Below are 288358 nucleotides of genomic sequence, written 5' to 3'. Positions count from 1 at the left end.
TTGTTGAACAAATAATTTTCGCCAAATGCATTGTTGTTGCTGCATTTGCCGCCGCCTGATAATGCTAATAGTCAGCAATAATAATACGAAGTAGCAATATGTTAACGGCACTACACATCCCAGTACAACAACTATCTCCGCGTCAGATTGCACTCATAAATATTTAAGAGTGCCCACACACATACATACACCCCTACACACACACCCTCATACTTGAGTGCATGGTTATGTACTTAAAATCATTTATTTACCAATATACATATATACGCAAGCATGTGTGCGTGTGTGTGTGTGTGTGTGGTAGCAACCTTCAGCGGCTACTATCTTGGCACGCTGCCATCTTGCCCGCCCATCAATTATACGCCCCTCCTGTCCTCTTTCATCCGGCACAGTCGTCTCGAACCATATTTACACGAAACCATACATACATACATACGTTTGGTATATGCGTGCATACATACATACGTATATACTCACGTAAGAACATTTATTGGTTTCTTGCTTGTTTATGTTTCGTTTTCCACTTGCTTGGCCCCTTTGTTGCCCATCTTGTTGTTGTTTGTTTGTCGCATTTTTTCGCAATTTTACGCCCCTCTGCGCTGCAACTCATCCACAACGCGCTCAAAAGTATACTTCAATGTTTTGCCAGCATTGCCGCAGTTCAACTGGTTTTTCTGCTCGTTTTCACGCTCGACACTTGTAAGCCGCAAAGTGTGAAATTTATGCATCCACATTTCCGTTTACCCGTTGCAGCAAGCGAAACTTTACGGTGACGGCCAACTGCGACTACAATGTGCTGCACCACGCCGTGCCACGCCCCCCATTGCATTGCATTACAATCACTTGCTGTAGTGGGCTTTTATTAGTTTTTATTGCCTCATTTTTTATTCAGCAGTGGCTGTAATCAGTGTGGATGCTTTTTTCGGTTTTCTTTTAAACTCTTTCAGCATAAAATATGCGGCATAAAATGCGAATGCTGTTAAAAAGTCAATCAGCAGGAAACTCATAATTTATCACATATTTAAATATTTATAAATATTAAACTACTATATTTTGAGCCAAATAATCGTTTTTTCTCTAACACTCAGACTCACGATTTTGTTCCTATACTCTGTATGTTATAAAGAAACTTTAGCACCAGGTATTTTTCCGCTCTTTTAAGTCCGCTCTTACAGAATTTGGTACGGTAACTCTACTAGACTGTAATGCAAAAAAGTTCTTATTCTTTAAACAAAATCGTTAAGGAAAGTTACACTTGATCAAAGTAATGCATCTCAAGTTTTTACAATTGGATGTAGACAGGATAGGATTCTAGAATTTGAAGATAGTGGCTACCTCGCCCAACATTACTACAAAAACGAGTTTTCGAATGTCAAATATTTCAATTTTATTCTACATTTCGATTTTTCAAACCTTATTTCATATTTGACTCGACAAGCGGCGATGATTAAAGAACTGCAAAGATTTTTCACACCACGAAGTCACTAACAGTTCGAAGTCCAAATAACAGTCGGTGTAGTCAGAGAGTAGGTAGTCGGATTAAAAGGCGAGAAAGGCTACCATAAAAATTTAAAGCAGAAAAGCACAATTGATACATTTTTCATAGCAGCATATCCAGGGCGTTTTATTAATTGATCACTAGTATAAAGCTACTACAATGAACGGCCAGTACGAGAGTTATAAAAAAAAAAAAATTGGCGCGTAGACTTCTCTTAGGTGTTTAGCCGAGCTCCTCTACTTATTTATGATAAGCGTCTTGATGTTGTTCCACAAATGGATGGACCTACAGTCGTATGCCAGCTACTCCGTGGGCAAAAAGTAAGGTGAATTTATTTGTCAAACTTCGCGGGATTACAATTTCGCTCTAGTTATTTTTTTCATGAGTTGGCAGCACTGTTAATAACATCTGTCGGTTGACTGTTAAAGACCTTACTGATATGATCGGAATATCAGAAGGATCTGTGAAAACCATTTTGAAAGACCATTTGGGCCTACGAAAAGTCAAATCTCGTTTGGTACCGAAAACTCTCAATTTCTTGGAAAAAAGTCGTCGCGTTGATGTGTGTGAAACAATGCTTTCAGACTATTAAGACAAGCTCAAATGCATCATTACGGGAGATGAGACTTGGATTTATGCCTACGACCCTGAAACAACTGACCAATCAAGCGAATATCGTGCTAAATGCGAGGCCAGACCGAAAAGAGCACGTCAAAGTCGTTCAAAAATAAAGGTCATGATGACAGTTTTTTTCGATTTTCGATTTTCGTGGTGTGGTGCACTATGAATTCCTTCCACCTGGCCAAACTGTTAATAAGGAATATTATTTGAGCGTTATACGGCGTTTACGTTAAGCAATTCGTCTAAAAAGACCAGAATTATGGGCCAACAACTCTTGGTTTTTGCATCATGATAATGCACCGTCTCACACTGCACTCGTTCTTCGTGACCATTTCGCCAAAAATTCCACGCATATCGTTCCGCAACCACCGTATTCGCCTGATTTGGCTTCGTGTGACTTCTGGCTATTCCCAAAACTCAAGAGGCCACTCCGGGGAATGCGTTTCGAGTCGATTGAGGAGATAAAAGCTGAATCGAAGAAGGTGCTGATGGCAATACTGGAAATCGACTATTTGGCATGTTTCGGGGATTGGAAAAATCGTTGGCATAAGTGTATTTCATCGAGAGGGGATTATTTTGAAGGGGATGAATTGATTTACAAGAATAAATAAAGATTTTTCATTTTACAACCAAATTCACCTTACTTTTTGCCCACCGTATGAACGCAAATGGTGAGAAGAGATGGTAGAACTCGGAGGCTTGTCATTACTAATAAACATTGTTAATAAACGTTTGAAATTGAAAAAAGTCATAGTCAAAGTCATTTTATAGGTAATACACCCAATTCTCTTTTCGCCCCTCCTTCACCGATTTTGAAATAACACGGTTGACTAATAAAATTTTGTATGCGATATATTCGTTCTTGCAAGAATTTCAAAATAAAAGTGTTTTCCTAAATAAAATATAATTCCTAAAAGAATAAGTAAGGATATTTTCAAAGTACATTATGTAATATGGATTTCATTATTACTTCTTTTGCTTGGATTTTTGGGAAAATATTTAGAGCTTTTTTCATCTTACAGAATTTTTTAAAGTAGTAGAACTTATCCCCAAATTTACCATTAATGTGACACATTTTTTCCACAATTTTTTTGCACGCTTTTCAAAGGAGCGTATCTATCTTGTTAGTTGGAAAAAAATAGAAAAAAAAAGAAATTTAATATTTTGCAATTCATTTACTTATTAAAGTCTGGATTTGCAATCGCCTTAAAAACACTTTTCTAAAGCGTTTTTCAGTTTTCAACTTTTTTTTTTGAATAAAACACAAACGGTTTGACTTTTTTAACTAATTTTTTTTTTTATTATCCAGTTTGAACATATACATTTAAGTATGAAGTTCGATTTCTTTTGCATGACCACCGCGTGCACGTTTTACGAAGTCCAACCGTTGAACCCAATTTTTGACCACTCTTTTGCATAAATCGGTCGAAATTCCAGCAATTTCGCGTTCAATATTGGCTCTGAGCTCACAAATCGTCGCCGGCTTGTTACTGTAGACCAATGACTTCACAGAACCCCAAAGAAAATAGTCTAGAGGCGTCAAATCACACGAAATAATGCGCTCATCGAACTTACTCTTCAACAAATCAATTGTAGCGTGTGCTGTGTGGCTTGCGGCCCCGTCCTGTTGAAACCACATGTCGTCTAAGTCCATACCATTCAATTGCGGCCAAAAATAATCGTTTATCATGTCGCGGTATCGATTTCCATTCACAGTAACGTGGCGATCGTTCTCGTCAACGAAAAAATATGGGCCAATTACGCCGCCGTCATGTAAACCGCACCAAACAGTGATTTTTTCGGGATGCAACGGTGCCTCATGAATCACGTGTGGATTGCTTTCTGCCCAGTAACGCATATTTTGCTTGTTGACAAAGCCATTGAGCCAAAATTTATAAATTTTCATAAAAAATTTGCACGATTATTTTGATAAAAAATGTGCACGATTTGCAATCGTTGCTCAAGTGTGTAGCGTTCCATGATGAAATGTATACTAATGAAGTTTACAAATGGCAAGCGAAAAATAAAAAATATTGCGTCGTTCGCCCTCCCTATCGGAAAAAAGTTGAGGCGCACCTATTGAAAAACGCCTTACTTTGAAAAACTGTGCAGAGTTGTCAGCCATTTGTTAGATTTGTCCTGTTAATTTCACAACAAAAAAATAAATTTACTTTTATATAAAACAACAACGTGCCACAATCTCTTTACACAAAAGTGCAGCGAATGTGCGCTTCCACTCCATACATACACACATACATTTACTGATTTTCCTATAAAAGAAGTGCTAATTGGTTTTAGATTGTTCTATTCAACATCAATTAGCTTTCAAAAAGTTTTTTTAACAAACATTTTCTAAATAATTAAATTGTCCGGCAGTATTCTTCAATATTCATTTAACACAAATGCTGTAAAAGAATTCAATTAGACTAAATTTGATTTTACCCAGTAAGGGTGTTAAAAAAATTAAGTTAAATCTACATACACGATTACGATGTACAACTAACATCACACAAATACACTTACATATGCATATACAAGGTGGCGCAAAATTAATTATCCAATCTTGTTTAGAATAACTTTTTTTAAATAAACAAAAAAACCGGCGAGAAGCAAAATCGACGCTGGCTTTTCAAATTAACAACACCGTCAAAGACACCGCGTCAAACACCACAGAGCCACTAAAAATATGGGAAAAAAATACAATTTTCACCGAAGAACACTAATAAAAAATGTAGAGCATTCAAATTCAAAATTAGCAGAGAACAAAACCGAGTGAGTGACTAATGAAATAATAAACCTAATAAATGAGAAGGAAAACTCATGAAAATAAAGGCATCGGCGAAATACGGCTAAAAGTGCGGGCTGCAAAAACTGAGTAGCTAAAGCTTCAGTGCAATGAAATAGCGAGGCTCCAGTATGCAGGATGACTTCAATCTTCACAAAATTCTCGAAAATATAGCCTGAAAAGGCGGAGTATACCCATAAAAGAATAATTTAGCCAAAGAGGAATTTAAAGTGAAATTACCTTGTTTTTTTAATTTCAAACGATTGTTAACACAAAATTGTTACAAATTTAATCTTCAAAATAATAGCCATCGCTAGCGACACATTTTTCCCATCTCTCAGGCAATTTGTGGATGCCGCGCCAAAAAAATTGGCCGTCTTTGGCCGCAAACCAATCATCGAGCCATTTTTTCGCTTCTTCGTGAGAATTGACGCGCTGCTCGGAAAGTGCGTGGCCCATCGATGCAAGCAAATGATAATCGGAGGGCGCCAAGTCTGGTGAGTAAGCCCCATGCACCAGCGGTTCCCAATCGTACGCCTCCTCCAATTCCCGGGTCGCTCTTGTTCGATATGGCGGGGCATTGTCACATTGTCAGTTCATGCGGCACCCATCTTCCGACCTTCAAAATCATACCCATGTCTTTGAAACGTTTGGAAATGGTGTTTTGGGTCACTCCCATCTTCATCCAACAATGCTTGCAATTTGGCGCCCTCAAACTTTTTCGATGGCCGGCCACGGTTCTCGTTCTCCACGCTAAAATCACCACTTCGGAATTTTTCAAACCACCTGAAGCACTGTGCTCTACTTAGAGCATGTCCACCATAAGCTTCTATAAGCATTTGATGAGCTTGAGAAGCGTTTTTCTTGAATTGATAACAGAAAATCAACGATCTCCGCAAATCGTAGTTTGAAGGCACGAAATTCGACATTTTAAGAGCGACAAAAATGCATTGTTGGATGAAACGTAACAAACAATGAACTGAATATTGTTGACAGATGATAGACGAAAAAAACAAGACATTTGAGAAGATTTAAAAATACTGTGCTTTTTCATTTCTAACACGGGTACTTATTGAACCCCCCTCGTATGTCTCTTGTTCTCTTATACCTATTTCCTCAGTCTAGATGGGCCAATCCAAGCGAAATTATTGATTTTGGTGTAGTATTTGAGTCAAGATTCTCTCTTCAGAGACATTAAAATTACACCATTTCGAATTCATAATCCCGACGTTTTAGCTCAAACTTTTTTGATCCATATAACCAAAAAGTTGTACTACTCGTATATCTCTTTTGTGCATTTGAAACTGTAATATGCCGTCTTTATTTGGAGACCATATTATTCTTGTCATAGTATTCTCTAATATTCCATCTCTCCAGACTGTAATAAATGTTACAATTTCTTTATTAAAATGAAATAAATAAATTAGGAGTTTAATAGAACTATTGCATTTTTAGATCATTAAATGGAGAAGTTCATAAACGAGTGGCCGCCGTAGCCGAATGGGTTGGTGCGTGACTACCATTCAGAATTCACAGAGAAAACGTAGGTTCGAGTCTCGGTTAAAGACCTAAATGAATAAAAAGTTTTTTCTAATATCGCTCGTCCCTCGGCAGGCAATGGCAAACCTCTGGGTGTATTTCTGCCATGAGAAAGCAGAGCTCGGCCAAACACCCGAAAAGAGTGAACACGCCAATTATATAAATGTATATATATAAGATATGCCCGTCAGCTATTTAATAACAATCGTCAGCAATGACGTCACCGGTTACAGCATAACATTAGACGAAACTAAAAAAGATAACAAAGCACATTTCATTTAATTTCATTTTTTAACATTTCAAATAAGGGCTTTAAATAGTTCATAAGAGAATTTATAAAAAATTTGAAGAAGCCATGAGCCCTACTGAATTTGGTTTTAGAAACGGTATGACAGCTCGTGAAGCGCTGCTTTGTATTCATGTTCTTGTTCCAAATTGCAAGGATGTGCAAAAGGATGAATTAATGAGAAGTCTATGAAACACCTTTCGACACAGTGCAACATGAAGACTTATTTGAGATGCTATCATCCTAGCCAATATTGACACGAAGGAGTTTCTTTTATTGGAATCAGTAGGCCGAAAGTAACTACTCTTTTTCAAATCTATGCCGAAAAATCTTCCAAGAAACTCTTTGAGACTTCCACGTGACCATCAAAGTTAGTGGAGCCATTAGAAACACCGACGATGCCACAGTTTTAGCAGGCAACTTAATGATTTGCAAGCGCTGCTGTATAAAGTCGTTCAATACAGCCAAAATAATAGACTTCAAACTAACATCAATAAAATGAAATTCATGCATATCAGTAGAAGTCACGCAAGTGCAGGCCCTGATGCTTCACAGCCTACAAATAGAAAAAGATTCAAATTTCAAATACCACACATGAAAATGTATTGTGAATTATGGAATACAGACAAAACGTGAGATATTTGTAAAAAAAAACTGCACTTTACTCTTGGAATGCATGCATCTGTGTTTCTAGCGGAGGTGTATGCAGTTCAAGAAGCCATGAACTTTGTTTTGGGAAACCGATGGAGAGGCAAATCTACATATATGTGTCTGCAGCGACAGCCAAGCTGCGCTCATGGCCTTAGACAGTCCCCAAACCACATCAGGGGTAGTCAAGTCCTGTAAATCCAGGGAACTATGTCGGTAGACATAACAACCCGATACTAACATGGGGCCCGGGACACGTGGGTATCGCGGGTAATGAGGCCTCTGACTCCTTAGCTAAGATTGGCTCTGATGCCAACTTCTTTGGCCCAGAGCCCGTTTTGTCACTCCCTTCGGCGGCCATCACAGCCACGGTTAGCAAATGGATAACTACCACCCAGAAGGGAGCTTGGCAGGCTGAGAGAGGCTGCAGATGGACAAAACTGATGTTACCTGTCATGTCCGATCGACTGTCGCAAACCCTTCTGTCATTAAGCAGATGGAAGTGCAGACGGCTGGTTAGACTGATGACAGGCCATTTTCTGTTGGCAAAGCACATGGAAAGGTCAGGCATCGCAGACAGTGTACTCTGCCCAGCTTGTGAAGAAGAGGATGAGACGGCGGACTACTTCCTATGCGTCTGCCATGCCTTCGCTCGAATCTTGGCTCCCTAGCACCACAAGATCTACTCAGATTTCTTCGGAGATTTAGAGAAAAGTAAAAGGGTATCCGAATGTAGTACAATGGACTTAATTCATATCTGACCTAACTTTGCTAGTTGTCCCGACCAAAAAAAAATTTTGACCTCCTTTATTTATATGTTTGTGTATTGCAGCTATCTAGTCCGCAATTGGGGGATGGTTCCATGTGTAGAAGTCCACGCAAGTGGGGAAAGTTACTGATCGCCATTCACTTGGGAGTGGCCAGGACGATTCTTCTACATATGGTTCAAGCAGCTCACAACGGCCGGGATTAGCCCACGTATCCTCTGGGTAGCTTCCGAACACCCGTTCGGGAGTGAGCTAAAGTGAGAAGGCGAAACATTCCAGGATAGCTGGTTGTGCGTTGGGTTTGGGACCCGCCACTTAAAAATCGCCCCCAATGAAAACTTTAAAAAAGCCTCGGATGAGACCCCCTATACTGATGACGACCCCTGCAAACGAACTAAGGACTATGATCTGAGGGCATGCACCTGGAATGTCCGGTCCCTTAATGGGGAGGGTGCCTCTGCCCGGCTGGTTGATGTCCTCGTGAGAGTAAAGGCTGACATCACTGCCATCCAAGAGATGCGATGGACGGGGCAAGGAAAGAAAACCATAGGACCTTGCGACGTCTACTACAGCTGCCATGTAAAGGAGCGCAAATTCGGTGTCGGATTTGTTGTGGGAGAGAGACTTCGTCGCCAAGTACTGTCGTTCACTCCGGTGGACGAGCGTCTCGCAACAATCCGCATCAAAGCCCGTTTTTTTAACATATCGCTAATTTGCGCCCACGCCCCGACGGAAGAGAAGGACGATGCGACCAAAGATTCTTTCTATGAGCGCCTGGAACGTTCCTATGAGCGCTGCCCCCGCCACGACATAAAAATCGTGCTTGGCGACTTCAACGCCAGGGTGGGCAAGGAGGGAATTTTTGGTCCCACAGTCGGAAAATTCAGCCTACACAACGAAACATCCGGTAACGGACAGAGGCTGATCGACTTCGCCGGGGCCCGAAACATGGTAGTCTGCAGCACCAGATTCCAGCATAAAAAGATACACCAAGCTACCTGGCTGTCCCCTGATCGAAAAACGCGAAACCAGATCGATCATGTTGTGATAGATGGAAGACACGCTTCTAGTGTATTAGATGTACGTACGATCCGAGGACCCAACATTGACTCGGATCACTACCTTGTTGCAGCCAAACTGCGCACGCGCCTCTATGCAGCAAAAAACGTGCATCTACCTACGCAAAGAATGTTCGACCTCGAAAAGCTGCAATCACAACAGACAGCCAGAAGATTCGCCACTCGACTCTCACTCCTGCTCTCAGAGAGTACTGCCCAACAAACCGGCATCCACGAACAATGGAGCAACATTTCTCGTTCTCTACGTACCGCCGCCGAAGAAGAAATCGGATTCCGGCGAGCCCGAAAAAACAATTGGTACGACGAGGAATGTCATGCTGCCGCAGAAAGAAAGGATGCCGCCTATAGAGCCACGCTGCGATCGGGCGCAACGCGAGCCATGTGGGATCGCTACAGAGAGCTGAAAAAGGAAGAGAGACGTATTATCCGACAGAAGAAACGAGAGGCCGAAATACGTGAGTGCGAAGAGCTTGAGATGCTGGCCAATAGGAACAACGCCCGAAAATTCTACCAGAAAGTTCGGCGGCTTACAGAAGGTTTTAAGACCGGGGCGTTTTCCTGTAAGAACAAAGACGGCGAACTGGTGACCGACGTACAGAGCAATCTTAAATTATGGAGGGAACACTTCTCGAACCTATTAAACAGTGACAGCTGCGCATGTCACCGAGAAAGTGAAGATCCCGATACCCCAATCGTTGACGACGGAATTGTCGTTCCGCTGCCCGATCATGACGAGGTGAGAATAGCGATAACGCGGCTAAAGAACAACAAAGCCGCGGGCGCCGACGGACTGCCGGCTGAGCTATTCAAACATGGCGGCGAGGAGCTGGTAAGGTGCATGCATCAGCTCCTATGCAAAATATGGTCGGATGAAAGCATGCCTGCCGATTGGAATTTAAGTGTGCTCTGCCCAATCCATAAGAAGGGCGATCCTGCAATTTGTGCCAATTACCGCGGGATTAGTCTTCTAAATATCGCCTATAAGGTTCTAACGAGCGTATTGTGTGAAAGGCTGAAGCCCACCGTCAACCAACTGATTGGACCTTATCAGTGTGGCTTCAGACCTGGAAAGTCTACCATCGACCAAATATTCTCAATACGCCAAATCTTGGAAAAGACCCATGAAAGGAGAATCGACACACACCATCTTTTCGTCGACTTCAAAGCTGCATTCGACAGTACGGAAAGGAGTTACCTGTATGCCGCGATGTCTGAATTTGGTATCCCCGCAAAACTAATACGGCTATGTAAGATGACGTTGCTCAACACCAACAGCGCCGTCAGAATTGGAAAGGACCTCTCCGAGCCGTTTCATACCAAACGAGGTTTCAGACAGGGTGACTCCCTGTCGTGTGACTTCTTTAACCTGATGTTGGAGAGCATCGTGCGAGCCGCAGAACTTAATCGCTCAGGCACAATTTTTTATAAGAGCGTACAATTGCTGGCGTATGCCGATGATATTGACATCATCGGCCTTAACAACCGCGCTGTTAGTTCTGCCTTCTCCAAACTGGATAAAGAGGCAAAGCGAATGGGTCTGGTGGTGAACGAGGACAAAACGAAGTACCTCCTGTCTTCAAACAAACAGTCGGCGCACTCGCGTATCGGCACCCACGTCACTGTTGACAGTTATAATTTTGAGGTTGTAAAAGACTTCGTCTATTTAGGAACCAGCATTAACACCGATAACAATGTCAGCCTTGAAATCCAACGTAGAATCTCTCTTGCCAACAAGTGCTACTTTGGACTAAGTAGGCAATTGAGTAGTAAAGTCCTCTCTCGACGAACAAAACTAACACTCTACAAGACTCTCATCATGCCCGTCCTAACGTATGGCGCAGAAGCTTGGACGATGACAACATCCGATGAAGCGACGCTTGGAGTGTTCGAGAGAAAGATTCTGCGTAAGATTTTTGGACCTTTGCACGTTGGCAACAGCGAATATCGCAGACGATGGAACGATGAGCTGTATGAGCTTTACGACGACATAGACATAGCGCAGCGAATTAAGATCCAGCGGCTACGTTGGCTGGGTCATGTCGTCCGAATGGATACAAACGCTCCGGCTTTGAAAGTATTCGATGCGGTACCAGCTGGTGGTAGCAGAGGAAGAGGGCGGCCTCCTCTGCGTTGGAAAGATCAGGTGGAGAAGGACTTGGTTTCACTTGGTGTGTCCAACTGGCGCCGGTTAGCACGAGAAAGAAACGACTGGCGCGCTTTGTTAAACTCGGCCAAAATCGCGTAAGCGGTTATAGCGCCAATTAAGAAGAAGAAGAAGAAGTCCGCAATTGTCAAATATGATTGACGTACGACGCCATTTTCTCAAATTATAAATCTTTGGTTAGGGTGATTCATTTTACGCCACCTTGTACGAATATGTAAACGAAAAATTTGAATTTTCATGCAAGAGCGAACAACGCACATTATTCCCCAACTACATTTTGAGCATAAAACAATAAGTTTGTAATAAACTTAAAAATGTCTTACTGTGATTTACAATTCAAAATCTAGATAGCTTACAGAAAATTTTCACTTAAACCGCAAAATATATTTGTTACTCCACGGTAACTTAATAGATAAATTTCCAATAAATATACAGACAAATAAATAACAATTTACACTCTAATGGCATTTCGTACATGTGGCCATACGCACACACAAATTTCGGCATTTTACATTTATTTGTGACATCTGGTTGCCTCAATTGCCAGCACATAAATGATAATTGTGGTTTTTGCCTCTTAATTTGCTAAAAAGCCTCGCAATAAGCAAATATTTGTTTAAATTAAAACTGATTATTTGTTTAAATAAATATTTTAGCAAAACCATTATTATCAATGAATAACAACAATGCGGTGAATGTCAAAAGTTCTGCAAAGAACACGCAAATGTAAGGTAAATTGAGGCAAAAACCAAAATAATTTCTCTATACAACGACTGCAAATTTAAAGCAAGAAAAGCAACAACGACAGCAGAAACAATAACAAAAACAGCAACAATCATTAACTATTGCCGCTATTATTTCATTGTTTATTTGTGGAAATAAATTTGTTAGCAAATATATTAATACCTACCAGTGCATGTATCGGGTGTTTTTTTTTAGTGGCGAGCTATCGATATCGCTAATTATGGTTTGACAGCTGAGAATGACAAACTGTGTTCATATTTCTGTTCAGTACGGTTTGGCATACTTTTTCAGGGTTTGACAAGTCATCATGAATGGTTTAACGCCAGAACAATGCTTCCGAATTGTGGAAATTTACTTTGAAAAAAATAAAAATAAATTAAATCTATTCGCGAAGTTCTTAGAGCGAAGTGTTGAAGAATACGCCGAAATGTCGATTCGTCGTCATTATCGAGTTGTTAGTCTTTATACTTCGACACGTGCGAAATTTAATAAAATAAAATCTTAAAAAAAATAAAATAAAATAAAATAGTACAAGGACTGAAGCCAAATGACCATCGTTTGCGTTGCATTTTTGCTGATTGGGCTCATTTAGATTTCTTATTCGGATTTATTGGAGAAAGTAGTCACAAATTGTAATGATCGAATGGGCCCTGCAACTCGTAGTTGCGGCGAACGTATACCGGCTTTGATATTCAAAAAATAAATGTCATGAAATTCTCTACCAAATTGTAATAAAAAAATGCATTATAATAATATTTCCATTTTTGACGTGATAACGTCTTATAATTCGATGTAGACGGCTGCACGCACCAAAAAATGCGTCAATATCTTGTTCATGCGTCGTTACCTTGCTTGAACTGCAAGCGAGAGCGCGGAACGAACGACAAAGAGCACAATCGGCCCCCGCGTTCGTCAACGTTCGACATCTGGCTCTCTCCTACTTGAGTAAACATATATATGTATGTATATGTATGTATATGCGCATATGTATATAAATTCATATACATATTTGTATTTGCATATGCCTTCTTCCTGTGGGCATGGTAATGAACCATTTCTCTGTTGAGAATAGGACGATGATAGGAAAGGTAGAAAATGAAAGGGGGTGTTTCGAGTGTAATGTGTCTTGAAAAAGGCAAATCGATGATGTTGCCTCTTAGTGTTGTTGACTTATGAACGTCTGATGCACAATCGAAATTGAACATATCTTTCATGAATTTGATAAATGTTTCGTCATTTTTCACGTTTGTGTAAATGTAACTTGATCAACTCCGTTGCGATTCCATTTATCGCCTTCCCTTTATCCATGCAAAATATCTATCAAACAAATAAAATTAAAATTTTGTTTTGAAAAATGCTACCATTCCATCAGTATTTTCTTATGACGTTGTTACGTTAAACTGCCGTCAGTAAACCGACTTTGCAGACATCATATTTTTTTTATTAGCATTTGAAGTCCTCAAGCTCTGAAAAAAACGCCCGATATATATGCATACAAACATACATATTATGGTAGTGGTAATAAATAGGCAATCACACGACTACAAACAACAATAGTAGGAATGTAGAAATTAGTGATTTTTGTTAGCTTGGATAAATATTTTAATAAATTTTGCAAAATTCCTATCCATTTCATCTATCTTCATTATATGAAAATGTGTATAAGTATTTACGTGATAATCTATTTCAATTAAAATGGTGTGTGGTGATTTTGTTTAATTTATTTAGATATTATAGAGCTTTAATGATAAACCAACTAAAGTCATATAAAGAATTGTATTGCTAATTATGTTGACGCCACTTTTGTTTAATTATTACATTAAATTCAATGCTATTTGTTAAGTAGACACCTGTTTGCGTGTGTTGGTGCAACATTTTTGTTATGCTTTAACTTTTTCTTTGTCGTTGTTATCCAAAAAATGCTTCGGAGTGCAGTTCAAACAAGGTTTGACTGTCCAAGCGAGGGCCCACTTGGGCAAAGAATAAAAGTATTTCATTGAGATGCCGAATGCAAACAAAACCCGAACAGAGAAGAAGAAGCGGCTTTGGATTGGAGGATGATAATGAAACGGTGATTAAATACAAGCATCCAGCTGGTGTGTGTTATCTAAACCTGCTACAACCTGAGTTTTATCCGGCGTGAGCAGGGCCACTGTGGAGAAGTGGCTTAGGTGATTCAACCTCATCCTTCAGACAACTTCTATAGAAAGAACTTGAGGTGATCCCAAGTCTTACCGCATCGATACCGAACGAACAATGGGTGGTAAGGTCACTCGGTAAGCTCAAGAATACTTCTTGCATGAATATTTTGGCCTTGGGATCAAAGTTCCCGTCTTTGCTCATACTGGTGGTGAAATTGTTCAGCACGGGTTTTATATTGTGCTAGAGGCAAAGGTCCAGCATAAGTTGGAAAAAGCACTCTTCTAGGCCAAATGTTTGTTCAAAAGACATATCAGTAAAGCTTCTCTTACCCCATACTACCTTACACCGATTGGTTTTTGCTCTATATTGTAAAGGTAAGGTTTATTATTTAATTTATAAAGTGAAACTTCTTATGCGTTGATGGATGAGCGAGAATGGAGAGTAAAATTTAAAGGACAAGCAAGTTTTTGGGCATTTTCACACACATAGCTTTATTTATCTTACTAAAAGACATATTAATATTAAAATAACGAAAAAGTTTTATATTTCAGTTATTTTTCTTACTATATATACATATATAATAGGACTATGAATAAGTTCGTGCGGTTTTTTTTCGAAATTTGAAACTTTATTGACGTAAAATGGTTACAAATTTAATATTCAAAATATTGTCCATCGCTTACTACTACTTTTTCCCATCTTTCTGGCAATTCACGGATTCCCTTTGTGAAAAATTCGGTCGGTTTTGCCGCAATCCACGAATCGATCCATTTTTTGACTTCATCGTAATTACGGAAGTGCTGGTCAGCCAGGCCATGTTGCATCGATCGGAAGAGATAGTAATCGGATGGCGCAAGGTCTGGACTATACGGCGGGTGGGGTAGGACATCCCATTTGAGCGTTTCTAAGTATGTTTTGACCTCTTGTGCAACATGTGGCCGAGCATTGTCATGTTGCAAAATAACTTTGTCGTGTCTATCGGCGTATTGCGGCCGTTTTTCTCGCAGTGCTCGGCTCAAACGCATCAATTGTCGTCGGTAGACATCCCCCGTAATCGTTTCATTCGGTTTCAGTAGCTCATAATACACAACACCCAGCTGGTCCCACCAGATACACAGCATAACCTTCAGGCCATGAATATTCTGCGCCGACGTCGATGTTGAAGCATGGCCAGGGTATCCATACGTTGCCCGACGTTTTGGATTGTCGTAATGGACCCACTTTTCATCGCCAGTCACAATTCGATGCAAAAAACCCTTTCTTTTGTGCCGTTGAAGCAGTTGTTCGCATGCCATAAAACGGCGTTCAACGTCTCTTGGCTTCAATTCATACGGCACCCAATGGCCTACCTTTCGGATCATTCCCATGGCTTTTAAACGTTTGGAAATGGTTGATTGATCAACTCCCAAAGTTTTTGCAACCTCTTCTTGCGTTTGAGCCGGATCTTGATCGAGCAATTCCTCCAATTCGGTATCCATGAACTTTGGCGGCGCACCCTCGCGTTCTTCGTCTTCCAAGCCAAAATCACCACTTTTAAAGCGTGCAAACCACTTCTGGCACGTTCGCTCAGATAGAGCATGCTCACCATAAACTTCCACCAAGATACGATGACTTTCGGCTGCTTTTTTCTTCATATTAAAATAATGAAAAAGAATTCCCCGCAAAAACACATTATTTGGCACGAAATTCGACATTTTCAAGTGTGGTAAAAATATTGTTGTTTACGCTTCAAATAAAAAACTTATACTGACGTTTGTGCCTTACGACAGTAGCTCTCCAATGAATGTTTGGAAATGTGGATCGATGGAATAATAATCAAGTTACGCCATCTGTTGTAAAACCGCACGAACTTATAAATAGACCTATTATATATAATTGACGCGTACACCCTTTTTGGGTGTTTAGCCGAGCTCCTCCTCCTATTTGTGGCGTGCGCCTAGATGTTGTTCCACAAATGGAGGGACCTACAGTTTCAAGCCGACTCCGAACGGAAGATATTTTTATGAGGAGCTTTTTCATAGCAGAAATACACTCGGAGGTTTGCCATTGCCTGCCGAGGGGCGACCGCCATTTGAAAACTCTTTTTCTTAATTTTGGTGTTTCACCGAGATACTAAACATTATAAAAAACTAGTGGTAAAGTAGAGAAAACAATTGAAAAGTGGAAAACTTATTGTGCGGCGAGAGAGATGAGTATATCGGTTTCATGTAAATATATATTTTTTTTTTTTTTTTTTTTTTGAAAAAAGGGCTTGCGCTTTACTCCTTTTTTTTTTTGAAAACGACTTACTCGCACTTCAATTCTGCTTTTTCACCCACTTGTTATTGTTAAATATATATTTAATGGATTAAACTAGTTTGAATTATTTTGTATTTCTTAATTTGGAAATAAAATTGAATCAAAGTTCCAATATATACATGGGCTCATATGCGATAAAAGATTAATGAAAAGTGGGTTTTTTTAACACTAGGCTTACCAGATATTTAAATATACCTATTTCTACCAAAACCAGTCAAAATGACTGGTATATTAGAGAAATTGCTTATTGTGACTTCCAGTCCTTATCCACTCCTAAAAAAATACAAATAAAGTTGAACAATATCAAGTGTAATAGATAAATGAATTTATAGACATCGTCAAATAGCAAAATACCTAATTGTTTACAGTTTGTCGGTCACAATTTCTACTATACATAGGTAGATTTTCATGTGTGTACACTAGGCCGGGTCGATTTGTGGGGAGGCAAAAAAATCGCCCATTGCTCTGTGAAAATCAAATTCTAGGGATCAAAATAAGAAACTTTGCCGAAGGAACCATACCTCTAAAACGAATTCTGATGTCCCCCAATTTGGGTCGAACTGTTTAGTCATGTAAAGGCCAAAAATAGTGATATTTTGAAATGATTGTATGGGGAACCCCCCAGGGGAGTGCCAGGGGCTGTGCCACTGGCATGGGTGGATCGGCCGTCCAAAGTTAGTGGGGGTCGGTCATACATTTGGACTCGATTGGAGCACTCTAAATGGGTCAAATTGGAATTTTTCGTTCGACCCAAATTGGGGGACATAAGGATTCGTTTTAGAGGTATGGTTCCTTCGGCAAAGTTTCTTATTTTGATCCCTAGAATACGATTTTCACAGAGCAATGAGCGATTTTTAAATCGGCCCGCCCTAGTATACACTCTCCGCAAATATTTTTTTTGCATGTCTTTGTACTTAGTATAAGCACTTTTTTATTTCGTTTGCTTTTATAAACGGTTAGTGTGCATCTATTGGATTGGTACAACAAGGTTGAGAAACGTGGAAGTTTTCGAAAATTCCCTTTTCTTTGCACGTAATGTTCCAAGCAACGAAGTATTTTTAGATCTTCATTTCAACGCCAAAGGAATACTTTGGTATACGTTTCAAGAAGTTTCATTACGACAAACTCGCTTAGGAGGTTAGTGTATTTCTAGACTCGTCTTTTTCTAAATACGGTTAGCCAAATTTCGTCTTTACTTCAGACGCCAGCCAAAAATGTATGCCAAATTTATGTGGTTTGTTTGGCATATACGAAGTAAATCAGTATTTGGTCTTCGTTGAAAACAGTTACTCATCCACGGCAATATGAGCTCCCGGTTTCAAGCAGTTTTGACGGTTTTCAATAATTTTTTCCCAAACTGCTGAAACTAAAGCATTCGTCTGTTTGCAAACATTGACTCCTTTGATTTCTTTTGTCGAAACGAATGTATCGTAGAATCTGAATAAAATCTCGTCTTTACATAGAGCTAGAGAAAAATGTTGGACCCCACTTGTTGCTCTACAAATATTGAAGCTTCAAAGTATTTCCTTCGTACGCCCCACGGGCGAACAATATTGCAATAAATACCTTCAATTTTGCTTGTGTAATTGGCCAGTTTTCCCCCAAAACTAGAGAAGTTTCTAACTCAGTACAAATACTTACATGTTCCAAAATATGGTTGTAATAGGAACACAATAGCAACGGCTCAATGCCGATAATGAAACGAACGAAGCCACTTGGCGATATATTCCTCATGATTGGTCCGAAATCACACGTTTCTGCATAGAAACATGCATCAGTCATTTTGACTGGTACTGGTATAAATGTCAATAGCGAAAAATATCTTTGTTATTCATATATATAAAGTAACATTAAGTTCATAAAATGTTTTATCCAGTTACAGAAGTCATAGCAACATTTCGGAAAGCAAATGGTATACCAGTGGGCAAAAAGTAAGGTGAAATTGGTTGTAAAATGAAAAATCTTTATTTATTCTTGTAAATCAATTCCATCCCCTTCAAAATAATCCCCTCTCGATGAAATACACTTACGCCAACGATTTTTCCAATCCCCGAAACATGCCAAATAGTCCATTTCCGGTATAGCCATCAACACCTTCTTCGATTCAGCTTATACCTCCTCAATCGACTCGAAACGCATTCCCCGGAGTGGTCTCTTGAGTTTTGGGAATAGCCAGAAGTCACACGGAGCCAAATCAGGCGAATACGGTGGATGCGGAACGATATGCGTGGAATTTTTGGCGAAATGGTCACGAAGAACGAGTGCAGTGTGAGATGGTGCATTATCGTGATGCAAAAACCAAGAGTTGTTGGCCCATAATTCTGGTCTTTTTAGACAAATCGCTTCACGTAAACGACGCATAACGCTCAAATAATATTCCTTATTAACAGTTTGGCCAGGTGGAAGGAGTTCATAGTGCACCACACCACGAAAATCGAAAAAAACTGTCATCATGACCTTTATTTTTGAACGACTTTAACGTGCTCTTTTCGGTCTGGCCTCGCCTTTAGCACGATATTCGCTTGATTGATCAGTTGTTTCAGGGTCGTAAGCATGAATCCAAGTTTCATCGCCCGTAATGATGCATTTGAGCTTGTCCTGATAGTCTGAAAGCATTGTTTCACACACATCAACGCGACGACTTTTTTCCAAGAAATTGAGAGTTTTCGGTACCGAACGAGATTTGACTTTTCGTAGGCCCAAATGGTCTTTCAAAATGGTTTTCACAGATCCTTCTGATATTCCGATCATATCAGTAAGGTCTTTAACAGTCAATCGACGATTTTTGAGCACTAACTCCTTCACTTTATTGACGTGTTAGTCATCTGTTGACGTCGATGGTCGTCCGGAGCGCTCCAAGTCATCAGCACGTTCTCGACCCTCTTTGAAGTCTTTGTACCACTTATAATAAATTTTCTACGACATGGTCGAATCACCAAATGCCTTCTGCAACATGCTAAACGTTTCCGCAGCCGAAATTTCATTCCGCAAACAAAATTTGATGGCACTTCTCTGCTCAATCAAATCCGACATTGTAAAAATTGAAAAATGCACTCTTGGTCGTTTGGTAAACACAAGCGTAAATATATTACTGATAATGACATTCACATGAAAGTTGGCCCAGATGTTATTAACAGTGCTGCCAACTCATGAAAAAAATAACTAGAGTGAAATTTTAATCCCGCGAAGTTTAACAAATAAATTCACCTTACTTTTTGCCCACAGGTATGTAATAAGAATTTTGAATTGAAATCGCACAACCAGTCAAAATGACTGCTCTGGTAATTCTAGTGTTAAGCAGCTTTTCGCGTAACATAATATCTTTTTCATCTGGACAAAATAAAAAAAAATTCAATTGTGCGCTGCAAAAGCTCTATTATGTCCTTATTGAAGCCTCCTTTATTAATATTAATATCCGAATATGTACCTGCTCTGCAAAAAAAAGAAAATAATGTTCACCAGAATAACCGCCAGCCAACTTCTGCACTGTTAAGCAATTTAACGGCAACTACAAGAAATTTATGCAATCCACAAATAAGCAAATCTCAACTAATGAAAAAAAATTCATGACAGGATATATAAATAAAGCCTGTAAATATTTAGCACTAATTGCATATTTATGTAGCGGGTGGAAATCGCTACTATTCATGTATTTTGTGTAAATGTGGGTTGTATAAAGAAGAAATTTATAATAATGCACCAACACATCCACACATTGCAAGTGATCTCCACGCAGCAATAATCAACTAGCGCCCTGCTACCGCAAATTAAAAGCAGTTTCCGCTCGAAGTGCAAATGTGTGGCAAAGCTGATGATTAAGTAAAAGAAAAAACGAAAATATTTGCCATACATATTTATATTAAAGATGTGCATTTCATACCTTAATGTCATTCACAATAAAAATGAATTAAATTTAATAAAAATGTTTAGTTCAACACAAATTTATATGCCATTTTTTATATTTTCTAATAAAATTTGCAGCTGTCTGCGTTCACGTTGATAGATAAATGGGTGAAATTCCAACTTATAATGATAATTTATCTGAACAAAAATGAAAAGAGCCAAAAAACTTGTATGGAGTTACGCTACTGTTACTACAAATGAGTCAAATGGATATCTTTTCATATAAAATCATTTTGAATTTGATTTATGTACATATGCTTGCTTGTATGTATATATATACTTACATATGTGCATAAATAGATACATATATGCATCCAAGTGCACACTTGCATATGCTTTTAATTCCATTGATAAAAACTAGAAGACTGCGAAGGTGTAGGCAAAACTGCTCCCACACCAGGTGCAACAGAGAATATTTAGCATCACTAACAAAAACACGAAAATTCTCAAAAAATTCACACGCTTGTAGGCGTCCTGAACAAAGGCTTAACCCGGCGCCTGCACAGTAGGTTAAATCACATTTGGTGAGAAAATAAAAGCTTAGGAACTCGTTTGAAAAAATGAGGTGCGACTAATACATAACTTGGCTGACGAGAGCCAAAGAAGAGAGGAAAATGCGCCAAATGCTAACGATAGCTAAATTTTAGTTTGAAGAATTCTCTTTCGAATGCATTACCCCTCGCTTCTTTAAACAAATCAGTGTAATCAAGGCATTTACTCACATTCGATTCCATTTTGAGTTTTTCCTTAATAAGTGTATGCGCCTAAAGGTGGCTGAAAATGACATGAAGCCTAGATTAGATTAGATTTGTGCGGGGCTGGACAAGTCCAAGCACTCAGTCAGTAGACCATTGTACTACACCCGGATAGATATCAGTAGAAAGAATAGAGATAGGAAAGATAAAAGGTGGATGGTAAAAACGGATAAATTAGTTTGAGGTCACTTTTCCACAAACCACTTCTCAATCTATCGGAACCCAATATCCTAAGTCTGATTCTGGAAAATGCAGGACAGCTACAGAGAAAATGCTCTGCAGTGTCGTCATTCTCAAGACAGATTAGGCATATCTGGTTGTCTACGACCCCCATGGTAGCTACACGCTGATCACAGACGTTGTGCCCTGTGATTACACCCAACAGTTCTTCCTCAAGTCCTTCCTGCTGAGTTTTAGGAGAAAGGTCGCTGTTTTCCTGTTTGGTTTTTTCACAAAGCACTTGACTACTCTGCACGAGTTCAACTCAGACCAACGATCTCTGGGGGTAGACCTCAAGAAGTCCTCAATCCATAGTTGAATCGATGCAGAATTAACACCTAGAAAGGGTTCAGGCCCTAGTGGCATACTTGCAAAGCCTTCATTTGTCAATTTATCAGCTAACTCGTTCCCTGCAATACCACAATGTCCAGGCACCCAAATAAGACTAACTTTGTTGTGTTTTGCAACACTGGTTATCGTACTCATGGCACCTGTGATAACCAAGCTCACATTTCTCTGTAGCCTGTTTAGGGGTTTTACTCTGGAATTAACCATTGTGGCTTTCCACCGTACTACAGAGGCGTATGTAATAATGGGTCTAATCAGGGTGATGTACGGCCAGTGTACTATCGCCGGTCTTAGACCCCATGTCTTGCCAAAGATTCTCTTACACTGCCGGAAGACATTTAGTATTCGAGAGACCTTCCGCTCGACGAGCTTCTTCCAGGTAAGTTTACTATCTAGGATTACTCCTAGATATTTAACCTCAGAAGTCAGTTGCAGTGTTACTCCTTTCAATGTGGGTATTAACAGGCCTTCCATACTGCGTTTCCTAGTGAAAGGCACTAAGTTACTTTTCATAGGATTCACCGAAAGGCCATGAAATTCGCACTAATGCTCAATCTTATTTAGAGCTACCTGCATTTTATTTCATATAACTTCAAGTGATCGTCCTGAGATTAATACGCACACATCATCTGCGTAGGCTTGGATGTGTCCAATTTCCTGTAGATCATTAAGAAGAGAGTGCACCATGAAGCACCAAAGTAGGGGAGAGTGTGCACCGCCTTGTGGGCAACCCTTCTTAACCTCAACCCTGACTCCTTCATCGCTTTCTCTATCCATGGTAAGTAGTCTTTTGGATAGCATAGAGTGGATCCATCTGACAATGATTTCTTCCTCTCCATGACTTCTGATAGAAGAGCACATAGAGTCAAAGGTAGACATGAAGCTTGCAAAATTATTTATTTAGTGTTACTTTGTTTACTATTCTATGGGTTTTAGGCAATCAGTACACCCAGGTCTGCAAGGAGCTTCAATTAGCGCAACGCCAACATGCAATAGAAAAATCTTAAGGAGTATGTTCTCCACGCAGCTGCTCAAACTATAAAACCTGCCCCCAAAAGGGGCTGTTTGCTGTTTAGGCAACAAAAATGCTGCCCCAAAACGTTACATAACACCAGAAGAAATCAAGAGTATAGGGAGGCAAGGAAACTGTGTAAAAATTTTCTGAGATAGGAAAAGTGATTTTTCTTAGAAAATAAACCATTCAATTTAAATCAATATATGAACTCTGCCACGGAAAAAATTTTTACTCCAAAAATAAGGACAAAGGTTCAAACTAAAATTCTCCTATATGCGCCAGCCGGGACCTCAATGGAAATATCGGTCAAGCTAAAGCAGTCAACAGATCAGTGTGTACGCTCGCTTAGTTCAAGCGGAACTTTCTCCACCCATATTCCATCAAGGGAGGAGTAGACCGGGGGCACCTGGGAACAGGGCCAGGTTAACCTGTTCACGGATGGCTCGAAGTTGGACGGTAGGTTTGGAGGAGGAGTATTCTGCAAAGAGTTCCCATCATACTCAACTTCAGGTTATCGGATCACTGCAATGTGTTCCCAGCAGAAAGGGCGCAATTAAAGAAGCAGCTGACTGGCTACTTACTTGCGTAATAACTGTTAAGAAGGTAAATATTTACTCCGATAGCCAAGCGGCAATTAGGGCGCTAGGCTCTATTATGGCCTGGTCTCACTTTCGATTGCATTAGAATTCTTCGACATAAGGATAATCTGGGTACCTGGTCATAGTGACACTGCTGGAAACTGTGAAACCCACGAGCTGGCCAGACAAGGGATTTGTGGAAGCGGAGGTAGTGTGCCTGCGAAAGGAGAGGATCAGGATCTTCTTGACAACCTGCGCTCTACTCCTGGAAGAATGGGCTTAGCACCAACTCAGCGAGCACTGGACAAGTACACGAGCGGGTAATGTCGCGAAATTCTTCTGGGCCCGTTTGGATCGCAGACGTTCGAGGGATAATCTGATTATGACAAAATCCCTGCTCTCAAGTTTTATGGGCATCCTCACGGGGCACTATCCGCGGGGTATACATGCCGTGGCTCTCGGAACTACTTCGAATCCTTTTTGCATCAGCTGTATGGAGGATGAGGTGGAATCATCTCAGCATCCGCTCCTTAGCGGCCCGGCTCCCGCGGGACTAAGATTTAAGCATCTTGGTTCTCACTTCTTCTCTGCGCCTGCTGACATAGCAGGTCTTGTAATCAAGAATCTGATGAACTTCATCAGCAGCATAAAGCGGCTAACACAGCCGCAAATTCATCACCGTTCATAGTCCACAAATACTCAACCCTCCCACCCCTCTCCTTTTCATCCTAACGTCTTCCTTCACCACCTTTTGTTCATCGTGAAATAAGCCAAGAGTTTATTTCTGTTTCCCACGAAAAGCAAACAATCTTTGAACTAAACTACTGTGCGCGGTGCTCTGCGGCACATACTTCATTGCTTCTGCATGTAAATTTTCGCATGAGCTGCATAAATAATAAACAGGGATTCGTGTTTAGCTGCAACAGCCACCCTGCACACACTCACACATGTGCACGTACATAATATTTGGCTACAAGAACACCTAACAAGGTACTAGGTGCAGAAAACGACAAATCAACTCAAAAATACGCCAACAGCAGCAACAACAAAAGCTGCTTGTTTTCCAACAAGGTGCTGCATACCATATCAGTCGGCCTAAACTAACTGCCTCAACATTGCTGCAGCCCCTAACGGCGCGACGCAACGCAAGCATGTACTCGTCGCATGTGTCATGTGGCACCTTGCTGGCTGCTGTTATTATTGCACTGATGACTGGCTGGCGACTGGTGGCTGCCTGCTATGACTGACTGCTGCTGTGGCAGTAGCTGAGTGACTGGTCCATCACTGACGCTGAAAAAATAATTTACAGCTGCAAAGGCTACAATTCGAAGGTGTCACCAACAAGCGAGGCTTGTGCTATAATAACAATACCGGCACAGGTACAACGTTGTTGTTTTCCATGTAAAAAATATGCTTTAGAAAAAACTTTGCTGAAGCCTCTAAATAAATGTAGGGAAGTAGTGTTGTTGGCCGCCCACTGATTGCAGCTGTTTTGCAATTTCCCTGCAAAATTTCCAAGCTTTTTGTACACATCTCACATGAAGCACATGAGCACCATACAACCTCTCCTTTCGGGGCATATGTCCTTCCTTTTAATAATTTTTTTCTTTTTTGCTGTCAACATCATAAAGGCAACATTTGCCTATTTTGCTCATAATTTTCTTTGAGCATTCTCGTTTTTACATATTAAGTTATTCAGTGCAGAAATGCTGCGTTTTTACTCCACACTTTGGTGCCTTCCACATGCATACTAATAAACTTGCACTGATATCCACACACCTACATGCAAACGTATGATTGTGCCTACAAGAGTGTACGCTTCAGTGCGTTGTAGTTGTATAGTTACTGCATGAGGAAAAAAACGTGTGGCAGAAATCCTTAAAATGCATACATAATTATATGCGAACGCGAGCATTTTTAATTAAGTTTACTGGGCCAGTTGGAGCGACACGTGCATGCACATGTACACAGACAACCACACGCACACACACTCAAACACAGCCGCCTAAGCGTCCAAAGGCTAACAAGTCGAACACCAGTTCTAAGCAGCTGTAAACAGCGAACTAGTATGTAGGTATGTATGTATGTACGCCCAGGACATAAAGTGCCACAACTGTAACAATAACAACGGCATCACAAAGAAATGAAGGAAGTACAGTACTATCTCGATAATCCGGACACGCGGTAGTCCGGTCACATCTATAATCCGGACAACTGCATAATTCGGACAGTTTAACATTTTTTACTCTATAATCCGGACATTTTTCAAATTTGCTTCGCAATATGTACATACATATGTATTTTAATTTTTAGTTTGCTTTGTGAGTTTTTCGTAAAATAGCGGTACTTTAACAACAATATATGTATACGAAATGCAGCAGCATAAATCACGCGTTGTGTTTATTCTTTAGAGACAAACTGAATTGAGTGGACATTACTATTATGAGCAGTGGAAAATTTAATAAAAGGGCTCATAAAACCCTTACTCTTCAGAAAAAATGTGAAATTTTAGATCTCCTTGATAAAGGAAAATCATTAAGATGGTTTGAAACAGAATTTGGTGTCAACAAATCTACTGTTTTTGACATAAAAAAGAAACGTGATGCCATTAGAAAATTCGCGACTAAATGTGAAATGAAATAGTACATACTAAATAAAAAAAAAAACTAGGGTCTGTCAGACTCACGCACGGTAGAAGTGAAACTTCTAAGTTGGTTGTTCCATGCATGGGAGCCCCGGTTTAGATCTCTCCCCCCTCTCTCGTGTTAAATTCAGGTTTTCATATTTTTTTTTCTATATCACTCCACATAAATTTGTACTATTTATTTTTGTCCTTATTAGCTTCAAATTTGACACTTGGGTGCAGTGTTGCACTTGACGCTGACATTTCTTTGCACTTCCAATGGTATTTTTTGCCTACTTTTGGCGCGTTAATCAATTTGCTTTGATCACCGAAACGGTTGAAATGTCATTTTACAACCTTCTACTTCAACTATCGTCACTCGCTTGGCAAACGCACTCATTGTATCGCTTCGTCTCCTCCATACTTACCATCTATTTACTTCACAGCAGTTTCTTATTGCTTTCCCGCTTACACACATTCAATCGGCGCTTTATCTGATACTCACACATAGCACTCATTTGCACGGGCTATGGCTATCTATAATAACCGTTATCGGTTGTCGATTGTCGGTTGCCTGCATGTCGCCAGTCTACTTCAATGCTTGCGACAGAGAGAGCGAATAGGACAGAGAGAGCGAATAGGCGAGAGTGGGAAGGAGCAGCTGCTCCTTGGCCCCGCCCATTTGACGGATTTCGGTAACGCTCCGAACTTACCGTTTCACTCGCCTATTTTCAATCTGCCTTGGGGCCCCCGACGCGCCTAAAGAAGTTTCACTTCAAAAATGTTTGATTATGTACAGCTGTACACATTATTATGTAAGTATGATATTAAAAAATATTGAAAAAAATTTAATAAAACTATTTATGTACATACATATATCTGAATTGCGTTATGTTCATTTCAAAAAAACAACTTTTAGTTGAAAAACAAAAATCATCTATAATCCGGGCACCCCCATAATCCGGACGACCCCTAACATTAAGGGTGTCCGGACTATCGAGATAGTACTGTACATGCATGCGAGCTTATTCTTTAAAGCACAAAATCCATCGCATACAGTCACTAAAAATGATCGTACCTGGCGGATATTCTATAGGAGTTTTAAAGAGAGGGACTCAAATTCTATGTAATTTTAGTCAACGGAGTTCATTTACCTCTGTTAAATAGTGTAAACTGACTTGGATTACTATCTTGATGTAGTCAATGGTCATGATGTAGTCATGAGATGATCATGGACTTTGTTTTATTATCAGTGATCCGCGTGTGGAATTTTGTTGCAGATTGTTCGAATACACAATTTTTATTTCTCTGCCACCAAATGTATATCCACTTGCTGATATTGATTTAACATCCTTGATTATCTCATCCATTGTAACATTAAATAAAATACGGTTGAGTCTGTCACCTTGTCTTTTTCCTGCATATGTAACATATATGGGTATTTTTGATGATGTCTTATTATTCATTCTAATATGTGATGATGAATTTATTAAAATTATCTACTATTGAAACAATTCGCCTGTCAATATTCCGTGTACCTGAGGAATTTAGATCCATATGCAAATAACTCTGAGCACAACCTGTGGAAGGTAACCAAAAATCTAAAGAGGCCCACTAGAAGAGGACCATAGAAGATAGTAACGGCCACCGGTGCCGAGAAAATAAAGAAAAAGCTGAAGCATTTGCTCAACATTTGCAATCAGTTTTTCAACCGAACTTGATTCCCAATAACCAAAATACTGCTCAGGTGCATAACTTTCTGGATTCGCCTTGTCAGTTAAGCTTGCCCATTCGCAAAACTTCTATTAAGGAAGTAGCGAATGAAATTAAGCAAATAAAGCTTAAAAAATCTCCAGATTTTGACAAAATAGATGGACTTACCATAAAGAACCTGCATGCAAAATGTATTAGACTTCTTACCTATATATATAATGCGATGCTTAGACTCAACCACTACCCAAGTCAATGGAAATGCGCCGACGTAATCATGATATCGGAACCTAACAAACCAGAGCACTGTCCGTCTTCATATCGTCCAATTAGCTTGTTGGTGACCTTCTCTAAGGTATTTGAAAAGATACTTTTAAGAAGAATGTTACCTGTTTTAGAGGACTGCGATATAGTACCTGAACATCAGTTTGGGTTTAGAAGGGGGCACGGGACTCCTGAGCAATGCCACCGAATTGTTCAAATTATCAAGAATGCTTTTGAATATAAACAGTATTGCACTGCGGTATTTTTAGATATCAAGCAAGCATTCGATAAAGTTTCGCACCTAGGGTTACTCTATAAAATAAAATAAAAACACCAGTCTAACGGTTAGACGCGATAGAAGTGAAACCTTCCGTAAAACAAACTGAGAGAGAATAAGACGAAAGCAGCATTAGGAGCGGGATAATTATAGGTTCATTATAATATTGCTATAAAGTTCATATTTTATTTCCTTCATTTTATTATTATTCATCCTCAATGTTTTCAATTTCAACAAATGATACGAGTGGCTTATAATAGCTAAAATATGATACAAATGCTTTGGTTTCGATGTTGTCAACATGTCTTTGAAATACCGCGTCAATGGTTGTTTTTGATCGTGTTGTCGATTCAGTGCGATTGTTACACATTTTTAAATTGAATGTTGTATTGAGAACGTCAATTAAAGGAACCGCTGTGTCCAATGCAAAATTTACGTTAAAATCGCCACTTAAAATCATTGGAACTTTATTGTAATCTTTTCTAAGTATCCGCGATACTTCTGCTGTATACTTTATTAAATTTTCGTGAATGAATTCCGTGATGCTATTTATTGATTTTTTTTCTGTCGATATTCACGACACTTTTCTGCATTATTTTTCGGCATAATTGCGGTAAATATTTAAAAATGAAAATATTTACGAATATAAAAATACACACGCGGTTGCTATTATGAGCGTCCCCAGCAAAACCTGCGTGACCGAAACTCTAACACAATTACATTTTTTTGAATGTTACAAACACATATGCACGCAGGTTTTGCTGGGGCGTGACCGAAACTCTAACACAATTACACATATGCACTCGTATTTGTTTGAAAATCGACTTTTTTTTTGGTTCTCCGTCACCTTTGGAAAATGTGTAAACAGTAAGCAAACTTTATTCATATATTTTTCCTCATTTTTGCATCAGTAAAATTAAACAAACGCCGTAGCCGAATGGGTTGGTGCGTGACTACTATTCAGAATTCACAGAGAGAACGTCAGTTCGAATCTCGGTGAAAACACCAAAATTAAGGAAAACTATTTTTCTAATAGCGCTCACCCCTCAGCAGGCAATGGCAAAACACCGAGTGTATTTCTGCCATGAAAAAAAGCTCCTCATAAACATATCATAAAATAAAAAAATAAAATAACTGTATAAAAAAAATTTTTTTCTTGTGATTCGAACCAAGGATTTTGGATCGGAAGCTCACATTGCTAGCCGCTCGGCTATCGCGCCATGCTGTCGGCGCTGGCCTAAAAATTATTTAGTTCGTCGCTACGTGTATATGTAATATTCGTAGCCAAGAGTGTCGCTTTTTTCGTTTCACTTTTTCTCAAATCACTCCCAACGATTCTAAAGAAGTTTTCACTTCAACAATTGGCTTCCAGTTCCTTACTATTTAATTATAAAGTCATATCTTAGTGGTCGTACGTTCTATGTCCATGAAAAAGATGAATCTTCAGAGTTGTACTCAATTAATGCTGGAGTTCCTCAAGGGAGCGTATTAGGCCCCGTTCTATACACAATATTTACCGCTTACCTACCGATTAACAGTAACATAGATGCTGCAACATATGCTGATGATACAGCTTTTATTGCCACAAACTGTAATCGTTTCACCTACAACAACAACTTAATATGGTTGAAAAATGGCTAATGAATTGGAAGATGGAGGTTAACACTCAGAAGTCTGTTCAGATAACGTTTACTTTGAGAACCGGGAATGGTCCTCCCGTATTTTTGAATGGATCTACCATATCTGAAAGTGAAACTGTCAAATACCTCGGAGTACATTTGGACCAAAGAATGACCTGGAAAACCCACATTAAAGAGAAACAGAAACAACTCAAGTTTAAAATGAAAAAATGTACCGGCTCTTAGGCTCGCGATCACAACTTAGTCTCGGAAATAAAGTACTGCTCTACAAAGCTATCTTAAAGCCAGTATGGGCATATGCAATACAGCTTTGGGGAACAGCGAGTAACTCAATCATTGAAATCCTGCAAAGATATCAGGCTATGACTTTACGAAGCATTGTTGGTGTTCCTTGGTATATAACTAACTTCGAAATTCACAAAGACTTAAATGTAACTTATGTTAGAAATGAAATCACCAAAGCCTCTCGAAGACACCTAGACAGACTGTCGTACCATGAAAACTTACTAGCAAGAAATCTTCTACACAATAGCATGGATGTCAAACGCCTTAAAAAATTCATATTTTGGATTTCCCAAACAGATTTGAGGAAACATAACTGATTTGTAGCGGTACAACTGTTTTACAATATATTGATTGGTCTCAATGGAGCGCTATCAATCCTGTCATAATTCTTATATTTAAAAAATTTGCTGATTGTCAACTGATAGATTGCAAATAAAATTTATTCATAATAAAACAAAAAAAATATTCCGTGTCCTAAGTACAATAGATTCAACAGATTTGATAAAAGAATTTTATCAAATGTGTGTGTGTGTGTAATTGGCGCGTACACCCTTTTTGGGTGTTTGACCGAGCTGCTCCTCCTATTTGTGGTGTGCGTGTTGATGTTGTTCCACAAATGGAGGGACCTACAGTTTCAAGCCGACTCCGAACGGCAGATATTTTTATGAGGAGCTTTTTCATCGCAGAAATGCACTCGGAGGTTTGCCATTGCCTGCCGAGGGGCGACCGCTATTAGAAAAAATGTTTTTCTTAATTTTGGTGTTTCACCGAGATTTGAACCAACGTTCTCTCTGTGAATTCTGAATGATAACCTCGCACCAACCCATTCGGCTACGGCGGCCCAATCCCTTAGGTTGGAGTATTATGTAAACACTTTTTCCACACCATCATTTCATTTTGGCTGTAAAATTAATTCTGCATGTATGTAGTTTCGCACATATATCTATACAATTATGCAATCTTCGTGCAAATTCAAAAAGTTACGCAAAACTGCAAAATATAAAAATTATTTAATATGCTAAAGCAAAGAAGCCACATTTTAAATGCGCATACCCACGTAAATATAAATATTTATACACGTATAAATGAAAATATATGTACATACAAATAAACATATTATGCAATTTTATATGCAGCTAAGATTCTACACGCCTGACATAATTTCACAAAAATTAAAAAAAAATATATTTTTCTACGACAGACACCTCTTAATGCGCGCAGTAAGTGTAGAAGTATTCGAATATGCGCATTTGCATACATACAAATGTACTTGCGTATGTATTTAGTGTTTGCACTTAGTTTGCAAATTTCTCTGGTAGGTATGTAGGTATTTCGGTTTTATTCATAATGAATGTGTCACTGCATACAAATGTGGTTGAAGTGCTTCATGCGTTACAATTCCGCGATATGAGAATTAAAAAAAAAAAAAAACACAAAAAACCAAACTAAATAAAATAATATATAAAATGACGTCGCTGCACTATCCCAAATATGGTATGTATGAAAAAATGTAAGAGTTTAGAACAGAAAAAGTTAGATTTCTTGTAGAAGATGCACCCTTCAGTTTCTGTTTTTTTTTTGTCTATGGGGAATAAGTGACGTCAACTAGAAATAGATGGTAAGGCCTAGTCTATCTTCAAACCGCCTTTTTGTAATACAACGGAGACGTACTAATTATTCCGCTACCACTACAAAATTTCACTCTAAAAGCTGGAAATCTGGAGCTTGGGAACTCATAACAACGATATACCTCGCAAACAAATATACCTGAGCGTTTCTGCTTTGCAGTCTCTAACCTAACAATAATCAAGGATCACAGGTATGTAGGTAGGTACGTTAGATGGCCAGAGTACCCCAGGTACACTACAAGAAGCACTTACGCGCCATTTTGATACCACAATGTGGACCACTACCTGTGAAAAGATTTAGGGAAGAGAAAACCCCGTCTACAGCCATCCAGTGCTGTTGATGTAGTGGAGGGGGGAAAAGGGATCTAGGCTGGAGAATTTCTTTAAGCCGTCCCCAAAGGGCACGCTAAGGAATCTCAAGCGCCTAGCCGCCAGCGCCGGACATTTGCAGAGAAAGTGCTCCACAGTCTCTATTTGGTGGGATTGGCAGGGAATCATCCACTATGAGCTGCTCCCCTATGGCCAAACGCTCAATTCGGACCTGTACTGCCAACAACTGGACCGCTTGAATGCAGCACTCATGCAGAAGAGGCCATCTTTGATCAACAGAGGCCGAATTGTCTTCCATCAGGACAACGCCAGGCCACACACATCTTTGGTGACGCGCCAGAAGCTCCGGGAGCTCGGATGGGAGGTTCTTTTGCATCCACCGTATAATCCGGATCTCGCACCAAGTGATTACCACCTATTTCTGTCCATGGCGAGCGAGCTTGGTAGTCGGAAATTGTCCACAAGAGAGTCCTGTGAAAATTGGCTCTCCGAGTTTTTTGACAATAGGGAACGCGTCATCGAACAAAACGGCGTATATTTGACTTAAATCGCATTATTATAACCAATTTTATGAACAATTGAAAATTCAATAAAAATACCGCAAGACTTTTTTGACAACCTTTATATATCTAATGGTCTACATATGAGCGTGTGCGGGTGCAGATGTACGAAAGAAGGGATGTTGGATTTGTTAGTCAGTACTTATACTCATACAAACAATATTATGAAAGTTTGACCAAAACGATGAGCTAAAACTGCAACTACTTCGCATGGCAAGTGATGAAGGTACAGAAATATTGGAGCAATATGCAGTTTTTTTTATGAGTACTGGGCCTAAAGGATAATACATGCCAGCGCAATCCGTGTAAAAGCAGAGCTGGAAGGGTAAATAGATGGCAGGAAAATAGATCGTAAGGGCTATGTTGTGTTGGTGTTGAGTTAGAAAATTCCTTCCACATACGAATGCATGCATAGATTAAAGTGGAGAAAACGACCGACACTCTACAGCAAAACTCAACACAAAAAGAACAACAAACAAAATCGCCAAACAAGGCTATAATAATGCCGATGGCAGCGCAGCACAAAATGTGTACAATAGTTGCAGCGCCATAGTTGAGCATACAAGCGACAACAAACACACACACACACAAATACGTGTACGGCTGTTGGCTGCCATACGTGTCTGCATGCTACGAATACAATGCACCGCACAGGAAAATTCTCCTGAAAGCAATTTACAAAAGTTTTTCCATCAAAATCCGCTGTCAGGATAAATATCCTGAAAATAGCCAGGCGAATGTTGAGGCAGCGGCAGCAGCAGCACAAACAACAGCAACAACAACAGTAAAAATAATCGCCAGCTAAGGCAACTAAAGCTCTGGAAATATGATTTATGAATGCCTGCCTGCCTGCTCACTTATGTGTATAAGAGTGCACCGTTATAACTAAGTGTGTATATATGTGCACATACTTGTACCTATACACCGAACAGCGGTGCTCTCCAACTCCATATGTTTCACTATCCTCTGTCATCCTCTGCACTGCTGTCGTCACTTAAACGGTTCTCATTCTATTGGCCCACTTCCTGGTGTAGTGCACAAAAATTTTAAATAAAAAAAAGAAAATTCGAAGTAGAATGTTAAATAGCGCGAATGGTTCGCTCCTTAAATTATGACACATCCTCTACTGCATTTCATGTTTGCGGCCATCTTCCTCCATCGCTATCTCTATCCCTCTCTCCATGTGCAGTTTTGTTGCTTCACATCACATCAACCTAGTAACGTTCGGAACATTCCTCCATTTATCGTCATTGTTGCCATATTTTTTCGCTCTTTCACCTTAATAGCGGACACCATATTTTCTCCGATATTCCAAAGCATCGACGCTTTCACCTCCACTTCAGTGTCAAAACTAAGTAAAATTATTTTTCTCCTTTCATCGCCTTATGTGTGTGTGTAAATCACTTCAAGTAAGTATTTTAAATTGCGCGCATTTAACAAGCAACAATAAAAAATAACAAAAACACAAAAAACCCATTGTTCAAACTTAACACAATAAAGACAATGTGATGTATGCTAAGACAATAAATTGCTGGGTCATGGCGGGACAGCACTGGGTACTTGTGGACAGCCGTAGTTCATGGGTGGAAAGAAAAGAAATATACTGCTTTTCGAGCATTGCTATAAATATATATATTCATTTATTATTTTACTACGTGCATTAAAAATACTTACAGGTAAAAAGTAGCTTAATATTTTGATGCAGATCTAGTAAAATTAAAAAAAAAAATTATATTCGGTGGTTTTTTTCTTATTTATAGAAAAATTAGAAAGAAACAACGAGGCTCGTTTGAAAAATCTGTACAGAAATAAAAACTACTCAATTGTTTGGGGTAAACCTTTTTTATTTTTCGAAATAGCCTCCTTTTAGGTAGATACCTATCAAACGAGACTTTTTTCAATTTCAAACATTTGTTAACAAAAAATGGTTACAAATTTAATCTTCAAAATAATAGCCATCGCTAGCGACAAATTTTTCCTATCTCTAAGGCAATTTGTGGATGCCGCGCCAAAAAAATTGGCCATCTTTGGCCATTTTTTGACTTCTTCGTGAGAATTGAAGCGCTGCTCGAAAAGTGCGTGGCCCATCGATGCAAACAAATGATAATCGGAAGGCGCCAAGTCTGGTGAGTAAGCCGCATGCACCAGCGGTTCCCAATCGTACGTCTCCATTAGTTCTGTGGTCGCTCTTGTTCGATGTGGCGGTGCATTGTCATCAAGAAAAACTACTTTGTGACACCGATCAGTATAGTCTGGGCGTTTTCGGTGTATAGCGCTGTTCAAATCGCCCAATTGTCGTTGGTAGCGTGCACCGTCAACTGTTTAACATGGTTTTAATAGCTCGTACCAAATCATACCACGCTGATCCCAGAAAACACACAGCATTGCCTGGCGGCCGAAGCGATTTTGTTTGTCCGTTGCTTTTGGCTTGTGGCCGGGCGGACCATACGATCGTTTACGATTGGGATTGGAGAAATACACCCATTTTTCATCACCCGTAACGGTTCGATGCAAAAAAAACTTCCTTTCGAACCGGGAGAGCAGCATTTCACAAGTGGTTTTTCGGTTCTCTTGCTGACTTTCAGTCAGTTCATGCGGCACCCATCTTCCGACCTTTAAAGTCATGCCCATGTCTTTCAAACGTTTGGAAATCGTTTTTTGGGTCACTCCCAACTGTTCTGCCATCATTTTTTGCGTTTGACCATCACCTTCATCCAACAATACTTGCAATTCGGCGACCTCAAACCTTTTCTGTAGTTCAAACCACCTAGAGCACTGTGCTCTACTTAGAGCATGTCGACCAAAAGCTTCTATAAGCATTTGATGAGCTTGAAAAGCGATTTTATTCAATTTATAACAGAAAATCAACGATGTCCGCAAATCGTAGTTTGAAGGCACGAAATTCGACATTTTTAAGAGCGACAAAAATGCATTGTTGTATGAAAAGTAACAAATAATGAACTGATTATTGTTGACAGATGACAGACGAAAAAACAAAACATTTGGGAAGGTTTAAAAATACTCTTAGCGACATCTATGGGCTAATAGCTGCAAGTCTCATTTCATAGGTATATACACTTTGTCCAACACTGTTCTAGTTTTTTGATGCCTTCCGAATAATAGGATTTGTCCAAGTCTGAAAAATAATCATTCCCTTCTGCAATCTCATCTTCCTTTGAATAAACACTTTTTCCAGCCAACCATTTATTCACATTAGGGAACAAAAATTAATCCGAAGAATCTGAGGGAGCCAAGTCTGGAGATTAAGAGGGATATGAAACGAGTTATTTCCATTAATTTGGCGACCAAAAATTCTGAGAACTGAACTGGTGTTTTTTCGTGATGAGAAAGGAAAATCACTCAACTTCTACGATTCAAACGAATGCTTTCCATAGAGAAATAAACCGATCTGGTTGAAATTTGGGTGTTCTTCCAAGAGATGCTCGTAACTAAACATAATTTCAATAGGCGCCAGTAATGTCATCTCTCTGACTTTGCACGTACTTTTCAAACGGCCCTCGTAGCTATAAATATTTCTTATATAACTCTGTACAGGGTGGTCCATGTAGCGGATATTTTTTAATTATATGCTAACTTCACAGTGGCAGCTCTCTGCTGATTGAACTGAGTTGCCTTAAGTTCGTGCAGCGTTGGGAATATTTCCCACGTTCGACTCGTCACTTCTCTGATCGCTATGTTTTGGGATCTGCTCGCTTTACCAAAAATTTGCACGTGAAAGGAATAACAGAATTATCAAGCAATATTCGCTGTTAGTTGGAAGGGGGATACCTCATAAAACTGGTATTTTCGTTGCTGCCAGCTTTCTCTTCTGATATTAAGTGAGTTTCATAGGACCGCGTACGTAGAGAGCAAATTTTTTTGTTGTTTCAGCTTTGCGAATTTTCAGCTCCGTTCCTAGCAACTATTTACATATCAAAAATATTTCAGTTTTCTGTTATTTTTTTAAGTTCTGTAGCTCTTAAAAACACCCGATATAACTCCCATTCTCTGTGAGTTAATTTAATTCCAAAAATTAACAGGCAGCTCAAATTACATTTTTCTAAAATGTGTGTGTTTATTTAAACTTCGAACCGGACTGAATTAACACTTCCTTCCTTGTCTTCTTTTTCTATTACGCAATGCAAAAGTCTAAAAATTTAATTTATCAAAGGAATTTAGTACCATGAAAACTCCAAAAATACCACCCAAGCACAATTAAGAGACAATACTCGATAAGCGATGCCTAAATGTTCCTCGAACAGCAAAGCAAATACAAATGCAACTACTGGCTACAGATACCAGAAACAATTAATGCAAAGAAGTGCCAGGGTAAGGTGTGAAAACAAATTTGAACTGCCGCCACAGCACTTGCAACATTCTGAAGAAGTGTCACAGTGAGTGCACCAAAAATATTATCCCCGGCCACATTTGCTACCAGCCCGAGGATATGAGCAAGCACGAGTTTTCGTATGCCTTTTGCAAAAGACTCGAATGCATAGGCCTGGTTGCAGCTGCCAATGTGGCAGATTGCCATTAACCGCATCGTCGCACATTAACACTTGGCAAATGAGTTGAGCTGCAGGCGTATGTATAGGTATATCTGGCATACTTTCGATTTAAGTAGTCACATCGGTCGCCTGTAAGTTTGTATAAACTTTGCAAATGATGCAAATCTCTTGCACCCAACAGCAGCAGTGTATTCAACGCGCGCCACACATTCAAATCATCTTGTAACAACTCCGACTTCGTGGTATCATGCATCCAGCAATAAAGCAAACAACACTAGATACACATACATGCGCACACACAGAGTTGTATTCAAGTGCAGGATGTTAAGGTAAATATGGAAATATTCAAGATCAGGCAGCAAAAGTGTTGCAGCCATCTCAGAATGGACGTTAGTCAGGTGCCTTTTGCACTGCTATTTACACTTTTGCTCGTGCCACGTGAAGGTGGGTCCCTTGAATGTGCTAAAAGCAACATATCTGGTATACTCGTATAAATATCGGTGAGGGGAGCTTCAGTTTAATGCAGATCCTGGCACACAACCAAGGACTCGTAAACAAATCTCGTGCCTACAAATGACTGAATGGTAGAGAGAACGGCTGATTATGCTGCAAAAGGTTCGGTGCACTTAGTTAATGGACCAACTGTGTGGCTGTGTGTGCTGTAATGCATACGCATTTGCTGATGGCTCAACTTGTGACAATTTGCAGTGAGTGGCGACACTTTTTCTTTCTTCTTTTGTAACATTTTAGATGGGTCAGTGTTATTTATTACACAACGAATTGCTATTTTCACAACAAAAAAATGTTTTACTACATACGAAAAGTCATCTTGTGTGAAATAAAGGGTGGTTAAGTTTTAAGAACCGGTGTTGATTTTGAATAAAATACAATTTTTTTAAGAAATTATTGTCATTTCTCTTTATTATGATAATCTTGGTATAGCTCAATTACGTATGGAATAAAATATTGGCCAAACGACTGCCGCGGCCTCAGTAGCACACCTCCATCCGATGGTCCACATTTTCGATGACGCTGAGGCATAATTGAGGTTCTATGCCGTTAATGTACCGAATTATCTCATCCTTTAGCTCTTGAATTGTTGCTGGCTTATCAAGGTACACCTTTTCTTTCAAATAACCTCAAAGAGAGAAGTCCAACGGTGTCAAATCACATGATCTTGGCGGGCAATTGACATCGCCACGACGTGAGATTATTCGGTCATCAAATTTTTCGCGCAAAAGAGCCATTGTTTCGTTAGCTGTGTGACAAGTGGCACCGTCCTGTTGAAACAACATATCGTCCACATCCATATCTTCCAATTCGGGCCATAAAAAGTTCGTTAGCATCTCACTTTAACGCGTTGCTCGATTGACTACCTTTCAATGGTTCAAATTGAGTTAGTCTGGAATTGAAAAATGTCAAATGAAATGTAGAAAAGAACTCAACGCTTAGATGTGGTTTTCCTTCAACATCTGCCCTTGAAATTTAACCACCCTTTATATAGAACTGTGGGTATCACTCTCATGCAGCTAAAAAAAAATCACCCGATAATTATGAAAATTACTTTATTGTTTTCCAATATAGATTTACAGCTCTTCATACAAAGTGCGGCAAAGGCACAAAATATAGAAGGCATCCCTCTAACACTAGGGGCTGAAGGAGGTGAGGAAATATTGAGGAGTTCACATTATTTTCTTTTTTGTTTTTTGTAGAAGTATTTTCCCTTTAAACTTTAAGCCGCTCTAAGAGAAAAAAAATAAATAAATTTTTTTCTACAGGTTTCTTTTCGTACTTCCTGATAAAAAAAAACTGACTCCGGCCCATTGTTTTGGTCAAAAAATTGCTTTTTAGTTTTTTCTTAAAATTAAAAAAAAAAATTTTAATTTAAAAATTTAAAATTTTTAAATGTTTTAAATACTTTGTTAATTTCTTTTTCAGACTTCGATAACTTTGATTTTTTTAACTTGGAATTTTTACTTTCAAATGTTAGCTAATTCTTATGGAGAGACAAAATTACATGATTGAGTTTTGATTTTGAACGGACTCATGATTCGCTGCGCGTTCCAATCGGTATAGTAAAGCGAAATCTATTATTTTTTCCTGACCGTTAGAATGACTCGATTTAGCTCAAATACGCACGCTTTTGGTCGACAACTTGTCGTCATTTCGAAAGGAGTAATATAATGCCTCTCTCCAACAAATCCTCACCTCCGCGGTAAGCACTTGCTGCCACGTTCCCGGATGCAAAATAGCCGCCCAAAAAAGCGCTTGTAGCTTCTGGCGAATCACTTTTAAATGCGTGGCCTGCCGTTGTTCACAATTCCTATCTTATTCAGATAGCATTTTTCAATAGGTGCGCTTCAACTTTTTTCCGATAGGGAGGGCGAACGACGTAATATTTTTTATTTTTCGCTTGTCATTTGTAAACTTCATACATAACAGTATACATTTCATCATGGAACGCTACACACTTGAGCAACGATTGCAAATCGTGCAAATTTTTTATGAAAATTTATAAATTTTCCAAAAAATCATCTTCAGTGATGAAGCTCACTTTTGGCTCAATGGCTTTGTCAACAAGCAAAATATGCGTTACTGGGCAGAAAGCAATCCACACGTGATTCATGAGGCACCGTTGCATCCCGAAAAAATCACTGTTTGGTGCGGTTTACATGCCGGCGGCGTAATTGGCCCATATTTTTTTGTTGACGAGAACGATCGCCACGTTACTGTGAATGGAAATCGATACCGCGACATGATAAACGATTATTTTTCGCCGCAATTGAATGGTATGGACTAAGACGACATGTGGTTTCAACAGGACGGGGCCACAAGCCACACAGCACACGCTACAATTGACTTGTTGAAGAGTAAGTTCGATGAGCGCATTATTTCCAGAAATGGACCGGTCGAATGGCCACCGCGCTCGTGTGATTTGACGTCTCTAGACTATTTTCTTTGGGGTTATGTGAAGTCATTGGTCTACAGTAACAAGCCGGCGACGATTTGTGAGCTCAGAGCCAATATTAACGCGAAATTGCTGGAATTTCGGCCGATTTATGCAAAAGAGTGGTCGAAAATTGGGTTCAACGATTGGACTTCGTAAAACGTGCGCGCGATGGTCATGCAAAAGAAGTCGAATTTCACACTTAAATGTATATGTTCAAACTCGATAATAAAAAAAAAATTAGTTAAAAAAGTCAAACCGTTTGTGTTTTATTCAAAAAAAAAAGTTGAAGCGCTCTTACTGAAAAACGCTTTTCATGCAAACACACATTTCTATTTCTCAAAGCTGTCTATTTTGGGACGATACTCGGTTCATTTCTTGGCAGTACAGGTAACAATTAAAAGTTATTGACGATGACAAAAGACCGCCACAAAGCTACACTTTGATACCTTAGCTTGCTGCAGAGCTCACAATAATCAATTTCATTCCTGCTAATAGTGGCAGATAAAAGGAAAGGCCTCTGTGTACGAAAGTTGGAGTTTTTAAGGAGCATTCGTTAGAATGAAGAAGGCCATAGGCGCAGTCAAAATCGCTTAAGCGGTTTTTGCGCCAATCAGAAACAAGATGAAGAAGACTTGTTTGCGGAGTCCAGTGCAAGATGTCTTAGGTAAACAAATATGTATATCTGCATCAACTTCATTAAAAATAAAACCAGCAGAAGTGAACTTAAACTCTTCAGTAAAATATAGTTGAATACTATTGAGAAATAGCAGAACAAACGAAACAACTCACCTCTTAGAAAATATGTACAACGAGGTATTCTGAATTATTGATAAATAAAGCATACAATTTTGTTTTTAATAAACAAATTATAGGGCTCTATGTGTCGAACATTCTTATAAATATTTTTCGCCAAGTCCTACAAATCTTCAATTGGGCTTAGGTGTGGGCTTAGCGCTGCCCATTGCGACATCGGTATTAATTTGCTGAAGCAACCTCTTTTGTAGTGTACGAGATAAAATAGAAATTGATGAATAAATATGTTTTGAGAAAAATGAAAATTCACCACATTTTTTGGACACACCTCGTACTTTAGCTTATTTCATTTTCATGATACGAGCTTTCAATTAGGCCTCGTCGACATATGAGATTAGCAAAATTGACTTGTACGTTATGGACTTAATTTATTTATAAGTGACGTTACAAGTGTATTACAAAGATTTTATTTACGATCTCATTGCTACAAAATATCACCACAATGCAAAAAATTTAACAAAAAAAATGGAGACAAAGAATGTTTAGTTATTAAGAGAAAATAAATCAGTTGAAATAAAAATGCATAAATACTTCTTTCCTTCAAGCAGATGTTATACAGAAAATACAAAAACAATGCAGAGCCTTGCGACGAGTCTTAATCCAACCCTCCACGAAATAAGCTTGAAGCCAGCAACAAGATCTTGGAAATTATTTTTCTAAAACATAGTATACCAAAAGATATTGAGCTTTGTTCTAAACCATAGTGCGCGCCAGGCCAACACAATCAGATCATGGAACAAAACCCACCACCTTTAGATAGAGGACAATTTTTTACTTAACCAACTACTTAATATGCACCCTTATTATATTACGTGCGCATATGTAACTTCTTCATTACACGTACATATGTATGATACTTAAATGTATTCCTACACACGAATTTATCTTCTACGACATACTTACAGCCGTTGAAAAATACTTAAGAACGATGCGTTGGCAACCATCTAAAGATCAGCCATAAAAGAGTTTTAAACCATACCGCAAAAATTGTACACAAAAATAATGGATTTTTTTTTTCTCAAAATTAATATTCACGTAAAACACGTAAAATAAAATAATCGAAACAAATCCTCAATTTTTTTCAGATTTAAGTTACAAATAATTTTGTATTGCAGCTTACAAAAGTGCAATTTAAGGGCCAGCGGTGGTTTAGAGCTCGAAAACTTAGGGTATTTTTAGGAATTTTTTTAGAATTAAAAATGATAATTATAATTAATAATAATTAATTAAGGAAAAACGATATTTAAATTTCTTAGGCCTTTAATTTAACTTATTTTACATAAAAATGAAAACAAAAACATTTTTATTTTTAATATTAATAATTTTAAAAATGGCGCTGAAGTTGACCCTCCCGAAAAATTGGACCTGGACGGTATTGTCCATTTTGGCTCTTCTACAGGGTGGGCCATATAGCGTTTGCTTTTTGAACCACCTATTTTTTTGAGAATGGTAACACAAATGGCATGTCAAGTGTGTTCATAATTTACTTAAAGGTTTGACATTTACGAAATGGGACGCTATACGCTTGAACAAAATTGGGAAATATTGAAAACCTATTTCCAAAGTGGTGAGTCTTCTTCTTCTTCCGCGGTTACAGTAAATGGCGAACCTTACCGTGACATGCTCAACAAGTTTTTGTTTCCAAAAATTGAAGAGGATGACATGGACGACATTTGGTTTCAACAGGACGGTGCAACTTGTCACACTGCCAAAGTTACACTCGAACTTTTGGCTACCGTTTTTGAATTCCGATATCGATTGGCCGCCTCGGAGCTGTGATTTAAGCCCGTTGGACTATTTTTGTGGGGAGGCGTTAAGGACAAATGCTATGCGAACCATCCAGAGACGATTGATGCTTTAAAACACGAAATCGAAGTTGCCATTCATGAAATTGAAGTCCAAACAATCGAAAATGTGCTTAAAAATTGGGTTGATCGAATGGCCTACTAAAGGCAGTCGTGGCAGTCATTTGAACGATATTATTTTTCATTCATAAATGACAATGTTCAATCTTCAAAATAAAAAAAAAAATTTTTTAAATATTGAGTAGTTTTTTTTGAATAGCCGATTCAAAAAGCAAATTTTACCTGGTCCACCCTATATTTGCTTTGCTCACATTCCTTGACATGCGTTCATTTATCTATTTATCTTCGCAGGAATTTGTTGCATTTTAGTGAAACGCTGATAATTTTGTGAGTAATGTATTTAAGAACGATGCGGTCGTCATCCAAAACTTTTAGAATCGTTTTCTGTTTTATATTGTAACAATTAAGGAGGTAAAAAATGAAGTACTCGAGTACTCCTTCAATACTTTACTTTAGTTGGAACAATTCAATAATAATAATAATAATAATAAGGGAAAATTGCATCCAGGTCTTTAAAAAGCAATCACAGAGTTGGAAAAGACAAATTATCCTACTGTGCTATTTCTACGCAATTAAACCTTTCATAAACGATGGTTTTTAATACTTTGAAATATTTTATATATTATATAAAACAGCAGAAAACATTTCCCGAAAAAAGAAAGTGCGAAAGATCACTAGTCAGATTGATAGGATGATTGTTAAATTGAACAGAAACCCAGGAAGAGTGCCGCTGATATCCATCGAAAAGTTTTTGTTCACCTAGAAAGGCCAATAACGAAAATAGTACTTGCGCTTCGATTGGCAGAAGTATTGTTTCACGGCCGATAGGCAGCGCCTGGTCTCAAAATCAGTGACGCTATATTATATTTAGCGATGAAACGAAACTAAGTAGGTTGATTCAAAAAGTAAGAATTACGTGCGACAGCCAAAATGTGCAGCATTCGACCCCAAGTTTGCCTCGCCAATCATAAAGCACGGGAGTGGCTCAATAATGGTGTGTGGCTGCTTTTCGATTAACGGTGTCGGGCCAATTTATCGTACTGAAGATAATATGGATGCGCTCAAGAAAGGAACTACTTCAAAATGAAATGCTACCATATGCGGAAGAGAATTTACCAATGATTTGAAAATATCAGCAAGACAATGAACCGGTGGCGCCTGAGTACTACTTGGGGACAACGGCGCTTTAGTGCTACTTGAGGAGTGCCAGTCCGGTAGTTCAGCCATTTCACCTACCATGATCTGAAGCACAATTTTCGTGTGGCAAAAAAAGTTTTCACAGACAACTTGATGACTATTCTGGATTAGGTGTCTTTGAGTGCCAACTGAAATATGGGGTTTCCAAACAAAGGTGTTATTTTGATATTCAAAGAAAAATTCTATTTTTTAATATAAATGATCGGATGTTTATTTCATTATAAAGAGGAAGGTATGCCATTAATAGTGGAAAATAAAATCAGGCAAATTACCACCAAGACCACGCTTACAGGACAATATCGTTTTTATGAAATTTTCCATAACCGAATTGCAAAGTAGCTGCCCTATGTCCTCGATAGCCTTACGAATTCCATCTTTGAGGTCTTGAATCGACCGTGAGCTGTTGCCGCAGACCTTCTCTTTCACGGGGTCCCAAAGAAAAAAGTCACAAGGTGTTAAATCACAAGATCTCGGTGGCCAATTGTGATCACCTCATCGAGAGATAATACGGTCCGGAACCTTTTTTCGCGAAGGATCAATGGTTTCGTTGCTTGTGTGGTGCGTAGCGCCGTCTTGTTGAAAATAAATGTTGTCCAGTTCAATACCATCCAATACTGGCCATAAAAAATCGTTAACCATCTCTCGATAGCGCAATCCATTCACCAATAACACCTGTTATTGGAAACCCCTTTACAATAGAACAACTTTAAAACGACGTCAAACATTACCCTGTACGAAAATATCACAATTTTAGTTTTGTTCTTTGAAAAGGCCAAGACAGCATGGGTATATATTCCTGTTGAAAGTTATGGAGGTTTATTAATGTCAATGGGAAGGCGCTCTGCAGTAAAAATACAGCAGAAAAGATTTTCAATAAAATAAAGGGTGATCAATTTAAAGGTATCGTATTTTAAATTCAAACAAAACAACGAAAATTCAAATTTATAAGGGAAACTTTTTAATTTTTGTGTAGAATCATTTATTTTTTTAAAGATAATCCCTTTCAAATATTCCACCGTAATTCCGGCATCCGTAGAAACAAATTTTTAATGGCTCGCTGGAGGACTTTGGTCGGTATCTCGTAAATAACTTTAGTAATGTTGACTTCAGATGCTTCAATCCATACTGGTTTATTTACAATGCTTTTACACTTTACACGCCTCCACAAATAAAAGTCCAAAGGTGTGGTATCACACGATCTTGGTGGCCAATTCACTGGTCTGAGACGAGAAATATCAGTAACTTACTCACCGAAACAACGACGCAGTAAGTCTATTGTTTCACGGGATGTGTGCCAAGTACCGCCATCTCGTTGGAACCAAATGTTGTGGAGATAACGAGCTTCAATTTCGGGCAGCAAAACGTCGTCTTTCATGGCGCGATAGTGTTCGCCATTCACTGTTACATTGGCGCTAGCCCCGTCTTTGAAGAAATATGGGCCTATGATTCCTCCGGCCAATAGACCACACCAAAGGGTTGGTTTCAATGGATGCAATGGGCCTCATCGCTGAATACTATAAGTTGGCCTGAGCGGGCAATGAACACTTTTCACAGAACGTGGGTTTTCGTAATTTAATTGTAAAATTTGTAAACGTTGTTGAGGTGTAAGTTTTCCTAGATGAAATGTCAATGAATACTGAAAACAATTATAGGTATATTTAGTTTGACAGTAGTCACGCGTGATCTGTCAAAAGGTCCCATTGGAAAAAGTACCTCCAATCTGATCACCCCTTATTAATGTAAATTCTGCCGTTCGCCTGCATTTTTTGTGATTTGATCTTGATTCATTTTTAAGTATTTTCCTGCAAGGATTTTCGGATTGTATTAAGTTTTGTGCATGACTTAAAAAAAATTATGTTTTTCTTAGACTGATTGAAAACATTTACAATTTATAAAGTAAAATCTAATAGGCAAAACATCTACGTGATTTCATTGAAAAAAGTCTCAAATGAAGCGAACTGGGTATCGTTCTTAGGTATTTTTCAATGGCTGTATGTATGAATGCATGTATGGGTTTACCTACTCTAACACGTCCTCTTACTAATCACAATGTTTATCATCGTGCAAGGCATGACAACATCTTGGCCAACTGGATGGCACGTGTTACCGATTTTATTCGTCATTGACCTATAAGCGAAAAAGCCAAAGCCGTATTTCCGAATGCGACAGAGCATTTCATTGTGGTGACTACTTTTTTCATTAGGAGTAATCATATGAGCTTAATGTTAATTTCGCAAAGGCTGTTATAGCAATGACGAGTACAAAACAGTGAAAAGATAGGAGAAAAGAAAGCATAGGAATTTGATATTTACCGCAAAACAGCTGCCGCTGCGTATTTGTTCGTGTCTCAGATCCGTTAGCCTCCTTGGCATGCCTGCTCTGTGTAATCGTTATAGGACATAAGAAAACTTTTCCAACTAATTTTATTGGCCAATATAATCATTTGTTAACTTATTGGTCATGTAATCAGTAGAATTAGACGAAACTATGTACACACATGTTTGGTAGATACTCTTGAAAGCTTACATACATGCATATGTTACATATATGAATTGGTAAGCGAAAGAAAGCTAAAAACAAAAATTGCAACTGTTTTTCCTTGAGTTAGAGCTGTTTGTTGGTATGTCCTTTGTCTGCTTTGCTCTGCTCTTGGCATCTGTTAACCAAATTGTCATCAATAACCATCAGATGATTGACTACACCACAAAACTTATCAAAGTGATATTAGGTTAAAATAAAAATAAAAATTCATTCCTTGTTGGCAACAGTCAAGTCAATCTGTAATAGAGTTGATTCTACATCTTTTGGATATTTGTACATGGAAAGTTTATTCATTAAGCTTTGTTTATTTACTTTTAAGATACACTGTACAGATATAACTTACAATAAATCGAGAATGCAATCAAATAAAGTAATTAAATGTCAAAATGAGTCCTGCTGCAACCAACTGAAAAGAAAACCTACAAATACACAAACATAAATACCGTTTTGCAATGTCATTTGTTTGGTTCTCTTAATAAATACATACAGATGCACACACATATACACATACGTTTGCGGTATGCAATTTGTGTCCACTTCTGTACAGTTATTTTCTGTCATTGTTTAGTTTTCATCCAAATTTCATGTGGAAAATTCATTTCCCATGACAGAAGCAAACTACCTTTGTCCCTTCGGACCTAACAGCACCTGGCGTTACATTATTCAGCATTCACTCACTAATACATACTCATATATGTACGAATATACTGTCTACGTGACTTTTGTGCCATTTTGCATGAAACTGAATATTTAAGAGGGTTTAATTGATAGCTAAAAATTGTAAGAATTTCCACGAAACATACAAATACGAGTAAATGAAGATATTGTGATGTTCTGCCCGCCTGAAGGACGAGGTATACTCAGTAATTGGAATTATTCTTAAAAAATTAATTAAGTAGGTACACAAATTTTTCACAAAAGGGAGAGAGTAAAAAAAAATACCTATTAGTGAACTGCTGCTCGAAGGTTCAAGTCAGATCGAAGTTAGATGACAAAATTCATCTTATAACTAGAATAGATTACGTTTTCTCAACCAACCGCTAGGGAGGGGTATACCTACAATGTCCTCTCTCTCTACAGAGTTTGATTGAAAAGTAATGAGCCTTATTTTTTTAAGCAGTTTTATTAAACATTTTGGCTTATACAACTCATATTCTTCAAAATAGGACCCTTGAGCGTCAATACACCGCTGGTAGCGGTCCTTCCACTGCAGGAAACATTTTTAAACTCATCCGCCGGAATCACATTCCATTCGGCTGTCACAGTTGTTTGGATCGCCTCGATTAAGTCGAAACGCCTCCCCTTCAGCTTTCTTTTCAGGCGCGGGAACAACAAGAAGACCGGAAGGGACAGGTCTGGGCTGTAGGGAGGGTGGGAAAGCACCGTAACCCCCATCTTGGCCAATGCAGAGGTGCAGATGAAGGCGGTGTGCGCCGGCCTTCCAGATCGCTGTTCGTCTTCGACGTCCTCCCGGCCTTCCTTGAACGACTTGTGCCATCGTTTTACCAGGCCACTGGACAGAAATTGGTCCCCGTAAGCCTCCTTGAGAAGTCCAATGGTTTCGGTACTCGATTTGTTTAGCTTTATGCAAAATTTAATCGAGTAACGTTGCTCCAACGATCGCTGCATTTTCGCCACTGCAAAATCCTAACACACTTTTAAAACAGCTTTCACGCGCGCAGCGATGTTGACTGCACCGCTGTTGCCAGCGAACTGGGACCGGTTTCTAGTGGAAGGGGAAGGTCCAACGATCATTTTCCCCCACCAGCCGATTCTGTTGATCGCTTGGCAGACGCTCCGCGCTCATTACTTTTCAATCAAACCCTGTAATTTGTCTGCCCTAGTTGAAAATGATCCGAGTTTTTATGACAAAATACAAATGTTGTCATTAATTCTAAAGAGTTTTCCAATAAGAGGTGTTATTTTGATATTCAAAGAAAAATGCTATTTTTTAATATAAATGATCGGATGTTTATTTCCTTATAAAGAGGAAGGTATGCCGTTAATAGTGGAAAATAACATCAGGCAAATAACCACCACGACCACGCTTGCAGGACAATATCCTTTTCATGAAATTTTCCATAACCGAATTGCAAAGTAGCTGCCCTATGTCCTAGATAGCCTCGCGAATTCCATCTTTGAGGTCTTGAATCAACCCTGAGCTGTTGGCGTAGACCTTCTCTTTCACGTTATGCCGTTAATAGTGGAAAATAGCATCAGGCAAATAACCACCACGACCACGCTTGCAGGACAATATCCTTTTCATGAAATTTTCCATAACCGAATTGCAAAGTAGCTGCCCTATGTCCTAGATAGCCTCACGAATTCCATCTTTGAGATCTTGAATCAACCCTGAGCTATTGGCGTAGACCTTCTCTTTCACGTGGCCCCAAAGAAAAAGTCACAAGGTGTCAAATCACAAGATCTCGGTGGCCAATTGTGATCACCTCTTCGAGAAATAACACGGTCCGGAAACTTTTCCCGTAAAAGATCAATGGTTTCGTTGCTTGTGTGGCACGTAGCACCGTCTTGTTGAAAATAAACGTTGTCCAGATCAATACCATCCAGTTCCGACCATAAAAAATCGTTAACCATCACTCGATAGCACAATCCATTCATTCATAACACCTGTTATTGGAAAACCCTATACTTCAATATCATCTATTTATAGTTACGCCATGACTAAATGACAATGTCGGAATGTTGCGGCTATGGTTATGGTTACGGCACTACTAATTGCACATCTCGTTAGGAGATGTCCGGCATTTGCAGACAATGAAGGAATTAGTGACAACCCCACTAAGAGATTTAGTCGCCGCTTGGCTATCGGAGTAAATATAGACTTCTCTAAAGGTAGTCATATTTTTGCCTAATCAGCTAGCTGCCTCATTATCGACTAGAATTTCAGCCTAAAATGAGCTACAGTGATTAGAAAGAGGAAGCAAAACACTTAATTTTGGCTTCTTACAGTAGACACCAAAGCCAACTTTATAGTCAAGCTTTGAGCCATCAGTAAAGAACCGTAGGCAGTTTTTCCGACCAGGTATATTGTCAACCCACTTACGTCTAGCTAGAATTCTTGTGCCAAATAATCTATTAAAGTATTTTTCAGTCAAACAATAGTCAACAGGATTCATTGGACCCAGACCGAGTGTCCAACACCTAAACCTACATATGAACTTTTTTTAATCATAAATTTATTGCATAAAAGCTCTTAATCCTAACCAATGAGAAGCAGATATTTAAAACCCACGGATCGCATTACACTTTGTTATAATATTACTACTACCAAGAAGTAATACTTCTTAAAACTCTCTCAATCTCTTCTTTTCTTAGTAAAAGTATATCACTGACTTAAAGGATTACTTGACGTGAATGAGCTTAAGATGCGATTAAGCATTAGTTTGGCCTTGAGTTTATTCAAAGGAAGCTGTTGAAATTTGCCTCGGATCGAGTTCGATTCGACGTCGGTCTAGTGAACTCACCTGGATGAAATCGAAGGAAAATCGTTTTTCCACACGTCGTTTCGTTTTTTTTTTTTTTGCGTCTCATCGAGTGATCGGATATGGATGACAAATGCCACGCCCATAATTTTAGATATAAAGTGTAAATAAAAGTAAATGTAATATAATCTGTGTAGTATCGTATATATTAGATCCTTTTGTTCCTGTGTGGAACCTAGGGCCTCAACAAATTGTTTAACGATTTTGACCTAGTATTTTAACTTCACTTCATGTTGTGCTCAGCTTTTCCATCTCCGCACCCATAATCCTTCTCCTCCTTCCTCAGACGCAGCTGGCCTACGGGTTCTATTCTACTGCAGTTCTGGCGACGTCGTTATTAGGTCTTGCGCATCTTTTAGCGACAGATTCCACGTTTAGTTATATAAAAATTTTCATCTTTTGAGTCAACTCAGTCATCGGCTCATTTTTTCACGTGTTCATAAGAAATGGAGTGCATGGTCCATCCTTGAAAAGAATCAAATGAAATTAGGTTTAGTGATTACGAGATAACTAAACTGACCTGAAAAATACTTTTTTCTTTAACCTTTAACTACTGAGGTGAAATATTTGGACGTAGTTACTGAGGTGGGGGTAAATTTTACCCCTTTATAATCTATAACTAATTTTTGTGAACGAACAATTTTTTTTAAACTATTTGTTTTTAATTGGAATACTAAAACATATTTTTAAATGAATAGAGTAATAAATTTAAAGAAAACGAACTTTTAGTTTAACAAAACAAGGACTTTATTTCATAGTCACTTTTCTTAAAACTAAAAAAACAGCACTAACATAACTTAAAAAAAATTGTAAGAAAAAATTCAAAACTAGATAAGGGCATTTTTCACAGCCAAATTTATGACATAAGAATCACAAAAAAGAAAACAAACAAAAATTATGTTCAAAAACAAAAAAACTGCAGATCAATCTTTTTGGAGGATTTTTACTCATCAAATTCCTTATTTGCACACTTCACGCACACGCGTTTACTGCATCCCATACACATAGGCTTAGTACAAAACAAACAAACATGTGGAGTCTTCCGCTTCAACCTACTAGGGCAAATGTAGCATAACTTTTTCGCAGTTGTGGCCGGCTCTACTAGAGGGGAAGCTACGGAGTCTGGTCCTAAGATGCTACTTATATTGTCTCGAATTAACCTGGGTAGTCGAGGATTATGCTGTCGCCTTTGCAAATGTGGTAAAATCAATTGCCGGCCTAGACTTTTCAAAAAGTCTGCCCTCGATATATCAGACTCAGCACAAGATTGATATATAACGTAAGCACTTATATCCAGTAGTCTACAAAAAATTGCGAGTGCCCAGCGTCGCGTACGTCGAGTGGTTGAATATATGGAGCACTTCTTATCAAGTTCATCAACTCCCCCTTTTGTGTTATTATAGTCTGCTTTTATTGCCGGTTTTCCACTTTGGATATCGCTTTCTTCCCTGTGATGCATAGAAGATAACAAAAGAACAGCTTTGTTTTTGTGAGGCACATATGATAAAATGGTAACTTCTTTGGTAAAACCGTACACACAAGATCCAATTGGTCTGTTTTTATTGGGCTGAAATTCGGGAGGTATTTCTCTTTTATTTTTCTTTAATGTACCCAAGTACGTAAGCTGTCTTTTTTTTAATTCTTCTATAACCTGCATTGAGGAAAACCAATTATCAGCAGTAATATTTCTGTTACTTCCTTCTATAATTTTAGTGAGCCTTAATACGGCTTGTGTTGGTACTGATAGCCTTTTTTCTTCAGTTGTGAGACCATTTCCGTCAGAATTTTTGCCATGGTATATATAAGCATTTGCAAGGTACTGTGTGCGAGCATCTGTTAACGCCATTATTTTGACGCCATATTTTGCAGGCTTTTTTGGCATATACATTTTAAATCTGCACCTACCGCGAAACGGCACTAACATTTCATCGATGCATCCATGGGTACCAATTTTATAATTTTTTCGGCAGTTTTCTATAAACTTATTGAACAGTTCTGAAATGGCAGCCAATGTATCCGTTAATAATCGGTCCTTTCTGTCTGTGGAGTTATCAAATCGTAAGCAGCTAAGGATGCTTAGGAATCGTTCCTCCGACATTGTGGACCTGAAAATTTGTCTGCCTGTTCCATCTGTCGCAAATATAAAGCTAGTGTCTTCGTGATTCGAATTTGAAAACGGACGAATATATCAAAACACCGAAAAATGCTCGCAACTCAATAATATCCAAACATTTCGCTTCACTTCTTTGAGACTTATCGAACTTGGCCTTTAGTTTGGTATTTGTGTGTTGAAGAATTAGGTACTTTATATTTCTATCGAAAAATCTTGACCAAAACCCAATTATTCCATCTTCAAGGTTTTGCTGCAATGCTTTTGGCAAGCGCACGATGTTATGTATTGGAGTTTTACTGCACCGTGCTGGCTCTTTTGCTGACCACTTATACCCATTTTTTCCATAAAAATATTTGGTTACTCCTATTGACTCAATTGCGTCTTCTCCATCTCCATGTTCATTAGCATTGTCAATTTCTTTAGCAACATCTTCCTCGGAAACATCACATTCACTTCCTACTTCATCTTCAATGCTCATTATATCATCTGTATCACTATCTTGAAGGCAAAAATCAGGATCAGCAATTCCATCATCAACGTCACTGATTTCGTCATCGTCTTCCAGCAATCTGGCTATCGCTAAGTCATTTAATTTGCTTGAATTTGACATAACCTAATAAAATAAGTTGCAATAAATCGTAGGAGTAGTCAAAATGATTCCACGAAAAACTAACGCTAAGCCTGAGAAGTGGTATTTTATTTTCTATTAAATACTTACGCTTAGTCTGATGTGGTGGTAAAATAATTTCTATTAAAAAAATACGTAACCCCGGACGAGTGGTAATTTTGACACCAGCACTGGTATATCTCCGCTTATACAATACCCCCGACTGTAGAAACACAACTGAATAATAATCATAGGATGGCAAGAAGATACCAAGAGAATGAAATTGATAGCGCTCAACTGCAGAGAGTGAGAGAGAAAACAAACTACGAGGTGTAAAATTTACCACCACCTCAGTAGTTAAAGGTTAATACAGCGAAGTTTAGGTTTACATTTCTTATTTCATACAAAAAACAGAAATTTATTTCAATTAATTTTTAAAAGCGGCACATAAAATTGTATACTTAATTATATTATATATGAACATATTTAACACCATGCAACAAAACTTTATTTCTCGAATATCACTGGGAGGTTAAATGCTCCTAAGTTCTTATGGCACTTTTGTGAACAAGTTTTAACTAAATAATAACAACTGGTCTAAATATTAGGTGCAATTTTCATTAAATGACGAATTTTTTGACAAAAACTATTTATAAATCTATATTTTTTATAATCTATAAATATTGAGATGGCATAAAATTTGTGGACCACTTCTGAAAGCTATGCAATGTTTAACAATAAAAAGAAATAATAATAATATTTTTATAATGTAAAAGCAGCATAGTCCGTATGTATCTGACCAACAGGCCTAAACAATTTCTCATTAGCCAGACTCCATGTCGGATCAGATAGTTAGATAGACAAAGTTGAATTTGATGTTTGGATTATTTGGGTATTTCACACTCAGGCTCACAGGCCATTGTGACAGCGCACGGAGAACTTGAAACCAGATCTCCCTGAAACCAATTTGAGCTTTTCAAAGCTTTTAGATGATCCCTGGTTAGCACAGTTTCATTAAGAAACTCAAATTAAAAAGTTGCCTACCTAAATTGTTGAATTTACATACGTCTGGATAGAGAAGAACAATGACACAGAAGGTACAAGATAGTCATTCCTCTTCTTTGGTTAGACATCTTGTGCAGAAGTATTGTGCCTTCACGCCCGGCCTCTGAACGTTGCGCCTCGTTATAACAAAAATCATTGTGGTAAGGCTACTTCCTTCCTTTGGCTTAGAAGGAATGCTGTGCGTTTAGCATTGAGAGTCAGCCACAACTGTGGGGCGTTTCTGCTGGTGGCTTCGTTCCACCATTTTTCATCCGCTTTTCTTAAAAATTTCTCAAGAAAAGTAGCTCACATGTTTATAAGGGTACGTCAATATCATTTTCAATACTCTCGTTAAGAAACGTGATGCCGAGACTTGCTAGTTCATCGACCCTACAATGCCCCTCAATGTCCAAATGGCCCGGATCCCATGTCAAATTTTGACGAAATGACTCAGCCATCTCATTAAGAGATTTCATAGGCTACCTAAGAGGTTGCCAACTGCTTTTTGATGGATTTCATTGCCGCCTGGCTTTTAATTACTGCCATGAGTTCAGCCTGAAAAATATTGCAATAGTCGAGAAGCCGAAAACTAAAGGAGATCTCCAGATGTCAGGAATATATGCTTCCGCCCAACCTGCCCTCGAGAGTTTAGCCATTTGTGTAAACATTTACAACATCCAATTTCCACTCTTCTTTTGAGGCTGGAAATGCATAGCCCGCTTTCCAGAAAGGGTCAAAATATCGAATCTTTCCGTGAGTGTGACTATTTTTTAAACACTTCTTTAAAGTATTTTGCCTGCAGATCTACTGGAGGAAGTACAGTGACGCATATAATGCTTTCAATGGGACGGTTGACAATACACCCATTATAGATCAATTCTCTTAATATTTACACCCTTCTCAAGGGAGTTCTACCGCCCTATAATGCTATAGTAGAGAATCGGTCTAACTAATAACTAACTAATTTTACAAAAATCAACTTTTGAACAAAAATTAAAATAATAATGATCGGCTAAAGTCCGGCCGAACTGAACTTTTATTACCAAGGCAGCCGAGGTTGATCAGTTTAAAGAAGGCAGGCATGTGCATGAGTTATCTTCCAACTACGCTCAGGTGAAAACTATCATAGCCTAATTTCATAAATTTGTCATACTCGCCTTATCCAAAAAAACACGCATATATTCGTACGCATTTATCCCTTTGTAACTGCCCCCACTCTTAAAGCATATTTTTGCTTATTGCCAAGTATTAATATGCAATTCTTATATATCCGAAATACGCTTTTCACATTTCCCTGTTCATTTTTGCTACTGACTTTTGCTGGCTATAATCCCCATAGAGGCCAGAGCAGCCGGTTGCTCAACTGTTTCGATGGTCGTATGGACAGTTTGGGTGTCATTGTTTTAAAACGTGACTAGAATTCATTTTTAAGTAGATTATTTTTTTCAGAGTAAGAAATTCTTCAGGAAAATAGATAAATTTTGTAGCAGCAAGAGTATATGGGTACATTAGGGTGGTACATATGGGTTTGGCGGAGTGAAAGAGAAATTCTGATGGAATTTATGCCACCCTGTTATTTTTTGCATTGTGTTAAACAGGGTGCTCAGCGACATTGAGAACTCAAAGTTTTAAGAAAAACTGTAAAAGAGGAGTGCTCGGGTAATCAATTGAACAATATTTAATATTCTCAAAAGTAAGTTATATTTATTCAAAAAAATATTTAAAAAGATGCAAATTATAAAATCAAACTAGTACATTTATTTTTTTCTCAAACTAAAGTTTTATTTCTTAACAGAAACGGGTTTTCGATTTTATTCTACTATGCAAACTAAGTTCAGGTTAGCGCAGAACCAAGCAGAAAGATTAAAATAAAGGGATACGGTACACTAGACAGGGCTATTTTACTGGGGCGGCAACCCTGGGTCGAGAAAAACCCGAATCATTCCGATAACGTAGAATCGGCTGCCATGGAAATGTCTGGTCGCCTGGAACCAGTGATTCGCAGTGGACGAAGCTTCAGACCTGCCAAAACACTGCATTAAGGACCGCGACCGGATGTCTTATGATGTCACCGAAACAACACTTACACGATGAGGCCCTTATGCTGCCTGTTAGGGAGCATAACAAATTGCTCAGTCAGCAGTTTCTGCTAGGATATCACGGCAGGCCTCACTCATGCAGACACCTGCTTGAGCCTGAGCCACCTCCCAGGCACATCAGGAGGCATTTCCTCAACTACGCGGACGAGATCTTAGACAAAACAGACAGACAGCTACTGGATCGGACAGTGTACAGACAGGCCATAAACAGCATTCATTGGGAGACTCTCACCACCTTCTTAAGCTCCTGACCCCCGAATATCGTTATCGGAGTCCAACCACCACCAAGCGCCGACGAAGAGCTCCAACTTCCCCGAGAGTCCCGCGTAACCTTGGCACAATTACGTTCTGAATACTGTAGCAGGTTAAACTCCTACTTATCCAGAATCGACCTCGAAATACTAAACATATGCCCAGCATGTGAAGGCACCCCACACGACACTAACCACCTTTTCACATGCCCCATTAAACCCACTTGGATGCGTCACAACAATCACAACAGACAGCCAGAAGATTCGCCACTCGACTCTCACTCCTGCTCTCGGAGAGCACTGCCCAACAAACCGGCATGCGCGAGCAATGGAGCAACATTTCTCGTTCACTACGTACCGCCGCCGAAGAAGAAATCGGATTCCGGCGAGCCCGAAAAAACAATTGGTACGACGAGGAATGTCATGCTGCCGCAGAAAGAAAGGATGCCGCCTATAGAGCCACGCTGCGATCGGGCGCAACGCGAGCCATGTGGGATCGCTACAGAGAGCTGAAAAAGGAAGAGAGACGTATTATCCGACAGAAGAAACGAGAGGCCGAAATACGTGAGTGCGAGGAGCTTGAGATGCTGGCCAGTAGGAACAACGCCCGAAAATTCTACCAGAAAGTTCGGCGGCTTACAGAAGGTTTTAAGACCGGGGCGTTTTCCTGTAAGAACAAAGACGGCGATCTGGTGACTGACGTACAGAGCAATCTTAAATTATGGAGGGAACACTTCTCGAACCTGTTAAACGGTGACAGCTGCGCATGTCATAGAGAATGTGAAAATCCCGATACCCCAATCGTTGACGACGGAATTGTCGTTCCGTTACCCGACCATGACGAGGTGAGAATAGCAATATCACGGCTAAAAAACAACAAAGCCGCGGGCGCCGACGGACTGCCGGCTGAGCTATTCAAACATGGCGGCGAGGAGCTGGTAAGGTGCATGCATCAGCTCCTATGCAAAATATGGTCGGATGAAAGCATGCCTGCCGATTGGAATTTAAGTGTGCTCTGCCCAATCCATAAGAAGGGCGATCCTGCAATTTGTGCCAATTACCGCGGGATTAGTCTTCTAAATATCGCCTATAAGGTTCTAGCGAGCGTATTGTGTGAAAGGCTGAAGCCCACCGTCAACCAACTGATTGGACCTTATCAGTGTGGCTTCAGACCTGGAAAGTCCACCATTGACCAAATATTCTCAATACGCCAAATCCTGGAAAAGACCCATGAAAGGAGAATCGACACACACCATCTTTTCGTCGACTTCAAAGCTGCATTCGACAGTACGGAAAGGAGTTACCTGTATGCCGCGATGTCTGAATTTGGTATCCCCGCAAAACTAATACGGCTATGTAAGATGACGTTGCACAACACCAGCAGCGCCGTCAGAATTGGGAAGGACCTCTCCGAGCCGTTTGATACCAAACGAGGTTTCAGACAGGGTGACTCGCTGTCGTGTGACTTCTTTAACCTGATGTTGGAGAGCATCGTACGAGCCGCAGAACTTAATCGCTCAGGCACAATTTTTTATAAGAGCGTACAATTGCTGGCGTATGCCGATGATATTGATATCATCGGCCTTAACAACCGCGCTGTTAGTTCTGCCTTCTCCAAACTGGATAAAGAGGCAAAGCGAATGGGTTTGGTGGTGAACGAGGACAAAACGAAGTACCTCCTGTCTTCAAACAAACAGTCGGCGCACTCGCGTATCGGAACCCACGTCACTGTAGACAGTTATAATTTTGAGGTTGTAAAAGACTTCGTATACTTCGGAACCAGCATTAACACCGATAACAATGTCAGCCTTGAAATCCAACGTAGAATCTCTCTTGCCAACAAGTGCTACTTTGGACTAAGTAGGCAATTGAGCAGTAAAGTCCTCTCTCGACGAACAAAACTAACACTCTACAAGACTCTCATCATGCCCGTCCTAACGTATGGCGCAGAAGCTTGGACGATGACAACATCCGATGAAGCGACGCTTGGAGTGTTCGAGAGAAAGATTCTGCGTAAGATTTTTGGACCTTTGCACGTTGGCAATGGCGAATATCGTAGACGATGGAACGATGAGCTGTATGAGCTTTACGACGACATAGACATAGCGCAGCGAATAAAGATCCAGCGGCTTCGTTGGCTGGGTCATGTCGTCCGAATGGATACAAACGCTCCGGCTTTGAAAGTATTCGATGCGGTACCAGCTGGTGGTAGCAGAGGAAGAGGGCGGCCTCCTCTGCGTTGGAAAGATCAGGTGGAGAAGGACTTGGCTTCACTTGGTGTGTCCAATTGGCGCCGGTTAGCACGAGAGAGAAACGACTGGCGCGCTTTGTTAATCTCGGCCAAAATCGCGTAAGCGGTTATCGCGCCAATTAAGAAGAAGAAGAAGGATGCGTCCACTCTTCCTCTGGACCCAACCCGTTGAAACATCTAGTTTCCTGGGCCTACCGTTAGATGAGCTAGACGAAGACGACCGGTGATTACGCTGCACTGGCAGGGCAAAGTTATTGCTACAACAACAACAACATTAAAATAAAGGATTCCATCACAAAAAGTCACTTTTGAATTTTGGAGAAAATATATTAAAAAGCAAAACTGGATGATTAATTTTGCACCTCTTGTATAAATTGTTTTTAGGTAGTGATTCTGCAGGTGGTAGGTCGCTAAACCGTCTTTGGACCATATCCCGAGACTGTGTAATTTGTAGTGACCAGTAGGAGTATCAATAAATATTCTCAATTTTCCCGTAGGGAGGTTGTGTTCAAGTTAAAATAATTAGTGTTTCGTTGTGCCTACTCAAACTGATTTTATAGCTTACATAGTAACTATCACAGTCTCAAAAATACTTAATTTCGAAGTCAAATTTAATTCCGTTTCTGTTATCCTCCAGTAATGATATATTTTTAACTTCAAAAGATTGCTTCGTTTATAATTTTCACCACATTATTTAAATATTTGTTTGCCTTCACGTGCTCCAGCTTAATTCCATTCACTCAGCGCATCCTTTGCACTCAATAGTCGCGTTTAAAATCTGCACCTGTCTCGAAACTTATGCAAATGGCTTTGTTTTGGCTTGAAAATCAATTGCCGAAAAACACACGTACATGCATTGGTAAGCCGCTTTGTCACAGGGTTAGCCGCCACAAGTTTCGCTTACCCCTTGGCGAGCTACTCTAACTCCATTAATCGTTCACTTCTCGCTATTTAATGCTTGTTAGTCCTGCACTCCCTTTGCTTGCAAGCAACTGAGCTATTGTACTTTTGCTGAATAAACCTTTGCTAAAACAAAACGAAAAACGAAGAAAAACAAAAAAAAAGCATCACAACTGTTTGAATCAAAAATAAACATTTGCACCGTTGCTCCCAAGTTAAGAGATTAAAATTGTGGTTGCCAACAGTGAACGACGAGCCGTGAAGTTGGCAATGGCCATCACAGTCTATGGCAACGGTCACCCACATGCAGAAAAACATTCATACAAAAGAAGAGAATATGGATCGACTATTGGAGTTCGACAGTTAGGGTCCTTGTTTACCTTGTGTTGTTTACACTGATACTAAAAAACGGCAACAGAAAAACAAAATCATAGCGAAACCAAGTTAGAGCAAGCAAAACACCGGACAATGAAGGACAAAAAAAAAGGTTTTTGGTAAATAATTGGCTTCATTATGAAACGGACGAGTGTACACTGGTATTGGCCGTATATAGCTGTAGCTAAGGATTTGGCCGACTTTGAGCTACGTAGAAAAAAAGAAGGAAAAAAGCAGAAAATATGTCACACTTTAATCCGACTGATACTCGAGCATAACAACTGCACCAAAGTGTCTCACGTCACTGCTGGTCGAAAGAGAGTGCGAAAACTGTGCAACCCAACCGAGGCATGCAACGAAAGTATAGAAGGCTAACAAACATGTTATGTAACCTATTTCTTCACGTCAGTACGGACATTTTGTTTGCTATCGAAAAATATGTAGTTACTGATTTTTGTCGTCTGTTTTTTGTTGGCCTTACTGGTTTTTGCTTCTCTTTGTTCATCAAACTTATTTGGTAGTATTCTTTACCAATAAAACAAGTCTTTGTAGCCTCTACGGCTTTTTAATTTCTTCCATCAACACTTTTTTGCCGAGCTATATGATTTCTCAAGGAATCAAGTCATGGCATACGTTAACCATTTTTCCCTATGACGGTGCTGCATGCTTTGCTTTCTTTCACTTTTACTCCTTCTAAAATCTGCATACAAATATGCATATACCATACAGGGTGAACCAAATGCACATATTTTATTTTTAATTTTATTAAATACAAGATTAGGTTAGGTTAGGTTAGGTTGGGTTGGTATGGTTGTCCAAGGAATGAGCACATTCGGACGAAGAAAAATGGATTTGTCCTTTGTGATACCATTATGAAGGAGGTGAGGTGAAAGGGAAAGACCGATGCGATGCAGGGAGAGGGCCGGGTGAGGTGGTGATGGGATGGTTAGGAGCGTACGGATCACGAACGATGGCTATATTTACGTCAACCGCTTTGTGCTGCTGATGAAATGAAATCAGATTTTTAATGTCAGCGCCAGCTATATCAGCAGGTGTGGCAAAGAAGTAAGAGCCAAGATGCCTGGATCTTAGCCCGCCAGAGCAGGGCAGCTAAGGAGAAGGTGCTGAGATGATTCCACCTCATCCTCCATACATCCAGCGCAAAAAGGACTCGAGGTGATTCCAAGTCCCACAGCATGCATTCCTTGCGCATTGTGTCCTGTGAGAGAACCCACTAGATAAGAGAGCTGATATTTTCTCAGCCTCAGAAGCTCGCCCGAGCGCCTCCGGTCCACACGTGCCCAGAAGGATTTTGCGACCTTACACGTTTGTGTACTTGCCCAGCGCTCGCTGAGTTGGCACGATGCCCATCTTTCCAGGAGCAGACCGCTGGTAGTCAGGGGGATCCCAATTCTCTCCCTTCGCGGGGATATCACCTCACATGTCCCTTGTCTGGCCAACTCATCCGCCTCACAGTTTCCCGCAATGTCGCTGTAACCAGGAACCCAGATGCGGCTAATGTCAAGAAATTCGGACGCTGTCGAAAGTGAGGCCAAGCATTGCTTGACCAATTCCGACTGAACCATCATAGACTCGAGGGCATTTATTGCCGCGAAGTAAATATTTTCTTTCTTGACTGTTAGTACGCATTTGAGCAGCCAATCAGCTGCCTCCTTGATTGCGGCTACCTCTGCCTGAAACACGCTGCAGTGGTCCGGTAACCTGAATTTGAGTCTGATGAGGAGCTCCTCGCAAAAGACTCCTCCGCCAACCTTTCCTTCCAACTTCGATCCATCCGTGAACAAGTTCACCAGGCCCTGCCCCCAAGTGTACCCCTCCGTCCACTCTTCCCTTGACGGAATATGAGTGGAGAATGTTCCGGTTGGACTAAACGAGGCTATACACTGATCTGTTGACAGAGGGATGAACTCGAAGTTTCTAAGGATACAAAGAAATAACTAAATTCGAATTTGGTGTGTAAAGATACTACGAATTCCAAACCAAACAATCATAGTCTGCAGATGCATTGGCTTTACGGTCACCCCACGCAGACTTTTCCACTCCCGGAGGCAATTCGTGGATCACCGTGGGTGGTTAATTTTCTTCTTCACTTCCTTTCAATCAACTCAGAGTTTGTATAGGCCGGTTATCATTTTGAACATAAGTTAGCAATATTTATCAATGTTGTTCAGACATCAATCGACTTATATTGCTGCACAGGAGAACACCCTGTGTGCGTAGAAACAAGTTACATATGTACGTATGCTTAGTTTTCCTTTACTTCCTTTGACCACGCAACTAGCAAAACTCTTTCGGATCACCATCATCATCGCTCTCAAAATGCCTGCGGCTTTTGTTGCCAACTGGCATTAAGGCAATGCTCAACGAAAAAAAGTCTGTCCTCTGCTTTCACTATTCTTCCTTTACCCTATCGCCTCAAAGTGAGTTACCACAAGCGTCCAGTTAGTGTAACAACGCATTTCATAAGTGCTAAACTCTTTTTGCTTCTACTCTCATTGCTCAAACATTCAAGTATTGCCTTTATCGGCAGTATTGGTCTGAGCAAAGTGTGTGAGTGCCTTACCATTCGAACGAAAATTTCCACTATCACTGATTGCTCTATAGAAGTTTGAAATTGTAGGTGTGTAAATTTACGCATGTGCATGCTTTGTGGAATCTTGTTGAAGTATCCGTGCTACCAGGCATTTTCAACATTTTGCAAATTTCACATGAAATTGCAGTTGGTGGCTTATTGGTGAAAAGAAAAATTGCACTTAACTTTACTTAAGAAAATCAGTGAGAAAACGAACAGGCATTTTGGTTATGAAGTACTGGATAATTTCAAAATTTATTAAATTCTGTAAGCCCAAGGCTATTATAACTTTGTGCACATTTCTCTAATGGGGGAGGGATCGAGATAGATAGGAAAGAGCTCAGAATTATGAGAAGAAAGCAGTATTACTCTCTGCCTAAGGTAGTTTAGTACTGAAAATGAGTGAAATCGGTCAAAAACCACGCCCAACCCCATGGTAAAGGTATTAAAAAACAAAAAAAAAACTTGATACCTGTTCTAAATGAAACTGGTAAAATTAAAAAAAAAGTCGGGTGCCACGCCCACTTTTAGGCAAATGCGCTAACACGTATTGCTTGGTCGGACTCCAACTTTAACTGGAGCAATTGAAAATTATTTTGTACGATATCTACTGGGAATGAAGTGGCAATATAAATAGTAACCATTTTAAGACTGGCTGATCGCAGCAGTCAGTTTAGAAGTTCACTCTGCCTGTGCTTCATGGATCTTCTGTTCAAAAAGCAATCGAAATTTGTCAATGAATCGAAAATGTCCTAATTGATCTTTAATTTTAAGGCGTTTCCTTAAAAGTAATCGCCTCATTAACCTATGCTAAATAATATTCCAAAGCTTCTTCCAATCTTCAGAATCATTTTCTTGATGATTTTAGTAACACTTTCTTCTGCGAAAACACTTTCCTCAAAGTAGTACCTTGAAACTTATATATATATATATATATAGGTATACAGAGAGCTAACATAGGAAGAGAGACGTATTATCTGACAGAAGAAACGAGAGGCCGAAATACGTGAGTGCGAAAAGCTTGAGATGCTGGCCAATAGGAACAACGCTCGAAAATTCTAACAGAAAGTTCGGCGGCTGGTGACTGACATCAAGGGCACTCTTAAATTATGGAGGCAACACTTCTCGAACCTATTACATAGTGACACCTGGCCATGCCACAGAGAATGTGAAGACCCCGATACCCCAATCGTTGACGACGGAATTGTCGTTCCGCTACCCGTCCATGATGAGGTAAGAATAGTGATAACGTGGCTAAAAACCAACAACCGATTGGAATTTAAGTGTTCTCTGCCCAATCCATAAGAAGGGCGACCCTGCAATGTGTGCCAATTACCGCGAGATTAGTCTTCTAAATATCGCCTATAAGGTTCTAGCGAGCGTATTGTGTGAAAGGCTGAAGCCCACCGTCAACCAACAGATTGGACCTTATCAGTGTGGCATTAGCCCTGGAAGGTCTACTATTGACCAAATATTTATAATACCCCAAATCTTGGAAAATATCCATGAAAGGATAATCGACGGACACCATTTCAAAGCTGCGTCGAATGCACGAAAAGGAGCTTCCAGTATACCACGATGTCTGAATTTGGTATCCCCGAAAAACTAATACGGCTATGCAAGAAGAAGTTGCTCAACACCAGCAGCGCCGTCAGAATTGGGAAGGACCTCTCTGAACCGTTTGATACCAAACGAGGTTTCAGACAGGGCAACTCGCTGTCGTGTGACTTCTTTAGCCTGATTTTGGAGAGCATCGTACGAGTCGCAGATCTTAATCGCTCAGGCGTACAATTGTTGTCGTATGCCGATGATATCGATATCATCGGCCTTAACAACCGCGCTGTTAGTTCTGCCTTCTCCAAACTGGATAAAGAGGCAAAGCGAATGGGTTTGGTGGTGAACGTGGACAAAACGAAGTACCTCCTGTTATCAAGCAAACAGTCGGCGCACTCGCGTATCGACGCCCACGTCACTGTTGACAGTTGTAATTTCGAGGTTGTAAAAGACTTCGTATACTTCGGAACCAGCATTAACATCAATTAAAATGTTAGCCTTGAAGTTCAACGTAGAATCTCTCTTGCCAACAAGTGCTACTTTGGACTAAGTAGGCAATTGAGTAGTAAAGTCCTCTCTCGACGAACAAAACTAACACTCTACAAGGCTCTCATCATGCCCGCCCTAACAGAAGTTTGGACGATGACAACATCCGAAGAAGCGATGCTTGGAGAGTTTATGAGTAAGATTCTGCGTAAGACTTTTAGACCTTTGCACGTTGGCAACGGCGAATATCGCAGGCGATGGAACGATGAGCTGTATGAGCTTTACGACGACATAGACATAGCGCAGCGAATAAAGATCCAGCGGCTACGTTGGCTGGGTCATGTCGTCCGAATGGATACAAACGCTCCAGCTTTGAAAGTATTCGATGTGGTACCAGCTGGTGGTAGTAGAGGAAGAGGAAGACCTCCTCTGCGTTGGAAAGATCAGGTGGAGAAGGAGTTGGCTTCACTTGGTGTGTCCAATTGACGCCGGTTAGCACGAGAAAAAATGACTGGCGCGCTTTGTTAAACTCGGCCAAAATCGCCTAAGCAGTTATCGCGCCAATTAAGAAGAAGATACAATATATAATTGGTGCGCATACCCTTTTTGAGTGTTGGGCCGAGCTCCTCCTCCTATTTGTGGGGTGCATCTTCATGTTGGTAAACAAATGGAGTGACCTACAGTTTCAAGCCGATTCCGAAACTGAAATTCTTTTGTGACTCAAGCATCGATTGCATAAAAGCGGCAAACAATAGCTATGCTTTGATTTAATGAAACAAAGCGAGAATAAAATGGAAAAGATCATTGGTGAAAAATTACTAGTATTACTGAAGCGGTAAAACAAATTAAAGCGGACTTTGAGGATCAACATCAAATTGGACAATTGAATTCTGATAATGCATGCAGACAAATGGTAAATGAACCCACGAGAGTAACTCAATCTAGTGCGACTTTACATAAAGTAAATAAGTAACAAGTGTATCAAGTTTCATTGAAATGTATGACAGACTAGCTAAATCGATATACGAGGTTTGTGCAAAAAATAAGGTGAATTTTCAAATTCCGCAGGCAACGTACATTTCACTTTCGATTATTATTATTTTTTTTTATGTTGCAATACTCATATCGAAGTTATGTTCATGGTTTTAGCAATTTAGCGTGTTTAATTTGTTTGTGAGTGGAATAAATAAGACAAGTGTTTTGCGTGTTCGGCGATTTTCTGCTATCGGCTCTTGGCTCTCCTGGACCCTTCCATTGGGCCGATTGGGCTTTGGTTTAGATGTCATTGCCATATACCCATGATTCGTCACCAGTTATGGCCCATCGAACTCGATGGTTGGATGGTATTTGTTTCGTTCTTGGCACAAAATTCAAGGATCCTGATGGCACTGTGCGACAGTGCGTTGTCGTGATGCAAAATACACGAGTTATTTTCCCCACAAATACTTTCTTTTTAGGTGAATTGTTTCACGTATACGTCTTATAAGGCCCAAGTAATAGTACTTTTTAACTGTCCGATCTTCTGGTAAAAATTCGTGGTGTACAATGCCGTGGTTATCCATAAAAACCGTGACCATTTCATTTTTGACTGTCAGCACTCCGATGGCTCTTTATTGTTACTGATTAACTTCTCATTTTTTTTATTGACGTTTTCATCAGTTTTCGATGTTGACCAACTACCACTACGTTCGATATCCTCGATGGATACACGATTTAATTTGCGCGTTCATGTCACTCGTAAACGGCTGTAGGCTGTTTTTTTAGAGTATCGTTACTGATCAGTTTCCCAACATTTTGCAGGTTTTCGCACCAATAAATCCATTTTAAACACAAAATTTAATACAAACTCGTTGTTGCAAATTAAAATCTATTTTTATAAGTGTATAAAATGGAAAATACGCACAGAGGTAGATTCACTCAAAATATAAGGTGCCGTAACTTTTGTCAGAGAAAAAATGTGAGAGAAGTGTGGTACAATCTTGGTAGAAATGTTAATCACAGATATGGCAATCTACCAAAAAAAACAAAAAAACAGAACTCAAATTAGTAAACTTAAAGCGTCACCTGGCGCTTGTTCCGGAAACTTTTTGATCAAGGTGGCATACACCCTATCGCAAAATTTATAATTTTTGCCAATGACATTCTACGTCATTCATATTTGGCATTTGGCTAGACAGCTGCAGCGCTCTCCAATAGGCTCTCCTCGGCGCAACATGCCTATACTAAAGGGAAGTCTACAGGCCTTACACTCACTCGTTGGGTTCGTGGAAAAAAGTTTATTAGACAAAGAGTTTGCATTGGTTGCTTTCGTAGATATAGAAGGCGCCTTCAACAACATAAATGCAAGCGCTATAGTAGATTAATTAGAAGATTTTGGAGTTGAACCATACGTTGTTGCCCTGATAGAAGCTATACTCGTCAAAAGAAAGGTAACGGCTAAATTGGGCATCACTACTCTAAGCAGACAGGTCTGCAGAGGCACACCGCAAGGCGGAGTCCTCTCCCCTCTTCTTTGGTTTTTGGCAGTAAACTCACTATTGCTGACCCTGGAAAGAGGGGGTTGCCACATCACTGCTTACGCAGATGACTTAGCAATTGCCGTTAAAGGCAAATATCCTAACACCCTTATGGATATTCTGCGCTCAAACATAGCCACACTTAGAAGCTGGACTGAGAGCAGGGGGCTCGGTATAAACGCCGAAAAAACTGAAATAATCCTCTTTACAAAGAAACATAGGCTTCCTATAATCTCCCCGCTAATTTTTAAGGTTGTCGAGATTCCTTTGAAAGAGAATGTCAAGTACCTAGGACTCATATTAGACAGGAAACTCACGTGGAAACCTTATATTGAAGAAAGAGGAAAGAAGGCCAACGTCGCATTATTTACTTGCACAAAAGGGGGCGGTATTAAATGGGGACTAACACCTCGTATTACGCACTGGCTCTATACTTCTGTAGTTAGGCCAATCTTAATGTATGGAATACTTGTATGGTGGCCATCTGCACAAAAGGCGACTTACGCTAAAATCATGAGTAAGGTCCAACGAACAGCTTTTTTGTGCATCTCTGCCGCTTTAAGGACTACCCCAAACAAAGCGCTGGAAGGGCTAATCAATTTACCTGCCCTAAATCTGGTAGAGAAACACGTGGCCGCCTCGGCGCTTAGACTCGAAAGTATGACGCTATGGAAAGACCGGTGGTTTGGCCACGCTTCTATTTTGCACTCTCTGAATAGTCACAAACAAAAAATAGACTGCTCTACTCCTAGACTCACCTTCGAAAGACTCTTCAAGACGTGTATACCGTCGGGAAAGGACTGGCAGACACCAAGGCCATGGAGAAGGGGAGAATTAAATTTTTATACAGATGGTTCCAAGCTAGACGATAAGGTTGGCTATGGAGTTTTCTCGAAGGAATTAGGACTGGAACTATCCGTTCAACTACCAGACTACTGCAGCGTCTATCAGGCAGAGATTGTAGGTATAAAAGAAGTGGCTACATATCTAAACACGCAAGCCGTAACAAAAACTATTATATAATACAATATAATAAATATCTTCTCGGATAACCAAGCGGCCATCAAATCATCGGTTATACTCAGATCGAAGGTTGCTCAGGAATGCCGGGCAGCTCTAAATGATGTTAGTGTCGTATTGAAGGTCAGAATCATTTGGGTTCCGGGGCACAGAGATATTGAGGGAAACTGTAATGTAAAGCTGATGAGCTAGCCAGAAAAGGTACTGCTCTTCAACTGCTCAGCGATAAAAATACCATTGGAATACACATGGCTACAAGTAAACTAATAATAAAAAACCACATTATCCAAGACCCAAAAAGGTCATGGAAAGATGAAGATACATGTGTAACAGCTAGGCTACTATGGCCGCAAATAAGCAAGAAAAGAATAAAGGAATTGCTTAGTCTCTCAAGAGACAAGATCTCGAAGATCGTGGCTTATTTAACCGGTCATTGGCTATTTGGCAGGCATACCTCGAGACTAGGAGTTTGCTCCCATGAATATTGCAGAAGTTGCAGAGATGAGGAAGAGGAAGAAACAGTCGAGCACTTCCTTTGCAATTGTCCAGTCCTAGCTAAAATCAGAGCAGGTTGTCCAGGTAAATACTTTTTTAATTCTCTTACAGAACTGTCTGGCGTGGGGTTGGCATCCACACTACGTTTCATAAGAGCCACAAAATGGTTCCACGAAGAAAGGTAAATGGGGTTCCCGTGCAGTATCACTGTGTAAGGTCTAAGTGAGTTGGTCGGGCAGACCGACTACCACCATAACCTAACCTAACCTAACCTAGACAGCTGCAGTATACTCATACAAACAGACAAACAATGTAACCCATAAATGTCTAAATAGAGATTTCCATCACTCAAAATATTTTTTTTTTTTACTTTAGTAAAAAAGTTATTAAAAATCAAAATTGCATGATTATCCCCTTGCTCATATCTACATTATTTCGAGTCATTTATGCTGTTATATGAAATGAAACAAAATTATAATGCCCTGGCTAAAGGTTAAATTTGTTGACTTGCGTTCTTTATAGATTACACAGCTCCTTTTAAGTATATAAAAAGCCTCTTATTCAGATCTGCACAAAGAGAAAAGATATAATTGGACGCTTATCGTTTATCTTACAATCTTTGCTCTGCCAAATTCAAATAGTAAAAAAGAGCAACTCTTTGATATTGCATAATCTCATATTTACACATCATTTTCAAAGGCATTGTGCCTTTTTCTTGCAACTGCGCAATAGTTCGTTACGTCCGACCTTTCGGGATTAATCAAAGGATGCTTTGTACAATACTTATTACGTAGGTATGTATGTCTGTGCATACTTTTTAGCTTGTGACTATTAGTTACATAACATACTTATACATAACATACATCACAACTCACATACATGCTTATTTCTAAATATGTAAGTATTGGCAAATGAACCAAATACAAATTTATGCAGTATACAAATTAGGTAAATGCCGCTGGGCTCATCAAACGCACACAAGAAATAATCTAAGAGAGCAGATTTAATGATCAATAAGCCAATGAGGAGCTTATTGTGATTACAATTGCTTTAACTCCTAGCTCTAGAAAGGCGTATTACCTCAAGTGGAAAAATATATGTACAACTAATCACTCTTGATTAACCCAGATATGCCTAATATCATTTTAAAAATATCTACAGTGGTTCAATAAATAACTCGGGCATACATAGCATGCAGCTTCAAATTCAAAGTTTCTATTCGGTATTCAAATAAGATTTTGAAATATTAATAATAATTTACAAATCCATTACCGCCTTGTCATAAAAAATGTATCATGCAGCATTCGCAAAATGTATGTCAAAAAAGAAGTCGGACATTTGGCATTATTGCGATTAGTTGGCACTTTAAAACGAGGAGTCCCACAATTAATTTGCTCTCGGTAGAGCAATGCAAAGAAAGAACCAAACGCAATAAATTAAAATAAAATTTCTGTCATATTATATTTTATTGAATAAAAGTGCAAATAATAAACATGGGTAAGCAGCGTGGGCAAAGCTCAATTAAAGTCAGAAATGTAATTAAAGCGTGGTTAAGTTTTAGGGGCCGGTGTTGATTTTGAATAAAATATAATTTTTTTTTAATTATTGCCATTTCTCTTTATTATGCTAATATTGGTATGGCTCAATTACGCATGGAGCAAAATATCTGCCCAACAGCCTCCGCGGTCTCGGCGACACACCTCCATCCGATGGTCAAAATTGTCGATGACGCTGAGGTATAATTGAGGATCTATGCCGTTAATTTGCCGAATTATCTCATCCTTTAGCTCTTGAATTGTTGCTGGCTTATCGATGTACACCGTTTTTTCTAATAACCCCAAAGAAAGAAGTCCCACGGTGTCAAATCACATGATCTTGGCGGCCAATTGACATCGCCGCGACGTGAGATTATTCGGCCATCAAATTTTTCGCGCAAAAGAGCCATTGTTTCGTTAGCTGTGTGACAAGTGGCACCGTCCTGTTGAAACCACATATCGTCCACATCCTTATCTTCCAATTCAGGCCATGAAAAGTTCGTTATCATCTCACGATAGCGAACACTATTCAGAACCGGCCTCATTTTGGCAAAAATGCGGCATAATGATGCCGCCGGCCCATAAATCGCACTAACCAGTCACTCTTTGTGGGTGCATTGGTTTTTCGGCAATCACTCTTGGATTATCATTCGCCCAGATGCGGCAATTCTGCTTATTGACGAATCCAATGAGGTGAAAATATGCCTCGTCACTGTATCACGAAGTGCGCGATATGCATTTTTATTTGAACGCCTGTTTTCATAATAAGCCTGAATAACTTTAAAGGCGTTGCTCGATTATGTATCTTTCTATAATTCAAATTGAGTTAGTCTGAAATTGAAAAATGTCGAATGAAATGCAGAAACAAACTTGACGTTTAGGTGTGGTTCACATCCAACATCGGCCCTTGAAATTTAACCACCCTTTATTAGTCATCATGAAAAGGGTAAAACCGTTCGGAAAATCGCAGACCCCATAGTAGATAGACCCCGTTCGACTGTATATGACGTGAAAAAACGTTTCAACGAAACAAAATCCGTGGAAAATAAGAAAAAATCTGGATGACCAAAACTGTTTTCGGATGCAGGTGAACAGTGGATAGTGCAACGAATTAAGGAAAATCCAAATTTGAGCGGTTCTAATCTCGCAACAGAAGGCGCCCAACACCTTATTATTAACTGCAGTCCCGAAAGTATACGTATAGTGTTGCGAATGAGAAATTATAATGGAAGAGTAGCACAAAAATACCTTTCAGCGTCATCGCGATAAGGATTTCGAGTTCTGAAAGCACGTTTTATTTGCAGATGAAAGCAAATTTAACATATTTAGGTCGGATGGACAATCATATGTGTGGAGAAGACCTAATGAAGAGTTGCTGGAAAAAAACTTACGTCCGACAGTTAAACATGGGGGTGGGTCGGTAATGGTATGGAGTTGTATGCCCGTGGATTTATAAAGGAGCTCAAACTGGTGAGCCGAATCGTAAACTATATAGTGAAATAGTTCAGAAAGAGAACACAAATTTAAGTAGGCGGCCCAGAAAAAAAAAAACAAATCGGTAGAACCAACAAATATACTTGAAGCAGCTCTAGAACTGTCACCAGAATAATAATATGAAATAGCAGAACTAGCCCTCTAAGTATTATTTCAGCTAAACAGTACCTTAGAGCAGCTTGCTTGACATGAGAAAAGTTCGTTTGGAAAATCCCATCACAAAATAATTGGTTTGATGAATTGAAATATGCAGGGCCGTAGAGAGCATATCCGGGGCCCGGAGGAAAATGCGGGTCCTTTCCAATTATATCTAATTCATATAATTCGAATTGTTCTCGAGTCCGGGCCCCTCTGAGAACTCCGGGCCGGGGTAAAAAGGTCCCCCCCCCCCCTCTCGTCGGACCTGGAAATATGGGACTGGGGGATGTTGAATAATGATTTTTGGCTGTTTTGTAAGTGAACTTATTGGCCAAGGAATTCTGCATGCACTCCAGGGAGCTCTGGAGAAAAATTAACCAGATAGCCAGGTAGGAGTATTTAAGTTAAATAAAAAATAAACAATGGGACATGTATAAGTACTGTCCAAGAATGACTATCTCAATCACATAATGTCACTTTTGAGGATAAACTTGTATATTGCATATTCTCAATATATTCCGTGAACTTTTTGGTCAATGTAGTAGGTACAGTGAAATCCTTAACAGGTATATGAGCTGAGGAACTCCTTTTTCATTTTTTGGTGTCAGTTCTGGAAATGTCTGATAATAGGATAGTTTTACAATTTTATGTTTTTTGTTTTTTCGATTTTGCGACAGAAATGCTCTCGAACGTTTGCCTTTAATGGACGAGTGCTGAAAGCTTCCATATACAGTTTATCTATCATTTTGCTCAATTCTGATTTTGGCTTAATGCAAATAATTAAATCAGTGAAAAAACTAACTAAGTATAAAGATTTTTTTCAAGTGCGTTGTATCAACATTTGAAACTTTAATCTTATTTACAATTCGCCTCACTGCACTCCCCACAATCGAGTTTTATCAACACGAAATGAGTGTACGCACGGCTACATTTAGATATAATTGTGAAAAATAAAGTTTAAATACGTTGTTGGCCCCCCCAGCTTGTTCGAAGATTCATTATCCACCTCTCCATGCTGGCATTTTGACAGATGCGCAACTACAACCGCAACTGCGGCAGCTGCCAGCGGTTTGCCTTGCTGTTGGTTAAGTTGGTTGTTTTGTTGACTGAATGGTTTGTTGCCTGTCAGGTTGTTAGCGATTTAATGGTTTGTCAATAAATTTTAGAGCAAAACGTCAAAACACTAATGAAAAATTGCTCGCAACGCACAACTTTCCAATTGTTCTTGTTTTTGTATTGTAGTTCGCAGTTTTCCACCATAGGCGTAACTTTTTGGCGTTTATTTTATTCTGTTTTTAAGTGTCATTGTTAGTGTTGGTATAACACAACGATCACACAATTCCTCAACAACAACAAATCAGTGAATAATTGGTTGTAATAAATTCCAATTGAATGCGATACAAATTTTAAAGTTGGCTTGTGAAACTTTCTGATGAACAGAAATGGAGGTCAGGGTTTGGGCGAAAAGTATGAGTTGGGTGAATTTGTAAACGGTTACATATTCGGTGGATATTTTAATTATACTTGGGGCCTTAAGATCCTAAAAAATTCAGCATTTCATCTATGAACTTTTTTTGTTTCTTACTATTCCATGCAAAAATTTAATTTAAATTTGGTTTTATAACCCAATTTCTTTAAACGAAATCCATATCAATTGTACTCTCAACAAAACAAGAGCAACTTCCGCTTTCTCTTAGTTGATCATCCATATTTGATCTCTTTGAGCACACGGACGCCCAAAAGATTTCTCAAGTCGCATGTTCTTTATTAATAATACTTTTGTATCTGTAGTGTCCATTAGCTGACACTTCCACTTAAAGATCTTTTGTGACCATGTTCTTTATTAATTTCTATAATTTTCGATATAGTATAAATTAGCACAATTTGGATAACGAAGTCATATAACTTTTAACTAATACGACCCCAACCTGTGCTATCTATCAGATTGGAATTATTTATTTTTATATGCAAGTCCTCCCTTTTATATTTCGCGCCCAATAATGGGACCACACTAAAATAATAATGAAAATGGTTTTATTGTCATTCAAAATATTCTCCTGGCAAGTCAATACCCTTCGACATTGGTTTGAACCAATTTTTAAACGACTTTTGCCACTCAGAAGTGGATACCTCCAAAACGAGTAAATCAAAGACTTCAACCGCTTCTTCAGATGTTGAAAATCGTTCACCGCGCGTTTTATTTTAGCTACCGAATCAGGGCTATAAGGCGTATAATCCATTAGATCGATCTTTTGCTCAAAAACTCTCTTACAGTCTGTTACATAAGAGCGTGCTCACTGTTAAATAATAACAACAATTGATTTTTCGAAAATTCGCAAATTTATTGATAATTTGGTCGTCAATACTCAATGCAAATACCTCAGTAGCAAGTCCAATCTCCTGCATGTCAATTATGGCCTGTCACCGTCTGTGCATACTTTCCACTAGTTCTACCGGAAAAGACCTCCAAATTTTCTGAATTTGTCGAGAAAGTTGATCTAAATTACATGGTATGCGTCTGCAAAGCTGCATTTTCATCAAAGCCAACACATTTTCTATGGGATTTGCGTCCGGTGACTGAGATGGCCAATCTAAAGTGACAAATCCGTTTTGTGTCTTCCACACGCTCGACTCCGATGTATCGGATCGTTGTCCTCTTGAAGGATCCAGCTTTCATTTTTCTTGATATACCATTGCTTATCAGATGGTAACAAAGCCTTTGGATATATTTTATTAATTTTTTCAGCATTTAAATTCTCGGTAAATAAGAACAAAGTACCGAAACCTTTGTATGAAAAGCACCCCAACCTTGGGCATTGACGGGGTGTTTAACAGTCCATTGAAGCATCCTACTGGTGGAGGTTGCTTAGGCGTGTATGATGCTCGGAAATTCCCAGAAGGAGGATTCATCACAAAAAATTACGTTACTCCAATCGCGATCCAAGTTTTCCTTCGCCCATTCCACTCGTTTTTCAGCGTGTTTTGCACTCAACATTGGTTTTTCCAAAGTACTGCGATATTTCAGTTTATTGGCAAGCAAGTGCCTGCGAATCGTTCCGTAAGATATGTCAACACCTTTTGCTTTCAATTTCACAGCAGCTCCACATAAAATCAAAGTTGGTTCTTTCGAGAACAATGCGAGCATTTTTTTGGTCTTTTTTTGAGACTTTGCTTGTACTTCCGCGATCAGGAAAATCATCAAGGTTACCGACCTTTTTATAGCGATTTATCCACTTGCTAACGAACTGCTTCGACTTTCCCATATATTTCAGCAGTGTGCGTTAATTTGAGTCCTTTTACATGCAAACATAGAAAAACTACTCAATTGCAGACTAAATTTGACAGACAGCTGACTTTTTACAAAAAGCATGAAGGACTGAGGAGCCCTCTATGTTATAGAAAAAGAAAAAGGACGCTCTGATTTTTTATCTACGTCTACCAGTGATCACGCTCTTATGTAACAGACGTAAGTGAACCGAAAGCTCGGATTGTTTCTCTAGTGGTACAGTTGCTACATGGCAAGATTTTCCGAAAACCATTATTTTGAGGTGCTTCTTCCGCGAACAACTTTTGTTGAATTAAGTTTGCTTCGGAGCGTTCATACAGTCATATGCAGTTTCTTTTTTGTTGTTTCCGGCTCATATATATTACATATATCCAAGGTTCGATAGCATAAAGTGTTCAACATTTCTTTACACCAATCGACCCAAGCCCTCTTTTGGGCTTGTAATTATGTAATCTTACAGCTTCTTCTTGATTGACGCGATAACCGCTTAAGCACCTTTCGCCGCGTTTATCTAAGCCTGGCAGTCGTTTCTTTCTTGTGCTAATCAAGACACATCAAGTGAAGCTAAGTCCTTCCACATCTGATCATTCCAACGGAAAGGAATTCCGCTTTCTGGAATTTCCAGCACCAGCAGGTACCGCATAGGTATACTGTCTAAAAGTGATTTTTTAGCTGACACACGTTTCGTGTTTTGTTCAAACTTTTTTTTGTGAAACATCTTCAGATTGGTCTATAATTTAACCATGAATTGTCTAACAAACGAACAACGCTTGCAAATCATTGAATTTTATTATAAAAATGCGTGTTCTGTTAAGAAACTTTTTTATCGAAAAATTATGTTCAGCGACGAAGCTCATTTTTGGATCCAATGCGTGTGTAAATACTCAGAATTGTCGATTTTGGAGTGAAGTTCAGCCAGAAGAATTGCAAGAGCAACCAATGTATACAGAAAAGGTCACAGTTTGGTGCGCTTTATGGGCTGGTATCATTGGACCGTACTTCTTCAAAGATGCTGCGAATCGTAACGTAACTGTGAATGGTGAGCGCTACCGTGAAATGATAACCAACTTTTTTTTGCCCAAAATGCAAGAGCTTGACTTGCATGACGTGTGGTTTCAGCAAGACGGTGCCACATGCCACACAACACGCGTAACAATGGACTTGTTGAGAGGCGAGTTCGGTGAACATTTTATTTCACGTTCGGGACCTGTCGATTGGCCACCCAGATCGTGCGATATAACGGCTTTAGATTATTTTTTGTGGGGCTATGTTAAAGCTCATGCCTATTCAAACAAGCCCGCTTCAATTAATGTATTGGATGACAACTTTAAAGCATTTATATGTGAGATACCGGCCGAAAGGGAACTCTTATGCGAAAGCAAAGAAGACCCAGACACAACACTAACAGCTGATGCATCTTCTACAGATAAATCTACACCACTGTAAAGAAGCCTGCCTTGCCCTCCTGGATCGTCTGGCAGAAGATCAGCCGGATGTAGTCCTCATCCAGGAACCCTGGGCACGGAATGGCGAAATCTGCGGTCTGAGGACATCAGGTTATAAAGTATACAAGACTAATTGTGAAGGTACTAAAAGAGCAAGCATAATGGCAAAAGTACATCTTAATATATTTATGATTCAAAATTTCAGTAACGCAGATACTACGACGGTTAGCTGGGAAGTGAGCGGAAGCAACACCTGGCTAACCTCGTTCTATTTTGCCGGAGACGACACAGGTCCACTGCCGTCGCCGCTAATAAGAAGCTTTGTGGAAGACTGCAAAGCTCACAACCGCAAACTAGTACTAGGAGGTGATGCCAATGTCCACCATACCATATGGGGAGCTCGGATACTAACGAACGAGGTGAGTCTCTCTTTAATTATATTATATGTAGTAAGCTTTTAGTGTGTAACAAAGGCAACGAACCTACATTTATTACGCGCAATAGACAAGAAGTTCTTGATATTACGCTAGCATGTCAAACCCTTTACGGAAAGATGACGCAGTGGAGGGTTCTGAATGAACACTCTTACTCCGATCATCGCTACATAGAAATAAAATTTGGGGGAAACAACCCACGGGCTCCACCCGCCAACAGGAACTTGAAAAAGACCAACTGACATATATATAAACGGGAACTTAAGGAAAGACTTCCAAATTCCCAAAATATTACTATTGAAGACAGAGAATCATTGAACGAACACGTACAAACCCTTACGGAGGTCTGTAGAGCTGCACTAAACAAGGCTTGCCCTTTAATTAGGTATAAGGGGAAGAAAAAGCCGCCCTGGTGGTCAGAAGACCTGTCTACATTAAGAAACGACAGCAGAAAACAGTTTAATAGAGCGAAGCGACACGTGAGAGTAAAGACTGGGACTGCTACTACAGTAAACTAAAAATTTACAAAAAAGAAGTTAGGAAAGCGAAAAGGTCTGGTTGGAGAACGTTCTGTGGAGAAATCGAAGGAACCACAGAGGCTTCCAGACTGCGCAAAATCCTCTCAAAAAAACACAATCCCACCGGATACCTCCAAAAACCGGACAGGAGTTGGACTACTTCGAGTGACGAAACTTTGAAGTTGCTGGTGGACACACACTTTCCCTGCAACGAATCTTCTACCGTAGTAATCGACAATGGTACAGAAAGACCAAACTCTGACATTGAAGAAATAATCACTGAAACTAGGATAACCTGGGCAGTGAACACGTTCAAACCATTTAAATCACCGGGCCCAGATGGATTATTCCCGGCCCAAATACAACATTCACTCAACTACATCATGGAGTGGTTGACGGCCATATTTAAGGCCGCTCTGAAACTGAAAAGTGTCCCATCAACATGGAAAGAGGTAAAAGTGGTCTTTATCCCTAAAGCGGGAAAAAGTTCACACACAACACCTAAGGATTTCAGGCCAATAAGCCTATCCTCCTTTCTGCTAAAGACATTAGAAAGAATTTTAGAAGAGCATATTAGGGCTAACATCAGCCCTAATAAGCTCAGCATCTCACAACATGCGTACTGTAAAGGGAAATCAACTGAAACAGCACTTAACTCACTTGTTACAGAAATCGAGAAGTCAATGTATAATAAAGAATTCACACTGGTAGCCTTCCTAGATATCGAGGGCGCATTCAACAACATCCTACCGGATACCATAATAAAGGCACTGACGGATTTCGGGATCTCTGGCGCTCTGGTTGAGTTCATCAAAAACATGCTCTTGAGCAGATTTGTGATCGCAACCCTAGGGGCCTCAGTGATCAAGAAAAAAGTTAGCAGAGGAACACCTCAAGGCGGCGTGCTGTCCCCTCTCCTATGGGTGCTGGCACTAAACTCATTGCTAAAGAGTCTAGAGGAGAGAGGACAACACGTAGTAGCATATGCGGACGATGTTGCAATGGTAGTAAGGGGGAAATTCCCCAATACACTCATAGAAGTCATGCAGGATTTACTAAATATGGTTGAAAACTGGTCAAAAGCAAATGGGCTAAGCGTCAACCCCAATAAAACTGAACTAATCCTATTTACCAGGAAACACAAAATACCAAATATAACTCCTCCGACTCTAGGTGGAACGGCACTGTCATTTAGCGATGAGGCCCGCTACCTAGGTCTAATACTAGACCGAAAGCTAACATGGAAGGCAAATGTCGAAGATAGAGTAAAAAGGGCGACAATAGCACTATATTCTTGCAAACAGCTGATAGGACTAAGTTGGGGTCTCTCCCCATCTATCGTATACTGGCTGTACACGGCAATTGTCAGACCTATCCTAACATACGGCATATTAGTATGGTGGCCAGCTTTAGATAAATTGTACATTAAAAGAACCATGGCACACGTACAAAGAATGGCCAGTCTTTGCATCTGTGGGGCCCTCAGAACCACACCCACAGATGCACTAAATATCATGCTTAACATTTTACCAATAGAGCAGTACGGTAAGCAAACAGCTGCCAAAGCAACTCTCAGACTAAGAGAAATCGGCCTACTCAGAACGAACCGAAGAGGACACTCCTCAATTTTAGAACAATTCCCCTGCATTCCCAACACAACGGATTTCTGTAGGACCAAGGACATCAATTTTAATAAATCCTTCGTCACAGTATTTCCTTCCAAAGAGGAATGGGATAACGGGCTCATTGTTAAGATAAATGACTTAAACATCTACACAGATGGCTCAAAACTGGATAATAAAGTAGGTGGAGGGGTCTACTCCGACAAACTCGGAGTACGCCAATCATTTCGCTTACCTGATCATTGCAGTGTATTTCAGGCGGAAGTCACTGACATAAAAGAGGGGCTTAAAGAAATAAAAACGAGAGTATTATCCACAAATGAAATCTTCATTTACTCGGACAGTCAAGCAGCAATAAAAGCGCTGGAATCAAAAACGCACTCGTCAAAAACAGTTCTAGAATGTTTTAAACTACTAGATGACGTATCTAAGTGCTACAAGGTGCACCTTATCTGGGTACCAGGCCACAGGGACATCCCAGGAAATTGTAAGGCGGATGAACTTGCAAGAGCCGGTACAACGCTCGATCTCGAACCGGATAAGGCGCTGATACCCATGCCTATAGCCACTTGTAAATTACTTATAGACATGGAAACCATCAAAAAGGTAAATACAATCTGGCAAAACCTCACAACATGCGAACTAAGCAGACAGACATGGCCGAGCTGGAACAGCGGTCGATCGAAGATCTTGCTAGGATTCTACAGGGAATCTATAAGAAAAATGATAGGTGTATTAACAGGTCATTGTTTAATAGGCAGCCACGCTAGAAGGTTAGGACTACCTTACTTCGATTTCTGTAGAAGCTGTCTAAATACAGAAGAAGAGGAAACAGTCAGACACCTTTTATGTGAGTGTGAAAGCCTAGCTAGGAGAAGGCTGCGCACCCTCGATACAGCATTTCTAACCGATGTAGCGGATATAGCGCATCTAAAACTAACGAAGCTCTGCTCGTTTATTAAAGCAACCGGATGGTTTGAAAGGGAACACGTAGAGTAAGGATAAGCTCCAGTGGTATCACAATGGACCTGCCGAAGGTCTAAGTGTGTCTCACGACAACCACCCTACCTACCTACCTACCGGCCGAAACATTGGAAAGAGTATGCCAAAATTAGACTAAGCGGATGGACCATTTGAATGAAATAATTTTCAAACATTAAATTATATGGACTGTACTATCGATTTAAATAAAAATTGCATGCATTTTTTTGAACTTTACGTTTTTTTTTTTTTGAAAAACTTTCCTATAGCTCTTAAAAAATCACCCTTTACTTATTATTAAGCTTACAAATAAAGAAAAAATAAAAAAAAATTGTATTAAATACCTGGACAAGAAGGCATGAGAAGGCTTCAGAATTACTTATTACTACTTATTAGGTTAGGAATATGTCCGTAGCGTTTTTACCGAAGACTTTTGCTTAAACAAAAAACAATAATTATATCAATAAGTTAATCAATTATTCATATGGTTTCACAGGGAAAAGGTTAGCGGTCGGTGTAAAGTCCGGGGAATACGGCGGATGCTGAAAGATCTCCGATGCGAGCTCTTACGTTGTCGTGAAGGAGTATGGGTTGACCAAGTCGATCAGGTCTTTTCAGTTGAATAGCCTCATTCACGCGGTGTAGCTGGGCAATGAAGAGCTCCCGTGGCATTATTTTCAAACATTTCCCAGTGTGACATACCCTCCCAGTCCCACCAAACACATTTCACGGTATTCTTTCGATGAATATCCGGCTTGACTCTCGTCTATAGAGTATCTCCTGGATCCACTCACTCCTTTCTATACTTCATATTGATGTAGGGGCACCATTTCTCATCTCCCGTGACGATTCGGTACAAAAAGCGCTGTTTATGTCCGCGTGTTGCTCGATGGCGAGCAAGATGCTGAGAAGCAATTTGAAGGCGACTTTCTTTCTTCTTTTTTTCGATGAGCTCGTGAAGCACACAGGCTCCCAATTTTTCGGTAAATACCATTGAACGAAGGTGATTCAAAATAGTTTTATGCTCGCAATTCATTTTTCCGTCAATTCACGACAGGTTTGGCGATCGTTCTCCTTCAAAAGTGATTTGAGACTTTCTTCATCGAATTCAGAAGGTCTCCACTGCGAGCCGTGTCATTGACGTCAAAGTCAGCATTTTTGAACTTTGCAAACCATTTCCGTGCTGAGAACTCGCCTATGACACCTTCCCATACACATCGAAAATGTCCCGGGCTGCTTCGGCATCATTTTAACCTGGATGAAAAGCAAAGAAGAGCAAGTGTCGAAAATGATTTTTGCGTCCTGGATATTCCATTTCTAAGTCTTAAAACATAGTCTCAAACATAAAATAGTTTTTTAGAGCAGAAAGAGTTCTATCGAATGAATACTTATCCTCTCTCAAGCAGCAAACAAATCGTTGTAAAATAAAAGTAAATATAAAAACTCTATGAACTTATTCCCCAAATGAAATAAAATATCATTTGTAGAGTGGTCAACGAAGTATATTTATTACCTCGGCAAAAATTATAACACAAAAGTTCAGTTTCCATTCAGAAAAAAAAACTGAGCTTTTGTTGAAGATTTCTTTAAATTTTTTTGGTTTGTTTCTTTTTTCAAAAATTTTATAAACTTTTACTTTTGTAATATTTTTTAAAACGGATATCAAAGCCCACATTTCCTGTTGAAAAACATTGTCTTTTAAATATCTACTCCATCGAGTGTGGCTAGTGAGCAATTGCTCAGTGCTGCATGTCAGGTCTATACCGCTGGAAGGTGCTGCTAGGATGATTTTAAATATTTCTAACACTCGATAGGAAACATTAACAATTTGAACCAAAAAAAATGGCCTAAAAAATTATCCTCTAAGTTTAACTATGTATCTTTTTCCTAGTTTTTTTTTTTTTAAACGAGCGACTATCTATGTAAATTTGATAATAACCTGAATAACTTTTTTACTAAATAAAAGAAATGATTTTGAGTGATGACTTTGTGCCCGTTTTATCACATTTCCTATGATTTCGCACAATTTTTCCTAAGATAACTGGTCGCATTCCTGTCGAATATTCCCTTTATTTGCTGCGACTGTCTTAGGCTTCTTGGCATAAACACGTGACTTCAAGTAAGTAGGTTAAAACGGTCGATCTCACTGGTCATGCAAAATCACCAAAAAGGGGAAGATTGCGCAAACAGGAAATGCATACTTTAAAATATCCAATTTAGCCCTTGTTTCATATGCGATTGCACCGCCTTGTTGAAGCCACATGTTCGCCAAGCCCCGCTCATCTGATTTCGGCAGTAAGAAGTCGTTTACCATGGCCCTTTGGCGTTCGCCAGTAACAGTGGCCGTATTGCCGATGGTGTTCTCAGTCCAATTTCATTATTTTTAAGCTAACTTTAATAAAATATACTTCAAGTACAACCTCCTGGTAAGCCACTTTTATTCTAGCCCACCTTTCGCTAAGCTTTTTTTTAACACTTGCATTGCTTTCCAACTCCAAATAATTCAAGCTTTCTCGTGCCCATAAGTTTCCAATAAATAAAGGTGAAATTTATTGCTCTGTAAATTGACTCAATCGAAAATGATTTCACTAACAATTTGTGAATTTGCTGAATTATGTACACAACTTAGCACAGCTTTGCAAAGACATACCTATTTAAGTACATACATATACATAAAAACTTTAACTTTACCTAGAAAGTGTGATGCAAACAAAAATTGTGGTTGTCTAAGCAGTTGTCGAGCAATTTTCATTCGGTGAAATCGGCAACTTGATAAATAAAGCTTACAAATTCGCATATTTACGAAAAGCAAGCGAACAAGTAAGAAGATACAGTAGACAAACATAGGGAGCAGCAACAAATGCCAAAGCCCAAACTAAATTACACTGTGTGACACGATGTCGGCACCTACAAACCCGATTGTTATCAGGTGCGCAACTAAGTTCACGCTGTTTCTCAATAGATGCCGCCAGCAGTGTGTGCTAGTCGATTCTAACATAACCTGAACGTTATAAACCAAGCTTAGACATATGGTAAACAAACTGCTTCGACACATTAGTGATTTTGTTTTGGTATCATATACTTATCATATACATTCGAAAAAAAACGGCGGCTGAAGCGCATCGAGAGTTACAAAAAGTTTATGGAGATGCTGCCTTAAGTGAAAAAACGTGCCGAGATTGGTTCCGTCGCTTCAAAGACGGTGGTCTTAACGTTGACGACCGCCCGCGTGAAGGAAGGCCAAAAACCTTCGAAGACGCTGAATTGGAGGCATTGCTCAATGAAGATCCGAACGCAGGAAGAGCTTGCTTCAGTATTAGGAGTTACCCGCCAAACCATTTCCAAGCGATTGCATGCTTTGGGAATGATTCAGAAACAGGGGACTTGGGTTCCTTATGAGTTAAACCCAAGGGATGTTTTTTTTTTTTTATTTCCATTATAAATTACGATCTGTTATTGTAATATTAACAATAAGTAATTGGTGTTAGGGTTTGGAATTGAAATGTCCCTTCCCTTTGAAAGAGAACATTATTGTCTTTGGTGGTATTTTGTTACAATTTTACTAACACTTAGTTTTCTATATATAATTTTATATTATTATATTTTATTTTATATTGCAGTACGAGAAAGATCTGTGGGTGTTTTGCGCTTTAGTCTTCTTGGTTTAAGTTCCATTTCCGGTATCAGTCTCATCTTATGGTTTTTGTGCTCTAATAGACGCAAGATGTGCTTACTGCTGCTTCTTTTTACTGCTTCAGTGACAGTGTCTATGCCGAGGTCGCGGTGAATGTCGTAATTTTTTATGTACCAATTTGCGTTTGTGATTGTCCTTAGCATCTTAGATTGACTTCTCTGAATGATTTGTAGGTTTCATTTACTGGCAGTCCCTCAAATTTCTAGTCCGTACGTCCATGTCGGTCTGATTATTGATTTGTATATCATTTGTTTATTAAGTAAGTTTAGGGTTGATTGTTTTCCTAGTGTGGGGACATGAAAGTGCCACACATATATATATATATTACTATTAACTGCTTTATTCAAATAAACGATTCAAACTTTACAAACTATAAATTTAGTGATAAAAACTGCTTTGCGTGTTACTCGATTCAAGGTTCTGAAAGCTAATGATTTCAGTTACGAAAAATGATTATTCAAAAAGTTCTTGCTACAAAACTGCGAATAAGAGAACAAAAGGAATTCGTGAGAACTCCTTTACGAATACTGGTGTTGCCACATTGGATTGTTCAGTTTGTTCCCACAATACTCCCCCCTAAATGAGGCTTTATGTGGGACTTATTAAAGTCTAATTTAAGGTTGGCTATTTGGCGCGTGTGCTGATCTCTGCTGCAGTGGTAGACACGTTGATGTTGTAGGATGAAGGGGTACCCCCGAGTTGACCAATGCGCGTCTAAAGTGGGCAGCGCTTCCAAAAATATCATCACTGGCTAAATGAGCGGGTTTAATACGGTTTATGTTGACGGTGACTTCTCGCCCATTTACGTCTATTATAAAGAGCCTATTGTCTATGCGCTTGACTATTTTGTGGGGGCCCGAGTATGGCTGGTCGAGCGGCCGTTTAACTGCATCAACTCTCAGGAATACATGAGTGCAGGTCTCTATATCTTTGAAACAAAATGTTTTCTGCTTGTTGTGGTGTGTTGTCGGAGCGGGCCTTATTTTTCGCATATGTGAACGGAATTCGTCTAGAAAACTATAAGGGTCCACTGGCGGATCGGTGTTTGTGAAGAACTCGCCGGGCACCTTTAGTGTTGAGCCATAGAGATATTCTGCTGGAGAGGCTTTTAGATCTTCCTTGTAGCATGTCCTAAGTCCCAGGAGAACGGTGGGTAGCGCCTGGGTCCATTGCGGGGTCTGATGGCACATTATTGCTGCCTTCAATGTGCGGTGCCATCTTTCAACTAGGCCATTTGAAGCTGGGTGGTATGCTGTAGTACGGATTCGTTTACCCCCGACCAATCGTGAGAGTGCTGTGAAGAGTGCGCTTTCGAATTGTGAACCCTGGTCCGTGGTTAGCAACTTGGGACATCCGAAGCGTGATATCCAATGTGTGTAGAATACGCTGGCAACGGTGCTGGCTGTAATATCTTTTATAGCAATTGCTTCGGGCCACTTGGTGAAGCGATCGATGGCTGTTAGGCAATACCTGAACCCCTGCGATTCGGGCAATGGACCGACCAGATCCAGGTGGACGTGGTCGAACCTTTCGTCGGGCTCTGGAAATGCTGCAAATCTTGTGTGCGCGTGTCGCGCTGTCTTGGAACGTTGGCATGGGATGCAGTTTCTGGCCCACTCGGTGATGTCTTTGTTCATTGACGGCCAAACATATCGTTGTGCGACGATTTTAACGGTGGATCTGCCGCTGGGATGTGCCAAGTTGTGCAGTGCCTCGTAGACTTTGCGACGTAACCCTAACGGCACAAATGGACGAATGTTATTGGTGGAGACATCGCAGTAGATTGCCTGCCCGTCCAAACCAAAGGTTAGTTTCTGGAACTTAAGTGATGTTTCGTTCTGCTCAAGTAATTGTTTTAGCTCATCGCCTGCTGCTTGGGTGCGTGATAACTCATCGTGGTCGATCATAACCGGTGTATGCATTGTGTCAATACGCGAAAAAGTGTCCGCTATGTCATTGTCCGAGCCAGAGATGTGCTCTATTCTTGTGGTGAATTGACTAATGAATCCCAGTTGTCTTATTTGGCGTGGAGAAGCTTTATCGGACTGCTGTCGAAATGCGTAAATCAACGGTTTGTGATCGGTTCTGACAGTGAACTCACGGGCCTCGACCCAATGCCGGAAGTTCTTGATTGCTTCGAAAATCGCCGTCAGTTCCCTATCATATGTGCTATAGTTCTTCTGTGCTGGCGAAAGTTTCTTCGAAAAGAACCCAAGCGGCTGCCACGTGCCGTTATGTTGTTGCTCCAAAACCGCTCCTAACGCTGTGCTAGATGCGTCGCACGTGACTCGAAGCTTGGCGCCAGAAATCGGATGTGCTAAGAGGGTAGCTTGAGCGAGCTTCTCTTTCACCTCTTCGAAAGCCTTTTCGGACTCTGTTGTCCATGGAACTGGTCGCCGATCGTTTTTCTTAGTCTTTAAGAAGGTCGTTGAGTGGTACTTGAATGGAGGCGGCTCTACTGATGTGTCTTCTATAGAAGTTAACGGCCCCTAAAAATCTCCTTAATTCTAAAATAGTTTTAGGCTTCGGAAAGTCTCGTAATGCTTGGACACGGTCTGGAAGTGGCGCGGAGCCGTTGGGCGTTATGCGGTAGCCTAGGAAATCAACGGTGGAAGCTCCGAAAACGCATTTATCGGCGTTTATGCAGAGTCCGTATTTGCTGAGTTGTTGGAAAACTAGACGAAGATGCTGCTCATGTTGTTGGGTGCTGTTTGATGCTATCAGTAGGTCATCGATGTAGGCGTAAACGAATTCGAGTCCTGACAGGGCTTCGTTGATGAAACGCTGGAACGATTGGGCGGCGTTACGGAGCCCGAACGGCATTGAGGTAAACTCAAACAGACCGAATGGGGTGATTACGGCAGTTTTGGGGATGTCCTCTTCTGCTACCGGTATGTGATGAAATGCGCGTCTGAGATCGATTTTAGTAAATATGTTTTTCCCTGCCAGGATCGAAGAGTAGTCCTGGAGCAGAGAAATTGGGTACCGGTCCGCGATAGTTTGCTCGTTTAATCTGCGGTAGTCTCCACATGGTCTCCAATCTCCGTTCTTTTTCTTTGCCATGTGGAGGGGGCTGGCCCAAGGACTGTTCGATGGCCTCGCGTAACCCAAATCTACCATGAGTTGGAATTCTTCTTTTGCGATTTTGAGGCGTTCCGGACATAGTTGGCGGACTCGTTGGAGGCATGGTGGGCCGGTGGTGGGTATGAAGTGCTTGACGGAGTGTTTGGTTGCCGTACGGTTTGACGGATTGCCCAACAATTCCGGGAACTCCTTCAGAATGTTGCTGAATCTGTTAGTTTGCGTGAGTGTGGTAATGTCGGTGATTGATGCTGTTGCATAGAGCCGACGCTACGGTTACCTGAGTTGCGGTCAATTAAACAGCCTTGTTTCAGATCCACTATAAGCCCGTATTCGTGTAGGAGGTCTGCGCCGATTATGGGGTACGGTACGTTGGCCATACAGAATACCCAGCGAATCGGTTGACGTAGTCCTATGTTAAGAGTGAGGGGCTTATCGCCATACGTGTCGATTTTGGTGCCGTTTGCTGCCTGTAGTCGAAGCGCTCTTGGTGATAGTTTGACTCCTTGTGGAGGTGGGGTGACAGAAATATCCGCGCCGGTATCGACGAGGAGTTTCATGCCTGTGTTGCGATCGTAAACGAAAAGTCGACGAGGTGTTGTATCGCCGCCGGTGCTCGTCGATACTACTGGCGGCTGCTTGCGTTTCCCTTGCCTTCGACGAATGCGCAGGGTTTCGTGCATTTGTTAGCGCGTGCCCCGAACCTGCGGTGGTAGAAACATACAAGTGGTGTGGAATAGGAAGCGTTTGGCAATGGATTGCTGACTCCACTTCTGTTATTGTTACTGCGCTCAAGGATTAACTTCTCCAGTTGCTCAGCTAGTTTGTCGACTTGTTGTTGTAGCGCATTCGTACTGACATTTCGTGAGACTGGCATGAGATTTTGGTAATTTGCGTTGCGTTGCACCTCCATTACTTGATTAGCGAGCTGGGAGAGTTGGACGTTATCTTCTTGGTCCCTTCCCACTAGTGCCATTTGGACTTGTGGCGGAAGTCGCTCTAACCAAGTAACTCGAACGAATGCCGGGTCGAGTTTATCTCCTCCCAGACGATTTATTTCCGCGAGTAATTCGGATGCGCGTCGGTCGCCCAACTCTACGCCAGATAACAGCATTTTGAATCGTCGACTCTGTGAGAGTGCAAAATGGTTCAATAGTGCGTTTTTCAGCGTGCTATACTTATCGTTTGTAGGCGGGTTGGATATTAAATTTTCCACGACGATTAGAGCATCTTGATCCAAGCGAGCGATGACGGTATAATATTTGGTTGCGTCGGATGTGATTCTGCGAAGCTGGAATTGCGCCTCTACTGCAGCGAACCATAGTTGTGCCTGCTGGCTCCAGAATGGGGGTAGCTCTATGCGTTCGTACCGGTCTGCATGTGTTCGGGGGGATTGGAAATCTGCCTCGGAATCTCCGTTGGATGCACCATCCTGTTCAATCGTGTCCTCAGTGTTGGACATCTTGTTGCGCTAAAATTCTTCGTAGGGGTCAGCAATTATGTGGGGACATGAAAGTGCCACACATATATATATATATATTACTATTAACTGCTTTATTCAAATAAACGATTCAAACTTTACAAACTATAAATTTAGTGATAAAAACTGTTTTGCGTGTTACTCGATTCAAGGTTCTGAAAGCTAATGATTTCAGTTACGAAAAATGATTATTCAAAAAGTTCTTGCTACAAAACTGCGAATAAGAGAACAAAAGGAATTCGTGAGAACTCCTTTACGAATACTGGTGTTGCCACATTGGATTGTTCAGTTTGTTCCCACACTAGTAGCCAGTAGAGTTGTCGGAATTTGTTTTTCATCTCGTTTCTCTTGTTCAGTATGTGTTTTTTCCATGTGAGTTTTGAGTCAATCGTTACGCCTAAGTATTTTGCAATTGAGTGTATTTTTATGTCTTCCCCGTTAATTTCGATTGGATATCTTGCAGATTTTCTCTTCGCGTATATTAAATGTTGTCTTTTGTCTTTATTGACCTCAATGCCCCATTTTTCAAACCATTGAGTTGTAGCTGATAGCGTATCTTGCAGTGTTTTTGTTGCTGCTTCTTCACTGTGGTTAGCTGACATTAAAACTGTGTCGTCTGCAAATGTAGCTATCATTGATCCTCGAGTAGTTGGCGTTGGTATATCTGCTGTGTATACTAAGTATAGTATAGGGCCCAGTACGCTTCCTTGAGGTACTCCAGCAGACGCCGTCAAGATAACAGAGCACTCATCGTCATATTTTATGAAGAAGTGTCAGTCATGTAGCTTTTAAGGATATTAAATATGTTAAGTGGTAAAATGGTTTTTAGCTTATATAGAAGTCCTTTGCGCCATACTCTGTCAAAAGCTTTCGCGATGTCCAAATACACGGCAATGCAATATTTCTTCTTATCGTCGTCTGTAATTTTGTTTACTACTCTGTGAATCTGTTGCACAGTTGAATGTTGTTTTCGGAAACCGAACTGGTGTGAGGGGATAGCGTCTTTTTGTTTTAGAATCGGGTCAATTCTGTCAAGCAGTATTTTCTCAAACAATTTAGAGAGGATGGGCAGCAAGCTAATTGGTCTGTACGAGCTAGCAACAGTGGCGTTCTTGTTTGGCTAGGGGATCGCTATAACTTGTGCAACTTTCCATGCTTTTGGGAAGTATTGTAACCTAATTATTCCGCTGAACGATGTTGAACGTCATTTTTTCGCCTGTGAACAACGGCTCCAGCGGCAAAGAAGGAAGGGGTTTCTTCATCGCATCGTGGCGAGTGATAAAAAATGGATTCATTACATCAATCCAAAGAAAAGAAAGTCGTGGGGACTGCCCGGTCATGCTTCTACGATATCGACTTCAATTGATGCGATTGAGCCGAGCACTGCGCGAGAAGCGGCCGTAATACGCGGAGAGGCATGAAAAAGTTATTCTACAGCATGACAACGCTCGGCCTCACGTTACAAAACCCGTTAAAATCTACCTGAAAACACTGAAATGGGAAATCCTACCCCACCCGCCATATTCTTCAGATAATGCGCCATCCGATTATCACCTGCTCCGATTGATGGCTCTTAGTCTAGCTGACCAGCAGTTCCATTCATATGAAGACATCAAAAAATGGCTTGATCCGTGGATAGCCTCAAAAGATGAACAGTTTTACCGCGAGATCTACCAGAAAGATGGGAAGAAGTAGTAGCCAGCGATGGGCACTACTTTTAATGATTCACATGTAACCATTTTTTCAGAATAAAGTTGTATTTTCATCAAAAAAACAGCGAGAACTTAGTTGCGCACTAATATATTTGCAGTATTATGTGTGTATGGGTGTAGTAGATATTTTATGTTTCTATTTTTTCCCGTTAGTAATTATTTTTGACCATCTCAACGTCAAAGAAATTAAATTTAGTTATTACAACTAGTACCGCCCGCAGACAAGAAGGTAGCCGAATGACCTCGAGGACTTTTCCTTTATGGCGTTGAGTTGTAAACTCTTAAGGATGAAACGCCAGCCGAAATTATGTGCCTATAGCGACTTTAAGAAAGTTCGAGGCCTTACGTTTCAAGAGCCTTCTGACTTGCAGCTGATTTTTTAAGGTCGGTAATCAAATTTTTGATCGCAACTTAATTTACTTGTGTTTTATTGGAACAGAATTGTCATATCTTGTAAAAATTTTCATAAGTTATTTATTGAAAGGAGGCTGGTAGGAGTGTAAAATGTGTGTTACCACGCCAGTGAGAAAGTCACTGATCGCCATTCACCAAGACGCTGCCAAGTTGCCAAGGGTAGCGTCCAAGCACCCCTTTGGGAGCGAACTAATGTGAGAAGGCAAAACTGCTGGTTGTACGCTGAGTTTGGGAGCCGCACGTAAAAAAGCAAGTCCCCGTGAAAATAAAAATAACTCCTTGCATCACGATCAAAATCGCTTAAGCGATTTTCCTGCCAAATAAGAAGCAAAATAATTATTGAAAAATGCATTTAATTTAGCTGTTAACTACAAAACAAATATTAAATTTTTACTTCGTATTTTTTTCGGATTATATTTCGTTTTTACATTCTGTCAAAAAAGTACCGGGAATTGTTCAATATAACCCAAAATAATTGTTTAATCATCAAAATATATTTTGTCGCCTGCAAAATAGGCTCTATTCGAAGCAATAAATATACGCCAAAGAAATTCAACTCTCTTGGAACGAGTCGAGCAGCCGCCGAACACGTCTCATGCCCTATTGATGGTGTAAAATGTGTAAAAATTGTTTCGTGAGATACGCTAAGGTCACGAGCTACCTCCCCCAAACTTGAATGATGGTTTTCCAGCACCAATTCCTTGATTTTGTCGTCGTTCTCATACGTTGAAGACGTTGATGGGCGACCAGATTGGAACAAATCTTCCACGACTTCTCGGCCTTCTGCAAAAGCCTTATACCACTCGTAGACCTATGTTTTTGATAAAGCACACCCGTCATGGGCTTTCTGAAACATTTTCAATGAATCGGCACAAAAAAAATTCCGTTCAAACACAAAATTTAAGACAGAATTAGTTGGATATTTTTATCCATAGTGAAAATCGCAGAGCACACCTGCGGTTGACTGATATAATTAAATGCCAAAAACAAGCTAATTGACAGATCGCGCTCAAACTCTGTGACACTATAGAAGGCAGTTGTACCAACATTTCACGCCGATGGGGTTGGCAAGAGAGATTCCCGAAGTATTATTCTTTTATTTAGGTATACATATATACGCGATGTGTTTGAAAAAAAATTGGCTCAGGTGAATGAAATTTATCAATGGCATTTTATTTACATACACAGGGTGGTTAATCCAGCATTTAGAATTAGAGCTTTCGATTTTTTGACTTTGAACAAAAGGATCTTCGCAAATCAAATAATTAGCCAATAGGGCCTACTAGAAGCAGAGATTTGACTCTATCCGACTTTTTCAAAAGATGATCCAGGAAATAAAAAATGAATCCGAATTTGCAGTTGCTGAGGTAAATACCGAAACTCTCGCAAAAGTGTCTTCAAAAATTGGGTTAATAGTACTTTACTTCTGCCATAGATGTACTTTAAAGTCTGCCATAGAAGTAATATCTATGCAATTTTACTCCCTGTTTAATGGTAAGGTTGAGTCTTTCCAATAAACACAAAATTGTTCATCTGGCCAATTAAAATTGAAATCCAATTACTTGGTGAACCTCCCTATATAAAGCTCAGCCTAATGGAAAATGTTAAACAGGTGAACATATCAAGGTTGAACATCTTATGAAGGTTTCAAATTGTGATAGATTTTTAATCTGTTACCACATAGTAAAATTGAACAAAGTCAAGTCAAGAGATACTTATTGGGCCACGTATGATTCAATCAATGAAAGATCGAAATAAGATGTCAAACACTTTTTTGGTAAAAAGAGGAACAGGAATGAGAAAATCGTAGTGATCAATTTATCCTACGGATATAAAAATGTCGCCGGCCGCCATGGCTGAAGGAATTGGACGTGACTACCATTTGGAAGTACACAGGTTCGAAACCTCGGGCATGAAACACCAAATGATAGAAAAGGTTTTTTCTAAAAGCGATCGACCCTCTGCAAGCAATGACAAACCTGCGAGTATATTTCTGCTATAAAAAATCTCCTCATAAAAACCATCTGCCGTTCGAAGGTGGCATATGTGAAACTGCAGATCTGTCCATTTGTGGAAAAACATCAAGAAGCACACCTCAAATAGGAGGATTATATATACTTATATACATAAGAAGATAGAATGTTGAACGTTAGAAGTTATTTTCTCCAATCCTCTTCTTCTTCTTAACAGGCGCGATAACCGCTTACGCGATTTTGGCCGAGTTTAACAAAACACACAGTTGGACACACCAAGTGCAACCAAGTCCGTATCTACCTGATCTTTCCAACGCAGAGGAGGTCTTTCTCTTCCTCTACTACCACCAGCTGGTAACGCACCGAATACTTTCAGAGCCGGAGCGTTTGTATCCATTAAGACGACATGACCCAGCCAACGTATCCGCTGGATCTATATTTGCTGGGCTATGTCTATGTCGACGTAAAGCTCATACAGCTTATTACCAACGTCCAAAGGTCTAAAACTCTTCCACAGAATCTTTCTCTCAAACACTTCAAGTGTCGCTACTTTGTTTTGTCCTCGTTCACCACGAGACCCATTGGCTTTGCTTCTTCATCCAGCTTGGAAAAAGCAGAACTAACAGGGCGGAGAGGTCCTTCTCATTTCTGACGGTGCTGCTGGAATTGAGCAACGTCATTTTGCACAGCCGTATTAGTTTTACGGTGACATCAAATTCAGACATTAGTTGCTTCAAAGCAATGTGTAAGAAGGCTCGAGAAATGGGGTCAAGGACGAAATATATTGGAGTTCAGTTTTGTTGAACCATTAACAGCTGGGTATTTTCAAGCATAAAATAAAAAACTAGGAGGTTTTAAACAGAGTTGAAATGTAAAAATCTGTACTTCCTCTTCTGGGTCGCTGCTAATAACTCAAAAATAATATTATAGATTTCATTATGGGTGTAGCAGAAGGATAACATTTTCTGGCCACGCGAATTTCTACGGCTTAGAGGTGGAGTACTTCAATGTCTGTCTGGCCCCAAGTGGTGTTTTTTAAGAGCTTGAGAACTTAAAATGATAATATTACACAAAAATGTTGTTGGAATGCGTTTTTTTTTCATTATAATCTAGTAGATAATTTCATGGCATTTATTTCTTGAATATGATATCCGGTATATGTCCGCCGCCTACGAGTCCCTTGGTCCATCCGATCAGCTCAATAAATCGATCCTAAATCAGGCTGTATGGTAAGACGCGTTGGCTTGTGGAAACCAAATGTCTTCGATGTTTAGGTGATTAATTTTTAGAAACAAAAATCCAGTCAGCATGTCCCAATAGCGCTTGCCACTCACCATAACGGCAGCCTCTTTCTCATTTGATAGAAATAAGGACCAATGATGCCGCCAGTGCTGCATGAACTTGGCGAACAGATTTATTTTTTTTTCTTCAAAGTAAATTTCCACAATTTCGAAACGCTGTTCTGGCGTTAAACGATTCATGATGACTTGCCAACCTTTACTGAACAGAATTGTAAAGACAGTTCGCCATTCTCAGCTGTCAAATCATAGTTATCGAAATCGATATATCTCAAGCAGCTAAAAACACCCATTACAAAATATACTCGGACATCCGGTTACCAGTGAGCAACATAGATCAACTGCTTTACGCGATTAATGTCCTTTCTACCGAATAGATGTATAAAAGTTAGCAGACATTTAATACTATTCCCCACCACCAAATCCGTTCAACAACTGTTCATTCAAAGAAAAAACAACTCGAAATATTTTTTTTTCTAATTTGTAAAGTAGTGTTGTCTTCATAACAAACAAAAAAAAAACACTTTAGAACACTAAAACAAAGCAAAATTGAGTCCAACCAAAAAGCGGAACCAAGCCAAATGGCATCGCAGCTTGTTCGTATTGGCATTTATGTTGGTGGGTGGTAGCGGTTGATGGCGTCGGTAGCACCACAAACACCGCAACAAAGTCACAACGACATCGCACCACTTCATCGTCACTTGTCCGGAACCATAATCCTTGTTCCATCCTATCTGCCATTGTACTTTCCACCTACTGCAGTCAAATGCGTTAGGTGGGACATTTCGTTCGTGCGGTGTCACAGGTGGCAAAGTTTTGTCAACTATTTCCTCTCCTGCTCTCTTTCTCGCTTTTCGCTTGTCCTCTGCCTGCCCACAGCGCATTCTTTTCGCCGTGGTTGCGCTTCCATGTTACATACTTTGCATGACACGCGCAACATCTGCTTTGTAGTAGGAAAATTCGGTGCAATCGATGCGATGGTTGGTGTAATTTTCAATCGTCTATCAAAACGTTTTCGGGCGTTTTTATGCTGCGGTCGCATGTCCACATGTTTTACAGAATTACACATACACACACACCTACTTTTATTTGCATGTATGCGGAGAAAGGATAATAGTTTTTGGTTTTGAATTTTATGGATTTGAGTTTGAAAGTTGATTGTTATATTACATGGAAAGAAGTTTTTTCTTTTGAATACTATGCTGTAGGATTTACTGGTATTTTTCCGAAACCATTTGAACAAAAATATTTTCATGTAACTTTCGTGCGGTAAGCCAAAGTAAAAGTGCTGCCGTGATGCGAATGTTGAGCACACTGAGAACTGCATACTTTAAAAATTGAAATATTTTCATTTTCTTACCTTGTAGTGGGGTGGCGTCCATCTAGAAGATGGTTTTTTGTGCAAAAACAGCATGGGCTTATTGCTAACAGATCTACAGTATCTAATCTGGCCGTTTTTAGTGAATACTGCATTGATTCTTTCTCCGCTGGCTTCCAGGTCGACTGTATTTACACCGACTTTTCGAAAGCCTTCGACAAAGTTTCTCATAGAATCTTAGTTAAAAAAATTAGCTAGTCTTGGCTTTCATTCTACATTTCTGCAATGGATAAACTCTTATTTGAGCAATAGACGCTGTGTTGTAACAATCGATGGTATTTCATCTACCTCCTTTGCTGCCATCTCAGGTGTTCCGCAAGGAAGTATCTTGGGACCGCTTTTATTTGTGTTATTTATTAATGACATCAAAAGTTGTTTCGCATTTGCTAAATTTTTGCTTTATGCTGATGACCTTAAGATCGTCTCAGCGATCAAGACGCAAGAGGATGCCATTAAACTTCAAGCCGATATGAATAGGCTTTACTTCTGGTGCCAGAATTCACGACTTTCGCTGAATTTATCTAAGTGCTTCCAAATATCTTACTCTAAAACATCTAATATTTTGTGCACTAAGTACAGGATCTCGGCATGTGTCCTGCAGTGTGTTAGTGAGTTTAAGGACCTTGGCGTCATCTTCGATAACAAATTCTCTTTTAATAACCATATAAATTATATTACTTCTAAATCTTTTTCGATGTTGGGCTTCGTCAGACGGAACGCCACTAAGTTATCTGATCCCTATACCATTAAGTTACTGTATACATCTTTTGTTAGATCACATTTAGAATATGCTGCTTTTATTTGGAGACCTTGTAGTCAGCAAGCTATTAATAGAATCGAACGTGTGCAAAAAATATTTCTCAAATATGCCCTTCGGTCCCTGAATTTTATTGATCCCATGCCATCATATTCTGCTCGTCTCATGCTTATAAGTCTCAAGTCCTTAGAGATTCGTAGGACTATACTGTGTCTGTCTTTTACTCATAATATTATTACTGGAGTAATTGATTGTCCCTACTTGTTGGAAATGATTCGATTTAATGTTCCCCAGCGATCTCTTAGGAACTTCTACCCTTATTATGGGGGAAACTTTAAAACTACGTATGCCAGCAATGCTCCCATTACTCGTGCTTTACGGGAATTAAATGCGGTTCATAATGATGTTCTTCTTGATTTCTCGCTTTCAAGAACAGCACTTTTAAATCTTTTGAATTCTATATTATAGTTAGTTAGTTAGCTTAATCTAAGCAAGTTTTGTATCATAATCTGTAAGGATTGTAATTCATAGACTTAAATAAATAAATAAATAAAAAAAAATCAAGCACACGGGGAATGAGGATTTAACTTTCTAAGAGTGCCGAGAAATGGTAATCGCAATTTCACACACGGTTCAAGCAGATCACAACTATCAATTTTACCCGTTCTCTAGTAGCTTTTGTGTGAGATAAAGAGAGAGCGTACTCGTCTTAAGCGCTTAAAGGTACGCAAAGCTAACATGGACAAATAGGCTTTAACCACTTGACGCTCGGATTTTTTTCACAAAATTGCAACCAAATATAACAGATTTTGTTTTATTTTGTACGTATATAAAAAGTTTATATTGTTTAAAAATATACAAAAAATGCCGAAGCCTGCGAATATCAGCCGGATTGGTGCGTCAGAATATGTTCAACGTTCGCGAGCGCTGTGCGTTCAAAGTCGTTAAGCCCGTTAAGAGATATATTACTTTTGGACCCGATAGATGATGCGTTGTCCCCGCAATTCTTCAGTATCTCTTCATCGCTATTTCTATGATTTGGTAATGATTTTTGTAAGATCAATATTTTAGGTCAACTTAATTTTTGTGATATGAACAAATTTCCCAAATCTGACTTTTGCATTTGACATTGACAAATAGACAGGCGAGAATTCATTTTGATATTTCTTTCTTCTTCTAGAAAACTATTCAGGTCATACTATGCAATAAATTAATCCAATTTTACATGGAAGTTGAGGGATCCCTACAAAATGCTGTATATCAAAATTCTTTTCGTACGAAATACTGTAAATTAACGTAACAAAATTCTGCAGTGACAAAATTCTGTACTGTCTTAAAAAAATTCTGTATTGACAAAATTGTGTATTGACGAAATTCTGTACTGACGAAATTCTGTACTGACGAAATTCTGTATTAACAAAATTCTGTATTGAAAAAATTTTGTGTTGACAAAAGTCAACGAAAAAAGGAGCTCTACGCAAAAATACGGTGGATTGCGTAGCCGGAGTCGGACTGATGAGGGTTATTTTTTTGAAGCGCGGCCGAAGGCCGCCAACGCGAAAAGGAGCTCTACGCAAAAATACGGTGGATTGCGTAGCCGGAGTCGGACTGATGAGGGTTATTTTTTTGAGGCGCGGCCGAAGGCCGCCCACGCGAAAAGGAGTTCTACGCAAAAATACGGTGGAGTGCGTAGCCGGAGTCGGACTGATGAGGGTTATTTTTTTGAAGCGCGGCCGAAGGCCGCCCACGCGAAAAAGAGTTCTACGCAAAAATACGTTGGATTCTATCGAAACTGAAGAAAAAAGTGTGCACTTTTTTTTATGCAATTTGTTGAATTTCTTATCATTTACTTACAGCATTTCGTCAATACAGAATTTTGTCAATACAAAATTTCGTCAATACAGAATTTCGGCAATACAGCATTTCGGCAATACAGAATATTTTTTACAGAATTTTGAAATACAGAATTTTGTATACAGCATTTTGTAAACAGAATATTGTATCATACAGCATTACGTACCCAACCCGGAAGTTGACTATGAATTCGAATTTCGATTTTTTTGTGGTGATATGTGTGTACTCATGTCTCTCACTCATGCCGACGAGTTTGACCATTTTGAATGTTCAGGTAGTTGTTGACAACTTGTAAGCAAAGTGTTTCGGCTCGTCTTCAATTTTTTACCTATTCAAAAAGATGGATCAAAGAACCTTTATCAAATTTTGTGTGAAAAACGAAATTAAGTGCGCGGATGCATTCCGAATGTTGACTGTGTCAAGCTACTTTGGACCAAAGCATCGCTTATCGGTGGTACAAAATGTTGTCAGAAGGCTGAGAAGATGTGAACGACGAAAAGCGTGTCGGACGCCCGAGCACTTCAACAACAGACGAAAAAATTGATGAAGTGGAAGAAATGATATTGGTCAATCGTCGAATCACCGTTAAAGAAGTTAGGAGTTAGAGAAGAACCTAGACATATCGATTGGCTCGTGCCATTCGATTTTTTTCAATGATTTGGGCATGAGACGAGTCGCCGCAAAATTCGTACCCACACTGCTCAATTTCGACCAAAAGCAGCATCGCATGAACATTCCTAATGAGATGTTGGACCCTGTCCGCGACGACCCAAATTTGCTCCAGAGGGTTATAACTGGTGACGAATCGTGCGTTTATGATTATGACGTGGAAACCAAAGCTCAATCATCTCAATGGAAGCAGCCGCACGAACCAGGACCGAAAAAAACGCGCCCAGTTCGGTCGAATGTTTGGTCGTTTTCTTCGATTGCAGGGGCGTTGTGCATCATGAGTTCTTGCCACAGGGTAAAACGGTCAATAAGGAATATTACCTGCAAGTTATGCGCAATTTGCAATTTGCGCGAAGCAATTCGGCAGAAACGCCCGGATTTGTGGATGAACAAAAATGGGCTCTTGCATCACGATTGCGCCCCTGCTCACACATCGCCCCTGCTCACACATCGCCCCTGCTCACGCACCGTATTCCTCAGATGTGGCCCCCTGTGCATTTTTCTTGTTCCCGAAACTGAAGAGTTCAGGACGGCGCTACGCTACGATTGACGAGATAAAGACGGCATCGAAGGAGGAGCTGAACAAGATAAAATAAATTAAATTTTGAAGAGCTTCGAAGATGGAAAAAACGTTGGCACAAGTGCGTAATATTTCATGGGGATTACTTTGAAGGGGACCACATAGATATTAATGAATAAAAAAATAATTTTTGAAAAAGCACAAACTTCGCGATACTTTTTGAACACACCTCGTATATGTAGGGAAGACCTAATGAAGAGTTGCTGGAAAAAAACTTGGGGGTGGGTCGATAATGGTATGGGGTTTTATGTTCGCTGCTGGTACTGGAACGGCAATATGGACCACAAATAATACCTAACAGTTATGAAAGAAAATTTTGTTCCAAGTTGGTCTAAAAATTTGGGAATCAAGGACAATTTCCAGTACTATCAAGACAACGTTTCCAAGCATAAGGCACTTGATGTCCGTCTATGGCTTATGTACAACTGTCCTAAAGTACTTGAAACATCTCCACCATCTCCAGATATCAGTGTAATTGAACATCTGTGGGCTCATTTGCAAAACCAACTAACGAAACATGTTATTAGGAATAAGAAAGACCTAGAAGATTATATTAAAGAAGAGAGGGGAAAATAGATTCTTTAACATGCAAAAACCTTTTCGAATCCATGACAAGAAGGCTGAATGCTGTGTGCATAAATAAAGGCTTGCCGAGTAAATATTAATTATATTCATTTTTTTTTAATTATTTGCCTAACTCAACTTCATATAAATGTCCGTGTTCTTTTTTGTCATGTATTTTGCTAAGTTTTTGTTGTTTGTGTTTCTATGTACGAATGAGTTGAAGTTTGTTTATGCTTTTGTACAACAGTTTTAAAAAATACGCTTGAAGAACGAAAATAAATGCGACACATAAACGCATTAGATTTGCCTTTTAATACATATTTTTTTATTTAAACCCTTATCACTTGGGTGTCCGAGTTCTTTATTGAGCCACTGTATGTGCATATTACTGCTCTTTATTTTTTATCTTTAAATGAGTAATCTTGCAGTGTTATGCTTAATATAAAAATTAACTACTTTTGGTCTTAAATCTCTCTGATAAAATCATGCAAATACAGTTATTTAAATCAATCTAAGGGTGCGTGCATGTCAGAGATGCGATAAGCGATAAGAGCGTCGATAAGAGCGAAGCGTAGAAAATTAATGCATGTATTTTAATAGAAGTGTGCATGTCGGAGCAGCGCGCTAACTCACTCTTCGCTCGCTATCATCGATAAGAGCGTAGAAATTGTAGGCTAGTAATTTCTTCGCTATTATCGATGATGGACTGTGTCCATAAGTGCAGTATTTTATAAGTGCAGTATTTTTAAAACCTGCAATTTGGGATCAAAAAGATCCAAATCACCACAACAGGTTCATTTTCTATAAATTGTGTCAAAGTATTGCAGCTGACACATGAACTGGTTAATAAATCAATACCTATTTATGTTGAATGTAACACTAGATGTGATGACAATGCACAAAACAATGAATATCCGATTTAGATTCACAATATTCTAAATGTTTAAAATATTTAATTTTTTTTGTTATTTACCAATGAATATGTTAATTTTTCTCCAATAAAATTATTCGTACGTATGTACCTTATTGTAAGCATCAATCGCTCCTCTTGCAAGATTGGTCTGTTGTGGCACTTTTGCCAATTATGCTGCAGTCGATCCGAAATTTGAGACAGAATATAATCGAATGTATCGCTTGTCATTCTCATATATTCGAAAAACTTTTTTGGATCCTGTCTCAAACTACTATAGAGATGGTGAAATTCTCCGAATTCTAGTATTGCTTGGTTTATAGGATGCGCCGAAAACTGACGTTTTTCCCTTACAGTATTATGTAGATGATAATATGCAGCAATAGGCGTCAAGAGCAACATATTTTCTTCCTCTGAATCACTCATTATTATAAATATTATAGCTCTTCACTTTTCAAAACTTAAATTGCAAATGCAACTAACGCTCTTATCGCAGCTCTGTTTTATACACCACACAAAACTAAAGCTCGACGCTATGCTTTTGTCGCTGCTCTTATCGACGCTCTTATCGCTTATCGCATCTCTGACATGCACGCACCCTAAGTTTTGGCAAAGTCGAGATAAACATTTTTGTCTACTAATACGCTTAACCACCTTAATATTTATATTTATGTACATCAGCTCTGCAACTGCAATAGGTTCTTATCTTAGCTTAGGTCAATTGTAAAACGTATCGTTTGCCACTACAGTGGCTTCCAAACAGCACTTAGTATGAGGATTTGCACTAAAAATGTGGTCAAACAAGTTTTGCCTGTATTTTAAGTAGATAATGAAGAAAATTAAAACAAAACATATGCGCGCATACACATTCATCATCTGCCAATGAAATGCTGCAGCAGCAACAACAAATGTGCGAGTGACTTGCAACTAGCCAGTTTAGAAGGCTGAGCAGCATATGTAGCAGCAAAACAGAACTGAGCAGAGCAAAAGGAAAGGTGTCTCTACATAATAGCAAGAATCCAACCCAATGTAGCTGCTGCTACTGTCGCGGAGGTGGGTGTTGGTGTGACGCACTGGGCGATCGACCCGCTGAGACGTGGATTTAGCTGTCGCAGCTATTTTTTGCGATAAATTACAGAAATTGAACAAGACAGCCAAACGTGTAGTATGCGTTGATTTATCGATCGGAGTGGATGGCTGAGGAAAGGTTGTGAAAATTCGTGCGCATAAAAAACTGAAATCAAATGTGTGTTGAAAGTGTGTGGGTGTGAGGAAAGCATAAATAAAATAGGAAAAACAAATTGGAGCAACTACCTGTGAAAATCATAACTGAAATTAGTTCAAAGTCAATTTGTGGTTTCTTTGCCGTAATATTTCCTATGTTGGCTTGGCTCAACTATACATACATACATACAAACATACATTCATACATACATATATATGATTAATTGGTACATATATACATGCACACAACCCAATTGAGATTTGCTAATAATTAAATTGACATGAAACATATTTTTTTTTTATTTACTAACAAAGAAATAAGTTTTATTCAGAAATATTATCCAGATGTTCGCCTACATTTTAAATGTATTATTGTGAAGTAAGTTCTGTTGTACTTTTGAATTGTTTGTTCTTGGCAGCTTTGCCAACTCAGAATCTCAAAAGTTCTTAGACATATTCGCTATTCTGAACAAGTAAGGACGCCTACATTCGGTCTGAAATTAACTTTATATGTATACCCTTATCCGTGCACATTTAACTCGGGTTGGCTATTACTTTTTGGTATCAAACAAACTCATCAAAAATTAGAGTTATAACGGGTGATCAATCATGAGGTGCTTTTTTCAATAGTTAAAAAAAAAACAAAAATGTAAATTATGTTCAAAACCTTTATTTATCATTTGAAAGGACATTCTTTGACATTTACTTTTTGAATATGACTTCATTCAAATGTTGGCCGCAACTACGCTTAAGGTGGTCCATTCTGAAGGTCCAATTTTCAATCACTCGTTCGAGCATTTCGACTGGTATGTCGTGAATAACACGCGTAATGTTGGCTTCCAGAGCTTCAATCGTAGCTGGTTTATCAGCATAGACCTTGGACTTCACGAATCCCCAAAGAAAAAAGTCCAAAGGTGTGATATCACAAGATCTTGGTGGCCAACTCACAGGTCCTAAACGTGAAATCAGCTGCTCTCCGAAATGACTTCTCAATAAAGTCATTGTTTCACGAGCTGTATGGCAAGTGGCTCCGTCTTGTTGAAACCAAATGTCGTAGAGATCATTAGATTCAATTTCAGGTAGCAAAAAGTCCGATATCATGGTACGGTAGCGAGCACCATTCACAGTTACGTTGCGGCCATCATCATTTTTGAAAAAATATGGACCGATGATTCCACCAGCCCATAAACCACACCAGACCGTTGTTTTCTCTGGGTGTAAAGGTAGCTCTTGAACCTGTTCTGGTTGCTCTTCATCCCAAATACGGCAATTTTGCTTATTGACGTAACCATTGAGCCAGAAATGCGCCTCATCGCTGAACAAAATTTTGCTCGAAAACAGCGGATCTTCTTCAATCTTTTCAAGAGCCCAATCAGCAAAACGGTGACGTGCAGGAAGGTCATTTGGCTTTAGTTCTTGTACGAGCTGTATTTTGTATGCTTTTAAATGAAGATCCTTCCGTAAAATTGACCAAGTTGTTCCATACGACAGTCCAAGTTGCTGAGAACGGTGCCGAATCGATTCATCGCGGTTTTCACGTACACTCTCTGCTACTGCCGCTATATTCTCAATGCTTCTTGCTGGACGTGGTCTATTCGGTCGAGAATTATCCACCAATGAGTATTCGGATTCAAATTTGTTGATGGTATGTCGAATAGTGTTTAAGGCAGGCCGATTATGTTGACCATAATGCGGTCTAAGCGCACGAAAAACATTTGTCACAGAACGCTGATTTTCATAATACAGTTGAACAATTTGTAGACGTTGTTGCGGTGTGAGTCTTTCCATGATGAAATGCCAAACGCTGTTCAACAAATCCACGATGACAGTTTGCCACAACTCGCGCGCGATCTGTAAAAAAAACGCAAATGAAAAAAACTCCTCTTCATTGATCAGTTAGCTTGTAACATGAGATGGACGGACGGATATTTAGTCCTAGCATAACACAAAAGTGGATGTGGTTTTTGTCCGTTGCCCATAATATGTGTGTATGGTCATAAGTAGCATCTCAATGAGGTTCGGAGCAAACCGTGCACCTTATTTGGGTGAGTTTTGCTAAGTTGTTATCGAAATACTCACACTTACATGAGACTACGCCCATTTATCAAAATTTACTCGTTGTATTACGCCGGTTGCCTTTTATATTTTGCGCCCAATAATGAAATCACGGTAAAATAATAATAAAAATGGCTTTATTGTTTTTCAAAATAGGGTCATGCGTAGTATAACGCCGCACGGAAAGTTTTCGGCAAAGTACTATAAAAGGTGATTTTTTAAGAGCTATAGAAAAGTTTTTCAAAAAAACACACGTAAAATTCAGAAAAATGCATGAAATTTTTATTTAAATCAATAGTACAGTCCATGTAATTTAATGTTTGAAGATTATTTCATGCAAATGTTGAACGCGACTGCGCTTCAAATAGTCCATCCGCTTAGTCCAATTTTGGCATACTCTTTCCAATGTTTCGGCCGGTATCTCACATATAAATGCTTTAATGTTGGCTTCTAATGCGTTAATTGAAGCAGGCTTGTCTGAATAGACATGTGCTTTAACATAGGCCCACAAAAAATAATCTAAAGCCGTTATATCGCACGATCTGGGTGGCCAATTAACAGGTATCGAAGGTGAAATAAAATGTTCACTGAACTCGCCTCTCAACAAGTCCATTGTTGCGCGTGCTGTGTGGCATGTGACACCGTCTTGCTGAAACCACAAGTCGAGCATGCAAGTTTGCATTTTGGGCAAAAAAAAGTTGGATATCATTTCATGGTAGCGCTCACCATTCACAGTTACGTTACGATTTGCAGCATCTTTGAAGAAGTACGGTCCGATGATACCTCCAGCCCATAAAGCGCACCAAACTGTGACCTTTCTTCTGGCTGATCTTCACTCTAAAATCGACAATTCTGCTTATTTACGTACCCATTGATCCAAAAATCAGCTTCGTCGCTGAACACAATTTTTCGATAAAAACAAAGAGGTTGTCTGTAAAGTCGGTTTACTGACGATAGTTTAACGTGACAACGTCATAAGAAAATATTGATGGAATGGTTGCAATTTTCAAAACAAAATTTTAATTTTATTTGTTTGATAGAAATTTTGTATGGATATAGAGCAGGAGGTAAATGTAATTGCAATGGAATAGGTCAAGTTACATTTACACAAACGTGAAAAATGACGAAACATTTATCAAATTCCTGAAAGATATCTTCAATTTCGATTGTGCATCAGACGTTAATAAGTCAACAACACTAAGAGGCACCTTCATCGATTTACCTTTTTCAAGACACTTTACACTCGAAACACTCCCTTTCATTTCCTACTTTTTCTATCATCGTCCTATTCGCAACAGAGAAATGGTTCATTACCATGCACACAGGAAGAAGGCATATGCAAATACAAGTATGTGAATTTATATACAAATGCGCATATACATACATATATATGCTCACTCTAGTAGGACAGAGCCAGATGTCGAACGTTGCCGAACGCGGGGGCCGATTGTGCTCTTTGTCGTTCGTTCCGCGCTCTCGCTTGCAGTTCAAGCACATTAGCTTACATTTGCTTGCGTACGGAATACATAGATTCGTATATTTGATATGTCCATATGACTTGTATGCATCTTTACATATAGATTTGTTCTTTTTGAAAATTGAGCGAAATTGTATATGTATATTGTATATATATATATGTATAATAACATTAAAACAACAGGTATTATTAACAAGCTTGGTTTTATTTTAAATTCTTCAAGTAAATCAAATTAATAATAATCAATAAGAAGGCATATGCAAATACTAATACGTGAATTTATATATGTACATATGCGCATATACATACATATATACGCTCACTTAAATAGGAGAGAGCAAGATGTCGAACGTTGCCGTTCGTTTGCTTTGTTTGCTTTGTCGTTCGTTCCGCGCTTTCGCTTGCAGTTCATTCAAGGTAACGACAATGAGCAAGGTAACGACAAATGAGCAAGGTAACACTAATGAGCAAGGTAACGACACATCGAATTATAAGACGTTATCACGTCAAAAAGTGGATCTTCGGCCAACTTAAACTTTCTTAACAGAACACGTATTTTTATAATAAAATTCAATGATTTGCAAGCGTTGTTCGTTTGTAAGACGATTCATAGTTAAATTATAGACCTAACTGAAAATGTTAGATAGTGAAACAAAACACGAAACGTGCGTCAGCTGTTTAAACCAACTGCTTAGAAAGATAATAGCTAAAAAATCATAATAAATCATATAATAATTTATTTAATGAGATTTGATGGAGATGTTCGGGAGTGATTCATGAACAACCTTTGTAACTCGCAATGCTCCGGAAATATAGAATAAAACGGGTTTTGTGGGCTATTCGGGTAATGTGGCCAACGTCTGTATTTTTCATAATAACGAACATGCACTAAAAAGATTGCTTATGAACTTCAAAATTCATATAACGGATGTTTTACGCTGCTCGCCCTTTGAATTGGACTCTTTACTGATTGGACTCCTTTGCTTGTCTGTTTGTATACAACAGCTGTCTAGTTCACAAGTGTGAAACAAAATTATAGACACGCGACGCCATTTTCAAAAATTATAAAGCTTCCGATACAGTGATTAATTTTGCGCCACGTTGTATGTACATATAATATATTTAACAAATGTGAATTTAATAGAAAATTTATTGCATACAAAATAAGAACCAAACTGATCCATTCGCTGTGGCCATTACATACTTTTTACAGAAATACTTTTTCATTAATTATTGTTTTGTTATTATTTAGATAATTGATAAATATGCATATGAGTATGTATGTATGTATGTATGTATACCAAAAGCACGTACTCTAATTAAAACGGTCTTATAATTAAATAGAAATAAAATATTTATCGAATTTCAGAAATAAAAGATCGAATTTCAGAAATAAAAGAGAAATTTCAAAAATTAACACACGAAAAACCAAAGCAAAATATTAACTCAAATTAAAGAGAGAAAAATTCAATTAAACAATTCTCCCAGCAAATCGTTCTCAAAAGTAATTTAGAACCCCTACCGAAAGCAAAAATGAGTCAATCATGCTTACCAGTCAATGCCAAAATGTCGAAGGCAAAGAAAGTGTTAGATGAAGCGCGTGAAACGCAAAACCGTGAACTCGATTTGGTTGACAAGGGCATTAGCTCCTTCGAGGAGTTACCGGGATTGTGTAAGTTAAAAACCGAAGCGTATAAATAAAATATAGAAAGTGTAAAGAAATTACTAATACAAAACAAACCACCATCTGTGTGCTATTACGAAAGAAAATATGCTTAGCAAACGATGAACATTGGCTCTCAAACTATGCTGCCCACATTAAAGTGCTTAAGCAAAAGCAAACAGCAAAACTATGAAAATAGTAATTTTTGTGCATAAAGTTTGGTAAAAAAATAGTTTAAAGCTAATATTAATAAGTTCATTAATCACAAAGCAACAAAAGAAGAATGTGAATATTATTCTGGACATAATGTTCTGAGTGTGTATTAATGCATATGAGGTCATCGTAGCAGCTGTTCAAAACGTTAGGCGTCTCCATTCAATAAAAGCGTTGAACCAAATAAATGTGAAAATTCGTTTATGGCAAAGTAACTTTTAATTAACAAAAATCATATTTCACTAAAAAATTAGGGGATGGCAATGAAATGTATAAATTCGGTCTGTAATCTGTCATAGAAAACAAATGTATCTTCCTCATATTTAAGTACACATCGAATTTCTATACCTGCGCGAAGGGTTGTTACTTGTTGCTTTTTATAGAATAAACTCAGAGTTGATATTTTTAGTCCAAAAAGAATGCAATGTTCACGTTGATTATCTTATGTAAATAGTAAACAAAACTAGAAGATATTTATAATTAAACGAAACATACATATGCATTTTCATGGACTTTAAATTTAATTCATGGTTTTAAAAACTATAGGGTGGACCATGTAAAATTTGCTTTTTGAATCGGCTATAAAAAAAAAAACTAATCAATATTTTCACAAACTTTTTTTTATTTTGAAGATTAAACATTGTCATTTATGAATGAAAAATAATGCCACGACTGGCTTTACAGTAGGCCATTCGATCAACCCAATTTTTAAGCACATTTTCGATTGTTTGGGTTCCAATTTCATGAATGGCAACTTCGATTTCGTGTTTTAAAACATCAATCGTCTCTGGATGGTTTGCATAGCATTTGTCCTTAACGCCTCCCCACAAAAATAGTCCAACGGGCTTAAATCACAGCTCCGAGGCGGCCAATCGATATCGGAATTCAAAAACGGTAGCCAAAAGTTCGAGTGTAACTTTGGCAGTGTGACAAGTTGCACCGTCCTGTTGAAACCAAATGTCGTCCATGTCATCCTCTTCAATTTTTGAAAACAACTCGTTGAGCATGTCACGGTAACGCTTGCCATTTACTGTAACCGCGGCTTCTCGCTCATTTTCGAAAAAAAAAAAAATGGCCCGATGATGCCGCCACACCAAACAGTGACTCGTTGTGGATGCATTTGCTTCTCTACAGTAACGTGTGGATTTTCTGAGCCCCAAATTTGACAATTTTGCTTATTGACGTAGCCACCGATTTGAAAATCAGAAAAGAAGAAGACTCACCACTTTGGAAATAGGTTTTCAATATTTCTCAATTTTGTTCAAGCGTATAGCGTCGCATTTCATAAATGTCAAACTTAAGTAAATTATGAACACATTTGACATGTCATTTGGGTTACCATTCTTAAAAAAATAGGTGGTTCAAAAAGCAAACGCTATATGGCCCACCCTGTATATGCTCACTCAAGTAGGAGAGAGCCAGATGTCGAACGTTGCCGAGTGTGGGGGCCGATTGTGCTCTTTGTGGGTCGTTCCGCGCTCTCGCTTGCAGTTCAAGCAAGGTAACGACGCATGAGCAAGGTAACGACGATTGTGCAATATTACTACGCATTTTTTCGTGCATGCAGCCGGCTAAATCGAATTATAAGACGTTATCACGTCAAAATTAAATTTTACACGTTCAAAATATCAAATATCAGTTCAGTCCTTAAGCTCGTGCGTATTTTACCCATAATTTCACTTTTGTACGATTTTTGCATACAACCAATTATTCGCGGAATATAACGGAACTATTCATATTTTCTTTGATATATTGTGCATTCAACAAGTGATTTTAATCGCGGATAGAAGCACGTGTTGTTAAAAAATAAAATGGAATCTTCGAACGCGTATAAGAGGCATATTGGCTCCGACCCCATGTGTTCTCCCATCACTTCTTTTGAGAGAAATATTACGAATTTTTCAATGAAATTCACAGGAGATGTTCACTTCGTGCTTATTTTACTAAAACTAGCACCAACACTATTCTGTTAATAATAGTTTTTAAGTTATTTGTTGATAAAGTTTGTCTTTTATCTTCACCAAATTTTGATAGAATAAGTGCATTTATCACATTTATTTTAATAAATATTGAAACTATATTAACATACACATACGTTTTTAACTCTTTTTATTTATTTATACCACAAATTAACCATTTATATTGCATTTTTAAGTTGCTAACTCCAAATATGCCAGCTAAATTTACAATAACTGAAAAGCATGGCTGAATGGAGTGCTGCCAGAAGCAAAAAATAAAAAAAATAATAGAATGCCATTGAAAACGAAGCAACATAGGAACATAATTTCCACACACTCTTTTCTGTTAGAATAATGAAGGAATGGGGGTTTACAACCTCTAAAGTGTATATATTGAGTTCATAAAAACAATAAATACAATATCGATATGATTTTCGAAATACAGTTCCGCTTCACGTAAAACTCCGATGTGCAGCGGAGACGGTGTTTGACTATTAAGGGTGATTTTTTTTGCAGTGCGGCCGAAGGCCGCCTACGAAGAAAAAAGTTTTACGCAAAATGTTTTAATTATTCTTTTTTATATATTATATAGATATTTAATATATAAAAAAGAATATATATAATATATTCATAATATAGGGACAATTTGGAATTAAAAATCGCGCGATTTTTTATTCCAAATTTTCGCCTGCGGCGTTTTTTTTTCTTTTTTTTTAAATATATATATGTATAATATAGTGAAAATTTGGAATTAAAAATCGCGCGATTTTTTATTCCAAATTTTCGCCTGCGGCGCTTTTTTTTCTTTTTTTTTAAATATATATATGTATATATATATATCATATATTCATAATATAGGGGAAAATTTGGAATTAAAAATCGCGCGATTTTTTATTCCAAATTTTCGCCTGCGGCGCTTTTTTTTCTTTTTTTTTTTAAATATATATATGTATATATATATATCATATATTCATAACATAGGGAAAATTTGGAATTAAAAATCGCGCGATTTTTTATTCCAAATTTTCGCCAGCGGCGCTTTTTTTTTCTTTTTTTTTTAATATATATATGTATATATATATATCATATATTCATAATATAGTGAAAATTTGGAATTAAAAATATATATATCATATATTATATTCAAAATGCATACAATCAAACATACTTTACTGAAAATCAAGCATTAATATATATATGTAATATATATAAATATATACATATATCCATAAATATACCTATATATATATATATATATATATGAATAGACGTATATAATATAGAAATAATTTGTAAAATTTTGTATTTCTAGTCATTTATTATCTTCTAAAATTGTTTATATTATATATTATATTATATTAACATAGGGAAAATTTGGAATTAAAAATCGCGCGATTTTTTATTCCAAATTTTCGCCAGCGGCGCTTTTTTTTTCTTTTTTTTTTAATATATATATGTATATATATATATCATATATTCATAATATAGTGAAAATTTGGAATTAAAAATATATATATCATATATTATATTCAAAATGCATACAATCAAACATACTTTACTGAAAATCAAGCATTAATATATATATGTAATATATATAAATATATACATATATCCATAAATATACCTATATATATATATATATATATATGAATAGACGTATATAATATAGAAATAATTTGTAAAATTTTGTATTTCTAGTCATTTATTATCTTCTAAAATTGTTTATTTATACGATGTCTGGCAGCACTTCGGCTGGTTGTAGTAACCAAAATAGGAGGATTCTTGGTCAATTTTACAATTTTTAAACTCAAATAACTTAAAAACTATAAGCCTCCGGTAGGTTCTGTTTTCAGTTTTAAGATGGGGATACACCCCTCTACCCCCCCTTATACCCCTTTTTTTAAAAGGGGCGGGAGAACAAATGGGGATTTCCCCGGCATATTTTGTATTTTTTTTATAAAAGTGGTAAAAATGCAGCAACAGAAATAAACACTGTTCATACCGTGAGTGTAAGGAGCGCGCAAAAGTGGTTTTCAAAATTCCGAAGTGGTAACTGCGACGTGGAGGTTGCCCCGCGCGCTGAACGTTCTGAAGTCTTTAACTCCGACGCTTTGCTCGAACTCGTGGAAGCTGATCCACATTTGACAGTCGATATGATAGCTCAGAGGTTAAACACTTCACAGGCACCTGGTTCAGTTGGGAAAGATTTCAAAGCTGGGAAAATTAGTTCCGCATAGACTTTCCGTCGCCAACCTTCAGCAGAGAGTGAATATGTGTTCTCAGCTGCTGCAACGGCTTGAAAATGAAAGTTTTTTCAACCATATCGTTACTGGTGATGAAAAATGGATCCTTTACAATAATCCTTTTCGCAAACGCCAATGGTTAGATAAAGATGAAACACCAGAACCGACACCCAGAGATGGCCCCAAGAAGATTCTCCTGTATATTTGGTGGGATATGGCCGGTATTGTTTATTATGAACTTCTGGAACTAAACCAGACGATAACATTTAGTGAATAGACGCAAAGTTTTGTTTCACCACGACAACGCAAGACCGCATACCGCAAGGCAAACATTAGGCAAGCTGAACGAGCTCGGATGGGAGCTAATGCCGCATTCACCATACTCTCCGGATGTTGCACCTTGTGATTATCACCATTTCCGTGGACTTCAATCCCATATGAGTAACAAGAACTACTCCTCAAAAGAAGCTATAAAAAGGGATATCGAAGCGTATTTTGGCTCCAAGGACGAAAAGTGTTTTGAGCAGGGAGTTCAAAATTTGCCTAAACGTTGGGAAGACATTGTAAATAATGAAGGAAAATATATTATTGATTAATAAATACCTTAAACATTTTTTTTATTAATTTTAAAACCACCTTTAAAAAAAGCACGAACTTATGGACTGTCCTGATATAAGAACAACACAAATTTTCATTAACACTAAAATCTTCTCACAGTGACCTTTTTTAACATTCTTTCGTTTAATAATAAGGTTTATTTTCTTCAAATTATGGTTTCAGTAGCTTTAAATTAAAAATAAGAAAGTAACATCAACTTAAAAATTGTCACATTTTGATATAAGTACCTATAAAAAAGGACTAAATTTATGGCGAAGAGCAGATGATTGGCAACACTGCACAACTCGGCCAATGCGACATCACGCACTCTCTGATGGGCGCAATCTTGTTGCTATCATTCTTATTTTCCACTGTTAACGGCATAATGAAATAAATTATAATGAAATAAACATCCGATCATTTATATAAAAAAGTAGCATTTTTCTTTGAATATCAAAACAACACCTGTTATTGGAAAACCCTTTATAATGCCAAATATTAAGAGAAAAATAAAGAGAGCGGCATGAGTTCATAAACATGTGTACGTATGCGTTAGTAGATGAGTGCAGTCGGTGGAGGAATCAACTCTCTGTTGACATTTGTGAATTAAATATGTACGTATGGATTAGCAGTGTGCGTATATATACATAGTTTGAGAGCCAGTGGAAATTTCTTTTCTCTTTCATTTATTTCGGCTCGATAAGATGTTTTTGTTTGATGCTGGCATTAAAATTAACTGCTATTACTACAAGTGGAGTAGCAGTAGTAGTTATGTAGAGTACGCTCCAACCGATGTCTCAACATGGGCATGTTGGATAAAACGTTGTTTCATGTATAGTATGGTTGTACAACCGATTTTCATGTTGGTGCGACGGTTGCATGAAAATTAAAATGTTTTCAGAATTTAAAATATCATCAGAAAAAAAATTAACTTATAAAATTTTATTTTAAATAAAAAAATATTAAAAAAAAAATTGTTTGAAATTTGAAAAATAAAAAAAATAATAACAAATAAAAAAAAAAAATAAATTAATAATAAGTAATACGAAAATTAAATTTCATCAATTATTGAACAAATTTCATTTGATTTCTGCATTTTGCGAAATGTTCAAGACCACGAAAATGAGAATAACTTTGTACAACGTGTTGGGTGAAACAATTACTCGCTAGAATTTAGGGAAAATTTCGTACAATTATTTGGAAAAAAGAGTCATTTCATGAATAAGATATACCTCGCGACGCGTGGTACAGTCGGATCTAAATATAAGGACCAGAAGTATAAAATTGCGGAGGAAAATATTGTATAACATTTTATACTACTAGTAGTTTATTATCGGATGTTTTTTAAGAGCTTGGGAGCTGAAAATGATAATAAGGGTTTCTAAATAGGAGGGGTTATTTTGATATTCAAAGAATGGTTTCGTTGCTTGTATGACACGTAGCACCGTCTTGTTGAAAATGAACGGTGTCCAGATGAATACCATCCAATTCCGGCCATAAAAAATCGTTAACCATCTCTCGATACTCTTGCTCCAGCTTCATTTTCGAAAAAGTAAGGTCCAATGACCTCCGCCGGACCATAAACCGCACCAAACAGTCATCCAAACAATAACTCTTGGATTTTCTTAGCCCCAGATCCGACAATTTTGCTTGTTGCCGAAGCCACCGAGGTGGAAATGGGTCTCATCACTCAAGATGATTTTTCGATGGAATTTCGGATAATTTTCATGCACTTCAACAACCCAATCAGCAAAGACACGACGTTGTTGATGATCGGCCGGCCTGAGTTCTTGTGTTAACTAGACTTTATAAGGCTTAAGACCCAAATCTTTATGCAAAATACGGTGTAATGACGTTTGTGAAATACCTAACTCAAAAGAGACGAGGAATGGACAAACCGGGGTTTCCTTCGACACTTTCGGCTTTTCGCAATATTTTCGGCTGTTTTAGATTAGATTAGATTAAATTGTGGGGGGCTGGACAAGTCCAAGCACTTAGTCAGTAGACCATTGTACTACACCCGGATAGATATCAGTGGAAAGAATAGAGATAGGAAAGATAAAAAGTGGGTGGTAAGACGGATAAATTACTTTGAGGTCACTCTTCTACAAATCTCTTGGATTCATTGATGAATTTTAAGAGATCCGGAAAAGGAAGAGTATAAACTTTGTCCATACTCAGTATATCGCAACCCAATATCCTAAGTCTGATTCTGGAAAATGCAGGACAGCTTCATTCTCAAGACACGATAGGCATATCGGGCTGTCCACAACGCCCATGGTAGCCATATGCTGACCATAGACGTTGTGCCCTGTGATTACACCCACCAGTACTCTCAGGTCCTTCCTGCTGAGTTTTAGGAGAAAGGTCGCTGTTTTCCTGTTTGGTTCTTTCACAAAGCACTTGGCTACTCTGCACGAGTTCAACTTTCTTTTTTCACATTTCTAACTTGTCCCAGCAGCTCGAATTTTTTCATCAATTTCTGTATTGTAATCCGACAAGATGCTTAACGATGACCCAAAAATGTTCGAGTTTTACGAACCGTCTCTGTCAAATTTTCACCATTTTTATACTGAATTTTCATAATTTCAATGCGTTGTTTAAGCCTGTATCGTTCCATTTTTATTAGGATAAGAATAATTAATTAATAATTAATTTTTTATTAGAATAGAACACGGATTGATGCTGCCGCCAGTGCCCTATGACCTCGCGATGGGATTTATTTTGTTCAAAGTAGATTTCCACAATTTGGAAGCGCTGTTCTGGCGTTAAACGATTCATGATGCCCTGCCAAACTTTACTGTACAGAAGGGACAACACAGTTTTCTATTCTCAGCTATCAAGCCATAGTCATCGATATCGATAGTTCTCATGCAGATAAAAAACAACATCCGATATAAAATCCTCATTTATTTTTCGATTTATTTGCCTGATAGTAGTAATATATAAAAATAATAACTTTTCTAACATTTCTCTTAAACTCTAAAGCAAAGTTTTCTACCGACATTTACCACATATCTTTCTATTTTGTTTTCTTTGCCTTTAGTCAGCATGTCCTACATCACGCGACTCACTTTGAGTCACAACAAGATAACCATGATCAGTCCAGGCATAGCTAATTTACTAAACTTGGAAATATTGAATTTATCCAACAATGGCTTACGTGAACTGCCAGTTTCGCTGTCATCAATGCCTAAATTGCGTATCCTGAATGTTTCGCTGAATCGCCTGGACAGCCTGCCACGCGGCTTTGGTGCATTTCCCGTACTCGAGGTACTCGACCTCTCCTATAACAACCTCAATGAGAATGCGTTACCCGGTAATTTCTTTATGATTGAAACATTGCGGGCTCTTTATTTGGGTGACAATGATTTCGAGCATATTCCCAAGGAGTTGAGAAATTTGAAGAATTTGCAAATACTCGGTTTGCGTGATAACGATTTGCTCGATTTGCCGCGTGAAATTGGCGAATTGACTCGTCTACGCGAACTTCATATACAAAACAATCGACTGCAAGTGTTGCCACCAGAAGTCGGTAATCTAGACCTACTGGGCAGCAAGTCGGTGATGAAGATGGAGGAGAATCCATGGGTGGTGCCAATACAAGAGCAATATTTGTTGGGCATTAGTCACGTCATCGAATATATAAAAACGGAAACGTACAAAATGTGAGTTGCCTTTGTTGTTGGGTTTACAATTTTAATGATCTTTTTCCCCTCCTTTTTTTCAGCCTCTATAATCGCCATATAAAAAGTGACCGCGGACCACCGCCACCAAAGGCTGATAAGAGCAAGAAAGCGTCGCGTATACGCGCATGAATTGACTCAGCCAAGCATCGAGGTCGTTAGGTGATTTTCGAATTTGCCAAGCCGGTGTGCCTTTACGCGATAAACAAAACGCAACAAAATGAATGCCTCTTTTTGTAATTGTATTAACCATAAATGTTCTGTAATTGTATTTTCCCCTTCGTATCAAGTTTGATATGCATACACACATTTATAATTTTGTACTACTAATCTTAAGTAAATGTTAAATTATTTTGAAAATCAAATCAAATTGAAGTTTTTTTTATATATAACAAAACTAGCGAACACCCGCCCGTTCCGCTGGTCGTCTTTAAAAAAACCTAGATTAATTAATTAAATTAAGCCGAAAAACACTGTGTGTTTTTATAAAAATTCTCGCGCATGTAATATATAATATATACTCACGCAAATTTACCGTTATACTGTTTTTTTCTCGGAACGCATTACTTTGAAGAGCATGTGATAAATACAATTTGTCCGTTTTACAGTTAGTAGTTGACGCGATGTCGCTAAAAAAATCACTTTAATTTTCTTCTTTTGTAACCACAATATGACGTCACTATTGAATAAGTGTTGATCAACATTGATTTTATTTCTTTGTTTGAAATAATTTTCATATCTCGTTATCTTTTTGGCAATTAAGAAAAAACTTGTGTATATACTCACGTAAATTTACCACTGTTCCCTTTGCACTAACAAATAATATTTTGAAACAATTTTGCGTGAAAAATTTTAAATATTTCAGTAAATCTTTGTTTCCTATCAAATAGATGCAAAATATTCTAAATATTTACTCAAATGGTTGTTTTTATCAGAAAACAATTTTAAAAACGTGGTTTTCTCTGGAGAAAAAATACTCACTTGTTGTTTGCTTGAAAATCAGATCAGAAAGAAAGTTTGAGCGCGTCGTTGTTCCGTTCTCATTTGCATTGAACTGTGTAGTGGAGATATAGTGAAGAAAGCTTCAAATCTGTCGGAATACTGATACCATCAGTACTGTCATACTACCAGTACAGCCACGGTATGCCTCCTGATGTCTACCCTACAACATCACCACAACGAGGCTACTATGCTCCCGGTTAAGGAGCATAGTAAAATGCTCAGCAAGTAATTCCTGCTAGCTTGCTACTGCAGAAACCATCTCTGCAGCCATTTGGTGGAGGCTGGCGCCACTTCCCTGAAGCACCAGCAGGCATATCTTTAACTATACTGATGAGATCCAAGAATGACCACTAATACTGGACCAGACGGTGGAATGGCATTCATCTGAAGTTTTTTAACAGCTTTCTAAGCTCCACCCCTACGTTTGACGTCATCGGAGTCCAAGCGCAGACGAAGAGCTTCAGCTACCTCCTGATACTGTAGTAAGTTAAACTCCTCCCTATCCAAAATTGACCGAACCATACTCAACATACCTACATTTGTTCGGCATGTGATGGTACTCCGCACGACAGCAACCGCCTACTCACATGCCCTCATAAATTCACTCACAGGCAGTGATCTTTGGGCCCAAATCACCAAAACAGCATTTTCCTGGGTCCATGGCTATTTGAGACAGACGAACACTTCGCTCTGAACGTCACGAACAGATTTTTGTTTCGAACTAATTTTCCATAATTTGGAAGCATTGTTCTGGCCTTAAACGATTCTTGATGACTTGCTTTGTTCAACAGTCATGGCAACACAGTTTGCCATTCTCAGTTCTCAAACCTCATGCAGCTAAAAAACACCTTATAACGGGTGGTTAGATTTCAAGGGCCGATGTTGAATGTGAACCACACCTAAATGTCAAAATTTGTTTCTACATTCCATGTGATATTTTTCAATTTCTGACTAACTCAATTTGAACCATTGAAAGATACACAATCGAGCAACGCGTTAAAGTTATTCAGGCTTATTATGAAAACGGGCGTTCAAATCAAAATGCATATCGCGCACTTCGTGATTTTTTCAGTCAATTTAATCGTCCAAATGTGCGTACAATCGGAAAAATTGTGCAAAAGTTTGAGCAAAGCGGGTCTGTAGGAGATGTGAAAACACCAGTGCATGCTCGTACAGCTCCTACTGCAGAAACTATTGCTGTTGTTCGCGATAGTATGGTTGAAGAGCCGTCCACCTCACCTCGTCGTCGTGCCCAACAATTGCACCTCTTACGCTCGTCGTGGATGAACCTTATGCATAAAGACTTGCATTTACACGCTTACAAGGTGCAATTGACTCAAGAACTAAAGCCTCTTGACCATTTCAAGCGTCGTCAATGGTAAGAATGGTGGTAGGAAATGGCAACAGTGAATGACCAATTTTCGAAGAAAATTATCTTCAGTGATGAGGCATATTTTCACCTCAGTGGATTCGTCAATAAGCAGAATTGCCGCATTTGGGCGAATGATAATCCAAGAGTGATTACCGAAAAATTAATGCACCCACAAAGAGTGACTGTTTGGTGCGGTTTATGGGCCGGCGGCATCATTGGGCCGTATTTTCCCCAAAATGAGGCCGGTCAGGCAGTTACTGTGAATAGTGTTCGCTATCGTGAGATGATAACGAACTTTTTATGACCCGAATTGGAAGATATAGATGTGGACGATATGTGGTTTCCACTTGTTACACAGCTAACGAAACAATGGCTCTTTTGCGCGAAAAATTTGATGGCCGAATAATCTCACGTCGCGGCGATGTCAATTGGCCGCCAAGATCATGTGATTTGACACCGTTGGACTTCTTTCTTCGAGGTTATTTGAAAGAAAAGGTGGACGTCAATAAGCCAGCAACAATTCAAGAGCTAAAAGATGAGATAATTCGGCACATTAACGGCATAGAACCTCAATTATGCCTCAGCGTCATCGAAAATTTCTACCATCGGATGGAGGTGTGCCGTCGAGGCCGCGGTGGCTATTTGGGCGATATTTTGTTCCATACGTAATTGAGCCTTACCAATATTATCATAATAAAGAGAAATGACAATAATTAAAAAAAAATTGTATTTTGTTCAAAATCAACACCGGCCCTTGAAACTTAACCACCCTTTATATAAAAAAAATTTAGTTCTACACCAACTTAGACCGCTCGATACTTGCTTTCAGCCATATCAGTGGGAAGATTAAACAAACCACATTTTTTTTTTTTTTTCAATATTTATTTTTATAAAATAGTAGTTTTTATTGTTATCCATTTCATCATTACGCCAAGTTTTTGTCTCTTGTAATCATTTTGTCTTGGCTCCTGATTCTTGGTTCTTAAATGATTCTCATTAAATTTATTTCATTCGTAAGTTTTCATAGCTTAAACGAATTTTACTTTAACCCTTTTTTATTTAAATCTAATTTGCTTTAAATTAATAGTATATTTGTTGTTGCTGTTGCAGTTCTTGTTGCATTTGTTATTTGAGAAAACGGAAAAAACTAATGTCATAGTTGAATGTGCTTTTGTTGTATTTACTTCGACGCTAGTGAACGTACACGTATGTTTGTATGTTTGTTTGTATGTATGCTTCAATGAATTTATTGTTTTTTACAATGCCGGTTATTGCAATATTGATTAATTTCTTACGTTTTATTTCTTGTATCTCAGCATTCGCTTACGCTAAGCTAAATCTGAATTATTCTCATCAGGGATTTGTTTTTTCTTTCATTCGCACTTACGGACTAATATGCACTTACAGGTTATGTACGCAAATATATTTATATGCACGCATGCGTGTATGTTTGTATGTATATATATTTGAATGTGTGTGTGTTTATTTAGATTTTTTTATAAATATACTAATTTTCAAAGTTGAATATTTACAATATTTTTATGTTTTATTTATTTATTCAGTTTTTTGCTGAATTTTTATTTGTTTTTTTGTGTCACGCTTTCCTTGTTTTATTTCTATTTTAACATTTTGTAATTTGTAGTGTTTGTTACTTACATATTTAATTATTCATTTGCACATTTTCGTATTTGCTTGTTTATCTTCGGTGCTAAATTAAATTTATTTACTTTTTACATCTTTTTTTATTAATTTTTTTTTTATTGAGCGCACAAGAATTCTCTTGACATTCAGTCATTTTGTCAGCAAAACTATTATACATCAGCGTTGAAAGGTATAAGAATATAGACTTAATGAGGTACTTTCCAAAAAATTGATTTACTTTACTCTGACTAAAAACGCAGATAGCAAACTTTTGAAAATTTCTTTCTAGTTCAGACAATTCGGACACACTATATTTAAATAGCGCCATAAAATTTTGAATATTAAATAACTATTTTCTCAAAGATGTTTTTTTTTTTAAATACATACTCTATAAATTAATGAAAACATATATTAGGTGCGCAACTAAGTTCTCGGTGTTTTTTTTTTGCTGAAAATACAACTTTATTCTGAAAAAATGGTCACAAGTGAATCATTGAAAGTATTGCCCGTCACGGGCTACTACTTTTTCTCAACTTTCTGGTAGATCTCGTATGCTGTCGCGGTAAAACTGTTCATCTTTTGAGGCTATCCACGAATCAAGCCATTTTTTGATGTCTTCATATGAATGGAACTGCGGGTCATCTAAACCATGTGCCATCGATCGGAACAGGTGATAATCGGACGGCGCAATATCTGGAGAATATGGCGGGTGCGGGTGAGGTAGGATTTCCCATTTCAGTGTTTCCAGGTAGGTTTTAACAGGTTTGGCAACGTGAGGCCGAGCGTTGTCATGCAGTATAACCACTTTTTCATGCCTCTCTGCGTACTGCGGCCGCTTCTCGCGCAGTGCTCGGCTCAATCGCATCAATTGAAGTCGATACCGATCCCCAGTGATGGTTTCGCTTGGTTTTAACAGTTCATAATAAATAACACCAACTTGGTCCCACCAAATACATAGTATAACTTTCGCAGCGTGAATATTCGGTGGAGGCGTCGACGTAGAAGCATGACCTCATGACTTTCTTTTCTTTGAATTGCTGTAGTGAATCCATTTTTCATCACTCATCACGATGCGATGAAGAAAGTCCTTCCTTTTTTGCGACTGGAGCGTTGTTCACAGGCGAAAAAACGACGTTCCACATCCCTTGGTTTTAACTCATAAAGAACCCAAATCCCCTGTTTCTGAATCATTCCCAAAGCATGCAATCGCTTGGAAATGGATTGGCGGTAACTCCTAAACTGAAGCAAGCTCTTCTTGCGTTGAGCAGTGCCTCAGCAAACCTCAGCGTCTTCGAAGGTTTTTGATTTCCCTTCACGTGGACGGTCGTCAACATTAAAATCACCGTCTTTGAAGCGACGGAACCAATCTCAGCACGTTGTTTCACTTAAGGCAACATCTCCACGAACTTTTTGTGGCTCTCGATGCGCTTCAGCAGCCATTTTTTTCGAATGAAAGAGGAAAATCAACACTTCCCACAAATGACGATTATTCGGCACAAAATCAGACATTTTCACAAACCCAAAAGTATATGACACCAAAACAAAATCACTAATGTGTCGAAGCAGTTTGTTTACCATATGTCTTATAATACGTTCACATATAAGTAGATGATCTACTTTTTCGCGCTTAACTCAAAATCCGTAATTAAAAAGCGCGATTTCCCATACAAAATTTCTCTCCCAAAATCTAAGATTATAAAATAATCCTAGATAACAACGATACTTTTCGACACACAACTCTGTGTTTTCTGTTTTTTTTTGTTTCAAAATGTCAGAAACATCATCAAAGGCGGCGTCGCACCAGTGGTATGTGGGGCATGCTCCCACTAACGCTATAACATTCCTCCTCCTCGGCTAATTTCTACCCTGGGACCGCTGTAAACATTTCATCAAGGTGGAGCCGCGTTTATGTCTATTGACACAACCAGGTACCTGCGTCCAGGTCCTTCTCTTGTGCACGTATGGAGATCTTACGTCAGCGATGGTATCCACTCCCCCCACTGCTTTCATACGTGGTTCTGGAGGAAATGGATCATCGGAAAATTTGCGATATCGCAGTATTTACGAACTATCGTCTTGTCTTCTGTCTGATATTATTGTGAGTGATTGACTCAAGTGGCTGTGTTCGTCGTCATTCTGTCCGAAAACAGTTCATCTCCATTTCGAAATTGCAACTGTAGCTGCTGTTGCTGGGTCTTGCGCTCCCATTCGATGAATTGGAGTCGTAGCATAATTTTTCCAGCAAACGCTCGAACCGCCACCCATTTAGCACTGGATGAGCGCATGTCCTGTACGATGTCATTAGGACTAGCTGAGTGTCCCAAAACCCTTTCAAGTATTGCACGTTCTCGTGCGAAGCGATCACAATGAATAGCCACGTGTTCCGAGCTTTCGATTGCATTAGGACAGCTTGGGCAAAGTGTTTTCTGTGTTATCGATAATTATTCCGAATGTAAAGAGAAACATCAAAATAAAAACTAAATGAAATGGATGCCGGCAAAGAAAGCAGGTCTGTAAACATAAATCTAATACAATGTTTGTTAAATATTATTAGTTAGGGATTCGTTTTACAGAAAAAAGCGTGTGTCCATAAACGTTTTGTCCTCTTATTACTTATTATAGGTAAAATGTAATATAGTAGAATATCCCATGCGCATTGCTGCCATAATTTTTTGCAACCTCAGTAAACCGCGCTTACGGATTTGCTCCAACTGTATATTATAAGCAGCCAATTGCGCAATTAAATTAATTATTGCTTCTATTTGCCTCTTCTTCATATCATTAATAATACAAGTAATTAAACCAAACCAAAACAAAACAAACGAAAATAGTCCACCAAACCAATTTCTATTCAATAAACCTTTCAAAACTGTCTTGACAGCTGATTGTCAATTTTGCAGGTAATCTGCCATATGTGAAAAGGCAGATTAATTTTTGTGGATTTATTGCTAATCACTGCATATGTGAACGTACTTTTGCACTTTTTCTAAGAATGCCATATCTTCGGAGTATTCGAACACAGGCACTTCACTCGCAAACGAACTGTCAGTTTTCGCTCAATTTTAAATGACAAGCGCATTTCCAATAGATGTAAAAAAAAGTAGCTGGCTTGTTGTGCTGGTGTTTTCACGGCGTGAACTTTTTCACTACTTTGCCGTGAAATACATACGAACTTTCACGTATATTTCACGGCAATGCAATTTTTCTAGGTCTTGACAGCCATTTCACGGGAACACCGATTCAGTACCATGCGTTAAAACTAATCTTAAGAGATGAGCTTATGATTTTTTTTCGTGTTTTAATACAATATTTGCAGCCTGAAATTCCTTGGGATCGAAATATAATATTTGACATACATGATAAATATATTTTTAAATTCTTTTTTCGACCAAATGCCTACCATCCTCAGTTTAGCCAGTTTAGCACTCAAGCACAGGTTTGAGCAAATTTATTAAAAAAACAACACTAAAAAGTTTATTTTTTTAATTTAATGCATTGTCTTAGTAAATATATGTACATAAATATCAGCAGAATAAGTATGGAATATAAAAAAATACCTTTACAGTTGTTTAAGGGAAATTTATTATATTTCATATATTTTTTATTCGAAATTAAAATTTACATTTATTTGAATGTATTAGCACGTATTGAGGTGCCAAAAATGCATGTTTCAAAATACTGAAAGCCAAAAGCACAAACAATTTCTCACGACTTCGCCATTAGGTGGGTTTTGAATGCATTCTTTCACAAATAAAAAATATTAAAATGCACCGAAACATTAAATTTCTATCTATCAAATCAAATTAACTCCATGTCGGAGCTAAGCAAATATTAAAAGCACTTTTTCAAAAGTATTTGAAACTATCGCAATGACAGTCTAAAATAGTAATACACAAAAAGCTTATTTTCGGTTTTTTTTCCAGCTTAATACAAGGTGGCGCAAAATTAATCATCCAATTAGGTTTTTGAATAACTTTTTTATTAAGGCACCTTTCTGGTCTAGAGACGTGAAAATTGAGGGAATTGAAAATTGAAACAAGACAATCGGTATCGTTATTATTCATTAGATCAATTCTTTATTTACAAAAAAAAAAAATTTTTTTTTCAATGATATTAATAAAAAAAAATTCTTCCCCTGACGTAACACATGCCACTGGCGTAACTGATTGGGCTGCTCAGGTACGTCTGAAAAAAACAATTCGGTCGATTATTCGGGATCCTCCGCTACATCAACAGCACTGGATGGCTGTAGACGGTTTTATCTCCTCCCTTAATCCTTTCACAGGTAGTGGTCCACTTTATGGTATCAAAATGGCACGTAAGTGCTACTTGTAGTGTACCTGGGTACTCCTGCCATCTTACCGACCTACCTACCTACCATTCGGGATCTCTGGCGCTCTGGTTGAGTTCACCAAAAACATGCTTTTGAGCAGATTTATGATTGCAACCCTAGGGACCTCAAAGATCAAGAAAAAAGTTAGCAGAGGCGGTGTGCTGTCCTCTCTCCTATGGGTGCTAGCATTAAGCTTCTTGCTAAAGAACCGAGAGGAGAGAGGACAACACATCGTAGCATATGCGGATGATGTTGCAATGGTAGTAAGAGGGAAATTTCCCTATATACTTAGCAAGATTTACTAAACATGGTTGAAAACTGATCAAAAGCAAATGGGCTAAGCGTCAACCCCAAATAAAACTGAACTCATCCTATTTACCAGGAAACATAAAATTCCAAATATAGCTCCCCCGACTCTAGGTGGAACGGCACTGTCATTCAGTGATGAGGCCCGCTACTTAGGTCTAATACTAGACAGAAAACTAAGTTAGAAGGCAAATGTCGAAGATAGAGTAAAAAGAGCGACAATAGCACTCTACTCGTGTAAACAGCTGATAGGACTAAATTGGGGTATTTCCTCATCTATCGTATATTGGCTTTACACAGCAATTGTCAGACCAATCCTAACATATGGCATACTATGTAGTATGGTGGCCGGCTTTAAATAAGTTATATATTAAAAGAACCATGGTACAAAGAATGGCCAGTCTTTGCATCTGCCGGGCTTTTAGGACTACACCCACAGAGGCACTAAATATTATGCTTAACCTTTTACCAACAGAGCAATTCAGTAAGCAAACAGCTGCCAAAGCAGCTCTCAGACTAAGAGAAATCGACCTACTCAGAACGAGCCAAAGAGGACACTCTTCAATTTTAGAAAAATTCCCCTGCATTCCTGGCACAACGGATATCTGTAAGGCCAAGGATATCAACTTAAATAAATCCTTTGTCACAGTATTTCCTTCCAAAGAGGAATGGGATAACGGGCTTATTGTTAAGAAAAATGATATAAACATCTACACAGATGGCTCAAAACTAGACAAAAAAGTAGGTGGAGGGGTTTACTCCGATAAACTCGGAGTATGGCAATCATTTCACCTACCTGATCATTGCAGTGTATTTCAGGCGGAAGTCACTGACATAAAAGAGGGACTTACGGTAATAAAAACGAGAGTATTATCCACAAATGAAGTCTTCATTTACTCGGACACTGAAGCGGCAATACAAGAGCTTGAATCTGAAACACACTCGTCAAAAACAGTTTTGGAATGTTTTAAACTTCTAAATGACGAATCTAAGTGCTACAAAGTGCACTTTATGTGAATGCAAGGCCACAGGAATATAGCAGGAAACTGTAAGGTGGATGAACTTGCTCGAACCGGTACAACGCTCGATCTCCAACCGAATAAGGCGCTGATACCCATGCCTATAACCACTTGTAATTTACTTATAGACAGGGAAACCCTCAAAAAGGTAAATAAAAGCTGGCAAAACCTCACAACATGCAAACTAAGCAGACAGACATGGCCGAACTGGAACAGCGGTCGATCGAATATCTTGTTAAGATTTAACAGAGAAGCTATAAGAAAAATGATAGGCGTATTAACTGGTCGTCTTCGATTTCTGTAGAAGCTGTCTTAATACAGAAGAAGAGGAAACAGTCAGACACCTTTTATGTTAGTGTGATAGCTTAGCTATGAGAAGGCTGCGCACTCTTGATACAGCATTTTTAACCGATGTAGCAGACATAGCCCATCTAAAACTAACGAAGCTCTGGTATCACAATGGACCTGCGAAAGGTCTAAGTGTGTCGCTACGACAACCACCCAACCTTCCTACCTACCTTCATGAGGAGATGTTTCGCTATGGTGGGCAGCAGATTTACAAAAAAAAATGTTTCTAGATATTTTATCTGTTTATTGGAAAAACAAAAAAAAGGATTTTTTTCACGTTATCTCTCTTTAAAAAAATAGAAAAATTGATTATGAAATTATAATTCTGCTACCCGCGAGGGCCACAAGTCGACTCAATAACATATTAAAAATTCAAATCAATCGGTTCCGTATTTTTTTAGAAATTACCAATGCCAACTCGGGAAAAAATAGTTTCGAGAAAAACACGGTTAACGCGCTTATACCTGGGCGTCGTACTCCAAACTGGTATAGTTTTAAAGGACTGCAACGTCTAAACTGCAACGAATTTCCATATAAAAAGTTGCAAGTATATTTTTAATAGCACAGGGTGGGCCAAATAAGACTTACTAATGTTAAGCAAAAATAACTTTTTTATTTTTTGACATATTTATTTTTCTCTTTTTGTAGGTTATAATTGAATTGTTGGAAATTTATTATGGAGCCCTACAGTACAACACAACGCGTCAAATTATCGAAATTTTCTATTCTTGTCAACGATCAATTGTTTTAACGCAGCGTAAATATCGGCAACATTTTAATCCCAGATCAGCTCCCACAGCTTTCGTGATTAGAAGTTTGGTCGGTCGTTTTGAGGAACTGGGTTCAGTGGCCGACCGTCCTGGACGAGGTGCCCATCGAAATATTCACACTAAAGACAACGTGGAAACTCTACGGCAGAGTGTTGCAGTCGATCCATCTGTCTCAACTCGCCGCACATTGATTTTTTAAATAATGTTTTGATGTCGGATGAGGCGCATTTCCATTTAAATGGTTATGTCAACAAACCAAACTGTAGATTGTGAGGCTCTGAAAATCCAAGGGCAACACACCAACATCAGTTGCACCCATCTAAGTGCACTGTTTGGTGCGGTGTTATGGCCACTAGAGTTATCGGTCCATATTTCTTCAAAAATGAGGATGAAACGCCGGACTCGATTTCAGGAGCTTCTTACAGAACATTGATTGAAAACTTTGTGCGGCCAATGGCGGAGCAGTATCTTAATTTGTAGTTTCAACAAGATGGAGCAACTGCGCATACTGCTAGGCAAACTATGGACCTGCTGCGTGAAATTTTTGGCGAACGTCTGATATCCAAAAATTCAGATTTCCCTTGGCCACCTCGTTCGGCAGATTTGACTGCGCCCGCCTTCTTTTTACGGGGATATTTAAAAGACAAAGTGTATCTTAATAATGTTATTCATATTCCATTACACCACGGAAAACGCGTTAAAAAGAGCCAATCTTTGTATCGAGAAAAATGGTGGACACTTGTCTGATGTAATATTTCATACATAATTTCCATAAAATATATTCAATGTATAAAAACAATTAACCAAAATAAATGATCATTGCAAAAGTTATTTGTGTTTAGCATTAGTAGGTCTTATTTGGCCCAGCCTGTACCTGGGCGTCGTACTCCAAACCGCTCTCGTTTTAAAGGGTTATAACGTCTAAACTACAACGAATTTCAATATAAAAATTTGCAAGTACATTTTTGAAAGTATAAACTATCATAACATGAAAAAAATCGATTTTTTCGAAATTCTAGACCAGAAAGGTGCCTTAAATAAAAAAAAATGATTTGAGTGATGCAAATCTTCATTTTGACATTTACCCGCTGCATTGCTTGTCTCTATGATTGACATATGACAATTGGCGCATACACCTCTGTTAGGTATTTGGCCGAGCTCCTCCGCCTATTTGTGGCGTGCGTCTTGATGTTGTTCCACAAATGGAGGGACCTACAGTTTCAAGCGGACTCCGAACGGCAGATATTTTTTATGAGGAGCTTTTTCATGGCAGAAATACACTCGGAGGTTTGTCATTGCCTGCCGAGGGGCGACCGCTATTAGAAAAATTTTTTTATTAATTTTACTTTCACCGAGATTCAAACCAACGACCTCTCTGTGAATTCCGAATGGTAGTCACGCACCAACCCATTCGGCTACGGCGGCCACCTACCGGTAGGGTGATTAATTTTGCGTCACCTTGTATATGTGCGTTTAAAATTTAATTAATTTGAAAAAAAAGAACAATACTACAAAGCATATTTAGACAAAAATATAATTACTTTCGACATACATACATACATACGAGCATATGCATAGTAATTTTTTTCAAACAATTTTTATATTCACAGTTTTTTTTCGTTACTAGTGAGCACACAAAAAAAACACACACACAAAATATTTACGTAAAAAATAGAACAGGCAAAAGTCAACTAACAAATTGAGTAATTTTTATTTTATTTTTAACTTTTTGCATAAAAGCTCGCAAACTTATCCACGATAAAATTATTCTCGTTCAGTTCCTATTAATTATCACTTACCACTACATACATACATTTTTGTGTATTAAAATACAAAAAAAAAAACTAAAAATAAACACAATAAAGAAACATAATATTTTGTATGACTTTATGTGCTTTTAAAAATATTTATCTCTTAATTTTTGTATGCTTGCATACAAATCTATTTATTCTAAGCTTAAATATTTAAAATAATGAGGCATTCACGAAGCGAATTTGAATAAAAATATAATATCTTTTACTTATCTTAGCAAATTATTTAAATATCAGGCGAATGTGTTTTTTGTTTTTGTTTTTGTTTTTTGTAATGCTGTAATAATGAGTAATCATCAGAGGCGAGCTGCTACAAGGAAAGAAGCCAATGCGGTAAGTTGCTTCAAGGGAGTTTAAAAGTTGAAAACAAACAGTTAATTTGACGATAAACAATTTTCATTAAGAAAAATGCATCCTTTTTATGAAATGTATAAGAAAAAAAGCTGTACATATGTGAAACTCGGAGTTTAAAGAGTCGGAGTCGAATAAAAAATAATCAAACCCTTTGTTTGGGTATCTGGCGGAGCTCCTCCTACTATTTCTGACGTGTGTTTTGGTGTTGCTCCACAAACGCGCAGACCTGCAGTTTTAGGTCCCAGTCTCATGCCGCCTCCGAACGGCAGATGGCTCTTTATGAGGGTTCTTTCATGGCACAAACACACTCGGAGATTTGCCATTGCCTGTCGCAGGATGACCGCTTTAGAGAAAACTTTTTCACGTGGTTGGAAACCCCGTACACTACCGACTAGTAGTCACGCACCAACCCACTCAACTACGGTGGATGATCAATATTCTATATGAGTATTATTTAAAGGGTGGTTAAATTTCAAAGGTTGAATGTGAACCACACTTAAACGTCAAATTTTTTTCTGCATTCCATTTGACACTTTTCAATTTCTGACTAACTCAATTTGAGCCATGGAAAGATACACAATCGAGCAATGCGTTAAAGTTATTCAGGTTTATTATGAAAACGGGCGTTCAAATCAAAATGCATATCGCGCACTTCGTGATTTCAGTGATGAGGCACATTTTCACCTCATTGGATTCGTCAATAAGCAGAATTGTCGCATTTGGGCGAATGATAATCCAAGAGTGATTGCCGCAAAATCAATGCACCCACAAAGAGTGACTGTTTGGTGCGGTTTATAGGCCAGCGGCACCATTGGGCCATATTTTTTCCAAAATGAGGGCCGGTCAGGCAGTTACTGTGAATATTGTTCGCTATCGTGAGATGATAACGAACTTTTCATGGCCCGAATTGGAAGATATGGATGTGAACGATATGTGGTTTCAACAGGACGGTGCCATTTGTCAGACAGCTAACGAAACTATGGCTCCTTTGCGCGAAAAATTTGATGGCCGAATAATCTCACGTCGCAGCGATGTCAATTGGCTGCCAAAATCATGTGATTTGACACCGTTGGACTTCTTTCTTTGAGGTTATTTGAAAGAAAAGGTGTACGTTTATAAGCCAGTAGCAATTCAAGAGCTAAAGGATGAGATAATTCGGCACATTAACGGCATAGAACCTCAATTATGCCTCAGCGTGATCGAAAATTTGGACCATCGGATGGAGGTGTGCCGCTGAGGCCGCGGCGGCCATTGGCCGATATTTTGTTCCATACGTAATTGAGCCATACCAATATTATCCTAATAAAGAGAAATGATAATAATTTTCTAAAAAAAATTGTATTTTATTCAAAATCAATACCGGCCCTTGAAACTTAACCACACTTTATAATTTCGCATCAATTTGGCAACAATGTCAAGCGACATTACCCGAAAATGTATCAGCCTCTTGAAAAAGTGTACAAATTTCTAAAGAAACAACAGCAAACTGAATTTAATTTCTTTAAGGTAGTAGGAAAGTAGTCTGGTCAAATACTCATTTTTTAAGGTTTTTTTAGGGATTTTTGTTTTAAGAAAATAAAATTCGATTGTTTTGAAAATACCTTTTTTTAAAGTACGCCATTTTGTTATTTTTCAAAAACATTTTCCCATTGTAGCACCTGCGAGAATGGCAAGCCTACAGAATAATAATCAGTTTAACTTTTTCGTTTCAGATGCCCTCAAGAGCCATGATTCAATTATTAAAGGTTCGCTCACTAGTGACACTCGATTGTTGACACTCCGTTACAAAAGGTCGCATTTAAGAAGGGCAAAGAAAGTGGAAAAATTAAATACCTTATTGGTAAAAATGGTAGCAAAAAAGTTTTGTTTTTACTTAAATTATAAATGGTACAAACAGAAATTGCCAGGAATGATATTAAAAAATAAGGTTATTAAGTTAAGCCCAGACTGATATTTTGTGAATTAATTTTTAAATTGAAAACTCAACACGAAGTTGGAAAGTTTTGCCAATATGACGCTATTATATTACATAGGTATTATGTCCCTAATGAAAGCCTTTCAGAGGAGAAGCGAACTCATCATTAATTTAGTTGATTAACAAGCTGTGAACATACTCAGGCCTTGCTTTACTATGTTATGCCCATGTAAGTTTGGAGGCGCGATTATTCTTACATTCCTACTTGACAAACCACCCCGGGTATGCAACACAAACTGATAGAAAATGTTGTTTGTTATAGCGAAGGCTTTTCGACAGGCAATGGTACACCTCCGAGTGTATTTCTGCCATGAAAAAACTCCTCATAAAAAACCATCTGTGATTAGTTACATATTGCTAAATGAGCTCTTGTTGGTAACTTATGCCGCTTTAAGGTAACCTCCCCAACCTGTATTTGAAAGGCATCGGATTCAAATTGTCACAACGTCCATCTTTCACATTCATTGCCCCAAAAATATGTTCTATGATATTCTGATTTAAGCTGTATGTCAGGATGTTTTCCATATCGTTTTGGTTATGTTTTTGAAAACGAAATATTTTTCCTACGAATTTTACTTTTCTTCCACTTTTGCTAAAAATTTCTAGAGTTAGCAACCCAGTGTCTTGCTAAGGGAGTCGATTTGTCAAGAGGGAATGAGAAAGCTGCTTACTGAGCAAACCTTTTATTTTTTAATCATAGTGAAGAGCTAAAATCCTAATGACAAGTCACCTATCTTTTTTTCAGACGCTTACTTTGACTTACAAAACAATATGTCAAAAAAAAATTAAAATTGTTTTTGTACACTATTTAATGTCAATAATAAAATACTATAAAATCAAAACGATCGCATTTTATTTTCTTAAAAAAAAAATTCCTAAAAAATATCTATAAAAAATGAGTATTTGACCAAACTACCTTAAGGGGGCACGCCACTGCGAAAATTCAAAAAAATCAATTTTTTTCTTTTGCATAAATTGTTGGTATAACTACTCGAAAAAATGTGGTAAAAATTTTAAAGCGAAATTCGCTTTATTCCCAATTCTATTCGCACTTAAATGAGCGACCGTCGGTTCGGCCCCGTAGCGCTTACGATGCGACGTTTTATTTCAAACGCGTTTTTCTCGAAACGACTTTTTTTGATACGGTGGCAACGATTTCTCGGATCCTAATGAACCGATTTTAAATTTCTTTTTTTCGAAATTTGTATTATCGCATTGGCTATCGTTGTACGTAGCCGATTTGCAAAATTTTGAAAATAACTATTTTTTTGGGCCTGTTGAAAATAAAAAAAAATGGTGAAAAACACACATCGAAATTCAAATCACCATCATTTTGTCAAAAAAAAACGGCTAAGTACAACGATAGCCACTATTGATTTCAGATGATTATTCATTGCTGTATCGCTGCCACCAGATGACGCCATTTTTTTTTAACTCGTTACGTTTATTTACATAAATTTATCAACTTTCAATATTTTTTAATAACAATTTACATCAACATAGTTTAAGACATATATAATAACTTCCTTTTTGTCCGATCCTCGAATAATCATTCCAGCTTACAAAAAAAAAATCCCAAAAATCGACTATTTTTTGATCCCCCACAGTAGCGTTCCCCCTTAAGTGCTTTGCAAACATATACAGTACGCTTTATTTTTGGAATGCACTAACAGAAATTCGAAATTTGTTATATTACACATAAATAGAAGTCTTTTTGAAAACGAACCGGTTTATGAAAGCGTTTTTCTTGCTGCCTTTCAATGCACTCTAGCTTTGGTTATGGCGTCGGTAAAGGACTGAATACTCACTCTGTCCCCTCCCTTACTATTCTATTTCAATTTTTCAATATGTACTGTGAGAATAGTGAAAGTTCTTAATTATAAAATTTGAAATATTTTTCGCTCTCTTCCACAATTTATGTATGCATACATTAATATATACCCATATATGTGTATTAGGCCGGGGCGATTTGTGGGTAGGCAAAAAAATCGCCCATTTGCTCTGTGAAATTCATATTCTAGGGATCAAAATAAGAAACTTTGCCGAAGGAACCATACCTCTAAAACGAATTCTGATGTCCCCCAATTTGGATGGAACTTTTTAGTTTCTTTTCTCATGTAAAGGCCAAAAATGGTGATATTTTGAAATGATTGTATGGGGAACCCCCCAGGGGAGTTCCAGGGGGTATGCCACTGGCATGGGTGGATCGGCCGTCCAAAGTTAGTGGGGGTCGGTCATACATTTGGACTCGATTGGAGCACTCTAAATGAGTCAAAGTGGGATTTTTCGTTCGACCCAAATTGCGGGACATCAGAATTCGTTTTAGAGGTATGGTTCCTTCGGCAAAGTTTCTTATTTTGATCCCTAGAATACGATTTTCACAGAGCAATGAGCGATTTTTAAATCGACCCGCCCTAATGTGTATGTATATATCAATGAGTGCACAACTTGGCGACTTTCCTTGCTAAGCGCTCTCTTTTACAAAACCATTTAGTCTCTATTAATTTCTAATGCAGGTCCAACATTTTATCTCATTTTAATGCGTTTTTCATTTCTTAAGCTAGCAAAACAGATTCGTAAATTTAATATCTGCTATATTTTAGGTTTTGAAAATATTACAAACTTTCTCCTTCTCGCTTGCCTTACAATTTTTAAAATGTTAAATTTTTATTCATTTAATTACAATTTATTTTTCACTGTTTATTTTAGTTCATACCCATTTAATAGCAACGCATTTCATGTATGTATAATTAATTTATCAGTTATTTGTAATTTTGTTTTTTTTTTCTACATTTTATATCAATTTTCCTTTATAGTCTTTTTGACGTGTTTGCGTTTTTTAGTTTAACATTCGCATTGCTTATTTCGCTTTATATAATTTTTAACAATCCTTTTTAGTTGTCTGCTTCGGTAAATTTTTTATATCAATTTTTCTGCTTGCTTTCCATTCTATTAACTAAATATTTTAGTATTTCGCCTTTTTCTTGTGTTTTTGGTCCCAGCTATGCAACCGGGTTCATATTCTCATTTTTTCCTATGCTTACAATCTTTTTCACTATTTCATTTTTAATTTTTAGTTTTGTTCATTTTGATTACTTTTATGCTTATTTTTGTGTGTTTTGTATATCAATTAATTTAAAAAATATATATATTTATATTTATATTTATATTTACGTGTGTATTTTTTTGTAGTGTTTTTTGTTTTTGTTTATCTTCTTTGTCTCGTTTTCTTTTGTTTGTTTCTTTTTTTTTTTAAATAATAATAATTAGCATAAAAAGTACATTTACATTTAATTTGAGTTCATTTGATTTTTGTGTTGTTGTTACTGTGGTTTTTGTTGCTGTTGATTTTTGCTGCTGTTTCTTGAGCGTTTGCGGCGCCAGCGTCTGCGTCTGCTGTTGCTGCTGTCAAACTTTGCTGTTGGGTGGGCGCGCGGTCGCCTCATACGCGCCCCGTCCCAGCGCGGCATAAGCGTCTGCATACAATTCTGGATTGTGCAGCGAAGGCGGCCGATTATAATTTGCTGGTTGCGGAGCGACGGCTGCGCATTTGCATTGAAGAGAAAAGTTGAGAAAAGTTGAAAAAAAAAACAAAATGTAAGTTTTTTTTAATATTCATAATTTAAATAAGCTTAGAAAAAAGTTAGTGAATATTAGTTCTTCTTCAGCATTCATTCAACAAAATTAAATAAAATACATACATACATACAAAGCTGTTAGTAAAATAAAATAGTTGCTTGCGAGAGAGTGCAGGTCCATTTAAATTGGGCTTTTGGTGGTGGTTGTTTGACAAAGTTTCAACGCATTTTTAAGAATAGCTTCGCCTTTTTTTCTGGTGATAAACCGTTCACTAGACAGCGCTAGTTTACGGGGTCGGGAAAAATCCTAGTCATTGCGGTAACGTAGAACCGGCTGCCATGGAATTCCCTTCTTTTCTCTGAGTTATAACTTCTAATTTTAGGCGGACTAAATGAGTTTAGGACGAATATTTAAAAATATATATTTTCCAAATATGTTGTTGTTGTAGCAGTAACTTTGCCCTGTCAGTGCAGCGTCATCACCGGCCATCTTCGTCTAGCTAATCTAACGGTAGGCCCAGGAAACTAGCTGTTTCGACGGATTGGGTCCAGAGGGAGAGGTGTTTTAGATCAGTGCATGTTAAGGGGCATGTGAAAAGGTGGTTGTGTCGTGCGGAGTGCCACACATGCTGGACATATGTTTTATATGTCGGGGTCGATTCTCGATAAGTAGGAGTTTAACCTGCTACAATATCCAGAACGTAATTGTGCCAAGGTTACGCGGGACTCTCGGAGAAGTTGGAGCTCTTCGTCTGCGATTGGTGGTGGTTGGACTCCGATAACGGCATTCAGGGGTCGGGAGCTTAAGAAGGTGGTGAGAGTCTCCCGATGAATGTCGTTTATGGGTTGCCTGTACGCTGTCCCATCCAGTAGCTATCTGTTCGTTTTGTCTAAGATCTCGTCCGCGTAGTTGAGGAAATGCATCCTGATGTGCCTGGGAGGTGGCTTAGGCTCGTGCAGGTGTCTGCATGGGTGAGGCCTGCGGTAACACCCTAGCAGACTCTGCTTACTGAGCAATTTGTTATGCTCCTTAACAGGCAGCATAAAGACCTCATCATGTAGGTGTTGTATTGGTGACATCAATAGACATCCTGTCGCGGTCCTTATGGCAGTGTTTTGGTCTGTAGCTTCGTCAACTGCGAATTACTGATTCAAGGAGACCAGAAAGGCACAGCAGAATTTAGAACCGATCGGCCTATTGCCTTGAAAGTCGACAGCAACATTTCTTTGCCTTTGCGCCAAGTGCTGCTCGCAAGCGACTTGAGGACCTTGTTGCGATTCTGTACTTTAGTGGCAATAGCGGTTGTGTGCGCTGAGAAGGAGAGCAAACTGTCGAAGGTTACACCCAAAATTTTGGGATTGTTTACCGTCGGAATTTGTGTATCATCGGCTTTCACTTTGAGTTATAGCTTAACCTCCTTTGTCCAGGTGGTGAAAAGGGTCGCCGTGGATTTTGTGGTGGAAAATTGTAAGTTCCTCGCAGTGAAGAAGCGAGAAAGGCAGGCGAGGTAGTCGTTTACCTTGGAGCATAGGCCATCAATGTAATTGCCCGACGCTATTATCGTGCAGTCGTCGGCGTATGAGCCCAGGGAGACTCCCTCTGGTGGCTGGGAGAGTTTCGAAATATAGCAATTGAAAAGCAAGGGTGAAAGGACACAACTTGCTTTATTTTCCAAATATCGCCAAAAGCGTTTCAGAAAATACGAGGTGTGTCCATTAAACATGGAGACTTATAAAACGTTCACATATAAGTAGATGATCTAGCGTGATTTCTCATACAAAATTTCTCTCCCAAAATCTGAGATTATAAAATAATTCTAGATAATAACGATACTTTTCGACACACAACTCTGTGTTTTCTGTTTTTTTTTGTTTCAAAATGTCAGAAACATCATCAAAGGCGGCGTCGCACCAGTGGTATGTGGGGCATGCTCCCACTAACACTATAACATTCCTCCTCCTCGGCTGATTTCCACCCTGGGACCGCTGTAAACATTTCATCAAGGTGGAGCCGCGTTTATGTCTATTGACACAACCAGGTACCTGCGTCCAGGTCCTTCTCTTGTGGACGTATGGATATCTTACGTCAGCGATGGTATCCACTCCCTCCACTGTTTTCATACGTGATTCTGGAGGAAATGGATCATCGGAAAATTTGCGATATCGCAGTATTTACGAACTATCGTCTTGTCTTCTGTCTGTTATTATTGTGAGTGATTGACTCAAGTGTCTGTGTTCGTCGTCATTCTGTCCGGAAACAGTTCATCTCCATTTCGAAATTGCAACTGTAGCTGCTGTTGCTGGGTCTTGCGCTCCCATTCGATGAATTGGAGTCGTAGCATAATTTTTCCAGCAAACGCTCGAACCGCCACCCATTTAGCACTGGATGAGCACATGTCCTGTACGATGTCATTAGGACTAGCTGAGTGTCCCAAAACCCTTTCAAGTATTGCACGTTCTCGTGCGAAGCGATCACAATGAATAGCCACGTGTTCCGCGCTTTCGATTGCATTAGGACAGCTTGGGCAAAGTGTTTTCTGTGTTATCGATAATTATTACGAATGTAAAGAGAAACATCAAAATAAAAACTAAATGAAATGGATGCCAGCAAAGAAAGCAGGTCTGTAAACATAAATCTAATAAAATTTTTGTTAAATATTTATTATTAGTTAGGGATTCATTTTACAGAAAAAAGCGTGTGTCCATAAACGTTTTGTCCTCTTATTACTTATTATAAAATGTAATATAGAATATCCCATGCGCATTGCTGCCATAATTTTTTGCAACCTCAGTAGACGTCGCATACGGATTTCCTCCGCCGATGATTAGCAGCCAATTGAGGAATTAAATTAGGTATTGCTTCTCCTTGCTTTTTCCTCATATTGTTAATAATAATTAAACAAACCAAAAATACCGAAATATTCCACCAAAATAATTTCTATTCAAAAAACCTCTCAAAGCAGTACTGACAGCTGATTGTAAATTTTGCAGGTAATCTGCCATATGTGAACAGGTAGATTAATTTGGTGGATTTATAGGTGAATACTGCATATGTGAACGTATTATAAGAACATAAAAAAATTTAAAAATAAAATTTTTGTGTATAACTTTTTTTTTAAATAATTTCAGAAATTTTTTTTTTTTTTGTAATAATATTTTGTTCTATCCTATCAACCGAAATTACCTTTTCTTGCCAGCTCAATATAAATAAATGGGCATGGGCACACAATAGCAATGGTAATTAAAGAATCTTGGTGACATACTGTATCAGCCAATGGATCGGGATCTGGAGCTTGTAAACAAGGCGTTACGCAAGTCAGAATACTTTCAAAATAAACGGTGGTTAAATTTCAAGAGCCGATGTTGAATGTGAACCACACCTAAACGCCAAGATCTTTTATGCATTTCATTCGACATTTTTCAATTTCAGACTAACTCAATTTGAACCATGGAAAGATACACAATCGAGCAACGCGTTAAAGTTATTCAGACTTATTATGAAAACGGCCGTTCAAATCAAAATGCATATCGCGCACTTCGTAATTTTTTCAGTCAATTTAATCGTCGAAATGTGCGTACAATCGGAAAAATTGTGCAAAAGTTTGAGCAAAGCGGATCTGTAGGAGATGTGATAGTAAGGTTGAAGAGCCGTCCACCTGAACTCGTCGTCGTGCCCAACAATTGCACCTCTCACGCTCGTCGTTGATGAACATTACGCGGAAAGACTTGCATTTACACGCTTACAAGGTGCAATTGACTCAAAAACTAAAGCCCATTACAAGCGTCGTCAATGGTCAGAATGGTGGCCGGAAATGGCAACAGTGAATGACCAATTTTCGAAGAAAATCATCTTCAGTGATGAGGCACATTTTCACCTCAGTGGATTCGTCAATAAGCAGAATTGTCGCATTTGGGCGAATGATAATCCAAGAGGGATTGCCGAAAAACCAATGCACCCACCCACAAAGCGTGACTGTTTGGTGCGGTTTATGGGCCGGCGGCATCATTGGGCCGTATTTTTTCCAAAATGAGGAGGGTCAGGCAGTTACTGTGAATAGTGTTCGCTATCGTGAGATGATAACGAACTTTTTATGGCTCGAATTGGAAGATATGGATGTGGACGATATGTGGTTTCAACAGGACGGTGCCACTTGTCACACAGCTAACGAAACAATTGCTCTTTTGCGCGTAAAATTTGATGGCCGAATAATCTCACGTCGCGGCGATGTCAATAGGCCGCCAAGATCATGTGACTTGACACCGTTGGACTTCTGTTTTGGGGTTATTCGAAAGAAAAGGTGTACGTCGATAAGCCAGCAACAATTCAAGAGCTAAAGGATGAGATAATTCGGCGCATTAACGGCATAGAACCTCAATTATGCCTCAGCGTCATCGAAAATTTGGACCATCGGATGGAGATGTGCCGCCGAGGCCGCGGAGGCCATTTGTCCGATATTTTGTTTTATGCGTAATTGAACCATACCAATATGATCATAATAAAGAGAAATGACAATAATTTCCTAAAAAAATTATATTTTATTCAAAATCAACACCGGCCCTTGAAACTTAACCACCCTCTATATTCAAAAATGCTGATGTGGACATTGTCACCCGTAACAAAATGTAAAGCACTGTTACACGCAGCAATCTCTTGGACCATTCATTAGAAGCTGGTTACCAAATGCATTCGCTTATATATTGGCTATTTTAACTGAGCTTCTTAGTTATTAGTTTGATTGGCATTCCGTATATGAGCTTCAAATATTCGCCATTTTCATTAATTCATTCATTCATTCATTAGTACATACATTAAAAATAAATAATTAGTACATTTACGAATACGTGTCGATTTATACCAAAGTAAACAAAAATTTGATGTTAGCTGTTAGTTTGATGCAGTGCTAAAAATCAAAAATTGTTAAACCATTTATTTGCAATATTATTCAAGAGAAAACCAAACGCAGGTACATGCTGAAACAAAACAACAACACTTATGAAATGATATACAATATAATAGACAACAACAAAATATACTTTTTTCAACTACACATTTTTGTTTCCATTTGCAAAAGCATAATGAAAACAAGGCAAAAACAAGAAACAATTGCGAAATTATTTAACGAAATTAGTGTAGATGGCACAGATGCTAATAGAAGTGAAAGATCTTTAGGAAACAAAACGATTTGTAAGGGATTGAAGAGTGTGTCATACCAATTTGGTGAGAGTGAAAACGTGGAAAAATATTTATATATGTAGCAATTGTTGTGAAGTGGAGGTCAGTAGGTACAGGAAGGCAGGTTCAGTAAACGACTTTGCGGTGTTTTTTCGCCGCGGCCTGCTGTGTCCGCTGCGGCGTCTCTTTAGAAGAGCGCCCAGCAGCAGCGGCCAAGGAGATGTGTGTTGCTGGATTGCGGGACTTATTTCGTTTGGCGGCTGGTGCTGTGTTTGATAATTATCGAATTGTTTTTATATAAAATATTGAAAGAAAGAAAATAATATTGATTAAATGAAAATAGAAAATTTTAAAATTAAAAAAAAAAGTAATTCAATTAAGTAAAATTTGAACTTATGCGAAAATCGAACTGATATATGCAACGTGTGTGTATATCGAATTGTTTTTATATAAAATATTGAAAGAAAGAAAATAATATTGATTAAATGAAAATAGAAAATTTTAAAATTAAAAAAAAAGTAATTCAATTAAGTAAAATTTGAACTTATGCGAAAATCGAACTGATATATGCAACGTGTGTGTATACCAATTTGTACAAACACGAAAAAATTAGAAAAGAACGAAAACATTTGTGGTGAAATTAAAACTACGCGCGTCTTTTCTTCGACGCTGTGGCGCGTTTTGCTTTTTGTGCCGCTTGCGGCGGAAACACACCTTTCGGTGGCGCATAGTATGCTTGCGAAAGTGTTGCCTGCACTTGTTGTTGTTGCTGCTGTTGTTGTAATTGTTGCGCTTGCACCGCGCTGGTGGGCGGCAATGGCAGAGGCATTTGCTGGCGTGCAATTACACCAGCGCTGGGCCCATTACCGCCGCCACTGCCGCTAACTATTAATGCGCCATTTGGCACACCACCACCACCAACACCACTACTAACACCAACACCCGTTGGCACACCACCAACCACAAGACCAGTTGGTGGTATATCTCCATACCCGCCATGTGTTGTGCTGCGTGTACCGCTCGATGGTCGCGTTGATGGCCGTGAGCTACGTCCATTAGCTGGCGTTCGGCCACTTGCTGCAACCGCTGACGCTCCAGTTGCTGCCGCACGCCCACTAGCATTATGCACATGATGTGGACCGCCTGTGGGCAGCGGCACTACAGAGTGTCCGCCCTGATGACGATCCCAATGATGGGGATGCGCACTGCGATGATTAGCACTGGCAGCACCGCCGCCACCGCGTTGCTCATGCGCTGGCGGTGGTATGCTGCGTGGGCCAGCACCGCGGCCTTGATGATGACGTTGCTATAAGAATCATAAAAAAAATATATATATATGAATTAGAGATAGGTAAAGAAAATATAACTTGCATCCATCACTCACCATTCGTCTAAGTGTATTCATGGGCGCGCGCAGCGTTTCGCTAATGCGCCGCGCTCGCCGCTTCTTCGGATTTGAGCTGGGCGTGTGCACGGCGCAGCACTTAATGAAAATGCCCATCACAATGATAAAGCACACGCCCATTATAACTACATAGTACCAATACTCGGTGATCCATTGCGCTACAGTCAGCAAGGTCTCGCGATTCAGCAACAAATTCTTAAGCCGGACCAATGGCCCATCGGCGTCAACGGCGCGACATTTAAGAAATACATCACAGTAGCCTTGGAAATTGTCGCACGGCGAACCGGGTCGTAAGTTAATGCCACCTTCGGGCAAACCAAACTTATGCGCAAACTCACTGGTGCTGCGACAGGTGCCACTGTCATTGCCATTCTGACAGGCGAGCTCACACAATCGACGCTTGTCGACATGCGGCACCGCTTGTGAAGTGAGGAAACACTCAGTCATGTTCCACAGTAGACAAATGCTGCCAGAGCATTCGCCGCGTATACAAAGCGCAGTGCCATTGTTGCATTTCGTTTTGTCATCACGCGGTTTCGGCTCCGGACACTCGGCAGTGGTGCCATTGCACGTGCTTGACCAGGAACATTCCGTTTCCTCTTTGCACTTTTGATGATAGTTCGTTGGCACGAACTGGCATGAGTTGGACAGACAGCAAGGACCTTGCGACGGCGAGCATTCCGTTTTAGCGCGACGGGTACAACCCTTTGCTGAGCTGTTCATCGAGAAATCGTACTCGCTGATTATACGCGGATAGCAACAAATGTCCTTGCATTCCTCTTCGTTGAAACCGCAATCGCATTCCTCGCCCGACTCAACAATCTTGTTGCCACAGAAGGCACCCTCCGACACCTCGAAGCAGTCTCGCTTCGAGTTGCCAACCAACACATCCAGCACATTGGATATATTGCGTACTGAACACGGTGAGAATTTTGAATTATTCGGCCGATCGCCTGAGGTGGCGCTGGCAAACATAATGAAGTTTCCATTTAGGCCGCCCGGACGACATTCTAGCGGATAATCGTGCTGCGAATCAGAGAAAAGAGTTACTAAATTTTTTCCATAAATTCTAAATGCAATTTTTTTTCAAATAAAATTTACTGACGATCAATATAACAATTAAAAATTAACTAAAATATTTCAAATGTAACAACTCACCGGCGACCCAAAATTATGCCCAATCTCGTGCGCCAGCGTTAGTTGCGACACTTTCGGCGGCACACGACTGTTATAGTTAACGAATGTGATGATGCCCGTATTTAGCGAGCGTTTTGTGCTTTGATATTGGCCACCGACTGTTTCAGTGTAAGTCTTGAATTTCTCACAAATGCCACCAGAGGCACCAGAAGCGCTAGCCACCCAAGCTAAGCCCAGGGTACCACCGGTGAAGTCTCTGCAAAAGAGTTTAAAAATTTCTAATAAAATAACTCTAACGAATACTGAATTACTGAAAACTAACCTATAAGTGAACACATAGGCTAAACAAAAGTCCGAATGATCCTCCAGCGAATGCAAATTCAAAAAGTTTGACACATCCATATGCTCGTTGCAGAAGGCATTGTGTGGGCCATTGTATGAATTGCGGCAGGCGGAGTCGTCATCGATTTTGATACGTTGCACCTGGAAAGTGAAAATATAAAGAGTTGCTACAGACTTGTAAATATATTGGATTTTTATCTACTATGATTTTTTCAGACTTCAGACTTCATATAATTTTATTTAGGTGTTTAGCTCACCTCAAAACGTATGTTGCGGTGCTCGCTACGTCCATCGAATTTAGTATTGCGATAAATGTAATTAACGGCAGTAACGTGATGTGCGATTAGTGAAGTGATCTCCTCACGCGTCTTTACGTCAATCTCGTATTTGCGGCCACGATCATGCTGCAAGTTAAATACATTTTTTTTTGTTTTGTTAGAACACATGGCATTTTGTTATACTAAAAAAAGGTCAAATTCATTACCACAAAAATAGCACAACTCAGTTGAACATTAAGATATATATGAAGGTAGGTATCGAATGAAAAGCGTTTACCATAAATAAAAAAAATGCACTTCTGACACACGGTTCAAGCAGCTCACAACGTCCGGGATTAGCCCACGTATCCTCTGGGTAGCTTCCGAACACCCGTTCGGGAGTGAGCTATCGTGAGAAGGCGAAGCATTCCAGGATAGCTGGTTGTGCGCTGGGTGTGGGACCCGCCACTTAAAAATCATCCCCTAATGAAAAGACTTACAAAGCCTCGGATGAGAATGTGAAGATCCCGTCGACGACGGAATTGACGTTCCGCTACCCGACCATGACCAGGTGAGAATAGCGATAACGCAGTTAAAGAACAACAAAGCCGCGGGTGCAGACGGACATCCGGCTGCCAAACATCACGGACTGCCAAACAAGACGGTAAGGAGCTGGTAAAGTGCATGCATCAGTTTCTATGCAAAATATGGTCGAATGAAAGCATGCCTGCCGATTGGAATTTAAGTGTGCTCTGCCCAATCTATAAGAAGGGCGATCCTGCAATCGGTGCCAATTACCGCGGGATTAGTCTTCTAAATATACGGTTCTAGCGAGCCTCTTGTGTGAAAGGCTGAAGCTCACCGTCAACCAACTGATTGGACCTTTCCTGTGTGGCTTTAGACCTGGAAAGTCTACCATCGACCAAATATTTACAATACGCAAAATCTTGGAAAAGGCCCACGAAAGGAGAATCGACACACACCCTCTTTTCGTCCATTTCAAAGCTGCATTCGACAGTACGAAAAGGAGTTATCTGTATGCCGCGATGTCTGAATTTGGTATCCCCACAAAACTACGTTGCTCAACGTTAGCAGCGCCGTCAGAATTGGGAAGGACCTCTCCGTGCCGTTTGATACCAAACGAGGTTTCAGACAGGGTGACTCGCTGTCGTGTGACTTTTTTAACCTAATGTTGGAGAGCATCTTACGAGCCGCAGAATTTAATCGCTCAGGCACAATATTTTATAAGAGCGTACAATTGTTGGCGTATGCCGATGGTATTGACATCATCGGCCTTAACAACCGCGCTGTTAGTTCTGCCTTCTCCAAACTGGATAAAGAGGCAAAGCGAATGGGTCTGATGGTGAGCGAGGACAAAACGAAGTACCTCATGTCTTCAAACAAACAGTCGGCGGCGTATCGGCACCCACGTCACTGTTGACAGTTATGATTTCGAGGTTGTAAAAGACTTCGTGTATTAGGAACCAGCATTAACACCGATTACAATGTCAGCCTTGAAATCCAACGAAGAATCTCTCTTGTCAACAAGTGCTACTTTGGACTAAGTAGGCAAATGAGTAGTGAAGTCCTCTCTCGACGAACAAAACTAACACTCTACAAGGCTCTCATCATGCCCGTCCTAAAGTATGGCGCAGAAGCTTGGACGTTGACAACATCCGATGAAGCGACGCTTGGAGTGTTTGAGAGAAAGATTCTGCGCAAGATTTTTGGGCCGTTGCACGTTGGCAACGGCGAATATCGCAGGCTATGGAACGACGAGCTGTATGAGCTTTATGACGACATAGACATAGCGCAGCGAATAAAGATCCAGCGGCTTCGTTGGCTGTGTCATGTCGTCCGAATGGATACAAACGCTCCGGCTCTGAAAGTATTCGGTGCGTTACCAGCTGGTGGTAGTAGAGGAAGAGGAAGGCCTCCTCTGCGTTGGAAAGATCAGGTGGAGAAGGACTTGGCTTCACTTGGTGTGTCTAATAGGCGCCGGTTAGCACGAGAAAGAAACGACTGGCGCGCTTTGTTAAACTCGGCCAATATCACGTAAGCGATTATAGCGCCAATTAAGAAAGAGAAACTCAACCTTTCAATAAACTCTCATTTCCGAATTTGGGATTTTTGAATTGAAAAGGGCCAAATCCTAACTTTAGTCGCGCAATGGTGACATCCAGTGTTTACATTTTTATTTATTTTCTTACAAGCTTTGACATCGAAATAATATACAGGGTTGGCCATATTAAACTGACCCATTGAGTAACCCTATAACTTTTTACTGTAATTTCAGATCAGCTAATGACATACCGCGTTGGAAGCGTCAGTCGAAGGAGATTTATACCATGAAACAGTACACCCCAATAGAACGCGCTGAAATTGTTCAGCTGTACATTCAAAATTCCTTCTCGATTGTAAAAACGCAACGTGCGTGGAGAAAAAAAAATAAAGTGAAAAGTGCGCCGTCAAAGAACGCAATCAAGCAAATGCACAAAAGATTTTTGTCTTCCGGCACTGTGGCTAATACCCGACGTCCAAATAAAAAGCGGCCAAGACGATCTAACGAAAATATCGCGGCCGTACGAGCCAGTATCGAGTCATCGCCGCGAACGTCAGGTAATCGTCGTTCTGCTCAGTTGGACATCCCTCGGACCACTCTACGACGTATCATTCGTTTGGATTTGGGGATATTCCCGTACAAAATACAACTAAATCAACAACTGTTGCCAGCCGATAAGCCTCGTCGCTTGGAATATGCCAATTTTGTCGTCCGAATGGCCCAAACTGATGAGGATTTTTGGCATCAAATCATTATGAGTGATGAGGCCCATTTCTCCTTGAACGGAACCGTAAATAAGCAAAATTGCCGTTTCTACGCCACTGAAAACCCTCAAATTATTGAAGAGGTACCTCTCCACGACCAAAAAGTTACAGTCTGGTGTGGCATTTGCGCTGATATGGTCATTGGGCCTTTCTTCTTTGAAAATGGTCAACACCAACCATTGACCGTCAATCAAGAGCGTTATCGGGCCATGATAACCGATTTTGTGATGCCGATTGTTCGTGAAAATGGTATGGAGCACTTCTGGTTTCAGCAAGATGGCGCACCACCACACACAGCACGAGCCACCGTCAACTTATTGAAGACTTTGTTCCCTGGCCGTTTGATATCAAAAAGCGGCGATTTTGACTGGCCGCCACGATCACCGGATTTGACGCCACCGGACTTTTTTCTTTGGGGATATTTGAAATCTAAGGTTTACGTCAACAAGCCAAAGACACTAGGCGCACTTAAGGCCAATATCCGACGGGAAATAGCCGCCATATCGGCCGAGACGCTGGCCAAAACTATGGAAAACGCCGAAAAACGGGCACATTACGCTATACGAGCTAAGGGCGACCACTTGCGCGATATCATATTCAAAAAGTGATGTAAACGAATCTCCTTGAACTAAATTAAATGTTTTTCACAATGAAACACAAAAAAATGTTTCCTTTTCCATATTTTTTTAATAATCACATGGGTCAGTTTAATATGGCCAACCCTGTACATTTCAGCAAAAAGTATTAAGAGCACCCGTGTTTTAAATGATTTAAATAAGCTAAACGTTTTTTGTGGGCATGAAAACAGAGTAGAAAATCGACAAAATTCCTAACTCATAAATTTATGCGCTCCTTAGAAAAAAGCACCGCGTAAAAGCTAAACCAACTGATAGCGAGATGATGGTTCACTGTAGAAAACTTAAACCTTAATTCCTTCGGTGCCCCCTGCAGCTTCAACTTAGCGCGTGTCGAATGCGGTATTTGTTGCATCACTCGAATAGATTTTTGCTCCAGAGCCAGCAGCTTTTACTGTATAATAGATTTTTTTGCTTGCTTTCACCGCCATCGCAATCGACTTAATTACATATCGTGCATACATGCATGGCACTCGACCAACGAATGTATCTCTTTATCCCCCCTTGCCAGAGTGCCGCCAAATCCATGATATGAACATCCGCGCGAAAATCTCAAACAAAATGATAAAATTATGCAAACATTGGCGGTGAACAAAAAAATATCGTAAACAAACAAGGCAAGTGCATAGGCAAGAACAATGGCAACAAGCAGAAAATTAGCAAAGGAGAAGAAAAAACAAAGAAAATACCCAAAAATAAGAACAAAAGTCATGCTGCCTTCAAACAAAAGGGAGCATCAACTTCGCTGGGACATAGGATTTGTAACCCATTCTCCACCTTTGCATCTATTTCCGTTCGCCGCTGGTATACGTATTTATGCTTACACACACATATATATGTATTGTGCTGGAAGTTTCTTTGTTTCACTTACATCAGCAATTCCTTCTCGTATGTGCCGCCATATCAGCGGATCTGTTTGTATATACAGCGAACAGGTATTTTTGTTCTCTTCACGTCGCGCAGCTGGTCCATTTGGATTACCACCGGCAGCGCGTCGCACACGTTCATGCACCTTTGCATGCCATTCAGCCCTGTCCATGTACTGGGGCGTGTACTTGCGCCCCGTTTCCGGATCATAAAATGCCCCTGAGAAACTTTTGCCGTTGACGTTGCTGCCGTCGCTGTTGCTGTCCCTGGCCATGCCATAAATGTCATCGGCTGCAGCTTTGGGCGAAAATGGCCGCCACGCTGAAGCCGCGTCATCATCGAAGCGAAAATTTGCATCTTTGGAGTATTTTTGATAAGGATATTTGAAGTCATCATCGCCTGGCGTACTGGTGGAGTAGTCGGCTATTGAGTCGCTCCTCGGCGCCGTCGTCATCGTCACCGTCTCGCCAGTGCCAGCTGTGTGACTTGAGTATTTTTTTGGAGGACGCTGTTGCGCGGATGCAACTCTTGTTGCTGTTGTTGTCGCTGGTGCGATTGTGGATTTTTTGTGTTTCTTATTTGTTGAGAATGCGGCATTATCTCGTTCTTGTTCCGCTTCTTCTTGTGTTTGTGTCAGGCGCGCGCTGTTGGGTCTGGTGTATTTGTGCTGTTGTTTTTGGTGGGTGAGATCATCCTTCGACATCGGTTCTGGCAACTCTTCAACAGCGGAATTCTGTATACTCTCCATCCATTGGGATACTTCCTCTGTGATGCCACAACCACCAACATGTCCTGCAGATTATGAAACGAGAGGAGAAACGGAGAAAAGAAGAAATATGAAAACAGATGAGTTAACTTGAATTGAGTAAAAAAAAATGAATGAGAATTAAGTGCGTGGATAAGAATAAAGATGAGAGAGACATACATAGGATACACTGGCATTGTGTGAGTGAACTACATGAACGTGATTTATTTGGGCAGATTTGCGCTTATATATGCATGTATGTGTGCTTAAGTGTTTCAGCATACAAGTGTGTTCAACGCATGATTCCAAAATATTTGATTTAATAAATATTTCAATAAGCACAGAATCATCACTAAAGGCACCTGTTTGGGCAGTAACAATTTGCAAATTTGGTATAGAACCCATGACCAACCGAATGGTAGTCACGCATAAAAACCACTCAATTAAGACGGCCGCCTATTTATTATTGTAATAAAAAATGATATTTAAGGGGGAGCCCCATGTAGAAGCCTCAAAATCAGTCATTTTTTAAACATATTTTTAAAGATGATTAAATAATTATACTACTTTGAAGCATTAAAACAACTTTATTTAACCTTTCGAGAGTACAAAAAAAAATTTTTTTAATGTTTTTCTTGTGGACTGCTATGGCGCGAGGTCCCAAACTGCACTATTTGTTACTCTTAATCTATCGATCTGAAACAAAAAAATTAAATTTGTTTTTGTTATAACATATTAACGGAAAGGATGAACCCATAAAATTAAAAAACAAGTAAAGGGTGATTTTTTAAGAGCTATAGGAAAGTTTTTCAAAAAAACACACGTAAAATTCAGAAAAATGCATGAAATTTGTATTTAAATCGGTAGTACAGTCCATATAATTTAATGTTTGAAGCTTATTTCATGCAAATGTTCACCGCGGCTGCGCTTCAAATGGTCTATCCGCTTAGTTCAAATTTGCCATACTCTTTCCAATATTTCGGCCGGTATCTCACATATAAATGCTTTGATGTTGTCTTCCAATGCGTTAATTCAAGCAGGCTTGTCTGAATAGACATGAGCTTTAACATAGGCCCACAAAAAATAATCTAAAGGCGTTATATCGCACGATCTGGGTGGTCAATCGACAGGTCCCGAACGTGAAATAAAATGTTCACCGAACTCGCCTCTCAACAAGTCCATTGTTACGCGTGTTGTGTGGCATGTGGCACCGTCTTGCTGAAACCACACGTCATGCAAGTCAAGCTCCTGCATTTTGGGCAAAAAAAAGTTGGTTATCATTTCACGGTAGCGCTCACCATTCACAGTTACGTTACGATTCGCAGCATCTTTGAAGAATTACGGTCCAATGATACCTCCAGCCCATAAACCGCACCAAACTGAAACCTTTTCTGGATACATTGGTAGCTCTTCGAATTCTTCTGGCTGATCTTCACTCCAAAATCGACAATTCTGCTTATTTACGTACCCATTGATCCAAAAATGAGCTTCGGCGCTGAACACAATTTTTCGATAAAAAAGTGGATCTTCGGCCAACTTTCCAAGAGCCCATTCACCAAAAATTCTACGTTGCGGTACGTCGTTCGGCTTCAATTCTTGCACCAGCTGTATTTTGAAAGGCTTCACACCTAAGTCCTTTCGCAAAATTTTCCACGTTGTTGAGTAACAGAGGCCCAATTTCTGCGAACAGCGACGAATCGATAATTGATGGTCATCATTAACATTGGGCGATACAGCTGAGATACAATATTTTCTTCAGTTCGCACTCTATGTAAGCGTATTGGTGGTTTGATGTCCAATAATGTAAATTTGGTTCTAAATTTAGTCAAAAATAGCTCGAATAGCCGATTCAGTGGGTCGATTAAACTGACCATAAAATGGAAGAAGTGCGCGATAAACTTTCTTAATAGAACATACATTTTTATAATAAAATTCAATGATTTGCAAGCGTTGTTCGTTTGTAAGTCGATTCATGGTTAAATTATAGACCAAACTAGGACTATGAATAAGTTCGTGCGGTTTTACAACAGATGGCGTAACTTGATTATTATTCCATCGATCCACATTTCCAAACATTCATTGGAGAGCTACTGTCGTAAGGCACAAACGTCAGTATAAGTTTTTTATTTGAAGCGTAAACAACAATATTTTTACCACACTTGAAAATGTCGAATTTCGTGCCAAATAATGTGTTTTTGCGGGGAATTCTTCTTCATTATTTTAATATGAAGAAAAAAGCAGCCGAAAGTCATCGTATCTTGGTGGAAGTTTATGGTGAGCATGCTCTATCTGAGCGAACGTGCCAGAAGTGGTTTGCACGCTTTAAAAGTGGTGATTTTGGCTTGGAAGACGAAGAACGCGAGGGTGCGCCGCCAAAGTTCATGGATACCGAATTGGAGGAATTGCTCGATCAAGATCCGGCTCAAACGCAAGAAGAGGTTGCAAAAACTTTGGGAGTTGATCAATCAACCATTTCCAAACGTTTAAAAGCCATGGGAATGATCCGAAAGGTAGGCCATTGGGTGCCGTATGAATTGAAGCCAAGAGACGTTGAACGCCGTTTTATGGCATGCGAACAACAGCTTCAACGGCACAAAAGAAAGGGTTTTTTGCATCGAATTGTGACTGGCGATGAAAAGTGGGTCCATTACGACAATCCAAAACGTCGGGCAACGTATGGATACCCTGGCCATGCTTCAACATCGACGTCGGCGCAGAATATTCATGGCCTGAAGGTTATGCTGTGTATCTGGTGGGACCAGCTGGGTGTTGTGTATTATGAGCTACTGAAACCGAATGAAACGATTACGGGGGATGTCTACCGACGACAATTGATGCGTTTGAGCCGAGCACTGCGAGAAAAACGGCCGCAATACGCCGATAGACACGACAAAGTTATTTTGCAACATGACAATGCTCGGCCACATGTTGCACAAGTGGTCAAAACATACTTAGAAACGCTCAAATGGGATGTCCTACCCCACCCGCCGTATAGTCCAGACCTTGCGCCATCCGATTACTATCTCTTCCGATCGATGCAACATGGCCTGGCTGACCAGCACTTCCGTAATTACGATGAAGTCAAAAAATGGATCGATTCGTGGATTGCGGCAAAACCGACCGAATTTTTCACAAAGGGAATCCGTGAATTGCCAGAAAGATGGGAAAAAGTAGTAGTAAGCGATGGACAATATTTTGAATATTAAATTTGTAACCATTTTACGTCAATAAAGTTTCAAATTTCGAAAAAAACCGCACGAACTTATTCATAGTCCTATATATTTTCAGATTATCGAAAAAAAATTGATTTTTTGAGGCTTCTACATGAGGCTCCCTTCTTAATAATTTGTGTTTACACAGTCACAAAATGGTTTTGGGGGACATCAAAATTCGTTTTAGAGGTATGGTTCCTTCGGCAAAGTTTCTTATTTTGATCCCTAGAATACGATTTTCACAGAGCAATGAGCGATTTTTAAATAGACCCGCCTTAATATACCAATATATATTAATATAACACTAGAAATAAAAATAAGGAGCTACCGTAGTAACGGTACAGACAAGTACAGTTCCATGTTGAAATACCCTGTTACATCAGACTCTATAAACTCAAATAGGAAGAAGCTGCCATAAAAAGGAAACAGACGAGTACAGTTTTATTAAAAACAAAAAGGGGAATACCTTGAAATTTTGTGGAATTTCATCCAGCCATTTAAATAATACAATAGTTAAAAAAAAAACCAAATAATTTAAGTTTCCTCTTCGAAACATACATTTATTTATTTATTTAAACTCAAAAAAATTTAATTTTTAATAATATACACCACTTCTTAATAAAATAACAAATACTTTTTTTTCAATTTCAAACGTTTATTAACAACAAATGGTTACAAATTTAATCTTGAAAACAATAGCCATCGCTAGCGACACATTCTTCCCATCTCTCACGCAATCTGTGGATGCCGCGCCAAAAAAATTGGCCGTCTTGGGCCGCAAACCAATAATCGAGCCATTTTTTGGCTTCTTCGTGAGAATTGAAGCGCTGCTCGGAAAGTGCGTGGCCCATCAATGCAAACAAATAATAATCGTTAAGCGCCAAATCTGGTGAGTAAGCCGCATGCACCAGCGGTTCCTAATCATACGTCTCCACCAATTCCCGGGTCGCTCTTGTTCGATGTGGCGGTGCATTGTCATCAAGAAAAATTACTTTGTGACGCCGATCGGCATATTCTGGGCGTTTTTGGTGTATAGCGTTGTTCAAATCGGCCAATTGTCGTTGGCAGCGTGCACCGTCAACTGTTTCACCTAGTTTTAATAGCTCGTACCAAATCATACCACGCTGATCCCAGAAAACACACAGCATTGCCTTGCAGCCGAAGCGATTTGGTTTGGCCGTTGCTTTTGGCTTGTGGCCGGGCGGACGATCGTTTACGCTTGGCATTGGAGAAATACACCCATTTTTCATCACCCGTAACGATTCGATGCAAAAAAGACTTCCTTTTGAACCGGGAGAGCAGCATTTCACAAGTGCTTTTTCGGTTCTCTTGCTGCCTTTCAGTCAGTTCATGCGGCACCCATCTTCCGACTTTTAAAATCATGCTCATGTCTTTCAAACGTTTGTAAATGGTTTTTTGGATCACTCCCAACTGCTCTGCCATCATTTCTTGCGTTTGACCATCATGCTTGCAATTCGGCGTCCTCAAACTTTTTCGGTGGCCGGCCACGGTCCTCGTTCTCCACACTAAAATCACTACTTCGGAATTTTTCAAACCACCTGAAGCACTGTGCTCTACTTAGAGCATGTCCAACATAAGCTTCTATAAGCATTTGATGAGCTTGAGAAACGTTTTTCATCAATTGATACCAGAAAGTCAACGATGCCCGCAAATCGTAGTTTGAAGGCATGAAATTCAACATTTTTAAGAGCGATAAAAATGCATTGTTGGATGAAAAGTAACAAACAATGAACTGAATATTGTTGACAGATGACAGACGAAAAAAACAAGACCTTTGGGAAGGTATAAAAATACTCCTAGCGACATCTAGGGACTAATAGCTGAAAGTCTCTCTCTCTCATAGGTATACACCGTAGTTTTTAGTTTTGCAAATCTTTTTAGAACGACCCTCGTACAAAATGTAATACCTCCACTCTCATAGCTTCGTAGGGGGCTTAGAGAGCTTTGTGTCCCATTTGGTAGTTTGTGGCATTAGAAACCTACAGTAAGCCTAAAGTGATCCAATCTTAAGGGGGCAGCTCCTCCAGCATTTTCAAATTTTCCACTTGTTTTCTGGTTGCTTTAAAAATTTATTTACAATCTAAAGAATATCTTTTCAATGTTTGAACCTCAAATGGAAAGTCGAAAACGTAAAGTGAAGTTATGAGCGTCGAACGAAAGATGAGTAAGAATGAAAATTTTAATCGCGTTTTTCTCGAAATACATTTTTTCACGCGCTGTCGAATATAACCCAAAAAGTAATCAAGATATCAGCTGAAAATTTGACAGTGTCTTTAACATATTGGCTTTGGCATGTACCTGAAATTTTATATTAATTATCACTAAAAATATTGTTTGGATCAATTTGTTTATAAAAACGAGGTGTAATTTTTTTCCTTTCACCTCAAATTTTCATTTTATCAAAACATTTCATTATCATAGCAAAGCGAAATAACTAATAGTCCGGGAGCCAGGGGTCGATTTTGGACTACGTTTTTATACCGCTGAATTCTTGACTATACTTGTGATTTAGCTTTCATGAACAACGAAAGTGAACGTCAGCTGGCGCACCCGCGGTGAGTGTGATTGTGGGAGGGTACGAAACGTGTCGAAAAAAAATTTCTACCAACTCATTTTATACCGGCTGACATTTTTTGTGTGTATTGTTCACATTTAGTAGAATAAAAAAAAATAGTCAGCTGCGCCGTAGAGTGGGAAAAATGCGTCAGCTGAACGCAGTGATACTTTCTTGCTTCGGCTGACGGTCTTCCCACCGCTATAAACGCAGCTGACCATCATTATTATATTTTCATATGTGTCCAAAATTATGTAAAAAAAATTCAATCGGCATAAGTAGTTTTACTTTTTAATTTATTTTACAAGTTCGCCTGTTCAGCTGACGTATTTTCCTCCTTCTACGACGCAGCTGACTATTTTTTTTTATTCTACTAAATGTGAACAATACACAAAAAAAATGTCAGCCGGTATTAAATGAGTTGTTAAAATTTTTTTTCGACATGTTTTTCAGCATCCCACGCACGTACCCACACGCTACAGGACCAGTTGACGGTTGGTTTCGTCACCCATTGGATGGCGTCTGCCTTCAGTATTAAAATCAGTCTTCATGCAATGATGAGGTCAAAATGACCGCTGGCTCCCGGACTATTATTGTATTTTAATGAAAAATTTGTATCTGGGTGATTTCAGTTGATTACAAGAGGCTGTACATTCCAGTGCGCAAATTAAAGGAGCCACGGCCACGTTTGAGCAGCTGTAGCACAGCCATTTTTTTTGTTTGTTTTTATTTCAAAAACATTTTTTTATATTAATTTGAGCATGAATATTAATACTCTTAGTTTTTCGCATAAAATGATTGAAAAACTCATTGTCTGGAGGAGCTGCCCCCTTAACGTTTCAATAATTAAGCTATCAGCACCATTCAGGGTTACCATACAGCACAATGTAATATCATTTATAGTGTTGATTAAAGCTTTCAGGATATTCCACATGCTGATGGTACATAAATATGTATGTGTACCACTCGAGATGAAGGGGTTAAGCCATCGTTTCAGTAAACTATCACTTAGCCACGTACTAAAACGATGGGATTCAAAATGTTTGATAATTCTGCAAAACCTGAAATTTCTTGGTTGAGCGTTGGAATTTTTCCTTCCGCCACTGTAAAATAATCTGCTTTTATCTGGTTTTAACCATCTGCCCACGCACCTATTATGCCAAGCGCATGTCAAAAAATATATAAATATTTAACAGCATTAAGTAGCCGAAAGTTAAATATCAGCGCCACTTGAGACAAGCTATCATTCACCGAGCTATTAAGGATTAAACACCAACCAAAGGAATACGCCAAGGTCCGAAAACAGCCTTCACCACTACATTTGCAAAGAATTAACATGCATGTAAATACTTAATTAAGCATTTCATTAAACCACACCGTCACGCTGACGATCTGCCAAGTTGCTGAATTGGTGAGTTGTTGCTCCTTATGATTTTTAATGTACGACAATTATCGCAGCCAAACCTTCACAGCAAGGAGTCGAGGAGTCGAGGAGATGAGGTGAGTGGTGCGTGGTGAATGGGTGTATTGTAGTTAATAATGGTGGCGAAAATCTCGGTGCAAACAAATGAATATAAAAAAAATGTTCAAAAAAGGGAAAAATGGTTAAAATTGGGGAAAATTGGGGAAAAACGAAAAAGACAGATAAGCGTCGTGAAAAAGGCTTGAAAAAAGCAACATAATTCTCAGGACAAATAAATAATCAAGGCAAAAGTGCTGAGCTGAACTGAACTGAAACAAAATGAGCGGCAGAAAAGCTGAGGTTGCTGAGCGGGCGAATAGCCGACTGGATCTGCTCCACTGAGGTTGTTTGGCCAATTGCCAGTAGTTGCACCAACACATACACACACACATGTATACAGCACAAAAATGTGTAAATAAATGAAATTAAATAAAAAGTGAAAAAGGAAAAAATTAAGAGTAAAGAATAAAGAAAAGCGTATTCATTGCTGACACACGCACACAGACACAAAAAACATGCATTCATACATACACATGTACACACGTATACACATGCGTGTATGTGTGTGTAGAAGATAGAGCATGTGTGTTGACGCCGCTTTTATTTCATTTCAATGCAATGCTGCATTCCGGTGCACGCACACACGCACACAAAAACACATTCAAGTGCGCACACACACACATGTGTATTGTTAAGTTATTCGAATAAAATGCTCAGTGGTAATTGCAACGGAAATGCGTCGACGGATTGCAGCTCGAGAGTGATTGGCAGGAGGAAGGACAAGGCGATAGAAAGGGGAATGGGTAGAGAGATCAATATGGCGGAGTTGGGATGAAATTTGGGTGGACGTGCGTGATGAACATGCGTGAGCATGTGTAGATGCATATGTATTAACATCGGCGGAGGCGTAGGAGCATACAAATATGCACGCATACATACATACACGGAGGTCCACGCTCCCTAGGGATCGGACTGCTAAGCTGGGCTCTAAGCTACCGTGGGGGTCGGCAGGTTGCGGATAGCCGGAAAGCCTGTAGTAGCAGGCCAGTTGCGAAATAAGTCTAAACGAATAAGCAACCCCCGACAATTGAGCGATCAGGAGCGGAGGATGCGGTATAAAAGCCAGCATAAATCTGATGAAGTTCTTGTGACAGTGGCGAGAAGACACCGCCTCTTAGATATAGGTGTCCACCTCATCATGTGTAGGCATGATGAGTAATACAAAAAACCAGGCGCGACGGCTCCATAATGGACGGCTTCCTGGTCAGCGTCTGTTCACCATGTTAGGTGCGGCTGTCAAACCATCAACAATGACATTAAGACTGAGCCCAGTAAGGTCTTAATTATGGCGTACTGGAAAATGATTGGATATAGGTAAAATCTTGAGCTGACGACTGCAGAAACGGCATTCAGGCTAATGGTGCAGTTGCCCCCGCCCCGTTAAAATGATGGCAAATCTCTAGGAACGCTCCATATTCCGTCGCCATTAAGTGTCGGCGTAGGTCTAGATGTAATATTCCTAGTTAACACTGATTCGGCTCTGAACTTAAGCTCCCATAAGGAGCCTTTGTCAACCCTAGCATGGCCTCCCTGCATGCAAAGACAACCATGGAATCGTCAATGGTGACTACGCATCGGAATATGGATAACGACTTAGAAGTTGGGGCCCACACAAAATGAATACAAACAATACAAAACTACAAACGACAGAAGAGGCTGAAGTATTAGCAAAAATCACAACAGCTATTGCAGATGGCAATAATGGCTGTGGGGACTTCCTTAAGAACCCTTTCCAAAGGAGTTCAAGGCTGACGCACTCGCCACCAGATACAGGAAGGACTAGATCGGCGTCACCGTGTATGCAGCACTTCGGTTTCGTGAAGGCGATGACGGCTGAAGAAATTCACCAAGCAATTGGCGATAAAGTCAAGGAGTTAGCGGAAATGATGGAGCTTCCAAAGCGAAACATCAACCAGCCAATGAGGGATCTGATAGCGAATATAGCGGATCTCCATAAGAAACTAGGAAGATCTGTCTTTACCCCGATGAACCAGGCACCAAGAGGGACGAATGAGGCGAAACCTGTCATTCAAGACAAAGGGACGCAAACATCACCTCTGATCAAGCGCACAACGGATTGCACGCCAAAGAGGGCAATTGTTAACGCCGCCGTAAGCTCAGCCAAAAGAAGCAAAACTAGCCGGGTTGAAGTCCTAAAGAATACGCCGGTTACAACGAATGAGCAAAAAAGCACGGAAAAATGGCAATTGGTTAAATCGAAGAAGAACCAAAAGGGGTCTACGCAGAATACTCTAAAGCGAGACGATAAGAAGACGGAAAATAGCGACGCCAAAAACAATCGCAGACGGAGAAGACCACCACGTAAGGACGCTATTGTAGTCAAAAGCGCTGGTAGCATCTCATATGCCGAAATCCTGAAGCGCGTTAAGACAGAGCCAAGTCTTAAGGAGCTTAGCAATAATATACAAGGAGTAAAGAAAACAGCCAAAGGAGAGTTACTGCTGCTGCTAGAAAAATCATCAGACCCAAATACCTCGAAGGTCCATGAAGCTGTTAAGGCGGCCTTAGGGGAAACTGTAGATGTCAGGGCGCTTACGGAGCTGAGACAGGTCGAAATTCGTGACCTTGATGAAATCACGACAAAGGAAGAAGTCCACGAAGCGGTAGTAAAACAATTTCAACAGCTAGAGGTACCTATCTCAGCCATCCTGGGTCTGCGAAAAGCTTATGGAGGAACACAAACGGCGACGTTAAAGGTAACACCGGAAATCGCTACCAAACTGGTGGAAGCTAATAAAATCCGTATAGGCCTCGTAATTTGTCGCATACGGGAGAAGATCGAGCCAAAAAGATGCTTTAAATGCATGGAATATGGGCATGTGACAGTAAGCTGTAAAAGCACAGCTGACCTTACAAACACCTGCTTCAAATGTGGCAATAAGGACCACCAAGCCAAAAACTGCACACAAACAGCAAGCTGTATAATGTGCAAGAAGGAAAAGGCAAGTGATACGGCGCATGCGATGACCAGCAGTAAGTGCCCTCAATATCTGAGAGCTCTTAAAGATATTCGGCAGAAATGAAGATCTTGCAACTAAATCTCAACCACTGTGAAAGCGCCCAGGACCTACTCGAGCAGACCATACGGGAACACAAAATAGATGTTGCTATACTTAGTGAGCCCTATAAACACAAAAAAGGTAACGGCTGGGCCTCTGACACAACAGGCAAGTCAACGATTTGGAACTGTGGAGCAAATAGATCCCAACTGATGAGCGTGAATGCAGCCCGCGGATTCGTACGTGCACGCGTTGAAGGCACATACATTTACAGCTGTTATCTACCACCCAGCTTAACTCTGCTGGAAGCAACAGGCATCCTGGAGAACCTCGCCCAGGATGTAAAGGAGCATAGACCTGTCATCGTAGCCGGTGATTTCAACGCTTGGGCTGTTAACTGGGGATGCCCACGGACAAGCCCTAGAGGGCAAGCCCTGCTGGAAGCGTTCGCTATGCTAGATATAGCCTTGATGAACACAGGAAGTCAACAGACGTATCAAAAGGCGGGAATGGGGTCTATAATCGACCTTACCTTCGTGAGTTCTAGTCTTGTTCGCGACACGAAATGGTTCGTCAGCCAGCATTACACTCGGAGCGATCACCTCGCAATAATCTGTGAAATAAGGAAGCACGGCGAAGAAAGGTTCTCAAATAACTACGACACGCGGTACAAAATTAAAACAATGGAGGCTGAGATTATCGAAATCATGCTGGCAGATGTAACTCTCGGAGGGGATGCATCTGAGAAAACAAAACAAACCATGAGACACCTAACAGAGGCATGCGACGCAGCCATGTCCAAAACGAGGCCCAATAAGCGCGAACCTGTCTACTGGTGGACAGCAGACATTGCAGAACTGCGCAGCGAATGTTTAAGAGCAAGGCGAATCTACCAACGATCTAGGGGTACGGACAGTTTTCAAGAAAACCAGCTCCAATATAAGCAAAGAAGGAAGGCCCTAAAAAAGGCAATCAAAAACAGTAAACGCCGGTGTTTCCTGCAGCTATGCGACGATGCCGATAACGACCCTTGGGGCCTCGGTTACAGGCTTGTTATGAAAAAGCTCAAAGTCTTTAAGCCACTCCCAACAACATGCCCAACTACACTGCGTAATGTAGTAGAAACTCTGTTCCCCGTCCAAGACACTACAAGAGACCACGAATTGGTAGGATCCTGTGAAGGCGACCAAAATTTGCAGCTAACCAACAAAGAAGAACTCCTTATGGTCATAAAACGAATTAAAAATAATAAAGCTCCCGGACCGGATGGAATCCCCAACGAGGCCTTAAAAGTTGCTATCCAAAGTCGTACCGACATTTTTGTAGATCTCTACAATACATGCCTAAAGGAAGGTACATTTCCAACCCAGTGGAAGTTGCAGAAACTGGTTTTAATACCAAAAGGATCCAAGCCTGCGGAAGACCCTACAGGCTACCGCCCCCTGTGCATGCTCGACACTGCAGGAAAAATCCTGGAACGACTGATTGCAGTCCGTCTGGAGGCTGCTATAGAGGATGTAGGCGGTCTATCACCCCGACAATTCGGGTTCCGGAAAGCCCATTCAACAACAGATGCTGTGTCTGCAGTCAAGACCATTGCGCAGAAGGCAATTGAAGGTACTCGATGGCTAAACGGTAGCAAGGAGTATTGCCTAATTGCGACACTAGACGTCAAGAACGCCTTCAATACGGCGAATTGGAGCAAAATTCTGATCGCCCTTGATAATTTCCACGTTCCAAGGTACATTCGCAGGATTGTCGCCAGTTACCTTTCCGACAGAACACTGCGCTATAAAACCGATGCTGGGGTAAAAGAGCACAAAATAACTGGCGGAGTTCCACAAGGCTCAGTCCTGGGACCCTTACTTTGGAACGTCATGTACGATGGAGTCTTGCGCCTCAGTCTGCCTCTAGGGTCGCAAATCATTGGATTTGCTGACGACATAGCTGTTGTGGTCGTGGCCAAAACACTCCGTCGAGCCGAAGAAACATGTAACCGGGCTGTCGGCATGGTAAAGAGATGGTTATGTAACAGTGGTCTAACTCTTGCGGACCATAAAACTGAAGTCGTATTAATTAGCAGCAGGAAGATTGTGGAGTCAGCTAATATAATGGTGGGCGACCATGGTATAGAATCGAAGCCATTCATTAAGTACCTGGGCGTAATAATTGACCGTAGGCTCAATTTCAAAGATCACTTGGTGTACGCGAGCAGCAGGGCGGCAGAAGCAGTAACTGCGCTAACACGACTAATGATGAATATCAGAGGCCCTAGGCAAAACAGCAGGAGACTTCTTAGTACTGTGGTCTCATCGATTTTGCTGTACGCAGCTCCGGCATGGGCGGAAGCCACAAACTACAGCTCGTATGTGAAGTGTATGAAATCGGTGTACCGATTGAGTGCCCTCAGAGTGTGCTGCGCGTTTCGCACGGTATCGGAAGACGCCATTATGGTCATAGCAGGTCTACTCCCAATAAATTTAATGGCAAAAGAGTACGCTGAAGTTTACCAAAACAAAGCTACTTCAGAACGACAGACAATACGCAGGATAGCAAGGGAGCGCAGCCAGCGTTTATGGCAGGAAAAATGGAGCTCGTCTCCCAACGGACGTTGGACGTACCGTTTGATTCCCATTATTTCCAAATGGATTAACCGTGAACATGGACAGTTAGATTACTACCTGACCCAAATACTGACAGGACATGGGTGCTTCAAATCCTACTTATACAGGTTTAAGCACGAAGACGACCCGTACTGTTCTCATTGTGCACCAACTGCAGAAGACGCAGAACATGTTTTGTTTGTCTGTCCGCGATTTGCGTTAGAAAGGGGGGAACTAAGCACTAGGGTGGGGAAGCCAATTACGGCTGATAACCTAGTCGATATTATGATAGAGTCCGAAGAATATTGGTCCGCTGTATGTAATATGGCAAAAATAGTAATCTCCAAACTGCGTAGCGCTGAACAACAGCGCAGATCTTCATGAAGAGGCAATAGGCCGCTCCCCCTTCCGTGAAGTACTACTTAACGGTTGTCCCGCGGGAGGGAAACGGAGCTGGGGTGGGTTTTTAGTGGGTGAGCCGAAAGGCAAGTCTCACACTTTTCGGCTTTCAATGCTTTGTGCCACCTCCATAAAAAAAAAAAAAAAAAAAAAAAATACATACATGCATATGCAGATACAAACACACACATTTGCATATGCATAGCTGCTGCCGCCTTTTATGCACTGATGTAATTTTGTGAATTTTTCTTCATTACACACTTGTCGGCACATATGCGCATACATACATACATACATTGGGATATTCATATGCACATATTTATTTGTTAATTAAAAATTTCACTCGCATTTTTAAAGGACCGTATAGCCACGCACACTGCTTTCATGTCACACTTTGCGAATAAATGTAATATTCGTACTCTGGGTTGAATGCAACAATGGCTGTGCTGAGCCAAGTATTGTTCCTCTTTGACTATTTTTTTTAATACATATATTTTTTCAAGTATTAATTCTTTTTTAAATATGCATTATATGCACATATACTCCCATTGAATGCAATCACTTCACCCATTCGATAGCCACGACATCAACGAACAATCGGCAAAAAGTAGGACAAGGCGCACCATCCACACACACACATGCATGCACAGAAGTAAATGTATACTTTGCATTTTTTTCACTGCGATTAAATGGCTACATTTAAGGTAAATTTGCGGTTTCATTTTGTGCATTGCAAGTGTTGAAATGGCAGATATTGGAAAGCCTAGGGGCAACTACTAGTGAAATTCATCGCCGGTTTGCAAATTTTAACTTAAATTCGATAATTCCGCTGTAATGCAACGACGATAGTGGAAATATATAAGAATAGAATAGAATGCATAGAATTTAAGAAGGTAGCACTTATGTGCCGTTTTGATACCATAATGTCGACCATTACATGTGAAAGGATTTACGGAAGATGTAGCGGAGGAGAGAAAAGGGATCTAGGCTGGAGAATTTCTTCAAGTCATCCCCAAAGGGCACGCTAAAGAATCTCAAGCGCCTAGCCGCCAAAGCCAGACATTTGCAGAGAAAGTGTTCCACAGCCTCTTTCTCTGCAGGATCCCCACAGCTTCTGCAATAGGGACTGTACGGAATTCCAAGCTTCTCCGCATGAGTACCGATCACCCAGTGCCCAGTGAACACCGCAATGAGTTTGGAAATTGAATGGCGGGGGATTTCTATCACCTTAAGCGTTCTGGTTCTATCGTATTGAGGCCATAGTGTTTTCGAAATAGCACACGATGCGATAGACCTACATCTGTCTTGCGCTTTTTCTAGAAAGAAATTGTGTAGTTTCCCTTTAACGACGGTCAATGGGTCTGAAAATGAGACAGCAGGAACCGGTTCTGCCGACGCCTTTCTGGCAAGCTCATCGGCAATTTCATTTTTCTTTATATTCCTGTGCCCAGGAACCCAGATAAGGGATATGTTTCCTGCACGTTCGAGACGTTTGAGTTCCTCCTTACAGGAGTTCACCAGAAGAGAGCTGCAATACGGCGATGACAGGGCCTTGATCGCAGCTTGACTATCGGAAAAAATATTAATGTATCCCTCCCAATAGCGATCCCGAACCATTTTGCATGCTTGCAGGATCGCGAAGACCTCTGTTTGAAAAACGGTGCTCGTTTCCAGCAGTTTAAAGGAGGCCGAAATGCTGGCTGATTTAGAGAAAACCCCCGCTCCCACGCCAGATTCCATCTTGGATCTGTCAGTGAAAAGAGAGGTACCTATATGCGTGCCGACTCTCCCCTCTTTCCAATCTTGCCTGCTCGGGAAGATAGCATTAGCACAACCCTCAAAACCCAGTTTGTGTTCAGTGCCAGTAACAGAGATGGAAGGGCAGATGTGATTCAAGATGCTATTATGTCCTAAAGGAAGTTGTTCCAATCGGAGGTCAATCTCTTTCAACCTAATAGCGCTATGAGCAGCAATGGATTTTACTTGCAGATCCACGCGAAGTAAGTGCAGAATGACGTTGACGGCAGCAGTGGGACATGTTCTACAATTCCCAGTTCTACAATTCTCTCTAGTTTAGTGGTGTTGTAGCCTTTCTGAAGAGCTACCCACCAAACTAGGCAACCGTAAGTCAAAATTGGCAGGACCACCAAGTTGTGCATCCAAAGTACGACACGTGGCTTGAGACCCCAATTTTTTTGCCGAACATAGAATTACAGGCGCAGAAGGCTATATTGGCCTTCTGAACTCGGTTTTCTACACCAAGATACTTGACTTCCGATGAGAGAGTAAGACACTGGTTGTTAAGTCTAGAAAGCTTAAAAGGTGGAGGCTTGTATTTGCTGGTGAATAGCATCAACTCCGTTTTGTCAGAGTTGACTCTGAGACCGCAACTGGTAGCACATCTACTGAGTGTAGCCAGTGCACATGATGGAAAGAATAATGAGATGGCGCCTACCGTAGTACCGTTACTTTGCACTCAGCCTGTTCTAATTAAAAGTAATGTTTATAATTTTGTAAAATATACATTTTTTTAAAATTAGTTCAATAATTCACTCAGTTTTATTTAGATTTACTTTTTTTAACATCTGGTAGCATTGCCCGCGATTGCAGCTGTTGTTGGTGTTCTTCTGCTTTCAGCAGTAAAATCTCTCTCTCGCTACTGCAGTGTTGCCTAGCTTTGGATATAAAAACGCACTAAAATGCCCATTTAAAGAAAATAAAACACCAATGTTTTATTGAATTACTTAAAGAATTTTCTATACGTGACAAATTGTCTTTAAAATGTGCGTTTTTTTTTAACAAATGTGTTATGCTTATGTACAATTTAATTTATGAGTTTTTTTTAAGCGAGACTCTTTTGTTAAGGGAACGACTTATTTGCTATATTTGAAGTTATGCAACTAGGTAAGGTACTCTTTTTGTAAAAATTTCAATATGGTTTCTTTAGTATTTTCTGGTATTTTGTGGCTTATTTTTACAATGAATACACCTCTTGATGCCCTATGTCCCACTAAGGATTGATGGGCGGAAGAAACGATTACACCTCTATGGTTTTAATTCGCATTCAGTAAATTCAAACGCTTTTTAAAATGTGTAAAACAGTTTTCAATCTTAAGAAGAGTTGAGAGAAGAAGATTTAATATTCTTGAATAACCTTAAATGGAGCCAAAAATTAAATTCACACTTTCAATTATCAAATTGTATAAGACTCAAAAAATTTTCATTACCACTAAAATCTTCTCAGAGTGACATTTTTTAAGGAAAAAAATTACACTTTTTTTATAAATAAATTGATCCAAACAATATTTTTAGTGATAATTAATATAAAATTTGAGGTACATGCAAAGGCCAATATCTTAAAGAATATCCCTGTCAAATTTTCAGCTGATATCTTGATTACTTTTTGAGTTATATTCGACACCGCGGAAAAAAATGTATTTCAAGAAAGACACGATTAAAGTTTTCATTCTTACTCATCTTTCATTCAACGCTCATAACTTCACTTTACTTTTCAGACTTTCTATTGAGCTTAAAACATTAAAAATATATTCTTTAGATTGTAAATGAATTTTTAAAGCAACCAAAAAACAAGTGGAAAATTTGAAAGTGCTGGAGGAGCTCCCCCCTTTAATAGGGGAACTATTTTTTTCTAATTTGTGCAAAATGACAAAATAATTTAATTTCAATGTCCTTTTGGAAAAGTTATAATTTAGTTTGAAAACTACAGATTATATGTACTGTAAGAGGTCCAATATTAGGTATTTAATCTTTCCCCTGGAATTGCAAATCCAGTGTTTGCAAATGTTATATGACATCAGGCAAAATCATTGAGTCTTGCAACCATTCGTCATCGTATAATTCTGATTAGGAAATTAGGAAATTATTTAGAAATGCAGTTATTAGATCAAGCAAATATACAAAACGATTTAATACGTTGTAGCCAGATAATCATCTAACAATGCAAAAAGTAAATAAATGTCATTGGGAAGTTCTTCGTCCTTAAATTCTTCAAGGAAATTTTTGAATTGTCGATGATTTTTTCCATCGGTGCGAAAGCAAGCAAGTTGTGTTGTCATTAATTTGTGACTTTTATTTAGCAATCCAGTGATCGCACTTAGAGAAATTAACGTGAGACATTTTATTTGAATAAAAACGTAATAAATTTTTAAAAATATAAAAGCAAAAGAAAGAAAAAGGGAACTCGGGTACATTTATTGAGCCACATAACCGGGAAACTACCAGCATGGGGAACTTTGTAATACCAACATGCAATGGTCTATAAAATTGCATACACGAAATTTTTCTACAAATTCTGAGTAAAAAGTATGTAATTTGTATGAGAATTTTTACAAATTTTGTGAAAAGTTTGAAACTTTGGTTTATATTTGGTTTTTCTTGTAGTATGAACTATGTTTTTATAAATGAATAATTGAAATTAAAAAGTAAATAAATAAATAGGCAAAACTTGTCAATTATTGTGCACATTTTCTTTTGACGTTGACTCTACGTGCAAGGTGGCCAAAATTAACCATACAATTTTGTTTTTAAATACATTTTTCTTGTATAAAACTGTTTGAGCCCCAACTTTATTTCAAACTAATCTCCATTGATGTGAAATAACTGGCATGCTGCACAACTTAGTTAAATGCCACCTGTTAAACTTGCAAACCATTTTGAGAAATGTGACAGAGGCGACTTGATCGCCAGTTTTGTTGTGAAATTTTATGATTTTCTGGTTTATTAGCACTAAATTTTTTATATCCATTGTACTTAACAAGGTGACAAATTTAGTTATTTTTTTATTATAGGAGACAGTATTGAATTTGCAGCTTTTGATTAACCAGCACCGAATTCGAAATGAAAAGTGGTTTGCTTTTCATGGCCAATAGTTAAAAGAGATTTTCAGTTTAATTTCTAGAGATGCTATAATTTACGGTGCTTCAGTTCATTTGCATTATAGCTAGAAAGACATATTCCTTTGGCTTTGCTGGTTAGGTCAAACGAGGTGTGTTCGAAAAGTATCGCGAATTTTGTGTTTTTTTCAAAAATTATTTATTTATTCATTACTATCTATTTCGCCCCCTTCAAAGTAATCCCCATGAGATATTATGCACTTGTGCCAACGTTTTTTCCAATCTTCGAAGCACTTCAAAAAATTATTTTTTTGTATCTTGTTCAGCTCCTCCTTTGATGCCGTCTTTATCGCGTCAATCGGAGCGTAGCGTCGTCCTTTCGGGAACAAGAAAAAGTCCCAGGCGGCCACATCTGGGGAATACGGTGGCCGTGGCATCATTAGTGTATTGTTTTTGGCCAAAAAGTCGCGCACAAGCAACGATGTGTGAGCAGGGGCGTTATCGTGATGCAAGAGTCAATTTTTGTTCTCCCACAAATCCGGGCGTTTCTGGCGGCTTACTTCACGCAAATTGCGCATAAATTGCAGGTAATATGCCTTATTGATCGTTTCACCCTGTGGCAAAAGTTCATGATGCACAACGCCCCTTTAATCGCTGCAATCGAAGAAAACGGTAAGCAAAACTTTTACATTCGACCGAACTTGTCGCGCTTTTTTCGGTCTTAGTTCGTGCGGCAGCTTCCATTGAGATGATTGAGCTTTGGTTTCCACGTCATAACCATAAACCCACGATACGTCACCAGTTATGACCCTCTGGAGAAAATTTGGGTCATCGCGGACAGAGTCCAACATCTCATTCGCAATGTTCATGCGATGCTGCTTTTGGTCGAAATTGAGCAGTTTTGATACGAATTTTGCGGCGACCCGTCTCATGCACAAATCATTGAAAAAAATCGAACGGCATGAGCTAATCGATATGTCTAGGTTCTCAGCAACTTCTCTAACGGTGATTCGACGACTGGCCAATACCGCATTCTTCACTTTATCAATTTTTTCGTCTGTCCGGCGTCCGACACGCTTTTCGTCGTTCACATCTTTTCGACCTTCTGAGAACATTTTGTACCACCGATAAACGTTGCTTTGGTCCAAAGTAGCTTCTCCATATGACACAGTCAACATTCGGAATGCATCCGCATACTTAGTTTCGTTTTTCACACAAAATTTGATGCAGGTTCTTCGATCTATCTTTTTGAGTAGGTAAAAATGGAAGACGAGCCGAAACACGTGCAAGCAAAGTACAGCTGTCAACAATTAACTGAACATTCAAAATGGCCAAACTCGTCGGCATGAGTGAGAGACATGAGTCCCAACATATCGCCACAAAAAAATCGAAATTCAAATATACGAAAAAAATTCGCAATACTTTTTGAACACACCACGTATTGTAGGAATTGCACAAATACTTTCATCCTGCGAGTATTCCGTGCGATACCTACTATCAGGGAAGATCTCTATGGCCTCTGTCTATCAGTTAAGATTATATTCAAGCCAAATTAGTTTCATAATTCAGCAAATTGAGTGCTCCTATTTACCAATCTAATCGGGGCTGGGAATCCAATCACCTCTTGAGGTCAACAAGAATCCTCATCCCTGGCTAACACAATGGTGTCCCACAGTCTTGTCAAGATTCAAGAGTTGTTGCAGTTTCAGGTTGGTTGGCGTTCAATTGAGCCAGCCTGTATTTTTGGTATTTTTAAGTATGCGCTTCGTGTAAACTAGTGAATTCATTACCTATTTATGGTATGTGCGTATGTATGTAGGTATGCACAATCGAAAATCGCAATCAGATATCAAGTAAAATAAATCGGAAGAATTTTAATGGAAAGAGAAATACTTGAAAATCAGTGATTGAGGCAAGAACTTTCAATTTCATGCAGGCGCCACAAGCACTGCCAAAGGCCACAACATAAAAAACAAAAAATGTGCCAACAGTGCACTCTCAATTTAAATCGAATATGTGGCGGGTACAAAGCGAAAAAAATGGTTTCCAAATGAAAATCAGCAGGACAATAGTGGCAAATTTATTGTGGTCCCAAGTTGAGGAAATGGCAAGAAACTGGATGGCCAGTGAAGAGGAGGAATGCTGGAAGGCGTAGGAAATGGTAGCCAAGAGTAAAATCGTGGCTTTTGCAACGTTGCAACTCTGTGTGCAGATAGGAAAAAATATTATAGTTAAGGGGCGAATTGGGTTGCAATGAGAATTCGCTGGAGTTGAGAAGGCGCCAACGACGTGACTGAGTGAATGCGCTATTCGCCAACGCACCGCACCGCACCGCACCGCTTAGCACAGCCAGCTACAAAAATAATAGCCGCGCGAAAGTGGGAAAAAGTCAACTAGCCGGCACCTAAAAGCAGACTATAAAAACGTAAAGATAACAGCTGCAGCAAAGTAGTGAGCGCAGCACTCAGCTTTTGTGAAAAGGAATAGAGTGCTTAGAGGGAACAGTAGAAAAAAAAAACAAAAACCTAAAAATAATAAAGCAAAAACTGGAAGGTGCGAGGAGGAAAAGGAAGTGAACAAAACAAAGCAGTAAGGAATTGAGAAGCGCCATTACAATGTAACAGTTGGAAAGAAAAGTGAACTGAAACGGGTCATTGGTGCAAAGTGGAGATATAAAAGGATGCAACAAAAGTAAGAAAAAATTAACAAAAACGCGCGATATTAGCGCAAAAACAGACTATTTAAGTACATATAGCAGAGCGCACATGCAAAAGGCCGAACTCAAGAGCTGGGAAGTATTTGAAGTAAGAGGAAAGACAAGACACGTCAAAAATGCTCGAGTGGCAAAAACTTAGTCGCTCTGGCCGAGCGTTCAATTTATACAAATAACTGCTGCCGCCAGACAAAACAAGTTGGAACCACAAATTTTTTCTAGTCTTTTTCAACCAATCACCAAAGATCACCAGTCGCAGTGCTGTAAGTTTGTTATTCACAAGTGGATTTTCTCTATTCTTTTGAAATGCAAATGTGCGGAACTGAGGAAAACCGGGTGCATTGAATAAGAATTGCATGGAAGATTAGTAAAACTTTGAAAAATGTTGCGAGTGCAAAAATAACAATGCACGGTGGTGGCAATTCTTGTAAACCAATTCTTGTCACCATTTGATGTTTTTGAAAAATAAAAATAAAATCAAATGTAAATCAATATATCTTTATCAATAACCACTTAAGACCCATTGCTAGGGTGGTAGGAGTTTCCCGCAAGTAAACAGATTTGTTGGTAGAATATTGTAAGATAGAATTCTTTCCTAAGTTAATTTATATGATTATTGTTTTGTATCACAGTTTTCCAGATAGATGTTTTTTTACTTCTCCCAAGCAAACCTGAGTTAACCAAAAAAAGGTTTTTTTTTGCATAAGTTAAATTCCTTGTAGAAGGTGGCGCAAATTTAATCACCTTATGTGAGTATTTATTGTATAATTTTTGCAAAGAGCGTCGTCCGTCAATCATATTTGACATTTGTGAACTAAACATCTACAGCATACAAACAGACAAGTATGGAGTGCGTGAACGCCAAAATAAAGATTTCCATTACTCAAAATAATTTTTTTTAATTTAGTAAAAAAGTTATTCAAAAACAAATTTGATGATTAATTGTGCGCCACCTTGTATATTATGTATATGCACATTAAATGGAAAAAGCAATTAAATGAGATATTTAAAAAACAATTCAACTAAATTTTAATTAATTAATTAATATTAAAAAAAAATTAAAGTCAATTTTTAAATTTTATATTAAACTAAATAATTTGTTTTTTTTTTTAATTTTGCCTTTATTGTGTACAAATTTTACTCCATAGGTGGTTTGCACTTCGATGTCACTGTCTTTTGCGTCAAAAAAAAAAAAAAAAAAAAAATTGTGGTAAGAATTTGATAATGATTTGATTTGATTCGTGATAAGATTTTTTTTTTTTGTTTTTTACTTACACGTAACAACTATTTTATAAGTAATACTAAAACCACAAATATGAATTTACTACATTTACGACATTTTTTAGTTAAGGGGGGAAACCGGTTTAGATCGATCACAAAATCGATTTTTTTCTTATTGCATAAATCGTTAGTATAACTACTCAAGAATATGTAGTAAAAATTTTAAAGCGAAATTCGCATTATTCTCGATTCTATGAGCACTTAGGTGACTGCCCGTCGGTTCCGCACCGTAGCGCGCGTTAGTTAGAACGACGTTTTTCTCGAAACTACTTTTTTCAACTGGTGGGCATTCTAGCTCAAAAAGTTATAGACTAATCGTTCTAAAATTTTTCGGGATTTTTTTTTATTCAATTCTAATTTATATGAACCTAATTCTGGGATTATACTATCATTAAAAATAAGGGTTTTCAAGCAAAATAGATGAAAAAATATGGTACAAAAAAACTACTTTGTGTTCAAGCGCCTCAAAAGCATGCAATTTTCAATATTTTTTTACCACAATTAGGTTCATATTCTTAGGAAATACGCTGTTAATAAAAAAAAATGCTGTTGATTTCAGAGAAAAATTGCAACTTCAGGAATTCTCACCAGCAAGACACTCGGATGGCGATTGTCTATGGACAGCACGCTCCAACGCCGCTATCTCCTGCGGAAATAGCTTCAAAAAATGTAAAAGTGTACCTAAAAATATAAATAAAATATCCTCTAAGCTTAAACAAGTTCTGATTATTCCTTCTTTGTTAAAAAAATTCCCGAAAAACACCAAAATTTTGGCCTCCTAAACCGGTTTCCCCTCTTATATGTCTTGTGCTGGACTGATAAATCGAAAATTTTTTTATGGCATCTTCTAAAAGTACATCATCTTAAAAATATAAATTCAAAAAATCATAAAGATCGGAGCACTAGAGCGTGCGACCTTTCTTGGAACGAGAAGTGCACGCAAAACTTTAGGCACGATTATCTCGAAGTCGTGTTTTTTTGGAAATTACCGCCGCGGTGATCTTTATTGATCAAAAACTATTTGACTGATTTGCATAAACTTTTTTTTTAATTATTCGAAGTTACAACCACGTGAATATCAGGTTCACTTTTTATAAATATTTGCATAGTTCGCTGGAATTAATTTTTTTTTTAATTTTTCAACCCCTCAAAAATCGTTTTTTTAAAAATAAATAAACCGTTCAGATTCACTAATTTAATCTAATTTTTTGATTTCAGTTGAGCTGCTCATGCGCTACCGTGATCACCGCAGCCTCTTGTAAAAAACGGTGTTTCGGGGGAGGGGATATCAACAATAAATAATAACATTTTTTAAAATAAAAACACCAAAATGTATTCTTCGAGAGTTACCCTTCAGTACGCTATATGCCTCATTTGAATAAGAGTTCTAAAACACATTAAAAAAAATTATGACAATCGTCTATTTTTTCGGGCTCACAAGGTATATAACCCCTTAATTACACTGGATTAATTACACATGCGATAGAATTTTAACAGGTAAATTTAATCGAACTTTTCTATTAAAAAATAAGTGTGAGACGAATGAACATAGAAGGCATAGCCAACGTCTTTGTTATTCTTGAATTACTTTGGGTTAATAAATAGTATTTTATTAACTCCCGTCGTCTTTTGGTGGCACACGGATCTGAAGAGTTACATAATCCCATAACATGACCAACCATAACACGCACATGTGATGCCCGGTTTCAACAATCAATTTTAAAATTTTCAGGCAGTTAAAATTCAAATTTCTACAATTTCAATACAAAACTTTGCAATTTTAATTTCTAAAAGTCTGATAAATTTAAGATTGATTGGTGGAACCGCGCATGATACAGCATACAAGGATTCCAAGCTGTTTGTTTATGTGGATTAGATCTCTCGTTTAAAATATTTATAATTTATAGGGTTATTCAATAGGTGCGCTTCAACTTTTTTCCGATAGGGAGGGCGAACGACGCAATATTTTTTATTTTTCGCTTGTCATTTGTAAACTTCATTAGTATACATTCCATCATGGAACGCTACACACTTGAGCAACGATTGCAAATCGTGCAAATTTTTTATGAAAATAATCGTTTTGTTACTGCTACTTTAAGAGCATTACGGCCATTTTACGGTCCATTTAACAAGCCGTCCCGTTTTGGGGTTATGTGAAGTCATTGGTCTACAGTAACAAGCCGGCGACGATTTGTGAGCTCAGAGCCAATATTGAACGCGAAATTGCTGGAATTTCGGCCGATTTATGCAAAAGAGTGGTCGAAAATTGGGTTCAACGATTAGACTTCGTAAAACGTGCACGCTGTGGTCATGCAAAAGAAATCGAATTTCATACTTAAATGTATATGTTCAAACTCGATAATAAAAAAAAAATTAATAGGACTATGAATAAGTTCGTGCGGTTTTACAACAGATGGCGTAACTTGATTATTATTCCATCGATCCACATTTCCAAACATTCATTGGAGAGCTACTGTCGTAAGGCACAAACGTCAGTATAAGTTTTTTATTTGAAGCGTAAACAACAATATTTTTACCACACTTGAAAATGTCGAATTTCGTGCCAAATAATGTGTTTTTGCGGGGAATTCTTCTTCATTATTTTAATATGAAGAAAAAAGCAGCCGAAAGTCATCGTATCTTGGTCGAAGTTTATGGTGAGCATGCTCTATCTGAGCGAACGTGCCAGAAGTGGTTTGCACGCTTTAAAAGTGGTGATTTTGGCTTGGAAGACGAAGAACGCGAGGGTGCGCCGCCAAAGTTCATGGATACCGAATTGGAGGAATTGCTCGATCAAGATCCGGCTCAAACGCAAGAAGAGGTTGCAAAAACTTTGGGAGTTGATCAATCAACCATTTCCAAACGTTTAAAAGCCATGGGAATGATCCGAAAGGTAGGCCATTGGGTGCCGTATGAATTGAAGCCAAGAGACGTTGAACGCCGTTTTATGGCATGCGAACAACTGCTTCAACGGCACAAAAGAAAGGGTTTTTTGCATCGAATTGTGACTGGCGATGAAAAGTGGGTCCATTACGACAATCCAAAACGTCGGGCAACGTATGGATACCCTGGCCATGCTTCAACATCGACGTCGGCGCAGAATATTCATGGCCTGAAGGTTATGCTGTGTATCTGGTGGGACCAGCTGGGTGTTGTGTATTATGAGCTACTGAAACCGAATGAAACGATTACGGGGGATGTCTACCGACGACAATTGATGCGTTTGAGCCGAGCACTGCGAGAAAAACGGCCGCAATACGCCGATAGACACGACAAAGTTATTTTGCAACATGACAATGCTCGGCCACATGTTGCACAAGTGGTCAAAACATACTTAGAAACGCTCAAATGGGATGTCCTACCCCACCCGCCGTATAGTCCAGACCTTGCGCCATCCGATTACTATCTCTTCCGATCGATGCAACATGGCCTGGCTGACCAGCTCTTCCGTAATTACGATGAAGTCAAAAAATGGATCGATTCGTGGATTGCGGCAAAACCGACCGAATTTTTCACAAAGGGAATCCGTGAATTGCCAGAAAGATGGGAAAAAGTAGTAGTAAGCGATGGACAATATTTTGAATATTAAATTTGTAACCATTTTACGTTAATAAAGTTTCAAATTTCGAAAAAAAACCGCACGAACTTATTCATAGTCCTATTAGTTAAAAAAGTCAAACCGTTTTCTTACTGAAAAACCCTATACTAGCATAAATATTATCTTGTAGGAATTAAAGGTTTTGGTTTGATGATGTTCCATTGATGACATTCACTGTACCGTTTGCTACCTGTGGTCCGCTCAGTTGGGCTTTCTCCTCAATCGCTAAGTTAACATCAGAATACAAAGTACATTTTGCCAGGGATAGACTAATGTAACAAAGGAAGAATTTCAGATCAACTAAACACCACCTCGTTTCTGTTGCTGTGAGATCCAATATTGCTTCAACTTCCTACTTTGATTGCTGTTTGAAAAATGATTAGCTGAATTCCACCATTTTTTTCTCTGTTGCACTGGTTTCGTGAGGCTTTACATAAATATTTTGGTGGTCCACTTATTAACCCGTCAGAGAATGGATAAGAGAAAGCGCTCGAAATTTTCTTACTAAGCCTGCAGTAGTTTCTTGTTCTTCTTCTGCCTTTATTCCATCATCTACTGGCGCAAAATTAATCATCCAATTTTATTTTTGAATAACTGTTTTACTAATTAAAAACAAGGTTTTAAATGCTGGAAAATTATTTAAGCATATGGGCTGAAAAGCCTCGGGCCTAACACATAGATGGCACTGTTTTATTGCATTCACCTCTTCTTCAGTTAGTACTAACCTTAAAAAGACAGCCGCTGAAATGTCAAAATTCTTTATATTTTCTATTCACTAGTTCGTGAGTTATTGTGCTAAGAGTGACGCTAGTTTTGTTAATTTCAAAACAATGGATCATAAAAAATTGCGTGCTTTAATTTTACACTGCTTCTTGAAGGGGAAAAATACCGTTCAAGCTAAGCAGTTCCTTGAAAAGTGTTATGAGGACTCCGCTCCATCAGAAACAGCAATAAATCGATGGTTTGTTGACTTCAAACGTGGTCGTAGAGACACCGATGATGCACAACGCAGTGAGCGTCCATATGAGGCGGTAACACCAGAAAACATAAAAAAATTAAGGAAGACTGAAATACTCAGAATTGATTTAAACATTGTCTCAATGCTTGACTTTCACTTTTCAGAAAATTTTTCGAAACTTTTTCGCCCCAATTGTTTGATGTTTTTTTAATACGTTAACCTGATTTTAACCTACCGAACGTTTTCGCGTGCCGCTGGATTCATGGTACTTTAGGTAATTTTTATGCGATTTTTCTAAATGCATTTGAACTTATGTGATTTTTGAAACAATTATCTTGGCTATAAGTGAAAAACACGCTGCTGCGGCGAGCAAAGAAAAAAACAGAGCATCGATTACAAAAGAGGGTGTTTCAAGTCTGGTTGTTGGGAGCAGCACAAACAATCGAAAAATGTAGTTACTCAAAAAAACTTAGGGGGGAAACTGGTTTATGAGGTCTAAAAATTGCATCTCTTTGCGATTTTTTTTTTAAGGAAAAAATTAATTTAGCACTGCAAAGTTTTTTCTGTCTTTCAATGAACATTTAAAAAGTACAAACAATTTTTGTACTGGTTAAAATAAGTTGAAAAAAATGTTTAACATAGAAATTAGTAGAGCGCTACAACGCTGGAGTTTCCAACTGGCGTACAAGATAGAGCTCGTAAATATTATCTAAAGCAAAAAATTCAAATGGATTTCTAATTATCATGATTTTTTATTCTAGATGAACTAAGAAAACTGAGAGAAATTCCAAAATTTCAACTTTTTGGAGGTTTTAAAGAAAAAAACGCCTTTCTATAAAAAAATTCATTTCAACTTGGTATAAAAATCTTGAAAAAAAAATTTTTATCTATTTTGTTAGTTCAAATAGAAGAGAATTTAATATTGAAGGGAACAAGCTATGATTCATTTCAAAAGGTTCATTAGTTTTCATTCATGTACGCCAATTCAAAGAAATCATAAAAATGAAAAGTCGAGAAAAGAAGATAAAGTTTGTACTATAGCTGTCCGGTCACAGCGTAACTACCTAACGCTCGCCTACCTTTGGCTTTGTATCTACGGAAATATTGAGCATTAGGCTCTGTAACTTTGTGTGAATATTCTGAAATATATTAGGAATCGCTTAAAACGAAAAAAAAAAAATTGATTTTTTTGACCTTATAAACCAGGCTCCCCCTTTAAGATATTTTTTTATAATACAATAGTAGACAAGGCTGCTGATAAAAATGTGGAAGGATCTATAAGTGATGGTAGCGGTTCTCCATTAACTGAATAATGCTGTCACAAAAGTGTCAAATATGATTGGCGTACAACGCCATTTACATAGAATTTAAATCTGCCGATAGGATGATTTATTTTACGCCACCCGTTATTACCAATAATTCTTATTATTAATTCCTCACAAAATTTTTTCAATTACGTTTAACTCAATGTCTTTCACAATCCCTAGTGAAATTTTTAAAGCAATCTTTTTGTCGAACATATTAAACCTTTAATACCCAGTTTAAGAGGGCTTTTGAACAATTTTTGAAAAATGGGTGAAATAGTCACATAACGGTGGGATTCAACGGGTTAAAATGTTCTACAAAAAAATTTATCACTGAATTTCACTAAAAGCCTACTAAGACGAAATTTAAGAAAACTCAAAATTTGTACTGGATTTACCATATTATTTAATATGGTATTTGATCAATATTGCGAAACTTTAATACACTGTAAAAAAAATTGTGACCCGGTGAACCAAATCCCAGTTGGGGTTTTTACTGTACTACATGTGTACTTTCATTTGCAATTGGTTTGGTTTGGGCTCGAAATTTGCTGTCGCAAATAAAATTGTTTTGGGAAGCTTTTTATACAACTTTCTGAGGAACACATATACCACATAAAAAGTGACCATGCTTTATTACTGCATTGCGTTGATTGATAAAGAAAGCTTGCAGTAATGTTACTCACTTGCGCACCCACTATGAGTGCATGCTCTCGTCTCACATATCCTGTACACGCGAGATGCACTTCTAACTTTCTAAAACGCTGTACAAAACATTCATCAATCTCATTCGCCGCCTATTACGTTTACTCTTCAACTCCCAACTCGCATTTCCCCTGGTTGACTCATCCGCTCACCTATCAACCCCATTTTTGCCATCCTCTCTTTGCCTGCCGTTCTTTTGTCGATGCCGACAAACGTTATTCACAATGCTCGTATATTTTCCAGCCAGAATTTTTCTTACCATTTTATCTTCCCATCACTGCAATTTAGCGGCAATATTTTTTTACTTACTTTTTATTCTTTATTTATTTTTTCCTTTTTCTTCTTTATTTCTTTTCTCTATTTTTTACATTTTGTTTTGAGCGCAAACAATTCGTTTAATCCGTAAGGCAACATTAATATTTACACAACGAACAAACGAAAAATGCAAAATGCAAAATGCAACAGTTCATACCGCCGCCTTTCCTACCACCCTGCAGTTTTACCCACCTCTTACTAGGGTAGCAATACCTGCATTGTTAAGGAGGTACATAAGAGGTGCTGCTGCAAATAGAATTTATACACTCTTCAATGGACAGCCAGCCAGCCAGCGAGTGAGCCACCTGATAGCCTGAAGTGCTGCTAGCTATTGAGGAAGGCAGCTATCCTAGCTGGAAGTGGGTTGAAAAATCCGCCAACCGAAATAATGTAAACAACTTATTGGCATTTGTTTTTTTCTCTATCTGCACTTCACGCACATAAACGAAATAAAGAAATTCCGAAATAAAATATTCAGTTATTTACAAGAATGTTTGTCTGTATATACTTTTAAGACTAACTGTAGGTACTATACTATATACAAAAGTAAAGTGTGCCTCAAAGTAGAAAGCTATTTGGTAGGTGAACAGTAGAGAAATGTGAGAAATTTAGTAAAGCTGCTTGATTTGTTGACACCCGAAGAGGGAATTAAGCATTCCCGGCATTGCATTGGGGGTGATTTGGTAATATACTCTGGGAATGAGTTCGAATTACAATTCAAGTACTGTTATACAGGGCCTTTAAACTTCGAGTTTATTTTCTAAATAAAAATTAAACAAATTTTTATTGACTATATAGAAGGGAGTCCACAATTTATGAACGTTAAATGATTTGGAAATGTATTGTATATAACATCCAAATATGGCTAAGAACCTTCTAGGTGGCTTTATAGTATAAAAAATAATGTCATCAAAATCAACGAAGCCGCATACCGAAATTTTTACATACATATGTATATCCAAATGGATTGGTAGTGCCCGATTTCCAAACCCGCTGCGTGCAGAAGACACAAATGATATAAAGGGTTTTAACCCTTTGCACTCGTATGTCACACTGGAGGTGACAATACTAATGTATGCCTGTAACCAATAGCACTAAATAACTGTAAAATACATACGGTATTCGAGATCTTACACAGTTATAATTTGTCAAGTTTTGTTAATCGAGTGCAAGTCGTGCACGGAATTTGTTCTCTTTGTATAATTCAGTACACATTTATTTCCCGCTCAAAATGGATTTTGAAGACAGCCAGGATAATGACACCGAATTTGAATTTACTAATATAGATGTGCGAGATGACAACATAAATTATAATATAGTAATTCATGTTCTTCTGATAGTGAAACAAGCGATGTGTTACAAACTAAAAAAAAACGAGTTCAAACGTTACAATATTCATCTGATAGTGAAAGTGATACTGTATCAGAGCCTGATAGTGATAATGACACTATATCAGAATCAAGTTGGATTGATGTAAGTGAAGAAGAGGATGAACTGCCAGCAGAAATTAAATTTAGTGTTGGAAACAAGAATATTGGTCTTCAATTTCAAGACAAAGACTTTGAGCCAATCGATTTTTTTAAAAGGTTTTTCACTGATAAACTTATTGCAGACATTGTAAAGCAAACCAACATATATGCAAGACAGAAAATTAACTCACAAGTTTTAAAAAGAAGGTCCATGTGGAATAACTGGAAGGAGGTTACCGTTGCTGAGATGTGTGCATTTATAGGCGTCATTTTGAATATGGGGACTATTACTTTACATAAAATTGAAGAATACTTTTCTCAGGAATATACACACAAGATTCCTTTTTTCTGCGACATTTTTAGTAGAGAAAGATTTCTCCAAATATTCTGGATGCTCCATTTAAATGAAAATATATCACAAGCTAATGACCTGACAACTAGAACCAAAAAAGTTAGCAATTATATGGAATACCTCAACAGTAAATTTCAAGACAATTTTATCCCCAGTAAAGAAATTTCTATTGATGAAGCAGTAGTACAATTCAAAGGGAGGATAAGCTTCATTACATATAACCCAAATAAACCAACAAAGTGGGGAATTCGATTATATGTATTAGCAGATTCCAGTACCGGCTACGTATATTCCGTTTTACCATATTATGGTGCTCTAACAAGTGAAATGTTGATCCATCCAGAATTACCGGTGTCTTCAAGAATGGTGCTTCATCTGGTCAATAATCTACTAGAAAGTGTACCTGGTGCCAAAGGGTACCATATCTATACGGATAGATATTATACCAGTATTCCTTTGGCCAACGAACTTCTCAAACGGAAGTGTTATATAACGGGAACAATACAAAGTAATAGGAAATTGTTGCCAAAAAAAGTGTCGAAACCAAGTTTTGTTGCAAAAACATATGTTGCATGCCGAAAAAACAATATGTTAGCCTTGGCATGGAAGGATAAACGTGTCGTGACTATGTTAAGTAGTAACGCCATTTCAAAGATGCAAACCATCAACAGAATACGAAAATGTGGTGATACAGTAGAAATAAGAAAGCCCCAAGTAATTTTGAATTACAATAAGTTTATGGGGGGTGTTGATCCAGCTGATCATTATGGATCAACCTATTGTTTTTTAAGAAAATCTATTAAATGGCGGCGAAAACTTTTTTTCTGGGGTTTAGAGACAAGTGCCATTAATTCATACATTTTGTATAAAGTTTCATGTAATAAGAATGGGGAGAAGCCAATAACTCATTAACGCTTCATACGTAAGTTAGTGCTTTCCTTAGTGGGAGATTTCAGACAAAGAGCTAAAAAACGTGGGCGACCATCAACATCAGATGTAGAGAATCGACTTGATGGAAAACTCCACATTTTAGTACCTCATCCGGGAAAAAAACATAATGATTGTATGGTCTGTTCTAACAGAAAAGCTAAGGGCGAAAGGAAGACAACTGTTTATTTCTGCGAAACATGCGAAAGACATCCTTTTCTTCACGTTGGAAATTGTTTTAAAAAGTATCACACTGTAAAAGATTACAAAAAATAAAACATTTTATATTAATAATTAATGAAATAAATATAATACGTTGAATTCTACGACTGTAAATTACTTTAATTCATTTAGCTAAAAATAATAACAAGTTGACACGCAACAACTTTGAAAATAAATCGAGTGCAAAGGGTTAAAAAGTAGTCGCTCCTCGGTAGGCAATGGCAAACCTCAGAGTACATTTCTGTCAAGAAAATGCTCACCATAAACCATTTGGCGTTAAGAGCCGACATAACACATGGGCTGAAAAGTCCCGGGCTTAACAAAGAAAACAATTTTTTTGCTCAAAATTAGCCTTATTCATCAACGGAATTGCCATTAAGAACAACGCAATCATTTCAGTGGCGCTCCAACATTTCAATACCACTTTTGTAGAACAATTTATCTTTTGCCTCAAAATAGCGAATAACCTCAGTTTCAGCGATAACCTCTTCATTCGAGCGAAATTTCTTACCGGCGAGAAATTTTTTAGAGGTATGCGAACAGGTAGTAGTCGCTGGGAGCCGAATCTGATGGATACGGTGGATGTGGGAGCAATTCGAAGTTAAATTCATGTAGTTTCGCCATTGTTTTGATTCTTCTTGACGTTCTTGACGTTAGTAAGATGTGGGTAAAACTGCAGGGTGGTAGAAAAGGCGACGGTATGAACTGTTGCATTTTGCATTTTTGGTCAACAGTGAACAAACACGGCACCCATTTTGAACAGAGCTTTCTCATAGTCAAACGCTTATGCAACATAAAGCCAACACGTTCTTCTGATATCCCTACGAAGTCAGCCAACTCACGCACTTTCACTTTTCGATCACTCAAAATGATTTTGTGGCCTTTTTTGATGTTTTCTGGTGTTACTGCCTCATTTGAGTATTCACTGCGTTGTGCATCATCGGTGTCTCTACGACCGCGTTTGAAGTCAACAAACCATCGATTTATTGCTGTTTCTGATGGAGCGGAGTCCTCATAACACTATTCAAGCCATTGCTTAGCTTGAACGGTATTTTTCCCCATCAAAAAGCAGTATAAAATTAAAACACGTAATTCTTTTTGATCCATTGTTTTGAAATTAACCAAAGTAGCGTCACTCTTAACACAATGACTCACGAACTAATGAAAAGAATATCATAAATTTTTAACCAATGTGTTTTTAAGGTTTTTTTATTGCCACTTACATATGGGCTAGGCTCGGGACTTTTCAGCCCATGTGTTAAAGCGATAGGCCCCCCCCCACAACACCAAGATGCACACCACAAAATGGAGGAGGAGTTCGGCCAGATATCCAAAAAAGAATGTTAATGGCAGTCTAAATATACTTATATATGTCTTCGGCAGCAGCCGTAACTGAATGGGTTGGCGCGTGACTACCATGCGGAATTCAGAGAATCTCGCTGAAACACTAAAATGAAGAGCAAGTTTTTTTTTTCTAATAATGGTCAACCCTCGCCAGGCAATGTCAAACCTCCAAGTATATTTCTGCCCTGAAAAAGCTGCTGACAAAAAAAGATCTGCCGTTCGGAGTCGTCTTGAAAGTGTGGGCCCCTCCATTTGTGGTACAAAGTAAAGACGCACACCACAAATAGGAGGAGGATCCGCGGATGACATATGGCAAAAATAAATTTTTTGTTTTTTGGTAGGACTGTTAGAAGCTTACATGGCAAATTTCAGCGTGATATGTCACATAGTTTGTTTTCTGTGCTACTGCAAACAAGTCAAGCTCGAGTGTGTTCTTCGAATTTAACGATGGAAATTCAAGTTGAAAAAAGAATTAGTTTGAAATTTTGTTATTCCAACAAAATTTCGGCTTCAGACGCCTTAAAAATGTTGCAGACAACCTATGCGGACTCTGCTCTATCGCGTGCACGTGTTTTCCAGTGGTACAAATCGTTCAAAGAGGGCCGTACATCGGTTGAAAACTTGCCTCATGAACGTCGTCCAGCAACATCAGTAAACGACGAAAACATCGGAAAAGCAAAATCGCAAAATCGGTTAACGCTGAATATTATTTAGACGTTTTAAAGCGCTTGCGCGAGAACATTCGTCTTAAAAGGAAGGAATTGTGGGACAACAAGTCATGGTTCTTACATCACGATAATGCACCAGCTCACACATCACGTCTTGTTCGCGATTATTTGAACAAAAATAATTTTAATATCGTTCCGCAAGCACCATATTCGCACCTGATATGGCTCCATGTGACTTTTTCCTGTTTCCCAAGCGCAAGTTGCCGCTCCGTGGAAAACATTTTGAGATAAAATAAAAGAGAATTCGAAGAACACACTCGAGCTTGACTTGTTTACAGTAGCACAGAAAACAAACTATGTGACATATCACGCTGAAATTTGCCATGTAAGCTCATAACAGTCCTACCAAAAAACAAAAAATTTATTTTTGCCATATGTCATCCGCGGACCGTTTTATTGATAACGTCTCGATCATATTTGAGCAGAAGGTATATATTCGAGTTCGAACAAATCTAAAACTATTCGACAGATTGACATGAAAGGTAAAAGAAAAAAGTCACAAGGTGTTAAATCACAAGATCTCGGTGGCCAATTGTGATCGTTTATTTGAGAGATAACACGTCCGGGAACTTTTCGCGTAAAATATCAATGGTTTCGTTGCTTGTGTGGCACGTAGCGCCTTCTTGTTGAAAATAAACGTTGTCCAGATCAATAGCATCCGATTTCGGCCATAAAAAATCGTTAATAATCTCTCGAAGCAATCTCCAAAAGAACTAACAAAGCTCGTACGGCCTGAAAATGATTCTAACACCATAACCACCTACCGGCTTAAAAATCAATGATTCACTCACCTAAATTTCATTGCAAGCGGATGATTAATGAACAGACAGTCAAATGTGGAATTCATTATTTTAAAGGGTCTGTCAAAAGACTCGATGTTGTTTTAAAATAAAACATTTGAAAATTTAGATTCTTTTAGGTATCACTATTTTTTTTATTCAAAATAAGGCTCTTAGCAATAATATGAGAGAAATTACATAATTTTACTGTCTACCTCTACAGGTAAAATCCGTCAAACAGTCAGTTCAGTCATTGAATGCCTAAAGGTGATGCTGAAGGTTGTTGTTGCGCTACAGCAGCAATACTGTCAACATAACGTCCACTTTTTGGTCTGCCGGTCCTTTTTCTATATTCGACAGTACCAGTTTCTTGAAATTTTTTCTGCAACATTTGAATTGTTTCAGAATCTGTGTTCATATTCATAATTAAAAGTGTGGCATAACCAAAAATGACACCTCAAATCAAAATCATCGAAAAATATAAGTCTACTTTAGTCGCTACATCAAAGCTAATATGGGTAATATCAACATAACCAAGAAGGTCCACGGGGGCACTCCACAAGGGAGAGTATTATCTCCACTTCTTTGGCTATGTGTGATTAGCAAAATCTTAATAAAACTTTACGGAGGTGGGGTAAAAGTGGTAGCGTACGCTGATGATGTGGTGTTAATGGTGTCAGGACTGTGTCCAAATACGATCAGTGGGATCATCCAAAGGGCGTTAGGCGAGCTTAACTCTTGGGCCACAGGCTAAGTTTAAACCCGCGTAAAACAGAACTTATGCTTTTTACCACCAGATACAAGGTACCTACTTTTACCCTACCAAATATCAACGGACAAACTCTGTCTTTATCAACCAGTGCAAAGTACTTAGGGGTAATTTTGGACTCCAAACTTAGCTGGAAGTTATATGCCTGCAAACGTATGCTTGGAAGAAGATGGGGTCTTCAACCTAAGCACACGTTATGGCTGTATAAGGCGGTTATATGACCCATTTTATCGTATGGTTCGGTAGTTTGGTGGAAAGCTCTAGGGAGAGAGTACAATTCCAAATTACTCGGCAGAATACAAAGATCAGCCTGTGCAATAACGCTCGGTGCAATCAGATCATGTCCTAGAGAGGCTCTTAATGCACTGACACACGTTATTCCAATAGACCTACATATTAAGAAGACGGCAACCATGAGTGCATTTAGGTTAAATGAAGCGGGTCGCTGCTAAGGAAAATCGTATGGTCATGCTAGTCTATTATTGCGACAAACTCAGTTAATCTCGGTGAGAACTGACTACATCATCCCGATGGTAACGTTCAATAGGAATTTTGCCACACTCTTTCCATCTAAAAAAGAATGGAATAAGGGATTCTCTCTAAACAACTTCGATACCACAGTCTATACAGATGGCAGTAAAATGGATTGTGGTGTTGGAGCTGGTATATATTCTCATAGACTTGGAATTGAAAAATTTGTGCGTCTCCCTAATACCAGCAGCGTTTCCAAGCGGAAGTACTAGCAATTGGGGAAACCTGTAGGTTACTAATCGCAGATTTCTCTTTTAAGGCCGGCGGGCCAATTAGATGTCCTAAATTCAGTAGTTTTCGCGAAGCGTTGTAGGATGAGAAAAAAAAACAATTAGCCAAATGAAGTTTTGGGGATAGTTTAATATATATTTGAACTAAAAAAAAAATTTGTACAATCTCCAACAATATTTTGTAAGCCGAGTTATCAATAGATTCCCAGAGCGCCTGTATCCAACTTCTGTACAAGATACAACTTGCAATTTTCATCTGAAAACAAAAAAAAAACAAAAAGATTATTAATTTTGATGTATTATCTTCGATGTGAACTAAGAAATTTGGGAGAAACACGTAAAATTCGAATTTTTGGGGAAGGTAGAAAAAAAAGTGGTTTTTCAAGGAAAAAAAAACTCTTCAACTGGGTAAAAAAGTCGCTTAAAAAAGTTTTTGGATGTTTTTTTTAGTTCAAATATATATTAAACTATCCCCAAAACTTCATTTGGCTAATTGTTTTTTTTCTCATCCTACAACGCTTCGCGAAAACTACTGAATTTAGGACATCTAATTGGCCCGCCGGCCTTAAGGGCAATACCGCTTTTCTTTCGGATAGCCAAGCCGCAATCCAGGCGCTGGATGCGACTATAACAACCTCTAAAGTGGTGGAGCAAAGTAGGAATAGCCTCACCAACTTGAGTGAAAACCATAGAGTAACCTTAATTTGGGTCCCGGGACACCGGAACATAGAAGGAAACAAAAAATCTGATGATATGAACTGACAAGAGGGGGATCTGCCATGAATAGCGCTCTTGCAGTACCAGTATTCACTCCACTAGGTGCGGTCAAGAATGCAATTTCCCTAAAATACCTTCGAGTTTCCGATTGTAGATGGAGAGACCAGACGAAATGCAAAATCAGCAGAACGTTATGGCCCACCTACAACCTCAAGCAATCGTCGACATTAATGCACATGAAACGACGGGACACCTGTAGACTTACGGCAGTCATAAATGGCTTCTGGTCTATCGGAGAACAAGCCGCCAAAATGGGCATCCCTCACAACACATACTGTCATAGTTGTAAACAACCGGAGACAAAAGAAACAATCTTTCATTTCCTCTGTGAATGCCCTGCCCTATGGAAGGATAGAATGTTAACCCTGGGCAAACCGCTGTTCGAGAGTCTCGAACAACTATCTGGCTTAGACGTCAACATCCTAATAAGGTTCCTAAACCGCACAGACTGGATATAGTCCTGCTGCAGATAACTGTTAAACAATTTGGTAACGAGGATGTGGCAACAAAATGGTGCGGAAGCGCTAGTTGGATTCTGGATGAATCACCACTCTAACCAACCAACTCGCTACAATTTTTTAGTTGGTAATTCGCGCTTTTACTTCATTTTCTAATGCATTTTACCCCAATCTTATTTAATCCTTTCGCAAACGTATACCTCCTCATGTATATACATACATACTTAGAAGAGCATTGGTTACCAAACTACTCTCACATTTTCATACGCAGTTTAGCCGCAATAGTTTCGCTAACACGACATTATTACATTTTATGAAATTAAAAACCGCTATAAAGTGCAAATACTCGTATACTCTCCTCACGCGCACTCCTCTGCATTAAAAAATCAACTTTTCAAAACACAACCATGACACAGGATATACAGAATTCTACTACGTTAATGCAAGTAGACTTAACCCTGCATAACCAATGAAATTTTCTGTACGTTAAGTGAAGTCAAAACGACTAACAGAGGGTAGGCAGGGTTAATCAACCCTTATATTTCTGCAGTCATACATCTCAATACATATATTGTAGTATATACATATCCTATCGAAATCCCACAACAAAAAAAAACAACGTAAAATCGTTCTCGCTCCGCGAATATGCAACAGCTGCATTCTACATGTATGTACTTGCATATAACTGGAGTCAGCATCGTACATTATGAGCATCCTTCCCTCCAACAACATTTTTATGCCAGCATTTATAAGTTCTCCATTTTTCTTTCTCTGCCATTGTATTCATCCTCTTTCCTAGGAACATTTTTTGCAATTGAATTCTCGTTCGCCCATTTTTCTTTTTTGCGCAATACTGTACGAATCTGGCTGTAAAAATTGCATGCAATGTAGCGTCGTGTCTGGAGGCGTAATCGCGCAGAGCTGGAGCCCAAAACTGGAGCACGAAATTCAATAGAAAATATACAGCGCTTTAAATGGCAGATGAAATTCCGCCAAAAATTCAACATTTTCGCCAAAATTTTAAAGAAGTAACGAAAACCTATTGATGAAATTCGCATTTACTTGACTTATTGAATGTTGCTACAATTTATTTTCAGTTTTGGTTAAGCAAACGAAGAATATGGAGCTCATTCGGTGTCAAAGGGTAAGAAACTCATGCTCTCGATAGATTTCATAGCGAAAACCCAGACCAGAATCATGAAATTAGAATAAATTCCAAACTTCACTTTCTCTTCGATATATTTGTGACAAACGTCAAGCCATTGTAATTTTGGTTCAACTAAGGGTTTTGGGTTATTGTGACATGTATCAAAATCGAATTTAAACACTCTAACTTTTTCAATAAACTTCTGATTTCCGCCAGAATTGGATGATTAAATGAAAATGCGGTTTGCACTTCGACATCACGGCCTTTTGTGCCCACTGCCAATCAGAGTATCTTATTCGAACTCAGCTCTCTTTATAAACCTAAAATAGAGCTGGACTGGCCTTAGCTTATGTGCCTTTCTTCCGACTGCACAGTGCGGCCGATTCCCAAAAAGCTGGCCAAAAGTCGAAAAAAAAGTTTCTAGATAGAGTTTTTTTGTCTTTGGGTTGGCTACAGTAATGCCTTGAGTAGTGAAAACCGTTCATAGCAACGTCCTGTACCCTAAGTATCCTCTGTATTTTCAGTCGCAACGTGGCCTACGTTTGAGCATCGTATTACTGTCGATGAATAGTGAAAGTTGTACACATTTGAAAGATTTTGTAATGGAGTAAATTGAACAAAATCAAATGGAATCATCTTCGGAAGGTTAGTAAACTACGAGAAATCTTTAGTATATATCAATACCTCGACACAAAATTTTTAGCTGCAGCAATACGTAGATACATTTTTTGCAATTTTTTTTATAAAATTTGAGTTTTCAAACTGTATAGTAATACAACGCCGTCATATGCTGCTTTGAAACCTATTAAAGGTTACTCAAAAAAGTAATGGTTACTGAATAAAACAGGATTCAGCTGTTACCACTTGCTACCTTGCGACCCCGAAAACATATAAATTTACAATACATGCATCTTGATTATGTTCTTGAATATACGCTATTTCACGTGAGGGGGTGGCCAATAGGGGTGGAAGGGGGTGGATTTTCAAAATTTTAAGATCAAATTCGTAATCAGCGACCCCGACAACCCCCGAATAAGAAATTTTGAATCAATTACTTAATTTTTTGAGTTTTGGCCAGCTTTTCGGGAATCGGCCGCACTGTGGAACGCACCCAGGCCAGATATCTCATCCTTCTTTGCGCTATAGCATCACATTCAACAAGCAGGTGTGTTAGGGTTCCCGGGATTGATTGCAGTCAATGAACCACACCTCAATAAGTCCCTGTCATACATCAAAATAAGAAAGGCATGAGCAAATTAAAATAGTTTGGTTTAATTATCTTGTATTTGATGTAGTGCTTTGGTGAATAATTTGAAAAAAAGCGGCAATAGGCAACTCCCTTGCGGTTACCATTATTTATATGATAGTTACAGATTTCCCACCCAGTTGTAGAGATTTTCTTCATTTATTTATATAAATTGACCAGTTACAATTATATTCAATAGTATTACGTGTGAATTGTCGAACTTGCCGAAAATTTCAAATCAGAAAAGTTATATGACATTCCTGGGAATCCGATAAAAAGCTCAAAGAGGTAATCCATTACGTTGAATGAATGAAATTTGAAAAGGTCGAGCCAAGGAGCACCAGGAGATTTGGTGGCTCATAAAACACTCAGGCTAAAAAGCCCATTGTATTTAGAGCTCTGGAAAGAGGGTAGATAGTGAAGGAGGGAAGGAGAAATGCATCAAAGAAAGAGATAGGAAGGAGTAGATACAGAGATAGAGATAGTTAGTCGTGTGAGAATTTTCCAGATTCTTTGACAAATCTGTAAATATCCTCCAGTTTTGGAGAACGAATATTAGTCATTCTCATGACATCGGAACCCAAAACTCCAAGCATGACAGGCACACTGGGTCCTCAATGATTCCAATGGTGGTCATATGCTGACTCCATGGGTTGTGTTCTGTAATGATACCGACCATCAACCGAATGTCTTTCCTTCTAAGTTTTAGTAGAAAGTAGGACAGTTTTCTGTTCGGACTTGTCTCAAAACACTTTACAGTTCTGCAACGTTCTATGTAGACCGGACCATCGCTCTTTATACAGATTGCCTACATAATCGCTGATATCCATTACGTGAATACAAAGCAAAAAAAAAAAAAATAGTAGGCCACATGCATCAGTATCAATATACAAGCCAAACATTCATGGCTCAAAACTGACGTTGTGCTATTGAGATCTAATGAATCCATCAGAGGGACCCGTTAACGAGAACAATTCAAAGCCACTTGTTGGTAAGGCCACTAAAATTTACTTTATTCTGAGCATCATTTTCGTTCTTGGAAAGAAGACAAAAATAGCGAATAGTCGTGGTTCTCTTGCAAAATAAGAAGAGAGCGGAAAAGTTTGAACTTTGAAAAACACAGATCATTAAAATAATATGGTAAGTTAAATTTTTACGTATTGGAAAATAGTTTTTGAATTTCATGTTTATTTAGCAAAAAGGTACATATTTGCTTTTTTATGAGTTTTATTTGCATGGAGATTCGAACTTACGCGCTCGCGAATCGTAGTCACGCACCAACCCTTTTGGCTACGCCGGACTTAGTTGGTAACAATAAAAAATTAACGGACGTTCGATGATTTTATTAATCCAAATGGCGGTTATAGTCCTCAGACTAACATTTGCTTGGGTATTACAAAGTTTTCTAAGGGCAAATTTCTTAATGAAAGGTAAAATTCTGTACCCAAACAAATGCGGATTTTATTTTTTTTTTAATTACTTATATTGATAGTTACGTGGGATACACTCTAGGAACCGGGCTCCGCATTTCATGCCACTCGCTGGAGAAGTAATGTAGGGATACCATTAGCCTCGCGAAAACAAATTTTTTTTTTCAGTGCTGAGAAAGTCTCTGAGTTTGTTTCATAGACTTTACTTTTGAGGTACCCCCACACAAAAACGTCCATAGCGGTAAGATCGGGAGATCGGTAAGGGAAGAAATGACGCAGTAGCGCCGTGATCACTCTAGTAGTATGCGGTGTGGCGCCACCTTGCTGTGCGTGTGTACTGAGGGACGGATGCTCTCTCATTATTCGCAGTAAATAATCGATCAGTATGCGCCGATGAGAGAAATTATTTGCCTTCGAAAACTTTCAAACAAATTAAGTGTAATTATTCCACTGCTTGACAATGCACACGAAACCCACAAAATCCACCAGTATGAAATGGCTGTTCATGTTTTAAGAATGCGTCGCAGAAATTTGTATGCAAATTACAATCGTTAGGCTCAAGCGCTTGCACGATTTGGATTTTGAACGGGTGAAGTCGTAGATCCTTTTTGGAAGCCCTCTCTTACACACGGGCTGAAGCAGATTATTGTAGCGACGAGTTCAGATGTTGTTTTATGAGGAGTTTTTCATGGCAGAAATATACTCGGAGATTTATCATTGCCTACCGGTGACTGCTGTTAAAACAGACTTTTTCTATCACTGTGCTGTTTTATGCACGAAGATTCGAACCTGCGCACTTCTCAATGGTAGTCACGCACTAACACATTCTGCTACGGCGGCCGCTAAAAACGGAATTTTGTTACTTTCCAGACAATGTGATACATAGTATTTATTAAGACACTGAGATATGCGCTCTTAATGGATTGAAATTGAGTTCAATAGAAGCCTGAATAATGAAATGGAAGACCCTAAGCACTATTTGAATTGAGGGCTTGCAAATAAATAGCCAGTCAATGGCTCAATCGACACAGAATTTGCCACATTACAGAATGATCCATATGGCGTTTGTTTTTTAATTTTAAAAACCTGAACAGAAGTAAAATCTTTTGGGTATATCATTTGAATATTCGAAAGAGCAAATGTTCCGATTAAAGCTGCCTCGGCTGGCTTCGCAGTAGCACACCTTGTTAGCCCAATTTTCAAAGATTTCTGCCTCGAACTGCTTGCTCGATATGCGCCTGAAACGTTAATGTATTGTTTGAATAGCATCTTTTCTTTAGGATACCACACCACCCAGCATCACACCGCAGCTCCGAGGTCACCAATTCACATCGCCGAGATGGAGGAATGTTTTAAATTACAAAATATTAAAAAAATATTATAATTAGAAATGTAAATTTATAAAAAAAATCCAACTTTTAAACTTCGAAGATACTGGCAGCCAATCAAACTATATGACTTTTTCTGAGAGTTTTTAACGCGCGACTTATAATATCCTGCTTATGGCCAGCCATTATTTCCGTTAACCTACCGCACCAACCAAACAAACGTGGTAGTCAAACAGCTTTTCTCTTCTTCTTTCTTTTTTTTCTTATTCTTATTTTCATTCATTCTCCATTCGTGTTCCTTTGTAATTTCGATTGACGCAAATTGAATTCAATAACATTCGCTCGCATTTGGTTACACGTAATTGTAGTTAGCTTAGGCGATACCCTAAGCTTAAGCCACATTACATACTTAGTACAGTTGCGTGTATAATTATTCGTCCATATAAATTCTAGTTATAACTTATGCTTATCCAATTGCATCCACTCGAAGTCCCACTCTCCATCATGCAAACCAGTGATTTTGCCACTAATTATGCATTCCAAATGAGTGCCACGTAGAATTGTGTGCTGGCTATATAATCACGAAGCAGTTTACACATACACGAGTGTACACGCCCGCTTCCTTTTCAACTACTTACGTATGTGTATCCTAAACTGAAATGCCGCACTTAAGCGTTGTCAGTTAGTCAGCCGATAAATATTTTTGCTGCGGGTGGATGACAGCTGCAGTCGCCCGCTAAATGTCAGCGTCAGATCATTTTGAAATGTGGGAATTTGTGCGTGTACGTTCTTTGTTAAGCGAATGGCTTTTAGATGACGGAATCGAACAAACTCATTACGTATGCAGGACACATCTTCAACAATTCGCACACATGCGCATATTTGCTTTTATATATTTAGCTACGTACGTACACGTTGGTTATGATGCTTCGTTAAAAGCTACTGAAACGACAAGAGCCAATTGAATCCGGTTGTGCTGTGGGGTTATTAGATTTAGATAATGAATGCCACGATTTGTATACGAAAAGATTCTAATGCGAAAACGTAAAAAGGAAATCGGAAAAGTGGTGAACGTCTTTTGAAAGATGGGTGAGGCTATTGACCATTTTAATTTACATGACACGAGCTGGCAAAAGTTTGTACGCTGCTTGCCTTTTATATTTTACCCCTTTACAACACTACGTATAATGAGCTGTTAATCGATATTTTCATCGAAAATTTTGTCAGTTTTTAGCATAAGCTTACATATATTTCTTGCACTTGCCAGCTTTATTTGTTCTCTTTTCAGTGGGTTGAATAATTCACCTCGCCTAACAGATGGTTTAACTCGTAACTCGTAAAAATTGCGTTGGTCTGTTGCGATTTTCGAGGTAAATTATGGAGACAGGAGTGCATTGATCAACTTAATTCGACTTTTTGTCCTTGAAGCACATTCAACCACTGTGAAACGCTAGTACATCGAGCTTCATCGCGGCGGTCGATTCAGACTGAATTTCGTGAAGCCCGCAAAAACGTCTGTTGTTCCAGAAACAATCGATGTTGTGCTTCAATTGATAACACAAGATCGTCATGCGACATATTACGAGATAGAAATACCGTTAGGCATTAGTGGGACCAGCATACATCCAATATTGCATAAAACATTTGGTCGGCTTAGCTACTTCGGCTCATCTTTGTTGAATGATACTGATGACCTTAGAGATATAGGTGTCAGCCAGATCAATAGCACCTAAAACAAAGTGCTTTAATGACGAGTAGCAGGTACTGCTACTGTGGTAACCCAATGGATCGGCAACGTTCTAAGTGAGTTGACTTGAAGGGCGACTGCTGCTTCTACCTACCTACCTTGGTCGTCAAGCAGATTTGTTCTAATTGGATACATCAAAATTTGATAAATGCCAGAAAAAGAACTCCTGCTGTAAAGAAACATCGAAGAAACTCAGCCGCGGTAGTTCAAATCGGAACGTCTATGACAACGTAACAGATGATGAACCTTGGATTTATGCATATGAGCCAGCAACAATAAAAAACAACCAACAATCGGCGTTGTTCCAAGACGAGCCCATTCCAACAAAAGTTGTTCGTTGTCAAATGGTCTCTAGTTTTCGGGAAAATCTGGTCACGCCGCAGCTGCACCTGTAGATAAACTTAAGGCAGTCAATCCTGAGTGGTACACAACCATTTGTTTGTGAGAAATTTTTAGAGCATTAAAAAAACACTAACCACCGAAGACGAATCAACCTTCACTAAGGCAATGCGAGCTTTCAGGTATCGGTTCACACAAGAGAGTTTTCAAGCTCTCAAAAAATTGGGTTAATGGGTCACCTGCCCTACAGCTCTGATTTGGCACCTATTGCTTTCTTTTTGATTTCGAACATCAGAACTAAAATGTGAAGTCAATGTTTTTCCATTCTTCAAGAAGCTGCTGAAGCCTTTAAGCAGCTCGATTTGGAGGTATCCACTTCTCAGTGGCAAAAGTGCTTTGCAAATTAGTGGAGGCGAATGTAGAAGTGTACTAACTTCCCGGAAGAACATTTTTACAAACATACATTCCATTTGCATTTGTTTTTGTCGGGACAACTAGCAAGTGCAGCACTCAACATTAATTAAGTCCATTGTACTACACTTGGATTCCCTTTTAATTTTCTTTTTACTCGATCTCCGAAGAAATCTGAGTAGATATTGTGGTGTCAAGGAGCCAAGATGGTCGCTTCTTAACACATCAGTGCCAAATTCCTCAAACCTGATTCGAGTGAAGGCGGGGCAGATGCACAGGAAGTGGTCCGCCGTCTCATCCTCCTCTTCACAAGCTGGGCAGAGTACACTGTCTGAGATGCCCAACCTTTCCATGTGCTTCGCCCATAGAAAGTGACCCGTCATCAGTCCAACCAGCCATCTGCACTCCCCTCTGCTTAATGACAGAAGGGTTTGCGACAGTCGATCGGACATGTCAGGTAACATCAGTTTAGTCCATCTGCAGCCTTTGTCAGCCTGCCAAGCTCGCTTGTGGGTGGTAGTTACCCATTTGCTAACCGTGGCTTTGATGGCCGCAGAAGGGAGTGGCAAAACGGGCTCTGGGCCAAAAAAGTTGGTCTCAGAGCCCATCTTAGCGAAGGAGTCAGAGGTATCGTTACCCACGATACCCACGTGTCCCGTGACCCATGTTAGCATCAGGCTATTATGTCTACCGACATAGTTCAGCCTAGATTTACAGGACTCGACTACCCCTGATGTTGTTGGGGGGCTGTCTAAGGCCATAAGCGCAGCTTGCTGTCGCTGCAGACACATATAGATCTGCCTCTCCATCGTTTTTCCACAACAAAGTTCATCGATTCTTGAACTGCAAACATCTCCCCTTGAAACACAGATGCATGCATTCCAAGAGCAAAGTGCAGTTTTGTCCTGCTGGTCATATTTAAGGTACTTGACCACCTTGGAAAGCTAAAAAGTACAACATATTCAATAATTTTTTTTTCATGTTTTGTATAATATATTAAAATAAATTTTTTTTTTTAATTTTTATTTAGAGCTTATATAATACAAAAAAAATTGATTTATTAAAATTTCTTTTTTTAACTTATATCCAGGAGGCGCCAAAGTCGAGGCCTGAAGAAAATCATGTCTTGCGGCGGACAGTTAATCTTAGAAATGGTAATTCTAAAACAAAAGAGAGAAACAAAATTTTCAAAAGGAAGGTTCCTTGCGTGAGAATTTACCACAAACTGACAAAAAAAAAAATAATAAAAAAATGGCGGATGTTTGAAAAAAAGTTAAGAAAACACCCCTGTTTTTCACAATGTTATGCTTAAAAAGCAATACTTTATTAACTTTTTTTTTGCAAAATGTGGTAAATTGGCATACAAAACATCTTAACAAATAAAACAAGACCAAAATCATTAAAATCGGCTAAGCAGTTTCGGAGATAAAGTGTCCGCCATTCGAAAAAAAGTAATTTCTGGAAAAACGCGTTTAAAGTTAAAACTTGCTATTTTCTTTCAGCTGAGTCAGCAAGTAATGAGTGCAGGATGCGCCTGCACATTTTCACTGATTTCACTTTGTTAGAATTCGAATTTAAAAAAACAGTTTCAGGTGATGATTTTTAAAAGTATAAGGATTGAAAAAATGTAAAAAAAAAAAAATTTTATTTTTTGAAACTTATAAGGTGGTCAAGTACCTTAAACACTTTTAACCACATTATAAATGAACATCGCTAAATTCAATCAGAGACACTTTTTTGCAGCAGTTAGAAAACAGTTTTCATTCAATTTCAATTTCAATTTAGATGTGGTAGTTAATAGGAGTCAAACAGTCAAAAAAAAAAAACAACTTACAATAAGTTCCTCCAAAAGCTCAAATTTTAATGTTAATCAAGAAACTATTAAAGAAAAGGATACATTAAAAAGAGAACCTGTGGATTTTCTTTCGCTTCGAAAACCCTGTTTGGCGTCAAGGTGACCACTCTGAAACTGGAATTCCCAACCATTCTACCATTAGGGATTGTATAGCTGTTGCACCATCTGGAATCATACTCTAGCGTTCACTTGTTGAGAAAGATTTGACGGCTTTAAGTCGGGTAATTATACTGGCTACATAACATAAACCTCAAACTGGTACTCCTGCAATAGGACATTAAGCAGATACTCCAAGTTAGCCCGAAGTTCAGATAAAATTTTGCTGTCCTATTATAAAAGCTGAAACCAGCAGAAAGTAAGTTGAAAATTTCGGTTAATGGAAATATACTCGGAACATTTCAAATTATAACAGTGATGAATAAATGCGTCATGAGCATTGAGGTAAAAGTTCTTTCGCCGGAAAAATATCATATTTTCCATTTAGCTGAAATCTGCAGCTCGGATAATATTTTCCAACATCAAATGAAATAAGGGTTAGATCTAACAGACCCTTCTCTAATCTAAAGGAGTTAGTTTTAGTGTTCTGAGGATAACAAATATTCATATAATAGCAGCCAACTTCCTTCTATGCACTAGAAAAGAGCCTGCAGATCTACCAAAATATGCTGTGTGTTGGTATCTTTTTTCCGCGGATCTTTCCCAAGATTAAGCGTACTTACTCTACGTATTTACAGGTGTAAAAATGCAATGATAATGTTTAAAGGTTCTTCTAATGTGTGTAAAATTAAGAAAACTAGTTTTACTTGGTTGTTCCACAAAGGGAGGGACCTACAAATTCATGCCGCCCCCGAACGGCAGATGGTTGTTTATGAGCAGTTTCTCCATAGCAGAAATACACTCGGAGGTTTGTCATTGCACGCCGAAGGGCGACCGCTATTAGAAAAAATGATCGATTTTTCTTTTATATTTCCTTTAATTTCAATTTATTTTGTTTCACATAATTTAATTTTCATTTGTTTTACTATTGTTTCATTTCATTTATTCTCATTTATTACTTGTTGCATACAACTTTTCCAACTCAAAAATTGAATATCACCACTTCAAAGTTAGCATTGAAGTCAATTACATAGGTCTTCATGAGCTTCGTTCGTCAACCAACCCAAAAAATATTTCACACAAGGCGAGTTCAAAGGTTTCATGTTTAATTTGAAGGTGGAAGTAATTTGCGGCTAACAAACACATGCAGATATAAATGCAATCACACACTTAAGTGGAAGCAGGCACGAACCCAACTAAATATTGCGGCTGAATGAACAAACACGAATACCGGCACAGATTTTGGAAGGGTAGCATATGAAAATCAAATTCAAATTCAATACCGTGTTGGAGGCGATTCAGGAAAGATGAGTGTGAAACGATGCAAGGGGAGCCCGGAAGCAGATAAAAAACCATTGAATGAATTTGCAACTGTTGGTAGTGGGAGGTAAAAAATATGGTACAGTCCAGTGCATAAGTGGATGCACACAGGTAGACGGTATTGTATTTAGGCGGCAAATATGCGGATGGAGAGAGAGAGAGAGAGAGAGAAAAAAGTTTAGAGCGAGGCCATCATTTGAGGTGAGTGGTGAGCACTTGTAAAATGTCAATTGCTCTGTGAGTGTTCCGGCTATTGCTACAAAAGCAATACTCCTAATAAAAGGAGTAAAAAATATTTAGAGGAAGTCAAACTATACCAACTAAACGATTAATGCAGTCAACTCTTACGAACCATTTTTTGTTCTAGTGAAATAATTGTACAGTCAGACAGATAGCCACATGAATTCGGAAAAACTCATGCAAGCGTTGACAATTTTGCATGCCACAAATGCAACCACAGTTGAAAAAGGAGGCGCAGCAGAAACAATCAGAACGTCTAACGACAGACGGCATGAAAAACAAACTTCCCAAGTGTATACGTATATGTGTATAAGTGTATATGTATGATAGTAGCGACCATTTATGTAATAGGCGTAAGTATGTATGCATAGTATGTTGGTTGGACAGGGGTTCCTGAACTTTAAGCTGTTGCTATCCTCTGACATTTCTAGCCTTGCCGTTCCTATTAGTAGTTGTTATGCAATTTGGTCGCAAAACAAACGAAACACTGTGGCTGATGACGAGTGCTTGCTGTTGATTCTGCACTCACACATACGCACGTGTCCATATGTATGCACATACATATAGCAACAAGAAGTGCAGGTTGTTTGATTTTCGTACGCAGAGTTCTAACATCAAATTGCAATTGTGAATTTCCAACACTTTTATGTGAGCACCACCTCCATTGGATGATGAACTCACCCAATCCTCCTACTACCAAGTTTGACACTTCAGTCTTCCTCTTAGAAGGGCATCAGGAATAAGTAAAACAGCTGAGGCAGCTTCAAGTGCTCAGATTGTGAAAGAAGCTTAAAATTTCATTGACCGTTTCCTTCCTTATCCAGCTACCTTTCAGAGCACTCAGTTATCCTAACCACCAGCCAAAGTACATTTGTAGCCTAAAATGTTTGCTTGCACACAGTCTGCAAACTGGAACTTGAAGGAAAATTGCATTAATTCGGTATACGTAGTATACTTCCCTAGGAAGACAGGTGGATGTGATGTGTTGGACATTTTTCCATTAGATGCTTAAACGAAATATAGATGGATGAGAGAGGGTTTTAAGGATTGCAGCAATAGTTTGTTTATAGAAGGCAACCATAACAACTCGTTAGATGATTAGATAAGAGACAGCAAACATTCAAATATAGGGCACATGCGCTCAGGTGTAGGTGTTGCACGTGTAAAAAAGCATTGCATTGAAATGAATTCATCAATCATTTCCAATTCGATTTTATTCCAGCTGATCACGAAAGCAGCGAATTGTAATTGTTTGCATTGATGTGACCTCATATTGAGGATCGTAGAGGTGAACTTCCACGTGTATAAGGAATTAATTGGCACAAAAAGTTGCGCTTGCTTTTCATAAGGCAGTGGGACAGAAGAGCATAGCAAGAATGATTGTGCCCATCAGAGAGAGAGCGCGCCGTCACATTGGTGTAGTTGTGCAGTGTTGGCAACCCTTTGCTGTTCGCAATAAATTTAGTGCTTTTTATACACAAAATGCGAAAATTTTTTAGTTCGGTGTTTGTTTCTTTTTTCATTTAAAACTACCAAAATTGTAAGTTAAAAAATTAATATTTTTAAATTTTACATTTAAAAGGCCACTCTTGCATTTAAAGCTTAGGTTGAGAAGATTTCACTGCTACTAAAAATTAGTTGACTCCTAGAGGGATTTCACTGCTCAAAGAAGAAGAGGAAGAATAAATTAGGAGGAGAAGAATAACCTTGGGAAAAATTGTAAATGAAACGACAAAATGTGACACACAAATAACACACGAACAATCACCAACAATAATCGCAATCACCGACAATGTGACCAGAGGGGTGTGCTTTCAGCCTTGCTTTTTAACTTCTACATCTCGAAAGTCCACCCGCCACCAGAGGGAGTCTTCCTGGTCTCCTACGCCGACGACTGCACGATAATAGCGTCGGGCAATGACATTGATGGCCTATGCTCCAAGGTAAACGACTACCTTGCCTGCCTTTCTCGCTTCTTCACTGCGAGGAACTTACAACTTTCCCCGACTAAATCCACGGCGACCCTCTTCACCACCTGGACAAAGGAGGTCAAACTGCCTCTCAAGGTAAAAGTCGATGACACACCAATTCCGGCGGTAAACAAACCCAAAATTTTGGGTGTAACCTTCGGCAGTTTGCTCTCCTTCTCAACGCACACAACCGCTATTGCCACTAAAGTACAGAATCTTAACAAGGTCCTCAAGTCGCTTGCCGTCACCACTTGGGACGAAGACAAATTAATGTTGCTGTCGACTTTCAAGGCAATAGGCCGATCGGTTCTAAACTATGTTGCGCCAAGCTGCTCCTGCTAGGGTGTTACCGCAAGCCTCACCCATGCAGACATTTACTTGAGCTTGAGCCACCTCACAGGCAAGTCAGGAGGCACTTCCTCAATTACGCGGACGAGATCCAGGACAAAACAGACCGACAGCTACTGGATCGGACAGTGTACCGACAGACAATCAATGACATTCATCGGGAGACCTTTATCGCCTTTTTAAGCTCCCGACTCCCGAATGCCGTCATCGGAGTCCAACCTCCACCCACTGTCGGAACAGCTAGTTTCCTGGGCCTACCGTTAGATGAGCTAGATGAAGACGACCGGTGATTAGACTACACCAACAGGGCAAAGTTACTGCTACAGCAAAAACAACAACAATAATGTGACCAGATGATAAAAAAATAAAGCTAAATAGAACTGAGTGAATTTTGAACTAATTAAAAAAAAATTAATATATATTATATACCTAATAATATATTTTAAATAATCATAATTAAAAGAGGCTAGAAAATTGTCAGGAAGAAAGAACTAAAACTCCGAGGCTAGAGACAAAAAAAAGCTAAATTAAGATACGAAAATGGTAATCTGGTCACACCAATTGCACCAGTGCGACGTCACGAAAATCAGCTGATATTGTCAAATTCGCCGAGAGCAAAGTAACAGTACCACGAAAACCGCCACCTTATTATTCTCTCCAAGGTGAGGGCATAGTATCATACATGCAGATATAAATATATTATAATATATTATATTATAGAGGTGAAGAAAAGTTCGAGATATCAGATGTAAGGAAAATGGGCGTTAAGTTACACTTTTTCCCCCAAAGACAATGTAATTTTATTCGAGAACTGAATCACGGGGAATTTTGTGTTCCAACAACAAGGAATGTTAAATGCACATATTTTTAGGATTTTCAACTCTCTTCTTGCATGATTTATAGTATTTGAATTCAAAAACTACGCTGATAAATTGATGAGCACTATTTTGGGTAAAAGGGTCAATTAAAATTTTGAAGGTAGTGCGTAATTATTACTTAATAATGTTTTTCGCTCTACTGTAATATTTTACTAAAAGTTAAACGGTCTTAATGCGGTATTAAATGGTAAACTGTTTCGGTAATTATACTCTAAAGAAAACCGTCGAAACCGTTTACGAGAGGGAATGAACGCTTCAGAAGAGATCGTGAGTCCATCGAGGAAGACGAACGTAGTGCCAAGCCGTCGACATTGATTGAAACATCAATAAAATAAAAGAAAAGATGATCAATAATGGCAAAAAAGTCATCAGAGAGCAGCAGAGGCTGCACCTGAATTTCAGAGAAAGATTTGATATCGCCAAGGACATGATTTCCAAGGCTGAATCCGGTCTTACCTTCATAAAACACATCATTACTGAAGATGAGACGTGGGTTTTTGAGTACGACATGCAATCGAGACATCAGACGAGTGAGTGCAGAGCTCCGCATGAATCAAGAAAAAAACCTTGTCGTTTTTAGTCAAACAAGAAAGTGATGCTCGCGGTTTTTATGGATTACAACGGCATTGAAGATGAGACATTTAATAAGGACTATTATTAGGGCGTTATGAAACGTTTACGTGAAGCAATTCGCTAAAAAAGAAAAGATTTGCGGGAAACCATGATAACGCACCGTGGCGCAGTGCCATCGTTATACAATTCGACAAAAGCCATCGAATACAACTGATATACCACCCTGTATTCTTTTCTGTTTGATTGACACAAAAAACTAATATGGGGAATGCGTTTTAATGGAAAAATTTAAGACGGCTCTGATGGATATACCGAATATACGAGGTGTGTTCAAAAAGTATCGCAAATTTTGTGTTTTTTTCAAATATAATTTATTTATTCATTAATATCTATTTTGTCCCTTTCAAAGTAATCCCCTTGAGATATTATGCACTTGTGCCACCGTTTTTTCCAATCTTCGAAGAACTTCAAAAAATCATTTTTTTTATCTTGTTCAGCTCCTCCTTCGATGCCGTCTTTATCTCGTCAATCGTGGCATAGCGTCGCCCTTTCGGGAACAAGAACAAGTCACAGTGGCCAGATCTGGGGAATAAGGTGGCTGTGGTATCATTAGCCTGTTGTTTTTGGCCAAAAAGTCGCGCACAAGCAACGATGTGTGAGCAGGGGCATTATCGTGATGGAAGAGCCAATTTTTGTTCTTCCACAAATCCGGGCGTTTCTAGAATATTGCTGCACGCAAATTGCACATAACTTGCAGGTAATATTCCTTATTGACTGTTTTACTCTAAGGCAAAAACTCATGATGCACAACGCCCCTGCAATCGAAGAAAACGGTAAGCAAAACTTTTACATTCGACCGAACTTGGTGCGCTTTTTTCGGTCTTGGTTCGTGCGGCAGCTTCCATTGAGATTATTAAGCTTTGGTTTCCACGTCATAACCATAACCTCACGATTCGTCACCAGTTATGACCCTTCGGAGCAAATTTGGGTCGTGTCGAACAGAGTCCAACATCTCATTAGGAATGTTCATGCGATGCTGCTTTTGGTCGAAACTGAGCAATTTTGGTACGAATTTCGCGGCGACCCGCCTCATGCTGAAATCATTAAAAAAAAATCGAATAGCACAAGCCAATCGATATGTCTAGGTTCTCAGGAACTTCTCTAACGGTAATTTGACGATTGGCCAATACCATTTTCTTCACTTCATCAATTTTTTGTCTGTTGAAGTGTTGTTGAAGTGCCCAGGCGTCCGGCACGCTTTTCGTCGTTCACATCTTTCCTCTCGGCCTTCTGAGCACATTTTGTACCACCGATAAACGTTGCTTTGGTCCAAAGCAGCTTCTCCGTATGAGACAGTTAACATTCGGAATGCATATGCGCACTTAATTTCGTTTTTCACACAAAATTTGATGCAGGTTCTTCGATCCATCTTTTTGAGTAGATAAAAATCGAAGACGAGCCGAAAGACGTGCAAGCAAAGCTGCTGTCAACAATTAACTGAACATTCAAAATGGCCGAACTCGTCGGCATGAGTGAGAGACATGAGTACCAACATATCGCCACAAAAAAAAAATCGAAATTCGAATATATGTACGTAAGCTGCGAAAATAAAAATTCGCGATACTTTTTGAACACACCTCGTAGAGTTCCAGAAATGTTTCAAGAGCTTGATCGAACGCTGGCATAAGTACGTTGGGGAGTACTTTGAAGGCGGTAATATCACTTTTGAGGAATTGACTTGTATTTTGAATTTTCTGAATATATTCGCGGAACTTTTTGACTCAGGTGGTATAACAAATGGTTTCTCGGGCACTGCTTCTACCATTTGGTAAATAAATAGACAGATATCTCTTTTAATGATATGTCGCCTTTACAAGCACAAACAGAGCCAATTTAATACCGACATTGCAATTACCTTTAGCAGCCTCACTCACATTTATAATTTCCAAAACCATTTGGAGCAAAGTACGCCTTACTCGCTAGCAATGCATCACGACATACGACAGAACCGAATGCGTTGTTGATACGCTGGTATCCACCATGCCGCTATGCAATTGAATTCATTGCTAAATGTTTATTAAACTTTAAAATCTCATTTGAATTTCACACCTGCACAAATGACACGGCAATCGGCAAGGCACAGCCAAAGCCGCAGCTGCATCCAGTGTCACTAGCATAGTCATTGCCATTGTCGGCGCCATCAGTGCTGATATGCGGGTGAGGCACGCTTTTAATTACAAACACATACACTCACCGATGCTTTTGCCACATTGGGCACAAAAAGCGCAATTCTGTATAGCGCAGCTGATGAAATTTCGGGCGCGCCTTTCCGAGAGGTAAATTATTTGATTGGTGATGCGTGCATGCATACAGGTTGTTTGTCATTCAATTGCTATACAAAATGTTATACATACATATATTTATATAAATAACAACAAACTCGAATATATTGATCAGGAAACTTTGGCTCAGAGAATGGGGATGTCACTACAAAACATTCAAATTGCGTTTTAAACCAGACCAAATCCGACGAATATGAGGCAGGTTGTTCAGCATTTTACTGGTGAAAATTTGCATGCGATGATTTATTACGATCTTCGACGAGGATTATCGTGAAAGTAGTGCATTGATCAACTTACTTCGACTTCTGGCGCTAAGGAACATCACTTAGCCAATGTAAGCCGCTAGTATACCAATTCCCAACGTGTCCGTCGATCCTTGAAGGGGGAATTTAGTGAAGGTCGTTCAAAAACGGTTATTGTGCCAGAAACAGTCGATGCTGTGCGTCAATTGATAACGCAGGCTCATCACTGGACATATTGTGAGTTAGAGGCATCCTTAGGCACAACGTTCACATTTAGAGGCATCCTTAGGCACAACGTAAACATTTGATCGTCAAAAATATTTGATCTCATTGGATACCGTATAATTTGACAATAGCCCAAAAAAGGACTCATGTCGATTGGTGTAACAAAAAGTTGCAGAAACTCGATTCAAAGCACGCCAATGACATTGTAACAGGTGATGCATTTTGGCTGCATACTTGGATATGAGTCGTAAATAAAGCAGTAATCGCCAGTATTGGTGTTCCAAGACGAGCTTAAACCAGTAAAAGTTTTTTTCCGGAAAAAGCACTTTAAGCAAATGGTCGTTTTATTTTTCACGTAGTTAGGAAAAGCTGGTCATATAGCTACTAGAGAACTTTGAAACAGTCAATTCTGAGGTTGGACCATTTGTTTGCCAGAAGTCCCTTTTTTCAATTTCAAACGTTTATTAACAAAAAATGGTTACAAATTTAATCTTCAAAATAATAGCCATCGCTGGCGACAAATTTTTCCCATCTCTCAGGCAATTTATGGATGCCGCGCCAAAAAAATTGGCCGTCTTTGGCCGCAAACCAATCATCGATCCATTTTTTGGCTTCTTCGTGAGAATTGAAGCGCTGTTCGGAAAGTGTGTGGCTCATCGATGCGAACAAATGATAATTGGAAGGCGCCAAGTCTGGTGAGTAAGCCGCATATACCAGCGCTTCCCAATCGTACGACTCCACCAATGCCCGGGTCGCGCTTGTTAGATGTGGCGGTGCATTGTCATCAAGAAAAATTACTTTGTGATGCCGATCGGCATATTCTGGGCGTTTTCGGTGTATAGCGCTGTTCAAATCGGACAATTGTCGTTGGTACCGTGCACCGTCAAGTGTTTCACCTGGTTTTATGAGCTCGTACCAAATCATACCACGCTGATCCCAGAAACACACAGGGCATTTCCTTGCGGCCGAAGCGATTTGGTTTGGCCGTTGTTTTTGGCTTATGGCTGGGCGGACCATACGATCGTCTACGATTGGGATTGGAGAAATACAATCATTTGTCATCATGGTCAAATAGCTGAATGTCTCATTTCCTAGGTATCTACGTACCTCGTACAGACTTTTTAGTGTTGGTAATGGATTTTCCTAACCGATGAGGCGTCCCTTGGAGTGTTTGAGAGAAGGGTTCTGGAAGTAAGAATTTTGAACCTTTGCGCGTTAGTGACGGCTAGTATAGCCGGCTACGAAACAACGAGCTTTACGACGGCATAGAAATAGCGCAGCGAATAAAGATATATTGGCTTCGCTCGCTGGGTCATGCCGACCGAATTGATACAAACGCTCCAGCTTTGAATGTATTCGACGCAGCACCAGCTGGTGGTAGCAGAGGAAAAGGAAGGCTTCCTCTGCGTTGGAAATAGCAGGTGGAGAAGGACTTGGTGTTTCCAACTGGTGCCGGTTAGCACGAGAAAGAAACGACTGGCGTGCTTTGTTAAAGTCGGCTAAAAGAGAAGAAGGATACGTGGATTTTTTAACCTACTTCATATTAACTGCCAACTTACAGGCAGTACAAGTATATTGCAAGTATTTTGTTTTCAAAGGTAGAACTCAAAGCGCTTATTACAATTATGTTAAAAATAGTTTAAAAAATTGTGGATATCTTATTGCTTTGGACCTAGCGAAGAACTATGTTGACCCTTACATGATATATGAACAAGAGAATCAGTTAAAGTTCTTAGTTTTTCAAATTGCATGTGAAATTTTACAACATCCCTTGATCTATGGTTACACTTAACCTATTTGCGGCAAAAAAAAAAAAAAAAAAACAATAACTCGAATACGAATTAAGGCAATGGCCAAACTGATTTGTTCACATAGGCGAAAGAGTAGGCGCTGCATTCGAAAAAGAAGGCTTTACGCTAAACAGCTGACGTCCGTTTCTTCCCCAATTGTTGCGTCAGTATTTTTAGTGTGGTTTTCCAAATCTTTGTACCAGCCAATCGATAGCAAATGGCGCAAAAAGGTAGTGTTTAGCAGGGGAGGGATCCTAAGGTATTATAAGCAAATTTGATGGTATATTAGAATGCATGTGAATATGCACACATCTATATGTATAAGTATGCGTAGTATACATCTCTGCATATATGCAAATTTATTCATGGCTATGTGCACTCATAACGAGGTGCTGTTGCACTAAAATACTCTTTCCATGCGAATAAACGAGGATGATAACTAATCAGGCGTCGAACAAATAAATAAACACACACATACACGCATGAGGAAAATATTGTGAATTGTAAAGTGTGAGCACCTTCGCTCAGCATAGGATTAGTTTACCATGTGTGCAGTGAGGCGCACGGGATTCTGCTAGCAAAAGCAGTGAGAGTTCATGTTGCTTGTAACTATCGGGTATTGATTTGCATTGCGGCTTGGAGTGAGGCAACAGCAATAGCAGCAGCCAGAGGCTGTTAGTCAGCAAACCGCAAATGCATGTAGCTCAACGAGCCAGAGATCCGATGCCAGCCTGTAAACTCAACTAGCAAATCTACATATTTATGCACCTACATACGTATGTATGTATGTATATTGCATTGAGTCGCCTAGGGGCTTGTCTTTAATGCTTACCAAAACCTCTAACAAACCACCTGTGCCTCAATCAACGTCCAACATGCAAATGTACTCTCATCCATACATAATCACATTCGCATGCGGTTGTGTGGGTGTGTGCCGGTATTAGAAGCACATTTATGTACATGCATGCATATGGGAGACTTTAAAAATTGTTGTTGTTGTTGTTGATATTAATATTACCCATATTCGAGTAATACAATATTATTGCGCCAGTAATGGTATTTTGGTGAGTATTGCCAATGCTTGCCAGCGAGTAGTTCGATGGTTGTTGTGCTGGTTGTTATTGTCGTTTTTGGTTTTGTTGCAGAGCTGTGTTGTTTCTGTTGCTGTATTTAATAGTTGTTGGTTAGTGCGAGATAAATTTTAATGGGTAATCCAAGCAAAAGCAGCCACAAAATACGATTTAATGGCGAAGGACAGTGACACTTGTATTTGTGTATACACTGGACAAAACTATATATCGCTACAAGAGCGGAATGATGGATACATATACAGGGTGACTGGTGGCAAAATTAGGAATTAAAAAGAATGAGTAATGATAAAAGAAGACAAGTGCGGATTTTATTTTTTAAAAGTTATTTCCGCCAAATATTGACCGTTACTTCGGATACACTCTTGGCATCTGGCCTCCGTACTCTGTACCACCCGCTGAAAAAGTGATGTCGAGATGCCCTTAACCTCGCGACAAATATTTTATTGCTGAGATGGTCGCTAGGTTTGTCTCATAAACTTTACTTTTGAGGTACCACCACCGAAAAAAGGGGAAAGGTCTGGCGACTTGGGTGGCCAGGATGTGTCACCGAAACGGCTTATCAGTTTGTTAGGTTAGAATAGTCTTGGTTGATTCTCTAAATCGCACATAGACCAGAATTTGATCTATAGTGATACCAAGTATTAGTCTCAGTTTGTTCGATTATTTTCTTCTTCGGGTATCAGTTCGTTAGGTTATAACAAATTCACTTTTCGTGGTTAGTGGATTTAAAGACAAGAAGTCACCAGACCCAAATCTTCTTGCAAATCCTATCCTAAAGCTAGCTACTAACACGAACCCTGAACGTTTTGTTGGAATATGCGACGCATATTTTAAATATTGTGTTTTTCCATCCATATGGCAAGTCCCACGACTAGTCCTCCTACCTAAGACAGCGAAGCCACACGTCAGTAAATAGATTCACAACAGAAATCGAGGTAGGTGGTAAACTTGCAGAGACACATTTTGGTTTTATGAAGAGGCGGTCTATAGTGGCTGCAGCCATGCTGATGAAGCAGATGGCAAAGGAAGCGATTAGCGGAGTTAGATAATAAGGGGCCACAAAAGAGTACTGCTTGATTGTTACTTCAGGAATGTCCTACTGCATTAATGTCATAAAACTTACTATTCTAAACTATTTTCTGATTTCTGAACATTTGTAGTCTTTATTTCAATTTTTAAACATGTCCCTCTTAAAACACCCTTAATTTTTTAGAGTACCACACGAAGGTAACCAAAATCATAGACTAATATGTAAATGTATATGTATATGTGCATATATAAGTATAGTAAGTGTATAATCATAAGGCCATGCAAGTGTTTTATTAGTATTTCCAATATGGATTTAGAGCAGATATTCGTCTATCAGTTTTGTGACCAACGGGTTCGTTCCTGCTGTGCAGTCGAATTTCATAAGAAATTGCAATAAAAATTTCCGGATATGCATACTTCTGGTATCCCTGCAGTGAAAATCCCAACTACTCTGCAAACATTCTAATTCAAAAACGGGCATTTAAGGAAAGAAGTGATACTAGAGCTAGTGTGACTAGAACTGTACCATCTTGAGTGATGAGGCCCATTTCCACCTCGGTGGCTTCGTCAATAAGCAAAATTGTCGGATCTGGGGCTCAGAAAATCCAAGAGTTATTGTTGAAAAGCCTCTCTATCCTCAAAGTGTGACTGTTTGGTGCGGTTTATGGTCCCCCGGAGTCATTGGACCTTACTTTTTCGAAAATGAAGCTGGAGCAAAAGTTACGGTGAATGGATTGCGCTATCGAGAGATGATTATCGATGGAGTTGCGGATATTTTTCGATTTTTTATGGCCGGAATTGGATGTTATTGATCTGGACAACGTTTATTTTCACCAAGACGACGCTACGCGCCACGCAAGCAACGAAACCATTGATCTTTTACGGGAAAATATTTCCAATAACACCCCTTATTCGAAAAGCTGCTGCTGTAGTAGTCGAATGAGTTGATGCATGACTACCATCCCCAGTAAAGGATGTAAGCGCGGTAGATACCTATGAAATAAGACTTTCAGCTATTAGTCCATAGATGTCGCTAGGAGTATTTTTAAACCTTCCCAAATGTTTTGTTTTTTTCGTCTGTCATCTGTCAACAATAATCATTTCATTGTTTGTTACGTTTCATACAACAATGCATTTTTGTCGCTCTTAAAAATGTCGAATTTCGTGCCTTCAATTGAGGAAAAACGCTTCTCAAGCTCATCAAATGCTTATAGAAGCTTATGGTGGTTTGAAAAATTCCGAAGTGGTGATTTTAGCGTGGAGAACGAGGACCGTGGCCGGCCCCCGAAAAAGTTTGAGGACGCCGAATTGCAAGCATTGTTGGAAGAAGATGATAGTCAAACGCAAGAAATGATGACAGAGCAGTTGGGAGTGACCCAAAAAACTATTCCCAAACGTTTAAAAGACATGGGCATGATTTTAAAGGACGGTAAATGGGTGCCGCATGAACTGACTGAAATTCAGCAAGAGAACCGAAAAACCACTTGTGAAATGCTGCTGTCCCGGTTCAAAAGGAAGTCTTTTTTGCACCGAATCGTTACGGGTGATGAAAAATGGGTGTATTTCTCCAATCCCAAGCCTAAACGATCGTATGGGCCGCCCGGCCACAAGTCAAAACCAACGGGCAAACCAAATCGCTTCGGCCGCAAGGCAATGCTGTGTGTTTTCGGGGATCAGCGTGATATGATTTGGTACGAGCTATTTTAAAACCAGGTGAAACAGTTGACGGTGCACGGTACCAACGACAATTGTCCGATTTGAACAGCGTCACAAAGTAATTTTTCTTGATGACAATACACCGCCACATGCACCGCCACATCAAACAAGAGCGACCCGGGAATTGGTGGAGTCGTACGATTGGGAACCGCTGGTGCATGCGGCTTACTCACCAGACTTGGCGCCTACCGATTATCATTTGTTTGCATCGATGGGCCACGCACTTTCCGAGCAGCGCTTCAATCCTCACGAAGAAGCCAAAAAATGGATCGATGATTGGTTTGCGGCCAAAGACGGCCAATTTCTTTTGGCGCGGCATCCACAAATTGCCTGGGAGATGGGAAAAATGTGTCGCTAGCGATGGCTATTATTTTGGAGATTAAATTTTTTACCATTTCTTGTATATTGGTATATTGGGTCGTTCTGCACTTACAAATATAACTGTCTTTATTTAGTATTGTATCTCAGCATTACTTTCTGGGCGCCAAGTTGATTGCATTTACACCGACTTTTCTAAACCATCGATCAAGTTTTACATACGGTGTTGATCGACAAGCTCGCTTGCCTGGGCTTGCATTCTACATTTCTGTAATGGCTTAAATCCTATTTAAATCGAAGGCGGTGCATTGTCGCACTCTATGATGTTCAATCTGCACCTTTTGTCGCCCCCTCTAGCTTACCACAAGGTAGCATTCTAGGTGTATTGGTGTTTATTCGTTTATAAATCACATTGGAGTTTACTTTTCATTAGCCAACTTTCTATTATACGCCGACGATACGAAGATTTATTCAGTAATTAAGTATACCGCAGACGTGATGAATCTCCAATCTGACCTGGATGAATTATATCCTTGGAGCTTGAGATCACATCTATTTCGCGAAATATTATCAAAAAGGCGTCTATGTTTCTTTTTCAATATCGCGCAATTTCTTAAAAACTCAGAACAGCTCCTCTGGAAGTAACTTCCGACCCCTTCAGGAATTTAAGGCTTTATTTTTTAAATTAAATTTTCATTCATCAGTTATATTAATTTGGTCATCGCATCTAGAGTATGCTGCAAGTTTCACCAGTTACACATTGAAAGGATAGAATGCTTGCAGAATGTGTTTTTTGCTCGTGTTTCTCTCCAACAGACAGCCGTTAAGAGCTGCTGATGCTACAGACAATGTTGATGGGATCTCGGTTGGAGCACTGCCCAAGACTGTCGAAGAAAGGAGCACTTATCTCTGAGACCAATTCAGTTGATACCTTTCTGGCAAGTTCATCAGCAATTTCATTTCTCTCTATATTCCTATGGCCTAAAACCAAGATCAGAGAAATGTTACCTGCACACCCAAGAGATTTCATCTCCTCCTTACTGCAGTTCACCTGTTTGGATCTGAACCATGCCGTCTTCAGAGCCTTGATCACGATTTGACTATCGGAAAATATGTAGGGTAGGGTAGGGTAGTCGAAAAAGTCTTTTCGTATTTTGTCAATAGATGTCGTTGGAGTCATCTATCTCCAGTGCTACCAATCACATTGTGTCATACCATATGGTGTTTGAAAGGTGCATTTTAAGCTTCATTTAACCAAAAAAAAAATTAAATTCAGAGAAGTTGAAAAAAAGTTATAGCTGTTCATAAATGAGTGAAAATAATGAAGAAATTAGCTATATTTTGAAATTTTTGTATAAAAAAGGGAAGAATGCCACGCAAGCCACCAATGAAATTTGTGAAGTTTACGGAGACGATGCTGTATCAGTTCGTGTAGCACAACAATGGTTCGCTCGCTTCCGTTCTGGAAATTTCGATGTGAAAGATGCACCTCGCTCCGGTCGACCTATCGTTGAAAAGGTCGATGAAATTATGGAAAAGATTGACCAGGACCGTCACATAAGCTGCCATGACATCGCCAAGGCACTAAACATTCGTCATCAAACGGTTTTGAACCATTGAAAAAAGGCTGGTTACAAAAAGAAGCTCGATGTGTGGGTACCACATGAATTGTCTATGAAAAATTTAATGGACCGAATTAACATCTGCGATTCTTTGCTGAAACGAAATGAAATCGAACCATTTCTGAAGCGAATGGTAACAGGAGACGAAAAGTGGATCAAATATGACAATAATGTGCGAAAAAGATCATGGCACAAGGGGGTTGAAGTTCAACAAATGGTCGCAAAGCCAGAATTGACGCCTCCAAAGGTTATTCTGTGTGTTTGGTGGGATTGGAAATGAATCATCCACTATGAGCTGTTCCAGCCTGCTCGAACGATTGATTCTACACTTTACTGTCAACAACTGATGAGATTGAAGCAAGCAATCGAAAAAAAAGCGGCCAGAACTGATCAGCAGAAAGGGCGTCGTCTTCCATCAGGACAACGCTAGGCCACACACATCTTTGATGACTCGGCAAAAACTGGGAGAGCTTGGCTGGGAAGTTTTGATGCATCCACCATATAGCCCTGACCTTGCACCATCGGACTACCATTTGTTTCGGTCAATACAGAATTCCCTTAATGGAGTAAAGTTGGCTTAAAGAGAAACCTGTGAAAATTACTTGTCGCGGTTTTTCGCCGAGAAACCACAAAAGTTTTACACTGATGGAATAATGTCTCTAGAAGAAAAATGGCAAAAGGCGGTCGACCAAAATGGTACATATTTGGTTTAATAAAGTTCATTATAAATATAAAAAAAAATGAGTTGAAGTTTGATTAGAAATACGAAAAGACTTTTTCGACTACCCAATATATCCCTCGCTCCCACGTTCCCTAAGCATTTTGCATACCTGCAGAATCGCCAAGACTTTTGCCTGAAAAACACTTGCAGTATTTGGAAGTTTTACGGAAATAGATAAATTGGCTTATTTAGAGAAAACCTTTGCTCTAGAACCATAACAGCGGTTTGTTTGCGAAAAACTAAGGTTGTGTTGATGACGGGCCACTTTCTGTGGGCGAGGCACATGGAAAGGTTGGTCATCTCAGACAGTGTATTCTGCCCAGCTTGTGAAGAGGAGGATGAGACGGCGGGCCACTTCCTGCGTGTCTGCCCCGCCTTCGCTCGAATCAGGTTTGAGGTCTTTGGCACTGATGAGTTAAGAAGCGACCATCTTGGCTCCTTGACACCACAATATCTACTCAAATTTCTTCGGAGATCGGGTAGATTTAAAGAAAATGGAAAGGGAATCCAAGTGTAGTACAATCGACTTAATTAATGTTGAGTGCTGCACTTGCTAGTTGGCCCGACAAAAAAAAAAACAAAAAAAAAAAAGATTGTGTTGGTGATATACGAAAAAACATTATCACAGTTTTCGCTACTGTTGCTTCGTTGACGCCTGAACAACGATTGATTGGGCGCGTGTGTGAATGCATGTGAAGTGATCGTGCAGAATTTGCATGATAAATCACACCCGTGACATAGCAGCTGAAGTTCACCTCACAATTTTGTGTTTCACCATGGTTATTGATCAAACCTACCTAATCTATCATTCTGCTGCCGGATGTCCGGTGACGTGACCGCTGAGAGTTACTAGCTCAATTTCGTTGCTCACATAGCTGAAGGCCAAACCTGGTAGTCTATCATCCTTGACAAATTGGACTAGTGTAGGCTGAACTTTATTAACGAGTTTAACGATGATGCAGAGAGAGAGCCATTGAAACTTCGAAGGACATCATCACGCAAAAAATACCATTTGCTTGCATTGAAAACAGACAGAAGAGGGACTACTTCAGCAGCCAACCGTTAGTAAGGTGGTGAGATAGCGCAAAGCCAGAACGTTTGACTGCATGGATAATACATATACATATATGTACATATATGCGTGTATATGTGCATATATATGTATATGTGTATATGTATGTATATGTATTATATTACGTGTGCAACATGTATAAGACTTGCTTGTGTGTTCTTTGGCGAGTGTTGCACGTATGCAAATTACAATTTTTGGACTGAGAAAATTCCTCAACAATTCAAAAATTTCATTTTGGCTAAGCTATCCACAAATACATATGCATGAAAGTATATGTATATGTACTTACAACGAACCTGTATTATTGTGCAAATTAAGACTCTATACGATTTTCATCTCGCTGGTTTCAAATAACGATAACAAACAAGCAGGTTGTGTTTTCCATTTGCAGATATTTCCTAATTTGCAATTTAATTACCTTTTTTGTATGGCAAGAGCAGAATACAATCGATATGCCATATGTATGCGCATTCCCTAATGTGTGGATGCACGCTACACCTACATAGCTGCGTATTTGGTGTAAATTAATATTCGAATGCATAATTTGCCTGGAAGTATTTGGGCATTCCGATAAGTTGCAATATTTCTGAATATCCTTACAAGATACTGGAATAACTATTTGAACAGCTTAACATGGAGTTATGGAGCACAAATACAATACAATACATACATACATACATACATATGTGGAAATATCTAAACTTGGTGAAAGGAATAGTTTGTTGAAGTAAGGAGTTTCTATTTCAATTATTAATACTGTACCAGACGTAGATGCAGCGGGTTTTGGGTTAAGGAACTCATCAAATTGCCTGGTATTTTAAATCAGATGAAACAATAAAATTGAAATTCAATTCGACTTTAAGGCTTGCACTTAACTTCCACTAAGCACGGATCAAAAACAGTAAAGCTCCTGGCCCAGACTGGGGACTCCGTCGCACTAAAGCACGAGTGGCAATTCGAAGTCATATCGACATTTTTGTAGATCTCTACAATACATGCCTAAAAGAAGGCACATTTCCAACTCAGTGAAAAATACAGAAACTGGTGCTGATTAGAAAAGGGCCTAAGCCTGTGGAAGATCCTACCGCCTCCTTTGCATACTCGACACCGCAGACAAAATTCTAGAACGGTTGATCGGTAATCGCCTTGAGGCTGCTATTGATGACGCAGGTGGTCTATCATTCTCGCAATTCGGATTCCGTAATCCTCGCTCAACCCCAAATGCTGTAGCTGCAGTTAAAACCAATACGCAGAAGGCAATCGAAGGAACTCGGTGGTTATACGTTAGCGACAGTAATGGCAACGCTAAACGTAAAGAATGCCTTCAATACCGCGAACTGGAACCAGATCATGAAGGCGCTTGATTGCTTCCAGGTTCCAACGTATATACGCAGGATTATCGTCAGTTAATTCGCTGACAGAACCCTTTGCTATAATACCGATGCGAGTGTTAGGGAATATAAAATAACTGGCGGAGTTCCACAAGGCTCAGTCCCAGGCCTCTTGCTTTGGAATATTATGTATGACGGAGTCTTACGTCTCAGTTTACCCCCAGAGTCAAAAATTATAGGGTTTGCTGACGATATCGCTGTTATGGTCGTAGCTAAAGTAGTCCACCAAGCTGAAGCAACCTGCAGCAACCAGGCTGTCGGCATGGTAAAAGAATGGCTGCGCAAGAATAGTCTAACTCTTGCGGATCGTAAGACGGAAGCAGTGAAAAATAATATACCATAGGATCGAAGCTGTTCATTAAATACCTGGGCATAATAATCGACTATAGGTTCAATTTCAGAGATCACCTATCATACGCGAGCAGCAAAGCGGCAGAGGCAGTAACAGCACTGACGCGCATAATGATGAACAATAGAGGCTCTTGGCAAAACGGCAACGACTACTTAATACCGTGGTCTCATCGATCTTGCTGTATGCAGCTCCAACATGGGCGGAAGCAACTAATTGCAGCTGACAGAGTGCCCTCAGAGTGTGTTGCGCGTTTCGAACACTATCAGAAGTCGCTTTTATAGTTATTGCAGGACTACTCCCAATAAATTTAATGGCAAAAGAGTACGCTGAAGTTTACAAAAACAAAGCTACTTCAGAACGACAGACAATACGCAAGGAAGCAAGAGAGCGTAGCTTGCGTTCATGGCAGGAAAAATGGAGTTCGTCCCTGAACGGACGCTGGACGTACCATCTGATTCCCTTAATAGCCAAGTGGGTTAACCGTGAACATGGACAGGTAGACTATTATCTCACCCAAATACTGACGGGACATGTTTCAAATCCTATCTATATACAATAGGTTTAAGCACCAAGACGACCCGTACAGTTCTCATTGTGCACCAGCTGTAGCAGACGCAGAACATGTTTTGTTTGTCTGTCCGCGATTTGTGTTCGAAAGGGAGGAATTATGCACTAGGGTGGAGATGCCAATTGCGGCTGATAATCTAGTATGTAATATGGCAAAAAGAGTAATCTCCAAACTGCGTCGCGCTGAAGAACAGCGCAGATCTTCATGAAGAGACAATAAGCCGCTCCCCTTCCCCTCAAGTGATACTTGAACAACACAGCGCAAATTTTCAAGAATAGGCATTAGGCCGCTCCCCTCCCGCGAAGTCATGCCTAACGGTTGTCCCGCGGTGGGAGGGACACGGAGCTGGGGTGGGTTTTTAGTGGGTGAGTCGAAAGGCAAGTCCCACACTTGTCGGCTTTCAATGCTTTGTGACACCTCAACAAAAAAAAAAGCACATGGGAGAGCTCTGACATGCCTGTTGAGAACTTCAGTCCTAGATGATCTTCTACAAGTGTTCTCAAATATGCAAATGCCAAGGAGTTGCAGCCTGCATAATAATTTTGTAAAATTTGAGTGATAATGCGCTGGTTTGAACTCTGTCCATGAAACAACAAATAATAGAAAAATATTTTTCTAGCAGCAGTCGCTCTTTGGCAGGCAATGGCAGCAAAACCTCCGAGTATATTTCGGCCATGAAAAAGCTTCTAAAAAAACCATCTATCGTTCAGAGTCCCATCATTGATTTTAACCAGCATTGATTTTTAAGAAGAAGGAAAAGGAGTGATAAATCTGAACAGCTTTCAGCTCAGCGTGGCTAATAGGGTGGAATACCTGGGACGTCTACTGAAGAAGGAATTCACCGACTCAATCACATTCAAAACTACAAAATCCAAAACATCAAAGTTCATAATTGCGTGTAAAGGTGAGGCGTTATGCAAATCCAATCGTCACAATCGATCTTTTGATCGCCAAGTTCAGTAATCGTGTTAGACGTCTTGGCGATGCGAATTGCCCAACTCAGAGTTGCAATTTGAAGTTGTTAGACTTTTGTTCGTCGCGTGCCGTGAAGGATCAATGTTATGTGAACAATTCATTAACGATTCAGGCCCTTAAGACGCATAACGAGTAACCCACTCTCGAGATAGAGTGGGAAACCGTCTCGGAGGTCTTGGAAAACTAGGTTAACAGGCATGTGGTACTTCAAAACCAAAAATATGAAGACAATGTTTGCTCTTTCGAATAAAACGAAGTGCCTCCTGTCTTCAAACAAACAGTCGGCGCACTCGCGTATCGGCAGCCACGTCACTGTTGACAGTTATAATTTCGAGGCTGTAAGGGACTTCGTTTATTTAGGAACCAGCATTAACATCAATAACACTGTCAGCCTTGAAATCCAACGTAGAATCTCTCTTGCCAACAAGTGCTACTTTGGACGAAGTAGGCAACTGAGCAGTAAAGTCCTCTCTCGACGAACAAAACCAACAATCCACAAGGCTCTCATCATGCCCGTCCTAACGTATGGCGCAGAAGCGTGGACGATGACAACATCCGATGAAGCGACGCTTGGAGTGTTTGAGAGAAAGATTCTGCGTAAGATTTTTGGACCTTTGTACTTTGGCAACGGGGAATATCACAGCCGATGGAACGATGAGCCTTACGACGATATATACATAGCGCAGCGAATAAAGATCCAGCGGCTAGGTTGGCTGGGTCATGTCATCCGAATGGATGCAAACGCTCCGGCTTTGAAAGTATTCGATGCAGTACCAGCTGGTAGTAGCAGAGGAAGAGGAAGGCCTCCTCTGCATTGGAAAGATGAGGTGGAGACGGACTTGGCTTCACTTGGTGTGTCCAACTGGCGCCGGTTAGCACGAGAAATAAACGACTGGCGCGCTTTGTTAAACTCGGCCAAAATCGCGTAAACGGTTATCGCGCCAATTAAGAAGAAATCTCTTCGATTTAGTCTCCTTTTAGGCTTACACACTTCGTCCAACGCTGTTCTAGTTATTTAATCCCTTGTCAAAGCCCGAAAAATAGCTATTCGTTTTTGCAAACACCTCCACATTTGATTGAAATCTTTTTCCCACCAGTAATTTCTGTAAATTGGCTAACAAATAGTAGTTCGAGGGATCGGAGGGTGCCAACTCTGGAAAATAGACAGGAGGTGAAGCGTGTCGGAACCCTATTTTCATTAATTTTGCGACCACAACTGCTGAGATGTAAGCTGGTGGGTGTTGTCGTGATGGAAAAGGAAAATCACTCGACCTCCTCGATTCAAGCGAATGTCAGATGCAAAGAAATAAAACGTTCTGGCTGAAGCTTGGTGCGTATTTTGCCAAGAGATGCTAGTAACAAAACATAACCTCGATATGCACCAGTAGGGCCATCTCTCTGACTTAACACAGACTTTTCAATAGACCCTCTTACTCTCGGAAGTTCGCCATTTTCTGCTGCGAATTCACCCCGCTATTAGAAACAGACTTTTCTATTGTTCTGGTATTTGATGCTCACAGCGGGTTACCCACCGATTCATGCGGCTACGATAGTTAAAACTGCGATTGTTATGATTCAGCCAGATGCGTTTGTCCTGATTCAAAGAGACCTAAAATGTGATAACTGAAATTGGTCGGTAGTTGACAAAAAAAAAAGCATTAATGAAGCAAAATATGTAACATAGGAAGTGGGTCATGCATAAAATTGAAAATATAGAGCAATTCCTTTCTGGTTACGTTATTCAGATTTATAAAAACAAAATATTTTCCCAGAATTTATTGAAATTGTTCTCCATTGGTAGGCAATCATAAATTCCAATTAAATTTATTTACAAAATATTTGTAAAATGTTAATTTTATTTACCAAGCCCGTTTAGAGCCCATATTAAAATAATAAACTTCCATTCAACAATATATCCCCCCTCTCAATAAAGAAAACTTACGCGAGTTACCGCAATGGCACAACAGAGAAATCCGAAATTGCTGAATAATTTAATTTCCTTGTTCAGCGAGAGCAATGCGTGGAGTAAAAATTACTTTCAACACTAAAATTATGCAAATGAATCACCAACAATCATACAAACACACATACAGATACAGAAAAGTAGCTGCATACTTACAGCGCCAATTATGTATGCACACAAGCCGAAGGGATAAAGAAACGTCAGCCTAAATACATACCCCTCTTTGGAAGGAGGAAGAGGAGTAAAGCAAGAGCTGCCGCTAAACTGCATAAGTCTGCCCAAAGGGACGTCCGTAACAATTAAACTCTGCATAACTCATTGCTTGGCGGGAACGTCAATAAAAAAATTACCAACGCTAGTCATGCAAGTGTATGTCCTTACATACATACATATATGTGGATATGTGGGAAACGCGCATGTGTGTATGAACCTGTTTACGTATGCAAAAATTTAAATGGTGGTGACATTATTTTTGAGAGGGCACAACATTCTGGCATACATAGATGTATTTATGTATATGGTTCACTTGACTCTTCCTTTACCCACTCATTCTTATTCCCTATTATTCTTGGTATTTTTATAAATGTTATTGCTTTTGAAGTTTCTACAGCTCGTTGACCTCATAGTCATATTCAGTGCAATTGGCTGTGCCAGCTGTAAAAACATTACAACAACAAACTTACTTACTTTTGTTTACTTAATTTTGTTTTCAGTTTATTTATTTCAATTTTACTGTAATACTTTACTTTAATAAAAAAAAATATATATTTAGTTTAATTTTATTATATCAGGTCAGTCCATAAGTTCGTGCGTTTTTTAAGGTGGTTTTAAAATTAATAAAACAGATGTTTACAGTATTTACTAATCAATAATATATTTTCCTTCATTATTTTCAATGCCTTCCCAACGTTTAGGCACATTTTTAATTCCCTGCTCAAAAAATTGTTTGTCCTTGGAACCAAAAAACACTTCGATATCCCTTTTCATAGCTTCTTTTGAGGAGTAGTTCTTGTTACTCATATGGGATTGAAGTCCACGGAAAAGGTGATAATCACAAGGTGCAATATCCGGAGAGTATGGTGGATGCGGCATTAGCTCCCATCCGAGTTCGTTCAGCTTGCCTAATGTTTGCCTTGCGGTATAAGGTCTTGCGTCGTCGTGGTGAAACAAAACTTTGCGTCTATTCACTAAAGACGGTCGATTTTTGTTAAGTGCCTCAATCAGGTTTGATAGCTGATGGGAATAATAATCAGCAGTTATCGTCTGGTTTGGTTCCAGAAGTTCATAATAAACAATTCCGGCCACATCCCACCAAATAGACAGGAGAATCTTCTTGGGGTGAAGGCCATCTCTAGGGGTCGGTTCTGGTATTTCATCTTTATCTAACCATTGGCATTTGCGAACAGGATTATTTTAAAGGGCCCATTTTTCATCACCAGCAACGATACGGTTCAAAAAACTTTCATTTTCAAGCCATTGCAGCTGTTGAGAACACACATTCACTCTCTGCTGAAGGTTGGCGACGGAAAGTCTGTGTGGAACCCATTTACCCAGCTTTGAAACCTTTCCCAACTGAACCAGGTGCCTGTGATCTGTTCCATGCGATGAATTTAACCTCTGAGCTATCATATCGACTGTCAAATTTGGCTCAGCTTTCTCGGGTTCGAGCAAGGCGTCGGAGTGAAAGACTTCAGGACGACCAGCGCGCGGGGCATCCTCCACGTCGCAGTTACCACTTCGGAATTTTGAAAACCACTTTTGCGCAGTCCTTACACCCACGCTATCCTCTCCGTGAACAGTGTTTATTTCTGCAGCAGTAGTTGTTGCATTTTTACCACTTTTATAAAAAAAATACAAAATATGCCTCTTATACGCGTTCGAAGATTCCATTTTATTTTTTAACAACACGTGCTTCTATCCGCGATTAAAATCTCTTGTTGAGTGCACAATATATCAAAGAAAATATAAATAGTTTCGTTACATTCCGCGAAAATGGACATTGTTGGTGTTTGAGTTTAATATGTCCAATTCTGAGTCTGGCGAACTGGCTTGATAAATATCGAGGTGTATTGCTTGGGTATAGAGATGGTTTGCGCCTGTCGTTGAATTCAGTATATCGATGCCTAAACGTATACCATTCTGTCAGTTTAATCGAGTCAATATGTTTTTTTATATGCCTATGTAAATCAGTCTCTGAATAAACTGAGCTGGCATAAGTCGAGCTGTTTCGTCGGCTCGCTCGTTGTCGCGGATGCCTTTATGGCCTGGTACCCACATAATGTTGATCTTTTTTAAGTTCCGAATACAAAGGTCTCTTATTTTTTCAACCAATTTGCTACTACTATAAATGTTTTGTATGGCTTTAATAGACGGCATGCTACCCATACAAATGAGGAATTTTCCTTTATTACACTGCGCGAAATCCGCTGCTTTGTATATGGCCATTGCTTCCGCTGTGAACACCGAGCAGTGTTCAGGTAACTGGCCTCTAGAAATGAGCAATCCTTGTTGATTAACTACAGCGAACATGGTGTTAGTGCAGGTTTTTGATCCGTCCGTATATAAAAAATTCCAATTGTTGTTCCGGTAGTTTCTTTCCTATTCTGCGAAGAGTTGTTGATAGGTCGAACTACTTCTCGTAGATTTATTAAGTGCGTGAAGAACGGTGTTGAAATTCGATTTATATATAAACCACGATGGTTGGCAGCTTAGTTTAGTGCAGCTCCTAGGTGGCGTCAAATCAATCTCTAAGCCATACGAAATACAGCGGCAAATTGTGCACTTAAGCCTATATCTACGTTTGTGTCGGAACGCCGATATGTAATCCTTGAGCAAAATACCTATGATTAGTAGTAGAAAATAGTTTCGGAATTAGTAGCCATGCCGCTTCGATTACACGTTTCTTTATAGTAGTAGGGAGACCAGTTTCTGCCAAAACGCATTTTATGGGGGATGTTGGGAACGCGTTTATACTAAGACGAATAGCAGTATGATATGGAGCATCAAGTAGCTTAACAATAGTATTGGCGGTCCATTCGTACACAGGTAGACCGTAGTGTATGTTAGAAAGTATCATTGCTCTAGTGATATTAACTAAGATGTTTGTATGGATTATTTAATTTAATTTTATATCACTTTACTTTACGTTAATATATTTTATTTCCTTCAATTGTTTATCTTTATTTTTATTTATTCTATTTTGTGCTAATTTATTTAATTTAATTAATTTTATTTCATTTCATATTATCAAAGACCTTGCGAACACTTGTTAATGCACCTTGGTTTAACACAAACGAAGCCATACACATGGATCTACGTATTCCATTTGTTAAGAGAGAAATCTCAGTATATTCTAAGAGATACATTGAACGATTGTCAAATCATGTAAACACAAATACTATTTACTTGTTAGACACAACCAATGAAATTAGACGATTAAAGCGCAATCATGTCTTAGACTTGCCATTCTTTTAAATTTGACAATTTAATAATAATAATAACAATAATAAAAAAAAAACAAAACAAAAAACAAAAAAAAAAAAAGAGCTTAATATGAAATTGTTTAAATGCTCCAATAAATTTTAAAATTCTAATATAAGTTATACATGAAGTAAGTTATACAATTTTCGAGTAAAAATTAAATCTAATAACATAAAATATGCATAAGAATTGTAAAAAGAAAAAACTCTATAGTTTTCTATGTAGTTTCGCACCAGTGTAAATACTATGCTGTCATTAGGTAATAAGATCTCTTTTGCTGAATATCTGTATTCTAAAATAGATTGCAAATAAAGTATTTCCATAAAAAAAAAAAAAAATATTATTATATTCTTTTTTATTTTCTTTTTTTAATTTTATTTATTTATTTTTTTTTTAATTTTTTTTTTTCATTTTATGTAACATTATTCCATATGATTTAATTTAGTTTCATTTCATTTCTATTATTTTTATTTATTTTATTTCAATTTATTGTATTTTGTTTAATTTTACTTTATTTAAGTTAATTTCACTTTAATTATTTTATTCAATATGACTTATATAAATTATTTTTCCTTTTTAATTTTATTTTAGTTAATTTAATTTATTTTTTATAAATTTTTCAGTAATTTTACTTTATTTCGTTATATTTCATTTTAATTTATTTTGTTTAATTAAATTTTTAATTTTTATTTATTTCCTACATTCGTTTAACATTATTTAATATGATTTTATTTAATTTTTATTATTTCTATTTATTTTGTTTTAATATATTGTATCTTATTTGTCTTTACTTTATTTAATATGAATGATATTAATTATTTTTTTAATACTAATAATTATATTTTACTTACATTTTATTTTATTTCGTTTTATTTAATATTAATTGTTTTTTTATTAAAGTTTTTTCTTTTTATTTATTTTTTTTTTAATTATTTATTTCATTTTTTATTATACTTTATTTACTTTTCATTACTTCTATTTATTTATTTCGATTTATTGTATTTTATTTGATTTAATTTAATTTAATTTTGTTTTATTTTTTTTTTCATATTATTTTACTACTGTTAATTTAATTTAATCTTAATTTATTTTTTATTGATTTTTATTTAATGTAAAATGTGCAACTAATATAAAATATGTAAATAATACAAAAATTTCATTATACTTTATTTTAGTTTTTTTTTTATCAAATGTTTTCTTTCTTTATCTTATTTAATTTCATTTTTTATTATACTTTATTTAATTTTTATTATTTCTATTTATTTTTACTTAATTTAATTTAATTTAACTTTATTTTATTTTATTTTTTTAAGTTTTTTCATATTATTTTACTATTGTTAATTTAATTTAGTTTTTATTTATTTTTTATTGATTTTTATTTAATGTAAAATATGTAACTTATATAAAATATATAAATAATATAGAGATTTCATTATATTTCATTTTAATTTGTTTTCTTTTTAATCAACTTTTTTTTAATTTTTCTATCTCATTTAATTTCATTTTTAATTATAATTCATTTAATTTAGTTTAATCATATCTCTTTTATTTTATTTATTTAACCTTGTTTAATTATATATCTCCATTTTATTTGATTTTCCTTTATACAATATGATATAATATAATTTATTTTGTTTCAATTAATTCATTTATTTGGTTTATTTTCATTTATTTTATTTCAATTGATTTTACTTTATTTTTTATTTATTTTACTTTTCTAGTTATTTATAACTTAGTTTGTTTTATTATAATTTATTTTATTTTATTTACCTTTCTTTCATTTTTGTTTTTTTTACTATAAATAAAATTATAAAAATACAATTCTTATTTCATTTGAACCCTTTCATCCATTGACTTTGCCAACCATCTTAGCTGCTTTGCTCCGCTTTGCTTACGCTTCGCTTCAACTCAATTGAACTCAACTCAAGCGTAAACCGAGGATGTAAGTAATAGCTTTAGCGACAAGTAAAACTTTAAACCTTAAACCCCATTATAAATTGTCGGCATGCAATAAATCGCACAAACAAACGTTTTACGTATACGCCCTGCATGGCGATTGCAAACTGGCAAAGAAAAACTTCAATGAGTGAACACCAAAGTGCATTTAATATGCTGCTATAACCTCTTTTCTCGCCTTCTTCTTCTTCTTGATTATTTGTTTGGGCTCTTACGCATTTTTATTACTCATTCACCCTCTCCTATTTCGTACGGAATTTAGTTGCGGTTAATGTTGGGGTTAAAAGACGCACTATTTGTTATTTACGCTTCGTTTTTTTGTTCATTGGTGTTGTTGCAGTTGTTGTGATTCGTTGTTTGTTGCTGTTATTACAAAGCGCAATAACAATGTAAACAGAGTGTGGCAGCATAAAGAAATTGTTTGTGGCTCATTTTGTGGAAGAAAAAGGGTCGCTCGCTCCTCTCCAGCTAGAACTTCCACGCTGTTGTTGTAGCATTGTCCATATCATGAAATTGCAGCCATTTGTGTATGGATGTATGTGTGTAAACGCGTGCATGAGCTTCGGTCATGCAGGCGACACTTTGATGGCATTTGGCGCGATTTTAATGCTCTTGTCCTTGCTGCTGTATAACGACATTTCCCCCCTTTTCTTTAATGTAGCGCAGCTAAAAGCCTTTTTCTTCTCCGTGTAACCCGCTTAAGCGTTGCGCACTTTAATTTCATTTTGCAACATAGTAATGCATTCACTTAGTGAAAGAAAGTGGAAATTATATTATCGATAGCAAATTAAATGATGCTTTTTACAGGTACGTCAAGTAATTCTAACTATTTAGTGAAAGTGCTTTTGAGCGTAAGCGTGAAGTTGAAGCAAGTTTACATTGCTTTAGATAAAAAGAGGAATAATAATCACTTAAAAAATTAAAATAATAAATCACCAGATAATGGAATGTGGGGTTTTTCAGTTAAAAAAGGCATACTTAGGTATAGAGCATAGTCATTTTTACTTTTTTATCCATTTCGATATCCTATTAATTGCCACTCAATACGAAAATCAGAGATTCAATAAAATCGAAAGGGAGTAAAGGCTGATATAAGCACCGGAAGTACAATAAAATTGGTCCAGCCAGCGAAGGGAATCGAATTAAAAAAATGAGATAAAATAAAATAAAGTAAAATAAAATAAAATTAAATATAATTAAATTAAGTTACCTAAAATAAATCAAATATAAATTAAAACAAATTAAATATAAACAAAATATAATAAAATTAATCAAAACAAAATAAAACGAAATTAAATAAGTGCGCAATCACACTCCTCCATTCTCTTTTATAGTCCCCTTTCAAAGTTTCTCTTCACTTTCGAGCTCTGTGCAGTGTCAAAGCGATCGAAAGCTTGGTGTGAGCGTTTTCTTTTTTTCTTTATTCGTGGCGCCACGCAATCATTGCGTATTCGCAATGCTTCGACGCCAATGCGACTGTAAGTACTCAGGAAATGTCTGCGTTTTAATGTTGTTGTCGTCGTTGGCGTTCTACTCTAACGCCCCTCTATTTTACAACTGATTGTTCAAACAGCGCACTGCATAAGAAGAGGGTGCGAAAAGAGTACTTGGTAGAGAACTTTCAAGGACCAAAATGACTGGCTAGCTGTACACACACACACACACACAGAGGAAAACACGCACATGAAATGGCGATTGGGGTTAAGTAAGTCACATATTAGCATAAAGAAGTATTATATTTGCAAGTCTGTATAGTTCTAAAGTGGAATGTGTTCCCATGATGTACTCGAAGCTATCCCCTCATCGGCACTTTAATGCGTGCACTTTTGGTTTACAGCATTTATGCATAATAATAAACAAGAAATGCAAGTGCAATGCAAGTGCAATGCAATTATGCAAAAAAGTGAAAATCGATGTGAAAAAGGGTAACTATGCAGAAGTGTAACGAGGCGCAGCAAGTACCATTAAATCGCATAAGTGTCAGCTATTAATCTGAGTGGCCTTAATGGTGCGACAAGGGTACATAAGCAGTTCAGAAATAATTTTCCATTAAATTTGGCATTTTTCTACGCTTGTGCTTGAATATATAATATTAAGCGAGCTAAATGCCTAAGAGTGTATGATGAGGTCCCATACGATTTTTCATAAGCAAAGTCTTAAATTTATAAAAATTATAAGCCGAAAGAGGCGGGAGTTTCCTCATATGAAAGGGTCGATATTGACAAGCTTTTCCTTATTATTGAGTACTGATGCAAAATCTTTCAGTGGTCCCAAAAATCATATGATATGAGTCCACTAGACATTTTCCTGTGGGCGTTTCTGAAGTCACAGATCTATGCTAATAAGCTGTAATCGACTGATGCAATCAAAGTCAACATAACCAAGTTGAATGCTGGATCTATACAACAGAGTAGGCTAATAATGCCCTCTACTCATGTTAACGGATGCGTGGGGTAACACGGGGTATATCCCCCTCTCAGATGCATTGTAGTGGACTGGTAGTAGCAATGGCGGCGGCAGTAGCAGCAGCAGCCCTGGCATAGATGGCGGCGAGGAATCGGAGAGTTTGCAGTACATCAAGCAGGCGAACGATGATCTCCCCATTGCGTACAGCGAATGCACGCAGAAGACAGATTTGCTATATTGAGAGTGTGGACATAATGCAGTGTTAACGTATTAGGAAGCGGTTGAGAGCAGCAAAGCAGCCAAAACAGGCGTTTTGAAAGAATAGGATATCTAAATGGAATCCACCGCCAGCTAGGGACGATCTTTAATGATATTTAGTGGCTAGCAGCCTAGTTAGCTAGCAGCCTTGATGGCAGAGCAACGCTTTTCTGGCTGGTTGGCCGTGCTTCGTAGGAGCATTGTGCGGATTTAGAAAATGTTTCATGCTTGAGCAGCCCGCACAGATTGTAAGCTAGTTTTAAGACGTTTTGGGAGTGCATTTCTTTTCTTCAATTACATTTAATTTTTATTTTACTTTATCTTTGTTTTTATTTTCGATACTAATTTACTAATATAAAAAAAAAAAAAAATAATTGGCGCTTACACTTCTGTTAGGTGTTTGGCCGAGCTCCTCCTCCTATTTGTGGTGTGCGTCTTGATGTTATTCCCCAAATGGAGGGACCTACAGTTTCAAGCCGACTCCGAACGGCAATATTTTTATGAGGAGCCTTTTCATGGCAGAAATACACTCGGAGGTTTGCCATTGCCTGCCGAGGGGCGACCGCTATTAGAAAAATGTTTTTATTCATTTTGCTTTCACCGAGATTCGAACCAACGACCTCTCTGTGAATTCCGAATGGTAATCACGCACCAACTTATTCGGCTACGGCGGCCGCCATAATATGCATTTACAAAAAACCCCACAAAAAAGTAGTCTGGTGGAGTTAGATGGCTTGATCAACATGTCAGCGTTACGTGAAATTAATCAACCGGGAAACTTTGAAAGCAATAATGCAATGGGTTCCCATGTTGGGTGACTTGTGGTCCCATGCTGTTGAAAATAGAGATCGCCTATGTCTATTTCTTCAAGTTCAGGCCACAAAGAATTTTCGGTCAGCTAAAGCGATGATGTCCACAGGCAGCAGACCTAGCTTGTGAAACTACTGGGACCAACTCCAAAATCAATATATGTAGATAGTCAAGCAGCCGTTAAAACTGCATCATACGCATATTATACAACGAACTAGGCGAAAACATGATCAGAAAATTCAGGGCAGGATAGGAGATCTTGTCCACTTGCAGGAATACTAAGATCAAATATGAGAATCACAGTCGTACTCGATGTTTACTATCACTAACACTAAGAGATTGTAGAACTATGATAAGCGCGTGTGCTTATAAGATAGAAACCTTGCACAGCGAGGGATGGAGGAAATGTAAACATGAGCAGGGCTCAGGGGCAACTGTGGAACATCTTCTTTACGGACGTCCTGCATTATTCAAAACACGCTTAAAATATCTGGGGCCACCACTGTTTGATAGATTGGAAGATATCTCAGCAATAGGTTGGAAGTATCTCCTTAAATTCGCTATAAAAACAAGCACCATGCGAGTGGACTATTTCAAAAACCAATGAACTCCATCTGGTATCGCTATGGACCGAATTGGGGCTCACAGTCGCAGACAGAGCACGTAAAGCTATGACCGCAATGTACGCGGAAGGCTTATTGGGAAGAAATAGGGATTGGAACCCAGAATGATACATTGACTATACACAGCTAAACACTCTAAATAAGTTGTCAAACACGAATTATGGTCACGGTAAAATCCTGGGTGGTACTTTGGGGCTTCCCGGACTGGTGGACTATGCACTCCCGCCTATACTTGCTATTAGATCGTTTACGACCCTCCTACCCTCAAGAGAAGAGTGGGAACGGGACGATGTGAGACAAGGCGAGTCCATCCATGTATACACAGATGGCTCAAAGCACGAGGGCAGGGTGGGCAGAGGTGTATATTCCGACCATCTGGGAATCTCCTTCAGTTTTCAGGTAGTGCCCTTCAGGCTGAACTGATGGCAATAATAAAGGCCGCGACACTGATACAGTGTGATGCGATATCCGGAAATGATATCTACATTGGCACTGATAGCCAAGCGGCGATAAAATACCTCACAAAACACTCGGCACTCGGCACTAAATTGACTGATGAGTACATAGATAATGACATAGGCATACCCTTACAAAAATGTAAGCTACTCATCTTTGAAGAAATTGTAAAGAAAGCAAACGAAAGATGGCGTAATAAAGCCACCTGCAAAATCGCCCGTCAACTGTGGCCGACTCTAAATGCTAAACGCACAGAATCTCTGCTAAGCCAAAATAAACACAATCTTAACAGATTGATCTCAGTCATAACGGGGCACTGCCTAATAGGTAGACGCGCCGAAAGGATGGGTGTGCAAACACATGACCTCTGTAGAAGTTGTCTAGCTGAGGGCCAGGAAGAGACAATCTCGCACCTACTGTGCCACTGTCCTGCTCTATCCCGACGCAGGTTTATTACTCTGGGTAAACAAGTTTTTAATGAGTTGGAAGATCTCAGTTCTACAGAAATCAGCTTTTTGAAAAGCACACACTGGTTTTAGGAAAGATAGGGACAAGCATCGTAGCATCACAATGGGATATGAGCCTGAGTGTGTCCCACAGGACAACCGCTTCAACCTAACCTAACCTATGACTCCAAGATGTGCTGACTATAAATTTTGTTGAATATATTAGTCAAATACCATAGTTTCTTAATTATGACGGTCACGCTTCTGTTACGCAAACTGCATGTAGGTATAACGGTTTAGTTTAGTTTAGCAAAAGTTTATCAAAATATACTCCTCACTTAAATTCTGTTAATACAACCTTTATAGTCTCTAATGAGCAATTGGGCATCACTCAATACTGCATTAGAAATACTTATCCATTAAATACCAGTCGCGTTATTCTCTCTCTTTTTCTCTTTCATTCTCTCTCTCCCGCTGTCATACACGAGTATGTAAACAAATCAAGTATTTTCTGAATATTGTGTTGACAAAACACTCGATTACATCGAAAAGGTATAAATAAAAATGTATACATATATATTACTTCACATACCTTCACGCATGTCCTTGTAAGCATCATCGACATGTGACTCCTTGTAGATAATGGAATGGAAACCAATATTCCGATTGTCGTCAGTTTGTCCGTTTTCATGATTTCCGGCGGACGTTGGAGATGTTTTCAATGGAGCTGATGTCGTCGTTGTGCTCGCCATTGTTGTTGTTGTTGTTGAGCTCGTCGTCGGCGTTGATGCTGATGCTGATGTGCTGCTTGCCGCAGTTGTTGCTGTATACTGTTCTGCAACCAGTCGCTGCGCCAATGGCATTTCTGTACCATTCGTACTAAGTACTGCTGCTATTGTTGTTGGTGAAAAATAACGCTTGGCATGTTCAACATAATAGGCATCACGTTCGGTTATTATTTTACCCTCGAATACCCCATCCAGTATGGAACCAAATACGTAACTATTACGATCCCCTATCACTTCGCCCTCGTAAATGTGATCGGTGGCCACATCCAAGGGGAGATTGTTGCTATCATAAAACTGCAAATGGGAAGAGAAACAGAGGGAAACATATACATACGAGTACATAAATTTGATAACATAAATTCTGAAATTGTAACTGAAAATTATAGCAACATCTAAACATTTATTATTTACAGTCCCTGGTCAGCGAATTATGACTGATGTTGACAGCTGGAAAAATTTAAATTTGAGTGTAAACCCAAGAAAAACTGAACTGATGCTATTCACTAAGAAAACCAAGGTACCAAACTTTAATCTCGCAAAATTAAACGGCGTTAGTCTCACGCTAACCCAACAGGCAAAATACCTAGGTGTTATCCTAGACCCCAAACTCAGCTGGAAGTCCAACGTAGAGTACAGGGTAAAAAATGTGGTATCCAACCAAAACTATCCAACTGGTCCAATACAGCCATTGTAAGGCCAATACTAACATATGCGGCACTAGTCTGGTGGCCTGCAACAGAAAAGAAATACAACAAAACTAAGCTGAACAAGATACAAAGAATATCGTGTATCTTAACTACAGGAGCCCTTAGCACCAGTCCTACTGAAGCGCTCAATGTACTAACTCATCTGCTACCATTAGATCTACACATTAAAACAATAGCTACTTGCAGCGCGGCGAGACTCAGAGACATGGGCAGCTGGACAACAAGGCCGTACGGCCACAGTAAGATCCTCCTACAGGGACCCTCGCTGCTCAAAAACGGATCAGACTACACAGTCCCCGACCTTAACTTTAAGAAAGACTTTACTGTGCGTTTTCCACCAAGAGCCGAATGGAACAAAGGGAAGCTGATTGGAAGATACGATGTCGACATCTATACCGATGGTTCTAAGAAGAACTGTGGTGTGGGAGCTGGCTTCCATTCGGAGCCGCAAACTATCTCAGTCAATTCGCCTTCCTGACTATGCCAGCGTGTTCCAGGCAGAAAGTTTAGCGATCAGAGAACCATGCAATTCACTAAAACTCTACAAGGAATTTGGTGCAAGAGTAGCTATCTTCTCAGACAGTCAAGCAGCTACATATAACGGTCTTAGACTCCAACTCCATTTCATCCAAACTAGTCTTACAGTGTAGAGAGGAGCTGGAATTTCTTAGTCATTGGCTTGAAATTACTCTTATATGGGTTCCCGGTTATAGGAACACACGGGGTAATGAGATAGCGGATGAGCTAGCAAGAAAAGGTTCGAAACTAGACTTTGCAGAGGTGGTGGATTCACCCCACTGAACACAATAAAAGCATCCATTGCTTCACACTATCACGCTTTAGCCGAAAGAAGATGGAAGCAACTAACTACCGTCAAGCAAAATCCAAAGGATGAATGATCTGCTAGGATGCTATAGGCCAAACATCTCACGCAACCCTACAGACCATTGGAAAGTACGGGATCATGCAGCCAGACTCAACCTCCCCTTCAATCCCATCTGCAGAAGCTGTCAAGCGGAAGGTGTGAAGGAAAGTCTTTTCCACTACTTATGTGAATGTCCAGGGCTAGCTAGGGCACGACTCCTCTGCTTTGGTAAGCCTTTCTTGCAGCAAATTAATGAGATCTCAGGCATCGAGATAAAGAATTTGCTGCTATACTTGGACCTCACTAAATGGATCTAACTTTGAACACAAAAACAAACAAAAAACATCATTATACGAGGACGGTGGTAGTAAAACGGTGATGGTCACTAATTAGAATTATTTCAGCCATTAGCCACTACCTTAAGGCAAAAAGCGCCATCCTGCACGAAGTTTTACTCCTTCTGGGTAGGATCCCGACTATCAATGTAGGGTCCTAGAATAATTTCCAAAACTGTTATGTATGGAGCAGAGCCATTTGTTTCCTTTACAAAGTTAATTCAATGGTTATATAATGCTTGTATAGCTCCAGAACATTACTTATAGTGGGGGTTTAACAGCAGAGGTGACGTACATGTCCGAATATTTCCCCCTCTTTCTCATCCTTATAAATTTGTTGACTCTTCTATGACCGGTTCAAGATGGCATTCATGAATAAAGAGAACTGTGAGAGTGAACAGTGAATATAAGCGCTATTTTTATAGAATGGCCCCGAAAAGTTCTGGCGGATATGCTATAGTCCATCAGTTCTTCTAAAATCACTTGACATGCTTCTTAATTATTAGTCAACCATCTCTTCTTGTTGGTTTTTTAATACCTCTACAGATTTTTTCAATACCCATTTATTGATAAGTTGAATTTTCGCGAATTTTACAAGTGAAATCTTCAAAATTCAGACAATTTCCGCTATTCCTGTAGAATTTGCCACCGGTTCTTACATAAGCCAACTGCTTCTTTGTTTTTTTTTTTGGGCCAGCTTATTTCTGAAATGGGTAACAAGTTTCTACAAGAAATTCAAAATATGTATATTTCCTTTCTTCAATAGTTTTCTAAAGTAATCCTGTACTTACTTTTTCCAGAAAGCCCCAAATATGCTTTAAAATAGTCTCTTCAACTGCATTTTCTACTTTTATTACTTACTCACTCAAAGTATCTTAAAAGGCAAATGATGTTTATTTTCTATTCGCAGTCCCTTTTCAAAATAATCGGACCAGTCAGGGGGCGTAGTTTTCTACTTGTTTTTCATGTACACCCTTTTCAGGTGTTTGGCCGAGCTCTACCTCCAATCGTTTATTAAGAAGAGCTAATATATTTCATGACAGAAGTACACCCAGTAGTTTAATGTTACCTGAACAGGGTATACAGTATATTTAGTAGGTACAGTGGGTTGGAACCTGGGCGATACCGAATGATAGTCACACACAAGCACATTCGGCTACAGCTATGGTTTTCATACTTATTATGAAATTATTATTCACGGTTGAAAAAATTTTAAAACCTTCAGTGTTTTTAAATTGTTTCTCTCTCTCTGTTTGTCTGGGCCAGCTACCAAGCCGGCTGAGCCAGTGCTGAAGGAACTTTCTTTGACTAGGATACCACTTTTAAGCCAGGTGGAGGTGATAACGAGATTGCTCGGAAAAACAAATTTGTAGTCTGAATTTTTAAACCAGTTCGAATGAAGCTTCTAAGAGAGAACAATTTTTTTTGTGTTTACTATTCATCTCACTTGGACGCTACTCATTAAGGTTTATTAAAATTCCGACACCTAAAGATAGTTTATGGCTATTTCAGAGATACATTTCGGCACTGAAAAGAGGGCTTTCAAAACGCCTAACAATCTATGCTTACGTGTCACGATCTAAACAAAAAATTATTTTAACTCACTGCATTTCACAAATAAAATTTAACCTCAGGTTATTACTGAATTTGTTATTTTTTATTGTTATTTTGCCAGCCTAGCTAAGCTAATTCAGATTCAGATTAAAAAAAGTTTACAATACCAAAAGTCCCCGGCGTGGAGTTTCTTATATTTTTCTTCCTCGTCTGTTATGTATATTGGATCTAAACTTACTTTGTGAAAGGAAAGGATGACTCCATAAATGAAAAAAAAGTGCGTGTAGCGCAGTACACATAACAGAAGTGTAACTTTCAAGACAGACAAAGAAAGAGGGAGAGACCGGAGAGAGAAAGAGAGAGAGGGAAAGAGAGAAACCGGAGAGAGAAAGAAAGAGAGAGAGAAAAAATATATATCTAAATAAATTCACAACATTTGCAGAGAATACAAATAGACAAAATTTACAAAAAACGGAGGAGGGTCGACCGGTGTAGGTAAACGCCGGACACAAACCGTGGCAACAACGCGCACTACTCCGAGCGTTTATGACCCGCACATACACAGCGGTTCCAGGACCGCAGCAACGGCTCAAATTACAGCATGGCAATACCAATAAATCTGACGCCGGAATGGATAGCACTTTATAGTACGCACAAGCACGAGCCAGGAAACGGAAATAAGCGCCAAAAAGTAAGCAAAAAAAAAAAAACGCCAAAAAAATTGGGACCTGAAAACGCCCCAAACAGTAGGCACCAAGGAAATATAACGCCAAAAAGCAGGCACCAATTCCTACAAGTTTGCACCAACAAGCAAGCGCCAAAAAATAGGCAGTGTTATTTCTCACTAGAAATTAGCAACCACAAGGAAAAACTCAGGAAAAATAGCCTAAAGTGTATCTAAGACATATACAAGGTATATCTCTCCCTCTCCTTTTACTCTACGTTATATCTTTTTTCTCTCTCGCGGAACGAAAATGCCCAAAACGTTGCATGGCCTTGAAATATTACTCTCCATTCTCGCTCGTACATTAACGCCCAAGAAGTTCCACTTCTAAAATTATACGATACTATCGATAATTTTGCTGTTTTTTCTTTTTTTTTTGTAATTTTCACTCACCTCTAACTTATCACTAAATGTATTTAAATCACGTTTTAGCCTAAGATGGAAGTCTCTTCCGTGTGCTGAAAATTTTAAATCTACATGATGATCTTTGGTCACGGATCGTTTCGCTCTATTGTGACTAGCTCGGATGTGCTCATGATCATAGTTGAGTTCCTCATAGTGCGATATGTATTCGTTGAGTCGACGACGATGGCCTGAAAATATAAGAAATGAGCGGAATTATTTTCAGTGAAATATACGCAAATGGCGTTAATAAAAATGTGCATCTTAATTAATAATTTGTATTTGATTTTCATAAAATAATTAACAACTGGCAAAGATGAACCAATTCATATGCACACACATCAACAATTTGGGCGATGTATAAATATCAGAGTTCTAAGGAAAATATTAATCAACTCAAATGATGTCATGGTAACGCTTGTCAAAAAGAGAATACAGCCGCCACACTCAGTGATTAACAGTAACCTTTTTCACCACGATGTATAGAAAACAAAGGTGGCGCTCTTCTCGTATCGCTATTCCGCTCTAAATGAATTCTATAGAATCGCTGTGTACCTGACCGTCGCGCTTGTGCCCCTCTCGGCCGCTTCTCGCGCAGTCCTCGGGTCAATCGCATCAATTGAAGCCGATACCGATCCCCAGTGATGGTTTCGCTTGGTTTTAACAGTTCATAACAAAGAACACCAACTTGGTTGCACCAAATACATAGCATAACCTTCGCAGCATGAATATTCGGCCGAGGCGATGACGTAGAAGCATAACCGGGCAGTCCCAATGACTTTCTTTTCTTTGGATCGATGTAATGAATCCATTTTTCATCACCCGTCACGATGCGATGAAAAAAACCCTTCCTTTTTTGCCGCTGGAGCAGTTGTTCACAGGCGAAAAAACAACGTTCAATATCCCTTGGTGTTAACTCATAAGAAACCCTAGTCCCCTGTTTCTGAATCATTTCCAAAGCATGCAATCGCTTGGAAATGGATTGGCGCGTATCTCCCAATACGGAAGCAAGCTCCTCTTGCGTTTGACATGGATCCTCATTGAGCAATGCCTCCAATTCAGCGTCTTCGAAGGTTTTTGGCCTTCCTTCACGCGGACGGTTGTCAACATTAAAATCATCGTCTATGAAGCAGCGGAACTAATCTCGTTTCACTTAAAGCAGCATCTCCATAAACTTTTTGTAGCTCTCGATGCGCTTCAGCAGTCATTTTTTTCGAATGAAGGACGAAAATCAAAACTTCCCGCAAATGACGATTATTCGGCACAAAATCAAGCATTTTCACAAAACCATGGTACTCGTGCGCCGTGAATATCGATGTTTATTTCCTAAACGGAAAGCTTGCGAAAAGTCATGAAAAATACAAGGCGTGCACAGACGTGTAACAACATTGGCGGCAGCCACTTGACAAATTTCATATTTTCCACTTATGATGATCTCCAAGATGCAGGTACAGATTTGCATCACTCAAAATATTTTTTTATTTGTTATTCAGTACAAAGTTATTCAAAAAACAAAATTGGATGATTAACTGTACATATAGGATAAGATACAGTTGCGGTCAGGATCTTAGTAGTGCTTATGTTTCATTATATTTAAATGGCCACGTTTTTTTTCATCACAACAATTTTTCGCAATCCACTGTAAAATCCGTTAGATTAAGAAGTCGGCTTCAAGTTAAACTTGCTTGTTAAACTTAACCTGTTGATTTCGTTAATTTTGCATGAAATTTTAGTTGCAACGGCCTTTTAGTTAGTCAAAATCTTAGTAGTACGTGTGAAAAAACGCGCCCTCATAAAAAAATTGATTGCTGATGGAAAAACTTATGTGGAAGTGCAAAATATCATTGGTTGCTCATCAACAATGGTACGTAGTGCCAACAAGTACAAACCAAGGGGCAAAAAGCGTGGAAAAAAGCTAGCAATGTCGGCAAGAGGAGTTAAGTCTATCGTCAGCTATTCAAAGCAGTTTCCATTTGCGTCTGCTACTGATATAAAATATGCCTTAAAATTGTCTTCGAGCGTTGAGACTGTTCGTCGGCGTTTGCGTGAGCACGACTTGGGTACACACAGTCCAAGAAAAGTACCGTTGTTGATAAAAACGCATATAGAAAAGAGACTTCGATACGCCAAAGAACATATAAATTGGCATATGACGAAATGGCGCAACATTTTATGGTCGGACGAGTCGAAGATTGTCTTGTATGGTGGAAAGGGATCGCGTCAATATGTCAGACCACCACCAAACACCGAATACTAGCAAAAGTATACAACAAAAAAAGCATGGTGGTCTGGGCATGCTTTTCTTGGCTAGGCGTGGGGTTAAGGAAATGATGACTGGCGCTTCATATGTTGATATACTCAAGAACAGCATGCTGTCATATGCCAAAGACGAAATGCCGCTTGTTTGGACGTTCCAGCAAGACAACGACCCCAAACACACGTGCAATGTTGCTAAAAGACGGTTTGAGGAGAGTCAGATCAACGTAATGAAATGGCCGCCACAGTCACCAGACATAAACCCTATTGAAAATTGTGGGTTGATGTCAAGGAGGCAGTAGCCCAACGCAAGCCGACATCTAATACGCAACTATGGGTGGCTGTAAAGAGCGCATGGGAGTCGATTTCGATTGAAAGATACCAAAAAACTTGTGGACTCAATGCAAAGCCGTTGTGCTGCAATTCTAAAGAATAAGGGTCATGCAACAAAATACTAATTTAAATACTAAACGAAACCCCATGTAAAAATAAAAATAAAAGCGTCATCATTTACAAGTGTTGTCAAAATTTTTTTTACAATTTGTTTTTCTAAATATAATTTTACTTTGCTGAAATGAGATAAACGTTGGATTTTTTTGGAATTTGTTTTGTTTGACATTTGAGCTGTAAGAGGGAAAAACAAAAATTTTTATAAAATCGATTACACGCACTTTTTTAACCCATTTCATGTGCACTACTAAGATTTTGACCGCAGCTGTATGCTGATCCATGGTGCTTTAGGTATACGCGAAATAATTTCACTTCTTCAATCAAACTTTTGTAACTCCTTCATTTCCCCGCTTATAACAGAATATTCAGTATCGTTACTCTTTTAAAATATCTGATTGTATTACCTCAAGCGCTGATAAATAAAATTGACGCTCTGTAGCTGGCTACTTTAATCACTGGAGAGAATAAAATAATCGAGCAAAAAACAGCCACCTAAAACAAAAAACAACTGATCGATAAAACTGAGATACAGTGGGCTCAAGTACAGTGGCGCAGTAACTTGCCACAAAGAGTAGGCGCAAATAATTTCAAAAGGTGGCGAAAGAAAACGTTTTGGCTATCATCGGCCAAAGCACACTAGCTGCAATAATAACAATATACGCAATTACATGTGTAGGCAGGCAGACATGTGTACACACATGAAAAAAAAACCCGAAGAATTGGGTTAATGGAATATATGCGAATCTTGCAACCGCAGTTGTGTTGAGCACCACAGCTGAACCCATACAAAGCACATTCATGTATGTATATTTGTTGGTCGCTTTATACATATATTTTTGCACATATACCCTACACATTAATATGTATGTGTAAGTGTGAGTTTAATTGCACTTCGCATACACACACTCATCTTGAGACAACACAATGATGGTACAAGCGTTTCAGCTACAGTTGCACTGAGTAAGTTACTTAGTTGTTGTAAAGTTGCTGCCACATGTTGCCACCGCAATACAATTTTGCTGCCTCAACCACACATTTTAAGGCAGAGTCACATGCACTCGCACGCACACACACACACACACACACACACACTTAGATGCGTACACTCAACGCTTTGCTTCGTCAAGTACTCGAACACGCCAAAGTGCCTAATCCAAAGCTGTTGGCAGCGGTTCAACAAGATGATTGTTGTTGTTGCACACAATTGCTGCTGTTTCTACTGCACCTAAGGTTGTTGTTAGTTTTATGGCTACACAACATTCGCGCAACTGCTACAAGCGCCTCAACCGGAGTAGTTTTAGTTTCGGCTTTTTTTTTTGCTTTTTGGTTTTGGTTGTTTTAGTTCTCCATATTTGTTGTTGGCCAACGCTGCCCATTTGTCCATTAGCTGCCTGCAACATTTGTCGATTGCACATTATTGTTTTGGCTGCAGGCATTTGTGTGCCTGTTTAGCGATTGCTTGCCGCACTTACGGGGCGCCACTTAACAAGTTTTTGTTGCGGGCATGATTGTTGCTGCGGTTGTTCTTGCTGTTGTTGTCGTTGCTGCAGTTTGCTTGCCCACTTGTTAGTATGGCAATTTTCCGTGCGACTGCAACAGCTGCAATCAGTTTTGCTGCAGTCGATTTCAATTTTGCAACACGTTTTGGCAGTGGCCAACGAGGCGGCTTTGCTTGTTGTTTTAGTTGCCACTAACGTCAATAAAATTGTTATTTCTGCTTATCTGGGGCACCACTCGCTCCGACACACCTAACAGGTTTTCCTCACTATGGACCCTCCCACTGTCTCACTTTATACAGCAATCCCGCATCTTAAATTTCCCTCCCCTTATCCTTGTGTCAAATATTTCGGTTTTTTTTTTGCTTTTTGTCTTCTCTTCATCTACTTTCTATTCACTTTGCCTCCTAATTGAGTTTGACCACATTTGGCACTTAAAAAAGTAAAAAAGTGCTATTGGTTTCACTTATAAGCGTTCAGTTTATAACAAGAATTAGAGTAGCAAAAACAATAAGTAGCTTATAGTCTATGGCAACAACAAATTTGTACTTAAGTGAAAATTTGCCTGGTTGCCTCCACACATAAGGAACAAAGTTTTCAGTAACAACAGCAACAACAACAGTGTGAAATAATAATAACAGAAGTGAAAAACTTTTCCTCTTGCCACCATAAACGAGCTCTATTCTTGTAGATACAGAGTTTACCGATACTTATTGACGATTACGATGCATGGCTGAGTGAAGAAATGACCAGCTGCATTCATGACACGCAGAACTTTTAAAAAGCGTAGACAAAATTTATAAAAAATTTTAGCTTAAAAAATTATCTAATGAAATAATTGAAATTTATAACACGCTAGGTTTTATTAGGTTGGGAGGAGGATGTGTTTTCCGCATACTCTCCTTCTGGGAAATAATTGCTCATTGTGTTTGCCTGTGGTAACTACCCGAATAATACATATTTCCCTAATGAAGATCCTTTTAATAAATCAGTATTGCTAAACTAATTACTCTCCCAGATAAATTTATGAGGTGCGCCGCTATCTTTGTCAGGTTAGTATGCAAAACTATTTTAGTCGTTTCGACTGCCCGACTGATTTTGGACCTCTTCTTCATTTCAACAACTTCAGCGTTCCATTAGCATAGCTCAGTCTACAGCAGAGAACCACAACGGAAGGAATTTCTTTTACATTTCTTGATCACATTGCTCTGGATACTTTTGCCTTCACTGCATATCATATTTTTCCGAGCCATGCCTTAGAATACTATGATAGATAGGGAAGACATCTAGCACAAAGACGTCTGAGTGGAAAATACTGCAGACCCTCCGAACCGTTAAGATCTCCGATTACTCAGTCTATCTTTTTTCATTGGTATATCTGAATTATTTTGCGTTCTCTTCATATCATAGCTTTCCGCGAAACGAGCTATCCTTCAGAATACTAGATATCTTTCCTATATCACAAAGACGACTACGTGGAAAACACTGCAGACCTTCCGAGCTGTGACGAGCTTCAAATACTCCCCATTGGACAACCGTTGGTACGGTACTGACACCTGTTAAATAGCCAAGCGTCTCCTGAAAAGACCTCGCAAGGTGCTAGCAAAATTCCTTCTCAGACAGAGGAGAAGTAAGCTGGGAGCCCTATTTGAGCAGAATTCAAGGAAACGATATATTGTTACTACAGGCATAATCGACTATTTACTGTGTGCATCCTGTTTGGAGGATGGAAATAGTAAAAAGCATTTACTTTGCCGATGTTTGGCTTTGGCAGACATAAGTGGTACATTTTTGGGTCAGATGTATTGAGAATGTAGTTTCCCTTGACAAACTATGTATTATGATTTAGAAAAAGTCTGGGAAGTTTACAGAGTAGTTATGAGTCCCAGATATACCATACAGATAGACTTGATTAGAAGTTTGCACTTCAATCTTATGATCTCTTCTGACCTCTACTCATCACTGTACTTGATTCAAATACAGTTCCCTTATTAAACTTAAGATAGAGCTGGGCTAAACTAAGCGTAAATTGGCAGAGACCTCTCTCCATGCATCATGTATTGGTGTCCCTGAGGATTTGTCGCAGAAACGACAAGAGCCAGTCGACCGTATCCCAAACCTCTGCAGATGACTGCGCAATCTGCAATAGCCTGTGAGAATACCCGTGCGCATTGTAAATTTATCTTTGGGGAGTGTTATGAGGTTCCTAAACCTCTTTTGATTGTACCCAGCAACTTAGAATGTCACCTGGCGTAGCCCCATAACTTGGTGCTAGCTAACCTCTCTTAGCCTTAGTTCTTGCAAATTTTTTTCGACAGGAGGGGTGATAAGACCACCCCTGCAACATCCAGTAGTTGTTTGTAGTGTGATCCGCTGTCCGCTGCTGCGGTTTAAGCTATCTTTGTCTGTAGGAGGGATTATATCCATTTGCAAATTGGTCTCTACAGGTTCCTCTTCTCTAGTTAGAGGCATTGACGAAAGCTCCATAGATATCAAGGAAGGCACAGAGAACTGAGTCCCAACCACACCGATTTGCCCCCCTATCATTTAAATCCTGTCGCTTAGCCTTAAGATCGCAAATTATTGAAAGAGTAAGAGGGGTAATATGCGCGTTCGCACTTTGCTATAGTCATACAGCGCTCTTGGTAATATGACGAACTCCATCGTAGCCAAGCATTGAAAATTGGTGGCATCGATTGCTGGCTCTCACCCGGGTTTCCGATCAAAACAATTCTAATAATTTGAATTATAACAAAAGGGCTGATAAATTGGCTGAAGTAGAAGTATCTCCATATAAATCTGAAGCAAATATGCGACTCTATACTATTTGAGTACAATATAGCGATACTGTGCTCAAAAAAAACTAAGTAACAGTCCAAAAATTATGTGAAAATATCGTTTTCCCTCAGAAAATGACTTAGTTAATTTTTGACGGTATTTTTATAACTTTAAACGAAGAGGAGCAAATACCGAAGTGCTAAGTAACACATAATTTAAGCAAATTAGTGTTAATAAAACCTACAACGTGGGTCAACAAACCCATACGAGGTTATTCGCATTAAATGAGTCCGACGCGTAAGAACCAAAACAAAGACAGATCTCACCTCGTTTATGTGATGTATGTAAACGCCCGAACCTGTGCTCATTTACATATTTGTGTAGAAATGTTGTTTTATGCTAATGAGTAATTTTGTGCAAGCACCCATTAGGAAAGTCGATCGCTAAGTGGCTGTGGCTATGAGTAATACTGGTTCTTGTTTTAACTACACCCACACTTCATTGATGTTAGCTCAGGCCAGTAAAGGGTAAAATTACAATATTGACTTTCGTATTTTTAATCTAATCTGATTTTAATTCGCCTAAAATCTTTACAAACTAGAAGGACTATATTTTCACTCTACTTTATTTTCAGCATTTTAAAAAATGTTATTGAACCCATTTGCTTTTATACTCTCCAAAGAAGTCTTCTGAGCAATGCAATGTTCTTTTTGGTCGAAATACTTATCCATCCTACGGTCCTATACGTAGACATCTCATGGAGAGAGTGAATCTCAAATTCTGACGTTATTCAACGTGAGTTCACAGCCAAAGTATATTTTAAGGCCAAGGCAGCGTGCAACTGCTCGTGATAAATTTTGTTCACCTTACAATATTCGACGTTTATAAGATGCCTCCAGTGAAGATTTTATTCATTCATGGGTGCGAAAGTTCAGTGCAAACAGCCAAGTTCGGTGGCAAACAGCCCATAACCGCGACCCAGCCACACATCGAGAACAATTGAAAATATTGAAATCGTCGCTAGTTTACACGATAATCCGCGTGAATCCGTGCACAAAAGAGTGACTGTCCTGGAACTTCAAAAAACTATTGTGTATGAAATATTGAATAAGGGTCTGAGACTTCACCTCTTCAAAATTGAAATCGTCAACACGATCCGAATATTAGTTTCGGAGATACAGCCTTTGGAAGGTATGCGCTCCAAGCCACTTTTATTGATCCTCAAAACTTTAAACGCGTTTTTTCTCGGAACCGAGTTTTCAAAGTCGGTTGTCAAATGTTCTCGAAAACTACTCAACCGATCTTGATGAAATTTTACACAGGTGTTCGAGATACAATTTACTCGTGCTTGGACGAAGGATTTTTTTATTTTATGATTTTATTTTTCTATTGTATTTAAAAAAAACACAAAATGTCAAGCAAATTTGACTGAAATTTTAATTTTTTTAGAAAAATGTCTGCCAAAATTCCAATTTTTCCTTTTTTTTCTTTCCTTCGTTCAAGCACGAGTTGATGCTCTTAACTAAAAAACTTTTTTTTTTTCATTTTGGATGATCCTGTCAGGAGTTATGCTGACAACGCGGACGTGTCACAATGGAGGAGTTTTAATTTGTTTTTTTTTTTTTGAAAAATTCAGAAATTATTCTTTAAATATATACTCATAAGACTGAAAACACTTAGAATTAAATAAATAATTTTCCACATACAAAAAAAATATTGAAAATAGGCCTTTTTTTACCAGACGAAACCCATGTAAGCCCTTAAGTGTTTAAGTATAACGATCACACTTTACGAGACAATGTGGAGCGATTTCGTACGGTAAATACTATCTCTTGTAGTGATGAAGCCCATTTTTATTTAAATGGAAGTATAAAAAAGCAAAATTGTCGTTATTGGACATCTGAAGAACAGAACTCATTATTAAAGCATCAGCAGCCACTTCACAGTCACAAAGTGAAGGTTTGGTGTGTCCGCTATCGACACTTATTTTTTGAAAATCGTCCAGGGCTAGCAATTTTGGTGGACGATGTCTCTTATCGATGTATGCTGAACGACTATTTTCTGTCTATAATCAGAGAACATCCTTCCCTCACTACACAAGCACGACTTCAGCAGGATGGTGCCAAGCCGCACACTGCCCGGGAGACAATCGCGATACTGCCTATGAAACAGATGCAGCGAGCATTGTAATTTCCGCCACCGATCACACCCTGTATATCAAAGAATTCGATGTGGTCTAACTGTAGGTCCAGCAAAGCGGCACAGAGATTTCCAAAAATCGATTATCTGTGATGAGTGTTTTTTCAGTATGAAGTTACTCCCTTTAATTTCATTTCCTGCAAACCCCTTTCCTACACGGCACTTTCAAATGTCTTTATAAATGTGTGTATGTATTTCTGTGTAACATCTGTATAGGCAGGGCATAGAACAAAAGAGTGAAAGGAAATATAATATAAAATACAAACCCACAAAAAATGAAGTTGAATTGCCCGAGCGGGACCATAAATTAGGCCTATCCACCTGTCGCAACAAAAACATGTCACCACGCAAACGAGGTTGGCATTCCCAAAGCGGAATGCGGCATGAGAGTGGGTGGCGTTGGGCCCTCTTTATCGGTACTTGAGCTTCTGGTTTAGGAAGTTAACATCACCATGGGGAAAATACTTTTTTGTATTTACCAGCATGTTGGGTTTTATCAGCGATTTTAGCAATGTATGATTTTGTTGAGCACAGAAGTTGCTTTAAATTTTATTTGCTGCATAAAATTCCTGATGCATAAACATGGAGAATGTTGCAAAAGACCTTCGATGATCAGGTAAATGGTAAGTGGTAAAAATACAATAGTTCAAGGAATGTGGGGAATGCTTTGAAAATGAAGCCCATCCTCGGTGGCAATCCACATCACTAGATTAACCAAACGTCTAGGGAATCAAAGATTGGGTGATCTGAAATCATTGAACCAAAATTAGAGACCTCGATAATACTTTTAATAATTGACTTAGATAATTATTATGAAAGATGCCAAGTTCTTGGGAATGCGCCACTTCACCCTGCACTGGTTCCTTGAGAATATTTACGTAAAAATTAAACAAATATCATTTTATAACCGGCAGATTCGCCGCCTAACTTAGCTGCTGGGGACTTTTAATTAATTCCTAAATTCAATCCGGGAACACCATTTCGGTGCGGTTGAGGATATAAAACAAAATCACTTTGAAGGTTATACCGGAAATCGACTCTAACAATTTATAATCAATTTCATCGCACTTTTCGATTATAGTAGGCCTGATTAGCTTTTCCTCTGAATTTTTTTACATAATTCCATTGGAAGCCAGTATAGCCTTCTACTCCTGCAAATCTATGTTCAGTAAAAAATGGGGACTCAAGCCACAGGTCATGCTGCGGATGTACAACGAAGTGGTTTTACCAATTTTAACGTAGAGATGCGTGGTTTAGTGGGAAACTCTTCGGATTACAAGGACTGGATTACAAGGACTGCATGCATTGGCATCACCAGAGCAAGTAAAACTTGCCCCAGTGCTACCCTGAATGTCGTTTTGCACTTACTTCCCATCGACTTAACCATCATTTCCATCGCAGCTCAAAATGCTATCAGGTTAAAGGAGGTTGGGCTCTGGAGACAATCTCTTAAAGGACATGGTAGCATTTCAGGTTAAAGGAGGTTGGCCTTTGGAGACAATCTCTCAAAGGACATGGTAGCATTTTCGGGAAGTTAACATCGTGTTTCTCCGAAATTTGAACAGATCTCTCTATCCGCAAACTAGAGTTTGAAGGTCGTGCTAGAGCAATCTTTCCAAATAGGCAAGATTGGACGGAGGGGAAAATCTGAGTCGGATGTAATCGGGAGTCGGAGCGGGGGTTTTCTCTAAATCAGCCAATTTATCTATCTCCTTAAAATTGCAGAACACTGCTAGTGTTTTTCAAGCAGAAGTCCTTGCGATCTTCCAGGCATGCAAAATGCTTAGGGAACGCGGGAGCGAGGGTGATATAAATAGTTTCTCCGATAGACAAGCCGCGAATAAGGCTCTGAAGACGGCATGGTGCAGAACAAAATTAGTAAACGTAGTAAACGTAAAGTAAAAAAGTAGTAGAAGAGATCAAATATCTTGGGTGTGCAGGTAACATTTCTCTGATCTGGGTTCCAACACATAGGAACATAGAGGGAAATGAATGGCTGATGAACTTGCCAGAAAGGGAACTGAATTGGTCGCCGAGACCTCCTACCCGGGCATCGTCCTCCCCCTGATAGCTGTTAAAGAGGAACTGCACATTTTATTTCTTAGGAAATCGCAGAAAAGATGGAGCTACATTTCTTCATGTGCAATTTCGAAACCCCTTTGGCCCCAATACGATATACGAAGGACTCAGAAAGTTCTTTGGACTCCTCGCCATTCAATTTCCAAACACGTAGCTGTGTTTACCGGTCACTGGACGATCGGCACACGCGCGGAAAAGCTGGGGTTACCATTTAACCCCCATTGCAGAAGCTGTGGGGACCTTTCAGATAAGGAAACTGTAAAGCATTTTCTCTGTAAATGTCCGGGTTTGGCAGCTAGAAGACTAAGGTCACTCGACGCTCCTTTCTTCGACAGCCTGGGGCAGTGCGCCAACCTAAATCCAATCAATCTTCTCCATTATACCAACAGCTCTAGTTAACTGTAGATATCTGCCTGTTGGAGGTCTCATAATGATATCAAAGTGGCGCTTTGGTGCTACTTGAGGAAAGCCAGACGCACTTCAAGCATTTCACCTACATATGTACCTACCTACATAATTTTCGAAAAATTTCAAAACTGTAATTCTAATTAGTGAATAAGTGAGAAAAGTTCCTTTTAATTTAACATTACTCTAAGCTGCATTAAAGTGGCTCTCACGAAAGTCAAATCACGTAGGTCCAAGGCAAAGGATACCACCCTTTGGCTAACTGCTCCCGCTTGAACCATCTAGTGTCCTTGATCTCTATACTAGAATAAGCACCTCGTTCAGTGTGCTTTGAAATACCTCAAACTGCCCTGAGTTCCCATCTTTCGCTAGCCTGACCAATATTAAATTATTTATATCTGATTGCTTAAATCATTGTCAGCCCAGGAGAAGCATACAGTTTTAGGTGAATGAGGTCAGAGCTCGCACTGGGGTAAGGTTATCACGAAATATGAAGATATCTCTTCCTTAAAGTTCGGTTCTCGTCTGCCTTCACGATGACTAATATGTATTTCAGTCTGACAGTAACCGAAAAATCGTGCCGCCGAGGGGGCCATTTGGCCGATATTTTGTTCCGTACGTAATAGGACTATGAATAAGTTCGAGCGGTTTTTTTTCGAAATTTGAAACTTTATTGACGTAAAATGGTTACAAATTTAATATTCAAAATATTGTCCATCGCTTACTACTACTTTTTCCCATCTTTCTGGCAATTCACGGATTCCCTTTGTGAAAAATTCGGTCGGTTTTGCCGCAATCCACGAATCGATCCATTTTTTGACTTCATCGTAATTACGGAAGTGCTGGTCAGCCAGGCCATGTTGCATCGATCGGAAGAGATAGTAATCGGATGGCGCAAGGTCTGGACTATACGGCGGGTGGGGTAGGACATCCCATTTGAGCGTTTCTAAGTATGTTTTGACCACTTGTGCAACATGTGGCCGAGCATTGTCATGTTGCAAAATAACTTTGTCGTGTCTATCGGCGTATTGCGGCCGTTTTTCTCGCAGTGCTCGGCTCAAACGCATCAATTGTCGTCGGTAGACATCCCCCGTAATCGTTTCATTCGGTTTCAGTAGCTCATAATACACAACACCCAGCTGGTCCCACCAGATACACAGCATAACCTTCAGGCCATGAATATTCTGCGCCGACGTCGATGTTGAAGCATGGCCAGGGTATCCATACGTTGCCCGACGTTTTGGATTGTCGTAATGGACCCACTTTTCATCGCCAGTCACAATTCGATGCAAAAAACCCTTTCTTTTGTGCCGTTGAAGCAGTTGTTCGCATGCCATAAAACGGCGTTCAACGTCTCTTGGCTTCAATTCATACGGCACCCAATGGCCTACCTTTCGGATCATTCCCATGGCTTTTAAACGTTTGGAAATGGTTGATTGATCAACTCCCAAAGTTTTTGCAACCTCTTCTTGCGTTTGAGCCGGATCTTGATCGAGCAATTCCTCCAATTCGGTATCCATGAACTTTGGCGGCGCACCCTCGCGTTCTTCGTCTTCCAAGCCAAAATCACCACTTTTAAAGCGTGCAAACCACTTCTGGCACGTTCGCTCAGATAGAGCATGCTCACCATAAACTTCCACCAAGATACGATGACTTTCGGCTGCTTTTTTCTTCATATTGAAATAATGAAGAAGAATTCCCCGCAAAAACACATTATTTGGCACGAAATTCGACATTTTCAAGTGTGGTAAAAATATTGTTGTTTACGCTTCAAATAAAAAACTTATACTGACGTTTGTGCCTTACGACAGTAGCTCTCCAATGAATGTTTGGAAATGTGGATCGATGGAATAATAATCAAGTTACGCCATCTGTTGTAAAACCGCACGAACTTATAAATAGACCTATTAATTGAGCCATACCAATATTATCATAATAAAGAAAATGACAATAATTTCTTAAAAAAATTGTATTTATTCAAAATCAACACCGGCCCTTGAAACTTAACCACCCTTTATAATTAAGATTTCAAAGACGCAAAACACCATTTATGTATGTATGTTTAAAATATTGCATAATTTTGTAAGTAGATAATAATTACGGAATTTTAGTTTTTGAGATTATATATGTAAATGATTTAAGTGAGGTAATGGCGGCTTACAGCGAGAATACTCGCTTTAAAGTTAGAAATTTCAAGTTGCAAATAAAGTTGGATGCGCATATGTGAGTGTGAGTACGCAGACACTTTCACTGATTGCAAAATGATAAAAGTCAGGTAGAAGAACGAGTGAACTGTACGAGTTTGAGAACGTAACAATGACCCTTCAGTTCCTGTCCGTCTCCCCGATCAAGTGTTACACTGAAACCCAGTTACAACTAGGCGGAAGCAATAAAATCAAAAGTTGAAGCTGCAGCTGACAGATGGCGAAGAATTTGAAAGTGATGAAGCACACAAGCACAGCCAAGGATAGCTACTCGAGCAACAAAAAAGTGTTTTGAGATGCGAGGAACGAAGTTCTCCACCAGCACTGTTGATATTTTTTATGTGAGCGTGCTATGACATGCATACATATGTGACATGTATGTGTGCATGTATAAGCATCAGTCTGTTTGCAAAAATGTTGCAAGGATATGTGGGCACGTGAAGGTTGTTACGACACAAAATCGCACAATTTTCTTGAGTGAATGCGAAGAAACGCAAATTGTAAGTGGTACACAAAATTGTATTATACATAAAAACACACACACGCACACATACACACACACTCATACAAAAGCATGAAAGCATACACGCGTAAATATTTGAAAACATCTTATCTCTGCATATGCAACTACATACACATGCACATATATGTATGCGCGGAAGAAATTTTCGAGTTTATTTGAAAATTCCATAGCCTTTTAGTTGATTTGCTGCCGCGACGCAACCAGCTGAAAGCCCAAAGTAGTCGAAAAGACGTCTGCATGAGTGCATAACTGTACTCTTATATTTACAATAACGCAATATACTGTTACTGAAAGCAGTTAAGCGAAAAATACAAGGTGGCACAATATTAATCACCCTATCGGAAGATTTATAATTTCGGCAAATGGCGTCGTGCGTCAATTATATTTGAAACTAGTCAATGGAGCGCGTAAAAGTCATAAAAAAAAAGATTTACATCAATCAAAATATTTTTTTTTTAATTATCATAGTAAAACAGTTATACAAAAACAAAATGCATGATTCGTTTTGCGCCACCTTGTATTTAAAGACACAAGAGTAACATGCACGTACGTATTCAACAATTTCCTTCTGCATTTTAGCAAAATTTGATAAATCAAAAGTAAAATGCTTCGAAATTTATTGAATTGCATGCAATGCTTAAGTGATGATTGCTATGAAGAAGTTGTGAAAAAATCAACCAAGTAAATAAAATAAAATATTATTTGAAAAGCGAAACGCAAAATACGGAGCGAAATCGCACGCATGTGTAAAGGGAAATCAAAATAAAGTTGAGTGGCGGGACGTGATGTTTGTGAAAAGGAATATTGGTTTTGATAGCAAACACACAAAAAAACAACGAAGAATATTCAACAGCATGGAATGGGCGGCTGAGCATAAATTGAAAGACGAGAAACTTGAAAACTGTTTTAAAGAAATAAATGTAATGCAAATTATTATAGTAAAAACTGGATAAGGCTGCAGTATGCAGATGTTCTATTGCAAGGGAAAGGTGCAGGATTTACAATTTATATAGTTGGTTATTTAAGGTCCTCGCCTCATTTGAAATGGTTCTTGGGTGTTTCTTTAGAAGCGTGTAAAATGGAAACGAAAAACGATTTTTTTACTTATGTTTAGAGTATTTTACCATCAAACTTAAATTCAGGCTTCCGGACCACTGTAGTGTTTTCCAAGTAGAGGTATCCGCAATTAAGGAAGCAGTGGATTGGTTGCTTACCTCGGTTACTACCGTTAAGGTAATAAATCTTTACTCCCGATAGCCAAGCAGCAATTAAGGCCTTGGGCTCGTTGTTTGTGCGTTCGAGATTGGTCGGGGAATGTCTGGCTTCTCTCTCTCGATTGCATCCGAATACTTCGCCATCAGGCTCATTTGGGTTTCCGGTCACAACGGCATAGAGGGAAACTGCTGGGCTGATGAGCTGGCTAGACAGCGAACTTTGGAGACGGTTTCGTCGCGAAATGAGAGGATTGGGCTTGCCTTAAGAACCTGTGGTCTACTCCTAAAAAGATGGGCCTCTCAGGATCAACTCAGTGAGCGCTGGGCTAGTGCGCAAACGTGCAAGGTCACGGGATCCTTCTGGACACGGGTAGATCGGGGACGCTCGAGGGAACTCCTAAGGCTAACAAAGCCCCAGCTCTCGAGTTTGGTAGGTATCCTTACCGGGCATTGTCCGTTAAGTGTTCATGCCGTGAGACTTGGGATTGCTTCAAGTCCGTTCTGCAGAAGCTGTCTGGAGCACGAGGTGGAATCATCTCAACATCTTCTCTTCAGCTGCTCTGCTCTCGTCTGGCAAAGATTTAGACATCTGAGCTCTCAATTTTTCGCTACGCCTGCGGATATAGCGGGTATAAATATCACAAATTTGGTGAAGTTCATCAGTAGCTTGTGGCGGCTAATTACGAACGCAAATCAGGCACCGTCGGTGTCGTCGTAAAATGCATGGTCATTATCGTCTCCAATCCCAAGTGTCCTTTTTCCTTCCCTTCTCCTTTCTCCTCTCCCCCGCATGGCATTGTCATTATCGTGTAAACTACGATCATCCGAAAAAACAATGTTTAGTATTTTTTTCGGACCTTTAAAGTAAAGAAAAGGGTCGAAAAACGGTTTTTCATCTTTGAACGTCCGCTCTTTTGTCAAATTTTATTTTATTTTTTTGAAGATTTTAGTTCACAAGATAACAATATTCATACTGAACAAGCACCTTTTTGATTTTTTGATTTCAGACACCTGTGAGTCCCGGAATCCGTGTCGCCAGCGACACATCTTTATTTGGAAGACCATTTTTCGAAGGCTGACGAATTTTTGAACGAACCTCGTATGGGCAAAAAAAAAATTTATTTTTTTTAAATGGATCAAAATAAAAAATATTTTTGAATCAGTAGCTTGCGCAGGAAGCACAAAAGTTGTTCAATGTTGGAATAAAAGCTCCACCCAAGAAATGGCAAGAGACCGTGGATTAAAATCGCGCATCGTCATTATTTTACATTTGTCAGAAGGCCTTTTATTCCGATCTTAAACAAATATATAAATGTTTTATTAAAGTGAATTTTACAAAGTTTTTTATATTTTCATTTCCCAGCTATCTCTGCAGGCGACTCAACCTTTTACTCGACTCCCTCTCGGGTATCTGAGCTCGTTCCATTGTTGCGCTTGGGTGTAGGGTTGTCAAGTTGCTGACACGTTGATCTCCCGATGGTAATTTCATGAAAATTATTAGGATCGAGGCTTTGCTTTAGAGGCTTAAAAAAATCGATTTGTTTTGCATAAATGTCTTCCCAAACTATCCAAGAATGTATCCTCAAAATTTCAGAAGCAAATTCAAAATATTTTTGGAGTAATTGCGAGCAAGCGTCGAGCAAGTTCCCGAGCAGCCTGATCGCTCGAAGTGCGATTTCTCGGTTTTTTATTTTTACGATTTTTCCTAATTGGCGGGAAGGATAGAGAAAAAATTAAACGTCCTATCGAAACGAGATTACATTGATTGTATTCGGAATTAAATTCTCTTCTAGTTGAACCTAAAAACCTTAAGAAAGTTATGATTAACCCACTTTTTAAACAATCTAAAGTGAATTTGTTTTTCCAAAAAAATTATTTTTTTTTTTTTAATTAGCGAAAAATTGTTCAATTTCTCACTTTTCTCACTTTACTATACTGAAATAAAATTTTTTTTGGGTTTTTGGTTTCAGATGAAAATTGCGACCTGCATCTTTCCTGCCGCACGACACATGCACACTGGAGGCGCCTCGGCAAAATGCTTGTACCAGGCATAATATGACATATATTTTAATGAAAAAATTTGACAAGACTGTTGAAATATATACATAACAATAAAACCTGAAAGTTTCGTTTCAATCGAATATTTCTTTCCTTTCCAAAAGAAACCACGAAAAAATCGATTTTTTGAAGCCTCTAAGCAGGCTCCCCCTTAAGTGAGTAATATAACTCTCAATACGAGGGGTGCCTTTTACTTGTCGGGATTAGAGAACAAAAACAAATTTATATCATCGAAAATCACTTTATTGTTTATCAAGAAGATCTATACACTTTTGCATGCGTTTGAACCAATTGTCGAAGCACTTTTGCCACTCTGAATGAGGTACCTCCAAAACATGCATTCTAAATGCCGCAACTGCTTCTTCAGGTGTCGAAAAACGTTGACCTCTCAGTTTGTTTTTTACGTACGGGAATAAAAAGAAGTCATACGGCGGATGACCCATTAATTCGATGTTTTGGGTGCTCAAAAATGCAGTTGTTTGAGCCGATGTGTGAGAGCTCGCATTGTCCTGGTGAAGAGTGATCTATCTTTGGCGATTAGCTTTCCTAATTTCTTGGAAGACAACTGGCAAACAAATGGTTGTGCACCACTCAGAATTTACTGTTCTGCGTTGTTCTAGTGGAACGGTTGCGACATGTCCAGTTTTTCCGAAAAAACAGGCGACCATTTGCTTGGAAGTGCTTCGTGCGCGAACAACTTTTGTTGGATTTGACTCATCTTGAAACACCCATACAGTCGACTGCTGTTTACTTTCGGGCTCATACGCGTAAATCCATGATTCACCACCTGTCACGATGTCATAGACGCGTTTCGAAGCCCCGCGATCGTATTTTTTGACCATTTCCTTCGACCAATCGACACGAGCCTTTTTTTGAGCGATTGACAAATTAAGTGGGATCCAACGCGAACAAATTTTTTTGACAGTCAAATGTTTATGCAATATTGAATGTATGCTGGTCCCACTAATGCCTAAGATTGTCTCAATCTCACGATAGGTCACATGACGATCTTGCAATATCAGTTCGCGCACAGCATCAATGGTTTTCGGAACAACAACTGATTTTGGACGACCTTCACGAAAGTCGTCTTGGAGTGAACTACGACCACGATTGAATTCACCATAGCATCGATAAACACTGGTCCTTGATGGAGCTTCATCGCCAAAAAATGAATTAAGTTCATCAATGCAATGTTGCTGAGTTAATCCATGTCGAAAGTTGTAAAAAATAATCGCACGAAAATGTTCACGATTTAATTCCATTTTTGGACCGAGATGAATCTTTGAAGTTACTGTAAACAACACAAATAGCGTTGGTATTTCAAAACGTTCTGAGTACGTAAAAGCCAAAAAATGTCAAACTTTGCGATACAGCTGTCAGTTGCCAGATTGCAATACCAGGGTTGCCAAATCCCAACATATAAAAGGCACCCCTCATAGATGGATTCGGCAAATATGCAGGAATAAATTTTTTTTTTTTTTCGATAATACATAAGTTGGCCCGCCCACTTGTGCTTCTAATAAGTATCTTCATTCTTGCGTGCGTTCCTATGTGACGAACTGTACATGAATATCTAATAAAAAAAAATCCCCAACGCATGTAAATTATATTATTTTGTAATCTTGCGTGGATTAAACAAAAACTGCACAAAGTGTGTTCCTTTTTCTTTTTTTTTGTTTTGCATTTGCGTGCTTGTGGGTTCTCACATAAGTCCTTCACCAGCCTCCTAATGTAATTTCCATAGAATTGCAATTTTTCGCATAAATTTTCAAGGAGGCGGATGGCATGCAGCATTGCACATATTGTTTGTAAACAAGGACACTTGTGGTCGACGAAAGCGAAAACAAAAATAAACAAAAAAAAAACCATATGTAACAACAAATGCATCTACATAAATACAACTAAACAAGTAAATGTGTATAAAGGATGCAAAAGGAAAAATATATGCGCATCCTTATTTTTTTCTCGAACTACTCATAAATGTTCCCCCTAACGTTTGCATGCGGCTCATTGTCTGTGTAGAAATGAAATAATGCGCGTACGGAAAATGCACTTATGTACGCAAAAAGCCACAAATTGTTTAGCATGCTTGCAGGCGTTCAAGCGTGGAAGGAACTAAGAAAAAAAAAACCTTTGGTTGTAGCAATTGCGAACATGGGGCAAGACAAGTGCATAAATTTAATTCCCCTATGAAAATTTTGCATCAGGGTTGTTTCATATAACTCCAAGTATTTTTACTTATATAAAAAATTTGCATACGTATATAGTACATACATAGGTACATGCATACATTATGTAGCTAAAATATGTCAATGTGCATTCGTGCATGTGCGTATACATGCGAATCATTTTCATATTCTCGGCATGGATGGCCACTTGAAATGTTGGTGCGTCTTGGCAAATTTGCGCTCCACGAACAAGCCATAAATATTTTTCGGGCAAGGAAATGTTTTAAAGCAAAAAACTCTTATTTGTTATTGCTAGCTAAGACTAATAAGAATCTAGAAATACATTTTAAATTAAAAATTAGTTAAATAAGCCAATAATGGTAAAGAAAAGTTAAATTCCGGCCTTTGAGCTCAGCTTCTAAAAAATACTAGTTGGCACATTATCATTAACATTTTTACACATGAATATATAAAATTTGATCGACTTCAGACATTTGGATTCCTGCTAATCTGAAACAAAAAGTTTGTAGAGATTGAATAACTGTAGCTACATACAAACCGAAACAAAAACTAATAAGTACTCAACACTGTAGACCCACCTGTCAGGCCAAACCATCTGAAAAAATCTGTTTTTCACTTTTATTAGCTTTATTGGCTCAATATTAAAATGACATTTTTATGGATAAAACAAAACCAGACTCGATGTTATTTGGGCGATAAAACCTTTTGTGGAAGTACCTCATATCAAAAAAAAATAAAAATAAAACAAAATTTTTATTTTGAAATAAAGAGAAGGAGCTGCCGTATTCATGAAAGTCCAAATATCTAATATTTTACCGACAATATTGGTACAGATATAGTTCCTATTTTTTTTAATTTCTTTAATTATCAACTTAAAAATCACAAACTGAAATCTTTAATATTCCAGACTCAGTCAGATTGATTGATTCCTATTGATGTTCTAAGCATGCGCTACACACTATGCTATGGGGGGAATGGCAACTGTGGGGGGAATGGCAACTGTTTTCCAATCAGAAGTTTTTGCCATTCTAAAAGTAGCCGAATGGATAATCGAGAGGAGTCTTCAGTGATAGTCAGGTTGCATTGAAGGCCCTGGAGAACGCGAAGCAAACCTAAAAGATTGTTCAAGAATGTAAGAAGAAGCTCAATTCTGTCGCAAGACAAAACAGGTTTGTACTTATATGGGTTCCAGGACACTCCGGTGTTCAAGGAAACGAAATTGCCGATGGATTGGCCAACCGTGGATCAGCGGTGCCCCCACAAGGGCCAGAGCCAATAATCGGAATCAGTTCCGCAGGAATTATAAATTAGATCAGCGGTTATGTAGGCAATCTACATAAAGAGCGATGGGCCGGTCTAGAACGCTGCAGAACTGCAATGTGTTTTGTGACAACTCCGAACAAAAAACTGTCAAACTTTCTACTAAAACTTAGAAGGAAAGACGTTCGGTTGATGGTCGGTATCATTACAGGACACAACCCATGGGGTCAGCATATGACCACCATTGGAATCATTGAGGACCCAGTGTGCCTGTCATGCTTGGAGGAGGCGCATAGCACTGAGTACTTTCTCTGTGAGTGTCCTGCTTTTGCTAGAGCACGGCTACGAGTTTTGGGTTCCGAGGTCATGAGAATGAGTAATATTCGTTCTCTAAAACTGGAGGATATTTACAGATTTGTCAAAGAATCTGCGCTACACATCTGAGCGGAATCAATCGATCGGTCAATCAGTTGATGACAGTCATTGTTAGAAATTCATTTTTGTGAGAAACGCTTTTAAAAATCGAAATACCTACCACAAGATACACACATATGTACGCCTGTCACTTTTTAAGGGGCGCCTCTTATCAAACGATTTTTTTTTATTTGAATTGATTTGATTTGATTTCATTTCATTTGATTTGGATTGATTTGATTTGATTTGATTTGATTTGAATTGATTTGATTTGATTTGATTTGATTTGATTTGATTAGATATGATTTGATTTGATTTGATTTGATTTGATTTGATTTGATTGGATTTGATTTGATTTGATTTGATTTGATTTGATTTGATTTGATTTGATTTGATTTGATTTGATTTGATTTGATTTGATTTGATTTGATTTGATTTGATTTGATTTGATTTGATTTGATTTGATTTGATTTGATTTGATTTGATTTGATTTGATTTGATTTGATTTGATTTGATTTGATTTGATTTGATTTGATTTGATTTGACTTGATTTTATTTCATTTTTTTTTATTTTATTTTATTTCAATTTATTGAGTTTTAGTTGATTTTAGTTATTTTTAATTGATTTTATTTGACTTTATTTGATTTTAGTTGAATATGCCCTCAAAATTTTATAGCGGAATTCAAAGTGATTTCGGAGTTACAGACCTTTGTACTGTCCCTCGCCTGGCGAGCTCTTCTACCTTCTGAAAGCTTTGAAACATGTGTGCTCAAAACCATGTTTTTGAAAATGGCGTGTAGGATTAACAAAAAACCACGAAAGTTATCGTTTCAAACCGATAATCCATATAAAAATAATTAAAGTGTGCAACTAATTAACTAACACAATACAAAACAAATTCATTTTTTAATGTTATTTTGAAAAAAAGCGAAAAAAACACTTTTTATAATAATGAATTGTGTGCTCATTTTTTCATATTTTTATTAGTCTATTATATGCGGGAAAACCTTCTGAATAAGGCAATATTTTTCTTTTGTGTTTCAGGTGAAAACTACCACCGCATCTTACACGTCGTTTTACTAGCGCGCAACGAGAAGCTGTGCGAGATCCCTCATATGTCCGCCATTTTGTTTTTTTTATTTATGTTAAAAAATTGTTTATTACTCTTCAATCATGCCTTCAAATAAATGCAAAAGATTATTCCTGTGTGTGGCTTTCCGCCTCGAAAAAAAATTGAGAAAAAACACCTTTTTTTGAAGCCACTGATTAGAGGCCCCCCTTAAGTAAGTTGAATTTAAAAAAATAACCTTTCTTATGTACGTCTTCACTTACAAGCTTTATTTGTTCTATTTTCAGGGAGTTGAAAAATTCATCACGCCACGAAGCTGGTATTAACTCGGTGAAAATTTGCATGCGAAGATTTATTACGATTTTCATATGACATATTGCAAGATAGAGGCATCTTTGGGCATTAGTGGGATCAGCATATATTGAATATTGTCGTCAAGAAGATGTGTTGTCGTTGGATACCAAAGAAAAGCAGATGATCGCTTGTTTTGTCGGGAAATCTGGTCATGTCGCAATTGTACCAATAGAGAAACTTAAAACTGTCAGTTCTCGGTAGTACACAAAGATTTATTTGCATGAAGCTTTCGGAAAATTAAGGAAAACGAAACGCCGAAGAAGAATCACAGGAATCATCACCAAGGCAATACGAGCACTCACGTAGCGGCTTAAGCAACAAAATGCGAGGACAACGTTTTTAATGCCTCTAGACTGACTATTGAATTCTTTAAACTGCTTGTTTGGAGACGTTCACTTTTAAGTGGGAAAATTTCTTTGCAAATTGATTGAAGTCTTTGCAAGAGTGTATAAACTTCCCAAGGAGAATATTTTAAAAAGCAAAAAAGCCATTATAATTTTTATTTTACTATGTTTTTATTATTAAGCGCAAAATATAAAAAAAGCAAACACTCATGCACTTTAATTGAATTTTTTTTTAAATATGTTTCAAGTTTACATTATTAACAATCTTCCCGCCATATTAGTAAACACAACGGTAAATTGGAAAAGCGAAATAAAATTTGATAGTAGCACTGAAAGAACTTGGCAATAACGCAGCTGCCGCATATTCCATAGAAACACAAACATCCGCCTCTCAAAATCCTCCACATACATAAAGCTATATGTACATATGTATGTGCATATATTAATACACAAATACATAGAAGTAGATGCACGTCAGCAGAAAATAGAAGCGACGGCAACATAAAGAAGCTAATTTACCTTATCGCAGCGACAGCGAGAGCGAAAGCTAAGGAGACAAATTGCAAATGATAGCGAAACTCATTATATAAGTATATATATGTGTGTGTAAGGCACATGTACATTTATTCCAAAGCTAGAATGCAAGCTTCTCTCATATGCGAGCAGAAGTTTTGGCTGTACCTACCCAGCAGGTAAGTTCACTAGTAATACAATTTAGCGATTTTGAAGAATGTAGAATATGACTAGAAAGTAGACAAAGTAACTCGCATTCCTTCATTTTTACATACAAAAGACTTGTAAATTTTTCACGCATATTTCAGAAACGAGTTTGTTTGCACTTCTATTACACGAGGTCTATTCCAAAAACAAAAATGACTTTATAAAGGGTGGTTAAATTTCAAGGGCCGATGTTGAATGTCAACCACACCTAAACGTGAAGCTCATTTCTGCATTTAATTTGACATTTTTCAATTTCAGACTAACTCAATTTGAACAAATTTGAAAGATATACAATCGAGCAACGCGACAAAGCTCTTCAGGCTTATTATGAAAACGGGCGTTCAAATCAAAATGCATATCGCGCACTTTTTTTCGGTCAATTTAATCGTCCAAATGTGCGTACAATCGGAAAAATTGTGCAAAAGTTTGAGCAAATCGGGTCCGTAGGAGATGTGAAAACACCAGTGCATGCTCGTACAGCTCGTACTGCAGAAAATATTGCTGCTCTTCGCGATAGTGTGGTTGAAGAGCTGAAGAGCCGTCCACCTCAACTCGTCTTCGTGCCTAACAATTGCACCTCTCACGCTCGTCGTTGATGAACATATGCATAAAGACTTGCATTTACACGCTTACAAGGTGCAATTGACTCAAAAACTAAAGCCTATTGACCATTTCGAGCCTCGTCAATGGTCAGAATGGTGGCAGGAAATGGCAACAGTGAATAACCAATTTTCAAAGAAATTCATCTTCAGTGTTGAGGCACATTTTCACCTCAGTGGATTCGTCAATAAACAGAATTGCCGCATTTGGGTGAATGATAATCCAAGAGTAATTACCGAAAAACCAATTGACCCACAAAGAGTGACTGTTTGGTGCGGTTTATGGGCCGTATTTTTTCCAAAATGAGGACAATCAGGCAGTTAATGTGAATAGTGTTCGCTATCGTGAGATGATAACGAACTTTTTATGGCCCGAATTGGAAGATATGGATGTCGAGAATATGCGGTTTCAACAGGCAACGTCCTCGTCACACAGCTAACGAAACAACGGCTTTTTCGCGCGAAAAATTTGATGGCTGAATAATCTCACGTCGCGGCGATGTCAATTGGCCGCCAAGATCATGTGATTTGACACCGGTGGTCTTCTTTCTTTGCGGTTATTTGAAAGAAAAGGTGTACGTCGATAAGCTAGCAACAATTCAAGAGCTAATGGATGAGATAACTCGGCACATTAACGACATAGAACCTCAATTATGCTTCAGCGTCATCGAAAATTTGGACCATCGGATGGAGGTGTGCCGCCGAGGCCGCGACGGCCATTTGGCCGATATTTTGTTCCATACGTAATTGAGCCATACCAATATTATCATAATAAAGAGAAATGACAATAATTTCTTAAAAAAATTGTATTTTATTCAAAAATCAACACCGGCCCTTGAAACTTAACCACCCTTTATAATATTTTTCTAGTTTATTTCTTCACCAATATCTATTTTGTTCCTAAAAGTAATTGCCCTATGTGATAATTTTTGCCAATTGCATCGTACGTCAATCATAGTTGGACCTTGAGCTGCAGCATACAAACGAACAAGAAACGGTGCGCTTTGCTCCGAGCATGGAATAATTGCGTAGATTTTTTTTACCCAGAATCGGTCGGTGGTGGGGCCGCAGTATCAATATCGACGTAGCAAAGCGGCTAATTATATCAATATATTTTGGGGCTAAGTACCGAAAAAAAAGGAAGTCGGAAATTAGGTAATACGAATGAAAAATTCAGTACAATTTCTTTGTGATAATATTTTTGTGCGCCATTTGTATCACCTTTTCCGTGGACTTCAATCCCATATGAGTAACAAGAACTACTCCTCAAAAGAAGCTATAAAAAGGGATATCGAAGCGTATTTTGGCTCAAAGGACAAACAATTTTTTGAGCAGGGAATTAAAAAATTGCCTAAACGTTGGGAAGGCATTGTAAATAATGAAGAAAAATATATTATTGATTAATAAATACTTTAAACATCTTTTTTATTAATTTTAAAACCTCCTTAAATAAAGGCACGAACTGGACTGACCTGATAAAAGTGGTCTACTAATCAGCTATTACATACATCAAACACTGTTCAGTGAATCGAAAAACTTTACCAACTACTTGAAATGTAATTAATATTCCCACACATAGTAGTAAACCATTAGTGGCAGCACATTATGATAATTTATTTCGAAAATTTTGTTTTTAATGACAAAATTTACCATAAAAAGTAGGCAGTTAAAAAATGTGCGTATATAAAAAGCAAATAAATCGAAGTTCACTGACCGCTTTGGAAAGAATTCAGCAATAAGCCGTAGTTTTAATTTAAAATTAAACTAAATTGGTAGTAAATAATGGCTGATATAACCGGCAATTAAAATGTGAAGTATTAGTTTTTGTCAACAAATGTGTATGAGTATTTGTACACATCTACATAAACCCATTACAGATATGACTGAACGCACACATACCCCAGTAGACATTTTAGTTGCATTTGTAGTAAAAAATATATTGAAACGTATTTATAGTCTCAAAGTCAGAAGATATGTACATTTACGAGGTGTGTGTTTTTGTGGCAATATGTTGGTACTCATGTCTCTCACTCATGTCGACGAGTTCGGCCATTTTGAATGTTCAGTTAATTGTTGACAGCTGCACGTGTTTCGGCTCGTCTTCGATTTTTACCTATTCAAAAAGATGGATCAAAGAACCTTTATCAAATTTTGTGTGAAAAACGAAATTAAGTGTGCGGATGCATTCCGAATGTTGACTGTGTCATACGGAGAAGCTACTTTGGACCAAAGCAACGTTTATCGGTGGTACAAAATGTTCTCAGAAGGGCGAGAAGATGTGAACGACGAAAAGCGTGCCGGACGCCCGAGCACAGACGAAAAAATTGATAAAGTGAAGAAAATGGTGTTGGTCAATCGTCGAATCACCGTTAGAGAAGTTGCTGAGAACCTAGACATATCGATTGGCTCATGCCATTCGATTGTTTTCAATGAATTGCGCATGAGACGGGTCGCCGCAAAATTCGTAGCAAAACTGCTCAATTTCGACTAAAAGCAGCATCGCATGATCGCTTATTTGTAAACTGTTTGTGAAGACTACTTATTTCTTTATTATAAAAATTTTCACCCGGGTCATTGCGGAACAGATTGTCGAAATGCAAAAAACTCTTCACTGTGTCTTTGTTGACTTTGCGGGGGCTTTTGGCCGGACTCATAGTATGTGGAGCGCGCTCCGTCGTAAAGGAGTTCGAGATAAATTGGTAAACCTAATACAGTCTCAATATATTGGTTTTTAAAATAGGTTCGTTATCCACCCAAATTGAATAAACTGCAGGAGTGAGACAAGGTTGCATTCTGTCGCCACTCTTGTTTCTGATCGTAAACGATGCTGTGCTCAGCAATGCCCTTGACACCCAGCCTGAAAGATGCATCCTCTGGAACCCAATCAGTATGGAACATCTCGATGATCTCGACTATGCTGATGGCATTGCTTTACTATCACAACAGCGGGGACACATGCAACGCAAACTGGACGATGTGGGTACCTACGCAAATCGCGTTAGGTTGCGACGAAGTCTATGGCCATTAATTGCTCTCGACCTGGCGCATTCACAGTGTACGGACAACCCATCGAATGTGTAAACAAATTTGTCTACTTAGGTAGCGAAATCACCCTAGACGACGCGGCTAATACTGGCATTGAGTGCAGAATAACGAACATCAGATCATCCTTCGCTATGCTTAAAAGCACATGGTATTCTAAGCAGCTAATTTTGGGTGTAGCCGTTCAAAAATTAAGTCTGTTCGACTTTTAAATCCTTACATGATCTGAGTTCAGACCGGCGTAAGCCAGGTTGGTTTCTATCTTTAATAAATTGTAATATTTTAGTACGAAAGGACCAAATATTAAAATAATTATATTTTGAATAATAGAATATTATTAATATAAGTAAACTATTTTGGCAGATTAGTGCAATAAATTTAGAATTTATTTATGTAGATTATACTACAAATAGTACTTGATTTTTATGGAAATAATTTTATCTTTTGTTGGTAGATTAATTTTGGTAATTTGTGTTTTAGTGAGAGTAGCTTTTTTAACTCTTTTGGAACGTAAAGTATTAGGTTATATTCAGATTCGTAAGGGTCCTAATAAGGTTGGTTTAATAGGGATTCCTCAACCTTTTTGTGATGCAATTAAGTTATTTACTAAGGAACAAACTTATCCTCTTTTATCAAATTATATTTCTTATTATTTTTCTCCTATTTTTTCTTTATTTATTTCTTTAATTGTATGATTATGTATTCCTTTATTTGTAAAGTTGTTTTCTTTTAATTTAGGGATTTTATTTTTTTTGTGTTGTACTAGATTAGGGGTTTACGCTGTTATAGTAGCTGGTTGATCATCTAATTCTAATTATGCTTTATTAGGGGGATTGCGAGCTGTTGCTCAAACTATTTCTTATGAAGTTAGAATGGCTTTAGTTTTATTATCTTTTGTTTTTTTAATTGGAAGTTATAATATTTTAGACTTTTTTTATTATCAAAGTTATATTTGATTTGTTGTTATTATATTTCCAGTTAGACTTGTTTGATTTTGTATCTGTTTAGCTGAAACTAATCGAACTCCTTTTGATTTTGCTGAAGGTGAATCTGAATTAGTTTCAGGGTTTAATGTTGAATATAGAAGTGGTGGGTTTGCTTTGATTTTTATAGCTGAATATGCTAGAATTTTATTTATAAGTATATTATTTTGTGTGATTTTTTTTGGCTGTGATTTATTTAACTTGCTATTTTATTTGAAATTGGTTTTTATTTCATTTGTTTTCATTTGAGTTCGTGGAACTTTACCTCGGTTTCGTTATGATAAATTAATATATTTAGCTTGAAAGTGTTTTTTACCTTTTTCTTTAAATTATCTATTATTTTTTATTGGAGTTAAATTATTTTTAATATATTATATATTGTTAATTGATTTTAGTAAAGTTAATAGGAAATTTTTGTTCCTATATTATGTTTTCAAAACATATGCTTGTTCAAGCTCATTAACTAATTAATTAAGTTATCTCATCATTTATTAATTAGTGGATTAATAATGTAATATAAGAAGTAAACTACTGTTAAAATTTGTCCAACTAGTACATAAGGATCTTCTACAGGTCGTGCTCCGATTCATGTTAATAGAATTACAGTAACTACTATAATTCAAAATAGAATTTTATTTACAGGGTAAAATTGGATCCCTCGGAAGTTTCTTAAATGATAAAATGGTAAAATTGCTAGGATTGCAATTGATAAGACTAATGCAATAACTCCTCCTAATTTATTAGGAATAGAACGTAAAATTGCATATGCAAATAGAAAGTATCATTCAGGTTGAATGTGTACTGGTGTTACTAGAGGATTAGCAGGGATGAAATTATCAGGATCTCCTAATAGGTAAGGGTTAATTAAAGTTAATAATAGAAGTACTATAATTATAATAATAAATCCTACAATGTCCTTGTATGTAAAATATGGATGGAATGGAATTTTATCAATATTGGAATTTAATCCAATTGGGTTATTAGATCCTGTTTGATGTAAAAATAATAAATGAATTAATGTTATTGCTAGTACAATAAATGGTAAAATAAAATGAAATGTAAAGAATCGTGTAAGAGTGGCATTATCTACTGCAAATCCTCCTCAAACTCATTGAACTAAATCAATTCCTAAGTAAGGAATTGCAGATAATAGATTTGTAATAACTGTGGCTCCTCAGAATGATATTTGTCCTCATGGTAAAACGTAACCTATGAAGGCTGTTGCTATAACTAAAAATAGAATTAGAACACCTACTAGTCATGTAGGTGTAAATAAATATGAACCGTAATAAATTCCTCGACCAATATGTAGATAAATGCAAATGAAGAAAAATGATGCACCGTTAGCATGTAAAGTTCGTAGTAATCAACCATAATTTACATCTCGACAAATATGATTAACACTATTGAAAGCTAAATTAATATCTGCTGTGTAATGTATAGCTAAGAAAAGTCCTGTTAGAATTTGAATAATTAAACATAATCCTAATAGTGATCCGAAGTTTCATCAGGCTGAAATATTAATTGGGGCTGGAAGATCTACTAGAGCATTATTTGCAATTTTGAATAATGGATGTTGGGTTCGTAAAGGTTTGTTCATTAGTTTAATTTATTAATCGAAGGGGTCCGTAGAATAATTTAGTAATTTTTACTACTGCAATTAATGTAATTAATAAATAATTTATTAATAAAACAGTAATTAAATTTGTTGGGTAATTATATAATTTATGAAGATTTAGAGAATTTTCTTCTGTAAATGTATTTAAATTAATTATAGTTTGTATTTCGTTATTTTGAATGAAAGATGAAATATATGATTTATCTATAAATCATCTGATATTTATTAATAAAATGAAAATTAATATAAAAGAAAAGGCTGTTTTCATTGAGAGTGAGAATATTTCATTTGATGCTAGGGATGTAACGTAGATGAATAATACTAATACTCCTCCTAGAAAAATTAAAAATAATACATATGAGAATCAGAATCTTTTAGCTATTAGTCCAGTTAAAAGACAAACTTGTAATGTTTGAATTAATAATATTAATCCTATTGCTAATGGATGATTTATTTGAATAAAAATGAGACTAGAAATCAATGTTGTTGAGTATAAAGTTAATTGTATAATATCAGGAGGTAGTTTATTTAAAATATTAATTTTGGGGATTAATGATAAAGTTGTTTCTTTTCTCTTGAAGTTTTAAAAGATTAATTCTTATTTTTGATTTACAAGACCAATGTTTTTGTTAAACTATTAAAACTAATGTTAATATTATTATATTGGGGATTACCTTGTTTTTTAATTTTAATGGGGGTATTTGTTTTTGTTTTTAATCGTAAACATTTATTGTCTATACTTTTAAGATTAGAATATATTGTTTTAAGTTTATTTTTTTTATTATTTATTTATTTAAATTTAATAGATTTTAGAAGATATTTTAGTATAATATTTTTAACTTTTAGTGTTTGTGAAGGGGCTTTGGGTCTTTCAATTTTAGTATCTAGCTCGAAACGAGCTCGAAACGAACAAAAGGCCGGTTGAGTTGAGATATACGCGAACGAAAGTGGAAATGGAGAGGCCGTGCAATCCGTAAACCTGCAACTGACATCAGCAAAATGTCCGCAAGGCTCTCGCCTAAGGGGACGGCCGAAAGGTACATAGAGACGAAGCCTGTATAACGAATTCACGACATCTGATGATTCGTTTAGGTGGCCGCAAATAAAGTCAAAAGCTGCAGATCAATCCCAATGGCACTTTACGTCCCCAGCCGGCGCGTTAGCAAATAATAATGCTAATTATTATTAAAAATGAGGCTGCATCTGTAAGACATTTTAGTCTTTTACAATACATCAACTGATTATCACTTAAAAAAATAGCAGATCTCCAGCCACTTCTGTCGGTCTTAAATGTCAAAATTAAGGTAGTAGCCCGGCGTGACGGGTTCAAAAAATCGATTTTTTTTTTACATTTTTCGGAAGAAAAACATCTTAAAAATATACTATAAAAATTGCAGACAGAATTTTTAAATATTTTTTAAAGTTATAGCTAAAATAAGAGAGCGCGCCGTGGTGTGTATAAAATCGTGTGACACGCCAGCAGCAGCTCCTCTGAAACTTTAAACGCGTTTTTCTCAAATCCATGTTTTCGAAATTTCGGGGAATCACTGACTCAAAACTATTCAACCGATTTGGCTAAAAATGTAATCCGTTATTCTAGACACACATATCTTGATCCCGGACCTTTAAAATATTTAATTTTTTAATAATAAACTATTTAATTTAAACAATTTATGAAGAAAAAAATTAGATTTTGAGAACCTTTTTCACAAGTCCGCCATTTTGTTTTTGTTTTTTTATTTTGATGTATATTTTAGGTTCTGTGCCTAAAATAAAGTCTACAGAATAATAATCTCTTTGAATTTTTTATTTCAAATGACTTTGGAAGGCTGTTTGTTTCCCCCGAACTAACTCATCTTTTTTTTTAGGAGTCTACTTTGACGTCAAAAATTTTAAACAAATTAATATAAAATTAACTTAAATTTTTTTTTTTATACCTGTACTTCAAAATACCAATAAAAACATGTAAACACTTTAAAACGATCGCATTTTATTTTCTTTTTAAAAAAGATTCATGAAAAAACGTCGAAATTTCGGTCGTTACACCGGACTACTACCTTAAAGCTCGAGTCGATCTCTACTTACTAAGAGTCACACCTACCATATCTGGTTTAGGTAGGTAGGTAGGTAGGTAAGATGGCAAGAGTACCCCAGGTACACTACAAGTAACACTTACGTGCCTAAAGTGGACCACTACCTGTGAAAGGATTTAGGGAGGAGATAAAACCGTCTACAGCCATCCAGTGCTGTTGATGTAGCGGAGGAGAGAAAAGGGATCTAGGCTGGAGAATTTCATCAAGTCATCCCCATCTGGTTTAGTAAGGTGAAATAATTTAAACTAACCTCTAAAGATTTATCTTCTTTTTTTAAAGCAGTAAACCGACGCAATGATATTGTATGCAGCAGGAATCTGCATAAACCCCCATTTAGTTTAAGTTATAGAAAATACTTTGTATTATTCCTACAGGCACTCTTTCTTTGTTATACCTACAGGCATTCCTTCTAAAATAACAGTAGAAACATCCGATCTCTGTAACCGTACCAAAAATTAGCATGTACATACATATAATATTGTTATCATATTTGTTTTTCCATCTGTATTTTTCGTTAAGCTAACAGTGCCTGCTTTGCAGATTTGATACTATAAATAAGGTTGCGAAAATACATTGCACCCTCTTCTACTTGGTGCGTGAACAAATCCACACATTGTTTTTCACTCGGAAAAAATAACTAACAGGATTAAGAAAATACTTAATTCCTCAAAACACTGGTGACCCCGACGTGATCGAATAAATCATAATATACATATATAATTATTTGATTAACCGTATCGTTTTAGAATTTTCGTATCCCAAGTAGAAGTAATTTCGGTACGCATATTTGTACGCACATAGTTTAAAACATATGTACATTTTCGTCGCGGCCGTGAGTGTTTGTATACCCATTTACAAAAGTACAGCTATCGAAGGCAAAACAGGTTGTTTTTCGCTTAAAATAAAGACATTTGGTGTTTTTTCTATTAACTGTTAACGATTAGTACAAACATAAAGACAATTAGTGCAGTGAAAAGTAAATAGAACTTAACAAAAGAAAATATATTTATAAAATGCCGAAAGAGTGTAAATCGTCTGATGAGAATCCTGGTGTAGCAGGTGAAATCGCTTTCTACAAAAAGGAAGGCAATGCGTTTCAACGCCAGCTAGATAATCTCAATAGCTTCCTTACGAACGAGCAGCTAAAAAACTTAGATGAGGCCGAACTTTCTGCGCGACTTAAACATGCTGAGCGTTTGCAGGCAAACTTCGAAAATGCACGATCAACACTTAGGCGATTGGACCGCAAGGAATTCGAGTCTGATGCTGACGAAAATTTCTCCAAAGTGTATATTGAGGTAGAGGCAAAAATTAATCGTTGGCTGAATACAAAATATAAGTCATCTGGCGCGCACTCTTCAACACTACGACAGTTCTCTTGGGACGACATTACGCCGCAGCAGTTGCAACGACGATCCAGGCTACCTGAGCTCAAAATTCCAGTTTTTAGTGGCTCCTATCTCGACTGGCCATCGTTTTTCAGCACGTTTACTTCAGCAATAGACAAAGACGTGGAGATGTCCAAATTAGAAAAAATGCAGTACTTGATCACCAGTCTCAGTGATGCAGCTTTAGACACTGTGCGCTCACTCGAGCCCAGTGAAGAGAATTACGACAAAGCTTTAGATTTATTAAAAGTACGTTTTGATAATAAATTACTTCATTTCCAGGCACACATAAAGGCAATTTTCGGGCTACAAGGTATGGAAATGGGCGCATCAGATGGGTTACGAAAATTAAGCGATCAAGTAAATGCACATCTTCGAGCGCTGCAAACTTTAGCAACTACTGAAGATATATATAATGGCTTACTCATACACCTCATCACAAGCAAACTGGATAGACAAACGCACGAAAAATGGGAAGAGAATTTATCTGCACACAAATTACCTACATGGATTGACATGTCAACGTTTTTGGAAAGAAGATGCCGCATGATGGAGAATTTGGAAAACGCTATGGTCATACAGGCACCTAGCAAACAGGTGAAAAATATTGTATCTCAAGCAAAATCAAAAACAAGCGTACTCGTTACTGTAGGTGGTGGCAAGCCCACTCCACTCTGTATTTTTTGTGATTCCAAAGAGCATTTCATTACTGGTTGCACTTCGTTTTTGAATCTCTCTCCAAATTTGCGTTATAAGGAAGCAAAAAAATTTCATTTGTGCTTAAATTGCCTACGCAAGGGTCACACTATCAAGCAATGCAAATCTGGCAATTGCAGGTATTGCCAAGCAAAACATAACACTTTACTGCATTTAAATGGCAAGCAAGATAGTGTACCAAAGCCGATTGTGGCATCGCCTGTACCAAATAGCCAGGTTACAACATCGCAATCAGCATTAACATCATTAGTTGCAAGTCCCAAACCTTTAGCCTTGAAAAATGTGTCTAACAATTGTGTGCTGTTAGCAACGGCCATCATTTTAGTAAAAAATCGTGCAGGCACATTAATTCCTTGTCGCGCTATTTTAGACTCTGCGTCTCAATTAAATTTCATTACATCCCGGTTAGCAAATCAACTTCAACTTCGGTCTCATCATTCACCAGTTTTAGTATCTGGCATTGGAGAATCGAGTCTCAATGCAGACAGATGCGTCGACATATTTGCCCAAGCGCATGATGGTCGGTTTTCGACATCGTTCACAGCTTTAATAACACAAAGCATAACAGACTATCAGCCGAATTTTGATATCAGCATTGAGGGGTGGAACATACCAAACAACATTAATTTAGCTGACCCATCATTCTTCAAAGCAAACCGTATTGATGTTTTGATCGGTGCGGAATTATTCTACGACTTAATTTGCGTTGGACAATTTAGAATTGCTGATCACTTACCAACACTGCAAAAAACTAAGTTGGGCTGGGTAGTTTCTGGAGGCGCATCACATATCAGTAATAAATTAACAACTCTTTCGGCATTCAGAAAATTAACACTTCCACATGATAATATTGATACACTTTCAAACATTGTTAAACGCTTTTGGGAGATCGAAAATGGTTTCGATTCTACTCCAGCATTATCAGAAGAGGACGCTTTTTGTGAGCAGCATTTCATACAAAATTTTCTTCGTTTGCCTTCAGGGGACTACTCAGTTAGACTACCACCTAAATCCGATCTTGATGCTCTTGGTGAATCGCATTATCTTGCTTTACGTAGATTCAGGGCGCTAGAAAAAAAACTCCAAAAGGATCAATCCACAAAACTTTTATATTCGGCATTTATGCAGGAGTATAAGGATCTTGGTCATATGTCGCTGGCATCATTTCAAGCAGACAAACCAGTTTACTACTTACCGCATCACTGCGTTAAAAAGCAAGACAGTACCACTACAAAACTGCGCGTGGTTTTTGATGGGTCCGCTAAAACTACTTCAGGGTATTCGCTAAACGATTTGTTGCTACCAGGGCCAATCATTCAGCCAAAACTTTTTAACATCTTGCTTCGCTTTAGACTTTTCAAAGTTGCACTACTTGGCGACATATGTAAAATGTATCGCTGCATTAAAATGAGTAGCCCTGATGACCAGTTGCAGTGCATTCTTTGGCGCGATGACCCATCTGAGCAAGTCAAGACATACAAGTTAAACACGGTCACATATGGAACGAGGCCTGCTGCTTTCCTAGCTATTCGAGCTATGCATCAGCTTACATTTGATGAGGAGGAATCATTTCCAGTCGGCGCTAAAATCATTCGAAGAGATTTTTACGTGGATGATTTGATATCTGGTGGCGATTCAATCGAGGAGGTCATACAAATGAAGCAAGAGATCAGACAGCTACTTCTACGAGGAGGCTTTCCAATTCGAAAATGGTGCTCTAATGAAGTTGATGTTTTGAAAGATGAAGACGAAAGTAATTGCGAAAAATTCATAAAGTTTCATGATGGTACAGATGTGACAAAGGCACTTGGCCTTGTGTGGGAACGTATCTCAGACAACTTTCTATTCAGTTTCACACCATTCTTGAATTCGCAGAAAATTACAAAGCGATCTATTCTTTCAGTCATAGCGCGGTTCTACGATCCACTTGGCTTAATATGCCCAGTTATCACAAAGCTGAAGATCTTCATGCAAGCCTTATGGAAGGAAAAACTGGTTTGGGACGAAAGCCTGCCGCAATCGCTACAGTCCATTTGGTTGGACTTGTGTGGTCAACTTTCATTCGTTAGCAATCTTCATTTTCCACGATACGTGCTTGCACTGCAAGCCCGCGTTCAAATTCATGCCTTTTGTGATGCCAGTCTATCCGCTTATGGTGCTTGTGTTTACACACGCGTTGAAAAGCACGGCGTCAACAAAATACATCTTCTATGTTCCAAGTCCAGAGTTGCACCTTTGAAGTCGATCACGGTTCCAAAACTCGAGTTGTCTGCTGCGTTGTTGTTAGCGGAATTGGTTTCAAATATTTTGGAAAATAGCCAACTATCATATGAGTGCCATTGTTGGTCGGATTCAATGGTTGTATTGTCGTGGCTACGATCTGCTCCCAGTAATTTTAACATATTCGTATCAAATCGCGTAGCTAAAATACAATCGCTTACATTAGGTATGACCTGGCATCACGTTCCAACCGAACTGAATCCTGCGGATATTCTTTCGCGCGGCTGCACTCCAAAAGAGCTTCTAAATAACACCCTATGGGCTAATGGACCTTCATTCCTCCAATTTGATTCAGCGCATTGGCCAAGCAATATGGATTTCTTATCTAATCTTCCAGAAAGACGGCGCCATGTTTTAATTGATGCAACTCAAATCGACGAAACTTACGGTTGCAAGTTCCAAAATTCATTCAGCAAGTTACAGCGCGTGTTTGCGTACGTTTACAAATTTCGCCACATTAAATCAAAACGAACTTTACCATCAGCTGGATTTCTCACAGTCGACGACATTAAAGGCGATACACTGCTGCTAATCAGGCATATCCAGCAAGTGCACTTCGCATCAGAATACAAAATACTGAAAGAAAACAAACAGTTGCCTTCCTGCAACCATTTACTGTCACTCAATCCATTTATCGACGACTTTGGTTCATTACGCGTTGGAGGGCGGCTCTATAATTCGAATTTAGAATTCGAAGCAAAACACCCACTTTTGCTACCTAAACAGCATCCAGTCACTTCCGCACTCATTAAATTCTATCATCGTAAACTATTGCATGCAGGACCGCAGAGCTTATTAGCATCAATTCGTCAGCAATTTTGGCCTATTGGTGGGCGCAAAACAGTTTCAAAAATCATTAATAAATGCTTGAGGTGCTTCCGCCTTAAGCCCAGGGTACTGCAGCAAATTATGGGTCAACTTCCAACAGACCGTGTGAGACCATCTAGACCTTTTATTACAACAGGTGTTGACTATTGTGGACCACTCCAGTACAAATGTGAGGTGCGCAACCGGCCACCCGTGAAATGCTACGTATGTATCTTTGTTTGTTTTTCAACGAAAGCATGTCATCTTGAACTTGTCCAAGATTTATCGACGTCATCGTTCATTGCTGCACTCAAACGATTTATCAGCATTAGAGGCAAGCCAAACACTATTTGGTCTGATAACGCTACAAATTTTGTTGGGGCAAAAAATGAGCTAGAAGAGCTGCGAAAACTATTCGCCGATCAAAATCACAATAGAGCAGTAGCTGAAGCTTGCATTGAAAATCAAATTGATTGGAAATTTATTCCTCCCCGCTCGCCCCATTTTGGCGGCTTATGGGAAGCTGCGGTCAAGTCCGCAAAACTTCATTTCTATCGCACCGTTGGCGTCTCTATTTTAACCTTCGATGAGCTTCGCACTCTCATTTGTGAAATTTCTGCTATTTTAAATTCTCGTCCCCTTTGTCCAATTACAGAAAATCCAGACGATCTTGACGTGCTTACACCAGCGCACTTTCTCATTGGTGGGTCATTTACAGCCATAGAAGAACCAATTGTTACGCATCTAAATATGAACCGTCTAAGCCGGTGGCAGCGAATTTGTCAGATGCAGCAAATCTTTTGGCAAAGGTGGAGCACTGCGTATCTATCATTACTGCAAGAGAGGTGTAAGTGGCGAAACCCTATGGCAAACATACAACAAGGTGCTATGGTGCTTTTAAAGGATGACAATCAACCGCCTTTAAAATGGAGTCTGGGTCGGGTTGAACACACCTTCAGTGGCGCTGACGGATATGTTAGAGCAGCGATCATTAAAACAGCAAATGGGCCAGTAAAACGAGCTATAACTAAGATTGCAGCACTTCCGGTTGAAACAGATTTGGTTGAAAGCCTACACCTTCCAACGGGGGGAGTATGTATGCAGCAGGAATCTGCATAAACCCCCATTTAGTTTAAGTTATAGAAAATACTTTGTATTATTCCTACAGGCACTCTTTCTTTGTTATACCTACAGGCATTCCTTCTAAAATAACAGTAGAAACATCCGATCTCTGTAACCGTACCAAAAATTAGCATGTACATACATATAATATTGTTATCATATTTGTTTTTCCATCTGTATTTTTCGTTAAGCTAACAGTGCCTGCTTTGCAGATTTGATACTATAAATAAGGTTGCGAAAATACATTGCACCCTCTTCTACTTGGTGCGTGAACAAATCCACACATTGTTTTTCACTCGGAAAAAATAACTAACAGGATTAAGAAAATACTTAATTCCTCAAAACAGATATGGTATATTATTTCTTTCGTACAGGTTCTCGAGTTTTTCTACGTTCAGAGGCTCGTATTTACAAATCCTTTTCTATTTGCAAGTAATAAAATTTCCTACTCATCTTTTCTCATTTTCTCTGCCTAATATATTTTGGTTGTCCTAGTTAACTGCCCTCGCCAACATATCATCGTGGAAAGAAAATGAAAACAACACAAGGAAAAACAGGCAGACACAAATAAAAATACACCCAGGAGACAGAGATACCATAACTAAGCCAAGAGAGGTGGATGTAGGCAAAAGTACATAAGTATTTACCTAAGTAGTTGGGTAATGAGTACAAGGTGGTTAGTGGCAGACAGCCACGCAACACAACTCGCAAAGCCACAATAAGAGTAAACAAGAAGAAGCAGAAGAGTGGTGGCAATGAATTAGCAAAAAGAAAAAAAGTAAACAAGCAAAGTGCGGAAATTACTGGCAGCAGACGCAGCAGAAAAGTGACAGCAGCTGCAGCTGGGGCAACAGCTGAATTAATGCGCCATCATTTGATGTTGGCTTAAAAATTTGCCTAAGCTTCCGCCGGCGACGCTGAGCATTCACAAAATAAAATACACACATACGAAAAACAGAAAAAAAAGTACAATATTCGGCTGTTGGTGTGCCAAGCTTACATACATACATACACATACATATGCACATACAAGCATACGCGTAAATGGAAATGTTAAAATTGGTCGCTTGTGCTTATGACAACATGCGAGTAATATTTACAACAACGCTCTTGACACACGCTCGCTAACTGCAGACGGTGCAGCAACAGAGGAGCGAACAGTGCAGGGAGCAGAGGAAATCAACTTTATTTACCCTTCATTGAACTTGCGAATGTGTCTTTGTTAAGAACCTTAAAGATACGCGGCTCACGCGCTTGGCGCTCGACGCACATTTATGCGTCTTTGTGTTTGGCTTGCGCATGTAATTGTATGTGTGGCAAAATTAGGCGCTCTTCATTCCTTACCGAAACCACTTCCCTTCTGTTTCTAATTGTTTGCATACTTTCAGACTCTGGAGCACCGCTTTAACAAATGCTCAGCGCGGGCGCATATTTTTGGGTTACACTGTGATAATCAAGTGAATAAATGCATTTGACACTTAGGAATTTAGGAGGCGTACAAGTCTCTAACAATATGATGTGACTAAAATTTAGCTACTTAGAGACAAGTTGTTGATTTTTCGACACAACTTTTCGCAGCGAACTTTGAGTGCTAATTATAACCTCATTCCGCTCTCACGCTGTGCTTTGCTTGAGTTAATAAACTGAAAGTTGCGCCTTATAGAAGATAAACAGTTATATACTATAAAAGTTAAAGTTATAATTCAAAATTTTGCTTTAATAATAGTACTGACAGCTAGACTGGTAATCGATGGCCTGGCGAAGAGCCTTCACTTGCGGTAAATAAAAATAAAAAACTAGCATATAAAAAGGGCTTTGGAAGGTGTTGAAATGAAAAATAAAATAAAGAACTGTCTAATGGATAGACATCGCATCGTTTTAATGATTTCAGATTGTCTCTAGCCTGAGACACACAAATCTTCTTTTTCTTAATTGGCGCGATAACCGCTTACGCGATTTTGGCCGAGTTTAACAAAGCGCGCCAGTCGTTTCTTTCTCGTGCTAACCGCCGCCAATTGGACTCACCAAGTGAAGCCAAGTCCTTCTCCACCTGATCTTTCTAACGCAGAGGAGGATTTTCCCTTCCTCTACCACCACCAGCTGGTACCGCATCGAATACTTTCAGAGCCGGAGCATTTGTATCCATTCGGACGACATGACCCAGCCAACGCAGCCGCTGGATCTTTATTCGCTGCGCTATGTCTATGTCGTCTGCGATATTCGCCGTTGCCAACGTGCAAAGGTCCAAAAATTTTACGCAGAATCTGTCTCATAAACACTCCACGCTTTGCTTTATCGGATGTTGTCATCGCCCAAGAGACCCACCAATCACTGGTGAGGAACTTTGCTTCCGACATTTTTTGATAACACTAGTCTACAAGGAAAAGTATCCGAAATAATTTAAACTAATATCTGCTTCTCTGTCCATGCAAAATTCGGATTGATAACTAAAATTAATTTATTAGTTTGAGTTTTCGAGATATCCTAACCTAAAAGTGCAAAAAACCCCATTTTTGCCCATATTTGAGGTTATGTAGCCTTGCAGATGTTTTCTTTCACCAAAATTAAACGATGGCATCTTTAAATACAATCCTTCTTTTTTCAAATGGCGTTTTGTTTGCTCAAATATCATTTTTTTCGCAGAGATATCGCATTTTGAAATTTTCATGTTTCGAAATTTTCCTACACCTGAAAATCGATTAAGATAACATAGACATGATATAGTCGCTTACTAATTTTCTTGGGTTTGAGGGCCTGAAATATATGGATTAATAGTATGTAAATTTGGAGTTTGTGGGAAAGCCTGCTTGCGGTTATGTGGGTTAGCCTGCTCGCGGTATGATAGGGGTGGTTTCTAGGGGTTAGGGCTGTGTGTGACTCGGTACCCAAAGGTTAGATAGTGTAGGGATGTGGTGAGTCAGCACACTTATGGTGTGAGACAAAATTTTAAGAAAAATAAGACTCAATTCAAGAAAATTAGTAATCGAATATATCATGTCTATGTTATCTTAATCGATTTTCAGGTGTAGGAAAATTTCGAAACATGAAAATTTCAAAATGCGATATCTCTGCGAAAAAAAATGATATTTGAGCAAACAAAACGCCATTTGAAAAAAGAAGGATTGTATTTAAAGATTCCATCCTTTAATTTTGGTGAAAGAAAACATCTGCAAGGCTACATAACCTCAAATATGGGCAAAAATGGGGTTTTCTGCACTTTTAGGTTAGGATATCTCGAAAACTCAAACTAATAGAGCAATTCTGAGGCCAGATTTGGATTCAGCGCATCATAAACCTTCGGAAATATATAGATTGGTTTCTGGGTCTGAATGTTGGTTAAATTTTGTCGGCCTGTGTAATTGGTTATAGTCATAGGCGTTAAACCAATATACAAAATATTTTACAGAAAACTTCAAGATCTACGCACATAACCATAATACCGCATTAATGAACTTGAGTTTCTACATAATTTTGTTCTCGGTTAAGGGTGACTGTTTCCAAGTCAAATTCTAGTAACTGGCGGGAAATTTTGATTTTCTAATTCCCTTCAAAGCGAACTGCGGTTGAGGCCGTTTAAATGATCTTCAATACTTAAGGTGAGTCTGTAATTAGAGAAGCAACGAGTCGTAAGTGGTATGAACGCTTCAAAAGCGGCGACTTTGTTGTCGAACTCCAGAATAACACTGAAAGGCAGAAAATTATCAAAGATTCACAATCAGAGGCGCTACTTGATGAAGACTCGTGACACACGTAAAAGGAAGAGGCGGACGTATTAGGGGAGACTCAATAATCTATTTCGAAACGTCTCAGTACGACAAACCAAAGTTGGCCATGCGGAAAGTCCGAGCATACGGACACGTCAACGACCAATCCGCATGGTGAGACCAATTCATTGTAATATTATATAGTCATCCCTATTCATAGCACGATTTTCGTGAACTCTACTAAAAAGGCATCACTGAGATCGAATGGCTATGTCATCGTTGAGTTCACTCGTAGCGCTACTTGTTAGATTTTTCACAGAATTTGCTCCGCCGTGTTTTGAGTTTCGTGAGAGAAGCTCCAAAATAAAACTCAAAAGGAACTCCGAAGAGAAACTTATAAAAATACGATAATTTAATAAAATGTTAATACTAAATTTAATGAACACTTTTTTTTTGTTCACATATGATAGCAAAACCTCTTAGGCCGTAGTCAGTTTATGAATCTCGTACACTGACGACAACCTCGCAACTTTTGAGCTATCCCCTTTTAGCTTCTTAGCATAAATCCTGATTTGTTCAGATGAAAACTAAAAAAAAAAAACTGTAATTTAAAATTCCTAGAATTTATATTGCAGTTGCCAAGAATTTTTCCTATCAAGTGTGGTCCATTTCTGAAGGGTTTTAGGTATCTCTCGATATTTTGTCTTAATATTTTGCATTTCTCTTTCTATTTTGCTGATTTTCTTTATCCCAAAATCTTATTATCACATTCCCAGTGAAATCTTACTTCAGTCTTAGAAAAATGTTACTTTAGAAAAATAAAGGCATATTAGCGCTTGAGAAATAACTTTTTAAGCAAGTTTACTTCCTGTCAGCTGTTGCCGAAACATAAATATTTTACAGCAGTTTTTTCGAACTTACTCGGGTTTAATGAAGTTTACGTATTAGTAGTAGCAGAAGCTTGTATTCGTACCTATTTTACAACGGATTCAGCGATGAGATTGATTAAGAATCGCGGAAAACCATCCCAGGGAATCGGCATCGAATGCAGGGCTTATGCTTCACGTTACCTCACCAGACTTGCAATTTTTGGTGTGAGCTTTCATCATGACAGTTTTATGCCACCTCTGTGGGGAAATTAATTTAGTGATACAGCAGATATGCACTCAAAAGTTTGCCATTATTTGCCGAGGCTGTCTTGACCGCGAGAAACCTAAGGCTGGCTACACATAAGACAGAGGTGTAAACGACTCATAAGACAGAGGTAGAGCTCAAAGTTGGCGCCAACATCATATGTGTAGTACCTAGGCTTCTAGGTAAATTTTAGTAAGCTTTTGTTATCACTAGGAGTACGGCCTCAGCAAAACTGCGATTGTAACGCAGGAATGATGAAGTCTATCATACTGTAGGGAGCGACAGTTAAGTGTAGTACATTTCAGAACAGTGTAGAACATTGCATATGCACGAAGCATAAATTCCACGTACCGCTTGTGAGCTCTTAGAGTCTGCTTTGCCTTCAAAATGGTCCCGGACGCGGCGCCCTTCGTAGTTGGCGTATATCCACTTGACCTAGGAGCGCAGGACATGTGTGCAGCTAAAGACAAACAAAGGCACAAACAAAACCAGAGTGATCTCATTGAACACATAAGAATGGAAAAACTGCGCAGCATATCCCAGTGGAAGAAATGATGGGAGTATGCTAAAAAAGGCAGATGGGCCCACCGTCTTATCCCTAGAGTGGAAAACTGGGTTGAAAGTAGGGGAAGTAAATTACTACTTTTCTCAAATCATTAGTGGCCGTGGATGTTTTAAAGTATACTTTCAACGCTTCGAGCATGAAGAGCTGGGAAACAGTACGAAACAGCAATCGACAAAGGTGCCGAACATGAGCTTTTCGTATGTTTCCGTTCCACAAGACATAAAGAAACGCTAGAAGATAACCTTGGTTGTAGCCTTATGCCTGAGACTCTAATGTCACTGAGGTACACCGAGCAGACAAGGCAAAGGCGCGAACGCCAAGAAAGCGTGTAAGCCCACAAGCCCGAAAATGTAGGCAAACCGACGATATAAGACTTACTTTTCTATGGTGTGGAAGGCGACGTGGCGGGTGGGGAAGTACTAATACGACAGGAGTGACTCTCTCATTTAATGATTTAAACAATGGGTGGTAGATGCTACTTTCGACATATTGAATCAAGAGAGTAAAGGAATTTGAATCTAGCGCTCAAACCGCCTACCGATGAAATACTTAACGGTAGTACCGGGAGAATACGTATTTTGACGGTGAGAGGCCGCATTGATGGGGTTAGGCATTTGAAGCTTCCTCCTCATGAAAACAAAAACCTGCTCAGGGATGTTCGCTGTTAAAAACACTTTTTTTATTATTTTATTATTCTTGCCTACAGTGAGCTTCGAGCCCATGACCAACCAAATGGTACTCGTGCGCAAGTGGCTACCTCCAGAAGATGCACAAGTTTTCAATTACTTTTTCAAGTGCTTGACTTGATAAATGAAGGACTCGCTGCTGACTTCAAGTGCTGCAATAGTTAATGGCTTCTTCGTGTGTTCCAACTACTTTCATTAGATCTATAAAACTTAAGACGGAGTCGTCATACCAACATATTGATCAGGTAGATAGGTATGTTGGATAACAAGAGTACCACGGGTACACTAGAAGTAGCCCTAGAGAGCCGTTTTGATACCACAATGTAGACCACTACCTGTGAAAAGTTACACAAATTAAAGGAAGAAAACCCATGTACAGCCATCCAGTGCTTTTGATAAGGTGGAGGAGAGAAAAAGGACACAGGCTGGAGAACTGCCCCAGGCTATCACTAAAAGACAATCTAAGGAACCCCTGGCTGTAGATGGCGCCTAGACGCCAAACCCAGACATTTACAAAGAAAGTGTTCCACAGTCTCTTCTTCTGCAATTTCTGCAACCCCCGTTTCAACCCGGAACCCCGGAAGTTTAACTTCTCCGCTTGAGTTCCGATCACCCACTGACCTGGGATAGCCGCTATTAGTTCGGAAATTAAGTGGTGGGGGATTCCCAGCACTTTAAGCGTTCTGCTTCTGTCGTACTGAGCGCGAAGTATTATTGAGATAGCACACGGTAAGATAGAACCCCATCTGTCTTGTGCTTAATTAAAAACGGAATTGTGCAGTTTCCCTTTAACAGCGGCCAAGGGGACACCCATATTCGAGCTGGGGACAACTGATTATCGACCCTTTCCTGGCAAGAGCTCATCGACAATTTGATTTCCCACTATATTTCAATGCTCTGCAGCCCAGATAAGGGAAATGTTTCCTGCGCATTTGAGATGTTTGATCTCCTCCTTACAGGAGTTGAGCAGCAGACTTGCTGCAACATGACGAAGCGACCTTTTCGCAGCTTGACTATTGGAAAAGATATTTAAGTCTCCCTCCCAACGGCGATCCCTAAACAATTTGCAAGACTGCAGAATCGCGGAGAGCTCTGCTTTAAAAACACTACTATTTTTTAACAGTTTAAAGGAGACTGAAATATTGGTTGATTTAGAGAAAAAACCCCCGCTCAAACTCCAGATTCCATCTTGGATCAGTCGGAGAAAACAGAGATACCCGTTGAGGTACTTTTATTACAGAACCGAGCCTTCAATCGAGATTTTTCTGCATTAATTACAGACTCACCTGTGCATTGTTGCTTCAACCCAGATTTGATGCAATTTTTTACCTCTCCAATGTAAAGTAAAATTTTCAAATTGAATAGAAAGACAAAAGCTAGTAATAAGCCTCAAGGAATGATGCGTATTGGGAAGCGGATCATTCACGTAACGTAGAAAGCAGGTAAGTTCTTTGTAGGAAAAATTATCTTTTCATGTTTCGCTAATGCTTCCGAGCGCAAATATATTTGTTTGCCTTTACTTTTATACAGAAATGCACAGCATATCTCTTCCACATACCTACGTTCCAGTACCGCAATTTAAACATTGTATTTATAACGGGTTGTCCATATTCGACAGACCCATGTGTTTTTTTCTAAATCAAAGAAAAACACAACCTATTCGATGTTAAAGATAATAATCTGATTTGGTTCAAGTAGATTTGTTGACATCACTTTTTGAGTACGATATCTCTCAAATGGCCGCCTTGAGCCTGTACGGCGTATTGTGCACGTTTTGCAGCATTTTCCATAGTTTTAGCTAACATTTCGGCTGGAATAGCGGCTATTTCCTCACGGATGTTGTTCTTGAGCTCTTCTATGGTCTTTGGCTTATTAATATAAACCTTTGATTTTAAATATCCCCACAAGAAGAAGTCAGGTGGCTTTAAATCGGGCTAACGCGGTGGCCAGTCGCCATTTTTCGACATCAAACGACGAGGAAACAATGTCTTCAAAAAATCGATTGTGGTGCGAGCTGTGTGAGGTGGAGCGCTATCTTGTTGAAACTAGAACTGCCTCATACGCTTTCGACGAATAATTGGCATCACAATTTTCTTCTTTTCTTCTTCTTCCTTTTCTTTTCACAACTGACTTCTTTTGTTGAATGTAAATTTCAACATTTTGGGAGGGCTCGCGTGGCGTGTACTGTTCCATGGTAAAAATCTGCTTGGACGCTTCCAACGTGGTATGTCATTAAGCGATCTGACGTCTCCGTCAAAAGATACACGGTTGCCAGATGGGTCCGTCGAATATTGGCAACCCTTTACAACAGATTTTCGGTCACTTTTGTGAACTTTTATTCCATTTTTCATTTAAGCGCTTTAAACACTTGCTCAAGCTGTGTTCTACCTAGTAGATTTTCTTTTTTTCCTTGATGTATTTGCCGATACCCTCGCCTTACTCATTTGCTAAATGCCAGAAAGACAACGAGAAGTTGAACCTGATTTTTGCTGTGGGATCATATTAAATTTCTGGCTGAATAAGTATGTGACACCAGCAAAAAAAAATCCCCCATGTGATAATCATTTCATTTTCATTTGTCTTTCTTTGTTTGCGCAGTTTGCTTGTTGCATGTTAAGTCACCCATTTGTAGGCCGATATTAAGATGCACACCTTAAATTGAAAGAAAAGCACAACCCAAATGCCTGCCAGGGATGTATTCGCCACATTGTTATTATAACACTGTTATTCTTGTTTTTCCAGCTCTTTTCTGCCACATTTCTTCAACCCTTTTTTGTTTTATTTCTAGTTGTTCACTTTGCCTTTCCTGCTTCGTTTGTTAACAAAAGACTTTTGTGAGTTTGAAATGTCGTTTTGGTGTTTTTTTTCTTGCATTTGTTCTTGTACAATTTTTGTGTGCTTCACTGACCCGCATAGCATGACCCACTTAACCCAAATATTATGCATATTAAGGGCGGACCGCACCAATCATAGCCGAAGTGGTGGACTTACCATTGCGCTAAACTAACTAAAAAAACAAGGTTTTGTGGCAACGGTATAATGGCAGATAATAGAAATTCTGCATATAATGGTACAAACCCTTAAATTCCAAAACGCGGACAGTGGCATACCCTCGTTAGGGCATACAATACTCTATTTCCCATTATCGCATGCTTCTTGATTTCAATATTTTCTGAATCAATGGTAATTGCGCAGACTGGAGATAAATATTTTTATTAAGGTAATATACCTACATATTTTCGCTCATAACTGTCACTCACAATTTTAACGAAATGAAATTACAAATTCCAGCAGTAAAATTCGCATCATATTTCAAAAATTTTATATACAATACAATAAGTAGAAATTAAACTAAAGTGATGGGGTACTAGTGTATTAGTGCCATTAAGGAGGCATCACTTCAAAATATCACATGAAATATAAATCAAATTCTAAAACAGGACAAGGCAGCAATACAATCGTTGACAGATTACTGAGTTTGTAGTACAACAGGAATGAAGTGGCAAACTTTCCGGCTGGTCAATCTATGCTACGTGAAACAAATGGAAAATTAGGCCAACTTGTTAGAAGATAGACATACAATTAGACGTTGTTGTTGTGATGCATAATAAGTGTTAGCAAATCATTAACTCGAAAATTTTTGTCGAATTTAGTTTGAAATTTGCAAAGCTTTGGTGATTTCATCATTGGCAAATTCATGTTTATAAAATTTCCGGCAACAGCAAGCATTCGTGCACGACACTGAGTTTCATCATCGAAAAATCTATAATTTTTGCAAATATATAACACTTGTGAACTAGACAGCTGCAGTATACAAATAGACAAGCAATGAAGCGGAAGGGTCAAATAAAGATTTCTAACACTCAAAATCACTCGCTATGTACGCGGTGGCGCGAAATTAATCACCCTATCGGAATATTTATAATTTCCATAATTTTTTTTTTATTTAGTACAAAAGAGTTATTCACATTGCATGTTTAATTTTCCGCCGCCTTGTAGATACTTTTACTCGTACATCACATTGCCGCATGTTACTCATACGCCACGTACGACTCAGGGAGTACTGGCCGCTTAGTCTTTTGTAGCGGGTGTAGTGCTACCTCCGAACGACAGATGTTGGTTATTGCCTGCTGAAGGGTGTCCACTTTTGAAATGCTTAAAGGGTATCTCGCGGAAGTAGAGATGGAACCCAATGTCTTGTGATTAACCAACGTTATGCCAACCATCTGCTAACATGCCTAAGGTAGCCACTATTTTTATGTAAAGAAAACACGTGAGTTATTGATGAATACACCAACTATTTCACTAGATATTCAATGCACCTTTTTAATGAAATTTATATATATATATTTAAGACAACACTAATCAAAAGGGTCTTTCTTTTTTGGTTTCTGTAAGAAATGCGCAAGCACTTTCGGATCTACAGGTACTTCTAATCTGTGCCCAAACTTTTTCAGATCGAATTTTGTGCATGATGATGATGTTCCATATTTTGACTTTTCATCTGATATTAATTCTCTGCTTGATTTTGACTCAATGCCCCTTTCAGTTGACGAAAGTCTTTATTTTTAGTTCACTAGATCTCATTTTTGCTTAAGTATTCATAGATATTAAATATTTCAAAAATGTTTTATGCCACTTACTCAAAATCGCGTTCTATTTTTGAAAGCTACTTTAGTATTGCATGCTGTTGATTTAATAAGAGATCTCGGTGTTATTTTTATATGAAATTTACATTCAGCAGTCACATTATTTTTAGCATTTCAAAATTTTATGCGATGCCTGGTTTTATTCGGCGGCAGAGCTAGAAGTTCCTTTATCCGTACACATTAAAATTGATCTACAGTTCTTTTGTACGTTCTCACCTTGAGTATGGCACTATTATTTGGTGACCTTATCAACGATTCTTAATCAAGAGGATTGAGAACATTCAAAAGGTTTTTTAAGTCTTTACGTTTTACTGAACGTCTTCCATAAACTAGAGAACCGAGGAGTTGAGCGTAGTTGAAAAGTTTAAACTTAAAAAAAAAATGATCGGTAAATACAGAGTAGCCATAGTCACGCACAGCTGGTATCGGATTCGATAATCCACTTCTGATATGCCACACCAAAAAAGGCAATGGAATATCTCGAAGTGTATATCTGCCAGCAAAAAGCTTCTCACGAATATAGATTAATAAGATATCAAATAAGTGGCTAAGTGTCGAAATTTCAACAGCTTTTGGAGACAAAAATCAAGCGCAGTGGTTGCAGAGTTCCTCTTCAATGTTCTTCAGTATACTAAAGCCGTTAAATTACTTCAAGCGAGCAGCCAACGTTTCTATTTTCATAACTTTTCTTCAAAACTATGTTTGCAGGGTAGCCTTTTTTAGTTCGTGATCAGTCTCACATGCTTCATAGATAAAGAATTTGTATATGTTTTATAAATGTTTCTAAAGCAAATTCTACAATCTCTTCTTACTGCACATAAATATTATATAAAATTGGGTCAAGCCAAATAATAGGACACAGAGACCTAGTAAGTCTTTATATCACAGTCGCAGGTCTCTAGCGTTGGTTGCCCAAGAGACCTTCAGTTGTCTTAAACGTGAAATAAACGGGAAGAATAACAAGTGATTGGCTTTAACCTTCATCCACATCCATTTGACACAAATAGCTAGTTTTCTGGGTGATAATTCAGGCTTGCATGAAGTGTTTCAGCTGCACATTTTGCTTAAGGAATTTTTTCACATTGTCCATCAGATAATCATTTCATATTAATTTTCCCATATGTGTGGCACTATCAACGTAAAAACTTACAAAAATACCCTCGCGTGTCAAAGTGAGCTTTCTCATGACATTTCTAATTGGCATCGGTTCACACGTAAAAGTGACAACTTGCGCGCTATGCTGAGCAAGACCAAAATCGCTTAGGCGGTTACTGTACCGAAGAACAAAAATAGGCGCAAGCTTCAAGATTTGACAAATAAGTATGGTAAATGAAACTTTTACTCTTTTTAGAGTAATAATGCGCCTATTTCTAGTGCGCTGTGGGAATTCACTGGCTTATCTAAAGCGCAGTTGATTGATTTTTCTCAAAGAAGTCCTTTCAATTGTGTTGAAAAGTATTTCCCCCAAAATTTCAACGATGAGCATCGTCCACCTGGTCAGCTCTTATTCTTAGAGAAACCGATCCAGCCCCAGAACCTTTCCACAAGTCGTCGATTCAGCCTCTAACAGGTACAGAACCTCGACCCCATCCGTTCACTAGTAACAGTGGCGCGTAGAGTTAAACTGGTATTGCTTTTGTGCTAAAGGGTGGTTAAATTTCAAGGGCCGATATTGAATGTGAACCACACCTAAACGTCAACGACGCCGTTGGACTTCTTTCTTTGGGGTTATTTGGAAGAAAAGGTGTACATCGATAAGCCAGCAACAATTCAAGAGCTAAAGAATGACATAATTCGGCACATTAATGGCATTGTACCTCAATTATGCCTCAGCGTCATCGAAAATTTAGACCATCGGATGGAGGTGTGCCGCCGAGGCCATGGCGGCTATTTAGCCGATATTTTGTTCCATACGTAATTGAGCCAACCAGTATTATCATAATAAAGAGAGATGATAATAATTTCCTAAAAAAATTGTATTTTATTCAAAATCAACACCGGCCCTTGAAACTTAACCAACCTTTTAGTACTTCCCTAGAGTATTTCCTACAATGAACGTCAGCCACTTATTAGCGAAGCAAATAAACTTGAATACTTGTTGAAATTTGTGAGTTTTATAAAACGCATTCTATGCGCCAACAAAAATCTCCATATGTTACAACAGACAATTTAGCAAAAATAGGCGAAAACGGCTACAGAAATTTTCAACAAGAATGACAGACATTTTGCCCTGCATTCCTGTTCAGCTTTCATATGCAAATGACACAAAGTATACTTTATCTATATAAATACAATTAATCTGCTATCGCTGTGATGGTGAATGTCGCACACTAAAATTTATTAAAAGTAAAGTTTGCAGCCATGACAAACGACACTAAATTAAGTGCATATTTTTGTGTGTTTGAGGCAAAGCTGAAATGCTTACGAAAATATTTCGTTGCAAAAATAGTTCAGCCACTGGCTTTTCGTGGTAGTACAGAATAGTAGATGCTCTGCTCGTAAATTTTGTTGAAACTTTGCACTTAATGTAATAACAATTAGGATACTATGTATTTGCGGAAGGATGCTTTTTGTGAAAGAAAAACCAAAAATATTTATACTTTCAGTTGAGCAACTGGCTTATTCATTTATAATGTGCATGCGAGATGAATGCAGTTGAATTGTAATTAATTCCCTAGAAAAAATTTCAAACATCACTGCATCTCCCATCACTGACTGACTGCATGGGTGCAGGTTGGATGATTGGTGAACCAGATTTTTGGGTGGATCAATGTGTTGCATCATTATATGCATACGTGTGTGTTGAGTATGCACTACACTACACCATGATAAACATACACGAGTACAACGGTAAGCGCATATTACAACAAAGTCAGACGCACACTGACCCAGTTTCAGCTTCAGTTTCAGTTGCAGTTTTTAACATTGACGCTCTTGAATGAAAATGCATAGCGCACAAGCACAAGTACTCTACTACTTCTGTTCATGTTGCAAGCAGTGGCAGTGGCAGTGTCAGCAGACAAGGCAAACAGAAGTAGAAACTTAAAACGACACAAAAAAAAAGCAATTAATACACAAAAGCACTGAAGATTATGCACGAAAAGCACCAACCCGTCCTCACCTGATCCACTCCTCGTCTCCACTCCCGACACCGCTGTAGTGCATACATTTGTGCTTTTTGCGCACGTATTTAATGTTTCCATAGTCTTATGTACATATACATACTATAAGTATACAAATACATGCATATACTGGGTATGCACAGTGGGTGCCACTGAAAAACGTACAACAAATTCTTTACATCTTTTTAGCACTGGATTATTACAAAAAATAGTTAATGTGCCAGCAGTACTAATCAAAGCTTGAAACTTTTTAAAATGTTTCTTTAAAATTTTAATGATTTAAATGTCTTTTTTTACTTTTCCTCAAAACTTTAATATAATATAAAAGGTTTTTGAGGCAGGAGGCACAGGGAGACGCCGAAGGGTTGTGGCCTTTCGCCTCTCCTTTGGGTAGTTGCTACTGACGAAGTTCTGAAAATGTTAAATAAGGGTGGGGTTAAAATAGTAGCATACGCCGATGACTTGGTCCTAATAATATCGGGACCGCTTCCCTCAGTCATGGCTGATAGTTTGGCCGTACTTAGCCGCTGGGCTGCCAGATGCATCCTCAGAATTAACTCTGCTAAAGCGAGGGTGATGCCATTTACCAGAAAATATAAACTTCCACACTTTAGACAAACATAGTTGTTCTGCCAATTTTAACGTATGGGGATACTTGGTTTGGTGGGAATCACTTCGGAAGGACTATAATATCATTAAACTGGGAAGAGTGCAAAGGACTGCTTACATTTGCATCACCGGATTATGTAGAACTTGCCCCAGTTCTGTCCTTAATGTCGTTTTGCCATTACTTCCCATCAACTTTTACGTGATTTCAGTAGCTGCTCAAAGTAAAACCAGGTTGTAAGAAATTGGCCTCTGGAGGCAATCTCTCAAGAAACATAGTACCATTTTTGAGTAGTAAACACTCTGTACCCGCAAACTGAAGTTTGAGGATCGTGCAAGGGCAATCTTTTGAAGTAAACAAGATCGGAATGAGGAAAAAATCCAAGGAATCTTTTATCTGTGTCATCACTGACGTCTGCAATATGAAATCGGGAGTCGGAGCAGGGGTTTTATCTAATTTAGACAATTTATTTAGTTTCTTACAGCTGCCGAATACTGCTAGTGTTTTACAGGCACAAGTCTTTCCTTGCGGGTGTAATGAAGATACAAACTGTTCTTTCGATAGTCAAGCCGCGAACAAGGTTCTAACGACGCTATGGTGAAGATCTAAGCTGATCAACTATTGTAAGGTGGCGATCAAATCTCTTTCGGGTGCAGACAACACTTCTCTGATCTGGGTTCCAGCAAGTTGGAACATAGAGGGAAATGAGTCCCCTACCCGGTCATCAGCATCCCCTGACTGTTGTTAAAGGGGAATTGCACAATGTATTTCTCAGGAAAGCACCTTTCTTCATGTACTATTTCGAAAACTCTTTGGTCCCAGTGCTATAAACGAACAGAAAGTCCTGAAGACGATCGGCACACAAACAGAAAAGCTGGGTGGACCTTGCAGAGGAGACTGTTCAGCACTTTCTCTGTAAATAGCCGAGTTTGGCAGGTCGACAGTCAAGGGCAGTGCCCCAACATAGATGCCATCAACATTTGTTATAACAGCAAAAGCTCTAGCTGGCCGTAGATACATTTAGTATCAAAACGGCCCTTTAGTGCTACTTGGAGAGCGCCAGATAGGTGCTTCAACCATTTCACCTACCTGCAAGGTTTAGATACTGTAGCTAATAGTTCTTGAATGATGTGGATGACCTTAGCGGTAGAAGTGCCAGTCAGACCAATGGGTTTACATGTAAAACAAAATGGTTTAACAGGGAGTAACAGGTAACCTGGTACGGCCTCGGTAGACTAACGTAAGTGCACTAGCCTGCTATCCCAGAGGTTGTGGGTCCAAATCCTATGTAAAGCACGGCCCTCGCACTTTTCAGTACGGCCTCGGTAGTATAGCGTAAGTGCACTAGCCTGCCATCCCAGAGGTCGAGGGTTTGAATCCCACGTAAATTACGGCCCTCGCACCTTTCCAAAACTTACCTACTTACCCAGTTTCTATAAAAAATAAAATTAAAAAAAAATAACAAATTCCGCAATTCCAACAACCTTATCCTTCAACCTTACTCTCGCACAAAAAGTCAGCGCATTACTTGCATTGTGGCTGCTAAAACAAGCAAAAAAAATAAAGAAAAATACACAGTTGCAATGCGTCGCCAGCAAGAGGAAGCGGGCAATCGCGGCAATAGCGCAGACACACCAAATTTAGCGAAGTCCTCAACCATCTGTGTGATCCTTCTGCCAGAAAAAATTTGCACACAGATGGCGCTTCAAGCAGTAAGAAGGCGTTGTTCCTGAGCAACGACAGCTGGGCATTCCCACTACTTAGAACTGTTAGCGGCAGGCTAATCACCTACCCTGTCAGAAAGCAAATAGATTAACGCAACCAACCCAAGACTGAGTCTTGTCGAGGCTCTATACTCCCGAGTGGAGTGAACACGAACAAAAAAAATAAACAGGTAACCTGCTATTGTGGTATCACAAGGGATGGATAGTAACGACCTAAGTGAGTTAGTTTAAATACCGACTGCCACTTTCACCTACCTACCTACCTGCCTACATCATCCAATTTGGTTTTTGAATAACTTTTTTACAAAAAATTATTTCGAGGTTATTAGTATACAATTTAAGTAACGAGTTTTTAGATTTCATTGTAATTGCAGGTTTTTTTGTAATTGGTAATGTAACTGATACGAGTATACTAATAAATTATCCAAAACGAGGAGATTTTCCAACGGTCCGCCCATTGTGCTGATGCAAGAAGTTCTTACTTAAACTG

General features: G+C 38.8%; 6 protein-coding genes and 1 pseudogene across 9 annotated transcripts; 3 read left to right on the top strand and 4 right to left on the bottom strand.

The window, feature by feature from the left end:
• Window positions 1–86809: 86809 nt before the first annotated feature.
• Window positions 86810–88077, bottom strand: LOC128864713 (uncharacterized). The gene is made up of 2 exons (XM_054104464.1): window positions 87320–88077; window positions 86810–87269 (listed from the first exon to the last, which is right to left on the bottom strand). Exons 1-2 carry the CDS (start codon window positions 88075–88077, stop codon window positions 86810–86812), a joined length of 1218 nt encoding a protein of 405 aa, XP_053960439.1.
• A 13224-nt stretch (window positions 88078–101301) lies between these two features.
• On the top strand, window positions 101302–115692 carry LOC128863702 (ras suppressor protein 1). Of its 4 annotated transcripts, none has more exons than XM_054102982.1 (4): window positions 101302–101450; window positions 106330–106632; window positions 114681–115302; window positions 115365–115692. In XM_054102982.1, the coding sequence occupies exons 2-4, from the start codon at window positions 106494–106496 to the stop codon at window positions 115450–115452; spliced, it is 849 nt and encodes a 282-aa protein (XP_053958957.1). In that variant the 5' UTR covers window positions 101302–101450; window positions 106330–106493; the 3' UTR covers window positions 115453–115692. The 4 variants fall into 4 exon arrangements, with proteins under 4 accessions (XP_053958957.1, XP_053958958.1, XP_053958960.1 ...); XM_054102983.1 differs by having other exon boundaries at window positions 101302–101461; XM_054102985.1 differs by having other exon boundaries at window positions 101302–101471.
• A 2867-nt stretch (window positions 115693–118559) lies between these two features.
• Window positions 118560–249422, bottom strand: LOC128864712 (uncharacterized). The gene is made up of 10 exons (XM_054104463.1): window positions 249308–249422; window positions 233007–233206; window positions 228233–228722; window positions 146476–147263; window positions 142144–142290; window positions 141867–142027; window positions 141566–141800; window positions 140387–141433; window positions 139717–140308; window positions 118560–133793 (listed from the first exon to the last, which is right to left on the bottom strand). Exons 1-10 carry the CDS (start codon window positions 249420–249422, stop codon window positions 133660–133662), a joined length of 3909 nt encoding a protein of 1302 aa, XP_053960438.1. The 3' UTR covers window positions 118560–133659.
• An 11453-nt stretch (window positions 249423–260875) lies between these two features.
• On the bottom strand, window positions 260876–263311 carry LOC128865208 (cytochrome b-like; annotated as a pseudogene).
• Window positions 260876–265767, bottom strand: LOC128864711 (NADH-ubiquinone oxidoreductase chain 6-like). Its single transcript, XM_054104461.1, is given in 2 exon segments — window positions 260876–263844; window positions 265762–265767. Coding segments are annotated over 2 exon segments (594 nt in total). The 3' UTR covers window positions 260876–263256.
• A 609-nt stretch (window positions 265768–266376) lies between these two features.
• Window positions 266377–268540, top strand: LOC128864710 (uncharacterized). Its single transcript, XM_054104460.1, has 2 exons — window positions 266377–268408; window positions 268527–268540. Exons 1-2 carry the CDS (start codon window positions 266377–266379, stop codon window positions 268538–268540), a joined length of 2046 nt encoding a protein of 681 aa, XP_053960435.1.
• Window positions 268541–268857: 317 nt separating this feature from the next.
• On the top strand, window positions 268858–271674 carry LOC128864709 (uncharacterized). Its single transcript, XM_054104459.1, has one exon. The coding sequence runs from the start codon at window positions 268858–268860 to the stop codon at window positions 271672–271674; it is 2817 nt and encodes a 938-aa protein (XP_053960434.1).
• The last annotated feature ends 16684 nt before the right edge of the window (window positions 271675–288358 follow it).

The sequence above is a fragment of the Anastrepha ludens genome, chromosome 5 (genome assembly GCF_028408465.1).
Source record: "Anastrepha ludens isolate Willacy chromosome 5, idAnaLude1.1, whole genome shotgun sequence".
In the NCBI taxonomy this organism is placed as follows: domain Eukaryota; kingdom Metazoa; phylum Arthropoda; class Insecta; order Diptera; family Tephritidae; genus Anastrepha; species Anastrepha ludens.
The sequence above is the reverse complement of the archived record's forward strand: the minus strand, read 5'-3'. Positions and strand labels throughout refer to the sequence as shown.

What these genes read in the sequence shown, in the direction of transcription:
- LOC128864712 (XM_054104463.1), bottom strand. Translation starts at nt 249,422, where the DNA reads ATGACAATGCCATGCGGGGGAGAGGAGAAAGGAGAAGGGAAGGAAAAA. An exon ending in TTACAAGGACATGCGTGAAG is followed by an intron (nt 147,264 to 228,232) that starts GTATGTGAAGTA and finishes CATAATCTGCAG; the next exon opens with GACATGTTGGTGGTTGTGGC. An exon ending in GCCTATGTGTTCACTTATAG is followed by an intron (nt 141,801 to 141,866) that starts GTTAGTTTTCAG and finishes ACTCTTTTGCAG; the next exon opens with AGACTTCACCGGTGGTACCC.
- LOC128863702 (XM_054102982.1), top strand. Translation starts at nt 106,494, where the DNA reads ATGAGTCAATCATGCTTACCAGTCAATGCCAAAATGTCGAAGGCAAAG. An exon ending in CGAGGAGTTACCGGGATTGT is followed by an intron (nt 106,633 to 114,680) that starts GTAAGTTAAAAA and finishes CTTTGCCTTTAG; the next exon opens with TCAGCATGTCCTACATCACG. An exon ending in AAAACGGAAACGTACAAAAT is followed by an intron (nt 115,303 to 115,364) that starts GTGAGTTGCCTT and finishes CCTTTTTTTCAG; the next exon opens with CCTCTATAATCGCCATATAA.
- LOC128864710 (XM_054104460.1), top strand. Translation starts at nt 266,377, where the DNA reads ATGCCGAAAGAGTGTAAATCGTCTGATGAGAATCCTGGTGTAGCAGGT.
- LOC128864713 (XM_054104464.1), bottom strand. Translation starts at nt 88,077, where the DNA reads ATGTCCAACACTGAGGACACGATTGAACAGGATGGTGCATCCAACGGA. An exon ending in GTATGTTTCTACCACCGCAG is followed by an intron (nt 87,270 to 87,319) that starts GTTCGGGGCACG and finishes CATTCGTCGAAG; the next exon opens with GCAAGGGAAACGCAAGCAGC.
- LOC128864709 (XM_054104459.1), top strand. Translation starts at nt 268,858, where the DNA reads ATGTATCGCTGCATTAAAATGAGTAGCCCTGATGACCAGTTGCAGTGC.